Genomic DNA, 234232 nt, shown 5'->3' with positions numbered 1-234232 from the left:
CATGCAATGGCATGTCACCAGTCTGCGGTTCAGCGTCTGTCACGTAAGAACTGTTGCAGACGGATGACTGAATTAATGTCAGGGAGATACTCGTCTCTTAGGATGCCGCCAGCTGTGACCGCAAAGACCTCTGGAGGGCGCAGCGGGCCCACATCTCCTACAGAGCCTGCACCGTGAGACTCAAGACCTGGATTCAGATCCTAACTCCTCAGTGACTGCCGGGTGACCTGGGGATGGCTATAGCCTCTATTCTGGGGGCTCTGTTTCCTCAGCTGTGAACCGGTAACAAGGAATAATGGGCCCACCCCACAGGGCGGGTGAGCCTCCAAAAATGGAAGATGGGCCACAAAGGGACAAAACAGTGCCTCTGCTGTAATTCCCTTCATTAGGAAAGGGGGTTCTATTACTCTTTCCATCACCTCCTGTTCCAGGATGGTTGGAAGCAGAGAGAGCTGGTGAGGCCATTAAGAGGAAGTAATGATACCATGAAAGCATTTTTAAAAGTGTTTCCATGGGAGCCTGGGTGGTTCAAGTGTTGAGTGGCCGACTCGATTTCAGCTCAGGTGGTGATCTTAGGAGCGTGAGATCAAGCCCCCGTGTTGGGCTCCACACTCAGTGGGGAGAGTCTACTTAGAGTCTCTGCCTCCCCATCCCCCAAACCCAATGTGTGCATTCTCTCAAATAGATATTTTTTTAAGAAAGTTTTACCAAGAGGGCACCTGGGTGGCTCAGTGGGTTAACGCCTCTGCCTTCGGCTCAGGTCATGATCCCAGAGTCCTGGGATCAAGCCCCACGTTGGGCTCTCTGCTCTGCAGGGAACCTGCTTTCTCCCCTCTCTCTCTCTCTGCCTGCCTCTCTGCCTACTTGTGATTTCTCTCTGTGTCAAATAAATAAAATCTTAAAAAAAAAAAAAAGTTTTACCAAGTGCTTTGCGTACATCCTCATACTAACCCTTTAGAGTGTGACTGATCATTCCGTCCCTGCTTTACCACTGGGGAAATCAGGGTTGAGCAAGTTAAATACCTTGTCAAAGGCACGCATCAGGGAACCAGCAGAAGCAGGATGCTGTCAGTCAGCCTGCAGGGCCTGTGCCCCTGGAGAAGAGGGTCTCAGTCCCTTGAAGGGGGGCTGGGAAGCCAGCAGAGACCCAGGTAGGATGGGCCTTCTCCACAGGGCACCTGCCCCATAAACGCTAACCTACTTTGGCTGCCCTTCACCTGGTTAGCACAGTCCCAGAAAAATGGAGGCTGCTGATTTTCTGATGTGGGCCCCACGTGCCCCGCTCAGACCCGGGATACAGCCAGACCAGAGGAGAAACAACTCCGCACGGCAGACAGCATCTGCTGTGTGGCCTCAAACGACGAAGAGTCTCACGTGTTGATCCAAAATGGCATTGATGGTGTAGTTGAAAAAGGCAGGTTGCAGGTGATACTCTAGAGCGTTACTTATATATAAGAACAAAACGAGACCATATATTTTTATCCATCCATTTAGACATATGGAGATAGGATGCAGTATTGGTAGAAGAGCACATACTTCCCTGGAAGGGAGTGGGATTAAGCTGGAGTCAAGGGGTGTTTTGCTCTACCCATAGTTAGAACTTTGTATCGTGGGGACAGACTGCATTAATACATTATCTGTGTAACCTAACCCATTATATAACCCATCATTTATGTCATCTAAAAATAGATAATTTGTATATTTGGAAAAAAATTTAAAGAAGAGGAGGAAAGCACTCTGGTAGAATGGAGTGACCTGCAGTGTTTCGGTCCTGACTCCTGTGTCCTTGGGCAAATCAACTTCCCTGACAACGTGGGCTTCCTTTTCTAGAATAAGCTGTCAGTAATCCCTCCCTGCAGGCTACTGTGAGAGGCCCAGGGACCTCATCAGGAAAACAAACTACAAAGTGCCCGCAGTGGTGAGCTCCTGGGACAGGAGAGCCTAGCCAGATAGTGTTCCAGGTTCCAACCACGAACGAAGTGTGGCAAAGTCAAGTTACCCTCCACTAGAGCCACTCCTCACCTGTGCACCCCAGGGAGGCTCTGGGATACAAGACAGCGCGCGCTCGGGCTCACACAGTCCATCCTCAGGGTGTGCTGCTGGCTACTCAGTAGCCTGCCAGCTGAATACTGGAGAGAGTAGGAAGGATCCGTGCAGGAGGGCCTTTCCTCCCCCTTAATCATCTACTGCATTCCTCCCTTGTTTAAAGACCCAAAGAGAGGCTCAGGGGGGTGAAAGAGAGCCAAAGAGGACACTTAGAGCAAGTGTGGGGCAGGGCTGCACACTGGAACAGGCGCGTCCCGGATTCCTGTCTGGGCCCCAGGCTGAAGCAGAAGGGCACTTCCTAGGCAACAGGAGGGCAGGGCCATCCCTGCTTGCTCACGCTCTCTCCCAACACCGTGCGGTCCAAGAGAGAGTGGAGTGAGCTCAGCCCTGTGTGCCCTCGATTAGGACTGCGGGCTTGGCCATCACACCCCCTGTGGCCACACTCCAAACACACCCTTCCCGCCCTGGGGCCTGGGCTAGACCTCTCAGCTGAGGTCTGCTCTGCGGCCAAGTGGGAGAGATTTGGGTACTTACTTTGTAAGGATTTTATGAGGATTAAGATAATCTACGTAAAGCACTTACCACAGTGCCTACCAGAAAGGAGGTCATTAAATGTTAGCTTCTCTTATTATTGCTACATTATTATTACAATTATTATTATTATTAACTTAGATATGTTCAGGGGTGAGCTTAAAAAAAAAAAGGAGGAAGGGAAAGGAGAGGCCATCTGAATCAAATATAATAGCAATTAAAAATATCACCAGTTTCGTCTTCCCTCTCTCTCTGGTTTCAAAAGGTATCTAATTCCACTAGTGATTAACCGCATTCATGCAGGAAGTTTGGAAGTTCCCCTCCAAAATCCTCACAGCCCTTCCCAGCTTCAGGAGCCCCTTGTCGGGTGGGTTTCCACCAAGTCGTCCAGCACTCAGTTCCCTTTTAAACACATGAGTACTGGGCTCAAGTTAGAACTTAAAAACCTTGTTTTGTTTTCATTTATTTACCTCTGTGGCTGCTTTCTATTTATGGTAAGTAATGCTGATTTTCTATTCTGGGATCAATATAATGTTTCCCTCTGAAATGTTTATCTAAGTGAAAACTTGAATTGACTTCAACGAAAAATATTAAGTAAATCGCAATATTAGGCAGGACACACGTTTGGGAATAATCCTAACGGGGGCCCTTGGATGTCTTTTGGAACACTCCCAACAGTCCTACCAGCTCAGAGAGTTTCTTTGTTTTGTGGGTGAGACAAGCAAGGCACGAGCTGGTTCAAGTCTAGAGCAGAACGCCAACCCAAACCCAGGCCTTCAAGAGCATCCCTGATTTGTTAAAATTTAAGCCATACACTCAGCCTCCTTTTTTCTAGACTGAATGAAGAAGAGATGGCAGATTACAGCTAGAAAAGTTAAGTGTATTAATCTTTTCCACCCACAAGACCAGCTGTTACAAGGAAGGACGTTGACCAGAGCACAGCAGAGTAACAGAAAGTCAAAAGCAACACTGCTCTCTCCCCGGAAAGAAATGCAACACCAACGAGAAAAACGGGCAGACAGCACAGCACCAAGAAAACATTACTTCGTTCTTCCTTGAAGACAATATTGAAGGCAGGTTTGTTACAGCCACGCGCAGTCCCTCCCTGGATCCCCTCCCTCGCCCACCCACAGCCCACCCCCCCCGCCCCCATCTCCCAGGTGGACAGCAGCTCGCTCCAGGACAGAGCAAGCGAGCAGCGCGAAGTGGAAATGGGGGTGAGATGAGAAGGCGAAATCCAGGAAGAACGGGTTCGTCCACAAGCACATACTTGGGAGTCAGTTGAAGAAGATGGTTTGGAGCATTTCTTTTGCTTTCCAGCTGCCGACCAGGAGCTGGATGGGGAGTTCAGGGCTTCTACCTGCCCAGGTCTGTGAGCTGGAGAGTCAAGTTAAGAAGAAGCACAGCTGTAGCCCCTCGATCCCACGTGTGGGGTTGTCTGGTGGCAGCAACTGTCACCCCTGTGATTGCCCAGGCTGGTGTGGCAGGTGTGGCCCGAGGCGTTCGCCCCCTCCCTGGAAGCATCTCTTCTTGACACCTGGGGCTTCCTGGAAGAGGGTGGTCTTCTCCGAGAAGACAGCAGAATGAGTCTCCTCCTTCCTCGGACAAACTCTACGTCTCCTCCTTCTCAGTCTTCCATACGCGTGCTCTCTTACTGGGACTCCGGGAAGCCAGACCCCTCAGAAATGCCCGGCAGGCAGCTGTCCAGACAAAGCACCTCTGCTCCTGTCCTATAAACTTCCAACGTGGCTATTGGGTGCATTGCCACGTCATCCCAGCCCCGGTCCAAAGCCACAGCGAAGAAGAGACCTTCTCTGCAAGAGACCATCTTTTTGACGATGGCAAGGGCTTCCGTTTCCTCAGCTGCTGCTGTTTCATGGGTCCAGGGTGCTCATGACCTCTGCAGACACCAATCAGGTGCTGACCCACAGAAGCGTGTCCCGAGAGTCCAGAAGGTGATGGCTTGAGGATATGGGAAGATCTCATTTTTCCACGCGCGCTGTCCTCTGTGGGTCCCTGTTGAATCCAAGTTACCATTGAATATGGTAGACTTACCTCCGAGAAATCATGGTTTACACTGGTAGATAAGCTTGCCAAGCTCCTGGGAAAAGAAGCATTTTGTAGGGAACCAAACCTACTGGATGTATGCTCACGTGTATGCGTCTACGTAGGCAGTAGCAGGTACTGTCGACTTAAGAGAGAAAAGCCTACCAGTTGCCACAAAACACTAAACCTATTCCTCCTCACGATGATCTGGTTCTCATGATCTCTTAGTTGTTCCCTAAGAAGTTCTTTGTCCTTTGAGATCAGAGACCTCATTTACACAGCCTGGGAAGAACTGGACACCTGAATTCACTCAGCTCTGCCTTTTCCATGAAAAAGTGTAGAGAGAAAATGCAGCTATGAGGCGGCCTGTTAATCTTCTCTGGGAGGGTCCCTATGTGGGGTGACCGGCCGGCCTCCTTTGCCTGGAACTGAGAGCATTCCTGGGATGTGGGACTTGCAGTACAAAAAGTGGGGTGTCTGATCATCCTTCCCATTATTTCTGAGGACAGAGAGAAGGGGGAGAGCCAGTGGGTTCTCCTTCCACAGATAAAATAGGTGATAAGGAGGCAACTGTGGCTTCTGGGATGACTTAGGAAGGAAAGTGGGGTCAACAGATCAAACACAAGGGCAAGGAGAACTGGTGAGGCTAGAAACTTTGGGCCCATCTAGATTTCATAACCTCCCCCACCACCCAGCACCCACATTGCCTTTCCGCTGGGCTGGGTCCCTAAGGACCAGCAATCCATCTTCGCAATAGCATTTTTATCAGCAATCAAAAGAAAGGCTACCAGAAAAAATATGCCCTCAAGAGTTTCAACCTGGGGAGATAATTCGCCCCAAGACGAAATGATTTGCCGGTAACTTTGAGATCAAGGCAGCATCTCCTTAGGAGCTTGGAGGAAGTGAGATGCTTAAAAAGATGTGGAAAAATGGAACCCCAGCAGCTTCACAGGCAGGGGGCCAGTGAATTTTCCCCAGAAAGTAGTGGTCTGTGATTATGTCTTTGCCCCAGTAAGCAAAATGCCTGCCCCGAGACCAAGCACTGCCTTGGCACAGGGCCCAGAAAGCCCCTAAAATGTGTCTTATTGGAGCAACTTAATTTCCTCGCCAAAGACCATCCTTCGGTAGTGTTCTCGGCAAAAGTGCCGTTCCTTTTCCCATATCATGGAAGGAAAGTGGATCAAGCTTCATTCCACATGACCTCAGACCCGGTATGCCGATGAGAAAAATGTCATCTTTAAACACACAGAGAAATTAGACGAACAATAAAGATGCCTTTGGATAATGGATCCAAAATCAAAACCTGAGCAGTTTCCAGAACTATCCCCAAGAAAAAAGAGAAATGTTCACATCTATCAACCAGAAAATACTGACGTTTCACTTGTCAGCTCTGTAGTGCTTCTGGACAGACATCTTGGCGTTGGCATCAACTTGATTTCATTATAAAAGCCTTGATAAATACATCCACCAAAGTATGTCCAGGAAGTGGCCAGAATGGAGAAAAGACTTAAAAGGGTGCGTAGATGGCAGATCAGCGTCTCCCAATATCTAGGGGCTCTCAAAGGGGATAGGGAGCTAACTGCATTGGCCCCAATGCAAGATGGAGCAGAGATGGGATTGTGTCCCAAGAAAGGGAAAAACTTTCTTACAATTAAAAATTCCCTACAATAGAAGGAACTGCAGTAGGAGGTAGTGAGCTCTACCCCTGGAGGTATGCAAGCAGAGACTGACCAGACTTCCAGGGATGCTATGGAAGATGCTACTCCTGCACTGGAAGGGAGGCTGGATCTGGGGATGCCTAAAGTCCCTCCTCAACTCCAAGATCCTCCATATTCTGGCCTTGGGTCCTCTCCCACACTGCGCTCCACATACTTTCCCTGGGCCCTTGGCCCCACTGCCTCGTGCCTCACAGGTGGTGATGAGGGTCAGGAGAGATGCCAGGGTGTCCTGTTCATGCAGACACGAATGGGAATGAATGGCTTAATCATGAGCCATGTTCTCAATCAGAAGCATGATTCCAAGGATTCTGGGTCATTGTGTATGGGCAGTTTCTCAAGTTCCTGGTGGTGTCCACTGTGTAGAACTGTGTACCTAGGGAGGAAGGCAAGAAAGCATGAGAATTCAACAGGCGTCCTTCAAATGCCCCCAAGAGAGTGTTCCCACCCACTGCCGTTGACTTCCTTTCTACCGCATGCTTCTGAGAGCATGGTGAGGTGGGGCCGTGCATGGGGGGGGGGGGGGACATCAAGAGGGAAGTCCCCAGAACTAAAAATCCAAGTTGCAAGCTAAGTTTCCTCCACCAGGGAGGGTTCTGAATTCAGTAATATCAAAGTGCTGAGATTCATAAAGTTCTCAGAGTCTGAGAGACAGAGTAACTGTATTTGTTTCTTGATTCCTTTTGGTGACATTTGGGAAAGTTAATCAATTAGACGATCAAACAGCCTGTTGACGCCGAGCATCACCGTGAAATTTACTACTTGACAAGTGTTTATTATTTGTCTGCAGCATCACACAGCTGCACTCATATGTTAAGTGCCTTTAAATCCATCTCAATTGCAAGTGGGTCCTATCATCAGTAACCCAGATTCCAGCATCTGGCAGTTATTCTTATGAAATTTCTACAGAGTTTCGGAGCACGACCACGGCTCACTTCCCTCAGGCCAATCTCAAGCCCATTCAGTAGAACAAATAAACACATGCCAGTTATTTGGCATCATATGTTGACAATCCACTTGGCCATGGCTTCTCATGAATTACATTAATGCTTTGTTTTGAATTATAATGAATTATTTCTGACTTCTAGTGACTGATTGGTATTTACCAGGTACCGTACACAAACTTCTCCAGTGTCACCTTATTTAATCTTCATAACGGAACACGGTATCATATTTTGCAGTTGAACAAAGTGACACAGAGCTTCAGTGACTTGTCCAAGAGAATAAAGGAATAGATGAAGAAAAAGTCAACCAAACTCTATCTGATGCCAATACCCATGTTCTCACACAACCCTTGGACCAGGTATGGACTTAGAACAGTGGGTCTCAACAGGGACAACTAGGAGACATCTTTGGTCGTCATGGCCCTTATGCAAGGGCATCTAGTGGGTGGAGACCAAGGTGCTGCTAGACATTGTGCAACACACAGCACAGTGTCCCACAACAGAGAGTTACCTGGTCCCAAATGTCCATAGAGTCATAGCTGAGAAACCCTGATCTTGAATAAAAAGTCCTCTGAGCTGGCAGAAAGCAGATGTTAGCTGAGGAACAAAGACAAGGTGACAGACACGAGTCTGAGCTCTCAGAGAACTGTCCACTGAAGCTGCCGCTGGGCTTGAGGCTTGGTGGGGGAGGTGGGGGAGGTGGGGGTGGGACTTGAAAAACCACCTGCTAGCACCTGCTAGACGAACGTTGGGAAGACGAGAGTGGAAATGGCTCTAGAGAGAAAGATCATGCACTTCTAATGAGGTTGACCAGGCAAGGTGTCTCGGGGAGGTATTTGACTGAAGACCTCAGGGAAATCAGTGTTTTAGCTACTGAGTCATTAATGCTCAGCCCCAAAACCATTCCTCTATGCTTGGCTTTGTAAGGATGCTGCAGAGTATCAGCTTCGTATGGGGCTCCAACTGGGCTTCTCCACCAGGGGGCGCTGCAGGAGGATGGACGCCTGGGAGAAGGCACAGGGCCTTGCTCCTCTGGCGGGCACCATCCCAGCCAGTCTTCTTCAACCCCGCAGCTGAGTCCAGTTCTCAGTCTAACCCTTGTATAAGCAGCTTCATGGCAGCCCCTGAAGGACGGCAGCGCCAGCTGGCCAGCGCCTCCTCTTCAGGGGTCTCTGTCTCTGCTGTGCGGGGTCCCTCCTCTAAGTTTCTGTTCCATCTGTTTGCTGTCCTGTCCTCTCAGCCCTGGAAGCAGTAGTTGCCTCAGACGCAGCTCGAGGGACTGAGGAAGTAAGCTGGGCCCCAGGCACCATTTTCCATAATCACATGCATTGTTTCATTTTTATCATTTACTCTTCTCAACTCTAAGTGGTACCTACAATACTTAAACCCATTTTATAGATGAGAAAACCGAGACTCAGAGAAGCAAAGCAATTGAGAGAAGGCCACAGTGTCCGTGATGCCTGACCTCAAAACTCTTAACCCTTTACCCTGTTTGTGGCCAGTAAATAACTTTCACAGGCCATCCAGGGCACCCCCTCCCACACCAAGTTCATGTGAAGAGGGTGTCCTGGTTGAAAACGAAAACTGATACACGTGATCACATTAGAAAATGTGCTTTCACGGGATGTAGTCACGTCTCTCCAGCAGCCTTTGCTCTATCTCTCCTAAGCGTCTGCTTCTCATGTGCCCTTGAGCAGATAGTTCGGGAATGACTAGAGGAGAGGTGTGGACCTGGAGCGGATATTGCAAGTGGAGGTTCCCCTTAGCCAGAGCACAGCTGAAGGGCAGCAGCCTTTTGAGAGATGGGGGTCGGCAGAAGGACATGCTTTCTAGTTATAACACGTGTGTGGGGAGGGTCCTCACCGTGGTGTGGCGGGTCGTACGCACAGGATGGAGGAAACAGTCTGAGACTTTAGTGGCAGGACCGAATGAGCTGCAATGGAGTCTGGCCCGAAGAGGTACTCTCTAGGCTTGGGTATACATTCCCAAGTCTCCATGAGATACAGATCTTTAATGTGATGTTTTCACTTTCATAGTCTATGGGTATTTTAGCAGATCCAGGGGTCATCAGGACAGCCACATGATGAACCTACACTGCCTTGGGAATTCGGATCCCACACCTGCATGAGGTTCACCCTGATGTCGCCCCGACACTGGCAAGCTTTAGGTTTTGTCTCTGCAAGTAGAATGCATGAACCTCCAGCAGTCTGTAAGTATATTCATAGGGATCTACACATCCCCAGTTTGAGGACCAGTGGGGAAAAGGAGGCACACTTAATGGATTAACCAACCCCAAAATAGAACAGCCTTCAAGCCCTGACGCGACCATCTGCTGGTCGTGTGAGCTGGTCAAGGAGGTCAGTTCCACCCACCTTACAGCTTCTTTGTGATGATAAAATTACCTTCTCTAAAGGGCTTTGCAAAGGGCTGGATGCATAGTAGATACTGGTATCTTCACTGTTAAGGAAACCAAGGTTCAGAAAAATATGACTTTCCTAGGGTCCAAGAAGTAGTTACACATGGGATGGTTAAGAATACAAACTCTTAATGCCTGAGTAAATCCTGGCTCTGACAGTCACCAACTCTGGGAATTACTACAATTCACAGGGTTGTTGTGAGCATTAGATGAGATAATGCACACAAAATGCTTATTAGAATATGATGGCCAAGTAGTAAGCACTCCATAAATGTTAATGAGCGCTGTTGCAACTTGACATTGGACATAAAACTTGAAGCCAGTTCTTGATCACTGATTTGGTGCAGAAATCATTCTTTAGTAATTGATCAGACATTTGTTCACCTAGCAATTGATCACAGAGCCAGAAGAAACCTTCATGATGGGTTTACAGATAAAGAAAGAGCCCCAGAGACAGCCTGTCATCTGTCAGAGTGGCAACAGCCTCTCGGTTCGGTTTGGTTTACGATCTTACTTGGCGTTCTGCAGCTGTGCTGAGTAGAATGCAGACCCCAGATGCGTGGGTGTAAACCTGGGCAGTTTCAAGTCCAGATGAAAAAAACTCACGGCTGTTTCCCAAGCAACGGCGAGGCAGGAGGGAGCTCCCTTCAAGCTGGGTTGCTTCCCCCCTTAGCATTAATTTACTCAAACATGAAGGGAGCCACATTAGGTTTGGTAATTACCTGAGTCTACAATTCATTCACTGAACAATTAGCATGGCACTTAGAGCAGCTTGGATGCAATAATTAGTCGCATAATAATAGCCCCCTCTGCCTGCCCAGCCTGGCATTTTAAGGAAATGATTAGACTTTATTCCACGTCACCCCAGTGCTCCCCCGGCATGGCAGTGCTCACATGGGGTGCCTGCCAGAGGTTTTAATTATTAAAATAGGACATGCATGGGTTTAAAGGGATTCAACCCTAAGGCAGAGTTTCCTGAAGCTGGAGCCCTAACACCTGGGAACAGAAACCTCACATGGGGCATTTTCTTGATTTTGGGAAGAATGAGACTTTCAAGTCCTTGGCCTTTTTCATTCGGCCACTTATTTATTTAAAAACAGGGGCACATGGTGGCTCAGTGGGTTAAGCCTCTGCCTTCAGCTCAGGTCAAGGTCTCAGGGTCCTGGGATCGAGCCCCAGGTTGGGTTCTCTGCTCAGCGGGGAGCTCCCCTCTGCCTGCCTCTCGGCCTACTGTGATCTCTCTGTCAAATAAAACAAACAAACAAACATATTTTCAGTGTCTACCATGGTCTAGGAACTGTGCCACGCCCCAGAGACATAAGGGTGGTGAAGAAAATCCGCAGAGTCTCTGTCCTTCTGGAGCCCGCAGTGTGGCACTGGAGATCCACGGTCAGGTGCAAAGTCACAGCCTCAAGAGGTGTTGAGACGGGATGTTTGGGCTTGCCGTGAGACCATGTCACAGGGACACAGGTGAGGCTGTGCATCAGGGTCTTGTGGGCCAGGAAGCAGTGGAGATGAGAACTGAAGGGTAGGGAGGGGTTCAGCAGGCCAGGGGAGGGGGAGGCTGGCAGAAGGACCACTGCCACAGGGGTGGGTGGGCGCTTTGAGGGTCGATCAGGCTGCGGGTCAGTCTAAGATGAGCACGAAAGCGTGGTGAGGCTCAGCACACCATGGATGGCTTCACTCGGCTGAAAGCCACGGAAAGCTAGCCACAGCTGTGAGCAGAGCAGGTGCACGAGGACTTCCTGTCTGGAAGAACACTCCAGCTGTGGTGTATAGAATGGACTGGAATGAGGGTGGAGCGGGAACCCAGAAGTAATTTAGTAGATGTATTAGCTTCCTATTGCTTCCGTACAAACAGCTACAAATTCATTGACTTAAAAGAACACAAATTAATTACCTTACAGTTCTGGGGATCAGAAGTCCAAAATGGGTCTCACTGGGCTACAGTCAAAGGATAGGGTAAAGCTGCATTCTTTCTGGAGGCTCTGAGGAGAAGCCCATCCCTAAACTCTTGTGAAGGTTTTGAGCAAGGCTTGGTTTATGGCCACCCCGCCCTGCCCTCTGCTTGCATCGGCACACCCCCTCCTGCCTCTCGTCGTAAGGGTGCTTGTGAGTACAGGGGCCTCGTGGACAATCCAGGATAATCTCCCCATCTCAAGATGCATAGCTCAATCACATCTACAAAGTCCCTTTGGCCAAGTAGGTAATAGATTCTCAGGATTTGGGGGTTAGGATGTGGGCCTCCTAGGACAGCCATTATGTCACACGCCACACATAATTCTCAAGGTGTCCGGAGGTGGCTCAGAGATATTGGATGGGACAAGTGGGGGTGTTGAGAAGTCAGATTCAGGACATGTTTATCTTGAAGGGTCCGCTGATGCCTCACCCATGGGGGCAATGGGGGTGTTTGGCGTTTGAGGCACAGCATGAGTGAAGCAAAGGCAGGGAGATAGGACCGAGCACAGAGTGGTATGCTTTTTGGAGGAAGGGTGGAAGTTCTAAGAATATATCCTATATGGTGAGGTGAGAGTGCTGGGAAATGAGGCTTAAAGGAGGGTGAGATGGCATTATTGGGGATCTTAAAAGCTGGGCTAAGGAGGTTGGGCTGATTCCTTAGGTGATGGAGACTGAGATGAACACTGACTGCACTGTGGGAAATGGGAGGGATGGTCAGGGCACTGAAACCAGCGTGGAGGCTCCCTCGTCTGGGAAAGTTGAGGTCATGAGCAAGGCTAGCAGCAAAGAAAGGAGAAAGAGGACCTTGCAGAGAGTGATGGGAAGGACGCCATCATGGATGGCACATGGGGACCCACTATGAAGGGTGCCCCAGTGAGCCTGAGTTTAGTCGGGGCAACTAAGTGGATGCCATTCATGAGGGAGCCCCCGACCACCCAGAACCTTCTCTTCTCTGGTAGAGACATTTTCAGTTCCTCAACATTCCTCACACATCAGAGTTTTCACTCTCCTCAGTTTCTTGGTTGTTCCATTCTGGACTAGCTTACCTTTGTAAGGTGGCTAAGGGTCCCGGGCCTCAGACCCTCCCCTTGATTATGTATCAGTGCAGTCAGGATAAAAATCCACATTTATGGTCCAGGTGTCCATTTTCACACAGGTATTTATAACTATTCTGAAACAGAATAGTCTGCTCCCCTCACACTCCCACCCCATACTTTCAAGGGTACACAATCTCCTAAATGTGCTTCTTCACCATAAGATCCAGCTGTGGCACCCAGCCCCTGTCTCCCACATTTTGAGGCATGATCTCCACCCCGGCAGCAGGCCAAAGCTAGAGCATTCCTCTTCCATCTCCAGAGAAGACGTGACTGGGGATGACGTCAAGACACCGTGTCAGGCTCTTACTGCTTGAACAGAGAATGGGTAGGGCTGGCTGAGGGAGCCGGGTTTGGCCCATATATTCACAGAGGCAGAGAAAAGTGGTCCAGAAAGAGAAAAGACTGAAGTTGATGCGTAGTACACAGCAGGCCAGACATTATGGCCTCTGAGAGATGAAAGAGGAATGCCAATCCCTAAAAGCACCCCGTTCCTTATTTCAGCCCCAGGGAAGACCAGTAAACTTCCTGCTCTGAGGTCTCTGTATCTCCCCAATAGATCTCTCTTTGTTTTCCTTCAGGGAGCATGAATGGATTTACAGCCTGTGGTAGATACTATGAATTATATATTTTAAAGCCAGTGCCCATACTCTCTTCTTTCTTTCTGACACGGGATGTCTCTTAGTAGAGGCAAAAGTGCTCGATGCATTGCAGCTGAGGGCTTGGCCAGTGATCTTCTCCTGGTGGACAGGACCCGATGGTCTGCTAGGGGAGTCTGCTGAAAAATGTTTTCATACTGAATGAAAGTCAAGTGCAAGAAAAGTCTGCCTTATCTTTGAGCATTTGATTATGGCTATGGTTTTTGAGGAGAATGCAGTGTTTGGAGCTGTTGCAGCTATTTTGTGACCATAAGAGCATCATCCCAAGATGAAAACTAACAGGATGAGAATGGCAGAGTGGAAAGATAAAAAGGATACAAAGCATCTGGGTCCTCCGTGCTGCTGTTGACTTAATGGATTAACCAACCCCGAAACTACCCAGCTCTAGACTTTCTATCTTGTATAAATGATCTCCTTGTTTAAGTTAATTTTAGTTAGTGTTGCAGATTGTCCTTGTAGGCCAAAGTGTTCTGAATGATATGATGTCCATGCTCCCTGTCTTTCATGTCTACAGACACTTCCCAAATTCTGCCACATTCAAATCCTACCTCTCCTTAAAGACCCAGTTCATGCCCACCAGGAGGTCTTCCAGAAGCCTTCTACACTATCCATCAGCAGTTAGTGTCTGTAGAAATACAAATTATCTGTTAATGTCAGGTGTTTGATTGGACATATCTCTCACCTCTTAACACTCCTTAAAGGGAAGGTCCCTATCTTATAAGAGGTAACGATCTTTCAGCCCTCTATACCAGACCCTGCACTAAGTGCTTGGAAAATAATATTGTATTTAATGCTTACAATGACTCTATGGTGTCAGCACCATTATTTTATATATTTCCATTTCACAGATGTGGAAACTGAAACTCAAAGAGCTTTGACTTGCTCTTGACTTTGACTTGCAGAGGTCATTCAGCCTTCAATGGGCAATGCCAAGATTCAAATCCACATGTGTTGGAATCCGGAGCCCTTTTTGCTGTTAGTAATTCCCAACGTTATTCCTTCTTAATTCTTGCTATAGAGCTCAGGACACCTCCCACAGAGCGCAGAATATCATGGAATCTATAGAAATGGAAAGCACGTGAATACATTACAGAATGAGACAGTCCTCCCTGGCATTGCTTGGCATTTATATTGATTACAGAGGACGTTGGCAGGTCTTCTGTCCCTGGTCCTCACGTGGCTCTGTGTATTGTCCTGCTCAGATAATCTCTGCCTCTCTGATGTGCTTTTCATCTTTTATGTTCCATGCCATAGCTTCTCAGGGTGTGTGTGGGGGGGTCCCCTCCACATTTGGAAATGGCCCTGCTTGTGGGTAGTTTTGGTTCTCAGTCTCTCCATGGGAAGGAGACTGAGAAAGCTACCTTTGCACGAAAATCACATCATGGGCTGGGGTCGTTCCCATGGAAACACCCTGGCAGAGAAGCTGGGAGTCTGAAGATGAAGAAAGCCATGTTTTCCAGCTGGTAGAGGATTGAAAGTATTATGCACTAAATGCATCCCACCCCAAATATGTCCCTAACTCCCAATAGGATGGTATTTGCAGGTGGGGCCTTTGGGAGATAATTAGGTTTAGGTGAGGTCTTGAGAGTGGGGCAGCCATGAAGAGATTAGAGCTCTTATAAGAAGAAGAGAGACCATAGCACCTTCTCTCTCTCTTCTTCCCTCCCTGGTTCTCTCTGCCGTGTGAAGACTCAGTAAGAAGGTTACCTGTCTGCAGGACAGGAAGAGGATTCTCACCGGGAAACGAATCTGCTGGCTCCTGGATCTAGAACTTCCCAACCCCCAAACCTGTGAGGAATAAATGTTGGTTAGGCCACCCAACCCATGACAGTTTGTTATGGCCACCCTAGCAGACGAGTACTGAAGATCTTAAGGAGCCAAAGCAAAAATGTGCAGGGAGAAAGAAGGAAACAACTGGCTATGTTAGAGAGAGGGGACGTTTTGTCTTTAGGAGATTAATTCGGAAAAACCCGAGGCATCAAGAGAAAATAAATACCAGAAGGGTGGGAGCCAGTGGGTGCTTCTGTGAATCTTTTACTAACACTTCATTTATCTAGAGGTCAAGCATCCAGTGATCTTACCTATCCAGAGACCTGACTGAGAGGTTTTTATTTGTTTTTTTTTTTTAAAGGCCTCTGAATCATCAGAGTAGCTGTCGCAAGTGTGCTGGCTTGTCTTAGCCCTCCTTGGTTTTTCACTCAGAGAATATTTACATGGGTTTGTGTGTAACTCTAAGAAGTTTGGTTCTTCTTCCACACATGGCAGATCAGAGCTCGCTAGAGCTGGACAGACAGGCTGCCGCACAAAAGGACAGTGGATGTGTGCAAAGAGCAAAGAAACAGAAGCAAGTTGGCAGAAATTGACCCAGTGAAGCCAACAGCGGTCACTTGGTGAAGACGAAAATGTTTCAGTCCATCTCTCTAGGCTGTGACTGTACTAGGATGCCTTAATACAGGAAAGCCAAAACCACAGCTTTGAATAAAGTGGCTCCAAAATCTGATTCAATACTGGGGAATCCAAATAAAGTCTGTAGTTCCGTGGCTAGTGTTGGGAAAATGCTAATTTTCCAGCTTTGATCAACTATCCATGGTTGTGTAAAATGTTAGCGTTGGGGAAAGCTGTGTGAAAGGTGTACGGGAACATTCTGTACTATCTCTGGACTGTTCTTCCATGGATATAAATGTGTTTCCAAATAAGAGGCTAATAAAATACTATCAAAAATCACCCCCCTTGATTTGGTCACAGTCACTTGTTTAAGAAGGCTGAAGGGTGGTGCGCCTGGGAGATGCCGCCGGGGAAGCCGCTGACTCTTGAGTCTGGCGAAGGTCGTGATCTCAGTGTTGTGGGATCCAGGCTTGTGTTGGGCTCACACCTGGTGAGGAGTCGCTGGAGAGTCTTCCTCCCTCCCCCTCGGCCCCTCCCCCACTTGTGTTCATGCACTCGCTCGCTCACTCTCTCTCTCTCTCTCAAATAGATAAATCTTTGAGAAAAAGGAAAGATGAAGGAGTTCACCACTCATAGCCGAGAGACAGGATGAATGGGGACCTGGGATGACCCAGATGACAGAGGTTCTGAGGACCGTGATTTCACAGAGTGAATCCAGCTCCGGCGGGGGCCCATCTCCCAGAGGCCCGGGGAAGGCTGTGCTCCCAGAACACGGAAGAAGCCCCAGACAAAATCTAAAAATTAAAGCATAGAAAAAGAAAGAAAGCTCCCAAACCATACATTTCTCCAGCCTTCAGATCAATAGCAGTCGAGGTCCAGAAGGAAGTCTGGGCGTGGCGGGTTTCTGGCAACAATTGTGATGTTTCCCTGTCAGGTGACGTGTCCATGGGACAAGCGGGTCCAGTGAAGACAGAAGAACAGGCAGAGACCAAGGACATGGTGTAGAAAGAAGTGACGAGACAGACATAGACAGACTCAGAACACAGACAGTGACAGACTTACAGAGTCAGACAGGAACTGGTCTATTGCAGAAGAGCAGGAGGAAGCCGGAGACAGGGGAGCAGCCGCTTTTAGTTGAAACAGAAAACAGCCACAGATGAGGGAGAGCCAAGCAGAAGTTGAGAAAGAAAAAAGAAAGAAAACACAGAGGTTAGTGGACAGGGGATCTTAGCCTAAAGGACTATTCCAGCAGCCTCAAAGTGCCTTTAGGGAGGATAAAGCAGGGAGCATAATTATTGCACAACATGGTTACGTCACACTGTCTAGAAAGTACTTTACTAGTAGGCATCTCATGTGGGTCTCACAGCAGCCTGGGAAGGGTCACTGTGTAGGTGACCCCCTGAATTTACCATGGAAGGTCACCGGCCTAAAGAGCGCAGTCTCCTGTCCACAGGTACCCAGCAGCGAACACCGCTGAAAGCCACATGTTCCGAGTCAACCTTGTAGCATGATGGGTCTCCAGGACGCACAGACAGCCACCCCCTCCCCCCGCCTCCCCTTCCTCTTCCTCATCACTAGCCCCCATTTCCTGAGTCCTTATGGCTGCCAGGTTCCATCCTGCATTTCTTATGTGAACGAGGAGTAATCCCATATCATATTCACCACCACCTGTGAGGCAGGGTGTCCTGTCCCCGTTTTCTGATGAGGAACTGAGGCTTTGAGGCAATGTGACCAAGCTAATCTGGTGAGCAAGAGGGAAAACACGGCTCGACCCCCAGGGCCTGACTCAGAAGCACATACCTTTAAACTGCAAGCATCTCGAATCTGAGCCTCGATTCTAGAATCCTGGTCGTCCTGTCCATTCCACCCCTGGCCTTGCCCCAGCCCGCGTCTGACTCTGGGCCAGGAAAGCAATGAGGCTCTTTTTTTTTTTTTTTTTTTAAATTGAGCTCTGGGTCCCATTCTAAGAAGGAAGAGCTGTCCATGGCTCCCTCCTGTTTCCCAGAGATACCCTGAAGCCCTGTACTAGGAAACCCCACCCAAATATCTATCTCCTTCAGGGCTCTAGGCTCTATAAGGCTCTCTTAACTCTGCCCATGCTCCCCCGTAGCAAACATCAAGTTCCACTTTAGATGAGACAAGCAGTTAAGAGAAAGCCAGGATCCCGCACTTAGGATTTCTAAGGGCAGTCTGATAAAATGATTCGCCATAAGGTTAAAAAGTACAGAACATACCCTCTTCAGCTCTACTCTCTCTTCTTTAGCTCATCCCCTGTGATAGGTCTCTGTCAAAGAATCTTTGAAAATATCTTTGGGTAGATATGGCTGCTTTCTCCATTCAGCTACCTCTGACGATGTCAATATGATAACGCCTTTCCTTCTTGTAAACAGACATCGCATTTCCTGCTTCTATAATTTATTTGACAGTATAAGCTGCCTTGTGACAGGCCTTGATGTAGCTTAATGAAGTGCAACCTATATGCGCGTTTACCTGGTATGTTTCCCCATAAATTACAAGCCGCGGCTTATTCATCTTACTGATCATTATTTGCTAGGCAATGCTGATTGAGAGTCAAACGTCCAGAATTCTAATCTCAGCCCCACTGCTCAGTAGGCCCTCAACCTTGGACCTCCCCATGTCTCAAGTTCCTCACCTGTACCCCAGAAATCACTGAACATAGCACAGGGAGTGTTAACAGAAGCAAAGCACGCTCACCACATGCACGGGACTCAGTCAATACGAGCTGGCACTATTCTCTGCAAACTTTCAGTTAACGATGTGCTTAAATGGCAACTCGGACCCTCAACTTTTGCTTCCTTCAACTGGTTCTCTCCAGTCCTTCGTTAGCACTGTGACATGTCTCCTAGTCCTTCACTAACAAAGCTCTCTAGGGTTTACTGTGGGAGCGTTCTGAATATTCTGTGAAATTCTTCAATTTCAACAATACACAGGCTGGTGTGAAAATGTGGGAAAGTAGGAAACTTTCATTAGGCCATAAATAATCGGTTGAAGACTTAAATGTCTGGTTATTGGTTTGCCTGACATGCTTCTCTGGAAGTCAGACTATCAGAACCCAGGGGCTCAAATACCAAAAGCCATGGTGTGTTTTATGCAAGAGGAGTGGAAATCACCCCTTCTCTCTGGGTCCTCCACCCCCAGTCCTACTGGTGTAGGGCTGGGATTACTCACAGGATAATAGAACTGTAAACTGTACAAGTAACTAATACTTGGGGGAGTGTGTGTGTGTGTGTGTGTCCTCAATATTCTCATTAAAATTTTAACTACTCTTACATATTTATTTATAACTTTTTCCTTTAAAATGCAAGCCACAATACTGTTTTTCTTGGCTATAAACCTTAAGGAGTCCAATGAATGAACTTTTGGAAGGGTGACGTGTGGGGAAGTTTATAAACATGTCTGAACATAGCAGATGCCAGCCAAAAAAACAAACAAAAAAACCAAAAAATTTTTCTTGTGAAAATCTCAGACTAGAATGTAATTCTTAACACTTTTTCGCACTGCCTGATCCTTAAAAATGGGAGATGTGATTAATTTTACACCCTGAAGTAAGGTTAAGATGAAATTTAAAATATGAATAAGAAATAAAAATTTAGATTACCAGAGATTTTATCATTTGTATTGAAAGACCTTATTGACTGTCCCCTGTCCACGTCAGCCTTGCTGGGTTAACAGGACAGTCCTCCTGGGACTTCCCACTGTTTGGGAGCTGGAGCAATCACCTAAAACCACGTCCAGTCAGATCTGTTTTTATTGACAGAGATTGTTTCTTACATTTGTACTGCAGACCGTGATCTTACAAAACCCATTTGATGTCTGTTATTTTTATACTCCCCACACACACATGAGGTGGTGTGAAGATCTGAATGAAAAAAATAGGTCCCTTGTCCCCTTCCTCTGCCCAGACAGTGGGGGAGACTTTAAATGATCACACTAGACCATGCTCCCTGGGCAGGCTTACCTTTCTGAAGCATGTTCAGTCCAGACACGACCTCTGCTGGGAGCTCAGGACAGACCCAGCAAGCCGCACAAGGCGAGCTGCCTTGGCTGCTCTTCAGATGGGATGTGACTGGCCAGGGATTGGGCGGCGGTAGCCAGCTGTCTGGCAGCAGGTGTTAACGAAGCTCAAAGCCAAGCAGATAAGGCTCAGTGGCAGACAGACAGACAGGCCTGGCCGGGAACTGGGATCCTGGAATAATGGCTTGAAGCTTGGAAACACCCCGGAGAGCTCCTGCAACCTGCTTGGACATTCTGAGGTCCCTGGCTTCTTTGATCAGTTCCACTCCTGCCACTCTTAGAGGAACGCTTACTTAAAAGTGCCTTATTCACAAATATTGATTGTGTTACTATCCTGACATCATTGCCATAGGCTTATATGAGAAAACTCCATCAGGCTTAACACAGAGACCCACAGGGCTCCCTTCCCTGGGCAGGGAGGTTGTTTTCTCCTCCTGCTGCTCAGACCGACGGTTCTGTGTCTCTTAGACAACGGGTGGGGAACAAGTCACACACTGTTTCTAAAGCAAAGCTGACCACCAGGCAGACGCAGGTCATCAGCTGTCCCTAGCAGGGCGACGCCCCTTCTACAAAGTACCCTTCTAATTCTTCTGCCCTGTGCATCAGGGGCAATGCTGAAGCTCCTTTTCATGACTTCTGCAAAGACAGCCTCAGGGAGCACGACCTTCCACACCGCCCAGCGGTGGAGTCTATTTGCATCTACTGTCTTAACGAGAACCTGAGCTAATGTGGAATTACAGCTCACATCGGTCAGAAATGACAGGGACCCTTCCATGAGCAAACCTGGAGATGTTCCCTATTTCTAGTCATGAGCTCACTCTCACGATACCTACCACTCTGATCTTAACAACCTGCTATACACATCACTTCCAGGAAGCGCTTTGCTCAGATATGTTTTGGCTTTTGGCCAGAACCAAGTACAATACAATACGCCTCTGACCACACCAGCTCTGTTGTCAAAAACGTGCTGACTTCCCCTCTCACGCTTCCCCATGGCAGGTAGCTTAGCTGGTCGCTAGTGGCAGACTGAAGTCTGGCACATCCTGAAGCCAACTCTGTCCTGAATGGATGTATTGGGAGGGTGGGTGCTGGCGGCTGTTGATGAATTTCACTCTCGGCAGCATAAACAATGAGGTCCTAAAGTGGGGGGGTTGTGTTTGTTTGCTCAGGGCTTTTTCCATTAGGCTTGGTCATCCACGGTTGGCTGGTTACATATGCGGTCCTAAGATCAAATGGCTGGAATCCAATTATCCCAGCTTCCTGTCTGCAGAGCCTTGCCAGGGAAGAACACAGTCATGTTTGCCTGTCTTGTCAGGCTCCCAGGACTCAAAGTATATCAATTGGAGAAAACTAACAAACAACAGATCCTCAGATGTTTTATGGGAGAGGCAGCATGGTGTGGAGAGAGGACACGCTGGTCCAGAATGCAAAATCTACACTCGCCCTTATTCTCTCAATTCCTGGCTCAGCGTCTAGACCTTCCCTTCCCTGAGTTCAGTGCCTTAGTTATTAGTGGGGGATGGTAACACCAACTGCTGGGTTGCTGGGAGCTTCTGGTAGGATGATGTAGGTGGTCATGGAGATTGTAGTAACGAGGGTAGTTGACATTTCCTAGTACCTTCTGTGAGAAGGGCACCGTACTAGGTGCTCAAGAGATGCTCTCTCATTTAATACTTACAAATGCCTTTGGAAGAGTTGGTGATGATGGCCATATGATTTTAATAGCAATGGTTAACATTTCTTCAGTGTTTACCTTAGACCAGTCTCAGCTTCATGTGTAAGCCCTAGATCATGAGCAGTAAGTGTTATCACTGCTTCCTGACATTGGAGGAAAGTTAGAGGCAGAAGTTGGCTAATCTGCTCAAGATTGTGCTGCTGGGAAGAGGCCACAGGGAATCAAACAGGCATCCTGATTTAGAGCAGGAGTTGTAAACTTTTCCTATACAGGGCTAGATGGAAGTACGTCAGGTCATCGTACTATTACAGGGCTGACTTCCTCAGGCACGGAGGTCCTGTCATCCTCATACAGTCTCTGTTGCATATCCTTCTTCTATTTCGCTTGTTCTTTTTCTGTTTGGTTTTATGTTGTTGATTTTTTGCTTGTTTTTATACCCTTTGCAAAAGTGAAAACCACTCTTAGCTCAAGGGTGATGAGAAACAGGCCGATGGTTAGACGCGGCCCATAGTAGTTTGTTGACGCTTGCTCTAGAAAGAATTTTACTTTTACAAATAAAAAAAAACAAACCTCAAGTGGTTAAGTTCCTGAGGTTAAGATTCAAATCCAGTTTGTGTCCTTCCAGAAACTGTCAACAGCCTTCATGGGTGCTTTGAAAATGGAAGGTATTCTCACTGAGTTAGCGATGCTGGACTCAACCCAGTCAATTTCCAAAGAGAACAGTCTTTTTCCTCTTGGAACAGACTTAGGAACAAGCCAGAAGTCTGAGATTTGGCAGGCCCAGAGCAGAGGACCATGCCCGACATACACATCGCCACCGAGTGAAATAATTCGGAGTTCATTCAGTGATTCACCAAGGTCTCAGCCATTTGCTCAGACTCTTCTAGACCTTGCGTTGGAGTCAGAACATGAAGGCAATGACACATTCCACCATCCAGCTCAGGGGGAATCTGTAGCAGTTTATGACATAATTGCCACAGAGCTATCTGGGGGGAAAGAAAGATGTTACGAGAAGAAATACGTTCTTTGTGACAAATCACTCAACAGACAACGGTGGCAGTGGAGGCCGTATTTACGGCTTTGAAATAAATATCCCACCAACCGGAGGCCTGGCAGGAGAAAAGACTCTGTGATGTCATCAAATCAATATTGTTGTATCCACAGACACGGCCTCCCATTAAGCAGGGGTTTTCATCTTGACCTTGAGTTTCTACTTCAGAGAATAAAGGAGCTTCTTGGACATGTATCTGACAATCTGTGCCTATGTCCAGATCTTCAGGGGAAAAGCCAGAGATTTTATCCAGCTCTCAAAGAGTTTTATTGGGCCCAAAATGTTAGAACTGTAATACATTTTTTGCCGTGTAATTTTCATGTGATGAGGACAAGGGAAAGATGAAATTTTCTGGTGTGTAGTAAGTACTGGGTTTTGCAGATGTCCTTGTCAGTACGATGCTTCCTTAAGCCCTCGAGATACCCATGTGGGGTCCTCCCCCAAGCAACTCACCAGTTCCCCACTCGCCCTGGTGTGTGGGTCTGCACATCCAGTGGGAGGGTTAATCCCCAGTCCGGGCTGGCTACAGTGAGAGGCACTCAGGATCAAGCAGACCCACCACCCAGCACAAGTCTCCTCTGCTTTCTATTTCTCCCCAAGATGGGGCCTCCCGAGACCACCATGATAAGCCCTGAGGCTTTTTCCCCCATTATTAGGGCATAGCAGAATTGTATTAAACAGTAGGTGTTTTATAAAAGTCTATCTGAATGAAGTTCAGGATACTAATGAAATTGATAGCAACTACTCCTTACATTCCTAGGGTGATTAATAAGGTTGTTTCTTATTATATCTCTTTGAGATACTATCTCAAGGACACCGTCTTTATGCGCCGACCTTCTCTATGCCCTGGTCGGGCTTGGTCAATTAGAGGACATTTTTACTCGGTGTTGTTTGTTGCTGGTGGTGGTTTTGTGCTGAGATGCCTGGTTTGGAGGTTTGTTTTGTGTGTGGGCCTGAGAGCATCCTTCCTCGGGGACTGTGGTTGTAGCCCCAGGGAATTAGGTCCTGTGGACTAAGACTGAGGTGGGCTGGATTAGGCTCCACAGACAGGGTCGCCCATGAACTGGGACTTGGCTTTAACTAGCATGTGATGGGAGAAAAACACAAGTGGGCTGCAGCAGAGCTGGGAACAGCCACATAAACGACCTGACAGTTAGAGTGGGATTGTGTTTTGGGCACGGACGACACATTGATGAGCTACTGGGAATCACTTGAAGTTTCTCAGGAGCATTGTTGAATATGGAAAATTTTCATCAAATGGAAAATTGGGGGGGGGTTACTTTATTTTTTTTTTTTTTTTTAGTTATTGTGTGCCTGTGTATAACTTTAAAAATACATTAACCTAGACAGACGTAAAGGAAAAAGAATTGGAAAATAGTGTAGTTGTCTGGTATGATGGAATGGGGAATGAGCCCTGACAACTGGCAATGAAACAAAAAAGGAAAAATGAGATAAAAGACCTTTCAAAGGAAGAGAATTTGGAAACTGAATGTAGGAGGCAGAGATGGTTGAGAAATCAGGAATGACTTCCCACCAAGAGTACTGGAATAGTGATGATGATGACGGTAGTAAAGATGATGATGATAGTTGGTATTTGTTGCCCAATCCTATACATTTTAGCATATGGTTTCTTAACTGCACCCAACTTAGCACTTCTCACCTGGCTTTCTAGTTTTGGGGACCATATCTTTTCTATTTCTATTTCTATTCTATTCTATCATTTTGGGGACCATATCTTTTCTATTAACATGGAAGCCATCAAATGCCTGTGAACAACATTAATTTATTTATCTCTCCTTTCTCCACAAAAATCTTTGTCAAGTGAATAAAAAGTATTTGGTATCTGTGAAATAGGCTAGGACACTTGTTTCGTGAGGGATTTGAGGCTCAGAGGGAAAATGGCTTGCCAAAAGCCACTCAGCAGGCAGCAGAATTCAAGGGGACATCAGAGCCCATGTTTTTGTTTTTTTTTTTTTCCATCACACAGCCTGCGGCAAGTGAAACCATCAACCGCAATGGGAAGGTTTGAATAGCAAATAAATGCCAGGAAATTAGAAAATAAATAGAGACTGCTCTCCACTGAGAGGGCTACTATTAGATGAGACAGAATTCTGGAATGACTTTGGCCTTTTACTTTTATAAGCTCAATGTTTCCAGAAGGCTCTGTGTTGAGGAGAGGAGATGCTGTAATAAGGGTGGCCCCGATAAGAATACTCTTTCCTGGTTCCTTCCATTGACTCACATCCCCTTGACCACTGCCCACTCTCTGGCTGGCTGGGACAAGAAGTCCCATCAGAAATGGTGCTGTGGCTCAACCAGCCAGGGGCTTTTCACTTGAAATTAGAAAGCCCTCACTCCACTTCCTTTCCACAAAGCCTTAGTCATGGATGACTCACAGGCTTGGGACAAGTTCCTGAGGATGATAAAGACGCATTGCTTTATCAATGGCTTTGGAGGAAGAATGTGGGGTGAAGAGGGGAACAGTGTGTACTCTGGTCAAGAACTTCATCATTAAACAATGGAATATGGGTCCCCATTTGGGCCCTGTTGACCAGAAGACCATATACGAATGATTACCATGCTAACTCAGGGGACCGGGGCTGGAATGAAATGACGTAACCCCCTCATGTCATTCAATCCTGAGAAGGACTCAACTGAAATTAAATTATCTGGTCTCAACCACGTTTTTTTAAAAACACAGATAATGTCTGACCTTTCATCCAAGGCTCCAGACCAATTTAAAGGACTATCCATCCAGGCTACATGTTATGCACACATGTTATAAAACGTCTTCTAATTTCGGACTGAGTGTCTCTTCAAATTCGACGGCCTTGCTTCTGTCTCTTCCCTTCTACACAGGCAGGAAAGTAAAGCAATGATCCTCAAGACAGGCAAATCTAGGTTTGTGTCCTGGCTCGGCTCATTATTATTTGTATGACCTTGGTTAAGGAGCTCAGTGTCTTTGGGCCTCATTTTATTTGTCCACAAAATAGGGTTTATCAAATAAAATAACCATGGACACAATAATAATAATAATTTTACCAATTATCTGCCTGGGGGTGTCCTAATCGCTAGCATACACGTAGTTTGATTTAAATTATACAGTCTCATAAATTAGGTAACCTTGACGCCTCTCTTTTACTCCTGAAGAAACGGGAGCTCAGAGAGGTGAATTCCCTTGCCCAAACAAGCCAGCAAGCTGGAAAACCAAGATTCCATCCAGCCAATCCTGTTTTTTTTTTTTTAACGTTAGTAAGTTACAGAAAGGGCTGCAGAAGCACTGCCATGTCTTAGGGGCTCAAAAACTGGAGTCCCTTCACCTCTCAGCAGGTAGAGCGTTGACTATGGCTTAGGAACTTCATGAACTGGAGTAAACAAAGAGACATTTCGGTGTTCTGTAATAAGGCGACTGGGTGACAACTCGGCTTCCTGTCCCTGCTCGTCACGTTGTACTTCTCTGATCCTGCAACCCGCTTCTCTCTCCTCCTGCGTGGGAGTCATAGCCTGCCTGTTTCCAGGTCACGTGACTGACACAGACACAGCCAACACCCGCCCCTCTCACTTCTGCCCTGCCCCCAGTGTCTCAACAAGCTTCCTATAGGACTCCCCATGTGGCTTTGGAATTTCAAATTTCTCGAGATCCAGAGTAAAAATGGTAGCAGCTCCCCCTACGGGAGGTCTCCCTGCACGCCTACGCTGCACTGTTTATGAGCCCGCACCTTCATGACAACACCGGGGGAGGCACCATCATTTTCTCTGTGCGAGGAAGAAAGAGAGGCTCAGACAGTCAAGAACTTGTCCAAAGTCACACATCGCTCAGCAGTAAAGCCTGAATTTAAACCCATGTCTACCTAATGTCAAAGCCCAACGCTTCTCAAAACTTAAGCGGGAAAGGAGCAGGGACCCACCGAGCCAGTCATGTAGCAAGTTAGTTAGAAAACTGAGGGCAGGGGCGCCTGGGTGGCACAGTGGGTTGGAGCCTCTGCCTTTGGCTTGGGTCATGGTCCCAGGGTCCTAGGATAGAGCCCTGCATCGGGCTGCTCGGCGGGGAGCCTGAGTCCCTTCCTCTCTCTTTGCCTGCCTCTCTCCTACTTGTGATCTGTCAAATAAATAAACAAAATCTTTAAAAAGAAAAAAAAAAGAAAAGAAAAGAAAAGAAAACTGAGGGCAGAGGACACAGACTTGCTATCCCTTGAGCTCACCGCACTATACCTTAGCCTGAGCAATCTGGTCTTGGCCAACTCACACCCAAAATCCGGCCCAGCCATCAGTCCCTCTGTGCTCTGTGCTGTCTCAAGAAACCTCACTCGTGATGAAATGGTGGCCAGTGTTCTCTAGTAGGTCACACACCTGGAGTAACCTCGGTCTGATCCCCCACTGCGTTCAGCAAATACAAAACCTTAAGCTTAACTTCTTTTTACAAGAGACAGACAGGAACCAAAAGAGAAAAAGGAAACCTTGCATAAACCAGGGAAATAATGATATTTTAAGGCCCTAATCCTTTTTGCTCCTTTCAAGAAATACGATAAGCATCTTGATTTTACTCAAGACGGTCACAGGAAAATTCTCTTATCAGAAGGCTGCAGGCTTTGCAGTGGGTGGAGACACACCAGAGCCCCGGCCAGATTTGGAGGGTGCTGTGCGGACTCTGCGGACAGTGAAAAGCTCCAAATTCTTCCAAAGGAGCAAATTCAATGAATTTATCGGACAGCTCCAGGGCATAAAAACCTGTGATGGGTAAGAGAACCAAAAAAAATGACCCGGAAGAATGGGCCACTGTCCTCCAGGAGCTCAAACTCTTGCAGGGAAGCTCAGAATGTACATAATTAATGAACCACAGGGAAAAAGCGCCAGAGAAGAACAAATCAAGTACTTGGGGGGTTGGAATAGGTCAAAAGCCTCATGCTGTTCTGGAGGCGGGAAAAGACTTCAAGTCGAAGGTGTCCTCTGAGAGGGACCAAGCTGGGGGGCCGTGGGCCCAGAGAAAGGAAGAGCGGGACCGACAGCCGGACCGTGAGCTACAAAGGTTAACACACAATATACTGTCTGCTTTGCAGGGATGCAGAGGAAGGACTGGAGGCGATGAAACTAGACAGGAGGCTTAGGCAAACAATGTGGAGCCCAGCATCTGGTAGGCAGTGGAGAATCCTTATGGGGTTCTGATTAGGGAAACAGCATGCTCCAAGTCGGGTTTTAGAGCCGAACACCCGGTCCAGAGGAAGATACCATTAGTTGTAGAAGGATGATGTTAGGAACAATGGAGATAAGGACATGTAGGAGGAAAAAAAAAAAATCTGATTATACAACCAGACGGAAGGTGCCTCCTTAGCGCGGTAGGCAGTGCATCAGTCTCATATAACCAGATCGAATTTCCTCTTACTTCTGATACAATGAATAGTTTTCATAGGAAACCACTTTCTGGCTGGCCAAGAATTGGTTTTTACTTCTAATTAGATGGTATTTGGAATTAGCTTATTTAAAAGCAATGAAGAACCACTGTATAAATGCATCTTTCTTTCTTTGGACAGCGAGCACTCCATGGAGAAAGACGGAGGTAAAAGGGAAAAGGTGTATGGGAGAAGGATTCTTCGGTTTCAGGGACGGTGCTTGCTGCTGACGAGAATAGGCCTCTTGTGGGTCAGGCTCCCTCAGCAAGGGATACACGGGAGAAAGGCTAACCTGGGCAGGGACCGGGCCCCATTTCCAGCTCCCGGTAATCTCTGCATCCTTTAGGAAATTTCGGGTTAACCTCTCAGCTCTGCTTCTTCATCCATGCAGCGGAGAAATGACACTTAGCCCCCAGGGTCTCCTATAAAATGCTTCCCACCGTGCCAGCACCTAGTAAGTAACTGACAAATAACATCTAAATCCACTCAATTGCTATCAGCTTTCACGTCCTTATCTGACCCCATCTCCTATCACGTTCCCCACATTCACTGAGCACCAGCCACACACGCCACGCTCATTTCTGTCCCAGAGTCTTCGCACGCACCGTTCCCTTTGCCTGACAACATACTCCTCCAAACCAACACATGACTGACTCCTCATTAGCATACTTGTCCCAGGTCGCAGGGCTGACCTCCTTAAAGCTTTCCCTGACTGCTCCAGATAAGGAACACAGTGTGTCCCATCTGTACTTTTTATGTTCTTTATGGCACTGGTGAGTATCTGAACTTGTCTAATTTGTGTACTTTCGTCCACTTGTTTATTTTCTGGTTCCCAAAGGGACAGCAGACACATCATCTGTGGTATTTATTAATGGGCCTCTGGCGACAGACCTCTGGCACATAGTAGGTTTTTGAGAATTTTCTGTTTCTCTAAAGACTATAGCGCCATTGGCAGAATTAATCCATAGAACACGTAGTAACCGCATAAAACACAGTGAATACTTCATCAACGGCAGGTCCTCTTCCTTGCATGGGTCCAGAGACTTTCTTCGCTTTGGCTGGCTCCAAAGTGAAGAAAGACAATCTGGAAGGAAAGCGAGGAAGGGGACAGGGGCTCAAGGCTAAGTCAATCAGGTTTCTTTTTTTTTTTTTTTTTTTTAAGATTCTATTCATCTATTTGACAGACAGAGATCACAAGTAGGCAGAGAGAGAGGAGGAAGCAGGCTCCCCGCCGAGCAGAGAGCCTGATGCGGGGCTCAATCCCAGGACCCTGGGACCATGACCCGAGCTGAAGGCAGAGGCTTTAACCCACTGAGCCACCCAGGTGCCCCAGTCAATCAGGTTTCTGAGGTTCTTTCTTCCCCTGGGCATAGTGGATGCTTCACAGGGGTGGAGTCTCAGATGTTCATTTTAGGAAAGAAGTTTCGGGCAATGGGGCATTTTCTGTATGGAGGAAGAAGTTTTCAAAGTAAGTGGACAGGCGTGATTCTGAGACAAATCACCTGGAGAAATAGTTCATAGGAGTCTTATGAACGCTTTATAAAAACTAAGGAAAGGGGGAATCCAAGCACCATCAGAGATTTTAGAAGAAAAAGCCTGGCCCAGGGGCGCCTGGGTGACTCAGTTGGTTAAGCGTCTGCCTTTAGCTCACGTCATGATCCCAGAGTCCTGGGATCAAGCCCCGCATTGGGCTTCCTGCTCAGTGGGGGAGTCTGCTTCTCCCTCTGCCCCCCTCATCCCTGCCTCATGCTTGTGCACTCACTCTCTCTCTCTGAAATACATAAATAAAATCTTAAAAAACAAAAAGAAGAAGAAGAAGAAAAACCTCGGCCCAGCTGCTTAGGGTTTTAGGCTATAAAGAAGGCTCTATCCGGGAATATAATTATTATATTAGAATGGATAATATATTACATTGTAACATTATAATATATTATAATTATTACATAGTCGTTATTATATTATAATATTAATGAGCAGAGATGGGGAATCCAAATCTACCTGTTCTGCATCCTACTTTGACTTATGTGCAATGGGGTTCCCAGGAAATTTGTGTACGAAGAAAGGATTTTGATTTGAAAACCTAATTCTTGTCCCCCGCCCCTGCATTTTATATATGAGATCATGGGGGCTCCCCAGATGAAACAGAAGGGTTGAGATGAGTACCGTGCCCTGAATGCTAATGGCATCTTTCCATTGCCCCACACTCAGAAGAGATTGAGCCTGGATTTCACAAACACCTACTCTAGACCTAACCTCCCGGGGGTTCCAGGGTAAGGGAGCTAGACTACGGACTCTTGGATGATTCATGATACCAAAAAAGGTTTTAGTCAGGAAGTACACGCTTAATGACCTCAATCCAAAACCTCTGGATATACAACTGTCCAGATGCCTCGAATGTGTGTGCCCTGAGAGAGGCTGGGCTGGGACCTTCTCTATCCTCTGCTCTTGAGATGGCCATCTCAGAGGCATCTGTCTTAGGGCACGAGGCCCTAACCAAGGTGGCAGGCAGGCAGACAGGTAGAAGCACATTATTTAAGCGTCCTGGGCTTCTGGCTTTACCTTTCGGAGAACCTGAAGCTGGAAACAGGAAATTCTCCAGCTTCAAACACCAAAGCATCTAAGAGATGGGCTGGGCTACCAAAGTGACAGAGAAGCTCCACAAAACTGAGGCATGGGATTGACTTTGGCATTTTATTGTGTTTCAAAATTCAGTTATTAATTTTGAGACTTAAGATTTCCCTCAATATGTAATTTATATAAACATGTACAGAATGCATAAATATAAACAGATGTGGAATTTATCAAATATTTATCAATAAATAGAATTTATCTATTACAAAAGAAAGACTATGTTAGTTCCTGTTTTTCCCAGAATGCATTCCTGGGAACAGTATCAAGAGCAGGTAAACTCAAGGGTGTTTTCCAGAGAGACAAATTAGGTTGAGGGACCCCAGTACCTTCAAAGCTTTAGCCTCCAATAAATCACAGATGTAACTAATAATCTCATAAAACCAAAGATACAACCATCACTAAAATTTTCAATCCTTTAAAATTATATAATTAAATTCCATATTCTCTATAACAGGCACATATGTACATTACATGTTGATTATACAGGACACTTAGTGCATTATAAACTGTAGGAGTGGCCCCACTCTAATTCTACTTTATTAAAAATGTAAACAAAATTTAGGTGGTGCCCAAATAATATTAAACCATAATTAACAATAGTTTACATGGCTATCAGATTAGAAAACATTTTTTAGAATTATCTGGTTCAGTAGCTCAGTAGAGTCTTCCTGTAACAGTCTTGTCAGCTGCTCGTTCATAAATAATCCATGTTTGAGTTTTTTATTTGCACAGAATTTATATGTATATATATATATATATATATATATATATTTATAACAGTTACAAAGTGGGGATCATTTCGATGACCCAGGTCTTTATTCTCAAGATAAATGTTTGCACGACAAACGGGCATGTGAATTTTTGTCATGTGACTTTGACGTTTCATGAAATCAAGGCTCCTTATTACCAAATTAGCCTGTGGTCACCATCTCCCTCCACCGACTCCTTTAAGAATAACAATATCCCTTCAAATGAGAATGTTTCTGCTGTATAAATTTGCAGTGTGGGTGTGTGCGGTAACCAAACGAGGAGGGGTGGATTTGGAAGAAAGAAGCCCTGAAAGGTGCTCCCTTGGTATGGTTTTTCAACATGGGAAGCTCATTCTCTAAACTGGTTCACATCTTGGTGAGGAAATTCTTTGTCCTTGGGCATTCAGGAGCATCCAAAGTAATCCAAAGTAAGGATAAACATACAAAATAGCATTTTATGATTTACAGGATGTTTTCACAAAAATTATCTTGTTTATCTCCACAACAACTTTGCGAAGTAGCCAAGAGGGATTCTTTCAAGGCCAGAGAGGTTGAAGGTCACACAGCGAGAGTCAGCATGGCGCTTCTCTACCACAGCCATTTCTCCCTCGCGCTCACAGAGGCAACGGGTAGCATGTCAAGCCGAGCAGAGAGTTTGGGGCCCATTGCTGACTTCAGGACCTTGGGCCTCAGAACCTTGTTGCTGCCTCCCTTGTATTAAGAAAGAACCATCCTCAAGATGATGGTAGTCGCCTAAGCCTGAATGCAGTCAGCAAACAGGGACTTGAAAAAGCAAAAGAAATTGGTCCAGCCAGAGTCAAGGTGCCCATTAGGACTCACGTAAACTCTCTTTGTCCCGGATGAGACTAGATCTCCAGTTCAATCAGATCTTCAATCTGATCAGTGAGGGTTCCAGCCTAGACAGGGAACGTTTCAGCGCGGTGCCGTAAGTCTCAACTGCATTCAGGAGTACTAAATAACATTTCTCTTTAGAGGCTTTTTCCCTTCCCTAAGGTGTGACTTTCTCCCCAACAAAATAAAGCTTTTGCAGGACAGAGGGTTTTTTTTTGTTTTGTTTTGGGTTTTGCTATTTTGTTTTGTTTTGTTTTTGGATTTTGTGGGGTTTTGTTTTGTTTTGTTTTGTTCTGGCATTTAGATGGTTTGAGGACAATCTTTTCTTCCTTATTTCAGTCTCTTTCCTTTCTGGTTCAATTCCAGAACCAAAGTCAACATCAGCGGAAATGGTAACTGACATCTTTTAAGCAGCAGGAACAATGAGTATGATAAAGTCCTGAGATGCGATCAAATCCCAGCCAGGATCACTGTTAGAACCTTACATGGCTCTGGGACATGGCGGTGTCTAGTTCCCTGGGACTTTTACTCTGGGGCAGTTGGTAAGAGCCAAGGACCTCAGCTTCGACTAAAAGACTTCCTGGTTAATTCGAAGGACAAAGTTGGCAAGATCAAGAGTCTAGAAGGCCCAAATGAGGAGGGTGATTTCTTTGAAACAAAGTCAAAAGGCAGGCAAGCCATGGGCTTTTCGAGGTAGCTGAGGGATGTAGCAGTATCCTTGGTCCTAGAACCAGAAAGGGATCTTGGAGATCCCGGAGTCTGAACTTCAGTTCACAGATGTAGAAAGTGAGGTCCAGGAATGGAAGAGCATGGGCCAAGATCTCACAGCATGTTAGGAGCAGAGCCAGGGCTGGAATCGGGGTCCTTGACTTCAAGTCAAGCACTCTGTTCCCCCCCAGACACGGTTTAGTCTGGCCCTCCTCCACGTGCAGTGAGGAGGTTCACTTCTCCCCAGTGTGAGCTGCCAAGAGTTCTTTCCTTTGGGAACAACAAGGCCAGATTCAAGGCTTTTAAGCTGCTATTGTGGGTTTTGCCACAAGTTCAAGGGAAAGATTCCAAAGTCTTTAAAAAACACTACAATGTTGTTGGCCCTGCCTTAGGTCCTTCAGCAGAAGATGCCGGTTCTAGTCCAAGAAGGAAGCAAGCATCTCGGAGCAGCAGGGCCCGAGGCCACGGCACTGGGGGAAGCTGTCTCTGGCCAAGCTCCAAGGCTGCCGCAGACACTGTTTTCAGATAGATCTCTGCTCCCATTTCTTCCACGGTAAGTAAATGGAGCATATCCTGAAGAGGACTGGAACTGGCCTCAAGGAAGAGTGGGCAGGAGATCTGCAACTGACACGGGGGCTGGCCAAGAGGATGCAGGTTTGGACCCAAACACCAGGAAGAAAGTGTATTAGCGTCTGGCCCAGAACAGGATCTGGCCCAGAACAGGACAGAGACAAGACAACGAGGAGTTTGAACATGGCTGTAGCAGGCGTGAACGAGCAAGAAATGTGTGCTTTTGGAACATGGCTCTGACCAAGACAGGCACCAGGAGGATGTGTTTTGACAATGTCTGTGTGCAGACACAGCAAAGAAGGCATATTTGAAGACATCTATGACTGAGATAGGACACAGTGAGCGATGGTGTTTGGAACATGAGAGACAAACCAGGAACAGTAAGGGGACATATTGGGGACAACAGAGAGTGTGACGCAAGGGCGAGACGCCAGGAAGAGGGAGTGCTGGAAAAAGGAAAAAAAAAAAAAATCCCTTCGTAGAGGATCTCTGGAAGAGAAACCCCAGGGAAGGAGGAGGCCTCCTGTCCCCTGAGTCCCTCCAGCGCCACCTGCTGGAGCCCCAGAGAAAATCCCGGTGGGCGTGGCTGCCTGGCGGAAGGCGTGCTGGAGAGAATGGCAGGAGCGGTCCCACACAAGCAGCAGCTTAGAATCTGCCCTCTCTCCGAGGGATGGCTGTCTTCTGAGTCACCGCCCCAGGGACTAAGGGTCACCAGGCTGAGCAGCCACCAAAGAAGAAGTTGCTGGAGGATGGCAGTGACTCTCCCATTGGCCACCACACTCCACCGCATCCCTGGAGAGGGGAGATCATAGTACCTTAGATTTGGAACAGACTTCCCTGATGATCTCAGCAAAGGGCCCACCCAGTGCAGACCAGGCCCTCCTGCCATGCAGATGGGTGGTCATTTAAACCCTACTTAGGAATGAATCTTCAGTGACCCTCCAGGCCTTTATTATTTTTGAGCAACTTTGTTATTAGGAGAACTTAATAATGTTCAGCCAAAATCTTCCTACTACGATTTCAACCCGGTGAAACTACTGTGCCCTCTGGGCTCACTCAAAATTCTTCCCTCTGCTAATTGCATCCTCCAACTTTTCTCTTCTCCAGGCTACACATTCCCATTTTCTTTAATGGTTCATTATATATTATGGTTTCCGGATTACTGCCGATAATGATCATTGTCCTCTGAAAACAATCCTTATTATGATTATCTCTTGAAACACAGCACCTGGAAAGAGCACAAATCTACACAGTGAACCTATCAGGTCTGTATCATGTACGTTTCATCATCAGTTTGGTTTACTTCTATGAATGTGGTCAGCACCAAATTCATTCCTGTTAATGGCAACATATTCTTGGCTTACACTGAGTTTGTTGCCAATTTGTATCTTCTTGACACAAACATTTGTCCATGTCTGTGGTTCTTTATTACACCGGTGCAGCCTATTTTATTTTATTTTATCTTATTTTATTTATGCCAAAATACAACCCATTACATTAGTCTCAGATAAATTTCATTTTATAGGTTTTAGTCAGTTGAGATCATTCTAAATCGTAACAACTGCTACAGTCAAGATATGATTACTTAGCACCCATTCAAACCAGACTTCAGGGGTTTCATAAGCTCACAGAAGATCAGATAATTTATCGCTGCCTAGATCTTTCAGCGTGGTGTCATCTGCCTGCTGGGTCTTCAGGCTTCAGTCAAGATAAAAACAAACAAACAAAACAATAACAAAAAACCCCCCACTTCTTAGGACAAGGCTAAAACCGAGAATTGTTTTAGGCACAGACTGCCTTCCCAGTAAACAGCCATCATTTGGTGTGCCTGAGAATAAACCCACCCGTGGAAGGCTTTATCCAGTGCCTTGCTGAAATGTCACTGCCATGCAGTAAATCTGTCCTGATCATGAAATTAGTTGGCATGGGGCATGAATTGTTTTTTTAATGAAACAACATTGACTCTTTGGCTCACAAATCCTTTGTGTAATAGCTTGCTGTCTTAAATATTGGTAAGGTCTATTTCAAGCTATGAGTCTATAGTTTCTGGAGTCTAGCTTCAGTCTTTTTTAAGAACTGGGGCAATATTTACTGGTCTCCAGGCTGCCTTCTCTTCCCCGCCCTCGAAAGAGTACCAGTCAGAGATCTTATCAACCAATTCCTTTAATCCCGAGATAATACGTCTTGGCTCAGAGACAGTTAAATACTTTTCATGAATCTTGGACAGCAACCTTTTCCCTATAATATTCTCATCTTTCCGGTTGGAAGACTATTCTTATTGAAATAGAATATGCAAGATTTCTTCCTAAATATTGAGATCTAACTATTTCTGGGTTTGCTACTTGCTCTGAACATAGCTTTTGATTCATCCTTGGCTATATATTCCCTCTTCCATGCTATTTTCAAGTATAAGTTCTCCAGATAACTCAAGATGCAGCCTCAAGTCTTTATATGCCACCCCCCATTGGTATGACTTAATCACTGAATATATCTATTAAAAGAAAAAAATAAGGAAAAGGAAGGAAGGGAGGTAGGCATAGTGTTTGTCATTTCCCATTGGCCAAGTTTTCCTTTTTGATCATACTTATTATTACCATTATTAGCAATAATAAAAATAAGCCAGGCACACTATACTATTTGCTTTATATGCATTAATTTGCACTATATTGCACTATTTGCACTATATGCATTAATCTGTGAGTTTTATATCCACTTAACAGAGAAGCAAACTGAGTTTTAGAGAGTTTAAATAATTTTCCCAAGTTTACTCAGTTAAAAATTAGTAGGATCAGACCTTATATTTTGGTCATTTTTGATACCAAAGTCTGTGCTCTTAACTGTCCTAATATATGGTCACTCATGTTCTCGAGAACTGGCACAGCTAAGCCCCATGTTCAGGTGCTGGTAGGTCTGTAGCATCTCCTTGTCCCACTGCAACACATTCCCAGGTCAAAGAGGCCTGTGCAGAGGTTCACACCATGACTGTTCCACCTGGGGGAGAGCCCGCAGGGTGATGTGGCTCCCCCTTTTACTGAAACGCAGTGTGTCTGGGATGTTAGTGCAAGATTCATCCCCATGAAGCCCCCTGCTCCCTAAAAGAGAATCTTTGTTTGCCAAGTGGCCCATATACTTTTTGTAATGCGGAACTAGGGAGACGAAGACGAAAAAGAAAAAAGCTTCGCCAAAGGCCGGAGAAAAGTCGGGAGGATAGAGTCAGAGAGAGCAGGTGGGTGAAAAAACATAGCCAAGAATGAGGACAGAAGATAGGAAACACGCCAGGAGATCGGGGCTGAGGAGAGCCAGGGAGTCGGCTATGTGGAAGGCTCCAGAGCAGCTGGGGAGAATGAAGGAGGCTGTTTGAGAAATGTTCCCAAAGGCTACGTTGGCTCTCTCACACAATCCTGCTGGGGAGGCAAATAAAGATTGAGATGACCACGGAATCCCTGCGGGGTGTCCGCCACTCCCAATCCAGGCTACCTGAATGTGCAGGGCGTAGCGACGCGAACGGTAAGCCGGCGCACAGGGACCCGGTAACGAAGGCCTTTTTGGCTTTCATCCACACGTGCCTCTGATGACTTACTCCCTTTCATGTGCCTCACTTTCCCCACTTGCTGCACGAGGAGGAGGATTATCTCGAAGATCCTCTGCAGCTCTGACATTCTGATTCCAACGGGAGCAGAGATGGTGGGTGACAGATACAGACTTTCTGATTGGGCACCAGCTGTGTGTGGGACTGTTCTCCAAAGCTGTGGGTAATTGCTTGAATTTGGCTTTTAATATTCTATTGTTAGTATCTGATACTTTATATTCTGTAGGGAGGGTAGAGGTTTCACTGGAAACACAGAGAGGGTAATTTTTGGATTTGTATTAAAGAATCTGAAAGACCTCAATTTCTGAATCTGTGAAATTACATTGCAAAGCTGTTAAGTGGATCTGGGTAGGATAGGCTCGGATAGCCGAGATGCCACAACTTAAAATGCAGCGAGACCACAACTGTCTCTCCTCAAACATATGCTTGAGCAGAAACATTGGCATGAAATTCAACTGAAATCCGCTTGAAATCCCTGATGCCAAACATCATTGAGAAGGAACCTCCGACATGTTAACACACGAGTTTCAAGTGCAGCTTCTTGTTTTAACGATGTTAGTCAAATCTTCTACAATTTACGAAGTATTTTTACATCTTTTCCTACATTTAATCTTCAACCCAAATCCCTAGGAAGGACGGTACAGAGTCTCATTTCATTATCAGAAGAGGAAGAAGGTCAATGTAGGGGCAGGGGTCGACCGATAGGAAGTGAGGCCGGTGCTGTAAACCAGGCCTTCTGTCTCCCAAACCAGGAACTCTGTCCACGGGGGAATGTGTGCAAGTCATCTGTGTGGAAGGAAGAGTTCTGTGGTGAAGTTTAACACTAACAGTTCTTGAAATAGACTTACAATTACCCGTGTCCCAGAAGAAAAAGGAAGAGAAGGAGGAAGAGGCGAGGGGAAAGCGGAGAAAAGATAAAAGCAAAGTCATCCTTTACAAAGTGGTCTAGAGGTTACGTGCCTCAGCATTATCTTGGGAAGCTATGATAAATTCAGATTCCCAGGATCCACACCTGACCTCTGCCAGTGGGGGGTAAGAAGGCAGGGGTCAGGTGGGGACAGCAGACATCTGCACTTTCTTAAAAGATTTTATTTATTTATTTATTTGAGAGAGTGAGCGAGCATGAGTGGGGGGGGGGGGAGGGGCAGAGGGAGAGGGAGAAGCAGGCTCTCCGCTGAGCAGGGAACCAGATGTGGGGCTCCATCCCAGGACTCTGGGATCAGCTGAAGGCAGTTGCTTAACCAACTGAGCCACACAGGTGCCCCGACATTTGCGTTTAAGAAAAAAGCTCTTAGGTAGTTCCTGTGCACATAGGAGTAAAGATTCCCTGAACAGGTGGATATCCACCTGCCTCAAACCTGAGCCAGCGCTTTGGGCCAGAGGCTTAGGGGGCTGCACAGAGGAAGCACAGGTGAGTGGGAAGGGCCAACTCCACAGTTTGAGGCACTTGGTGGGGCTCCAGAGGGGATCAGAGTGTAAGCACCGAGATACACACAAACAGCGCATTTTAATCAAGTGGATGGGGAGGTAGTTACTGGTTTTTATGACATTAGTGATGAAATAAGACTGGATGGTGACTCACTAATGTGAGAATTTAAAAATGTGAAGAGATACACAAGCCAATTTTTGGTAGGTGTTCTTTACGTGATGAAAAAATAGAATGCTTGGGTACAAAGAGCTGATTAATTGAATTGTCTAGAAACAGTAAGCACATAGAATTGTACTAAGTTATCAGTAAGTTCAATCACTCAAAAGGCAATGTCCTAGGTCGATTTCTTCATTTGTCTTTAGATTCACTATCAATCAGAATAGAATATGGATTCTGAAAGATCCAGTATTTCCCAAACGTGGGATGTGTTCCGCAGCTGAAATGTCAAACACTGGGATCAAGTTATATTTGAGTAATAATAATGTCTACAAATAACAATTTGTTTTGTTTTCATTGCATTTATATTTAAAGTAATCTTCTGTATGTGATTTTGTATTCAGGCCATGACACAGTTTCCTTTACAAATACCTTTATTTAGATTAAAAATGTATTTAGGGGCATCTGGGAGGCTCAGTGGGTTCAACATCTGACTATTAACTTTGGTTCAGGTCATGACCTCAGGGTTGTGAGATCAAGCCTGTACTGGGTGTGCAGCCTGCTTAAGATTCTCTCTCTCCCTCTGCTTCTGCCCACCCCACCAATAAATAAATAAAAAATAAAGCTTTGCTTCCCCTGTTCCTGTCTACTAAAAAAACAAAAAAGAAAAGAAAAAAGAGATGTTTTTTAAAAAAGAAAAGTGTACCTAAAGGTAAATAGTAAATAAGTAATGGCATGAATAGAATGCTGATATGGTAAAAGTTGTGAGTCGCAGGCAAGTGACAAAAGGTCCTATCAGACAGATGAGAAAACTGACTTGCAGGAAACACAAAGTCCTAGCAAGGACAGAATGCAACATGTCCACCAGGTAGAAATTCTAAAATCACAGTTAGCAAGCATTCTGCGATTTTGTGCTACTTGTAGAAAAGACCCAAAGAGCTGAGTATGCACAGTTTGAGATGCCTACCCTCTGGCCTCTAGACAAAATGTGTTCCCAGAGCTTTTTAATTCCATCACCGACCTCAGACATGTCCATGCTCCAGTCTGCCAAAGGGCAAGATCAAACTGGTGGGCACGGCTCGTTTCAAGCCTAGTGCACCTCTTACCCTATGCCTCGATACGCACATGACTAAGGTCAAACCACTCTCCTGTGAGATATTTTCCCTTTGTCTACCCTGATTCCTAAATGGCAAAAAAGAGGATTGGAACTTTGAGTCTTTGGGGAATCAGACTGACTGTCCGTTTTTTCTGCTGAACTGTTTCAATATGATTGAACCTAAACATTATCTAGGAGAAAATGCCTTCAAAGTAGGAACCCATAAGAAAAACAGCCAACATCTATTATGTGCCATTCACTGCCACTCACAGAAACAAATAATCGAATTACTGGATATAATTTTCACCACAATCCCCGGACCTGGGTTTTATTATTTGCAGGTTCTGGTTGAGCGGCATGAAGCCTGTGATCTGTTCCAAGTCAAACATGTGTCACGAGGGGAGTCTGGATCTGAGCTGGGCAATCCAACGAGTGTCTCACCACTCCAGCCTGTGCCTCCCAAGGTGTGCCTTCCCTGGATGGGTACCCTTGGCTCCCAGCCACTTCAGGTGAGAAGATGGTCTGCTCTTGACAAGCTTCCCAGGTGGTGAGAGTGTGTCAGGTGCATAAGAGCATACAAGATCCCTGGTGATGAACTAAGCTTCCAAGAGAAGGAGAAACAGGTGGTAAGGGAGTTCAGAGGGGGAAGTGATTGGTTATTGCTCAGAGATTGAGGGGGCGGGGATCAGAGAAGTTGGAGAGCTCATGTTGGAACTACGCCTTGAAGGATGAGTAGGCTTGGATGCCAGGCAGGAAATCGAGAAAGAGCATTTAAGACAGCAGAGAAAATCCAGATGCAGGAGAGCTCACTATTTATTTGGGGGGAAACTGATCAGTCTTACATGCACATTGCACAGGGAGTTAGTTAGGTCGGGAAAGAAATGAGGGAAATGAGCTGGACACCCAGATTGGGCCAGGAAGGAAAGGCTTTATATGCCCTTCACTCTCTGTCCATCCACCCCAAGTCCCAGTATGTTGCTCAAGGCTGTTCCATTACACTCAACCCAGTGGGCATTTACAGTTTAAAATCCTACACACCTGAATGGGTCTTTCCATCCTCTTGAATGATACACATGAAACACGTTGTCTAGCCATGGGTATATTCCACAAATATACCAAAAGAAAATCAGAGGTAGAAAAAAATTATAATTTGCAATATTGTCAAGAAAAGGCCACCCTAAAATTACCAAATGTGTGCATAGCCTTGAGTTGAATCCTAGGGCCCATTCACTTGGAAAGTCATGGGTAAACTGGACCAAATGCAGAAGAAGTTGTCCAGGATGGTTTGTGTGTGTGTGTGTGTGTGTGTGTGTGTGTGTGTGTGTGTGTGTTGTTTCCAAGGGCTCAGACCATTACAAAGAAACTGGATGGTAACATCTTGACTGGGAACTCCTTGACGGCAGGGATCTTGCCTGTCTAGATTTCTGCCATGTTCCCACTGCCTAAAGCAGTGCCTGGTCCATATGAGATGTATAAACAGAGGCCACTCATGTATGAATAAGTGAGAATGAGCTAAGCATTCTGAGACTTGGATTCAGATCTTAGTTCTGTGGACAGCAGCATTGTCTTAAGCAAACATCTTAAGTGTTTGAGCGTAATTTTCTTGTCTGCAAAATATTTGGTTTACCAGCTTATTTTCAGGTTATTCTCTTAACAAGACTAACTTATAAGCCCGTGGAGTGGCCACAGGAGACACTGAAGGGAGGGGGTTGATGGCTGTGTGCACACACATGCGCAGATGACCATCTGTTCTGCCAAAGCAGTTAGAGTTTCCCCATCACACTTCCAAGTAGGACTCCACTTGGACAAAAGGTTTCCACACCTGAGAAAAAAAGCATTTAAAAACTGCTGGACTACTTGAGCTCTGTTATTGCTCCCAGTTATAAAACTTTTTAAGTTTTTATAATGTCATGATATAGAGAAGTAAATTGGACCAAAATCTGCAACGGGAAGGCTTTTCAAACAATAGAATGTCTTGCTTTGGATCCCAAGGAGCTGAATCTCTCCTCGGGAGGGGAGATAGACAGATGACAGATAAGTTACAGAAGAGACCACTGCCTGGGCTGGAAGATGTGACCAGATCACTTCTGAAGCCTTTCTCATGTCTAAGAGCCAGAAGTTCTATATTCTTTCCAAAGCTTTCAGTTAACAAGTATGGAGTATAGCTTAGTGGTTTTCAGCAAGGGCTCTGAAATCAGATGAATGTGGTTGAGAACCTTGGTCCTAACCCTCACCAGCTGTAAGCCACTGGCAGGATTATTTTCTCTTAGTCTCAGTTTCTTCATCAGTAAAATGCGAATAATAATAACAGCTGCTCCATAGAGTGTATTAAAGATTTAAGAAGATGGTACCCCTAAGATAATTAGCTCAATACCTGGCATTTAAAGCAATGTACTATACGTTGGCTAACTGAACATAATAATAACAAAAACGAAGGGATGTTTAGTAAATGGTAGATGCTACAGTGATGACATAGAAGGAGGAGGGGGTGGGAAGGAGAAAGAGGAGGGAGAAGAGGAGGAGAGGGGGCTGTCTGGACCAGGAAACCAAGTTATCCCTGAAACAACTAATTATTATGCATGAAATCACATATATGTATATGTGTGTATATCCTTGTATGTGTGTGCGCGTGCGTGCGCGCACACACACACACACACTCCTTTCCCCAAAGCCAGAAACTTGAAAGCAGCCAATGCCCATTCACAAAGAGAGGAACAAATGACATTATAGCAGCCAGCAAAGGAAATCAAAGTCTGGAAAGAATAAAGGAACAGGAGCCGGCACCAAATATATGTGTTTGTCAGGTTTATCAAAATATGGATTCACTCATTTCTTACAGAATAAAAGGCTCTCCAAGAACAATTCTAACTGTGAAATGTTTCTAGGAATCTTGTTAAAAATAACCTGAAATAGGCAGGGAAACAAGAAAAGACATTCAGAAATCATTTTGTGAAAAGAGGGTTCTTGGCTCTTTGCTTGACTGTCACCCAGAGCGCACTCAATTGTTTGTTTCTATAATCAGAAGTCGTTTACTGGGCTTCGTCGTTCAGGGCTTGCAGATGATTTCACAGCATTACCAGCAGGGCAGCAGCTAGAACTTTCTGCCTACCTTTCTCCACAGTTCCCCTGTCCTTACAGGTGAAGTACTTCTGACCCCAGTGCTCAGAAACTATCTTGCCCCTAATCAGAAGGATATTAAGGTGCCACCAACCCATTTCCCTTTACCACCTGTTCTGACAGTGAAGCAGTGTTCCAGCAATCGGAGCCTTGCTCTACAAACCTGTGTTCCTGATTTTTGCCCCAAAAGATGATGATCGTGATAATGAGAATGAGAATGAGAACACAATTCATCAATAACCTACCTGTTCCACGATCCATATGCACAAGATCTCACACAAGCCTCACCACAATCTTATGAGGCAAGAACCATTTTGCCCCAGAAGAAACAAGAGGCACAGAGAGATCAAGCAACTTGCCCAGGGTCACACAGTTTCAAGGTGGCAGGACCTGAAGTCCAACAGGTCCGTGAGATACCGCGTCCTGTGCTTTTAGCCACGACACTAAGCTGCTCTACCGGGAATCTGGTTCCCTCTAGGTTGGGATCCCACCTTGTTATTTCAAGAGCCTGAAGTCATGGCCCTGACATCTCTATGTGAAAAAAGAGGAACATGGAGACCACATTGAGGGCGGTGTCTCTTTAAATCCAGCCTTGGGGTCCTTCTTCATAAATATATTTAGATAGTAATTGTGTTCATATGAAGGGCTCGAATGATAGAAATTTATCCTGATGGGTGGATGACAATGTTTTCTTCAAATGGGATCTCAGACACCAAATTAGCTGTGGAGCACTGAGCATCTACAGAGCCTGGGGAGGGATTTTCTTCCTTAGACAAGTCTAAATTGCCTTCCACCCACAGACTGCCAGAGGAATCGTGAACCAAAACAAAATGGCCCCTGAAATGAACAATATCACCTCTGGCACATTTCTTCCCACTGGCAATCTTTCCAGAAGGTCTCCGGCTTCAACCAAAAGAAATAGTACACTGGTTGAAATAGGTTTTGCTCCGTCTTGAGTTTAACTGTACTGAGGAGAAGACTTCTGGCAGTTCTGTAACTCACACAGCCACAAAGGAAGGCTGTCCCCTTAGACAACCCGCCACCTCCTGGGCTATGCTGATGATTCAGTCAAAGCTTCCAGTGACCAATGTCCATCATCACTTCGATGTGGCTGGCGGTCATCCAATTTTCTCCTTCTGTTCTATTCTACTCATTCTCTACTTGATTCTCCTTATTAGGAACACCCCCCTAATGAAGCAGTCCATTCCATTCTGTGCTGAAATACGTACTCTTAAAACTTCAATCTTCTGTCCCTACTTCTCTCCCCTGGGACCTTGCAGAACAAGCCAGACCCCCTTCTCCTGTAACAGTCCTTAGATAAATAAAATCAGTGCTTATGACCTGAATCTTCTTTATGCTCTAAGCTTAGCATCCCTTGTTCCTGACATGGTTGCTCCCAGGTCATTAATTCTGCAAGGAAAAATCTCGGTGTCTGCCCGCTTCTGGACACACTCTAGTTTGTTGACACCCAGTATAAAACAGTGCTTTACTGCCTCTATGGGCCGGGGACCTGCCCCCGTACGCTGCGGACCGAACCCGCGTTTACAAGGAGTATGTTTTCCGGTGGGTCTCTTGTGTGCTCTGGAGGCGATTCCTTCCTGAACAGCTGCTCTGACTAAATCGGGAGGGCTGTGTCCCTGCCAAGTACATGCTGTAAGGGAACAAGCTCCGGGAGCCTGCCTGATGGAAAGGACTTGTCGGCAAGGTGACTGCCGGCATGCTACCCTCAGAAATTCTGGGCCCTTCTTCGCAGCAATAACACCAACCGCCTTCTACAAACAAAATCACAGGGTGGTCTGTTTATTTATTTATTTATTTGAACCTGTCTTGTCTTGGTAATGGATGTAACATTAGAGGAGCCACATGTGCCAGAGCTGCACAGATGTGGGCAGAGAAAGCACAGGCCCCTCCTGGCATCGAGGAAAGAAGCCTCTGGTGGGGCCCCTGGCCGTGGTAAGGAGATTCTGTGTTGTGAAGCCCAGAAGAGTTGTTTAAAGTGGGGTTCCTCAACCTTGGCACTACTGAAATCTGGGGTCCAACCCCTACTGCTGGAGTGGGGGTCGGGGGCTACCCCATGCATCGATGGAGGCTGAGCGGCATCCCTGGCCTACGTCTACTGGATGTCTGTAGCACCCACTGGTGCTGGAAACCAAAGATGCTTTCAAATGTTGCCAAATAGCCCCTGGCGTACAAAATGGTCCCCAATGGAGAACTAATGGGTTAGACCCACACCATCTCAGCAGTTTAAGATGTAGAACAAACCCTGAACTTGAAACATTACCTCCAACTTCCCTGTTTTTTTTGTTTTCAGTTATTTTAAAAAGACTCTATTCATCCATCTGAGAAAGACTGAGAGAGAGAGCACGAGAGCAGAGTGGGGGGCAGAGGGAAAAGAAGACTCCCCACTGACTGGGAAGCCCGATGCGGAATTCGATCCTGGGACTCCGGGACCATGACTTGAACCAAAGGCAGACGCCCAATCAACTGAGCCACCCGGGTGCCCCACAACCTCCTTGTTTTATTGGTGTCGCAGGAGATGATGGGCTGCTTGGTGGCTAACACAGGCTTCACGCGTTCTCCTCTATACCAGCGGGTCTCAGTACTGCGGTACACTGGAGCTTCCCAAGACATGTGCATTTCTGATTCCCAAGTGGACCTATTAAATAGACTCTCTACAAGTGGAACCCAGGCTCAGCTATTAAAAGCTCCTCATGCCTCTAGTGTGATACAAGGTCGAGGGTCAGAACGGCCACACTGACCGCATCCGTGACCTCAGACCACCTCAGGCATCCCTAGAGCTGGGTGTGCCCTGGGAGTCTGCCCCATGGAGCAGCACACACCATCCCCTGTGCTGTGGGCACCCATGCCAGGGGGCTGATACAAAGAGCGCTAGCACCCTAGCAACAAGTGTGCCTGCAGAGCCAACGGGGAAAAACAAATACACAAAGAACGCACCCAACTCATTCGACATGGTTACCATGTTGTAGTTTGGGTCTGAGACATGCCTACAGGTAATTCAACAGCCAGAGGCATAACAACATATCAGCCCCAACTGTTGAGCACAGGGCACGATGTACCCAGGAAACAAGGCTCGTCTCATGTTGCTTAAACAATTATTTATGAACAGTGTGATTAATTTAATTCCTCTCTGGGTTTTTCTTCTGGCAGAGGGAGCTCTGCATTCCTTGTCTGAGGGCAGTGTTTAGAACACAGAGATTTCTCTTGACTCATTTCTTAAGAAATGCTTATCAGGAAGTTGAGAAAATAATTGGAGAAGTTTGTTTAACCAAGATATGAATGATGTTATATATACAACTGTAATAACAGCAACTGCACCTGCTTCCGTTCAGGAAGCACTTTCTGGGTAACAGCAGGAACTGGACTCAGTTCTGCACAGAGATTTCACCTTCACAAAAGCCCGAGATGATTCTTTTTTTAATGTTCAGTTAGCCAGCATATAGTACATCAAGATATGAGTTCCCATTTTACTGATGAAGGAACAGGCACCCAGAAATGTCTGGGTTACATGTTAAGGGTTATTATCAATAGTAAATGTCAAGTCTGGGGACTAACAGCCAGGTGTGCCAGACCCCAGGACTTCGGCCCACCTTCTTCTAACCTCAGGGGTGGGAACTTTTCATTGAAAAATGTCTCAGTGGAGGGAATAACGCTTTTGCCTCAGCACTTCTGCACAGAAGAGGGCATCCTGGAAGGCAGCTTAAGCCACTTGATTACTAAACTCAAGGCAAAGGGAGCTCTTCTAGTGCTGTTATTCTGCCCGTGTTCCTGGTGTAATCCCAACAAGCAGGATGTTTCCTGAGACATGCTTTCGGCTGTGACTGGGAAGGACGGGGCGGGGTGGGGGGTGGGGCAGGCCAGCTTCATGGTTGCGTGACCAGCGCAGACAGATGGGCCAGCCAGATGGTGACCAGCGTTGCCATCTTGAAATTTTTAGGGAGTTTATCTTTGAACCTGTGAGGTCTGAAGAGAAAATAAAACATGCCTCAGTGACAAGGGGGCACCTGGGTGCACCGGCTAGGTGTGCATGTGTGTGTATGCCATAGCTCCTTGCTGCCTCAAAACATTAATGATGCCCCACAAGCACAGAATTCTGGGAGATACACCATGCATTAGGGTTTACTAAGACTCCAAGCAAATGCATGGTGAACACATTATATATAGAAAGCACTTCCTCTTTTCCATGGCCTGTCAGCAACTTCTACAACATGCTTACCACTGAGTCTTACTGAATTCCCACAGGTCACGGGTCCACCAGAATCCTGTGCTGATGGTTCTTATCAGCACGTCTATGACTGAATGACTGGGAATGCAGACAGCCCTGAGAGGTCACAGAGTCTATTTGACCAGAACTTGTCCAATCCAGGAGAAAGGAAGTGCTGTGCTAAGAAGGAGGAACCAACCAAATAACCCTATCACATCTTTTCTCACTCATGTTGCTCCCCTGTATTAGCCAACCGTTTTTGCTAAAAATCTCAGCACAGAAAGAACGGATAAGATATGGCCAACCATGGCTCTTTTCCCTTTCAGTGCTTCCTTGCTGAGCAGGAAGCTGAAGGAGGCAGAGTGTTAGTAGGGCGTGTGTGTTATCAAGAGGTGAAGTACAAACGGTTGCATTAGTTTCGTGTGTGGGATGGTAAACACAAAACACACACGCACACTTGAATTGTGAAATAGGATTTGTATGACTTGTGTCACTTCGGTGATTCCATACAAGCAAAATGCTCTCGTATTTGCACTAAAAACTGGCACTGGATAATACACAGATGAATGGTAAATATTGGCTAATCATTTATTTTTTTTTTCTTCTGGAGGACAGGTGACTAGAAAAGAAAATATGCCATGATAAGTTGAGAGAAAAATTGCAGATGAAAGAAAAAGGCTTTACATCTTAATACTTTCGATGGAAGTTTATACCTGCACTTTGATCAAGGGACCCTGTATTTGCATTTTGTGCTTGGCCTGCCAGTTATGCAGCAAGCCCTGGAGGAGGCTGGGGGAGATAAGACAAGGTCATCCTCACCCATTTTTGATTCACCCAGATTAAGTCTTGCATTGGCTCAAAACAATGAGTTAAATGTTGAATCCAACTATAACCTCCAGAATACAAGGCAAAGGCCGCAAAATAGCTTTTAAATGTTAAACAACTTTCCAACATTAGCAGAAACCTCTAAGCACCCAAAGTAAAATCAAACCTAAATTATTGTCTCATCCGTGGGTCATCTTCCAACCCACAGTATGAAAATCTCTGTTTAAAAGGGAAATGCTGGTGTATTGACATTGAAAATTGGCAAGTGATGTCACAGTGAAAAAGACAATGATTCTGGTTATGGGATTAATAAGTATTTGTTTAAAGAGGTGAAAACTTGTAAGTATACACATTCCAGGTGAGCGACAGGGTCTGATAAAAGCATCCATCCGTTCAACCAATAAGTATTCGAATTGAATCGTGTGTTCTCCCCTAGGGGAACACTTGGGAATAAAATAGACCTGTAATCTGGCCTCAGGATGGTCTAACCGAGGAGATGGATAATAAGCAAGTCAGCAAAAAACAAATACAATGATAAATTCTGATAACTTATTTATAAGGGAAACAAGAAAAAGCAATAGCCTAGAAGAATTTTTTTCTCCTACTGTTCTTAGAGGAACCCTCATTCTGTTTGCCTCTTTCTCACTTTCAATTTGTCTCTATCCTCATTATTTTCCACCTCTATTGATTTCATATTCAAACCTGAGCATACTCATCTTGTGCATGAAAATGCCAAAGACTTCTATAGCACATCCATTAGAATTGGCTTATTAATTGAGCTATGATTGGTAAAAGCAAGTCTGAGGAAAAGCATATACTGCCTTATTCCAGAGAGAAGGCTCTAGAGCTATTTCGCCCAATAGAACTTTTTACAATAATGAAAATATTCTACTTATAATCTGTGGCTACTGAATCCTTGGAATGTGGCTGAGGGTTACCCTATTGGATAGCACAGCTCTAGAGATGCCCAAGTCAACAAAAAAAAAAGCTGTTTATCAGGAGAGACTGAGGATGGATAATGGAGGACAGTAGCCAAGAGCCCAGTTAGATTGACAAGAAGTTCTTTGGGAAGTGCTGACAAAAGTTCTCAGTCTTCTGAGGAACTGGGTGAGTGTCCTAGGTTTGGGCAAGGTCTAAACTTGGAGAACCAACAGGAGACACCCAAGCCTGGCCTGAGAGCAGAGAAATCCATCCCCAAAGCTAAACTCCGTGTGCCATCTCTGCATTGCTAAGCATGTGATCTTAGCTATTTACCTAACTTATAAATAGTCTGTTCTCATAACATAATTATCTCTCCCCCGAGGATGGAGCTTTGCAGTTAGCAAAGCAATTTCACCTCCATTACCTAGTTTGATTTTCACAATGAGGTAGTGAGACAAGCAATGCAGAGATTATTTACCCAAGAAGCCAAAATTGGAATCCTCCATGGATTTCAGCTAGAGAAAAATCTGTGTTCTAAGGTTACTGTCAGCGCCACAAATCCTTGCTCTGCCTTGGATCTTCGGGGCTAATCTTCATAAAGATAGTTAAACAGAAAAGAAGTGAGACCAGGGAAAAGGGGCAGAAACATTGCTTTACTTCTTGTCAAGCCTCAATGTGCCAGGCACTTTACTAGGCTCTGAAGACTTAGCAGAGAATAGCACTGGCAAGATCCTAGACATTTTCCCAAAGATAATGGAAAACGAACTCCAGAATCAAACTCCCAATGGACTTCACATCACAACAGGATGGCTTCTTCCTATCTCCTGCCACACTATGTGGTCACAACATATGTGATCACACTTCACCCCCCAAGTGGCTAGAATCAGTTGGCTTGAAGAATGGCTGAGCTGAGGCAACTTCCGAAGAAATTTTACTAGTTCAATCATGTAAAATTATTACCCTTTAAGAGAATCTTTAGGACCTAAGAATTATAAATATGTGTCATAACCCTGAAGCACAGTCAATACCAGCACACACTGGACCATTCCAATCCACTGGGGTCAGAGTCTATGGTTCTCCAAGTTGAACATGTGTAAGAATCATCTTGGCAAAAATATTATGTTCCCTAACTTGCCTCAATTCCATGAATTGGGTCCAGGAATCTGTGTTTTTACTCAGCTCCCAGGTGATTTTAATGAGAGGGGTCTCCTGACCATAGTTTGAAGAAAAAATGATCAAAAATATAATAACAAAGGTTACAAATAGGGGGACCTGATCCTGTTCTCCAAACCTTTAACAATATTGCATGGAGAGTAATGGAATAATGAAGAAAAGCCTCAGAAGGGACATAGAACTAAAAGATACAGAAAGATGTAGCCTTATTTTCTCTTGCTCAAAGCAGAACTAGGGCCAGCAGGCAGAAGTCATAGGGATGAAGATTTCCCCTCAATATAAGGAAGACCTTCTCAACTCTAGAGTTGCCCAACCACGGAGCAGGCTCACTGAGTAGTACAATTCTCTCACTGCAGGAATTCAAGCATCAGTGATGATGAGAAAAGGACTGGTTAGGAAGCAATCCCTTCAGCTCCCATTAAACCTTGTGCACAACGCCAGCAATGCCCACTGTACTGTAATTATGTGCTTATGTGTCTCTTTCCTCATTTAGGCTGTGAACTCAGGGAGATTCCGACTCTCATTTATCTTTCCATCTACCACCTCATGCACAGTGCCTGACACATTAGGTGCTCAGGAAATAGTTACAGCAAATCAAACCTTAGAACCTAATAAATCAAGTTCCAGAATCTGCAAACCTGGTTTCTGATGAGTTTTCTATAACTTCCAAAGAAAAATTTGGATGCTTTAGTACCCTCTTCTGCTGTCCATAGTGAACCCTTAGCAAGATCTCAGATTTCTCCTTCAGTTAAGGTTCTAAAGTTTCTTTCAATATATGTCTTATATTTTCATCTTGTACTTTTTTAGTAACTTTAGTTACTGCTCCTGTGGATGATGGTATTTTTCCTAATCTAAATTCTAAGTGATGATGTCTAGTATGTAGGAGTCACTGAATGTTGGGTTAGTTATTCAGTATCTGGACATCCTGTGAAACATCTTAGTTTTCATGGTTTAGAGTGGATTTTCATGTTGTTCATAAATAGTCACAGTTTTGCTCTTTTTTCTCTAATTTTTATATTGCATAGTTCTCCTTTCTGTCACTTGGATTTTGTATGCAGTGTTGAATAGCAGAGGTGACAAGGCAACCTTGTCTTATCCCAGACTCGAGTGGGAATGCAGCCAGTGTCTTCCCACTAGGTTATTTCTTCCCTTCTCTGCCATTATATCTGATGGGAGTTTCCTAGAGCGGGAAAGGTGACTTCTATCAGACTAAGAGACAGATTGGTGGATGGGGAAAACAACTATAGAGCCAGGTTAAAGATGTCACAAGGAGAGAGAAGCTGGCTCCAAATTTGCTAAGAATCAGTCCACACCCAAGATGAAGCTCTTAGAATCCATTGTCCACATGATGGCATGATGCCTCTTCTAATGTATAAAGGCATACAAATTAAAACTGCCCAAGAAACATATATATGACAATAATTCACGTTTGGAAGCTCTTTTTAAAAGGCTATGTATCCTACATATCTAGACAAACTACTTTGTCAGTCAACCAAATGGTATGTTCACTTCTACTCTGATCATGAGCTGGATATTTCAAAAAAGATGCTTATCTCACAGAAAACCTAAACATGACTGCAGAAATCTCTGCTACATTCTACATTAGTTCATTCAATTTGAGTGGTCAAATTCCACGAAGACTGTCTGGCAAAAACATACCTTATTTCATTGGCTGCCCATATGTTTGCTTAATAATAAGATGTTGCAAATAAATCTTTAAAAAAAAAAAAAAAAAAAAGGAGGGCAGAAGTGCCCAGGTGGCTCACTCAGTTCTGCAGCTAGCTCTAGGTTTTGGCTTAAGTCATGATCTCAGAGTCCTAGGATCAAGCCCTTCATGAGGCTCCAAGCTCAGAGGGGAGTCTTCTTGTGGATTCTCTCTCTCCCTCTGCCTCTGCCCCTCCCCCTGCTCATTCGCACACACACTCTCTTTCTCTCTCAAATAAATAAAAATTTTGCATGAATCAAAGGACTACAAGAATGGGACCAAGACAGGAAGGCCTACTATTCCAAACCACTGAGGCAGACTGGCCCGATTTTAGTTCAAATTGGCAAAGTAAAATTCTATTCCATTCTTTTTAAAAGAAAAAGGTCTCAAAGTTTTGGAGTATTGTCATGACCTGGCTCTCCCCAGTGTGATTCTTGGGTTGCAGACTAAGTCCTCTATACATTGTAGAGGGATGATTTTTTTTTTAAGGGCAAGATAATTTTCAATTTTGAGTGTTTTAATCTTTCATTAACCTGAAGACAATCATGAGGACTTTATGTGACCTTGGGCCAGTTCTATAACCTCTTTAAACCTCGGTTTTCTCATTGTTAAAATCATGATAATTATAAGAGCAACCTATTTGGTTGTTGTTAAAATTAAATGCAATAATGCATTCAAAGTTCTTAAATACAGTAACTGACACATATTTCTGGAATTATGCTGGGCATCATAATCATTATTATTAATAACATAGAATGACATAATTTGCCAATGAATGCCTTGCATGAGGAAAATGAAGTTGCGTTTAACAAATCCTAAATTCTATTCATTCTCTTTTTATTTTTTTTTTTAAGTAATCTCTACCCTCACCATGGCTCAAATGCATGATCTCAAAATCAAGAGTCACATGCTCTACTGACTAAGCCAGCCAGATGGCCCTCAAATTCCAAATTTTAAACATCCAGCGGGATGTTCAGGCATCATTCTTCACTTCTGTGGTTTACATTTTTGCCCCCGTGTTGGATTCTGTGTTTCACATTTATTTAGATCAAATTCCATATTTTCAATGTCAGCTGGTTGGTTTTTCTTTCTTTCTTTTTTTTTTTTAAAGATTTTATTTATTTATTTGATAGAGATCACAAGTAAGCAGAGATGCAGGCAGAGAGAAAGGGTGTGGGGGGGGGAGCAGACTCCCTCCGGAGCAGAGAGCCCAGTGTGAGGCTCCATCCCAGGACCCTGGGACCATGACCTGAGCTGAAGGCAGAGGCTTTAACCACTGAGCCACCCAGGCGCTCCGATTGGTTTTTCTTTTTTAAAGTTTTAAATCTGCAGTTTAACATGGTAGTTCTCTCTGAGAGTGACAGAGAGTGTCCAGATTCAGTAACGTGGTAGATGGCAGGTCCACTTACGGAGACAGAGGAGAGCCTGGAAGGTTGGAGTAGGGGGCTGGGTGAGGTATGCAAGAGAATTCTGTTTAGGTACATGAAATGTGAGATTTTTAAGAGGCACCTATGTGAGGCTGTCAAGGAAGCAAATTGGATTTTGTGGTCTGGAGCTTAGAGGACAGCTATGATCTAGAGCTGTTAATTAAAGAGAGATTGATGGCACAAAAACTATGGATGGTCAAATCACATTAAGTGAGAAAGTCATTTGAGAAAAGTATGAAGAACAGAGCCCTGAAGAACTCTAACATTTAGAGGCCTGAGAAGGAAGAACCTATAAAAGATACTAAGAACGAGTTGCTAGTGCGTCAGGAGGCAAACCAGGAAAGTACACTGTTTAGGAAAATTAATGTGAAAAATATTTCAAAAAGGAAGACAGGTTAACTGTAAGAAGTCAAATCAACAGTGCTTTGCAAATTCAAATACTTTTTTATGAAAAGAGTTAAAGTTCAAAAGCAAGCAGAAGAGAACGAAGTGTATTTGCAAACTATAGAAGAAAGGATTAATATTTAGAATATAATATTCAGAAATGAATTAGAAAAATAGAACGAAGTTGTCAAACAAAGCACCACATATGTGAAGATGCAGTTTGTACAAGGATAAATATATGCCAACAACTTTTAAATCAGTCAGTAACTAACTTAAAAGAGTTTCAACGTACCAAATCATCTGGAAAATGCAAATTAAGTGACAGTCCATTTCTGTAATTAGCAAAATAGTAAAAGAAAAATTATGTATCGTGTTGGTGAAAGGAAGGAGTAGAAGCTACTCTCACAGCCTGTGATGGGAATGCAAATCACTACAGTATTCTGCGAGGTTGATCTTACAATACATCTAATATTTTTAAATGGAGCGATTTCACTTTGGGGAGCTCTCTAAAAGAAATACATGAACACAGGGGCTCCTGGGGGGCTCAGTTGGTTAAGCGACTGCCTTCGGCTCAGGTCATGACCCCAGAGTCCTGGAATGGAATCCCACATCGGGATCCCAGCTCTGCAGGGAGTCTGCTTCTCCCTCTGACCTTCTTCCCTCTCACGCTCTCTCTCTCTCTCTCAAATAAATAAATAAAATCTTTTAAAAAAAGAAATACATATACACAAAGAAAAGTGTTAAGGGCATTAAAAACAATACAGATAGATACAGCAAAAGATTGGTAATGCCTACATATCCACTGATGGGAAATTAATAAATTTTAACATGCTTGTGGAACAGTTAAAAAGAATGAGTTAGATCTACATATTCTGTGGTGCAGTGATCTCTAAAATACATTCATAAGGGATAAAATGCAAGGTGCAAAAAAATACATATAAAATGACCTCATTTATATAAAATAAAGGGAGTAAGAAAGTGGTCCAGTTCCATACTTTTGCATGTGGCGGTCCAATTTTCCCAATGCCATTTATTGAAGAAAACTGTCTTCTTCCCATTGTCAGTCATTTCTCTTTTGTCAAAGGTAACTAAACTGAAAATGGAGGTAGGACCTAAATGTGAGATCTGAAACCATAAAAATCCTTTAGGAGAGCACAGGCAGTAATTTCTCTTATACTGGCAATAGCAAACTTTTTCTAGGCATGTCCCAGGAGGCAAGGGAAATAAAAGCAAAAATAAGGATGCTTGGGTGGCTCAGTCAGTTAAGAGTTGGCCCTCAGCCCAGGTCAGGATCTCAGTGTCCTGGGATAGAGTCCCACCATCGGGCTCCTTGCTCAGTTAGGAGCCTGCCTCTCCCTCTGCCTGGCACTCTCCCTGCTTGTGCTCTCTCTCTCTGGCAAATAAATAAAGAAAATCTTAAAAAAAAAAAAAAAAAAGCAAAAATAAACTATCGAAATTACATCAAAACAAAAAGTTTCTGCACAGTGAACAATCAACAAAACTAAAATGCAATCTATGAGATGGGAGAAGATATTTGCAAACGACATATCCAATAAAGGGTTAGTATCTGAGACATATAAAGAACTTCTATAAATCAACAACCAGAAAACAAACACCCCAATTAAAAAATGGGCATAAGACATGAACAGACATTTCTCCAAAGACATCCAGATGACTAACAAGACACATGAAAAGATACTCAAACATCACTAATCATCAGGGAAATGTGAATTAAAACTAAAATGACCTGTCACTTCACACCTGTCAGAATGGCTAACATCAAAAGCACAAGAAAAACAGGTGTTGGCAAGGATGTGGAGAAAAAGGAAATGTACGGTTTGGTGGGAATGCAAACTGGTACAGCCACTCTGGAAAACAGTCTAGAGGTCACTCAAAAAATTCAAAAACAAAACTACCGTATGAGCCAGAAATTGCACCACTGGGTACAAAAAAATACCCCCAAAATACAAAAACACTAAATCAAAGCTACCCATGCACCGTTATGTTTATTGCAGCATTATCTACAACAGCAACTATGGAAGCAGTCCAAGTGTGCTCTGATAGATGAATGGATAAAGAAGAAGTGGTAAATTACTCAGCCATAAAAAGAATGGAATTCTGCTATTTACAACAACATGGATGGCGCTAGAGAGTTATAACACTAAGCAAAATAAGTCAGTCAGAGAAAGACAAATCTCCTAAGATTTCACTCCTATATGGGTTTCAAGAAATAAAGCAAATGACCAAAGGGAAAAAAAGAGAGACCAACCAAGAAACAGACTCTTAACTCTAGAGAGTAAACTGATGGTTCCTGGAGGGGAAGTGGTGGGCAGTGGGTAAACTGATGGTTCCTGGAGGGGAAGTGGTGGTAAGTGGTGGGAACTAGGGGACTAAGGAGTGCACTTATGATGATGAAAAAAGTAAAATAAGATAAATAAAGGGAGAACAATCTATGAATGTGTATGTTTTTATGAATGTTCATAAATGCATTTAAAAAATCACCAGACTAGTTTTAACTGTCTCTGAGGTGAAGGGTAGGGTCAATAGGAAAAAAGCTGATTTTGCTTTTAATTGTTTAGGTTTTATATTTCTTAAATCCATTTGAATGTGCTGATGTCCTGCTTACAGGACTTTTAAGAAAAACATACATTGTTCTTAAGTGGTGCTCATACAATTGACCTAGAGAATTAATTGTATGCTTTATTAACTCATCCATCAAGAGTTTAAGTTCCAAAAAAATAGTAACTTTAAAAAAAGGGTTTAACTTCCTGTTGTACATTAGGCAACATATTGGGTATTTGGTATGAAGCAGTGAACGAAACAGGCAGGATTCCTGTCCTTGCAAAGCTTACACTGCAGCAGATTCAGCCTTCAAACAAGTCCTCTCTGTGTCGGCTCTTAAAACATTCCTTACCTCCCCCAGAAAAGTAGCTCAGACCAACTTCCTGCACTCTTCTCTACTTTATGCAGAAATACGAAAACTAAAGTATGGAGACTACATCCACAAGCCACCTCAAAACTACCATCTTCGCATTTATAACCCACCACAGAGTTTCTGGATGCAGCAGGAATCAAACACCATGTCAGTAAAACAGGTCTTTTGGGCTGTCCTTGAAACCCCCAAACGGTTTCTGGGACGGTTTCTATGGGGAAAAAGCCCCTCCGGTTCTGAACAATGGACTTATTAGCAAAGGCATGCTCTGTGAGTCACTGACAGCCCCGACTCAGGCAACTGCTAAGGCAAATAGCTTTTAGGCCCCCCCACAGAAGTTCTTACACACACACCTCCTGGATGGATTCTTCATACGACCCTCGCTTAAGGCACACTAATCAGGAGAGAACGCCGGCCTAGAGGAATAGTCTTGGAGGCCTTTCCACCGGCTGGAATCTCAACACCAGACTAGGCTTTAGCTCTAAGTCTGCCCACCCTAGTAGTAGTAAATTGAATTCAGGCTTCTGAGCAGTCTCTGAGGCAAAGTGTTTCTATTTCACTGCAAACCTTATTTTCTTTTCTTTTCCTACACACGCAAATGAAAATTCCCCAGTTTTCAGCTGCTGGGACAGCTGAATACTGCCATCAGAAAAATTAAATGACTGTGTCAACGAAGGAGCTGCTTTTTAGAAATGCCTGTGCATCACGAAAAGCGCTGTTGACAATTTATCTTGGCTACAGGATGAATGGACTTATTTAACACATGCTGCTTTTTTTATGGCTGAGAACGACTCTAGCCCAGGGGAGATGGAAAATTCTCCGGGTTTAGAGAAAGGCATCGTGACTGCTCACTACTAAACATCCAGCTCCGAAGTTGCTCCCACTTCCATCAACCCAGGTGACCTTGGGTAAATGACCTGACCTTCCCATGTTCTTTCACATTGCATTTCTTGCCTCATGCTGTTCAATTTGCTAGAATGGCTTCCTTGATCTTTCCAAGTCTCAAATTCTTAAAAAATGTTTTCCTCGGAAGCTTTTCTTGATTTTCTAAAGCCGAATCAGCTTCTTTCCTCCTCAAATTCCCTTTCTCAATTACCCACACCCCCACTGTACCTCTTACCACATGGTATTACTGTTGCACATCCATCCTCCTATTTATTTCATTGATCACATTATTTTGTGGCCATCTTAGGGTATCAGGCCATATGTTATTACTACTGCTCCTACTAATCATATGAGTAACATTGTTAGGAGTATTACGAGTGCTTACCTTGTGTCAGGCCCTAAATGAATACATTATCTCTAGCTGTCACAAAAGCCTTATGAAATGGATGTGACTTTTTTTTTTACACAGTTGAGTAAAATAAAATCAAGAGAGATTATATAAATGGTTAGTAGTGGCACTAAGAGTCAGAATAAAGTCTCTTTTACTTAAAGCCCATGCTTTTAACCACTACTGAAAATACCACCTATAAATAATAGCAGATAATATTTGCTAAGTGCTTACTAGGTGTTGGGATCTGTACTGTTTGCTCTACGCACATTAGCTAACTTTATACTCAGAAAAACCCTGTGATGCAGGTAATGTGACTGAGATCTCAATATTTTTAAAAAATTGAAATTGAAGTTCAGGTGGTTAAATGACTTGCCCAAGGTCACAGAACTACGGAGGCGGGATATGAATACAGGCCAGTCTCCCCCAGAGCCCAAGTCCTCCTTATCCACTATTCTACGTCACAACCAGATAGTAAATTTTCCTTAATCTTCATAAATGCTTCCCAGCTTTTCAAGAACAACCCCTCTGGAAACAAAAAAACTGGAGAGGTACCGGTTCCGAATCATGCAAATAAACTCCACCAAGCCCCTCCGCACTCACCTTAGCACGTGTGTGGATCCATTAATGGTTGTGGTTGAACAGGGGACAGTCTGGCCCAAGATGGAGGGTCTTCGGTAGCGCTCATCGTCACAGCAGAGGATGATGAGGAAGGCACGTCTAAAAGACTTATTCAAGAAGGCGTAGAGAAAGGGGTTCAACCCAGAGTTGATGTAGCCAAGCCAGAGGAAAGCGGTCCACACCTGCCCAGGAACGGTGTAGTCTATGAAAGGATCCACGATATTGGTGACAAAGAATGGCGCCCAGCAGAGGCAGAAGCAGCCCATGATGATGCACAGGGTCTTGGCTGCTTTGGTCTCTGTCCTCATGCGATGAGTGCTGTGCTGGTCAGCTGGCTGGGGCCTGCCTTCTGAGGAGGCCCCGGCCCGTTGTAACATCTGGATCTGGTGGGCGTGCTCCTTCGCTGTGACGTAGATGCGGTAATAGGCCAGCACCATGAGGAGAAACGGGATGTAGAAGGCCACCACGGAGCAGGTGATGGCGTAGGGCTTGTTGACCATGAAGATACAGTACGTAGAGTTAGAGTTCTGGTTGAACTTCCTTTTTTCTATCTGAGAGTTGGAGGGAGAGAAGACATAAGGAAAGAAGGGAGAATGGGAAGGAAAAAGTGAAGAGAAAGAAGCCAGAGGGGAAGGAGGAAAATTGTGAGAAAAGAAAAAAAGATGAAAAAGCAAAGGAGGGATTGGAAGGGAGAGAGAAAGGGAGGGGAACAGGGAAGGAGAGGAAAAGAAGGGGAAACCACAAGAGGAAAAAAAGGAGGAAAGAGAGAAGAAGGTTTATCAGCCAAGTTCTCTTTTCCTAATAAGCCTATAGCACGTAGAACCGCAAAGGTAGAAAGGAACAGGATTGCATCCCGGAGCGCAGAGGGACTGTCTCTGCACAAGGGGCTGAAGGCCCCGGGAAAGAGGAGAAACGAAATGGGGACAAAATCATCCTTCAGTTTCTCTACCCAACAGAGAGTGGAGTTTGCATCTCTTCCCTTCCCCGTCTGCCTGCACACAACATATCTGGGAGCAAAAGTCTTTGAACTGTGGCCCCTCTGCTTCAAGACTGTTCTTACATCTCAGCATTTGCTATATAAAATTTAGAATTAGCTTATCAATCTCCATACAGACCTTTGGGGATTCTAATTGGAGATGTAGAATGACTGAGGAACATGGACTTCTTTCCCATGGTAAGCCTTCCAATTCACAAACATGGTGATCCTTCCCTTTACTTATTTCCTTTAAAATATGTTTCAGTAATATCTTACAATTTTTTGTGTGTAAATGTCTTGCAAATCTTTTGTCAGATTTATTCCTAAGTATATGACTTGCTATCCTATTACAAATTGTACCACCTTAAAGTCCTTAACCCTAATTGCTTGTTGCTGGTATGTAAAATCTGGTGAAATTTTTTTTGTATGGCAATGTATCCAGCAACTGTGTTAAGTTTGTTATTAATATTTCATCTCTAGATTCTTATGAATTTTCTCTATAACTATTCATGTGATCTACAATAATAAACATTTCACTTCTTCCTTTCCCATCCTAGTATCATTTTTCTTGCATTATTGAACTTGATAAGACCTTTCGTGTAATCCTGAATAGAAGAGATAATAGTGGACACCATTTTACATTCTCAGTTTCAGGAGGGGAGTTTCAATATTTTACTATGAAGTATGATACTTGCTGGAAGTTTCTTATGGATGCTTTCTTCTGTTTTTAGTTTGATGGGAATTTTTAAAAATCATGAATAGATACTGAATTTTATTAATGAATTTTTGGCAGTAAAGAGACAATCTTGTGGTATTTCTCTCTTTCTTTTATTAATACAGTGAATTATAGTGATTGTGTTACATTCCTGGAATAAAGCTCACTAGTATTAGATATTGTGATCTCTTGTAAAGATTGACAGACTCTTCTCCCTACTATAAACTCTGTCTACTGACAGCTCTGTGTTATTAGCTTTGTCTAGGAAGAGCCCTTGGCTGAAGAGAGCTGTCCGAGGTCAGCTTGCATCCCCTGTGAACACATACATGAGCAAATGCATGAATAACATATATAATACATACATGTTATCTTATTTGTGTTTTATCTAGCATCTTGTCTCATAGCATATTATAAGATTAAAGTATACCTTCCTATTGAATTGACCTTTTTCTCATAAGGAAATATTTCTCTTTATCTCAAGCAGTATGACTTGCCTTAAATATATTTTATCACTGATAATAGTACAGCTACACCAGCTTTCTTCTGATTGGTGTTTGCAGATTCTATTTTCCATTATTTTGTATCAGCCTTACAGTTACCATATATCTCGTGGGCCTCTCTGCTAAGCAGCATATTTATGTATTGACTAGTCGATGAAAATATTATGACCAGAACCTGTAGGAAACTAGCCCTGTATTTCTCCAAGGAGCAGAGTCAGTATTTGCTAATTTGGGACTTGTGGCAACTTTATAGAACCCACTTACTGCAAATGGTGAGAAGCAGCTATATCAGTATTGTGAACGTATGGGTCATGCTAGCTTCTCTCTAGGCCAATTCAGTGTGCAGGTGAGTGGAAAGATAAGCAACGCAATCACAGCGTCATGGAGCAAATACTAGGCATGTTCAGAGCAAGCAGATGCCCCATTCCCCAGCTGCATGAAGTGAATTGGGGATGCCTCTATCTCACCCTCAAAATGGACAGCAATTCTCTAAAATGATTTCCCTTAGAAATTCTATATCCAAAGGTAAGAGGGCTGTACTCTTTTTGAAAGTTCTGATGCACAAAAAGCTTATGCTTCTAAATGCCTTCTTCATTAGGGAGTAAGTCTAGCACAGGGATTAAGAGCCTCGACTCTGGAGTGCAGTAGCTAGAGTCACGACCACTCCCTGCCAATCTGGCTTCAGCTCATAACTTAACCTCTCCGATGCTCCTTTCCTGAGGACAATGATAGGATCAACCTCATGGCATGGTTGTGAGGCCCGAGTGAGGGTTACAGAAGTGATGATTAAGTGAACATGGACTCGGCCAACAGTAAGTGTTCAACATTGGCCGGCCATAATTATTACTCTACTGGTCATTGGAAACTTGAATTTCATCTCCCTTGAAAATGGTGAAACTGGAAGTTTGAAAGAAGAAGGATAGGACTCAAGAAAATATCCATACAGTCTCCCTGGTATGAATCCCCTTTTACTTCTCCACTCGTTTGTCCCCAGCATTTCTTTCAGAAGCCCAAGGAACTCTTGTTCTGACATACCACATGCAAATCCTGGCCCAGCCTTGGCTTGGATATCCTCTCCTGGACAAAGAACAAGGCAAGATTAGGGGCTGGGAATGTGGTGGAGAGAAGAACAAGCAGCTCCTACTCTCACTAGGATTGTTGGATGGAAGCCTGCTCTCAATCTGTCATCTCCAATCCCCTTCCTACCTCAACATGGTCCCCCCTGAAAAGTGACTGCTTGACAACTTCCTTAGGGATCTATCACTGCCAGTGAACCCCATGGTAACTCTGGATCTTCATTGCAAGTTTGGCACTATCAGCACCGTGTGTCAGAGCTGGAAGACTCTTGAAGATCATCTGGACAGGGGCTGGCAAATGCCTGGCACACACATGCCGTGCTGCTCTCCTGCACCCCTGCAAGACACGTTCCTCCACTAAAGACCAGTGCACCTTCTCATTGCAGTCCTTCAGGGTCAGGGACAGAGCTGGGCTCAAGATCCAGTTCTCTCCACTCCTGGCCCAGGAGCCTCTGGAAGGCTCCATTCTCTGGAAGCCTCTACCCATGTGGCATGTTTTCTGCAGATCACCGGAAGCCATGAAATGGGCTGAAGGCCTCTCGGGGCACCTCACATGCCTCGGGCTCTGTAGTCTGAATGCTAAGCTTTGAGTACCTGTTCCGCTATTTACTGGGCATGTCACTTGAACTTTTTGAGCCTGACCTTCCTCATCTGGATGAGATGAGAGAAGGATGTTATCAGGATCCTATGTAGAGTCTGAGCATACGTTCTGGCATACAGCAAACATTCCAAAATGTTAGCTTGCATTTATCGGCTGTTACCGTTATCACTCAGACCGCTATCAGAATCTTTCTTAGACTATCCACCCAACCTGATATTGTTTGTTTATTTAGAATTCCAAGAAAATAAAGTTCATCAAGAGAGGAAACTAGCAGGGTCTGCACAGGTACTCACCAGATCAATGATGCCAATATTATTCCAGCCTTGCATTATAGGGAGAAAAGAGATAAACATAGGGATGACCCAGCAGCCTCCCAGCATTAATGCGATGCGCAGAGGGGTCATCTTGTTCCTATAGACCAGAGGCTGGCAGCAGATGGCATAATACCTGGAGAGAGAACAGAAGGTGTGGGTACCATGGGAAAGGAGGAATGAGAGGGAGAAGGAGGAAAGAATGATTCGGGAGAAAGAAGAGTGGAGAAGGAGCAGAGAGGAGAGGGGTGTACGAAGAGGAAATGCTGGGAAGAGGAAAGTTGGAAGGGGGACTAAGAAGAAAAATAAGGAAGGAAAAGGAGAGAAAATAATGGGGAGAAGGCAGAGAGAGAGGGTAGTAGAGGAAGGGAAGATGATGCCAGTAAAGGACAGAGGTAAGAAAGAAGCAATTACATAATGGGATGTGATATTGCCCAGGACTTCTGTGGACGTAAGTATCAACCTTAGATCATGGCTGAGAGTCACTGCTGGATTGGCCCCACAGCCCTCTTCCTCTCCCTGTCACTGAGACGCTTGATACACACCTGAGGGCCTGCTTTGTCTCAGGTGCGGCTCCAACACTTACCTCCATGCCTGGGGACTTTAGGATCTTCTGTCTAGCCCTCTGGACCGCAGTGTCCAGGCATCTGTGGCCCCCTTTGATAACAAGATGAAGTCTCCCAGGCTTGCCCCTACATCTGAGCACTAAGAACTGGATATCAGATTTGCCCCCATCCTCTTGATCACCTGGCTATCCTGAGGTGAAGTTCTAAGTCAGTGTTCCAGAGACTCCACTCTTCTCCCTTGCATCAGACTCACCTGAGGAGGCCCATTTAAAATGCAGATTCCAAGGATCTCCTGAATCCAAGTCTGTTGGGGAGGGAGTCTGCATTTTGAAAGTGGAAGTCATTGCTGCTGTTTGCTAAATATGTCCAGCTCCCCCTTCTGGGCACATGTGCTTCTGACCTCCTTGTAGTTGGATGGGGCCAAATGATTTGTCTGGCCAAGGAGTTATGAACAGAAATGACACGCAATACTTCAGGACTAGGCCATTTAATTGTTTCTCTGATGCCAAGAATGTAAAATTTCAAATACTCCCTGCTTCACCATGTCCTACCTACTAGTAGAGACCACGTCACCCTCATTTATTGGGATGTGCTCTCCTTCATGGGACTCACTGCTTACCAGTCCCTGCTCTGCCAGTGTACTAGCTTCCTTCTTTCCTCCAGAGAGAGATGCAACCTGCTCCACTCAGTGATGTGGTCTCTAACTACTCAGACTGCTCCCTGCATGTTATTCCAGTCTTGGAGATCACCACCTTCATGGCCAGGCCGTTCAGAGAATTTAACAACAGGCAAAATACTCCAGTAGGTCTATCAGATCTTTGTTCTTTGGAAGTTTCAAAGAATAAGTGCAAACAGAAAGCTTGGAGGATAAGTCTATTCTTTAAGATTTTATACCATTTAATGATAAGACACCCCCTTATATCCCTCATTTTATGCAACTGGCTTTAATTTTTCCCACCTCTTCTTTTTTCTTAATTCAAAGCTTAACTAACATAACAATGGCTATATTCTTTGAAGAGGTGGTGGTGGGATGACTTGGGAAAGAGGGTGGAATAAGAAAGAGAGCCCCCTCCGTGCCAGAACATGAGAAGAGGGTGCCTCTGAAGTGGAGAAGGGTGAATTATACCCTTCCCTCGAAGGCATCAGGGAGCAGCCGACCGTAACGTGACTGGAGGCTTCCTGTGGCCAGCAACACAGCAGGTGTCCTGACCTGGACCAGAGTACAGGGAACAAGGGACCAAAGACTGGGAGAAAAACTCACTTGGGAACTCATTTTCTCTATCTATAAACCTGACATGGTAGCAGAATATAACTAAAGACAATGCAGTAAAAGAATCATGATTAGCTGGAATTCCCTCCATGATCTTGACTTACAGGAAAGGCAAATCATATCAGATTGACAAACTCTTCTGAATGGCCATATTAATAATCAAGGATTTATTATGAACATAGAATTAATCATGAATTTGGACTACATGAAAATATTTTTTCCCAAATTATGCTCCCTTCCTCATTTCCTGCTGGAGAGTCTAGATAAGACATTTAGTTTTATCCATTTAATATCCTATCTCCTTTATTTTGGTAATAGCAATCCAAAGCCTTAGGGAATTATCTCTGTTGTTTTCATGTTGTTGGGAGAGCAAATGATGGCGCTCCCAATTTTTCTGGCCATGTAGTGACCCAATCAGACTTTCTCCTGGGATTCTGAATGCCATGTGGAGTGATGCAAAGATGGGGAAGTCAGTGGAGGCCGCTTGATACAGCAGCTTCCTAGTGGGGTTGGAAGTAGGTCCTGCTCCTTGGGTGGTTGTGCAACCATGCTCTTGCCTTTTTAGGTCTTCTTGCTTTAGCTCTTCTTTCAATTAAGTAAGTCATCAAATATCTTTCCAATAAATTCCTTTTTTTTTTTTGCTTAAGCTGGTATCCCAGATTGAGTTGTGTCCTGTCTCCCTTCCCTAACAGATATGTTGAAGTTCTAACCCACAGTCCCTTGGAATATGACCTTATTTGTACACAGAGTCTTCACAGAGGTAATACAGTAAAAATAAAGACATTAGTGTAGGCCTTGATCCCATATGGCTGATGTCCTTAGAAAAAAGGAAATCTGGACACAGATTCAGATATACTCAGAGATGGAGGATTGGAATGATGCCTCTGCAGGCCAAGGAACACCAAAGACTGTCAGCAAACCACCAAAAGCTAAGAAGAGCCAAGGAAAAAATCCTTCCTCTACAGGTTTCAGGGGGAGCGTGACTCTGCTGACACCTTGATCTCAGACTTCTATCTTCCAGAACTGTGAGACAACACATTTCCTGTTCCAACCACCTAGCTTGTGGTACTCATTACGACAACTCCAGATAACTAACAAAGTTGGCTTAAGTTAGTCTCTTCCCAGCAAAATTTTCTGCCTCCATAAAAATGATTTTGAATGTCAGACATGTCCTTCATAGATACTTTGTTCTAGGTAAGATTATCTTTGTTTGATTCAATGTACTTTCAGATCATAGCTCAAAGTTATAACATCTCTTCATCTACCATCCCAAAGGAAGCAATCAAGGGCTAAGCGAAGAACAGATGTTGCCCTATTTTTGCTGTATGATTTATTATTTTTGAGGCTTGGAACAAAAGTTAAATGAAGACAAGATTTCAGGGATTTTGGTTGGGTCCCCATTGTTACAGAAATGCAAAAGTGCAGAAGACAAGGCAAAATTAAGTATGTTATGGGACAAAAGGTCAGTTTGAGGAAGCAGGACATCTTAGCTGCAAAGAGACTTTAAACTTCCTTATGTGGATATAGATATTTAGAGGGTCATGTTGGGAAGACAACAGAATGTACAGAAGAAGACTTTAGAATAGATAGTCATATTAGCACTCAGAACATTTTTGTGAAAGTCTTTCTTGGCCAGAGTGATTGCCTCATTCCCACGGCATGATGAATATCTATCTTGTGCACAATAAAATCTCCTTGTGTTCATAGTCGGGGTGGGGGAGGATGGGCAAAATAGGTGAAGATCAAAGGAGACCAACTTCCAAATGTAAAAAAATAAGTCATGGGGATGTAAAGTACAGCATAGTGAATATGGTCAATAACATTGCAATAACATGTATGGTGACCAATGGCAACTAGACTTATTGCGGTGATCATTCATAAAGTACGTAAGTGTCAAATCACTGTGTTGTACATCTAAGTAATATAATATCATATGTCAACTATACCTCAATAACAATAGTTAGATTTAATTTTTTTTTTAAGATTTTATTTATTTCTCTGGCAGACACAGATCACAAGTAGGCAGAGAGGCAGGCAGAGAGAAAGGAGGAAGCAGGCTCCCTGCCGAGCAGAGAGCCCGATGCGGGGCTCAATCCCAGGACCCTGAGATCATGACCTGAGCCGAAGGCAGAGGCTTTAACCCACTGAGCCACCCAGGCGCCCCAGATTTAATTTTTTTAAAAAAAAATGATCTCTCCATGGTCTGCTCATCCAGTGTTCTCACTTTATTTGCTTTACCTGAGGTTACTAGGAGCTCCTGCCATGGAGAAGTAAATAGTGATGGCAGATTTCCCTTTGAAGTTCAACCTCAAGTGGGAATACCATGGATGTCATACACATTTCACCAGTCTTTTCCCTTTTTGACCTAAGCAGTAAGTATGCTGGATAATGGATGCCTGAAAGAAGGTTACTTGGACAGCTCGTTCCACAGGGGCTAAGGGGGAGGCATTCTTGGCCTCTTGCACAGACAATTGTAGAAAGTTATTTTCGCATGCTGTGGGGTGGTTGGGTAAGCCTAAGAAAAGTCCTTTATTTCCTACTTTAAAAATCAGCAATCAGTAAAAGGAAAAAAATAATTTTATGTTATTTATGTTATTTGAATTGGATTGGCTAAGTTGGAAGGGGTAGGTAAGGACGAAAAGGAAAAATACCAAACTGTGTCTTAGTATCTCTTTGACTTGAATCTTCCCCTCTATCATATCCAGCCTGATGCTGTCTAATGACAGACATACTTTGATTTTTAAGTAACACGGAGTAGAAAATATGAGGCTTTTATTTGGAACTCCGATCATAGCAGCCACGTGACTGATGGGTTCAAGATTCTTACCAAGGCTTTGGCACGCGTGAGGCAGCTGCCCTAAGTAAGCCACGTCATATCCTATCTTTCTTGATAACTTTCTAATCTTTGCTTTCTAGCAATGAATTGAGAAAAATAAACATTCTCTTGAAGTCTGCATTCAAGAATCTAAATTAAGTAAGTGAAAATAAACATCACTGAATAAAATGATTAATAAAAATTGAGCCCGAGTGTTAATTGACTAATGGAGTTTCCTTAAAAATTCTAACCTTTGTTTACAGTTCAGGAACCAGACAGAAATCAGACTGGCTACCTGTCGTGGCTGTTTTTTCATTTCTATATTTGAATTATATTACCCCTGCGAATAACAAAACTATTTATCCTTTCATGAACTGCTCCAAAACACACATAACACCACCACTAGGCAGAAGTAGCTAGATTTGCAATCTCTCTGGACATCAGGCAAAGCGCACTGGCTGAGTTTACTTACCGAGGGCTCTCCCTGGATTATCTCATTTAATCCCCACAGCGGCTCCTGAGACAGGAACTACGAAGGCACCGGTTTTGTAGATGAGGAAACAAACACACAGAAGGCTCAGAATGTGCCCAAGGTGAGCGCTGAGCTGAGATCTAGTCCAGGCAGTTTGACTCAAAGGCCAGGACATCAATTTCATCATTATTACTTCACTCTGCCCCCTTCCCAAAGTCCCAAGGGATGATTCTATTTTTTAAAAGCCACTTTAGAAACAATCAGAATCGCTGAATCTCAGAACCTGTAGGATCCTCAAAATCCTGAAATCCCCAAATCTTCTCTAAAACGAATTGTATCCAGACCTGGATTCCCAGGGACGGGGAACTCACCATAGCCCACTGCACTACTTTCTAAACTTAAGACTGTCCTGAAGTTAAGAAAGTTCCTTCCACAACTGATTCTCTTTAACCTCCAGCTTCACCCTCTGGCTCAATTGTATATTTCTATCTCGAATTCTTTTTCTGCATAATGCTCCTACAGACATCTAAGGAGAGTTTTTATATTTTTCTGAAGTTTTACTTCCTGTAGGACACATACACCCAGTTGGATTAAACTCAGGTTGGTTTGGCTCACCAAGGGGTACTTGGCAAGGTCTAGTGACATCTGTCGTTGTCACAACTGGGAAGGGTGATACTATTGTCACCAGTGGGTAGAAGTCAGAGGTGCTACATGTCTCACGATGGATAAGACTGTCCCTCACTCCACAAAAAACAATCACTTAATTTACAACGTCCACAGTGGTGAGGTTAAGAAAGCCTGGTTTAGAAGGAGTGAGGTGCCCCAATAGTATGGCCTCCGTTTGCTCGGCACACGCTACAGTGTGCCACTACCAGTGAGAGCACAAGACTCCCCGTGCATCCTCTGCAGACCAGAGAAGACTAGTACGTTGTCTTCTGCCCTGCTCACCGTAACTTAATACAGCCTGGGGGACACCTGGCGGTACAAGACACCCGCACTCCCTCAAAGAGCTATGATCTATGACAGGGGGTGAGAAAAGTCCACCTTACCTGATTTATAAGATCCAGAAATGTTTGCTTCATTTACCACTATATCCCCAACGCCTCGTACAATGCTCAATAGAGGGGATGTTCACAGAATGGGTTGAATACATAATAAACCCGTAGCCACTACCATTTAAAATTAATTCCATTACAATGTGGGACCAAGTTTTTGGGATGTAAGGGCCATATTTGGTAGAGGGATGGGAAGGTTTCTCCAACAAATGTCTCTTAAAGTGGACACCAGAGCCTGCGTCAGGATGGTAGAGAAGAAAGTGTGATCCATGTACTATAGACAGTCTGGACAAAGGCCTGAAGACAGAAATTTTATGTATATGTATGTATATAAAATTTATATAAAAATTTATATATATCAAAAATATATAATTTATATATAGTACATAAATTTATATTATATATTAAATATACAAATAACTATATATTTATTACATATATATTTTATCATATATAAATATATAAAATAAAACCATAAATCTATATCCATGTCTCCACATAGCCATATAAACGTAAAAAGAATACAAGTTAGCTGGACCACAGAGTGTTTGTAAGGACATAGAAAAAAATACATCTAAAAAGGCCGGCTGAAAGGCAGTCGTTCTCAGACTGCAGCATGCAACAGAATTGCCTAGAGGCTTTGCTGAAACAGGTTGCTGGAAGATCTGGAACCAGGCCCAAGAATTCGCATTTCTGTTATGTTCCTGGGCGACACCGCTGCTGGTGGTCTGGGGACCCTGAGAACCACTGTCTCAAAAGTTTTTGCTATGCCAGGATGAGTCACCAAAAGTTTTTTGAACTGGAAAATGTCCACTGTAATCAACATTGCTGCGTGCTCCACTAAAGAAGCTGAGTTACAATAAATTCAGGAGGAAGGATTGTTGGTTGACGGCTAGGTGGGCAGTGCTCATCAGGGAAAGCAGTTTTGTCTCATCTTAGGGATAGATTTATCTGCAATATCTGTTCTCTAGACTTCCTCTGGACAAGTCCCATTCTTCTTTAATTAGAATACTTTTACAAAGCGGTTAAATGAATGTTTAAGTGACAAGTGAGGTTCCAGATGGCCCGGATTAACTAAGACGTGGCATGAGTTTTTGCAAAGAAATGTCTTATGCAAAAGCATTTCAAACTATTGCTTATAGAACTCCATTAAAATCCCCTTTGATACACCAGCCACCCGCTTCCCCCAACTGCAGCCATGTGTAAATGTGTGCTCAAATTGCTTTTAAATGTCTCTGGGGACACAATTTACTTTGACAACTCTTAGAAGACAGTCATGTATTTTAAGCTCCATGCTAATCTCTTCCCCACTCGTCCTGCAATTAAGGAAAATTCTTCCTCCTCACTTCCTGCCATCCAACCACAGGGAAAGCAGAAGGAGCAAGGAGAGTAACTTGGAACCTTAGATTCTCAGAATTAGAGGAGATTTGAGCAGTCAACTCTATGTCTTGATCTGGGTATCAAGTCTCCCTGCCTTAACCGTTTATTAGCTCTGTGGTCTCAGGATCAGTTATATGACCTCTCCACGATCTAGCTTCCTCACATGTAATGGGGGAATCACTGTGTCCACCTCCTTGTTTGATGGTGAGAATTGATGACAAAATGTTTTAAAATAGAAAGTTCCTGGCACATAAATATTAATAAATAATAGTTATTATTTTTACCTCTATTCCTTCTGATCTTTTATGTATATATCTAATATCTAAGCATATAAGTATATATATGTATATGTGTGTGTGTATACATATACATAAATAAGTAAAAGATCAGAGAGTACATATAGATATACACACAAATATATATGAATTCAAATAGATTCAAGTGCATTTTGGAATCAGGGGCTCTAAATTATTTAACAAATAATATGGAAGTCACTTGGTTCAACATCTCTTCTGGCAGTCAATTATAAGAAACAAAATAGTGAATGAGTTGGTCCCTAAAAGTGAATGGAAGGATTGAGATCATATTGGTTATAAGCAATGAATTTGATTATATGTAGTATCTTCTTATGGACTTAATCCAGGCCCAGTTCTCCTACCTGAAAGGATCGAAGGCAACATCCTAGACGGTCACCGAGACCAAATGTCTAATCAAGGTCAACTAAAGAGAGAAGTATCGAGTGCATGAGAGAAGAGACAAAGTAGCACCTGGCTGCTGAGACCCAAGTATCACAATGGGATCAGGAAGACAAATCTTTCACCACAGACTTACCCCCAACGGTTCCCAACTCATAAAGTGCAAGCTAGTGGTCTTTAGGACTTTGGACTAAGGGAATAGAGAGCTCCACTGAATCAGTAAATTTATCAGTTACAGGGGCATTTTTGCCTTTAGCAAGAAAAACAGTTGTAATCCCAACTCTTTCATGGCTATTCCTTCCAACATTTGACAAATCACTTGGTGTCTTTGGGTCTCTTTTCTTATATGTAAAAGGGGATTAATTACAACTTAGTTTTTGTAAGAGGATGTAATTGTGTTGGATGGCCACAAATACTTTGACCCTTCCCATCCCCAGGTGGAGAGCCTGTCCCTTCTCTTGGATCTGGGCTGTCTTGTGACTGCTGCAACCAAGAGTTCATGAAAAGTATTGTATTCCAGTCCTGAGACTAATTTTTAAGAGGGCTCTTGATTTCTCAGAGCCTCTTAAAAAAAAAAAAAAAAAAAAAAAAAAAGAGCCCTGTTAGATTTCTTACATGATTTAACATGAGATCATGTATAGAGACCTGGAACCCTGTGGATGGGGAGAGGGGCCCAGCTGAGCCCAGCTTTCCAGATGACCTCACCAAAGTGCTATGCATGTGATATATTGCCTTGGACCCTCCTAGGCTAGTCCAGTCTCCAGCTAAAGACCACCAAGAGACTTAAGCCAAGCCCAAATTCCTGGTGCACAGAATTGTGAGATCTAATAATAATACATTGTTGTTCAGGCCATTAAATTTGGGGGCAGATGTTATATAGATAAACACAACAAGTAAACAAGTAATATATAGTCTGGTTTAATTGTGGTGTTCAGTTAAATGTGGCTGCATAGCAGTGCCCCCTCCAGTAGGTGATCTAGCCAAACATTTTGTGGCAGAGTTCTAGATAAAGAGATTTATCTTTCTGGTTGTAGTAACTGGTTTTGTAATATTCCAGTTGCTCTGGTTCCCCTTTGAAAGAGATGGAGAAGCAGAAGAAGCTTTAAAAAAAAAAACAAAAAACCAAAACCAAAAACAAAAGCTAAAGGGCTTTCCTTATGTTCCCCAAGGAGCTTGGCAAGTGGTCAGTCACCTAGAGGATCAATGAAGAAAGACCCCAGCAGGGATATTCATCAGGAGCCAAGGACATAAAGGGGAACTGAGAATGTACCCAAGAGCAGAGTGAGAACTTGCATTCCAGGAAGAAAAAACTGGGGGGTGGTGAGACAGGGAGAGAAGCCTTTCCATCAGAGACCTGAAGGGCATCAGACTGGGCCTCTGCAGGAGCCATAACCCCTGTGCAATTTGTAGATCTAATGTTTACTGTTCTCTTCTCTGTTAAATATTCTTCTGTGCCTTCGAGATCAGAAAACTTGCAAGAAGGGGAGTATCAGCTATCTAGGAAGGGGTCTTCTTGAGCTATTATAGACTAAAGATAAAGGAATAATCTGCCAAAACTGCCATCTGAAAACATCCTGGCAGGGCTTACTGAACACACATGAAGGTTTCCAAGGTATCCTAAGTTTAGGACATGTGTGGATTGAATTTAGGAGAATCTGGCACCAGGCACTGGATGACTGCCCCATCCACCCTTCCAGACTCAGCTCAAGAGTCCTATCACCTAGAAAGTTATTTCTGCACACCCCCCCCCAAAAAAAAACAACAGGAGAGAATTCCTTCTGTTAGAGATCTGTAATTGGTTCCCCATCTCCGGTCTGGGTTTTCATAGTTCTTTGTCTATGCCTGCAACACAGCTGCTCTCCAGTTGTACCATAATTGTCTGTTTCTTCTCTCTGCTACAATGACCACTATTCCTAACAGAGGTGCCATGCACTCACCGAGGGCACACTATGCAGCCAGAGGTGTATTCTATACTGTATCTAATTCCTATAGCCACTCTGGGTGTGGGGGAGAGGCAGAGGGAGAGAAAGTCTTAAGCAGGCTTCATGTTCAGCACAGAGCCTGCTGCGGGCTCAATAACATGACCCTGAGATCATGACCTGGGCCAAAATCAAGAGCCACCCAGGCACCCCTTATCCACATTTTCAATATGAGGCAACTGAGCCCCAGAAAGTTCAATCCACTCAACTAATATCATACGGCCAGGATACAGTAAAACTGGGACTTATACCCATTTCCACCAAAGTCCATGCTCTGGTAATGCTGGTAAAAAGAAATTGGCAAGTTGATATCAAAGCAAGCCTATTTAGGAAGAGGAAGGAGATTATGTGGCACTCTATATGCTTTTTGAGCTGAGGACCCATGGAAAAAAAAGAAATATATTTAAATAACTTAAAGATACTCCTGACAAATAAGATAATATACAGGAATAATAACTAAAAGCCTACTGCAACAACCAAGCAATGGGAGCGGGGAAAGGAGTGAGGAGGAAGAAGATGGATTGGAAAGATATTTATGAAAACACATCTACGATTTGGCATCCAGTGGTCACGGTAGGTAAGTCAAAGATGATTTCAAAGAATTGCATTTAAATGACTAAAAGATGACTAATAGATGCACCTTTGATGTACAAAGTAGAAAAGGGTATTAGTTTATGATGGAAATTTCCACTTTGGGCACATTGGAATTAAGAAGACAGACAGAAACTTAAGGCAAGAGGCTAAAGAGACAGGCAGAGATGGGACCCCAGAGTCCAGCATGGGACACAACTGCAGGAGAGATGACAGTAGAGGTGCTGGTGAGGCCATTGAATGGGCGAGCTCTCCAAAGGAAATGGGGAGAGGCCCAGTGCTGGCTGGCTGAGGGGCAAACCTTGAAGGACTCTCAGTCATTTAACACAAAGGAAAAGGCAGCTACCAGTGTCTGGGAAGGCACCCCAACAACCAGTAGAAATTTTCATTTGAAAAAAAAAACAAACAATAATGGAATGACAGTGTGGCTAACATTTACTGAATCCTTACTATGTACTATGTACTGATTTATGTTCTCTGCATGCATTCCGCTATTCATTCTTCATAAACTCCAAAGAGAAGGTACTATTATTAGTACAATGTTACAGCTGAGTAGATTAAAACCTAGAAAATTTAGGTAACTTCTCAAGATTAGACAACTGATAACTGCTCAAGCTGGGATTGAATCCAGGCTGTCTAACATCCCAGGCCTCGTCCTTAACCATTTGCTACATTGCACATTCTAGAAGGGCAGAAAAATGAACATTGAAGTCTGCCCAAGCAACCACAAGTCACATCTCAGAGAATCAGCTAAATGTGCCTGGAGCAGCTACTGGGGACTGATCAGAAGAGCACAGGACAGGTGAACTGGAGGGTGACTCTCAAGGAGCTTCTAGTGTAGGCTGAGAAGGACCTAAACCAATGATTAAGATAAATGATAATTGATATTTAATATTCTGTGGGCACTCAGAGGAAGAAACAACAAATCTTTGGGAATGAAGCCTGGCCAGTTGGTAGAGAAGGTGACGTATTTTGCCTGAATAGTGAAAGGTAAGAGTTCATCAGGAAAGAAAAGGAATGCAAGACACAGGCAGCAACACGGGGCTATGAGGAAGCATACACTCAGGATACGATAATAGATCACTCGTGGGTGGGAGCTGAGGTAGGGAAAACAGACTGAGGACATGTTGGGAAAAGCACTGAAAGACAAGGTAAGAATTTAGCCTAGAGTTGATAAGATGTCACCGAGAAACCTCTGAGACTTTGCACATGCTGTTTTCTGGAACCTACTTTCCCCATGCCTCCTCTTCTTCCCTTTACCTATGTAAATATATGACATGTAAATATAAAAATATATATGTAAAATATGACATGTGCATATTAAACAGATCCCAGTCTCACTGTTACTTCCTCCTAGAGCTTCCGCTGCTTTGGAGACCAAGTTCTCTTTGATTTCTAGGGCCACCATTTTACCATAATTCCCTATTGACTACCAGTATTCCCCTCCAGACTAAAAGCTCTGTGATTCAGAGCTTTTTCTGGCTATTCACCACTGCACTGCTCTGCTCAGCTCCTAGCAATTAGCTACTGCTCAAAGCATATTTGATGAAATGAATATAAAAATAAGAGTTCATATCCTCTAGCATGAGATTCACTCAACAAATATTACTATTATGTACAAAGCATGAACCAGGCCTCAGAGAGTATATGAGAAGGGGAAACATAATACGCTTTCCTTACAGAAGCACATTTCAATCTCATTGGGAAAACAAATGTCACTGTGTGACACAAGTTCACAATGACAGCCACTTTTCACGTACATGTTATAAAACTGAGTGGTGCTACCGGGAGAGCCTGAAGATGTGTGGACATGTTTCTCTCTAGCACAGGATGAAATATGCAATCTTTAAGTCAGAATCATATGTTTAACAAGTAAACCTGTTTTAAAAGAAAACCTGTGACTAAGAAATGGTTGGAAGAGTTTTTGCAGATAAAAGTCATCAAGTTCTTGGGCTGCCAAGGGAAAGGGTGGCAATTCGGTATCAACGAGGAGATCTTGCAAGATCCCTTGCTGCAGGGAATAGTTCACTGGGTGAAGTGAGACATTTTAAAGGAGGGTCGCATTTGATGTCAAACACAGGACAAAGTACAGCACTGATGAGGGAAAGGGGATCAAAATGGTTAAAAGTCTAAAAAGTTTGCCTACGAGGCCAGTGGAAGGATCTAGGGATGTTTGGCCTAAAACAAGAAGAGGTGGGAATAGCAAACCTTTGCCATGTTGTTGAGGCTCCATAAAGATATCTGCATGTCCCTCAACCAGCTTAACAGAAGCTGATGTCTGCTACTCTTGTCTGCCCACATCCTTCTTCCAGAGGGAACTGCTGTTCTCCCATGCCATACACTTCAGGTTTCACCTCTGCCCAGCAACCAGGTGTACCGTCCCACCATGGTGATTAGTCAAGACAAGTGAGACTCAAGCAAAGGCTGCCAAAGTTCTTCCATAAGAAAGAGCATTTAGGTTTCTGCTCTTGCAGACTCATGAGTTAAGGATGGTTTAAGACTCATTTTTCTAACCCCAGTCGAAGACTGAATCCAATAAGAACACAGCATAGGGATAGAGAGGACAGATAGAAAGACAAGAACACAGAGAAATGTACAGAGAAGGAGAGGGAGACAGACAGAATGAGAAGGAAGAGACAGAAGAAAGAAGAAAAGGCAGACACAAGCAGAAGAGGGTGACAGAGACAGACAGAGAGCGCGAGTCTAGGTGGCATTGTTCAAACCCTACTGAGAGCCATGTCTGATACCAGATTTTTTAGCTAACCGAACCAATCAATTTATTTTCTGTCACATGCTGCTGAAAAAGATCTTACTAATATATCATTTGAGAAGCAATTCGGTCAAAACGCTATATTCAGAAAATTCATTGGGATATATACAGGGAAAGCCCTTTTCAAAGATTTATTTAAAATATAAATCCGTTTGAGTAAACTAAAAATACATTCACTGAAGTCTACTTCTTGCATATAAAAAGACTAGTTACAGAAGGGAGCTACTAGTTACAGTGGTTACCTCTGGGGTTTTCAGCTGTGGAAGTGCAGAGGGAAAATGGAGACCTTTTTTATGTTCTTACTTGTAAACTGATGGCATTTTTTTTTTTTTTAACAAAGCCCAGGTATTACTGTCATGCTTTTTTAAAACTGTGATGATTAGAAAAGAGGCTGCTGCAAGGGGTCAGGTGAAAGGTCATGACCTGGGGCACGACCAAGGAAGATGGATGGGAGGGTCAGAGGGAAGTAGAGAGTGCTGACCCTAGGAGATGGTGAGGGCTCCCACCGGGGGTGAATCCAGGGCCTCCTGTGGGAAAGCAGAGGCGACACATTGGCCAGAAGATGTCTGTGCTCTCTGCCTTGCTCAGCCCTCAGAGGGAACTCTTAGCTTAATGTCAGAATGTTCTCAGTGACTTGAGATTGTGCTGGTCTAAGGAGCACTTTCAGCCAAAGGCTCTTATGGATACTCCTACATTCAAGAAGTATCAACATCTAGCAAAGGGAAAACTTGTATTTTAGAAGTTAGTAAGAGTGATATCTCCCGACCCATTATCACTTGGATAATCTAACTGATTATCCAGTCTGGCCAGGACCACTCTCAACTTGCCCCCCCTGCCCCCCACTCATATAACTCTTGTTATTGGTTTCGTGCAATTTCATTCATAATCAATCTCTCTTTCTTTCAGTCTCTACCTGTCTCACACTCACTCTTGTACACCTAGATATAAACATCTCTATATTTATTTTACAGAAGTGGAATTATTCTGAACGTTGAAATCTGACACTTGTTTTTTGTTTCTGTTTTTGTTTTTTCCAAATAATACACCAGTGGTCTCTTTCCAGGTCAATACTCATAACTATTTCCCATGGTTTTTAGTGGCTGGATTAGAACCAGTACTCTATGACAAATACTTGGTTTTCATTCACCACAGAACCTCAGATTAAAAATAATCAACTGTACTATAATGCTTTTAATGCAGTTTTCTGGTCTCCCATGACCCATACTATATGATGCATGTAGTTTAATTATGCTTCAGAAATGATTTTTAACAAGGCAATAAACTTTCATTAATAGGATTCAATTCTCAAAGCACCAGGAAACACAGTGGATAGAGCACTGCAGTTGGGAAAAAAAACCATTTTATAATATTAATGGAGTCCTACATCTTCCTTTGATCCAAAGGTCTGCCATCCCAGTAGAATTAAGAATCTCAGTCAGCATTTTTGCCTGGGAAGCACTACCTAGATCAGTTGTCTCCAGAGACTCAGGGTAGTTCCAGAGAAGAAGACAAAACATTTTGCCAGGAATCACATCTCACTAACACACTCACTCTGTGCTCCGGCTCAGCCCAGTCCAGCCCTGTCAGCTGGAAGGAACACAGAAAAAAAGAAGTTAGGGCACTTGGGTGGCTCAGTGGGTTAAAGCCTCTGCCTTCCGCTTGGGTCATGATCCCAGGGTCCTAGGATCGAGCCCCACGTTGGGCTCTCTGCTCCGTGGGGAGCCTCTCTCTCTTTCTGCCTCTCTACCTACTTGTGATCTCTGTCTGTCAAATAAATAAATTAAAAAAACAAACAAACATAAGTTAGATGATAAATAAAAGTGTACTCTTCCAGGCTAAGATGTCGTGTTGTCATGTTCAGGGTGGACCTTCCAGCACAATGAGAATATTGGTGTAGGGACAAGAGATGCTAGAGACAATTGGCAAATTTCCCAGGCTCCTTGAGGAAAACAGACCAAATGAAACCATCTGACTCCATCTTATTTATGGCACTGGAGGTTTTGATGTCCACTATCAGAGAAGGAACTGGAACTAATGGTGGCACAAAAAGAGGATTTTTAAGAGACTCTCCTCAAAAAGAGAGTGTACTGAATACTCTATTTGTTGAATAGTGTTTTCCAAATACCTAAATCAGTATTTATGTAATTACTAGTCGATTGTTAATTTCTCCATTAAAAGAGGGAAAAAGAAAAGTTCCATGAGGGCGGGACCCTGTCCTTTTACATATCCTTGCACTTTCCCCCCTCAGGGAAGATATTCCACATATGAGTGGGATATCAGAAAGAAAAGAGGGGCGCCTGGGTGGCTCAGTGGGTTAAGCCGCTGCCTTCGGCTCAGGTCATGATCTCAGAGTCCTGGGATCGAGTCCCGCATCGGGCTCTCTGCTCAGCGGAGAGCCTGCTTCCCTCTCTCTCTCTCTGCCTGCCTCTCCATCTACTTGTGATTTCTCTCTGTCAAATAAATAAATAAAATCTTTAAAAAAAAAAAGAAAAGAAAGAAAGAAAAGAAAACAAAACAAAAAAGCAAAAACCCCTAAGACTCTTAAATACAGAGAACAAACAGGGAGTTGCCAGAGGAGAAGTGGGGGGCAGAGATAGGTGACATAGACAAAGAAGAATAAGGGGCACAAACTTCCAGTTACGAAATGAGTAAATCACAGAGATGAAAAGTCCGGCACAGGGAATATAGTCAGTAAGATTGTAATAACATTGTACGGTGACAGATGGTTACTACACTTATCATGGTGAGCATTATATAAGACACAGAATTGTTGAAGCATTGTGCGTAAACCTGAAAGTACTATAACATGGCATATTAAATATACTTCAATAAAAAAGTATACATGCAAAAAAATTAAAGAATCGATTTAAATCACAATTGCACTAAATTTTACAAAGCAGAACTGGTTTGATGGGGTCAGAGACAGCTTCTGGAAGGAGGAAAGGATTGAGCTAAAATCTGAAAAACAGGCAGGAAAGGAGGGGGCAAAGGAGCTTTCTAGGCAGAGGGCAGAGCTAAGGTCCTGGGATGGCTGAGCACAGAGCACTGGAGAGAGAAAGGAGGCCAAGACAGCTTGCAGCCCAGAGAGTGAGACCGGTGAAGGGCATCAAGTGAGGCTCAGGACAGAGAAGGAGACAGATGGCACAAAACCCTACAGGCCAAGGAGTCTGGTCTTGATCCTCAGTCTGATGACAGCCATTGAAGGGTTTCAGGCAAAGAAGCAACAAGATCAGAGTTGCATGGTTGACTCTGGCTCTTACAACTCTTACAAGGTGTGAGCAGATTGGAGGAGGATAAAGTAGATGTGGGGAGAACAATTAGGAGGTTGCAGAGGTGGCTTATGCAAGAGATGACATTAGTTTGCACTAGGATAATAAAGACGGGGAGAAACAGAGTTGGATCTGTTTAGGAAGGAAAATCAGTAGGTCTTACTATTTAAATGCAGGGGATAAGGAAAGACCACATTAAGAACAACTACCTGATTCCTGGATGATGCATCTGCTGGAACAGCTATTCCCTGAAGAGGTCCAAGTTCCATAAGAAGGATCATAAGGTGCACGGACAGTTGCGGGAAACTGAAATTAATATCCACTAGCATTGTCGACGGTGCCTAGCCAGGCCGGTGCTATGCCTTCGGGGGACTATCTCACTTAATCCTAACTGTAATCCTGTAAAATAGATGCTATTGCCCCCATTTTTAGAGATGAGAAAACTGAGACTCAGAAAAGCTTAATAACTCACCGCCATTCTTAGAGCCGAACATTGGCAGAGCGGGGATTTGAACCCCAATCTCTTCAGTCCTACAGCAGATGGTTCTTAACGACCAGCCCATCCTGCTTCATGACGGCTCCCGCCTACTCGGGGAAAATGTCATGATTTCGAAAGATCCTGACAGTTAATCTGGAACTCTGAAGCCAAATCTCCCTAGGGAACCTTCAGTCCTTCCCTCAGGACTGCTCAGAGTAAATTTTCCGTATAAGGGAGATGATTCTTCATGCACCCACTCTCCAATTCTTCACTCCCTATTCAGCTCCTTTTCTTCCCCTTGCTTTTGCCCCAAACTGAAGGTTATCTCCAGGTGCCACGATCCCCCCAGCTTTGCCTTCTCCAAGTTCCTGTAACACTTCCCGTCTTGGCACTCATTTTGGCAATGATCACATGCAGGCTAGCCTGTAAGATTTCCATGCATTTTCTACTCCTTGGCATTTCATTTCTTTTCATGCTGATTTCCATGTATAGAGTGACTGTCCTCAAGTCTTTCATGGACTGAAGTCAGATTGTTGTAAATAAGCTGATAAACACAAATTTCAAACCATGAGAGGCTATGGGTCTGGCTGCCAGCCAGCAGCTCAGATTTACCAATGTCACTGTCCATAGCTAGAGAGTTTCATCATATGCGCATTTAACTTCAGCACATTAAACTATGTGTTCTTGGTAGAGCAAGAGAGAGAAGAAACTCACACAATTTAAACAGAGCTGGCCATTACACTCCCATTCCAATCAATAAGCACCTGTCCCATGGGATAGGAGATGAATCCGGTGTTCCTGCAGCTGCTTTCAGGCCCTCAGGACCTTCCCCAGGGTGAGTAATTCCCTGGACAGACTCTGATTTTCATGTTTAAAGACACATATTTTGGATACATCATAATCTCTAATTTTAGTCAACTGCTTTTCCTATCACCCAATTAAAGAAACAGCGACCTATCCCTAGACCGGAAGAAAAACTGGGTTTCTTGGACTCTTCCAGAGACAGGAAAAGTTTGTCCCTGCTCATTCTGATAACATGTGACTTGCACACCACACCTTCTTTTGGGAGATACCCCTAAGATACAGATACCATGGTGGTGGCCTATGATCCTAGGATCATCTGAGTTTTAAATTGCATTCTGCTTTTACTACTGAATACAAACGCGCAAGAAATAATACAACTGACAAATGATATATATCTCAAACAAATAAGGCAAAGGTGGAAATCATTAGGCCTCCTGAAATCAAATGTGAAGAAAAAGAACAAAATCTGCATGCTAGCCCCGCATCCCCCAAACAAGCAAATATTCGAGATTTTATAATTAACTTTCTGGAAAAGATTCCCCAAGTTGCATGCACATAAAATCATAATACAGACACATTTTGGGGGAGGAGGTAATGTTTAAACATGAGACTATCATTCTGAAACAGCCCTGCTACCTACAGGGCTGGTGTATTGATTCTTACTCCCTCCGAGTTTTGATCACACCATCAGTATAAAATGTAGAGCTCTAGGGTGGGTCTGATTTCCACACATTAGCCCCCTGTCACTGTCTAGATTGCGAGGTCCCCCGCAGGCAGGTTCTAAGCCTTTCAAATCTCTGTCTGCAGGACCTGAGCAAGGGCCTGACTGAAAAGGAGCCCTCTGCAGAGTCTGGAGGGTGGGGGAACCCATGAGTAGAGAGATTTATCTCTCTCAGATTCATCCCTTGTAATGAACACGGAAGAAAGAAAGGTGTGGTCCAATAATCATCAGGTCCTTGCCCCCCACATGGAGCTCTGCTGTGCCCCTTGCTCTGCCCTTACCGATCCAGAGAAATGCAGCACAGGTGAAAAATTGATGCCGTCGTGAGCAGGACATCTAGAGATGTCCGGACAAGGCAAAACATCTCCCCATAGATCCAGATGTCTCGAACCAGCTCAATGGCACCGAAGGGCATCACCAGCACGGAAACCAGCAGATCCACGAAGGCGAGAGAGACAATGAAATAATTGGTTTTTATCTTCCTGTGAGTGAAAGCAGGGGGAGGGACAAAGGAAAGGGGAGGGGAAGGAACACAAGGGGGGGGGGGTAAAAAAGGAGAGGGAAACAAAGAAGGGAGAGAGACAAAGGGGAAAAAAGTCAACTGTGCAATGCATTCTGTTAGAATCCCTTTCCTTCCTGTCACACGGCATGCACGGTCCAACCACCGGACTTTTCCAGACCCTCTTGCCCTCTTGCACCCAAATCCCTCCATCTTCTTCTCTGAGGCCACGCAGGCTTGATTTGAGCTCCCCCATGCATGGAACCCCTCCTGAGGACCTAAGGAGGAGAAGGCTGTCCTCTCTCCCCACCTGCTCTTCCCTTTAGGCCATGGCTTGGTTATTCTCAGGGGACCCGCCCAAAGGGCCTTCCTCACAAACAGTGTCAAATTCCACTGTATTCCACTCTGAGCCTGACTACTGTGTGACTTGTGTTTGTGACACTGGTCAGAATCGTGTTTTTACACTTTCTTGGCATCATCCCTGGATTCGTGCATGCCTTGCTTAGAAAGGAAGGCCACAGGTCAGGCAGGACCACATCTTTTATGTCCCTTTATGGCCTGGAGGCTCTCGATCCAGACTGAAGCCTAGAATCACCTGGTGAATTTTTATAAATATCAATGCCCATGTCTCTCCCGAGATCACTTAGTTCAGAGACTTTGGGTGATTAGCCCACCCACGTACCAACACCCAAGGGTTTCAGATAAAATAGAGGAATCCTAGTCAAATTTCAATTTCAAATAAACAATGAATAACTACTTAATATAAGTATGTTCCAAATACTACATGGGACATACTTATACTACACATTAGCAATTTTCAAAAGGTCTTCAAGTGATTTTAATTGCAGTTGGGTTGAGACTCATAAAGTGGAAAGAGCAAAAGACACAGGTTTAAGATTAGTCACAGGGCAGCCACCTCTTTTCTGAACCACTGATAAACCAGGGAGGTTAAATTAGATATGAGATATTAGATACATGAGTGTGTGTGTGTGTGTGTGTGTATCTCACACCTATTACCAACCCCCTGCCAAAACCCTAAGTTGAACACAGGAAAAAAGATGGGACAGAAATTATCATAAGTGCTTACACTGGTTATATTAGTCATGGGGAATTATGTGTCATCTATTCCCTGTTCTATTTTACAATATCATTTCCCTTTCATAATTACAATTGTAATGGAATTCATAGGTCAGATCCTAACTGTCCAGGGAGAGCCTAGCCTAGAACTCTACCCTGATTTCCTCCTGAGGTGTCCTCCTGCTACTCACCTGAGCTGCCTGTCCCTGCACACAGCCACCATCACCAGCAGGTTCCCCAAGATGGCCATCAGGATAACCGCTGACAGAAACGTGAGCAGCACGACCTTCTCCACTGACCCAAAACCCTCCTTGGAACTGAAAGATACATATGCGTGGACACACACACACACACACACACACACACACACACACACACAGAATTAAAGGAAACTCTGAGGCACGGGAAAGAAAATCTTTTCCCTCATTTATCTTCAGGAAGTTAACTTGAACTGAGCAGCTGTAATACACATTTATTGTGTACCCCTTGTATGCCAATGTCTGTAACTGTCAGTTTACATGTTATACTAGTTAACTCCTCCATTAAGCAGAGGAGGCTCAGAGAGGGGAATTAATTACCCTGAAACGGCACAGTTATTCCCCATCAGAGTGCATGTGATTTTCCTTCAGATCACTTACTTCAGTTGTGCTCAGAAATGTATTTTGTTGATTCCGGTTTTGTGCACTTCCCTAGCTAGAGTGTAAGCTCCATGAGGCAGAGGCCTTGTCTGTGTGATCCACTGATCAATTCAATTACAGTGTATCACTCACATTTGTCAGATGAAGGAAAGATGGCATTGGATGAATGAATGACAGTAACTTGGACCAGGGTCTGCATGAATACAAGGGCCACCCTGTCTCCAGAACCCTGTCCCTGTCCATGTAGAAGCTACTGTGTATAGGCGGGCTGTCCAAGGGAGAGGTCATGGCTTGAAGATTATTCTAACAAAGTTGACCTGAATAAATAGATCTCTGATTCTGGGAAATCCAATCGCAAAGACAGCAGACAATCAATATGCCGAGGGGTTCCTTTCACTGCCCTGAATCCTATTTCTTTTGGTGCCCAACATCACAGCTCAAATCTGTGTTCTTATCAATTTCAGCATCTGAATTGGTCCTATAAACCCTGCCCTCCGAGCGTAAACTCAGCATTTTTTTAATTAATTTGGAAGCAAGTGTCCCCAATAATAAAAGCATAAAATCTGCAGGTTATTAAGAAGCTATAAGAAAAAGGTTTACTTTTTTAGTTTTATTTTGTTTTTCCAGTGTTCCAAGTTTCATTGTTTATACACCGCATCCAGTGTTCCATGTAATATATGCCCTCCTTAATACCCACCACCAGGATCACCCATCTCCCCACACACCCCTCCAAAACCCTCAGTTTGTTTCTCAGAGTCCACAGTCCCTCATGGTTTGTCTTCCCTTCCAATTTTGCCCAATTCACTTTTTCTTTCTTTCTCCTAATGTCTTCCATGTTATTCCTTATGCTCTACAAGTAAGTAAAACCATCTGATAATTGATTTTTTTCTGCTTGACTTATTTTACTCAAAAAATGGTCAGAAGACATGAACAGACAATTCTCCAAAGAAGATATACAAATGGCTATCAGACACATGAAAAAATGTTCATCATTACTAGCCATCAGGGAGATTCAAATCAAAACCACATTGAGATACCACCTTACACCAGTTAGAAAGGCCAAAATCAACAAGACAGTAAACAACAAGTGTTGCAGAGGATGTGGAGAAAGGGGAACCCTCTTACACTCTTGGTGGGAATGGAAGTTGGTGCAGCTACTTTGGAAAACAGTGTGGAGATTCCTTAAGAAATTAAAACTAGAGCTACCCTATGACCCTGCAATTGCACTATTGGGTATTTACCCCAAAGACACAGATGTAGTGAAAAGAAGGGCCCTATGCACCCCAATGTTCATAGCAGCAATGGCCATGGTTGCCAAACTGTGGAAAGGGACAAGATGCCCTTCAAGAGATGAATGGATAAAGAAGATACGGTCCATATATACAACGGATTATTACGTCTCCATCAGAAAGGATAAATACCCAACTTTTAAAAAAGTTTTGTTTTTAATAGAGTAGTAATGAAATTTTCTTCTTTAATGAAGTTTCAAAAGGATCTCAAAACTTCCAGACCCAAACCCTACATTACAATATGGAGAAATTGAGGCCAAGAGGGGAGAACTGAACTGTCAAAATATATTACTGTCTGGTTTGGGAGAAGCTCCTTGTCCTGTGAGCCCCCCCACTGGAAACACAGGGTCCCAAGATACAAGAAACAGCTGTCTTTACTGAGCTACTTCGACTGAAAACCAAGATGTGCTGGCTCCAGTTACCAGCAGCCCACCACGTTCTAGTTCTGGCCCCATCCAAATTTCTTTCCATTAGGCATGGAAGACTAGGAGCCAATTGGAATAAGGACCCAGCATTGCAGTGGTTGGAAAACCAGCAACTTCCTCCACTCCGCTAACAAGTGTTTTGATTGACTGATTGAAGTTGTTATGGCTAAGGGTTTAGGAAAAGAAATTCAACCTATGTTCATCCAAATCACTCTTCCATACTTAAGTTCCAACTACCATGTTAACACATATTGGACAAGGAAGATTTAATTCAGGAGGAAAAGCCTTCAAGAGAGTGATATGGCTACCCCGAACTAATCTGATCTTGGCCACGTGAATGCAGGTGAAGTGTCTATCAAAGGAGGTGACAGTGGTTTTTCTCCTTGTCCTTCTCTGAGGCTCTGACTGAGAGCCCTTTTGAAACATGCCTGGCACCCCCTCCCACCCCTCACCCTCACTCAGAGTCTCTGTACTTGCTGTGCCTTCCTCCTGGAATGCTTCTTCAGTGGCTGCCTTCTTCTTCTCCTTCAGGTCTCAGAGTAAAATTAATCCCTGTTTAATGTGCCACAGCCAACAAACATTGTGCATTTTCTTTATAGCACTTGTTACCTGAAATGACTTCTGTTGCTGATTATTGTCTCTGTCTCACTCCCACAGAATGACTTTGGTTCTCTTTCCACCGCAATTCCCAGATCCTAGCACGGTGTCTAATCTGCAAATTGTGTGTACAGGTATGGGTAGTACATGGAAAGTACTCGATTATTTCCTAATTTAGTGAAAGAAAGACAATGTATTCGTAACAGTGAAGTTTATTCATCAACGTCTTTGAAGACTGGCTGTAGGTACAAAGGTTTTATCTAGAGAAGAGAAGACAGACAGAGAAGACACAGAAGCCATTTTTAACTAACTGAAGCCCTGTCATTTGAACTAAGAGTAGATTTATGCATTCATTCATTCATTCCACACTATTTTCTGACACCTACTCTCATTAGGCATTGTTGTTTATCTTCTAGAAGCAGAGATATGCAAAACAGAGAACAGACAATGAACAGATAAATGAGAAACTATGTGAATTATCAGCCAGCGATACATACTATGGTAAAAAATCTAGGAGGGAGTGGAGGATAGGACTCCCAGAGCGGGAGGAAAGGCTGGCTATTTAATAGGAGTCATCCGAGAAGGCACTGTGATAGAGTTGTAGCAACTGCTGTCCTGCAGGCTACAGAACTAAGTGAGACCAATGGTCAGGCTGGAAGCAGTGGTTCTCGACTTTGGTTACACATTAAGACAAATACCTTGTGATTTCACTTACACGTGGAATTTAAGAAACAAAACATAGGGGAAGGGAAGGAGAAAGAAAATAAGATAAAAACAGAGAGGGAGGCAAACCAGAAGAGACTCCTAACTCTAGAGAACAAACTGAGGGATGCTGGAGGGGAGTAGGCGGGGTGATGGGGTAATTGGATGACGGGCATTGAGGAGGGCCACTTGATACAATGAGCACTGAGTGTTATGTGCAACTGACGAATCACTAAATTCCACCCCTGAAACTAAGAACACACTATATGTTCATTATAAATGAATTTAAATAAGACATTTTTTAATCACCTATGGAGCCTTCACAAATGCCAATGTATGAGCTCTAATCTCAAAGACATGGATTTAATTGGTCTGGGTTTTGCAGCCTAAATATTGGAATTTTTAAAAGCTCTCAAGTGATTCTGATGGGCAACCAAGGTTGAGAGTCACTGCTAGAGAAAGGTAAGATTTAGTAACAAAGAGTAAGAATTTTCTACAACTAGAGGGTGGTCTGCAACATTCTGCTGGTCTTGTTTTTGAACTTGCCACCTCAGGAGGGAAATGTTTAAGAATACCTCGATGTCAATAAGCTACTACTTCACACTCATTACGATGGCTATTATAAAAATAAAACTGAGAAATGACCAGTGTTGATAACCACGTGGATTCTGTGGAGTTATGTGTATTTTATCACAGTAAAAAAAAAGGTTACACTGATGACCACATACCAGGATATTGTATAAGCCTCCTGTGTTAGAGGCGGGTTGAACTGGCTGATCTTTGGTTGCTTTCTAGTCTATGGAAAATGATCTGAACATAGTCTTAGAGCATGGATTCTTCATCAAACACACCCTCATCTTTAGAACCAACTCCCCTGTACTGCTTTCCTCTTATAGGAGAAAAAGCCAGACTGAAGATATGTGGTGAACACCTCTGGCAATAGAGAATTTCATTTTAAATCAAAAGGGTATGTCGGGGTCAGAGAATCCCAAGTTCTGTGTTATGGTTCATTTGTGGCCTCCAATTAGGAGCTTAAACTTTAAACTGTGAGTGACAAGCAAAATTTAAATCATGGAAGGAGCTTTTCTAATTAAACAGAAATGTTCACTGAACTAAATGTAAGTCCAGTAAGGATAATTAAAATAAATCAGGAACCACGTCAGCAAAATCCAAGTTACATCCTTGGGTTACCTCTGACAGCCTTCAACCACTTGGTCAACCGCAACCAGGCAGTCCTCCTCTGGCCAAAGAGCTGTCCATTCCACTAAACTCGTTCTTGGATAGCTGTTCTCACAAGAAAATTTCCTTTCTCTTCTTTTTTAAATATTTATTTATTTTGGTGGGGGGAGGGCCAGAGGGAGAAGGCAAAAGAGAATCTCAAGCAGACTCCCTGCTGAATGCAGAGCCCAACTCAGGGCTTGATCCCATGACCCTGAGATCATAACCCCAGCTGAAACCAAGAGTCAGATGCTTGATCTGGCTGTGCCACTCAGGCATCCCTCCTTTCTCTTCTTCTTTGCTTTTTTCAGTGATTTCTTGATCTATTAATATAGAAACCACAGACTTGTTAGCTCTGTGTACCATTTTCTCTGTTCTTAATAGAAGAAAATGTATAACAATAATTCTGGTTAAATTTCCATATAAGTTAGTGTATGTGAAAATGGATTATAAATGACAAAGTTGAATATAAATAAGTAATCATTGCTATTAATATCAGAACTCCATATAGGGACAATAGTTAAAGTTTTAGGTTTGTAACCTCATCCAGAACCATTGTTTTCAAGGTCACACACATGAAGAATACACTCTCTTAGGAGTCAAGAACACTTTTCTCTTTTTTAGCACCGGCCATGTTAACAACAGCTATGTAACTTCAAAGAAGTCACTAACCTTCTCTCAGCTTTCATTTCTTCATGGATCAATTGATAAAGTTAGATTAAATCTCTCGTTTATCAAATATGTATTAATTGCCAACCACATGCCAAGCATTGTGCTAAGCACTGGGATACCACAGTACAGAAGGTGACCAAGACCCTCCCTTCACAGAGTTTACATTATTAATGGACAAAGACAATAAGCAAGTGCATAGCTAAAGAAATATAATCGGTGATCAGTACTTCAAAGTGACCCTCTCAAACTTTAATGTTCCCGTGAATCTACTGAGGATCTTGTTAAAATGCAATTCTGGGGGTGGTGCCTGGGTGGCTCAGTGGGTTAAGCCTCTGCCTTCGGCTCAGGTCATGATTCCAGGGTCCTGGGATCGAGTCCCGCATCGGGCTCTCTGCTCAGCGGGGAGCCTGCTTCCCTTCTCTCTCTCTCTCTGCCTGCCTCTCTGCCTACTTGTGATCTCTGTCTGTCAAATAAATAAATAAAATCTTTTAAAAAAATGCAATTCTGATTCTTTTGGTCTGGGATGGGAACTGGGGTTCTGCATTTCCCACAAGCACACAAAGAGCATCCAGGATGCCCATGCAGTTGGTTCATGACTCATACTTGGGGTCGTAAAGCTATCACGGGCATTGACAGGTTAGTGGATAGAGAATTACTCAGAGGGAAACTCTAGGTAATCAGGGAACATGGGAAGTGACACTCAGCTGAATTCTGATACATGTGGAGAATCCATGAGTTAGAGGGAATCAGGAGAAGAGTGCGTGCAAAGGTCCTAAGACAGAAAAGACATTTTGTATTCACTATCTTGGGAAGGGAGTGAGCAAGGAATAAAGAATCTGGGGTAAGCTCTGAAAAGTAGCCAGAAGCCAGATCCCTCGGGCTTTGTACACAAAGATGAGAAGTTTATCTTCCATCAGATAATAAAAGAGAATGCAATGAAGTGAATTATGCACAAAAGTGGCCCTGGGGATGCAAATGTGAGAGAAAGAGAATAAGCCTGTAAGGGGCCCTCGCCTGAGTTCAGGTATGTGAGGACAGTGGCTTCGAGTAGGGTTGTGGCTATGGGTGGAATAAAGCTACATTTGGGAAGTCAAGGGATAGGAAAAAACAACAGATCCTTGGATGGATTAAGAAGAAGAAATGGAAGTTCCATTTCTGAATTGCTTATCTGAGTAATGAGACAGAAATTTCATGAGATGGGAAAAAGATGTTATGTGAGATACCTAGAAGACATTTAAGTGAAGGGGTGCCTGGCAGGCTCAGTTGAAAGAGCATATGACTCTTGATCTCGAAGCTCATGAGTTCAAGCCCGACACTGGGTATACTAAAAATTAACTAAAAAATTGTTTTTAAAAGACATTCAGGTGAATATGTCAAAGATACAATTGGATATTTGTGTCTAGAGTTCAGAAGGGGTGGCTGGGAAGGAGATATACTTGGGATTTCCAGCATTCTATGGGATTTAGATCCCGGGAGGAGGGATGCCATCAGCCAACCAGAGGGCTAGAAGCTTGATAGACTCTAATACTAAGCCATGCCAGAGAGAAGGAGGAACCAGAAGAGGAGAATGAGAAAAATGCCCAGAGATGTGTGAGGAACATCAGATGAGGGTGATACCGTGGAAGCCAAGAGTGAAGAAAATGTCAAGTCGTAGGGGGTGGGGGTGGGGAGCATTCCTTGATAGCTCCCCAGAAAAACCACAGGACCACTTCTGGGAATGAGGAGAGACCAAGAGACAGGGTGACTAGAGCAGTTTTTCTTTTTCTTTTGATGTATTGAACTGTGCAATAAAATTATATCTGATCAGCAGGTTCCGGCTTTGGACCAATGATCTTTGGAGAATGTGTCTCCTCTTCCAGTCCTGGTAAGTCCCAGTCACATGGGAAGCATCTTTCCCAAAAGTACATCCACACGGGATCCCAGGCAGCTCAAAATACTCCCTATCCAAGGCTTCCTTCACCCATCCTGTTCACCACTGAATGGTCCTCTGAAAGAACTGCAGGTAAATTAGAAAAGACAGTATTTATTTTCTTGCCAATCAACAGTCGGCACAAAGGATGCTAAGGTACTCTGACTTAAAAGAGTGACCCGGAATAAAATTGGATTGTTTTTCTAGTGTGGGTTTTATTAACCTTAAATATAAGGTGTTTTCAAGAAAGATGAAAGATTGGGTATTGACCAAGGCGACCTTAACTTTCTGCTCAGCTTGACTAGACTTTAGACAGACTTCTCTGTACTCTAGATTCTGGCCTCCCTTTTCTTAGAGTATTTGCCTTAGTTTTTTTTAACTGGAATACAGTTGACATACAATATTATAGTAGTCTTAGGTGCACCACATCGTGATTCAACATTTATGTACATTACGAAAAGCTCACCACCATAAGTGTAGTTACAATCTATTACCATATAAAATTAGTGCAATATTGTTGACTATATTCCTTATGCTGTACTTTACATCCCTGTGACTTATTTTTTAATTGGAACTTTGTACGTCTTAAACCTCTTCACTTATTTCAGCCCCTCCCCCTCCCACTACTCTGGCAACCACCAGTTTTTTTCTCTGTCCTTAGGAGTCTGCTTCTGATTTAGCTTTTTTGCTCATTTATTTTGTATTTCAGATTCCACACACAAATCATATGGCATTTGTCTTTCTCTGTCTGACTTATTTCACTTAGCATAATACCGTCTAGGTCCATCCATGTTATCGCAAATGGCAACATTTTGTTCTTATTTTATGGCCGGGTAATATTCCATGGTTTATACACGCCACATCTTCTTTGTCCATTCACCTGTCCATGGACACAGGGTGCTCCCATATATTGGCTATTGTAAATAAGGGTGCAATAAACATAGAGGTACATGTATTTGTTCAAATTAGTGTGTGCATTTTCTTTGGGTAAATACCCAGGAGTGGAATTACTGGATCATATGGTATTTCTACGAGGATCCTCCATACTGTTTAGCATAGTGGCTGCACTAATTTACATTCCCACCAAGAATGTACCAAAGTTCCCTCTTCTCTACAAGCTCCCCAGCACTTGTTATTTCCTGTCTTTTTTGATGCTAGCCATTCTAACAGGTAAGATCTTAGAGCATTTAGTTTAGGAACCTTATAATTGTAAATTCTTCCTCTAGCTTCTGGGATAGAAATATTTTTAAAAGGCTTTTTCTAGTTTTACAAGCTAGAACTGTCTTCCTCATGGACCTAGCAGCCATCCCTTTGAAATGTTATCATTAAGGAAGACAGAGCTCCTACACCTCCCTCCCAGTTTCTGTGGGAGGGTAGGAGCCTAACTTCCATGGACACATTGCTCCGAATTGTAAAACTACCTCCTGTTTTCCTTTGGGTAAGGTCAGATAGCAAACACAGATGGCCTGTGAGCCCCACCCCCACTCGATTCCTGGAAACCTCTCCTGTCCTCTGTTTCAGCGAAATTGAGTTCAGATTGCATTCTGGTTTCTCTCTCCAACAGCAAACAGCCTTGAAAAAGTCATCCTTATCTGTTTAATTTTGCCCAGTGCAATTTTTGCTTTGACAGTATGCATCACTTTTACAGCTAATTATGTCGTGTCGTGTGTGCATACGGTCTTCATTACCTCTATTAGTTGCCATGAACAAAACCCACGACAGAGCACATACAGGCGGCTTAGGCTCAGATAATGTTTGTGTTGGTAATATTTCTTACGTAAATTAATTTTTAAATGCCTTTTTAGGTAAAGTAGAAATAGTAGAGCCCATGGGAATGTTAACCTCTTTTCCTCTGTACCAATAACTTCAGAAATATTGTAACTGTAACATTTTTAAAGCATAGGTCATTTCCTGGGACGCCTGGGTGGCTCAGTCGATTAAGCGTCTGCCTTTAGCTCAGGTCATGATCCCAGGGTCCTGGGATAGAGTTCTGTATCTGGCTCCTTGCTCAGTGGGAAGCCTGCTTCTCCCTTTCCCTCTCCCCTATCTTGCGCGCTCTCTAACAAATAAATAAAACCTTTTTAAAAAGCATACATAATCTCCTTTAAATATATGCACTTATTTTCTGGGTTTCTTGACAGCCTAATGTACAAACAATGGCCAGACCCTATAAAACAATCAAACTCCGACGGGCACTATGTGCCGCAACCAGCGCAAGGTCAAGCCTTACTCAGTGACGGCCAACCTCTGTATGTTTCCCCTCAAGACCAGCCACAGAAAGACAAATATGCCCTCCCCAAACCGATTACATGAGAGGGTCCCCTTCTTGTCAGCTCACCTCTTGCTTCTCTGTGCTAAAAACGTCCAATCAGAGAACGGCTAAAGCCCTGTTGTTTTCACTATAAGCTTTTCTGCTCTCATGCCCAAGTCCTTGCAAACTGCACATGATGATGGCTGGCCCCAAACCCCCTTGCTCTAATCTCTGTGGAATGCCCCTGTTCCCATTCATGTGGTCTTTATATATTCCCATCTTCTAGGTGTGTTCTAGGTGTTCCACGGACTTGGAATACTATTATTTTTGAATACTCTGGCATACTATTATTTTTGAATACTATTATTTTTGAATATTTGCTTTATGTTACTTTGGGTTCCTAATGGTCAGTTTTCAGGCCTTCCAGCTAGATTTTTTTTAAGGTTTTTTTTTTTTTCCTTAAAAAAACTTTTTTTTTTTTTTTACAGAAAGACTAACTAGGATAATTCGTATAAAACTGTTTCATCATTTTGGAGCATGGTGCTCCAAAATCACTGGGTAGTATCAAATCTTGGTTAAAACACAGATTGCGGGGCGCCTGGGTGGCTCAGTGGGTTAAAGCCTCTGCCTTCAGCTCAGGTCATGATCCCAGCGTCCTGGGATAGAGCCCTACATCAGGCTCTCCCCTCTGCAGGGAGCCTGCTTCCTCCCCCCTCTCTCTCTCTACCTGCCTCTCTGCCTACCTGTGATCTCTGTGATCTCTGTCTGTCAAATAAATAAATAAATACAATCTTTAAAAAAAAAAAAACACAGATTGCTGGGTCCACCTGCACAATTTCTAATTCAGTATCTCTGGAGTGGGGCCCTAAATATGCCTTTCTAACAAGTTCTTGGGTGATGCTGATGCTGTGGGTTCTGGGGACCACATTTTGGAGAACCACTGACCTCGAGTATTAAAACAGGATGCCCTTTACCCTGCCTTCATTTCTCTACTGCAAGTTACTTTGTTTTCTCCTAAGTGTAGAACTTGCTGCTCGCAAGTGGGGAAATTCTGACATTGATTTATTGAGCACCTACTCTATGGCAAACAGCGCACTAAGGAGGTTTTCGATGCTGCCTCACTTTATCCTCTCAGTCACGATGTAATCTAGTATCATGGTGTCCTTTGTCGCAAGAGACTGGTGCTCAGGGTGGTCGGGAAACTTAAGTTCCTAAAGCTCTCAAGTGGTGCGCATGGGACTTAACCCTACACACTCGGATTGCAACCCAGTGCTCTTCCCACCAGATTTTAAACATGCTCACAGAAAACTGAATAAAATTCCTTAAAAAGAAAAAACTGCTAAAGTTTCACTTTTTGTTTACAAACTTAATATCCAATGTGATGATGATGACTGCTAATACACCTTGTGAAAATATGCTGGCTATAGAAAATGGTAGAGATCGAAAAATCTTTCCCAGAAGATTATGCAAAATGGAGTTCAATGCAATTAAAAAAAAAACCCAAAAACCAAAAATCAAAAAAAAAAAAAAAAAAAAAAAACAGCCAAACAAAAAACCCTCCTTTTGTTTTTGAAGACCCCAGAGGAGGGTGGGAGGGCGGGGCTGGTGGTTCATGCTCCGCTGACGAAGGTCAGGTATTTTTCAAATGCAAACCTGTGGAGGAAAATTCTAGTAGCAAGCTTTTAATAGGCTCTTCAAGGTCCTCAAAGATCACACATGTGGGCCATGAGAAAAACTTCAAAGCCTTAAGAGGCTCCGTCTGTATAGAGTATAATGGGAGTTCAAAGCTGCAAGGAATACAAAGGCTATCAGGATCAAAGACGCCCCGCTCGAGGCCAGTCCTGAATGCAAAGCCAGGCCAGACTGAGGTGACCAGGTAAGACCTGCATTTGGGAAGAATCTCACTGCTGCACAGCGTGTTAACTATGGGGGCTTCCATCCATTTGGGAACTATCATGCTAAATGCCAGTGCCAGTAAATTAAACCCGAGAGGTGAGTCTTGCTCTAAGAAAATCCATTCTCCCAAAACTGGAACTGAGAAAACAGCTGAAGAGATATATATTTTTTTTTCTTTGCAATTTGTTTTTTGTTTTGTTTTTTTTTAATCTATATGCAAACTCAGTGTAGGGTCTCTGGTCTATTTTGCAAACACCCCTTTGCCCACAGTTGCTGAGGGTCCCTAAGGAAGAACAAAAGTGGCATGTGTTCAGTATTTGTCTGATCATTCCCTTGAAATTATTCTTGTTATAAGAAATCCAGCCCAAGGAGGAAATAAAAATGTGGGCCACATGAGGCCTCGCCCCTGTAGTCAATCATTTACCCTGTGGATAAGGGCTCAAGGAAAAGCGGAATTTCCCATCATCTGATAACAAGCTGCTCCCCATCACCCAGCTATAGTTGGCCCCCATCACTGGGCTCTGCTGCTAATGAAGCCCACTCTGCATATTTTGCCAGGGTCCAGCCTTGTGGTTGCTCAGTGTTCTGATTTCTCACCTACCTTTGCTCAGACAGTGTAAAACTTTTCTGCTCAAGATGAAGGAAGAAACCGCTTGGTGTTGCTCTACTATAGGGCCAGCCATGCAATGGCTGGTGGGCCAAATCCAGCCCTCTGCCTGTATTCACAAATAAAATTTCATTGGAACACAGTCACACCCAATCCTGGGTGCATTTTCTATCGCTGCTTTCCACGACAAAGGCAGAGTTGAGGGGTACCTGGGTGGCTTAGTGGGCTAAAGCCTCTGCCTTCGGCTCAGGTCATGGTCTCAGGGACCTGGGATCCAGCCTCTCACTGGGCTCTCTGATCAGCAGGGAGCCTGCTTCCTCCTCTCTCTCTGCCTGCCTCTCTGCTTACTTGTGATCTCTGTCTGTCAAATAAATAAATAAAATCTTGGGGGAAAAAAAAAAAGCAGAGTTGAAGAATTATGATGGAGACTGTTTGGACTGCAGAAACTGAAACGACTTACTCTGACTCATTCTGAAATGAGTTTGATGACCGTTGCTCTTCTCGAACCCCAAACGAGGCTGGCCTAAAAAAGAATACAGTATGGAGACCCTAGGATCTATGAGAACCTATTAAAAGAAACCTTTTTCACTGGGAGTCATTCGTTCCTCTGGATTTTTTCACTAAGTGGAAAGAGGCATTATTCCACTTGACCACGCTAGAAACCAGGCATCTGACTCCATTTCTCCTCCTTAACCTAAGCCACTACCTACTTTGAGTAGCTCTTAAAACTCCTCTCTCCTCTCCAGTCCGCCATCAACACCCTAATGAAGGCCCTCCTGTTATCTTTGCAGAGACTACTGCAACCACTTGTGTCCCACTGCCTACTGTGCCTTCAGTTACAGGTCTATAATTGAACTCTTCATGGTCCTCCCATCAACCCTGCTTCCCATCTCAAGAAGCAGGCTATTTTCCCATTGCTTGGACCCCTTAATCTTAGAGTAATTCTCAGTAAGCCTCCTTTTCTCATATATCACACACATCAGCAAACCGTGTAGCTCTACCTTAAAAATGTCTCCGACTTCGGACCCTTTCCTCGCTCGTTAACCTATTACCAACCACAACACGCCTCATCCGGGTGATGGCAAAGGCCTCCCAACTGGTGTTCCTGCTTCCCCTGTTTTCTGTACATTATCCACTCTCCACCCAGTAGACAGAGTGAGCTTTGAAAAATGTTTCAGTTGGAACGTGTCACTTCCCTAATCACCACCCTCGAGATGGCTTTCATGACATCCGCAGTATTACCCAGAACACTTGCATGGCCTACAAGACTCCACAAAGCTGGCTCTTGGCTGTTCTATGGTCTCCACCTTTACCCCATTCTCCTTTTCTCATGGTGCTCCTGCTGTAAAGGCTTCCTCATTATACCCAGAAGGAGCAAGTGGGCTCTCACCTTAGGGTTTCTCAGTGGGTGCTGCCCCCATCTGGATGTCTCTATCCCAGGGGATCAAAACTACTCACTTCCTCACTCAAGTCTCTGCTCAGATTCACCTCAAAGAGATGGCTTTCCTGACCACCAGAATGAACACGGGATGTCTCCTCTAGTCCCCTCTTTTGCATGATTGATCTTTACAGCGGTGGGCTAGTACGTCCTCCTACACATCAGAATGTCTTAAATGTAATCCCCCTGAATTGGTCTGTTATGCTCACTGATGGTATTTCCAGCCCCTAAAACGGTGTCTGGCATATACAAGTACTCAAAAAGATGAAGGGATAAATGAAAACTTGAATGAATAAGTGAATGAACCTTTTAATTGGTCATCTGTCTTTACTCTTCCTCTTCCCAACCATTAGCTGCGCTGAAGTTAACATGTATCTCTTCGCTTTTTTCCAGAAGAAACTAACTCACGTCCCCCACTTGTCCAAAATCTTGTAATGTCTTCCTCTCTCCCAATGCAATGTAGGAAAAATACTGATTTAACCTGGGCTCTACTTAGTTCTCCGTCTCTATTTCTGACACTATTCCATAACAGACTCTACCACAGAGAAATGCCAAATCCCCACTGGAGGACGTGGGACACACTTGCTGTCCCCTTTCTCTCCCTCCCCTTCTTTCCCTGGCAAGCCCTTGCATGTCCTTTGGGACTTAGTTAAACATTTTCCTCTCTGGGAAGCTCCCAGAACTTCCTCTTCCTGTATGTTTTATAGCACTTATAATTACATATCATAGCTTTTAACACACTCTATTTTAATTATTCACTTAAATATGTGTGTCATCTCAACCATACTGTCTTATTCACTTTGGTATCTGCAGAGCCTAACACAAGAAATACACATTAAACAAGTAAAAATAAATGTGTAAGTTAACCCCACGCCTGAAAGTTGCTCAAGCCTTAGCAATCAACATAAAGGTGTGTTTTGTTTATGTTTTTCTTTCTTCCACTCAGTACTTTGACTTAAGCTGTATCTAAACCACTGTCTGAGTCAGGTGTAGTAAGGCCACCAATCAACTCTTTGAGTTACAACTTCTATAACTGTTGATGCCATATGTAGACTGCCAATAGTTAGCTAGCTTCCCTAGGGAATATCAGAAGTCTTTCCCACATATTCTGAAGGCTGACAATGCTTTTTTATTTTATTTTATTTTTTTTTATTCATTTATTTGACAGAGAGAGAGAGAGAGAGAGATCACAACCAGGCAGAGAGAGAGGAAAAAGCAGGCTCCCTGCCAAGCAGAGAGCCCGATGTGGGGCTCGATCCCAGGACCCTAGGATCAAGACCTGAGCTGAAGGCAGAGGCCCAACCCACTGAGCCACCCACAAAAGCCCCTGACAATGCTTTTAAATCTATTTTCTAGTCCTCTTCTGGGCACTGGAGTTGTTGTGAGGATTAGTTAAGGAAATACATGTAAAACACTCAAGATACTGCCTGGATTATACTATATGCTCAATAAATGCTAGCTATTATTATTCACCTTTTCTGTTTATTTCAAATACACACACCCAACATTCCCATGTGTCCTGGTCCTCTAACTCATAGCATAGCCAGACACACAGCCATGTCAATGACTGGTCATCACGACAACATGTTGTAATTTGGCTGGGGGCTTTTGAAATAACAACTAAAAATACAGTCCAGTGGAAGGAGATAATGAGTAAGAACACACTGGAATTTTTCCAGACACAGCTAGGAGAAAAGCAAATGTGACAGAGCAAAGAACAAAGAAAATGTGCTGAAAGTTCACAAGAGTGGGGATAGAGTTTGGAGGGTGGTGTGCAAGTGTAAGAACTGGGGGACCCATCAAGCCACCATAAGCCTGAGGAGTGAAGGGTATCTAACATCTCGATGCGGCACAGGGTTCTGAAGAGAAAGCTCTGCATTCAAGTTTACAGTCATGTGCACACCCATTCACACCTACACACCCTGTCAGGTACAAAGTCCATAAGAACAAGCTGGGGAGTGATGGGAAGAGGGGAGGGCAGGCGGAGAGTAACTGCGGGGTCACCTGGATTCTCTACTTGCATGCCAGCAGGCGTCCTTAGAACAGAATCCTATAAAGTAAGCTTGCTTAAAGATGACCGCTTGGGATTCCAACCTGCCAAACCGAAGAACTGCACTACAGTCCATAAATGTGTGTCCAGACCATGCACTTGACAAATGTAGAAAGAGCCTTAAAAATTCGTGCTCCAATAATCCTACTTCTAAAAATTTATCCTAAAAAAATACATTATTAGAACTGCTGTTAAAGACTCAGGTATATCATAGGAGCACCTGGTTGGTTCAGTGGGTTAAGTGTCTGACTCTTGGTTTTGGCTCAGCTCAACCTCAGGGTTGTGAGATCGAGCCCAGTATCAGGCTCGGTGCCCAGTGTGGAGTCTGCTTGAGATTCCCTGCCTCTCCCTTTCCCTCCCCCCATTTCTCTCTCTCTCAAATAAATAAATAAATGAGATCTTTGAAAAAAAAGAAAGAAAGAAAGAAAGACTTGATACATTATGACTCACAATCATATTGCTTGTAATTGGGAACATTGGAAACAACCTAAATGTCTAAATTTGGGTATCAGTTACATATACAATTTTTATTCATTTAATATTTACACAGCCATTATAATCTGGGTTCGAAAAGAATATAACAATAGGGGAAAGTTCTCATAAATATTGTTCAGTGCTAAAAGCAGGTATGACACAGTAAAGCAAAAGTTCAATTTTCTATAAAAATGTTGTTTTATATATGGGTCCAGAAAAATAACTGTTGAGAGATTAACTTGTGATCTTTTTATTAAAATCACAAAAAAGACTAGAAGGAATGAGTGGTTATCTTCTTACTCTATCCTAAAAAGATAACTTAAATTTGTGTTTTATCAGCAGCGTTGGTTATGGTTTTTCAAGTTGTAGGGCTGAAGGCAGAAATTTCTGGCACCAGAGCATAATCACCTGCTCTAAAGACAGAAAGAGGCAGTTAAGGAAGGAGGGGGGTTTCAAGAACTATGACACAGAGAAGCCAGAAGTGTGCAGACTCCAAAACATCAAGAAGGAACCCAGCAGTCCCTCTCAGGACTCATAGACACCAACCACTAGGATCAGAGACCCCAGGGTCAAGGTTGACATAGAAGCAGCAGGTCTCTTCCAGGGACAGAGTAGAGGTGGACAGGTATATTGGCAGTGGTGCCTACAGTGTACTGGAATGCAAAAGGCTCAGCTTGGCCCAAAGAGAAGAAGAGGTACAAAAAATGCCTGAGATTGAATTTCCCCAAGAGATCCATCTTGAAGGGTTCATTAAATTCAGAGATTGAAAGAAATGGGGCATTTCTTACAGCTAAATTTTGTAGAGTAAAATCCAAATGCAAGCCTGGTAAGAAATACAAACACATAAAATACATACTTATACACACACACACATACGATGCATATACAGTAACTAATATGTATCCATTAATAATCTATAGATTACATTACATGCAACCCATGTATTGAAATTATTTGCAAACATAAGTTATCTCTAGATAATGACACTCTAGAAAAACTTGGATTACCTCTTTATATTTTTCTACCACTTCCAGTTTTCCACATCAAATGTGTAATATGTCCCCAATGCCCACAAGTTTTGTTTTTTTTTAAAAAACGCAGTGCCTTTCTCTAGCTCTGCTCCTAAAACTGCCTCAATTAGTATATTGCTTCAGCAAGTATTGTTTCTCCAGCCAATTATTAAGCTTACTAATGGCTGTGCTGAATTTAAAAGCGTTATTAATTGCAAATGTAGTTGCAAGCTGTGGGGCTTACTTAAAGGAATCCATTCTTTCTCAGTGTTTGCCCATCTCCCTGAAGCTGCTGTAAAGAAAGAATAACTTTAATGCTTTTTCCAAATTTTCCTCCCCTTCTTCCATGGATGTTTAGGTTATCTCCAGTTTCCTCCTGAATCTGACCACTGCCTGCCAGTGGCACCACTAATATTAGTCTAAATCAGTGTCCTCTCCAACTTAGTCTCTTGCAAAAAACCCTGGTTCTTCGACCCCCAGCCCCTATGGCCTATTTTCAACACACAAGCCAGAATAAAGATTTGAAACTTAAGCAGACAGCATGAGCTCCCTGCCCAAAATTCGTCAGTGGCTTCCCAGCTCATGAAGCATACCTAAAGTTTCTACCGTGATCACCTTATAAGAGCCTTCTCGCTATTTCTTCAGTATGTTAAGAGCACTCTGACCTTTGCACCTGTTGTGTTTTGTTGTTTTTTTTCCCCCAGAAACTCACCCCCTGATATCCACTGGGTTTCCTCCTGGCCTTCAATTATGTTTCTACTCAAAGCAGCCTCATCAAAGAGGGCTTTCTTGACCATCCTAACTGATGGAACGTGCCCCAGCATCTGATTCCTTCCAGTGTTTTATTTTCCTTCAGGGCATTTTTCTAACATATTGTCTGTTTCTTTGTTTCTTTGGTGTGATGGTTTCCCCATCAATAGATTGTTGTGAAAGCAAAAGTTTTGTCTGTTTTCTTGGCACATAGCACATAGTAGGTGCAGCAGTCCCCTTTTAACCTGGTTCCATTTACTGCACTTCTGGATACCTGCAGGCAACTGCACTAGGAACAGGCAATCCTCCTGCTGACATTGGTCTTAGGTCAACAGTAGCTAGCGTTGTGTCACAATGCCTACATCACTCACCTGATGTCACCCCATCATGAAGGCATTTTCTTATCTCAGAGCATCACGAGGAGGGTGAGTGCAATACAGTAAGACATTTTGAAATAGAAACCACATTCATATAACTTTTATTACAGTAGATTGTTATAATTGTTCAATTTTATTTTTAATTATTGTTGTTAATCTCTTACTGTGCCTAAGATACAAATTAAACTTTATCATAGTTATGTACCAGAGGAAAAAACATAGTATCTATAGGGCTTGGTACTATCCACAATGTTGGACATCAACTGGGGGGGTCTTTGAATGCATTCCCCCATGGGTAAGGGAGGATTACTATACTCAACAAATACACATTGTTAGGAAAACGTCATTTAAAATGTTGAGGGATAATTTTCCCCCATTGGATTGGGAGAACACTAAGTTTGCAATCATTTGAGCTGGTAAGGATGTGCTGAAAGGCCACTCACAGGACTAGCAGAGGGAAGATACAGTGGCAAAGCTTTGTGGATGTTCTTTTGGCCAAATCTTTGAAAATTCTGAATGCATATTTTCCACGTATCTATTCTAGGGAAATGTTTAAACACTTGCTTAGGTGTAGAAGGAGGTGTGTCACTGTATTGTTTATTAAGAACGAACACCAGGGGTGCCTGGGTGGCACAGTTGGTTGAGCGTCAGACTCTTGGTTTCAGCTCAGGTGGTGGTCTCAGGGTCATGGGATCGAGCCCTGAGTAGGGCTCTGCCCTCAGTGTGGAGTCTGCTTAAGATTCTCTCTCCCTCTGCCTCTCCTGCTCATGCTATCTCTCTCTCTCTCTCTCTTGCAAATCAATCAGTCAATCTTTTTTTTTTTAAGAGTGAACACTTAAAAATAGTATAAATGTCCACCATTCCAGAAATGATTCAATCACAGTACTTTGATACTTAAATATTGTGCAGGTGTTAAAAAGAATATGAAGGAGGGGCACCAGGGTGGCTCAGTTGGTTGAGCATCTGCCTTTGAATCAGGTCATGATCCCAGGGTCTTGGGATCGAGCCCCACATTGTGTTCCCTGCTCAGCAGGGAGCCTTCTTCTCCCTCTCCCACTCCTCCTGCTTGTGCACTCTCTCTTTCCGTCAGATAAATAAATCTTTAAAGAAAATAAAAAGAATATGAAGGAATCCACATATCTGTAATGACAAGTATGCAGACAGGCACTGGGTTGATAAACAATGGAACGGGGTGGGGGGACAGTGGGGTGGGGGCAGGAAGAGGCAGCTTTTTTTTTAGGAGATTTTGCTTGAATTTTGTACTTGAAGGTGGGTCACAAACACACAGATATTCTTTCATTTTTTTCAGTAGCATTTGCTATATTTGAAATATTTTACTTTTAAAATGAAAAAGATGTATGTATGTACTTATATGTTTCATATATAAACAATAAAATCATAAATAAAATATTAATGAAATAATATCTACCAGACACATGGTTAAATGAAAAAAATCATAGACCAACACACATACCATAAAAGTCTGAAGAGGGGGGAGGGGGAGGGAGGGAGGGGGGGCAAAAGTCTGAAGGAAAATAAAAACAGAGAAAGAAGGAGAGATATGTATGCATATATATAAATTCAGATGTTATGGCCATTAGATTGTACAACCAACTGTTAATCATAAATATTTTGGGATACCTGGGTGACTCAGTTGGTTAAGGGTTCGATTCTTGATTTGGGGCCAGGTCACGATCTCCAATCATGAGATCAAGCTCCACGTCAGGTTCTGAGCTGGGGGGCGGATTCTGCTGGGGATTGTCTTCCTCTGACCCTTCCCCCCCAACAAAAATAAATGAACAAACAAACAAATAAATATTTTGGGCAGGGAAGTGGAGTGTATTGGCAGATTTTTCTATTTGGAGTGTTACTGGAATTTTTTTTAATATTTTATTTATTTTATTTGACAGACAGAGATCACAAGTAGGCAGAGAGGCAGGCAGAGAGAAAGAAGAGGAAGCAGGCTCCCCGCCAAGCAGAGAGCCCGATGCGGGGCTCGATCCCAGGACCCTGGGATCATGACTGGAGCCGAAGGAAGAGGCTTTAACCCACCAAGCCACCCAGGTGCCCCCATTACTGGAATTTTAAACTACAAGAATATGTTTCTGTGTTCCTTATTACTCCTCCCTCTCCTGCGAATCCCATCTTCTCCTGCACTCTAGCAAACTCACAGCTTTGTCATGTCACACAAGAAGGAAGGTTAAGGTACTGTTCCTGCCCAACAGGTCATACATGAGAGCGTTGATTTCTCTCAGCAGCTGGACGTGAGCTCTGTTCTAACTAGAAAACAAATAAACTCACTCACTCATCGATGCCTCCCCAAGGAATGCGAGCTTAGCTATAGGCTTATGTTTGTTCACTTGTTCATTCAACCATCCCTCTGTCTAGCCAGCCACTTGTACATGCACTCAACAGAACATTTGAGGATCTCCTCTGTTTCAGTCACTGGGAAGAGAAAGGAGGCATGGCTCCTTCCCTCCAGGAGTTCAGAAGCTAGTAGAGTAGATAGACATGAACCCAGTAAGGGCCTGTATTTAAGATTACAGCTGGTGGGGAAGCTATGAGAAAAGGTACGCACATTGGTGTTGACCCCAGTGGGAGATCAGAAAACACTTTCCTGAGGCAGTAATAACTGAGCTGTGATTTTAAGGAGGAACAAAGTTGACTGAAAAATGGCGGGATGTGCATTTGGATGGATGTGCAGCAGTGAGAATAACATGGTGTCCTCCAGCAGCTGGAAGAAGACCAACTTAATGGGAATGCAGGGAGGCACTGAGGCACCATCAAATGAGGCCAACAGGGGCAGACTGCGAGGCAACTGGACGCTGGGCTAAATATTTAGGTCTTCATCCTGACTTCAGTGTGGAGTCACAAACTGTTTTTAGAAGGTTGGCGCTGGGGGTGACCTGATCAGAGTTGAATTTTGGCAGGTCAAAGTATAAAGGGACAATTGTAGTTTGCTATTGGGAGGCTTTTTTGTTTGTTTGCTATTTGTTTTTGAGGATGGCCTTTGGCTGTTGTAATTTAAAAGCCTCTTCCTTGCAGGTACATCGGTCAACTTATCTAGAACGTGGTTTTTAATGAAAGAGGTGCTGCCCCATAGAGGCTGTTTGAGGGATTTGTGGGGCTTTAGGTCATAGTTATGACTGAGGAACACTAAGGGGGAAGGTGTGAGGTGACATCACAATATGAGAGACAACCTCTCATTTAAAAAAAAAAAAATCATTCCACCTTTTCCACAATTTTAGAATGTCCTATCAGCCATTTGGGTAAGTGAAAATTTTGTATAGAACTTAACTCCTTTTCCATGTAACACAAATAATTTTTTGCATGTTAGTTTATATTCACTCAATGAAGGGAAGATTCTGCTTTCATTTTGTTCAGAGCAAGTACTGTCTACATGTCACCAACAGCAATGCCACTCACGGTACTGGAATGTCCAGCACACCACGCCTGGCCTTTGTTGGTAGTTGCTGCATTCATGGGGATTTAACACACAAGGGGCAAGTGTCTGACTGCTTCATACAGGCTTGTAAATGAGTCTGAGCACTTATATAATGGGATCATATTCTTCTATCATAAATCACTTTTTTATATTCCAATTAAGGCATTATGTAGAAAATTATAAAATCATGTCTAGATTATATTAATCATGGATTTCATTTCTGCAAAATCAAGGTGCATTTTAGATATTTATAAAAGGGCAGGGTAGGTGTGCCTGGGTGGCTTAAGTCAGTTGAGCGGCCGGCCCTTGATTTCAACTCTGGTCATGATCTCAGGGTCCTAGGCTCCAGCCCCGAATTGGGCTCTGTGCACAGCGGGGATTCTGCTTGAGATTCTCGATCTCTCTCTAAAATAAATAAATAAACAAGTCTTTTTAAAAATAAATAAAAATGTAAAAGGACAGGATAGTGGTTGATCTGATATGACTCAGAATCACTTGTCTAAAATGGTAAAGTAACTTTCAAGAGCTTGACTGTTTCCTCTTCCTGAACTTCAAACATCTTGTCTTAGATGAATGCACTGAAGTGTTCCTGATTTATCAATCCTGAACATGCACAGCTAAAGAGCAGTGAATGTCAAAGGTGGAAAACAAGAGAGCAGAGGCAGAGGCAGCACACTATTTCTCTATCAAGAAAATTAGGAAGATCTGCTCTAGCTTCAAGCTTTTTTCATTCATAGCCCAGAAGGATTTTAACAGCTATAATACACATCTTCCATGAAAAGTTGTATTTCATTATCTTATGAATATCTAATTTGACAGTATTTGCAAATCAAATTTGTGGGATTCTGCGTGTGTGTGTGTGTGTGTGTGTGTGTGTGTGTTTGTTATTTTTTCCCAGTGTAATTTATGGAGTAGAAATGCTTCTATGCACTAGAAACTGCTGAGAAAGAAAAATTAATTTTGTGGTAGCTTGAAAATAAATGCTACACTGCAATATGTAAGGTAATGTAATATACTGTAATGTGATCTAATATAATTAGGGCAACCCCCTAGGGCTGAAACTGGCAGCTTTCCAAGCCTTCAGGCCTCCTTGGCCGCTCAGCTTTAATAATGATGGGGTAAAAAAGAGTTATCACTATCTGAGTGCCACCACGTGCGGCAAAGAATGCTGTTTGTGAAGTATTAGCTCATTTGTCACAACAAGCCTATGGAGATAAGTGCTACTACTGCATCCAATTTTTGGATGAAGAAGCTGAGGCACAAACATTTGAACTGATGTTCCCAAAGTCACACTACAACAGTAAGTAGTAAATTCAGGATTTGAACCAAGGTGTCCCTCAGTCCAGGACCAATGATGCACTGAGATAAATGTTCTAAAATGTTGAAGAAAATTTAATAACTAGTGGCATAGCTTCTAAAGATAATCTAAGTTAAAACAGGTCATCTCGAATAGAGATGAATGTAAATGCTTACCTCTTAAAAAATGTTCTGAGGACTCCTTTGAGATCTACAAGTTCCTAAACCCGTTCTCCTCCACTGAGCTTGTGCTCCATACTTCCTCAGTTACTCACACCAATGTTCAATGCTTGGACTTTTCATTACTGATAATTCTAAGCCCCAACAAATGTACTTTCAAATATCTCATTTTCCAACCACTTCCTGTCTTCAGAACTCATCCCATTAGCACTCTGACTCCACAATGCTTTGACTCTCTCAGAATATTCAATCCATTGACCCAAACAAAACCTTTTTTCTTATCACTCACCCTTATCTCCTTTGAACATGGCACACCCTACCCAGGTTATAGGATCTTAAAGATATGGATGCTAAAGTTTCTAGAAGTCTGAAGATAACCTGAGACTTGTGCTGGAAAATGATTAACCAAAGATACTGGAAAATACCTAGATGGGGTTAACAAAAATAAAAAGTGGCCTTTGAATTAATCCCTATGTCACAGGTAGAGCAGTTGAGGAAGTGAAGATTTCAACCCGGAGGCCAAAGGACCAAGAGGTGCTGGGGTAGCTAACTCTAATCTCTGAAACACCAGCAGGCAGCTCTAAAGAGTGGGACTGGGTCCTGTGAGGGGGAAACATGGGAAAGTATAATTCAACTCAACTCAAGACAGAATAACAAATACTTCTCATTTTATAAATTCAATCCACTTGTATAGCGAAATGCTTTATTGAGAAGGTTTCTGAGAATGGGTTCTCAGTCACTATGTCAGTCAGAATGGGCTAGATTATACTCTGATAACAAACAACTTCCTAGCTTCAGTAGTTTAGAAGAACAAATGTTTATTTTCACTCACTAGACATATCCGCTGTGGGTAGTCAGGGAGGCTCTGTTCATCACGTTTGCTTATGAACCCAAATGATGAGTAGCCATCATTTTAAATTTTGTCCGTTGCCATGCCAGAGGGAAAGAGAACTCAAGGAGTCGGGGAGTGCATGGGTGTGTCACAAACTTGGAATAAAATGCTACTGGAAATGACTCACATCACTTCCATTAAACAGTTCACTGGAAATAACTCACTTCCATTCGACAATTCACTGGCCCAAATTAGTCACATGACCCCATCCAGCCATAAGGGAGGTGGGCTACTCAAATCTACCATGTGCCCAGAAGGAGGCGAGCACCATAATAAGCACCACAAGCAGCACAGTGAGCCGAGGCATTCCTCATGGATCCAGCGGAGACCCGTGACATTTGAGTGTGGGACTTTTCATTCCTACCCTAATCTTCAGAGCTGCAGGGCAATTATACATTGCCCTGCAATGCCTCACAGTGTAGTCAGCTCCCCCAAACCACAGGGGTACAAGAAAAAGCTACAAGACTTGTCAAATCACTACGTTGTACGCCTGAAACTAACATTGTGTGTCAGCAAGAAATTTAAAAAAAAAACCACTAAAATGTAGCATTAAGTATAAGAACACTCATATGTCCTATTTTTTCATTAAAGAAAATAGAAAAGGTTAAAGGAGTATAGGTCAATGACACCATAGAGGCTATTCCTTTATCTAACAGACTAGAGGAATGATAAGCCACAATGCTCAGTTTCTACATGGATCCCCTTACCACACTGAAATACACAGAACTTGGCACTGTGGAACCCTTTGCAAAGTGCAGCCAGATCTTTAGAGAGAAAGAACTAGTTCTCAAACCAGTTTCATGGCCCAGCACTGAATTTTATTCAACTAAATCAGACCCAAACATGCGCTGACTTTTACTGCTCCATCACTGCTTCTCTTTTCTACACACACAAAAAAGTCAATTACATTATCTCCCTAAGGACAGACAATGATCAGATCCATCAAACAGAAAGCTAAGCAAAGGATTTCTATTGGGAGAAACCCTGATTGCAAGATACGCAGTGCTACTAAGGTTTCTTTACAAAAACCAGAACCCGACTAGCAGCCCCCCATTCCACTACAGAGTGAACAGCAAATGGTTAGGAGAGAAAATGATTTACTATTCACCAGAGCCCATGAACTACAGACTAATCACTGATAGATACAACATCTGAGGAAAGGCAAAGATGCATTAAAGGCTCTCTCCCTCTCTCTCTCTCTCATATATACACACAGATGATAGATTTAAAAAATTAACATCTGAATTCAGCCTTCAGTTAGCAAAACCTTTCCTGGCCATTCCTGTTTAAACTACATATTTCAGAGAGATTATATTCAGTGTTATTATAAACAACATTTTCAGATAAGGAAACTTAGATCCAAAAAGATTAATTTCATTTGCTCACTCTTATCTAAGTTGGTCTATCTATGTGGTGCCCAGGAAAGCACCCGAATGGGTGGGGTCCAAAGTTGACTTTCTAGTCCATCAAAGTTGACATAATGGGGAAGGAACAACCTCAACACCCCATCAATGCTTCCCCATTGCCAGAGCTGATAATGGAATGTTGGGCTTGACGGACCATGAGTCCTGTAATTTATGGAACTTCTTGCATTCTCAGGGAAATTATTTATCTTTGACATTCTCTATTAAGTCACATTTCCACCCACCACAGAATTCATTTTATTTTTCATAAATCACCAAGTGACATAAAATAATTTTCTCTGGTTTCTGCTGTGAAAATATCCCCATGGTGGAGCTGATTATAACATCCCAAGAGAAAGCAAGCACTATAAGGATAACTAATGAGTTTGTCCACATGAGAGTTAATCATCAGACACCTTAGAAAATGAGCCAAATCATCTGTAGATACAATGGCTGGCTAGCTGATGGAACTGTGGCTCACTGGTCCAGTCAAGAGAAGAGCTTCTGGGGCATCTCCTCTCTCTCTTTCTGCCTCTACCTCCCCAACTTGGAGCCTTCTCACCTTCTCACCTTGTCACCTGCCTCTATCTCATCAACTTGGAGCCTATCTTTTTCACCAACTTGGAGCCACTACAGGCTCCTCTACACTCCAACTCTGGGATTAGTATTGCCTTTAATAAAAGGAGAGATTAGTAACCCTGGGTCAATTACGTAGAGGTCTAAACCTCAACTCGGCCTGCCTGTGACTCCAGTTTGGCTCTCTCCAAACACCAAAGCTGCATACTAGTTCACCAACTGGATTCCTTTCTTTTCCTGTGTCTGATCTCTGACTTCTTTCTTCTGTCTCCCTCTCTCTTTCTACCTCTCTCTCTCTCTGGCTCTGTCTCTCTCTTTCCTCTCACTTCCCTCTCCTTCTTTCTAAATTATATGGGTAAAACGTGAACACATTATTCAGTTAACAAAACTGGATTAGCAATAATTAATCATGGCCATGTGTTGACAGAGATCAGGAACAATGGGGCTTCTTATGAACTGCTGGAAGGAGCACAGCCACACTGGAGAGGATTTTGGCACAATCTAGTCAAGTCAAGGTGTTCACGCCCTACAAACCACTCCTAGGTACAGAACCTAAAGAACTTCACACAGATATCCAAGGTGACATCATTATTTATGGGATAGTTTTCTGTAATTGCAAAACACTGGAAATTATCTTCAACAGCAGGAGAATCATAAAAAATTATGATCATAGAGTAGCTGCTTATGCAGGAGTGAAAAAAAATTAAGCATGTCACTGTTGATACATTTTGCACATATAATGCTGAGTTTAAAAACACCAAGTTGTAAAATAATACACATAGTATATTATTTATGTAAACTTAAAAACTTAAAACATATTAATATTTTATTAATGTATTAAATTTTTATATTATTTGGGAATGTATGCTTGTATACTAAAAAGTATAAAGAAATCCATGGGAACGATAGACTCCAAATCATAAGCGACAATTATTTCTTTGGGGGGCAATGTGGAGGAGTCAACTTATTTGTCATGCTTTATTTCCTAAACTGGATGACGGTACACAGGAATTTGTTCCATTTGTTCTACTATGTGCCATTTTGTTAGCTTGACCTACTTCATAATAAATTATAAAAAAATCAAACATTTCAAATAGACCTTAAACTCACTTTGACTACTACCCAATGCCTAATTCCCAACACATTCCAGAGGTATCTACTACTATTATTAGTTCTTTTCTACCCAATACATATACATTGTTCAGACAAGTGGCTCTTTCTTTTTTATATAAGTGAAAACATAACACCTATACTTTCAAGTAATATCATGTCTTGCTCATATAAATGTACATCCCTCATTAAAAAAAAAAACATTTTCCTAGATATTTAGCATTTTTTTTTTTCTGAAGAGAAAGGTATAGTAAAGAAGAAAGCAGCCTTTTGAGATATGCCTGAGTTCTAGTTAACACTTAATATTTACTTATGGCAAGGTATTCAAGTTTCCTATATTTCAGGGTTCTCATCTTTGGAACAGAGATAATGTTAAGTAACAGCCTCTTAAGACTGTTTGAGGATTAGATAAAGAAATTTGTGTAGAGCACGTAGAGAAGTTTCTGGCCCATAACTGGTCCTTGATAAATACTATTACATTACTATTAATTTATAGCCACAGTCTATGCCTTACGAGGAAAGGTCTTTATGACAGCACATGCACATCAGTTCATGGCCCTTTTCTAGAAGAATTGTGATGCCCCTGACCCACCCCTGCTACTTGTGCTAACCTCTGGAAATCAGTTGCCCTTCAAAACACTGTAGAACCCATGGCGATGTCCAATCTTCTGGTTCCTGCACACCAAGTTCTGTTTGTCCAGATTCTAGGCATTCTTTTCTTATAGAAGAATTTATTTTTAAAGATTCATTCATTCATTCATCCATCCATTCATTTGGGAGAGAGACAGAACAAGCAAAAGGGGCAGAGGAAGAGAATCTCAAACAAATTTCGTGCTAGGCCACAGCACAGGACATGGAGCTTAATCTCACAATCCCAAAATCACAACCTGAGCCGAAACAAAGAGTCAGATGCTTAACCAACCGAACCACTCAGACGCCCCTCTTAGAAGGGGCTCTCAGCTCTCAGCTAACTCATAGCTATCAGTTCCTGCCAAGTGAACCCGACAGCTATAGAAATACACTTACTGATTTACGTGTTACCATTCTTCCTTTAAACCTGGAGGCATGGACATAGCCAACCTTTCTTACATGCATTCTCCAATACTTTATGTTAAAGAATATGTCACTTTAGGGGCACCTGGGTGGCTCAGTGGGTAAAGCCTCTGCCTTTGGCTCAGGTCATGTCTCAGGGTCCTGGGATTGAGCCCCACATCGGTCTCTCTGCTCAGCAGGGAGCCTGCTTCCCGCCTCTCTCTCTGCCTGTCTCTGTGCCTACTTGTGATGTCTCTCTCTCTCTGCCTGCCTCTCTACCTACTTGTGATCTCTGTCAAATAAATAAAATAAAATAAAATAAAATAAAAAGATAAAGAATATGTCACTTTCAAGTAATTTGTTTCCTCATTGTTGTTGGCAATTTGCTCCAAATTCATCACATCATTTCTGTGCATTTTATACTTTCACTTAGCAATTTAAAATATCTATTTCTTGCCTTATATAAAAGGTGTGAATTGCATTATTCCCCAGTATAGGGGAGATTCAGAACAAAAGCTCTAACGCCAGCCAGGCTGGAGTTAGAATCCTAGCTCTGTCATAGGCTGGTCATGCACCCCAAGAGAAGCATGTTAGTTTTCTGCAGCCATAGAACTATTTCACACTTAATGGCTAAAAACCACACTTATTCTTCAGCTCATAGTTTTAGGCATGGTGTGACTGAGTTCTGCACTCAGGATCCCACAGGCTGAAAATAAGACTCAAGGAGGGCTCATTGCTTGTCTCTTTGGGCATTCAGGGTTCTCTTCCAAGCTCCCAGTGGTTGTTCATAGAATCCAGATCCTTGCCGTAGAAGAACTGAGGCCCCATTTCTAGCTGCCATCAGCTGGGGCCACTCCCCGCTCCGAGAGACTGCCCTTATTTCGTGCATGGACATCTTCAAAATCAACAGGATTTGGAAACAGGAAAAATGGAAAAACAGGGGTTTTTTCCCTCACATCAAAATCCTCTCACATTTCAAATCTCCAATTTCCCTGCCTCTTACCTCTAGACCAAGACTTAAAGGGCTCATGTGATTCGGTCAGGCCTCCCTGGATAATCTCTCGATTTTAAGGTCAGCTGACTGGGGACTCTGATCACATCCGAAAAGCGTCTACAGAAGTGTAGAGGTTAGTGTTCCCCTGAGTACAGAGGAGGCGTGTGTCCTCCAGAAAACAGGAAATCCCGGAGGACATCGTAGAATTCTGCTATTCATAGCAAGCCAATTTGATTCCATGAGCATCTGGCAAACATGGGGACACTGGTGCTCACTAGGTAAGAAAAGTCAGTTGGATACAAAGAACTAATGATAAAAGCTGCCAAGTTCTGACTATGTTGAGGCTTGGGCTCCCTGTTTTCACCACTTCATCTTGGAGCAGCCATTTTTGAAATGAAGGAGCCCAGGACACTCTTTGGGTGACTGCTCTTGCCTTGTTCCCCAACAACTGCTCATTATATGAAAGAATGAGGCAAAGAATACTATTACCCCATCCTACAGATGAAGACACTCAGGCTTAATGATGACATCTATAAAGCAATTATCACAGGCTCTGGTGCATGCTCAGAACTCATAAATTGTAGATGCTGCCACCTTCACTTTTATATTAGAAAGCAGAACCCCAAAGCCTACCGTAGCACCTACCACACACTCTTCACACAGGCCACGTAAACACTGTGGAGATGTTGAACACCTTGCAAGGCATGTCTGAGGGGCCACTGTTCCCTGGGAAGATGCTTGCCCACTGTTTTGGCTGCCTCTGTAATACGCCAGGGAGAGCTGCTGTTGAAGCCCTTATCCGGGGACTGACACACCAGTCCATAAGCATCCAGTCTCTTAACACCAGGCTGATGGTGGAATTTGCATTCCCCAGTGTAAAATGCATCCCTTCTAGCATTTGCATTGGATCTTTATTTTCTGGTTCTACAACTTCCTTTATCTAATTTTACCTGTTATTTATTTTAAAGCTTTTCACTGTATCTCATCTAACTTTCACGGGAGACTCGTGTTTGAAAGCTCTCTCAACCTTCCAACAGCATATAAAACATTCTGTGCCTATTAAACACCCTTCATTCTTTTCAAATGTCAATCCATCGTCAACATAAATAAGGTCAGCAGGCAGTGGTATCCAAAGAGGTTTTAGATTTCTTCTGGTTCGAATTCTTCACTGCACCAACGAAAAAACTGAGGAATGGATTTTTTTTTTCCTTTCTTTTTTTCTTTTTGAGGGGGAGCAGATGAGAGGACAGACAGAATTCCAAGCAGGCTGCCTGCCCAGCACCGAGCCCTATGTGGGGCTCGATCTCATGACCCTAAGACCATGAACTGAGCTGAAATCAAGAGTCGGACGCCTAACTGAGTGCCCCAGGAAGTCATGAAATAGTGGCAGAATCGGGACTAGATGGGGTCCCCTCACCCAGTGGCACACTCTTTCCAATGACGTGGCTCCATCTGGCATTTGGTTTATAGTCTCCAAAGCACTGCTCAGTGATTGGCTTCTTCACTGTGTGTGTGTGTGTGTGTGTGTGTGTGTGTGTAAGAAAACAAATAAATCATTACAAAGTGAAAATAGCTCATCATTGCTTACAAGTACTAGTGAGCAAGCAAAGATTCTCTGTCCTAATTCAATGGGTAGGCTGCCCTACATAGGTACTGCTGACACCGACCACTACCCTCCTTGTTGTTATTCCCTCCTTTCTAGGTGGCAGGACCTCAGTTTTCTTTGGGAGCACCACTGTGCCCTACTCCAGGAAGCTACTGTCTTTTCCAACCTCCCCTGTTGCCAGCGGTGACAAGATATAATTTTGATCAATAAGCAGAAGTCAGCTAGGGGGTGGGGAAGAAGGCTTTTGCTTCCCTGAACAAAAGGATGGACATTGCTGGATTCATCCCTTTCCCTCTCTTTCCCTTGAACATGAATATGATGTCTGCAGCAATTGCAGCCATATACAAGGGACAACAAAAATGGAAAGCTGGAAGGAACACGGATCCTTAATATTACTGACCTCCTTCGCCAGTCCTGACATACTGGTATTTTTATTCAGGACAAGAAACAGCAAGTCAGAAAACAACGTGTGATCATACCTAAAGGCACAGCCTGAGACACATCTAGGTTTGAGTCCTGGATAGCTGCCTGACATTGAGGAAATTACCTGACTTTTCTGAGTGTCAGTCTTCCCAACTCACAGGAGTGTTTTAAGATTAAATAAAATAATGCATGTAAAGTGCTTATAATGGCACCAAGGTACATTGCAAACCTTCAGAAAACAGTAGCCTGGTTAAATCCAGGAATCGATGCCAAAATTATTTTATTATTATCCAATGTATAACCAGGAGCTCTATGCAGAGCCAATCTAATCGGTCAGCGAACACCATGTATTACACTCACAACTTCATACCTTAGATTGCTGCGGAAGGCACAATTGTCAAAACAAGACTATTGAATCTCCACCAAAGATGACCTCAAAACCCAAGAACGCTAAAGCCAGAAAGACTGCTTAGTGTTTATCCAGCAAACATTTATTGAGTGCCAAATATATGTACAGCACCATCCTTGTTGCTGTAGACATATCAGTAAGTAAGTGAAATAAGACTCCTGTTCTTATAGTGCTTAAACTCCGTGAGGGCTTTCTTCCCCAAGTGTTTCTGTTATGACCAGGTCATTTTGCAGTGGAGAAAGCGGAAGCCCAGACAGGTGAACTGACTTGCAGACTTAGCTAATCATACAGCGGTTAATGGCAGATGTCGGAGCAGAAGTCCAGCATGCTGATTCCTACTGCCTTGATCTTTTGTTGTCTAGATCAGGATCCTCCTGGATCTAAACTTTTATTCCCCACCACACAGCATGCTTTGCCACCTATCACGATGATGGACAAACAGAACCTGATCCCTGCATTCCCTTCAGTTCCTACACCCCCTCTCATTCTCTCTGCTTGGTTGTAATTCCTCAAGCTTGTCAAACTCATTCCAGTTTAAGACTTTTACATCAACTGTCCCCTCTGTCTGGTTGCTCTTCCTCCCTAGTGTTATTTGGAAGCATCCTTGCCATATTTAGGTCTTGATCTGAACGCAGCTTCATGAATGATCTCTTGAAAGATATCGCTCTTGCACAACCATTTGGAAATTATCTTACGACTTCTTTTTCCTTACCTGCTTGGTCTGCTAAGAATAGGGACCTGGTCTGCTCTGCTCACTGCTGCATTCCAGAGGCCAAAACCATGCCTGGAACAGAACTGGCACCCGAGAAATAGTTGCCAAACATTAAAAAATGCCTTAAACTCTAGAAGTCTAGGCTCTTGAGGCCATCTTTATAGTATGAGCTGCGCTGGGCACTTTATGTCAAATGAATGAATGAATGAATCATGAAGCCGTTTCATAGCTAGCTTCACCGACTATAAAATGCAGATGAGATTTTGGAACAAAGCTACTCCAGCTCTTTCACATGAAACGGGAGGAGAGTGAAGTCGGGGCTTGCCTCAAGATCGAACTGACTGAATTCAGTCGATATACACAGGGGGTGAAGTTGGAGGTGAGATCTATCACAGGCCACCTACCTAAAAAGTTAGATGAATGCGGGATGAGGTAGCAAATGATGATCGACTTTACTATGTTCTTACCTCTCTCACTTCTTCACTGGCTGCTGCCCCCAATCCTCTTAAACCTGTACTGGTGCCTGAAATTCCATCAGCAATTATCCCTGTCTTCTCACCAGGGCTGCACACTCGTGACTCCTGACCCAAATCCAGCCCCCAGAAGATTTTTGTTTGTTCAGCACAGTGTTGATGAAACATTTGCACGTGAATGCCTTTGGGTAAGCAGACACTCTCCAGTTCCCCGACACCCACACTGTTCTCGATGATGTTACACCTGCCTGCTTCAGAAATTTATGCAACCTCCCTGGTCCCTGGAGACATCTGAGTTTGCCAGCTTTGTATTATGGCTCAGATGTAATTTCCCCAGCTGTCAGAGGTAGAAGACACTTGATTGTGTAATCCAGTTAATTTTGTGGCTTGGAGAGCAATACCTTAAAGACGTTTATAGTTGCGTAGGATATCAGAGGGAGAAGGAAATTTAGAAATCCATTTGAGTATGAGAAGAAACTGAAGTTTAGAAAAGACAGGTGACTGGTTTAAGGTCACAGAGCAAGGCAGTGGCAGATCTGGGATGGGAACTTGGACTGGGTTGTATCACACCGATGGTTGTATCACAGGGATGCTTTGAGGCTCTGAGGGTGGGAGAGAGCTGGGCGGTGAGTGTGGGTGTTTCAGAACATCATCAAGATTTCTGCCTGGGCTGAGCCCACCTTTCCAAGGCTTTTCCTCTCAGCAGAGCTCTGAAAGGTGGGATGCTTGTTCCTCCTGCATAATGATACATTTGTGCCTTCATCCTCCTTCACTAATTTGTATCTGTATCTTTTCTGTCACTTTATATAACTAATTACTGTTTACTTTTCCCAAGCAGGTTATGTGGGGATCCGAACTGTGGGAGAGAATGATGTTCCTTAATGAAGCCCTTGAAGAAACAAGACAGTCTGGAACAGAGGGAAACTCGGGCGGCAGAGCTCTCTTCTCTTGCCCAACCTTCCACCTGGGCTCCAGAAAAAATTCTATTGAGGAGTGAGCATCAGTAACTCAGCCTCAGCATCTCTCAGCAGGTATCAAAGCTGTGCTTGGAAAGCAGCCCCTCACCCCTCACCCCTCCACTTCCTCTCCAGACAGCACCTACCCCTGCAGGGGGATGACCACCCTGGGCTTTCCTAACTCACACCTTTCACTATCAGCCTCTCGATGCTACCTTTGACTAGATTTAAGGACTTTTGGAGTAATTTTAACCACATGGGAAAGCAGTGTGATCAGGCAGAAGAAATTTAAAAACCCAGACTCTTTAAGACTTGGAGCCAGCTCTTTTGCTGCCACCAACCAGCTCTGGGTCTCCCCTGCTAAACCATCCATCAGCTGTGGGATTGTAAAATCAACAGACTTTTCTCAGCATCTGTCTGACGTAACCACTGCACCACTTAGCATTGTTGATAAAGCTCTTCCTTAAAATGAAAAAAAAAAATAACTCTAATTATGAAACATTTTAAATATTCTTAAAAAATAGGGAAAATACGACTTGAACAAACAAGGATGGAATGACCAGCTGTCCAGGACTGAGCAATGTTCACTGGAGGAAAGTTCTCAATTCTAGGAGCAAGTGTGGGGCAGGGTTTTAGCTGCCTGATGGTTAAACTCTAGGACAATGTTGGACTTTGACAATGGGGAAAAAACAGATATCACTAAAGCCTGCATCCTTTCACACTTCCTCCCCAGAAGTTACCTGTACACTAAAAGTTAGTATACACCATTCACTCATACGTGTTAGTCCTTTTATTATATATGTGTATAGACAAAACCAAAATACACTACTTTTTACATTTTTCTACATATTATGCCTTTTTGGTTTATATATGTAATGGTATCATGTTGATTGTATCTTCTTTTATTCAGTGTCATCTTTGGAGATTTACCTGTAGAATTCACACTGATTGAGTTAATTCATCTTAATTGGTATGCTAACATGAATAAGCCACAATTTGTCCATTCTCCTATAAAGGACAGATAATTTTTTTCACTGTGCTGTCGTAAAAACAAGTTGCTATCAACTCCCTTGCTTACAAGTTCAAAAAATTCTCTAAAATAGAAATCTAGAAGGAGAATTTCTAAATTATCGAGTGTGTGCTCCTTCATTCTGCTGCTTTCCAAAAGTTCCATCAAAGTTTTGCAAAACATAGATGAAAATGTTGTCAAATCATCCTTCAAAATCATTACACCGTTTCATCTTCCCATAGATAAACTTCCTGTTTCTCTACATTGTGCCAACATGTGGTATCTTTGATTGATTAATTTTTGTCAATACAATGGGTATCAGATGGCATCTCACTATATGATAGCATTTCCCTGCTTTCTTGTGAGATCATGTAGCTTTCTGCTTATTTACTGGTCATTCAGTTTTCTTCAAAGAATTGCCTTGTTTCTCATTTTCTGCTCAGGTTTGTTTTTTCTCTTACTGTTTTGTAAGGACTCTGTATTCTGGGTACTTAAACTTTGTTAGCTATTTGGTTTACAAATAATTTCTCTTGTTTGTCTTGTTTTTCTCACTTATTTTTTTGTATGTATGCCATAGAGATGCTTGAATTTTTATGTAGTCAAATACAACGATCTTTTATTGTTGAATATGATTTTTGTGTTTCATTAAAGATGTTATTCCTATCTGAATACTATACTCTTCCCATCTAAAATGCTATTTTCTCAGGACTTTAGTCCTACCTGTTTATATTACTCCAAATCATTACTATTATTCTTATTTTATTTTTATAGAATAGCAGAACAAATATTTGTTTAGCATCAGCCATATGTTCATCAAATAATCTGCTTAATATTGCTTTTTGTATTTTTACTTTCTGGTTCAGTTTCCTTCTTAAATTTCACCCTTAATACTTAAACAAGGGGCTGCTATATAATAGCTCTCAGTCTTATTTGAAAATGTGTTTATTTCTGCATTACATGTTAAAAAAAGAAGAAATGGATAATGGATTTTACCACATGTTTGTTCTGCATCATTTCATCGGGTTTAATTTTTCCTCTTTAGACTGTTGATATGGTGCATTACACTGATACATTTTCATGTTGAAACATCATTGTATACTCAAAATAAATCCTAATAAATTATGGTATACAATTCTTTTAAAAAAAAAAAAGGAAAGAAAATGTGTTTATTTCAAAAATGATATTGAAAGATTTTTAATTGGACACAGATGCCCAAATTAATATTTATTTTCTCTCAGCTCTTTGTAGATAATAGTCCTGTGTCTTCTGACCTCTGTTGTTGCTGAAAATTTGCTGCTGCTCTACATATACTTATTCTTCCTTCTGATAACTTTTACTCTTCTGTGGATCTTTGATATTACACAGCTTCACTGAAATACATTTATAAATAGATTTACTTGCATTTTTTTCTACTTAGGACTCATTATGATTCCTTTACATTAATATTCATCTCTTTTTCATCAATTCTGGAAAAAATCTCAGCCATCAATTTCTTTGAATATTGCTTTTCCCTCATTCAGCCTATTTATTTTATGTCTCATTCTAAAAGTCCATTAATTATTTCTTCTGTTCTCCATGCTTTTTAAATTTTCAGATATTCTCTATGACTCTGCTACAACTGTGCTAATTTCTTCCCTTCTGTCTTTCAGTTCATTAATTCTCTCTTCAGCTATAATTTATCTCACATTTATTTTTCCTTGAGGATTTTTAATTTGAATTACTGTATTTTTCCTTTTCTTTTTTAAATCTTCTTTGAATATTTTATTTTTTTTAAGTTTTATTTATTTTTAAAATTTCTTTTCAGTGTTCCAGAATTCATTGTTTATGCACCACACCACATACTCCATGCAGTACGTGCCCTCCAAATACCGACCACCAGGCTCATGGTGAGATGGAGAGGAAAAGGGAGCTGGGGAAAACTGGAGGGGGAGATGAACCATGGGAGAATATGGACTCTGAATTACTGTATTTTTCTTTTTAGAAGTTCTGTTTGTTATTTTGGCTTGCACAACAAAGGAAACAATCAACAAAACTAAAAGGCATAATATGAGCACTGAGTGTTATACTGAACTAATGAATCAGTGAACATTATATCAAAAACTAAGGATGCACTATACCTCAGCTAACTGAATTTAAATTTAAAAAATGCAACAAGGAAAATGCAGCCAAGCACAAATTCAAACAAAACAAAATAAAACAAACAAAAACAGAAACAAAGAAAACTAAAAGTCAACCTACTGAATGGGAAAAAATGCTTGCAAATGACATATTCAATAAAGGATAAGTATACAACATATATAAAGAACTTAGAAAACTCAATACCTCAAAAATGAATAATCCAATTTAAAAATGGCAGAAAACATGAATAGATATGTTTCCAAAGAAGACATACAGATAGGGCACCTGGGGGCCTCAGTTGATTGAGCGACTGCTTCAACTCAGGTCATGATCCTGGAGTCCCAGGATCGAGTCCGGCACTGGGCTCCCTGCTCAGTGGGGAGTTTGCTTCTCCCTCTGACACTCTCCCCTCTCATGCTCTCTCTCTCAAGTAAATAAATAAAATATTAAAAAGAAAAAAGAAGAAGAAGAAGACATAGAGATGGCCAACAGACACATGGAAAGATGCTCAATATCACTCATTGACAGAGAAATGCAAATCAAAAACTACAATGAGTTACCACTTCACACATGTCAGAATGGCTAACATCAGTAATATAAGAAACAAGTGTCGGTGAGCATGATTTTCTTACATGAGGAATTTAAGAAACAAAACAAACAAACAAAAGGGGGAAAAACAGAAATAAAGGGAAACCAAGAAACAGACTCTTACCTATAGAGAAAAAAGTGATTACCAGAGGGTGGTGGGTGGAAGATAGGTTAAACAGGTGATGGGGATTAAGGAGTGAACTTGCTGTGATGGGCAACCGATGTTGTATGGAAGTGAGGAATCTCTAAATTGTACATCTGAAGCTAATAGTACATTGTATGCCAACTAACTGTAATTTAAGTAAAAACTTAAAAAAATTATTTTTTTAACAACAGAAACTCCAGTGCAAATGTAAATTGACATAATTACTTTGGAAATCAATTTGATATATTTTTTAAATTTAACTATAGCTGTGGGCACCTAGGTGGCTCAGTTGGTTAAGCATCTGCCTTCAGCTCAGGTCAAGACCCTGGGGTCCTGGGAACAAGCCTTGCATCAGACTCCCTGCTTAGCAGGGAGTCTGCTTCTCCCTCTTCTTCTGCTCCTCCCCAACTCATGCTTGTTCTCGCTCACTCTCAAATTAACAAATTTTTAAAAATTTAAGTATAGCTGACATACAACATTATATTAGTTTCAGATGTGCAATATAATGATTCAACAATTATAAAATGCTCACTATAGTAAATGTGTTACCATCTGTTAGTATACAAAGTTATTGCAATATTATTGACTATACTCCCTATGCTGTACATTCTACTCTTGTGACTTATTTATTTTACAACTGGAAGTTTGTACCTCTTAATCTCCTTTACCTATTTTGCCCATCTCCCCATCCCCCTCCTCTCTGGCAACCACAGTTTGTTCTCTGTATTTATGTCTATTTCTGGTTGGTTTATTTGTTTTGTTTTTTATATTCCACATATAATATATGGTATTTATCTTTGTCTGACTTATTTAATTTGGCATAATATCCTCTAGCTCCATCCACATTGTTGCAAATGGAAAGACCTCATTCTTTTTAATGGCTGAATAATATTTGTTTGTGATTATATGCCACATCTTCTTTATGTATTCATCTATCAATGGAAACTTAGGTTGCTTCCGTATCTTGGATATTGTAAATAACACTGCAATAAACATAGGGGTGCATATATCTTTTCAAGTTTTAGTGTTTTCATTTTCTTTGGGTAAATATCTAGAAGAGGAATTACTGGATCATATGGTGTTTCTATTTTTAATTTTTTGAGGAACCTCCATACGGTTTTCCATAGTGGCTACACCAGTTTACATTCCTACTGACAATATACAAGGGATCCCTTTTCTCCACATCCTCACCAACAATTGTTATTTCTTGTCTTTTGACATTAGCTGTTCTGAGTGATATGAGGTGATATCTCATTGTGAGTTTCATTTCCATTTTCCTGATGATCAGTGATATTGAGTATATTTTCAAGTGTCTGTATGTTTTCTCTGGAAAAATGTCTATTCAAGTCCTCTGCCCATTTTTTATTGGATTATTTGCCTTTTGTGTGTTGAGTTGTATGAATTCTTTATAAATTTTGCATATTAACCTCTTATTGAATGTATTGTTTGCAAATATCTTCTCCCATTCAATAGACTGTCTTTTTATTTTATAGATGGGTTTCCCTCATTGTGCAAAAGCTAATTTTTAGTTTGTCGTAGTCCCAATTCCTTCTTTTTGCTTTAGAGTCAAATTGCTTAGAGAGTCAAATCCAGAAAAGTACTGCTAAGACCAATATCTCAGAGGTTACTGCTTATGTTATCTTTTAGGAGTTTTACAGTTTCAGGTTGTACACTTAGGTCATTAACCCATTCTGAGTTTATTTTTATTTATGGTATGAGAAAGTGGTTCAGTTTCATTCTTTGAATATACTTGTCCAGTTTTCCCAAAACCATTTATTGAAGAGATAATCTTTTCCCATTGCATAGTCTTTCCTCCTTATAAGATCATTGATCTTATAAGCATGGGTTTATTTCTGGACTCATCTTCTGGCCCATTGATTTATGTGTCTATTTTCATGCCAGCACCATAGTGTTTTGACTACTATAGTACTGTAGACATCTTGAAATCTGGGATTGTGACACCTCTAGCTTTGTTTTTCTTTCTTAAGACTGCTTTGGCTATTTGGGGTCTTTTGGGGTTTCACACAAATTTTAGGATCATCTGTTCTAGTTCTGTGAAAAATACTATTTGTATTTTGATAGGGATTGCACTGAATCTATAGATGGGGTAATATCACTATTTTAAGAATATTAATTCTTCCGGGCGCCTGGGTGGCTCAGTGGGTTAAGCCGCTGCCTTCGGCTCAGGTCATGATCTCAGGGTCCTGGGATCGAGTCCCGCATTGGGCTCTCTGCTCAGCAGGGAGCCTGCTTCCTCCTCTCTCTCTGCCTGCCTCTCTGCCTACTTGTGATCTCTCTCTGTCAAATAAATAAATAAAATCTTTTAAAAAAAAAAAAAGAATATTAATTCTTCCAATCCATGGTCATGGTTTATCTTTCCATTTATTTCTGTTGTCTTCAATTTCATTCATCAATGTCTTACAGTTTTAGGAGTACCTTTCGCCTCCTTGCATGAATTTATTCCTAGACATTTTAATCTTTTTGGTGCAATTGTAAATAACATTCTTTTCTTAATTTCTCTTTCTGCAATTTCTCATTAATAGTGTATAAAAACAGATTTCTGTATATTAATTTCTTATTCAGCATCTTTATTGAAGTCATTTATTCCAATAGTTTTTTTGGTGGAGTCTAGGGTTTTTTATATAGAATATCATGTAATCTGCAAATAGGTATAGTTTGACTTCTTCCTTACCAATTTGAATACCTTTTATTTCTTTTCTTTGTCTGAGTACTTTAGGTAGGATTTCCAGCAATATGTTGAATACATGTGGTGAGAGTGGACATCCTTGTCTTACTCCCCGATCAAGCTTTTCCCCACTGAATATCACCTTACCTGTGGGTTTGTCATATCTGGCCTTTATTATGTTGAGGTGTGTTCCTTTCACACCCACTTTGTTTAGAATTTTTATCATGAACGGTGGTTTGATTTTATCAAATGCTTTTCCTGCATCTATAAAGATGATCATATAATTTTTAACCTTTTATTTTGTGTTTTTTTTAAAGATTTATTTATTTTAGAGAGAAAGAGAGAGAGAGAGCATGTGCAGAGGGAGAGGGAGAGAGAATCCAAACAGACTCCTTGCCAAGCATGGAGACCCATGAAGGGCTTGATCCCAGGACACTGAGATCATGACCTAAACCAAAATCAAAAGTTGGATGCTTACCGACTGAGCCAGCCAGGCACCCCTATCCTTCCTTTTCTTAATGTGGTATATCATGTTGATTGATTTGCAGATACTGAATCACCCTTACATCCTTAGAATAAATCCCACATGATCATAGTCAGTGATCCTTTTAATGTATTACTGAATTCAGCTGGCTAATATTTTGTTGAGGATTTTTGCATTTATGTTCATCGGGAATATTGGCTTGTAACTTTCTTTTTTTTTTTTTTTAAGGATTATTTATTTATTTATTTATTTGAGAGAGAGAGAGAAAGAGAGCAAGAGAACATGAGCAGTGGGAAAGGGCAGAGGGGAAAGCAGACTCCATACTGAGCAGGAAGTCTGACACAGGGCTCCATCCCAGAACTCTGAGATCAAGACCTGAGCTGAATGCAGATGCTTAACTGACTGAGCCATCCAGGAGCCCCAACTTTCTTTTTTCTTAGTGTGCTTGTCTCATTTTGGTTTCAGGGTAATCCTGGCTTCACAGAATAAATTAGGAAGCATTCCTTCCTCTTCTATCTTTTGAAATAATTTGAGAATGCTAAGTACTAACTTTTCTTTAAATTTTGGGGGAATTCACCTGTGAAGCCATCTGGCTCTGTGCGTCTGTTTGTTTGGACTTTTTTGATTACTGATTCCATTTTGTTACCGGTAATTGGTCTGTTCAGATTTCTTCTATTACCTCCTGATTCAGTCTTGGAAGAGTGTACGTTTCTAGAAATTTATTCATTTCTTCTAGGTTTTCCAATCAGTTTACATATAATCTTTAAAATATTTTTTATAATTATTTCTGTTTCTGTGATGTCAGTTGTAACTTCTCTTTCATGTCTGATTTTATTTGAATCCTCTTTCTTTTTTTTCTTGATGAGTCAAGGTAAAGTTTTATCAATTTTGTTTATTTCCCAAAGAACCAGTTCTTAGTTTCACTGAGCTTTCTGACTTTTTAAATTTATTTCTATTCTGATCTTTATTATGTCCTTCCTTCTATCAACTTGAGCTTTGTTTGTTCCTTTTCTAGTTCTTATAGGTGAGAGGTTAGATTGTTTAGTTGAGATTTTTCTTGTTTCTTGAGGTAAGGCTATTATCTATTTTGGCTTATTCTTTATCATGGTGTCTTGTAATTTTCTTAGGGCTTTTATTCCCATTTTAAAGTCCTATTGATTTAATTTTTAATTTTTTAAAATTCTTACTGATTTTAAAGATTATTTATTTATTTGACAAAGAGAGAGAGATCACAAGTAGGCAGAGAGGCAGGCAGAGAGAGAGGGAGAAGCAGGCTCCCTGCTGAGCAGAAAGCCAGATGCAGAGCTTGATCCCAGGACTCTAAGACCATGACCTGAGCAGAAGACAGAGGCTTAACCCACCGAGTTACGCAGGTGCCCCTGTATAACTGATTTTACACAATTATTTTGTAGTTTGTATCAAACTGGTCTACTATCTAAAGTTCTCAAAGTTAAAATCTTGCTGAGTTGGGGGTCTGCTGACTCACTGAAATTAACTTTCCTCTCATATATTTTGCAGTTCTGGACTGTAAACTCATCTTTGCGGACTTTATCTGGGATAATTCTAGACCTCCTACATTCAGTATGTGTTTGTCCAGACAAGTTCTGAATTTCTTCAGGAGGAGACCTTCTAGGGTCAATTTTATGACTTTTTCTTGGCTTGCCAGTTCCCAGACCATGAGAATAGTAGAAATTTGAACCCCACATCCACATTACAAAATTGGATTTTTATCACTTATTCCTGAATCTACTTTTCCTTCAGATTTTGTTCTAGTCAACTGGTGAATAAACTAACATAGCGCTATCCTTAATGCCTCATATTTTCTTATTCTTTCATCCAAATATGTAAATCCTATGAGTTCTATTTCTTTACTTTTTCTGGGAAATATCTACTTCTGTCCACCTCTAATGAAACTAACTTAGTTTTTTGGGTTTTTGTTTGTTTGTTTGTTTTTCTTTTTTTGTTTTTAATCTCATATATGAAATAAGCCTCCTAGTTACTCCCTCGGCTTGACTTGACCTCAAGACTTGACCTCCTCTAATTCGTTATCTACACTGCAACCAGTCTGGTCTCTTAAAATTCAAATCTGATCATGTCACCCTTCTGCTTAAAAACCTTTGGTGCCCCTCCAATGCGACCTTCAAAATAAAACCCAAAATCTAAAATGAACTTCAAGGTCATTGATAGTCTGATTCATTTTAGGCTTTATCTCTTACCAATTTCCTTTCAATACTTCCAAATGACCAATTCCTCATTCATACTAAATTTTAAACCTACTACAATTCCCCAGAATATATTTTGAATATATTCTGGTGCCATCTTGTTAGCATGAATTTTCACACCTTTCCTATTGATGAAACTGTTTTTCTGCCATTATGCTTAATAGTTAAAGCATATTAAGTAATAGTCAACAACAATGGTCTGCTTTTTAAGTATTAGTGGAATTATACTCATTTGCTTATATTCCAGTCACATCATATATATTCCTAATAATAATATATTTTATGACCTATAAGCATACTGTCAATGACCAATGTAATAATAGAATCCTCACAAGCAGATAAATGCTTGTCTTAATGCAAGTGAACTCAAAGAACTAGCTTCTTAGTTGATATAATTAGAAATTATAAGAGTAATAGAATGAGGTTAAAAAGGCCTTTTCCGGTTCAGATTTCTGTAACTCTGTGGGGGTGTGTGTGTGTGTGTGTGTGTGTGTGTAAAACTACCTGGTACAATAGTAGAGGCAATTCAGTGGGAAAACTAATGAAATCATAGAATATTGGAGCTAAAAGAGACCTAAAGGATAATTTAGCTCCATAGATTCTCAAACTTGTTACTAGCCAGGAAACTTTATCAAAGAAAATCCAATATGCAAGACAGATATATGTGGACTTCCTTTAGCTTATTTTAAGGTATAGGATTTTGTAGCCCTAGATAGATGTAATCCTTCTCTACTTCACTAGAAACAAAAAGGCTTCACAAGGCAAATTTAAACGTCATTGATCTACCCCAACCAAGTCACTGTGCAAATGGAAGAATTTGGAAACCCAAAAAGGCAATGATATACTCAAGGCCACATAATCAGTTGGAGGCAAAGGTTGCATGGACCCTGAGCTCCTAAGTCTCCATCAATTGCTATGGCTATAGGTCCTATTTTTTACAATAATTTCAACCCAATCTCAGAAAGCCAATCGAATTTCCCATTTCTCATGTTCCACAAAGTAACTAAGGCTATAAAGCAACAAGTTTTCCCATGGATGTTCCCGAGAAACTGTAGCAAAAGATGGTTAATCATTGCAGAAAATTACAAAACTAAAGAAAAGCAAACACAAAAAAGGATGGAAACCTCCAGAAATCCCACCTGGAACAAATAACCGATGTTATGTTTTCTCTGTGAAAACAATTTATTTAAACCAATGGGATCATACAGTGGATATTAATCAGTATTTCTAGTTGCAAATAGCAAAAATCCTCTCTAATTTAGGCAGAAAAGACATTTATTAAAGGCATTAGAAAGTTCTAGAATCTCTAAGAAGATCAGAGAGTCAAGGTTGGAGTCAACCCAACCAGACAAACACTCAAACAACATTATGGGACGGCTCCAAAGAAAATTCCACCACGACCACCACCACCACTCTATTGGGCACAGATGCCGCAGCTCACACTCTGGACTCTGGAGTAAGCATCACAGACAATGTCCCCTCGACTGTCCTCCAAAGCCAGATCCTCTGCTCTCTCCCAAAGCCAGAAAATGGATTTCCCATGGCATCTGCACCATCACATTCCTCTCTTCCAAACACTTCACTGACACAGGACTGAATAGCCCCCAGGACACAAGACAAATTCTACCCACAAGATGCAAAAAATGCCCCAAACACAGGAAAGGCGTTCAAACATCCTACAATACAATGAAATAATATTTCAATCAGTTGAAGTTTCCATATACAGGTTCCCCTCACTGTCCAAAAGCAGAGTGTTCTTATGAAAACTTCGGTAAATTCAAATGCTCTTGGTGGCGCCCCTCACTGCTGTCCATGCATGCTGCTTTCCTACAGGACTTGCTGCAAAACCAACACTGAACGGGATTTTTGCTTTTTGCCTTTTTTCATAAAAACCAGAATCCTCTTCAGATTTCTTTTGGTTAGTGAAAAGTAACGCAGATCTTTTGCAAAAGTGAAGTGGCATAACACCAACTTAAAAAAGGGGACGCATATCTGTATTTTGGTTGCTTTAACTTGTAATGATATCATTATGTTAATTATTGGCCTGATAAGATTGACACATCAACCATTCTATATGAATTAGCTGGCTGAGAGCGATTACTGTGAATTCTCTATGTAATGAATAATTCAATTTGTCCTTTCCTGTCCCTTTATGTGAGGAGTGAGAAATAATTTCTAGATTTTCCATAACCCCTCTCCACCCTCTGGCATCCTCAAAAAATTGCTTTACAAATATTTTCCAATTTCAATGATATAAATTCTAAAAATGATACAACCTATTCATAAGGATAAAAATCCATAAAACTGTGGGCTGCATGAGGAGTCAGAATAGTGACACACTTATTTACTGCTGTGACTAATAATCATTGCAACATCGCGTTTTCATCTCTCTGCGTTAGTTAAAAATGTGGTACAGAAGATCAGTTGCCTCAGACACCAATCAGCAGCCCACCGACTTCCAATCAAAGTCTGTGGCCGCAAATCTATTGCAACATATGGTATTTGTGCTTCTATTAAAACCTGGAGCAGCAACTGGGGACATAGTAGTTAAGTACATGCTAATCAGCAGTCTAACAAAGCAATGTATAGATTGTAGTTACCCGATGCCCATTTTAAGTGACAAGCACAAAATGTGAGAAAGGACTTTAGGATGTGATCAAAAAGCCTACTAGTCTCAGAATATGTCCCAAGAAATCTTTCCTTTTTTTTTTTTTTAAATTAAAATGGTATAATTACCACTAACTCATTAACAAGTAATCCTGACTCATCTTCCCGAAGCAGACTTCAAATTTAATCTCTCCCCAGTTTCAACCCTTGATTGGTTTTCATCGTATGCTGTTTCAAGTCCAGCTCTCACCCAGGCATTCAAAGCTCTCTAATAAATATCACTGGAGGCAGAGGACAAGTTATATGAGAGTATCCATCAGGCCACGTCCAACACACTTCTAAGATTAAGAGGAAGCAATAGGACCAAGACAAGAGTAGGTGGGATCAGTCAGGCAGAAAGAATGAGGAAACAATGAAAGAAAGATAGGTTGGGGTAGGAGGAATAGGGTTCAGGGGGAGGGGGTTACAGTACAAAAATGTGATAGGAAGGTAATGCACAGAAGGCCAGAAGCTGAGATCAAAATAAGTGAAATCAGTGAAGGTACGTTGTTGGTAAGACCACCGAGCCATGTAGCTTAGCATTATAAAAGCACCTTGTCAGAAAGGATGAATACCCAGCTTTCGTATCAACATGGATGGGACTGGAGAAGATTATGCTGAGTGAAATCAGTCAAGCAGAGAAGGTCAATTGTCATATGATTTCATTTATTTGTGAAGCATAAGGAATAACATGGAGGACATTAGGAGAAGGAAAGGAAAAGTGAATTGGGGGAAATCAGAGAGGGAGACAAACCATGAGAGACTGTGGACTCTGAGAAACAAACTGAGGGTTTGGGAGCGGACAGGGGTGGGGGGAGGACCAAGCTTCGTGGTGGGTATTAAGGAGGGCATGTATTGCATGGAGCACTGGGTGTGGTGCATAAACAATGAATCTTGGAACACTGACAAAAATAAAATTAAATTTAAAAAATACAAATAAGCACCTTACTACCTAGTAGGTACTATAGAAATAGTAGTCAAATAGCTTCTGACCACATCCCCTTCTACTTAAAACAAACCTACTCTTTAGGAATGTGGCAGACTTCTTTGGGATTGCCTGCCTACTGGTCTTCCTTCTGGTAACAAAATTCACATTGAATGGTAGAATGGATCACGGGTGGGTCATTCAGAGACTGCAGTTATTATAAGACACAGGCTTTAAAATGACTATAATTAACATGTTCAAAAAAAAAACAGAAGACAGGATAGACAGAATTTCACAAGAAAACTTTAAAATACTTTAAGAACTAAAATGAAAATTCTAGAATATTAAAATACATTTTTTGAAATTAAGAATTTAATAGACAGATTTAATAGCAGATGCAATATGAACAAAGTAAGCATCAAAAAATTAGGGAGATAGGTAAGAAGAATGCACACTGACTTACTCACAGAGATAAAATCCAGTATGGAACACACACAAATTAGCATGGTAGATAGGTCGAACACACTGAAAAAGTCTAACATAAATGCAATCAATATCTGAGAAAGGTGAATAAAAGAGGCAAAAGTGGCATTTAAAGAACGTGGCATTAAAGAATTTTCTAAAGAAAGAAAACTACTTTAAACATTTAAAGTAGTTTCTTTCTAAAACTACTGAGATACATCAAACCCAAGATTCAAGAAATATGATGAATCCAACCAAGATGAATACAAGGTAAAAGCACACCTAGGCACAGAGTAATGAATATAAACCACTTAAAATACAAATAGAAAATATTAAAAAAATAGCCAGAGAAGAAAACAGACACATTCCTTCACGGAAGCAAGAAGACTTCAACCTGACTCCGGAACAATACTTAGGGAAGTCAAAAGACAACAAAATTATATTTTTGCAGTGCTGACAGAAAACAAACGATCAACATAGAAACTTTATATCCAGGAAAAATATCCTTCAAATATGAAAGAAAGATAAAACACTTCCAGAGAAATTCCAGAGAATTTAGCATCATCAGTCCTGCCCTAAAGGTGACAGAGTGTTCTCTTGGTGAAGGACAATGAGCCCAAAGGAAAACCCAGGGAAGCAGACAGGAATGAGGAGCAATGGGAAGGGTGAATCTGTGAGTGAAGCTAAATTGTGCTAGACAAATGGTATATGAGGTATCGTGGTGTTGAAGTTATATGTAGGGTTAATCAGCAAAACATAAAAGAAAGAAAGAAGATAAATAGAGATGGGGTTTAAGGACTTTGGGTTGTCTGAGAAATGGTAAAATTACAAATTTATATTAAACTCTAATAACATAGGGATGTCTATTTCAATCCTTAAGGCAACCACTAAAAGAATACTCAACTAAAAAACTAATTCAGGAGAAAATACAATAACAAAAAATAAATTAGTCCAAAGTAAGGCAAGAAAGCATAGAAAATAATCATAAAATAAGTGGGACAACTGGAAAGTAAAAATTAATATATAACAGGCATAAACCCAAATATATTAGAATTTTGTTTAAATACACCAATAAAAAGGGGAAAATTGTCATGGGTTAGAAAACTATAAGCTGCTTATATAAGGATGGTTTAAAAATAAGGATACAAGTAAAATATGAACATATGTAAGAAAACTGGTGTCATTATTGTAATATATAACCAGATAAACTTAGGACCAGAACTAGTGTGTCAGCAGTAAAAAGGTAAGAAAAAAAAAACATTTTTTAAATTTTTATTTTTTTATTAACATATAATGTATTATTAGCTCCAGGGGTACAGGTCTGTGAATCGCCAGGTTTACACACTTAACAGCACTCACCATAGCACATACCTTCCCCAATGTCCATAACCCCACCACCTTCTCCCTCCCCCCTCCCCCCAGCAACTCTCAGTTTGTTTTGTGACATTAAGAGTCTCTTATGGTTTGTCTCCCTCCCACTCCCATCTTGTTTTGTTTATTCAAAAAGGATATTTCGAAGTGACAAAAGTGTCAATTCACCAGGAAGATACAGTCTTTACAAATTTTTATATATTTAATAACATATTTTCAAAACATGAAAAAAAGGACAAAACTGAAAGGCAAAATAGACATATCCACAATCAAAGTGGGAGACTAACGCACATTCTCAGGAACTGATAGAAAAAGCAGACAAAAAAATCAATAAGGGTAGAGAATCTGGATTAACAGATGTGGCCTAAATGACACACAGAACATTGTACCCAAGAATCACGGAACATTTTTTTTTCCAAGTACACATGGAAATTTAATGAATTTGACCATATGCTGGCCAAAAGTATATGTCAAGAAAATTTTTTAAAAATAAAATCATTCAAAGCAATTCACTGACCATGTGGAATTAAGACAGAAATCAATAATAAAATAACGAGGAAATTTCTAAATATTTAGATATTAAGCTATAGACCTCTAAATAAGCCGTGGCTCACAGAAGGAAACAACATGGGAGTTGAAAAGTATTTTGAACTGAATAATAATTAAAATATGAAGATTCATTGTGTGAAGCAAACAAAACATCATTTAAAGGGAAATTCATAACCTTAAATGCATGTTATAAAAATTTGTTGATAACATTTAAAAAAAGCTTCTTAAATTATCTAAATTGTCACCTAAAAGTTTGAAAAATAAGAGCAAATTAATCCCAAAGAAAGAATGAAGAAAATAGGAAAAGCTAAAGCAGAAATTAATTTAAAACAAACAATACAGAAAGTTAACAAACCAAAACTTCCTTCCTTGAAAAGTCTAATAAAATTGACCCTACCTACACTTGTTATTTAAAAAATTTTAAGAGAGAGATAAGGCTCAATTTACTAGCATCAGGAATAACAAAGGAACATACTAGAGAGTATATAAAAACCTTACCAAGGTAATAAAAGGATAATATAAACAACTTCATGCTAGCACATTCTAAATTTAGATGAAATAGATAAATGCCTAGAAAACCACAATTTACCAAATCCACTCAATAAGAAATTTACTAAATCTAAGTAGTCCATGTCTATTCAAGAAAACTTAATCTATAACCGAAAACTTTCCCACAAAATCTCCAGGCCCAGCCAGAAAAGGTGAATTCTTTGAAACATTTAAGAAATGAAGGAAACTTTTAGAGAACAAAACCCAGAGTGCCCTTGGTAGAAATATCTGAAAGGACATCCCAAGAAGGATGATTATAATAGACCAATGTATCTCATAACTATAGATTCAAAAATCCTAAACAACATATTAACAAATGGAATGCAACAATGTAAAACAAATGAAAGTTATGTATTCTTCTACAGACATAGGTATGCTCTTCTACAGACATATTTAGAGGTCTATAGCTTAATATCTATTGCTCTAGTATGAATGGTTAGTTTAACAGTGAAACATAAATCAGTGTAATTCTCCACATAGAAAGGAGAACACTCATACCATCATCTCAGGAAAAAAGCATTTTAAAAAATGTGACACCCAGTCAGAATTTAAAAATTTAAACCTCTTAGAAAACCAGGCATAGAGGGGAACTATCTTGTTCTAAAAGAACATCTTATAAAATTCTGCACACCATTATGCCTGATAGAAAAGCAGTGAAAGGTCTGCCATAAGACCAAGAAGAAGGCAAGGAAGAATGTCCTCTTTCACCACATCTACTCAACAGTGCCCTGGAGGTCCCAGCCAGTATAATAAGGCAAGAAGATAGAGCACAAAGATTAGAATGAAAGAAGCAAAACTGTCATTAATTGCAAAGAAACCTGGTTGTGCATGTAGAAAATACAAAATAATCTGAAAACAAATTGCTTGAATTAAACAAAGAATTTAGCAAATCTGCTGGTTACAAAGTCATTTCAAAAATTAGTTCTATTTCTACCTATCATCAAATAACCTTGAACCACATTAATGAAGGTACTGGGCTGTCAGCATAAGACAAGACTAACAAACCAAAGGAACAGAATAGGGTCCAGAAACAGACGCTCACACAATCATCGTTAAAATCACTCAGAAGACAATACAAAGGCAGAAGGTGGCTTTTTCAATGAATTTTGTTGGGTCAACTAGAGAACCATATTGGAAAAAAAAAAATCATCCTAACCTGTACCACACACTATATAAAAACTCAATTCCAAATGAATTATAAATCTAGATATGAACTATAAAGTAATAAAGTTTCTAGGAGAAGACTTAGGAGCATGTCTTTTTGACCTTGAAATAACAGACTATTTCCTAAATAGGATATAAAAAGATTACCAACCATAAAAGACGGCATTGATAAACTGGATTATATATTACATTTTGAAGTGCTTCTACTCATCAAAAGTTACTACCTTTTAGGGAGTGGCAGAAGATATTTACAATAATATATTAGGGGGAAAAGGGGACTTTAATCCAGAATGTAGAAAGAGATGCTTGAACAAAAACTTCATTAGGAAAAATATCAAAATTGCCCATTATATGAAATTCAGAACTAATTTAGAATGTCAGGTGTTGGGATAATTGTTCCCTTTGCTGGAGAGAGGTAGTGATTAGGCATTTGGGGTGTTAGTAATATGTTATTTCTTGATCTGGGTATTGGTTACATAAGTCTTCTCATTTTGGGGAAATTTATCAAGGTATATTCTTATCCGGCCACTTTTCTCAGTGTATTTTATACTTCAATAAGATAATTTCCTTAAAAATAATTAATTAACCACATATGTTTTTCTCATCAGGCTCTTCCTCCAATTTGTCTTCTCTAATATGTCACTGCTTAGTCCTCCTGATGTTTTCTTTGACTTTATAATACAATTTTCATTTGAAGGGGTTCCAAAAACACCTTAAAAAAGCTGACATCTTAACAAGATGATAATGCCACTTATACAATATAGAAGGCTACAAATACAAAATACTTCATCACTCAGATAGCTGCAATGTAAAAACATTGGTATCACAGGCACAGCTGTTCCAAAAATAATATATCTTCCACCACTTCCCTGGGCCAGCTGGGTAGGAACACAGGGAAGAAGATGGCTCATTACCTAGAAAATATATATATATATATATATATATATATTTTAGATTTTATTTATTTATTTGACAGATAGAGATCACAAGTAGGCAGAGAGGCAGGCAGAGAGAGAGAGAGGAGGAAGCAGGCTCCCTGCTGAGCACAGAGCCCAATGTGGGGCTCGATCCCAGGACCCTGGGATCATGACCTGAGCTGAAGGCAGAGGCCTTAACCCACTGAGCCACCCAGGCGCCCCCGTTACCTAGAATATTGAATGAGATGATAGAAGGAAAGTTTTGGCTAAACTCTAAATCACTATGTAAAATAAGGTCTCACTATATTGATTCCATTTCATAGCTCAGACAATATAGAGACTCACTGAAATATCTCACATAATTATACTAAAGGGTGTTGGTTCAAATGGGTATCAGGGTCACGTGGACCCAGGGACTCCAATACAGCCACGATGCTCTCCCATGTGTTTTCCTGGGTCTCTGCTTCCAGAGATGGAGCCTGTGGCACAGGTCTGGCCAGTAAGAGAACCAAATTTCTCTGGCCATGGTAACTGATTCATCCAAGATGGCTCAGTCACAGTAAGGATACTTACGTAGGAGGTACCATGAAAAGATTCTCTTTTCTCTCTTCCCTACTGGGTTTGCAGTTAGAATCTAAACATAATTTAAGCCCCATGGATTAAGCCCCACACTTGACCCAATGGCTAGAGTTTTTAGGAAAGTTAATGTGGAAATGAAGACACCATGGAAATTCTTTATTTAGACTTTTGAAGTTAACTTGGCAACGTCTTATCTTGTGAAGCCTGTGATTTCTAGTGGATTCCAGTCAGAATCCTGGGGGGTGAAAGCTAAAACGAAAAATGTCCCAGAATCCCAGACCATTACTCTGGACTTGTCTAACTGCTACTAAAAAGTTATGTAGTCTGGACAATACCCCCAAGGTCTACAGTCTGACCCAAAATACAGTCTATGTAGTCCTGTATGAATGAACAGCTGTCTTATTTTTTTTTTAAGATTATTTATTTATTTATTTATTTGACAGACAAGACATCACAAGTAGGCAGAGAGACAGGCAGAGAGGGAAAGGGGGAAGCAGGCTCCCTTGCTGAACAGAGATCCCGCTGCAGGGCTCAATCCGAGGACCCTGAGATCATGACCTGAAGTGAAGGCAGAGGCTTAACCACTGAGCCACCCAGGCACCCCAATGAAGAGCTCTCTTACCAAGAGGCAAGTAAAGCTGTGTTGGAGCCCAACTTGTAAACCTGGCTTATCTGACATTTATTTATGGAGTATACGCTGTGCAAAAACTTGGTTAAACAAGACCGTGTCTGCCTTCATATACCTTAAGGTCTTGTGGGAAAAAAAACCCAACAGGTAATTATATAATATCATAAATGTTACAATGAAATATAAAGGGGATGCCTTCCAGGGGTATCCAATCCAGGCTTCGGTGGTCCACCAAAGCTTCCTGGAGAAAGTACATCTAAGCAGAGACCCAGAGGATGTGACAGAACTCAATGGCTGAAGATACAGAGAATGCTCTCCAGAACAAGGAAAACACCATTTAGAACAGAAAAACACAAGTCCTGCCCCGGGACTGAAGTGCAAGCAGCAAAGCAGAGAGTGGGATGATGTGGCAAAGACAGACCAGGGGCCAGTCACAGAAATCCTTAGCAGTCATGTTAAGGTGTTTGGATTTTAATCTGAGAACAACGGGAAACTGCTCAAGGCTTTTAACGAGGGAAGCGACATAACAGGAGTCACATTTTTGAAACATCCCTCCAGATCTAGTATGCAGAACAGACTGAGGGGACACAGGAGGGGAAAATGTTTCCTTCTGTCACTCAGTGTGACCGGTGACAGGCTGTTGCCATCACCCAGGTGACAGATAACAGTGTTCTGAATCAAGACATTGTGCAAAAGAAAGAAAAGGATTTCACAAGAAGCAGTAGACTTAATATTTTATTGGTTCTTAAACTTGCCTAATATTCAACCTTATCAACTCCCCAGTAGCTGGCTAATCAGGATGATACATTCTATTAAGGATGCTAATACCAGAAGGGATTTCTCATGTCAGGTAGGGGACTGGTTCATATCACTCAAGATCCCCTTCAAGTTTGTTGTACTTTGGTTCTGTACTGAAGACAGAAAGTAAGAGTGAATATTTATTTAGTGATTCCTTGGCTAATAGAAGTAGAGAGTTCTTGTTGCTTAAATATTGCTAAGACATTGGACATAAAAATAAAGCACTACTTATAATGGAGTTTCATCTACTCTGAGAGAGAGAGAGAGGCAATTCTGCTCACCACTCCCCTGAATGATCACAGGCCCCCAAATAAGAATGAGAAGGGAACTGGTTTTCTGCTATCCCTTCAGTCGACTCAGCTCCCCCTGTCCTTCACTGGGTACAAAACTTGCCGCTCTGCTTGTAATTCTGGTGATCAAAGATGAGTATTTTTGAATTTTCAAACATCATGCTTACAACCCAACTACTTCATTCAGTTCTCAAGAGAAGAAAAGGGATTTCTCACTAGAAAAAATGGTGATGTGCGCTTATTGAGAGGGTGCATTACTAGTCCCTATTTAGTCCCCATATTGGTCCCTATTTCTATATGCTGTTCTTTATGCATACAGTTTAAGGAATTTTTTAAAAGATTTTATTTATTGAACACGGCAGGGATGTCCATTATCACCACTGCTATTCAACATAGTACTAGAAGTCCGAGCCTCAGCAATCAGACAACAAAAGGAAATTAAAGGCATCCAAATTGGCAAAGAAGAAGTCAAACTATCACTCTTCGCAGATGATATGATACTATATGTGGAAAACCCAAAAGACTCCACTCCAAAACTTCCAGAACTTGTACAGGAATTCAGTAAAGTGTCAGGATATAAAATCAATGCACAGAAATCAGTTTCATTTCTCTATACCAACAACAAGACAGAAGAAAGAGAAATTAAGGAGTCAATCCCATTTACAATTGCGCCCAAAACCATAAGATACCTAGGAATAAACCTAACCAAAGAGGCAAAGAATCTATACTCAGAAAACTATAAAGTACTCATGAAAGAAATTGAGGAAGACACAAAGAAATGGAAAAATGTTCCATACTCCTGAATTGGAAGAATAAACATTGTGAAAATGTCTATGCTACCTAAAGCAATCTACACATTTAATGCAATTCCTATCAAAGTACCATCCATCTTTTTCAAAGAAATGGAACAAATAATCCTAAAATTTATATGAAACCAGAAAAGACCTTGAATAGCCAAAGGAATATTGAAAAAGAAAGCCAAAGTTGATGGCATCACAATTCCGGACTTCAAGCTCTATTACAAAGCTGTCATCATCAAGACAGCATGGTACTGACACAAAACAGACACACAGATCAATGGAACAGAATAGAAAGCCCAGAAATAGACCCGCAACTCTATGGTCAACTAATCTTCGACAAAGCAGGAAAGAATGTCCAATGGAAAAAAGACAGCCTCTTCAATAAATGGTGTTGGGAAAATTGGACAGCCACATGCATAAAAATGAAATTGGACCATTTCCTTACACCACACCCAAAAATAAACTCAAAATGGATGAAGGACCTCAATGTGAGAAAGGAATCCATCAAAATCCTTGAGGAGAACACAGGCAGCAACCTCTTCGACCTCAGCCACAGCAACATCTTCCTAGGAACGTCGCCAAAGGCTAGGGAAGCAAGGGCAAAAATGAACTATTGGGATTTCATCAAGATCAAAAGCTTTTGCAGAGCAAAGGAAACAGTTAACAAAACCAAAAGACAACTGACAGAATGGGAGAAGATATTTGCAAACGACATATCAGATAAAGGGCTAGTGTCCAAAATCTATAAAGAACTTAGCAAACTCAACACCCAAAGAACAAATAATCCAATCAAGAAATGGGCAGAGGACATGAACAGACATTTCTGCAAAGAAGACATCCAGATGGCCAACAGACACATGAAAAAGTGCTCCATATCACTCGGCATCAGGGAAATACAAATCAAAACCACAATGAGATATCACCTCATACCAGTCAGAATGGCTAAAATTAACAAGTCAGGAAATGACAGATGCTGGCGAGGATGTGGAGAAAGGGGAACCCTCCTACACTGTTGGTGGGAATCTGGTGCAACCACTCTGGAAAACAGCATGGAGGTTCCTCAAAATGTTGAAAATAGAACTGCCCTATGACCCAGCAATTGCACTACTGGGTATTTACCCTAAAGATACAAACATAGTCATCCGAAGGGGCATGTGCACCCGAATGTTTATAGCAGCAATGTCCACAATAGCCAAACTATGGGAAGAACCTAGATGTCCATCAACAGATGAATGGATAAAGAAGATGTGGTGTATATACACAATGGAATACTATGCAGCCATCAAAAGAAATGAAATCTTGCCATTTGCGACAACGTGGATGGAACTAGAGCGTATCATGCTTAGCGAAATAAGTCAGTCGGAGAAAGACAACTGTCATATGATCTCCCTGATATGAGGAAGTGGTGATGCAACATGCAAGCTTAAGGGGGTAGGAGAAGAATAAATGAAACAAGATGGGATTGGCAGGGAGACAAACCATAAGTGACTCTTAATTTCACAAAACAAACTGAGGGTTGCTGGGGGAAGGGGGGTTTGGGGAAGGGGGGTGGGGTTATGGACATTGGGGAGAGTATGTGCTATGATGAGTGCTGTGAAGTGTGTAAACCTGGTGATTCACAGACCTGTACCACAGGGGATAAAAATATATTATATGTTTATAAAAAAATAAAAAATTTTTTAAAAAGACTTTATTTATTTATTTGATACAGAGAGAGAATGATGGCAAGAGAGAGCATGAGCTGGGGGAGAGGGGGAAGCAGACTCCCCACTGAGCAGGGGGTCCCAACATGGGGCTCGATCCCAGAACCCTGAGATCATGACTTGAGCTGAAGGCAGATGCTTAACCAACTGAGCCACCCAGGTGCTCCCAGTTCAAGGAATTGTTAAGTGTGATTTTTTTTACTACATGAAAATACACCTTAGGTACTGATAGCGGGAACCACTGAGGAAGATTTGACTCTAGGAAAAGTAAACTCATGGAACTCACTCACCCAGAAGTCATAAAACCTAAAAATACAAATTTTATAAATTCCAGGAGGACTATAAGGGAAACTAGAGGGGTTTCGGAACAACCCTAGTGTGATACTATCCTTCCAACAAAACACGGTTTATCACAACTATCCAAGAGGAGCAAACAGGAGCTCCATGGCCTTGTAGATGGAAGATACTGAACCACTACGTGCCCGGGACCTCCTTTCATGCAGACTGCTCAGGTTGAAGGCTAACTCAGGACTTTCATCCGCCAGTTAGTTCCTCAGGTGGGCCCCAAACTACTTCCGAATAAGGTTCCCCTGACCGTATTACTCAGACGCTAGGATTTAATTTCCACCTAGAAGACAGAGTCTCGACATTTTTTTTTTCACTTCACTTTCTGTAGTCTTGTTCTCCTTCAGCCCTTTCTATTTTTTGATATAAAATAAAGGACAAGACTTCACAGTGACTAAGAAGCACACACAGCAATTCTACTAATGTTGCTAAGCAACAAGGGCCATGTATGGGCTTGATGAATGAATTCTGAGCATCTGCATGAAAGAGAAATTGAAGGAGCCAGTGAGTGAACTGTCTTGCTAACTGTAGAGGTTAGGACTTTTTGACACTCATGCTCCTGGATTCACCTGAGTAAGGAAACAGCACACTTATTTTAAAATCTTTCTGGTAGGCTCTGGTCCAAGATGTGTTTAAAATTCTTCTCTGCGGAAAACTGACACAGTTTGCTATCATGATCACCAGCTCAAGAGGGGAAAGGAGGTAAAAGCGGCTTCTATCCGTGTTTTCCTAGTTCAGGGCTATGCTGCCTATAGCTTGGGCTATTTCCAACAGTCTCCAGCCTGATCTGAGCATGTTTTTCCCCTCCTCCTCCAGTTCAGCTCAACTAGCCGATTAATTACAAGGGTATTTTCTATCTCCTAGTCAGCAACTCCCATCCCCTACAATCAGCACTTACCTCTTCAATTGCAGTGAAAAATATAATTGTTGACTGCAATTAAGTCTGTTTTATTTTGTTCTGATTACAAAGAAATGTATGATCATTAACAAAAATCAGAACAAAACAGACACTCAAATGAACATTAACATCCGTTAGCCTGTTCGTAAGAGACCAGCAATGTAAATATCTTGGTGCATAGCATTCTAGATGATTTTCTTTGCATACATAAAGAGACTTTTTTCTTACAGAACTGTATTACCTGTATACATGAAATAATAAATTGCCCTATAAATTCAGCAACAACCAACATAATTTTCAATGGCTTCTACACTATACCATAATTATTTAAACATTTCCATGAAACTTGGAATAATTAACAGAATAAATGACCAATTACAAGATCACCTTACTAATCTTATTGCAGCTTCCTCCTTCTCCCCTGATCTAACCATAGCTAGCTTTATTAATTCCCCAGTCTTACCCCACTATTTTCTTTCTATTTCTCCTGGTATCCTACTTCAAGTCTCTTACCCAGCTGTTGGCAGTGAGGAATTCATTAGGACTCTTGGTTTTAAAAGTCAGAAACCCTAACTCACAGTGATTTAAGCAAAAGTGAAAGGATCAGTGCCTGGCTGAAAGTTTCAGAACAGGTGATGGCTGAATGTGTAGCAGGATCAGGGACTGAAATAAGGTCAGTGGGACTTGGCCTCACTGTCGCCACATCCCAGAAATTCCGTCTTCAGTAATGGCTTCATTCTTGGGCAGGCCCTCCCCAAAGGTGATGGGTCAGCTGTCAGCATCTCTAGGTTTCTGTGTTCTTAGGAACTCCAAGGGAAAGGGCATTCCAGTGATTTCATCCTGCGAGCCACTCATTGTACCCACATAAACCAGTCACTGTGGCCAGGTGTCAGGCATTCTGAGTGGGGCCATGCCTAGAGTACATGCTCACTCTGGAGCCTGGGGACACACCTCACCCTACCCAAGACACAAGAACCCAAGAGTCAGGGAGGGGCCATTGCCTAAAGCAATACCATTGCTGTTACTGGGGAAAGGGGGACTAGATACTAGAGAGTCAGAAACAATAACCATCCACTACCATTTGCCTGTGTGCTCCCTTGGCTTTTTTACATCCACATGCCATCTGGGCTCTCCTCCATCTGGGCTCTCTGTAGGCACCATATCAATCAAGTCTTTCTATCTGGCTCTCAACTGGATTTAGTCAACAGGAGAGGCATCGTGAGATCAGAGAATTTCTCCATCTCCTTCCTTGTTGAGCCATAGGTGAAGACCACAGCTTCTGCTGGGTGAATGTCTATAACCAGCTACAGATGTCTTTGGGTTCTCATAATAATTCTCTCCCCTCAAGCACAGTGGTGGTGAGAGCTCACTACTGTTGTGAGCTCCGGGATGCTCCACCATCGTTGTTTCAACCCCGCACACACATATACCCCATCTGCATGTGCCTTCTCTTTCCTATGGTACCTTGAAAGATCCAGCCTGCTGACAGGTTGCTTGGCCAATCAGTGCTCCTGCACACCAACCACAAATCTGTTTAACCTCTAAGGTCCTCATTCAAGAAACAGATGAAAACATTGGAAGTTCAAGGCAAATGGCTGCTGTCAAGTTAACTCAAATTACGAGGCCACCATGACTAGTGACTTTGGTCAACCATGATTTTAGTGATCACAGAAGTACGCTAAAGAGTGGGACATATACTAGTGATTCCAACTGTTTTCATATTTGGTTGATTTCGCAGGTGGTGTCAGAAATATACCCTATGAAGATGATACTTAAACTCAGTTGAGCCAGCTTTCCTGGTAGGACTTGAAAGGAAAAGGAAAGAAGGCAGGAAGAGAGCAAGGGTAGGAGGGAGGGAAGGGGATGGATGGAAAATAAAGCCATAGGGATAAGAAGTTCTGATCTTGGAGTCAGAAAACCAGAAACTCAGTCTGGCTTTGCCTATGACTCATAGTAATAGCCTTGGGACCACTAGGAGTCATTATTCTGACTTGTCAGACACTGAGATTGGACCAGAACACCTTTAAGGTCCCTTTCAGTTTTTTTTTGTTTGGTTTGGTTTGGTTTTTTAAAAAAAATATATTTTATTTATTTATTTGACAGACAGAGATCACAAGTGGGCAGAGAGGCAGGCAGAGAGAGGGAGGAGGAAGCAGGCTCCCTGCTGAGCTGAGAGCCCAATGCAGGGCTCGATCCCAGGACCCTGGGATCATGATCTGAGCCTCAAGCAGAGGCTTTAACCCACTGAGCCACCCAGGTGCCCCAAGGTCCCTTTCAGTTTTAATGATCTATTAAGTTCTAATAAACTACAATGCATGCCTGAAAAAACAAATACACTTACAAACACCACCAGTTCAAAGAAGATAAAGATATTTCTCTAAGGTGGATAAAAATGTTCCGCCTGACCAAGAGAGCAAATACTTTTTGAAAATTAAACAATCATTTAAGTTAATAATGGAATAGAAACCTAAGGCTCCAACCTCGTTTCAAAACAAAGTTGTATTTGTTCAGATTCTTGCTGCGAACCAAATTTTAAGGACAATGTGGGCCTATCAATAGGGATCAGCAGTGAAGCCCAAGAAAAACACTAATGAAGCCAGCAGGAGCCCACACAGCCTGGCCATGAACGCAAGCAATACAAGATTAGAAATACAGCAGAAAACCCGCAGAGCCGGGAGTCCCCACACTTTCTGTGGTTTCCTGGTCCAACCATGATCGTGGAAGCTGTAGGGGGAAGATAAAAAAAAAAAAAAAAAAGGACAAAGCAGGAAATGAGCTGTAGCTTGACAGTCACAAAAGAAAACAGAAAAGCATGAGACACATCAGGTCCAACAAAGGAGCTTAGAAAATGCAGTCTGTTTATTCAGAAATGAAGCAATGGGTAATATTAAAAAGGATAAGAAAAATTTAAGCTTTGAGGTATTTCATGCTAAAAATATCCATTATAAATAGCCAGGTACAAGGAAAGGCAATAGACAAACTGAGGGTGGGAAATGAAACTTATTACAGTATTGCCAGGAAAGAGGGGGAGAGAATTTGTTCCTGAGGGCTCGAGGTTTACTCTGAGCAACTTAAGTCTAGTACAGATTATCAGCATCAGGACCCAGTGAGAACTCGGGGGCCTCAAATGAGAAGGTGGAAAAATAAGAAGAGAAAGTCAGAGGTTGAACTATCCGCATTGGCAAATGGTTTTAAGTCACTTGCCGAGATCAGTTGGTGCTGGATGCCTCAAAAATCGTTAAGAAGGATGGAGAACCAGGACATGGGAAGAAAGAAAGACAGAGCAACAATGTTTGTGGTTGTGGTGACAGGTAGGGTAAGAATGGGGAGTGGTGGCCCATTCGAATAATTTGCTGACCTTGGAACATGTGTTCTAGAACTTTGCTGCCCATTACGGTAGCCACTAGATGCGTGTAGTTACTGAACATTTGAAATGCATCTGGTCCAAAGTCAGGTGTGCTGTAAGTGGAAAACAAACACCAGATTTTGAGGACTAAATACCAAAAACAAAATAAAACAGAAAGTAAACTATCTCCTTAATGATTTTATATGGATTATATGTAGAAATAATATTTTAACTAGGTTGAGTTAAATAATTTAAAATTTAATTTCACTTGTCTCTTTTACTTACTTTTTAAAATTTATTAGCATATAATGTATTATTAGCCCCAGGGGTACAGGTCTGTGAATCGCCAGATTTACATACTTCACAGCACTCACCATAGCACATATGCTCCCCAATGTCCATAACCCAACCACCCTCTCCCTACCCCCTCCCCCCGGCAACCCTAAGTTTGTTTTGTGAAATTAAGGGTCTTTTATGGTTTGTCTCCCTCCCAATCCCATCTTGTTTCATTTATTCTTTTCCTACCCCACAGACCCCTATGTTGCTTCTCAACTTCCTCCTATCAGGGAGATCATACAATAGCTGTCTTTCTCTGACTGACTTATTTCGCTAAGCATGATACCCTCTAGTTCCATCCACGTCATCTTTTACTTATTTTTAACATCATTATCATTACTAGTAAGCTGAAAAATCACATATGCGGCTCACATTTGTTCTTAGCTATATTCCTACTGGACAGAGCTAGTAGGTGAAGTCCCTTCCCCTCTCTCCAGCCTCCTGTGATCTTAGGATGTTTGGGAAGACCTGACTTAGTTCTCATTGTCTTTCACATCTCAAGCAGAGGCTAGTTTCAGACTAAGTGAAAGAAAACCACGTTGACACCCAGCAGCTGCTGTATCCCCACAATTCACACCCACTGGGGAGTATACATTTACTTAGAAGAACAGTCACCACCGCCTCCGCACATGTATACCCACTTACCATATATGTACACAACTATATTTATATATGTCAGAATAATATCCATAAATAGGGAAGGAATGTTAGCCAAATCATTAGGTACAGTGAGATTCACATTTCCACCATCAACTGTAAATGTTTGTTGGAACTACAGAGAGTCACTGATGCTTGTTATAACAAGAGGCTTTTGCGAGCACCTGGGTGGCTCAGGTGGTTAAGTGTCTGCCTTTGGATCCAAGGGTCCAGCTCAGCGGGGATCTGTGTCTCTCTCTAACCCTCCACCCCTGCTTGTGTTCTCTCTCTCTCTCTTTCTTACACACTCTCTCTCTTTCTGTCTCTGAAATGAATAAATAAAATCTTAAAAAAAAAAAAAAAGGCTCTTTGAAATTCAAGGGTGATTGAACTTCAAGTCTCCCACTATCCAGCAAGAACCAGTTCAGGGAGCAGTGCTTTCTAGTCTTCTGCCTGTAATCAAGAGTTCCAGGGCTATTCATACATAACACCAAGTAATACCCAAGCTTTTCCCTTGGGATGAAAACTTCTAGTCTCATCTATCGATCAGCGCAATTGGTTCTCTAGACTCGTACTCTCTCCAAACCCTAAGAGTCACAGGATCCTTCAAACTTGTCAGTTCCACTGGAACCTTCTACCTGACACACCTATTCTCAGTACCTGCTAACTGCATCAGACTCCTGGTCCAAACTCTGTTTGGTCCGTCTATGGTGACACAATAATTTTACATGGTGATACAATTCAGATCTTAACCCCAAACAAAGGGTTTCCTTCACAACTGAACTTCAAAGAACTCCCACTTTGAGGACAGTCTCCTTTATGCAAAAATTTTGGCTCCTTTATTGGACTTCTGCACTTTTAGGCTATCAGGCATTCATCTTCCCTTCATTTGGTAGAAGAGCTCCATTCTCTTTGAGGGAACCAGCCTCAGCCCTACTCTAGTCCATGTGCTTTGGGTGGTGCTGAGCCTATCCTCCACATCCCATCTCCAGGGACAGCACATAATCTAGACCTGCCAATTACCATCTTTAACTTCCCTGGAAATTCCAATAGAAGCGTAATGTGAACACAGTGCTTCAGAGATGGTTCCATGGATGCAAACTGGTCCAATCATCTTTAATTCTTGCAACTAATGGGAAGGATGGACCTTGTTTTATCTGCATTTGAAGCTGACAGATGTAAGCCTGGAACTTCAAGGCAATGCTACATGAAAAGGCCCCATTTAAAAGGATGACAGAAAAGGGAAACCAGTTCCAAAGATATTGTTTGAGGCCCTGGTCCAGCAAACTGTACGCCTGAACTGTTCAGTTTGGTAAGTTAACAAATTCTCATTTTTGTGTATACTACTTTGAATTTTCTTGAAACAGAGAGAATCCTGACTAATATCACTCCTTAAATATTTAGCCCACTACATGGATAACCTATATTTTTCCTGTAGTTCAAGCTTCTCATGAAATCTTCCCAGTTGATGTAAGCACATCATGAATTTTCCTTTTATTTCGTCCTTCTCGACAAATAGCTGTAAGGCCTGTTATCATTATTAAGGCTCACCTTGGAGATCTGGTCCACCCAGAATCAAGGGAATTCAAAGGCCACTTTACAATTTCATGCTGAGTTACTGGTAATAGTCGATATCAGGTTATTCTTGCTGCTCATGGATTATATCCCAGCTCTGGACTCTGGGCTCCTGTATGGATTCTGAGACCCAAATGTCAATGTGCATTGCAGGTTTGACTGGTGTCCAAATGCATCCCTGTGTTTCTGAATGCCTCTTGTAATGATTGCCCCAAGTCTCAGTTACTCTGGCACCAGGAGTCTAACCTGACCATTCCTCCTACTTCAGAAACTGTAGATGAGTCCCTAGTGTATTCTGAGAAACTTCCCTAAGAACAGTACCCTTTTTGGGTTAAAATGCTCAAATGCTCAACTTTCACATTCCCCATAACTGGTCTGAATATGACCAATGGCTGGATTGGCCAGATGTTGCCTTATGGACTAATCTTTCTATGATGTATCTGCTATGTTTCCCCCAAACCAACTTTATCCTGATGGAGAAATTTGTCCTCACACATTTCTCACCAAACTTCAGTCACCCTTCCAAACATGCCAACCCAGGCCAAATATCATAAAACCTCTCTCCTTCCATATTAGCATCTTACGACATCACTGTTCTCATTCTGATGTACTGTGGATACTCCCATGTTGACTTACTGGCACGTGTATAGTGGAAAAAGTCTGCACTGAGAACCAAAACATCTGGATTCTTAAAAACAAAAAACAAACATCTGGATTCTAATCCTGACTCCATCATACAACACTAGTGTGCCTTTCAGCACACACACAAAAAAATCCCTTTCATAGCCTTTCAAATTTTCATTTCTTTTATCTATAAGCTAGGTTAATAACACTTGCCCTAATCCCACTGGATACCATGAGAATTAGATAACAATGAAAGGGAAAACACACTGTATACTCTCAAATATTATGTAAATAAATTATTACTATGAAGTCTTATCACTAGACAGAACTATCATATCATACACCTTCTGAGCCACAAACAGCCACACATATTATAGATAGTTGCTGAACACTTGTCGATTCACAGGTATATACTCCTAGAGCCCCATTGCTTTTTTTTTCATTTTTTACTTAAATTCAATTTACTTAACATATAGTGTATTCTTCATTTCAGGGGTAGAATTTAGTGATTCATCAGTTGCATACAACACCCAGCGCTCATTCCTCCAAGTGCCTTCCTTAATACCCATCACCCAGTCAGCCCATTCTCCCACCCACCTCACCTCCAGCAATGCCATTTCTAAAATAAAAGAAAAATATCTTCCAATGAACCAAGTGAGGGGTTGGGTTAAGAAAGATAAAGATGTAGAGAAAAGAGACAAGGTCAAGAGAGCTCTTGCATTGTGAATGATAGTGGAAGTGCTGGGTCAGTGGAAAGGCAAGGGAGAAAGAGAACCAGGGGACATGGGGTCCGGGAATGCAAGAGGACATGCCAGTAACACAATGGAGGAGAGGAAGAGAGAGAGGGGAAAAGGTAGTGAAGAATATGAAAAAGTGACAGAACAGAAAAGGCATCCATCATTCTTAAACCAGAGCCATTTGCTTGGAAAACATCCAGGGACTGAGAGAGAATGAGCTCCTTGCTGCCCAGGGACTTCTAGTTAGCTCGGAGAGAACTGGCCATTGGAAGCCATCTGAAGGAAAGCGGTACTGCCCAGCAGAGTCAGGGGCAGGTGCACACATTGCCTACTCCATGCAAGGTGACAAGGACAACAACCAGACAAAAGAAGAACTCGGAGGTTGAACAACTGCACAACAGAAAGAAAGTGAAGGGGCAGAGGAAGAACTCAACAGTCTATAAAATAAAACCTTTTGCCAAATCTAACTATTCAAATTTTGCCTAATTTAACAATCTCATGTGACTGCTTCTCTTCAGTGAATACCTAATCATCTGGACTGAATTCAAGCAATTACCTGGACGTACTTAAAAAGACTAGAGGGACGCCTAGGTGGCCCAGTCATTAAGCTTCTGCCTTCGGTTCAGTCGTGATCCTAGGGTCTTGGGATCGAGTCCCACATCAGCAGGGAGCCTGCTTCACCCTCTGCCTGCTGCTCCCCTGGTTGTGCTTGCCCTCTCTCTCCTCTGTCTCTCACTCTCTGTCAAATAAATATATAAAATCTTTAAAAAAACAAAATAAAAGACTAGAATTTTCAAGCAGAAGCTGGTGGTGACTTTCTAGGACACCACAGTGGGAAGGCTGGTACACAGAAGAGGCTTCAACTCTCCTATGGCCTCTTAAGGACCATTCCTGTGCTAACATTTGAGGTCACCAGCTGATCTCGGTCATCTCTGAGGATGGGAAAGGAGGACAAAGGTAATGCAGCTAATGGCTTTCTGATTGGAGATGAGGGAGAATTCCCAGAGTATGAGACTGTCGAAGAGAGAGAGAAAGTCCACTGAAAGGGAGGTGGAATTTGAGGGAATTTGAAAGGTATTTAAAATATCTCATCGAGTCCAAAAAGTGTTCCTTTTCAGTGTTCCTGCAAACAATTAACGTGAGGTTATGAAAAGTAAAATTTTTTTCTGAGGTGGACGGGACTCTCTTTTCTGATTCTGTTCCCACAGATGTGCTCCTCTCTGAGGAGCCCCAATCACAGAGCACACGGGGCCCCCTCTCTGGGATGACACGGGCTCTCTTTCTCAGAATGGGCTATCTAGTGTCACCCCAGTGACACAAGGCACTGTTTACAAAGCCCTCAGCATACTTCTTGGAATAAATGAGGAAAGTCTCATACTAGATGGAGATGGCAGTATACTAGATGGAGGTAGATACTAGCAGAGATGGTAGAAATAATAGAGTTAACAGTTGGTGGAAGAGGAGAAATAGCAGAAGATGAGTGATGGCGGACACGCGACCCGCTGTAATATACCAGTGTCCGTAGCAGAGGTGGCTACAGGACAGCAGTCAGGGGCCGGAGCTCAGGATGCAGACCTCCTAGGTTTGGATCCTGGATCCTTGGCTCTACTAGGTGTGAGCCATGTGAATTTGGGCAAATTCATCTTTATGTGTCTCATTGTTACTACCTGTAAAATGAGTAATGCTTTCATAGAGCTGTTCTATGGAGTGATTGAGAAAATACTTCTAAAAGATTTAGCACAACCCCGACACTAGTGTTCAATATCTGTTAAGCTAGAAATAGCAGGACTGGTGGTGAGAGTGACAGCACTGCCAAGGGGTCCACCCCAGGTCCAGAATGTAAAATAAAGAGAGCATCGACCCTGTCGCTAAAGGTCCCATGCCATAACATCGGCAACAGCCCCATAAGAGAGGCCTTCCATCTTCAAATGCAGAACTGGGCTTCCTTCCATCCTCTCATCTCCTCTCCAAATCCCATAGCCCCAGAATCCACAGTAACAGGTGAAATCCCAAGTGTGTGAGTGAGAGGTGGGAAGTAGAGGCAGCTGCTGTAAATATCTATTGAGCACAAACCTGCCCAAGACAGGCCTTCTTCAGCAAGGATGAGATCTTGCCTATAGAGTTACAATTGAAATATAAAGGCTTTCCCAACTTTAGTTAAATCTCTCCAACACTATGATATGCTAAATAATGGACTCTCAGCATCCAGCTGAGGAGGTAAACCCATAAAACAAATAATTCCCAAAAGCTCTGATATTTACAAATAACTGATAACAGCAATTTGTACACAGACCTCTGGGAGGGTAGAGGGTAGGAAGGGAAAGCTGGGGGGTGCGGGGGTCAGTAGGAGATAACAGAGTTTGGATGGAAAGTGTAAGTAGCAAGTTGAGAAAAGACAGGGATGGGCATGATTGGGCTTAAGCCACGGAACGATGGCCAGTCATCCGGTAGCTAAACGAATTGGAGGCTGGACAGCCACAGCCAAGAGAGGAGTTTGGCGATGCTGCCAATCACTCAGAAAAGACATGGTGAAGTCTGATCACAGCAGTGACAGCAAGGGTAGGAGAGGCTTGCAGAGTCAAGGTTACGTAATTCTAAATAAAACAGTGCTAAAATTAAGCTGGTATAAAAAGGTTGCTAGTTATTTTTTTTTTTTCCACAGAGTAAAATCTCATCGGGTCAACATAATTGGATAGAAGCATGTCACAGTTAATCAAATATGAATTACAGATTTAAAAAAAAAATATGACTAACTGCTTAGGCTCTTTTGGACTCGATGAGATATTTTAAATACCTTTCAAATTCCCTGCTCTTAATAAGCAGCTTCAGTGTTCCTGCAAACAATTAGCGTGAGGTTATTAAAAGCAAAATTTTTTTCTCAAGTGGATGGGACTCTCTTTTCTGATTCTGTTCCCACAAATGTGCTTCCTGGATTACAAGAAAGTCAATTCCTCTTTCGCTAGTAAAGGAAGTCATAACCCTGAGCTCAGGCTGATTGCCCAGAGAACTGATCGGAGAAGGCTATAAAATCTCTCAACACAGAGACCGGCTGGCTGGCCCTTTTCCTCGCCCATTAGGGGTGTCAAACCAGACGACGCTAGCTCATCAATAACACAACCATAAATAATGATATGCTTGAAGTTACAGACAGAAGTAAGTCAACATTTTCCTGATTCTCAGGATCATTGGGGGTGACTGAGTTTGCTTTTCAAAACTTCGTCAGTGGTGCAATGATAAAATTCAGCTCAATCCCAGGACAAGCAACCAAACCATTGACTTTTAGGGAATTTATCTTATCCTCCACTAAAGTATTAAATTGATGGAAACCTTTCATTATCATAGCTTATTTAAAATTCACACTAAATCAATACACTCCCAAATAATGTGCATTTCTTACATCATGATACTCGTGAGTCATTAAGAATTTATTTACTATGAAAAAGACAGAACCCGACTCTCACGATTACATTAAGTAGAAAAGAAATCAGAAAGGAAATAATTCAGGATTTCACATTACTTAAAGAGACACAACAGATGGCTTGCTCCCATAAGCTTTGGGAGTGTAGGAGATCGGAAGGGGCATAGTTCTAACTTGCATACTCAAAACTTCCTTGATTCTTGCGAGTTAGAATGAGATGATCCCTAAAGTCTCAAGAAGGAGGAAGCTTCAGAGTGAAATAAGTTGATCAGAGAAAGACAATTATCATATGATCTCCCTGATATGAGGAAGTTGAGAGGCAACATGGGGGATTTAGGGAGTAGGAAAAGAATAAAATGAAACAAGATGGGATCGGGAGGGAGACAAACCATAAGAGACTCTTAATCTCACAAAACAAACTGAGAGTTGCCAGGAGGAGAGGGGACGGGAGAGGGTGGTTGGGTTATGGACATTGGGGAGGGTAGGTGCTATGGTGAGTGTTGTGAAGTCTGTAAATCTGGTTGATTCACAGACCTGTACCCCTGGGGCTAATAATACATTATATGTTAATAAAAAAATTTAAAAAAAAAAAAGAAGGAGGAAGCTTCAGATGCGGGCAATCTTACTCATATTAATGTCGGGAGCTACTGTCATCTTTCTCTTATCTAGATCATTGGAGCCTGGTGTGTGGGGGGTTAATTTCTATTCAATTCTATTCTATTCTATTCACTCCACAGCAATTTGAGCAGAATCCTTCCCAAAACATTTCCCCACTGAGCTCCACGCAAATTCAGCCAACTTTCTATTAGATAGCTATCACTAGAATGTCTCACAGTTTTCGCCACCTCCACCAGCTCCAGACCAAGCTTATTTCCTCATGTACCCTACTCCTTCTTCACGGTCACCTTCAAAACATCCTCCTCTTCCTTCTCATGTGATGTGATTGCTTTCTACCATGAATTCTGCTTCCTAACTTCCTCTTGAATCCGTATCCTCTTTCCCTACACCAGTTCCCTCAATCTTCGGTCTAGTCCTTCTCCCCATCCCCTGAAGAAGCATAAGAGTTTCCTGAGTCCCTGAGACCCTAACTCCTGTTGTCCACTGGAACTCAGGCTGTACTCAGCCAGAAGCATCCTCCCCAAATACTTGTCATGACCTTTCCCTCTTCTCTGCAGGCTGATTCCATTCCTGGACCTTCCGTAGCTAGCTTTCTTCACTTAAACTCACCAGCTACTTTTCAGATGCTGAGAAGTCCTCTTTTTTTTTATCAAAAAAGTGACTTTCTAGTTTTATATATCTACATATATACTCTCTCTGGAATTCAACTTTTGAGGGTTTAGACTGCAATAATTATAAATAATGAACAATGGTGACATTTGAGATAAGGTGAGGCTAAAAATGTCAGTTATAGTGTGATAGTGAGACCTTATTTCAAATATGTGTCTATATCCAAAATGCATAAAGGTATGATAGTATTGAACATTCCAAGATGAGTACTTTGTATAAAACCTTTTGCAAGCACTGAAATTAATAAAGCCATTATAAGTTAAGGAGCAAGTGAGTGGGCAGAGAAGAAGGGGGGTTAAAAAAAAAGATTATTCTTACAGTTCTTTAGAAATGCAAATAAGAACATTGCCTGAACATTATTACCTGACTGATAAAATGTTAATCACGTAACGGGTATTTATTTAGAAACCTGTTCCAGTTTCTTAATTGAAAAAGTTCTTAAATTCAACACAACCTTACTTGCTAAATGGTAATAAAACAAATTTCCAGAGAGAAAACAGCAGGTCCTAAGTGTCATAACATAGTCTCTAAAATTGGAGATAGTTCTTGTCATAGTTTTTGAAATTAAAATGATAAAATAAAAAGACTTCAGGGGCCCAGAAGGCAGATGGAAATCTCTGGCCAGCTAGACTCTGGCTCGGGAAGGTCACTTAACAGTTCAAAATGGCCTCTTTTTGGACGATAGGAATCAATGTTACTTTAGTAAGTGGGGGAGTACCTACCCTCTGGAAAGGCATGTCAGTCAATTATTTAAAACCTGGACAAGCCAAACAAATGTATCTGCCTGGTCTTCAACTTGAGAATACAAGTCTAAAAATGTCTGATAACAGACCCACTATGACTCAGAGATCTTTGTAGGAGTAAACTGTGAAGATCTCCGACATCAGGCAAACCTGGGTGAAAATGCTGGCTTTACCTCTTCCTAGAAATGTGACTTTAGACAAAATAACAAGCTGTCTCTGACTTAGTGACCTCACATGTCATAACAGGGACACTACCGGTAAGTATCTTAGTTTGGGCTGCTGTAACAAATTACCATGGACTGGGTGACTTGAACAACTGACATTCATCTCACATAGTTCTAGAATTTGGGAGGTTCAAGATCAAGGGGCCAGGAGATGAGGTGTCTGGTTAGAACCCACTTCCTAGTGTGCAGCTGTCCATCTTCTCACCGTATCCTCTCATGCTGGAGAGTAGAGCGCTCTCTAGGGCCTCATTTATAAGGGCACTAATCCCATTCACAAGGTCTCCATCCTCATGACCTAATTACCTTCCAAAGGTCCCACCTCTGAGCACCATCACATTGGGGGTTAGGATCTCACCATATGAATTTTGGGGGGACACAAACATTTGGTCCATTACAATAAGGAACTTACAGTGGTCTCGGGATTAAATGCGATCACATAGGTCATGTATAAGCATCCAAACCATAGCAAACCATTCTTGTCAAATGACCATGACAGCAAGTAACAGCAAATTGTACTATTTGCCCAGTATTGTCTAAACCCATCCTTCAGATTTAGACGTGTTTAGCGAAGCCAAATTTTAATCTAAATTATATACCCTTTAGATAAGAGTTTGTTGTCTTTGGACAGCTAGAAAATAATTTGAAAAAAACAATGATTTTGTACAACTTGGGTTTTAGTCCCTGGTTGATAACTTGTTAGCTGTGTGGGCTTAGGAAAAACCACTTAACCTCTCTTAAACCCTTTGTTTTTCTTTTGTGTACTGTGCTTTCGTGAGGATTCTAGAGCTACAAGCTCCAGGCAAGGATCCAGATAATGGAAAGGAGCTTTTGGAAGAAACTGCAAATAATTCTCAGGGTCAGTCATCTGCTTCTTGAATCTCCTAACAGCTAATTCTCAATAAGACGGACAAAAAGTTCCACCTCGCAAAGACGGGATCCAGGTGACCTTCCACTGCAGACCGGGCTCCAATCCTATTAATTATAAGCACTGAGGATATTCTGATTGGACAGAAGCCATGCATCAACTAGATCTTATAAATATTTTGGTAAAATTAAGCAATACCTCAGGGCGCCTGGGTGGCTCAGTTGGCTAAGCGTCCAACTCTTGGTTTCAGCTCAGATCATGATCTCATGGGTCATGGGATCGAGCCCTGCATGGGGCTTGCACTCAGCTCAGAATCTGCTTGGGATTCTCTCCCTCTGCCCCTCCCTTCACTTGTGCACACTCATGCACTCTCCCTCAAATAAATAAATCTTTTTTTTTTTTTAAAGGCAATACCTCAATCCCTGCGTATATCATCTACTGATTTACACAGGTTCTGAGAAACTCTCTAGAAAAATCTTCTTGAAATTTGAGATTTAAAGAAAGAGGGGGGGTAGCTGAGACGACCCCAAAAGAACCAAGCTGCAGTGAGGGATGCCAAGATGTCCTAAGAGAAGGAACCAGATACGGCAGGGTTGACCAGGCCAGAGAGAAGGACGCAGATGAGTGGCAGTTTTAAGAATGTGAAACAGTTGGTACGGATGTTCATTAGGAAACAGCCCTTCTGTGTGCCTCTGGAAGATTCGTCCTGAGATGTGGACATGCTGCACTGCTGCTTTCTGAAACACTTCTGCCTCAAGCAGTTCTCATAGGGAGCCCACTCTGATCAAGAAACACACAGAAAGCACATTCCTCTCCCTTTACATGTGTAATGATGTTGAGTCCCGGGGGCTAGGTCATTCAGCAGGAGAGGAGTCAGATGAGTGCCCCAGTGGAATACTACAGCTGGAGGCTGCCAGAGCTCAGCTTGGGAAGAAGAACAAGTTCAAGGCCACATACAGCACTCACTTTCAAAATTAATGACAAGTACCCCAAACACGTGGACAAGGTGAACTGGGGAAAAGACAGCTTCCTGCAGTCAAGGAGATGGAGACTCAGAAACACCGAACTCCCCATGTTTATTTTCATGCCATCACATGTGAGGTCACAGATGTGAAGCCCGGTGCATCAGGTCCCCAAGCTCAAAGTTCCCCAAGGAACCAACGTTATAGAGAAGAAGCTGTACCTGTTATTGTCAACTTTCAGGCACTCATCTTAGTCAGAAGGTAAAAGCCTGAAAACAACATTTTCCATACTTCCTCTCCCCTTTCCAAATGGAAGGTTCAGAATGGGCAAGTGGATCGCAAGAGGGAAAAAGGGCCATTTCTATCCAGGATCCAGAGGTGTTTCAAGCAGTGAGAGCAATAGCCAGTGGTTCCCAGAGCAACAAATGTAACAGTACAGCACTTCCTGAATATCTGTGGCTTCCTGAAGAAGGATGAGTAGGGCTCATAGAGTGGACAGCCCCCACCTCCTACTCTTTCAGGAGCTTTGGGACCAATTGCCTGCATTACACCTCCCTTTGCTTGAAATAGATACAATAGCTTCCATTTTCTGGACTGCACATTGACAGAAGCAGAAAGAAGAAGGCAGAGGTGTTTTCCTCTAAACAGAAATCAGCAATCAAAGGATTAATTGCATATAAAAGAAAGCTGACTATAAGACGAGAGCACAAGAGTAAGAGTCAAAGAGATACAATCCTAGATCCTAGATCCTCCAATTCCCACACAGGAATGTGCCTAAATTCATGAGAGTGAAGAGACAACAGTGCTGGACAAAGTATAAAAGAGCAGGGTCACATCCCTAATACCACATCTGTGGCATTAGGCGATAGAACAGCCTTGACACTGAGGGTCTCCCATCACCTTTAGAAAGCACAGTTTTCTCACTGGAGAATGGGCCCAATGAGGGACAAATGATGAAAAAATCTAATGGTCAGCCATTTAAATCGATACTGAATTTAAGCCATCAAGAAACATCTATCTCGACTGCAGTAAGGGTTTAGCCGTTCTACTGCTAATCAAAATCCCACATCTCATGATTACTGTGGAGGACTGAAGACATTTAGCAATTGCTAGATGTGGACCATGTATGAGATACTACATTAAGATACTACATCAGGTCCAGTTTACTTCCGATTCTCACCAGAAAAAACAAAAAAACATTTTCAGATGTCCAAACAAAAGGCTCAGAGAGATTAAATAATCTGTTCAAGGTCATACAGCTAGTAAATGGGGAAGCCAAGACTTGAACCCACATCATCCCCTTTCCCAAAACACCACTCTCCCGGCATCCTGTGGTGCTGCTTGCAGAAATCATCCTGGCGCCTGTAATTTGGAAGCAGGGGAGTGTGACATGCACAGGAGAGGACTGCGGGCTTAGCTCTGCGGGAAGCACGCTCTCAGGCTGCAAGAGCCCTGTGCTTTAGTCCTCTCTCCATCCTTGCCACGGTCTCTGGCTTGAGGTCCCCTATGACCCCAGGAGGCACACACAGGGATATCCACCACAGGGCAAGTTCCAGTTAATATTTGCTGTGGTCCTGATCTAATCAAAAGACTAACGGAATTATCACCGTTTTATCAGTCAAGCAATAAAGTTGAGTATTATTCCCATTTACATTTCTAAAGCAACATAAAAATAACCCCTTTCAAATGGTTACCCACTCACTTTCTCCTTATATGCTAATGCATGCCACAATTTCAAAGCCTGATGAGAGATTTCCTGCAAAACATTTCACTGCCTTAAAGTTTCACATATTCACAGCTTCAATTGCCAGGATACAAACATGAATTAACTCTGGTTCCAAATCAATTACATACTGGTAAGTCTTTAGGGCAGACAAGTGTTACAAGCTCTATGAGGTATCTTAAAGCTTTAGAATATTTAGCGTTAGAAATTCCCACTTCACCTCAGACTTCGGTGAAACACATGTATTGTCACTAGTGTTCATAATCAAACCAAAAATCAAGACCCTTATTTTAAAAATTGCTCTTTCTCTTTGCTAAAATCGAATCACTTCAATGAATTCTTGTAATCATGTTGATTTCCAACTAATTTCATTTCTTCACTTGAAGAAAGGAACTGCAACCTTGTGCCATGAATCAGAGCAATTGGGTAATTAATTCAAAGATGCCACTCATGGCCGCCTGGGTGGCTCAGTGGGTTAAAGCCTCTGCCTTCAGCTCAGGTCATGATCTCAGGGTCCTGGGATTGAGCCCTGCATTGGGCTCTCTTCTCAGCAAGGGAGGCTGCTTCCTCCTCTCTCTCTCTCTCTCTCTCTCTCTCTCTCTCTCTCCCTGCCTCTCTGCCTACTTGTGATCTGTCTGTAAAATAAATAAATAAAATCTTAAAAAAAAAAAAAGCCACTCACCTTTGTTATGGTTTTTAATTAATGTCACGTGTTTATAGCAGGTGACTACATGTATATGAAGAGTATGTATTTTATGTTAAAATATTCAGCTTTAGAAAGAGTCAATTAGCATATGGTTTCACTTATTTGTGGAGCATAACAAATAGCATGGAGGACATGGGGAGATAGAGAGGAGAAGGGAGTTGGGGGAAATGGGAAGGGGAGGTGAACCATGAGAGACTATGGACTCTGAAAAACAAACTGAGGGTTTTGAAGGGGCGGGGGGTGGGAGGTCGGGGTACCAGGTGATGGGTATTATAGAGGGCACGGATTGCATGGAGCACTGGGTGTGGTGCAAAAGCAATGAATACTGTTATGCTGAAAATAAATTTTAAAAAATTAAAAAAATAATAAATCATAATACTGAAGGAAAAAAAAAAGAAAAAATATTCAGTTTTTAGTATTTATTCAGATTTTTCTGGGTTTCATACAAAAGCCTGCCATTTTGGTCTTCTGTTCAGAAATGTCTAGTGGCTCCCCAGCATGAGGTGTCAAGCCCTACCAAAAAGAGAGGAAAGAAAGATTCTCCCTCCCACATGGAAAACTGGTTTCTTTTCGGATTCCTTTCTCCCTTTCTATCTTCCTTCTTTCCTTCCCTCCCTAAAGTGACTAACAAGAATATACAATGTAAGATACTGTTCAGGAAGCAAAGGAACAAGATGAAGTGACAAAAAGAGCTGCAGAAAGGAAAATAAAGGCACGCTACAGCCATCGTAAGTGCCTGGAGCATTTCTGTCACTTGCCAGTGGTTAATTTTAAACTTGGCTCTGAGTTTCCTAGAAACCCTAGCAAAAGGAGGAAAATGCTACCATTTATAGGATTCATCATTCTTGCAAGATGCCTTCTTGGCTGGTAATGAGAAACATGAATGAGAAAGCACAACCATTATTCTGTGGAGGACAGAATCCTCAAACAGCAGGCAAATGTAGATAGCCCATGGGGCAAGGAGGTCAGTCAAGGGTAGGAGGAGGCCAGAGCTAAAAAGAATTGAGGTATCAAGTAAATTTTTTCACTACTGGAAGTCTGGGGTCTTTATCTTAAGAAACAGTCAAAGAGCAACTTCGTATGTATTTGGACTTTATGTCAACTTATCTCCTGTCTGAACCCTGTACTTTCTGAAACTAGAACTTGATAGGTAAAAATTCTTAGAAACTTTTTAACTGTAATAAATAGCAGGAAGCGGGCACAAGGGGTGGGGGGGCTGGATTGTTTTACGGATCATACCCGAGCCCAGGAAAACACGTCAGAGGGAAGAATCTGGTAGTTAGGGAGATGAACCATGAGAGACCCTGGACTCTGGGAAACAAACTAAGGGTTTTAGGTGGTTGGGGGTTGGGGTATGAGGGGGAGAGTGTAGCCAGGTAATGGATATTAAGGAGGGCACATGTTGTGACGAGTACCAGGTAGTTTTTGCAAGTAATGAATCATTGAACACTACATAGAAAACTAATAATGTACTATACAGTGGCTAACCGAACATAGTAAGAAAAAAGGGGGGAGAAAGAAACTGGTAGTTAAAACAAAGCACAAAGCATGGGCTATCTCTAAAGTCAGTAACTATTTCAGGGTGTCATTAAGTAGTTATCATTAGCTTAGGGATAGCCCTGTGGTAAGGCCCCAGCAGGTTCACTGCCAAGTGTAGGCCGATGGTGTCCTACAAAGAGTATTTGCTGCAAAATCACCAAAGCCACTGTTTCCAGTCTCTGTTCTTCAACCCTTCAAGAACAGCACAAGCTGTCTCCTCCAGGGCCCCAATAAGAAGCAAACTGAGCAAAAAAAAAAAAAACCAAACAAACAAAAAAACAAACTAACAAAGAAAAAACAATACAGGTAAGTGTCAGATTGTCTGGAAAGAGCTGCTTGCTGACTGGTAAGTTGGTGAGACACTATTTACCAACGGAGAGGACTGTCAGGCACTTGTCTCTATCCAAGGTCTGATTCACTGCCGATCTTTCATCGTGAGTCAATCCATCCTACATGGACTGTCCTCTTCAACTTGACACCAACCATGAACTGCATGTTTTAGGTGCTTAATTAATGTACATAAAACAAATGAAAGAACCCTCACTTATTTCTATTTATACACAGAGCGATGTTATTTAAATACTGTAGTTAAATCCAACTGCTACAAAACAAATGAGATTAGATGTTTGTCATATTTTGGCTACCCAGTCTCCAGTCCCTCTTCCTAAAAAGCACCCATTTCTTTGGAGAACTTAACTCTTCCCCACTGCATGTCATCTTCCTGAGTGGTACCTGCCTCCTCCTATAAAACCTGGACAGCAAGGACCACATGTCTTAGCTCGGCCAATCAAATGTCATCTCCCAGGACTCTTCCTCTTGAGTAGCCTATGGAAAAAGGACATGGATGGAAATGGAGGGTATTATGCTAAGTGAGATAAGTCAATCAGAGAAACACAATTATCATATGGTTTCATTCATCTGTGGAACATAATAGTGCAGAGGACCATAGGGATGGGCATGGTGGGGGAATTGAATAGGAAGAAATCAGAAAGGGAGACAAAGCATATGAGACTCTTGACTCCTGAAAAACTAAGGGTTGCAGAAAGGGACGTGGGTTGGGGGGATGAGATAACTGGGTGATGGGCATTAAAGAGGGCATGTGATGTGATCAGCAGTGGGTGATACACTCAACTAATGAATCACTGAACATTATATCAACAACTAATGATATACTACTATACCTTGCTAAACTGAATTTAAATAAATAAGTAAAATTTTTAAACTTCAAAAAAAGTAAAAAAAGAAAAAGGGAATGATTGCATGTTATCTGTGATGCAGAAATGAACTGACCACTTCTTCCTGTGCTTGGCCATTTTCCCAATTCCTTAGCTCTATGAGAACACCCAAAGTTCTTGTTTACTTCCAAGACTGGTTCTACACAGCATCTTTGCCTTAAATATTTGACCCTGTACATTGGGGTTTCCCCAAGATTACCTCTGAACATGTTAGCAGGTTAGTTTCTGATGCTGCAGCCAAGGACACTGATAGATACCCAGTGGCAAGGATCAAGCTTAATTAGCAAACTCAACTGAATGGAACCAAAGAAACAAAAAATGAAGGGGCCAGAATGGCCTGAGAAAATACTTAAACTTTAGACATTTTATTTAGCCCTAAATGTCAACTAGGACTTCTCTGTCCCTTGATATCTGGGGAAAATTGGCCAGAGTCTCTTAATTCTACAGCCCACAGGGCTTTTAAAACTTTTACTCTGGTTTCTGAAGTTTTCCCAGGCATGCACACTCTTCTGTTACCTTGTGTGTTTTGAGTGTTTGTCCTCATACATGAGTTCTCCCTCCCAAACACACCTGGACATGATTGTCAGCCCTGTTACTAAGACACACTCAAACACGCACACACAGAGACATAAAATATGTGTCGCCTAGTGGAGGCGCCATGGTTCCGTGGTCTTGAGCTGGTCACTTCAGCTCTTTGGGACTTCGTTCCCACACCCTGTAAAGCGGGCATCATAATGGCAAGGGCCTCCGAGGACTGCTTGAAAAAATTGCTTAAAAAAACTTTACGTGTATTAAGTTCATAGCTCAGATGCAGTCAACATCGACTGTCCATTCCTAGTCAAGCTAGAAAATTTTTCTAAGGAACGGGAACCTGGGAGAGGTCAGCACACACACCATACACACTTCAAACAAACAAATAAAGATTTCCAACCTAACTTCTCTCAGAGTCCCTCTCAGGCAACCTGCCACTGGATGGTGCATGCTTTTCCAAGCAGTGCCCCATCATCTCTTTTCTTCTCGAACCTTCTCCCTCCTCTGTTCACTCATTTTCCCATCTTCAGAGCAAGCCAAAAAAATCCTCTCCTGTGCCAGAGCCCTAACCCTTTGGCTCTCGTTTTATGTGGGAACTTCACAGACTGAAAGTGTTTCCTTACCGGAAAAAAAAAAAAAAAAAAAAAAAAAAAGAATTTCTGGTTCCTGCTCTTGAAGTAATAAAATTTATTCTATCTAATTCTTCCTAGAACCTTGGTTTCTAGAACCTACCCACTGACACAGCAAACTTATAAATTTTTTCACATCCTGTTACTAATGTGTATTTTTAAATTACATAATATTTTTCCTTATACAAACTTACTTTCCTTTTTCTTTCTTTTTAAAGACCTTATTTATTTATTAGAAAGAAAGAGACACAGAGATAGAGGAAACACAAGCAGGGAGTGTGGGAGAGGGAGAAGCAGGCTTCCCACTGAACAGGGAGCCCAATGCGAGGCTTGATCCTGGGACCCTGGTACCATGACCTAAGCTGAAGACAGATGTCCAACGTCTGAGCCACCCAGGTGCCCCTACTTTCCTTTTTTTAAATAAACTTATTTTTACATTTTAAATGAATGTAGTTTAAAAGAAAACTGTATTTCTCCACTATAAGTGCCAAACTAGTATTATGCATCATGATATGGTTACTTCAAAAATCAATATTTATGTAGAAATAATAAAAGATTCATATACCACCTAAAATCATTATGTATTATGAGTGAGCTATGTGTCACAGTTTGGTAAATGTAAGCCTAAAATATCACGTTTATTATGAACACCCAGAGGCTGGACTGGGTAGTGAGTGGTAGGATATGAGTGGACAGTGTGTACATTTGCATGTTACTAATAGTGTGGGTAGAGAGGGGGAGTGAACGAGAATGAACATATGTTGATGGGATCAGGTTGGAAATCTGACAGAGAGGATGGTCCGGAGAGAAGATTCTGGGGAGCGATATCATCTTGTACCCCGCAATATTGTTCCGTAACACCCAGGAGAGTGGCTAACGTTCATTTAATTGAACTGTATTCTGCTGTTACAATTCAATGCTACTATAAGTAACTGTTGAAAATCTGGGAAAGTTAGGGATCATAAAATCTGAATTATCCAAAAAGAAGTTCACTTTAACAGCTGATGCAGTTTGACGACACAGTGTTTGAAACTTAAAACAATGGCATAACTTCTCATCATTAACATGGCCCCCTTTGGCCTTTTAACAGAAATCAACAACAACAAAAAAAATTGAGATTCTCCAAATTCCACTCTGCTTTCCCTGCACAAAGAAGCTCACAAACTTTCGGAGGAAAATTAAACACATGGCACCGGCCTCGAAATCGATGTCAAAGTTCTTAGACTTTGCACCAAGTCAGAGCATTGGGTGAGTAACAAAGTCTAGGATGCTTCTATTTTAAGTACAAAATGTTCTATGGCTAAACGTACAGGGCCTCTGTGCATAGCTAGGTACACTAGAATCCACCTGGAAATATATGTATTTCCAACCCAATTGGGGTTGGGTATACGTATCCACACCAATATATGTATATCCAACCCACTGGAAATATCTGTAATATATCAACAAAGACTGGGTGATCAGCAGTTCTTTATCAAATACCCACCGTGTGCTGGGAATTAGGCATGCGACACCTTCTGCCCTTAAGGAATTCCCAGGTTTGGGGTGACAGTATGTCTCTGCAGATCGAATCGCATTACACTAGACTCTCTGTCAAGACATTTGACAGCTCTCTTTCATCACGGCATTGTACTGCGTCAAACACAGAAGCGCTGTGCCCTTGATCTATACCTGAAATGTGTTTTCCTCTAGTTCTCAGGTGAAAGAAGCACCACTCCCATGATTGCACCAGGAACATATTTTTTTTTTCCAGAATGTTTTCCAGCTATTGAAACAGACGACTAATGCTCAGCCCCAAATGCCAATTCATAACATTCAAGCCTTGTTGAAGACTATTTTCTTCACCCTATTTGATTGTGCCAAATAAAATGCAGCAAACCTTCAGGGAAAATCTTCCTTAGGAGCTGCCCTATGATCTGATCTCCAAGGGCTGCAGGAAAACCAACCTAAACCATCTATGTAAGCATACCATGCAGTCATCAAGCCACATAATCGAATAGCCTGGTTGAAATAAGAAGTGGGCAGACCAGAATCTGTTATAAAAAGATATCTGAATGTATACCTGAGGTTTCGATGTACAGAGAGACACTCTTCAGCTATTTTTACCCCCATTTAAACACATCTTCTTTCTTCCTATTAGAGAGATGAATATCTATTTTTATATTACACCGCCTCTCATAATGCAGACTTTTAGTAAAAAACATCTGGAAATATTTCCAGCCATATTATATTTATGACTTAAGCAGAAATGAAAAAAAAAAAACCTCTAATAATCAAACAACATGGCACTCATGATTACATATGAAACACTGTAGAAAATCTGCATCTGCTGATTTGTAACGCTACCACAATACATTTTTCAGAGGCTTCAGAGTTCAAATGGCCATAATTTACAGCAGCATATTTACAGTATATATGGAAATATGATATACCTCACATTAGCATCAAATTCATCCATTACAGGAAATAGGCATGTGTGAGTTGGATCTCAGTGCCCACAGGGTCCTGTATGTGAGGGGAAAAAAAAAAAAAAAAGGTTAGACAATGAATTAATTTAGGAAAATACAAGTCCCTACTAAAGAAAAAATGTGCCAGCTAGTCATGGCTTCCTATTTAGTAAGACTCTTGTTTTGGGGTCCCTGGGGGTGCCCTCAGCTCAAATCATGATCCCAGGGTTCTGGGATTGAGCCTGTGTTGGGTTCCCTGCTCAGTGGGGAGCCTGCTTCTCCCTTTCCCTCTCCCTCTGCCATCTACCACTCCACCCCATCCCCGGCTCGTGCTCTGTTTCTCAAATAAATAAAATCTTCAAAAAAAAAAAAAAAAGACTTATTTTGTAGACTATCAGAAAGTATTTAGTAAATCATACTACAGCAAAAATCTACTGGCATACTTAAGTATGACAGAGCTGAGTACTGCAGTTTCTTTAGCGTTTTATTAATCTCCCAGAGATTAAAACACACAGGTACTTCTCTGTACTCCATCTTAATCAGTTTACTTCTTGTTGCTCTTCCCAGAAACACAGCTTATTTACCCGATCTGCTTTAGGACACTAGCCAGTGAAAATAAGTTGTTATCTCGTCATGATTAAAATGATATCTTGCCTAAAATGGTCTGCCATCTTGTTTCCCATGAAGATCTTCAGGGTTGGTTTTTCTTCTTTCAACTTTTTGAGGCTAGGTAATCATACACCCATTTGAAAATCCAATAAACTCTTGAGAACTCCCTGCCCAGAAACAATGATGGACATGCACATACATACACAACTCCAGAGGGGCACATTATTTCTCGAAGCCCATTCATGAACTCCAGGGTCAGAACTCCAAATGAAAGGGAAGTTCACTTTCAAACTACCAAAAGTCCCTCTACCAGGGACTCTGAGAAGACCTGACATACTTTCCGGGGAAGGTACTCACTGATCTCCATCAAGTTGGCCCTTTTAACTGACTGCAGTTTCATTTTTCAGAAGAAAATGTTTTGCGTCACATTTGTTCCACACCATGGCAAGTCAGAGAATATAGGGGCAGGTCCTGGGCTGCTTCTTTGGGGGTGGCCCTGAACTAATCCTTTTTTCCTTCTGAGTTTCATCATCCACTTCTTGGTAAACAGAGGGACTGGAGGAGATGATCTCTGGGTTCACTTCCAGCTCTGACATTCTATAATTCCATCTGCTGATTTTCTAATCAAATCTTACTAAGAAGAAACTATGAATCTGTTTATCTACACAACAGAACCATGAACCTCAGACTGGGCCCTTGGATGCTTTGGTCAGGGTGGACCAAACACACTCGCCTGGCCGCCAGGAAGAGAATGGCAGACCCCCCGAGTTGGAAAGGATGCAGATCTCTCTGTGTTTTCCAGTGTTTGTTCTTTAGAACCTTGTGGATGAACAAGGAATTCTGTGGGCATTTCTGAGTCTGGGGCAGGTGTGGGGGAAGGCTTAGCCTCCAAGACTCTGAACCCCCTACTCTGACCTCAAGCAAAGTAGCTCCATCTACTTCCATCTCTTTCACGTCTTTGAATCCAAATAATCTTTGATTTGAAATATTTAAGTACAAAGCCTTAACTATTGAAGGGACAGGCCGCATCCTCCTTTTTCCTCTACTTAGATCTTTCTTGAAGTGATCACATCCATTCCCATGGCTTAAAATAAAAAGCATTTCAGAAATGCCTGGCTGGCTCAGTCGGTGGGGCATGGGACTCTTGATCTAGGGGCTGTAAGTTTGAGCCCCATATTGTATACAGAGATTACTTTTAAAATTTTTTAAAAATCAAATAAAAAGCATTTCAAACTGAACTCTACATTTCCCACTCCCAACACAAAAATCGAATCCTTCCCTAGTGCTTTCCATTTCGGCGAAGGGTGCCACCACTGACCCAGTTACTTAAACAAACAACCCCTTTTTCTCACACCCTACAACCAAACTGTCAGCAAATTCATCCTATTTTGAAAATGATTGCTTAACCTAAGTTTTTCTCATTCCCTCCATAATCAGCACCCTGGTCCACACCACCATCTCTTTTCTTCGGATCCCTCCATGCCCTCTCGAACTGCTCTCCTGCTTGCCCCCCTATCATTGCCCCCACAGGAGCTGGCAAGGGATTTTCAACATGTAAGTCAAATCATGTCTTGCCTGCATAAAATTCTAGAGGCTTCTAGTCACCCTTAGAATAAAATCCAAACTCCTTATCATGGCCAACCAGACCTGAAGTGATCTGGTCCCACCCAGCTCCTCCCCAACCTCAACTTTAGCTGTGCCCCACCCCTTCAGTGCCCTTGAGTTTCCTGGTTTTGCTACTTTCCTTGGCCATAAAAGAAGATTTTTCACCTCACGGCCTTTTCGCTCATTGCCTCCTAACTACTGCTCAACGGTCACTTCCTCATTGAAGTCTTCCCTGATCATCTGAGTAGAATTTCAGACCTCATATTCTAGAAGTTTCTATCCTCTTTATCCACTCTATTTTCTCTTACTAGCACATGCATTATTATATACTCCATTGTTTCTTTATTAGTAACTGGTCTTCCTCACTAGAATAGTTTCAAGAGGGCATAGTTAGATACCTGACCACTATTACATCCTTAGTACCTAGAAAAATACCTGGTACGTTACATTCTCTTCGTAGATACTTGTCGAGTCAATCTATCTAACTAATTAGTTTTGCAAATGAAGAATAGGTTTGAGAGTTTGTGAATTTCCAACTGGGAGCTAATCTATAGATCATCCAGGGCACAATACAGTAATTTTTTAAAGTAGCAGAAAACCATCTCCTCTATTTAGTTACCTTTTACTAAGTGTTGGCAAGGTCCAAACACTGTCTTTTTCCTCTTCTTCCAGCCTCAAAGTCTTTTGTCCCTACTGTAAGGTGAAGATACTATGAGCCAGAGAGGCCAACTGACTTGCCAGTTACCTGGCTGGTACTTGGCCAAACTGGGAACAGAATCTAGGTCTGTGAATTCTGAAACTCAAGTTTTATTTCGTAGAGTTCTTATCATCATATCACACTTCCTTCTACTAGAAGAGAAAGAATCCTTCTTTCTCTGAAAAGAGCACTTTGAATTTCCTTTGGAGAACCATCCCTCCCCGGCCTCAGTCCCTGGGTCCAGTGATAAGCACAAGACTGGCTCTGGCCAATCAGAACAGTTCACTCCCTGGCCAGAATTCCTTTGCTCACCGGCTAGACTATTGAAAGCTAACCCTAGGATTTTTGCTAGAAAGAGTCTCTGTTTTCCCTAGTGTTGCTAGACTGTTAAGACTTTCAGGATGAAGCTATTGGGGGACACCAATGCCACTTTGTGGGGAAAGCCTGTCAAGAATGAAGGTAACCACAAGGAAAGCAGAGTTGGAACATAGAGAACTTGAGGTTTCAAATACAATGGTGTCAAAAAAAAAAAACAAAACAAATACAATGGGGTCTTAAGACAGTCTTACACCTGAACTTTCCAATTATACGAGCCAACATACTCCTTTTTGTTTTCCCTTCTTTTTTTTTCCCCCCTTCTTAAGCCAGTTTGAGTTGGGTTCCAGCGATTACTTGGAACCAAAGAATCCTGGATAATAGACAAAAAAAAAAAAAAAAAATCAATATTGTATTTATATACAGATTAGAAGGAAGAAAAACTGGAACTAAGAAAACCAGTTAAGAACTCGCTGAAGATCATCTCCTTTAAACTGCATTTCAAAATGTTACAACACGGGGAGGGGGGGCTGATATATTCATGGCAATACACATTGTTATGTCTTGCTCATCAGAAACCCAATGAGCAAATTTAAAATGATTGCCATTTAACAAGCCAGTGAGACAGCCTGCATTTTGTCAGAGAGAAAGAGGAACAGTAACAGAAGATAAATTGGTGCTGATTTGTATCTATCCTGATTTGATTAATCCATCACAGTCCACTATTTTCTGCCATGTTCACCAGAGCTAACTAATCAGAAGCGAGATTACAGGGACACCTCTTGTCAGGAAGATTGCATACAGCAAGAGGGATGTTTAAGGAACCAGTGTTTTTATCTCACATACTTACATTTCTGGCTCCTTAACCACCTAGGCAATTAAAGATGCAATCAACTGAGAACATCTATTATGTCTGGGTATAAGCTATGTCACTTCTAAAAGTTCTGCCAATCTGAAATTCAATTAGACCACATGTATGTTTTAACCACCGTCATGCTGTATCCTTATCTAAGGGACAAGGAGGGAGATCCCCATGTTGGTCTCCTTCAGGGTAACAGTCCTAGATTCTCATAACCAGACAAGGAACACAGCAAGTCTTGGGAAAGGCATGGAAAAGAGAGTCAAACAGAACTTTCTACCATGTGAAGTCCAAGGGAGTTCTCAGTATTCTCTCAGGGCTAGGACAAGCTCAAGCAACCAGAATTATTCAAAATGCTTTATCCATCACAAAAGTAAAGCTACAGCAACATCCAACTCTATCAGATTCTTTGGAGTTTCTTTTCCCTGTTGGGTACATTGAGATTGATCTTTCCCTTAAAAAGGGGGAGGAGGAGCGCTTGGGTGGCTCAGTGGGTTAAAGCCTCTGCCTTCAGCTTGGGTCATGGTCTCAGGATCTTGGGATCAAGACCTGCATTGGGCTCTCTGCTGACAGGGAACCTGCTTCCCCCTCTGTCTCTGCCTGCCTCTCTGCCTACTTGTGATCTGTCAAATAAGTAAAATTAAAAAAAAAAAAAAAAAAAAAAGAGGAGGAGCAGGTCATCATACTGCTGATTCCAACCCTTGGTTTTCTGGCTTACAAATTTTAAATACCTAAAGGGCAAACCCAAAAGGTAAGTACACCCCATCTTTACCCCTTGTTCTTTTACTTGGAATATCCTGAAAGATTGCTGTGGAACAGTTGTTAATGGTTAACAGAAGGTGTGTAGTTGCATCTCTATTATGAGAAGTGTGAGCATAGGTCTCACCTGTAAATAGTCTCCACCTGCTGGAGTGAAATGAGACGTCGTTTGGAACAGTGCCAACACCTGTCAACCTGAAGCTATGTCCTAACCTCAGCTTGCTCTCTTGCACTTTGGTTTTGTTTTCCTCTGGTTCTGATTGCATGGGCAGATATTCATGCATAGCAGTGCAGGGATTGACCACGTTTCTTCATAGGGTATGCTTATACAGGTTAAATTTCTACATCAAAGGGCATATTCCAATACCTTTATTTTGGACAAGTGTCAGCAATAAGTAAAACATTATTTATCTTAATAGCCAAATTGAGGGTGGGAGCTTGACATGCGGGAAGGAGCAGGCATTGGACCAGGAGTCACTGGGCCTGGGATCTCAGCCCAACATGGCTACTAAAACACTGTTCCTATTCTTAAGCAGGTTGCTCACCAAGCTAGGGCTCAATTCCCCCAAGTGTAGAATGGACTGGGTCAGCGGGTCCTGGGAAGGTGAAGAAAAGAAGAAATTTCAGGTAATTAGAGCTTCTCAGAAGCTAAAGGAAATTTTGGAAAGGTGAGTCTCTTGTCATTGGAGGCATTCAAGCAGCATGTGTGTAAGGATGTCTAAATGAGAACTAGAATTTTGGTGACTGATAGGGTTTCTTCCAATAACATTATAGGAAGGAATCTTATCAATTCTGTCTCTCACATCCCCAGAAAAAGGCCAAGAGTTTTGAATCATTCCCGCCCCCCAAAAAAAAGATACATGCTCAATTCACATAAACTGTTTCAAATAGGCTTCATCTACTGGGCGTGAGACTAGACATCTCTGAGCAGGTGGGACAAAAAGAAGAACAATGCAAACTATAATCAAATAAGGCCAGGTATTTGATCAGAGTAAGCTGTCAAAGCTCACAACTTCAAGCCCAAACCCACTAGTGGCCATTTGTACCAAGACACAGTATCACCACGATCAAACACACAAACATTTCCACAGCCTTCTATACCCCATGGTGACCATGATGGCCTAGTAACTATTACTGTGAAAAAAAAAAATTCTTGGACCATCCAAAAAATTGCAACTGTGCAAATTCTCACTACATAGAAGAAAAAAAATTCTTCTTAATTATTTATAGGGACTTTGTTTTAGCAAACATTAGATATTTGTAGAATGCTGTTTTAGCACTTTTTCCTTTTTAAGATTTTATTTATTTATTTGACAGACAGAGATCACAAATAGGCAGAGAGTCAAGCAGAGAGAGAAGAGGAAGCAGGCTCCCTGCCGAGCAGAAAGCCCGATGATGTGGGGCTTGATCCTAGGACCCTGGGATCATGACCTGAGCCAAAGGCAGAGGCTTTAACCCACTGAGTCACCCAGATGTCCCACTTTAGCACTTTTTTAAACCTCAGTTGATACATATTCTTTAAAAGAGTTTCTCTTCATAAATTAGTACTGAAAAAATTGTATTATTTGTTATCTAGACATCTAAATGGTGGTGTGTAAGCCATTAAAAAAAAAAGCCTGTATTACTGGAGTTGGGACCTATATTAGCAAGTGTCTTTCTCAGGATGGCAGTCAAAATGCCACTGATACTAAGTCACCTGCAAAGATTTAGTCCTAAAGAAAAAGCTTCTAGCTGTTTTGTTCCCATAACTGAAAACCCATACAGATGCCAATTCAGTTATACTGAAGGGACCATGAAGATATGTACAACTGGGATGCAAAATGTCTTTTAACATTTTTTTGGAACTGACTAAAAAAATATTCTTTCTGGACAAATACACATTTCTCAACTGAAAATTTTTGCCCTTTCTTCAGAAAACTGATATTGCAAACAGCCCTGAACAATATTTAATATTAATATTGCAAACAGCCCTGAAAGAATATTTAAGAAGCGTACTTAATCTACCTTTTGGGAAAAAGAACGGAGCAGAGGAAAAGTGGAGAAAAAACACAGACTTCCTTTTCATGTAACACTGAACAGAGTCCATCTAGAGTATTTCTAGGAATCAGATTTTTTCAAGGCAGAGATCTCCTCTAAATACTTGTTATATGGAGGATTTCTAATCACCTGATGAATGTCTCACCCCTAATTTGGCCACAGGTTCTAGGAGAAGAGACATACAGTACGTGATTAGTGCTTGTCAAATGAGTAACATGATATGAAAGTCTTACTTGATAATTAGGGAATGAAATAATCTTGTCTTTGTGTCTCCAAAGGAGGTACGGAATCTCAAGAGAAGTTTGAGACTCACTCTGAAGTAGGTCATCCAACATCAGAGCTGTCCAGTTATCGACCTGTGTGTCTTGGCAAGCAATGAGGTCTACCTCGGTGGGAGGCTCACACAGAAGCCAGAAAACCATCGGTCAGTCACGGTTGAGGGGAGGAAGCAAGTCTGAGATGATTCTGAATTCTGATGAAATCCAGGAATGCAATGAAAGTGGAACGAAATAAGAAGCTGTTTACTGGAGAGCAGAGGTTCTCAAGTTTAAGCATGCCTAAGAATCACCTGCAGGCTTATTAAAACACAATCGTGGGGCCCCACTTCCAGCTTTCTGATTCAGTAGGTTTAGAGTGGAAAATTTGCTGATGCTGCTGGTCTGGGGACCACTCTTTAAGGTAAAACATCAAGTCCCCAAGTGTGTTTCACTTGCCACTGGAGAAAAGCATATGATATTAAGCAGTAGGTGGATAGAGCATTAAGTACTGTTGGATCATATGGTTAAAAATGTGTTCTCCTTTCATTTTCTATTTTAATCACTGTTATTTACATTGAAGAAAAGAACTCAAATAAGTGTTAGTTCATCTTCGAAACCTTCCTGACATTTGGTAATCTCTATTTTATAATAAGAAAAAAACAGGTCCTGAGCTCACAATCTTTTGCTAGAAATACGATTCTCTCACTAAGGTCCTCCGAGAAGCAGATCTTGAGGTAAGAATCAAATAAATGCACATTGTTCATTTGGCAGGTGTGAGTAGACTGACAGGGGAGTAATGATACGGCAGGGGGGATGGAGAGGGGAGGCGGGGGAGAAGGCAGCCAAGGAGAAATGTGTTTAAGCCACTGAAGCTTAATCTCACACAAAAGCTCTGGGAAATGGTATAAATGTCCCTCAGAATTATCCTGGACAAGTGGGGAGGTCGCTGGGTTATTAATACTCCCACAACCATCATCGGTTAAGGGCCCTACACAGGGGAAACATGGTTTCCCAGGTACCTCCAGCTCACTGCACTTGTTAGCACAGTCAATTGTAGAAGACCAAGGGTAGCCCTCCAAAGACAGTGCAGGTTCATCATTGGAAGTCAGGACAGTGAACACAGAAAGGGTGAGGAGGTCTGCAGGAAAATGAGAGAAACCATCCATCCATCTTCCAACCATCCAGCTGAAATCCGATATATTGTTTCATATGTGCTGCATTTGCTTTTACAGCTACCTTCTATTGCTTGCCTTTGGCACTGGTTTCCACTTGCATTTTTGTTTCTTTGTAAAATAAATTTATTTAAAGAAAACTAATTGATCTAAAGAAACGTGTTAGGCAGATAATACTACAGATGGCATGAGAAGGTGGTGAGAATCACAAAGGTAGTATTCAGATGATCGAAGCTTGGCAGACACTGGCATCGTGGCTTAAAGCAGAGGGTGGCATTCCTTTTTCTTTTCTTTCTCTCTCTCTCTCTCTTTTTTTTCCTCTGTAGAGGGCCATTTAGCAAATATCTTAGGCTATCTGGAGCACAAGGTCATTATCGCAACTCCCTAACTCTGCTGTTGTAGCACAAAAACCGCCACAGACAATACATACATGATGGATGGATGGACGGATGATACATACATGGCTGTTTTCCAGGAAAAAGTATTTACGGGCACGAAATTTGAATTTCATATTATTTCCCCTTGTCACGAAATAGTATTCTTCTTTTGTTTGTTTTTTTTTCCCAACAATTAAAAAAAAAAAAAAACGTGAAAACCCTTCTCAGCTCCTAGGCCATACAAAAACAGGCAGCCAGTCAGATAGTTGGCCATCCCGGTTCAAAGTATGGCCTTGGTGTCTGTCCTAGTTCTGTTGATTACCAGGTATACGCCGCTGGATGAATCACTTACTTCTCTTAGCCTCTGAGTCTCCATTTGTATAACAGGGATAAGCATAATACCAATCTCATAAGCTTGTTGCAAAAAAATAAATGAAAATGAACACTTACGAAGCAAGTGCCCAGTGAGTCCACAATATAGTTTTTAGCCAGCTCTTGGGACAAGTCGTCTCCAGCTTGGCAGTGCCCCAGTCTTTGGAGGCTGGATGTTTCCTTCTCTGTGAAGGCAGCTATACACCTGGGGACTCATCTCCTCTACTTTGGGATGCGGTTACAGAAATTATCCCTCTTCTCTACAGGCTAGACCCCTGAAAGCTGAGTTTCAGAACGCCTGGAGTGTCTGATACTCACCCATCCCAGGGGCCTGGAACTGAGAGGAGGTCAGGCTAAAATCTGCAGTCCATCTAAATAAAGTCCTGAAAATTCGTGTTTTGAACTTTGCAGAATTAGGTTGCTGACAACAGTGGGTCTCTAACATTAGAATACCTAGAGTCACTTGCAAAACTGCAGATCTTGGTGCCTCCTTCAAAGCATCTCTAGTCAGTGGGCCCATGCATCTGCATTTTAACAAACGTCCCAGCGATTCTGGTGCAAATGGTTCATGGAGAGCTCTTTGGGAAGCTCTGCAAAGACAGAGTGCAATCCGCTCAGGTAAGCACATCTCTCTGAAATCCCTTTTAAGAGCTTTTCTTATCTATTTAAATGTCTTCTTGGCAGAAGGACCTGGATTACAGTACTTGCTATGCATGCCAAGAGAAAGGTCTCTGCCAATCTGTTTACCTCTGTCCTACTCTTTTCTATTCCTTCTGAACCTCCTGGGTTAGAAAACAGTTTATACAGAACTCTCCACTTCAGATATCATGTGCTGATTATCATATCCAATTAAGTATCCTAGTCCAATCTCAAAGGACATGGGCTATTTACAGCTTGCATGGAAATTCTTGAGCAGAATCTGCATCTTTACTGGACTAATAAGAAGTCCCCTTGCAAAAAGCTGCTGAGCACACTCTCCCTCCAAGAGTTCCTAAATAAACCCCTTGGGATAAAGATTTATCTTTTTGACCCATTGAAAGGGGTCATTTAAGGAGGGGCCCATTTGAGGAAGAAGAGAAGAATCCTGCTGAGCTAGCAGGACGGGAACAATAGCAGATTTCTATAACTGATATTTGTTGAGCACATACTAAGTACCAACCTCTTCACCCATGTTACTTCATTGTATCTCCATGCTACACCTGAAGGAGTGCTGCAATTATACCCATTTCACAGATGAAGAGGGCATAGAAAGGAGCCATTGTCCAAGGCCACACCAGGCAGTGGCTTTAGAACACAGAACTTAAATCACTAGGCTATCCCATAAAGGATTTCAGTAGCCCCGCATCTCAACTTTTTGAGCTCAATTTTATTAACTAGGTATTTATGTAGCTCCTCAAAACTTAAGAGTGTTTTTGAAAGAGACTATTTTCACCAAGCCCCCACTTTGTTCTTAGTACCACGTGACTCTGAGTCCCTCGTTTTGTTTCTACAGTCCCCAGGTTTCCAGCTGTTCAAGATGGTGAAGTCACCCAGCGCCCCTGTCTTACAGATCTTACTCAAAAACTTGAGATAAGAGGACACACACAAAAGTCCTCTGGACAATGTGAAAAGCTACCTAAAATGGTCATTCCCCAGCCTGTCGGTGCCATAAACTATCCTAAGTTGTTGACAGTGTATTAGTTTTGTAAAATCTTCCATGTCAGAAATTAGGTTTTCCAGGGGTCCGGGTTAGTCTGTAAAATACCAACCCTGCAGCTCTTTGCAGAGCAAGGAGACCATCATCTTTACTTGTGGAGCAAACTATCTATCATGGGTCAATGTAATGGAAATTTCAGGAGCCTGAGAATTAGGTGACCTGGGTGCTGGTCATTGCTTGCCATTAACTGACCTTGAGTGAGTCTTTCCCTCCCCACTTCCAGGAGACATAATGTGGCCTGATGCTCGAGAAGGAGTTGGGAGCCAGACTGCCAGGGCTAAATCTCAGCTCATCCCTCCACAAAAGGTGGTGACCTTGGACAAGTCATGTCAACGGTTTTGGCCTCAGTTTCCCGATTATAAAAATGAGAATAACAAACTTATTTTGAAACATCCAAATAATGGACTGACAAATGGATAGAAGGGTGGACAGACAGAAATGTGACAAAGGAAGTTAGCAAAATGTTAACTACGGAAACTCTGTGGTGAGTATGTGAGAGTTTGCCATAAAATTCTTTCAACTTTTCTCTTCAGTGTTTGGGGTTTTTTGTGATAAAATGTTGGGAAATAAAAAAAGACAAGTTTGTTAGAAGAGTTGGATGAGATCCAGAGCTTTCGGTGGTGTTCACAATAAGTGCTTGGCCTATATTATCAGTATTATTTACAGTACAGATAAAAGACAAGACAAGATGACGGATCCCCTCAGCTTCAACTATCTGTGAGACGGAGCGATGCTAGGTGAGCCAGAGCCTGACACGCATGAGCAGAAGGAGAAGCCGGGCCACATGGCAGAGAAATCAGAGGGACAGAGAGGAGCCAGGATGCAGCCACAGAAGTCTCAGAAACCAAAAGGTATGCTCAAATGGAAGCAGCAGGGCCACGTGCCGCACATGGGAGGACCTTGAAAATAAAAACAGGTCATCTTTATTACCTCCCAAATTAATGTGTTTCTCTATCAAGCATCCCTTTGGTAGGAGAAAAGCATTGGCTATAAAGTCAAACCTAAGATCAAATTTTGTCTCTGTCACTAGTTGTGTGACGCAGGAGACCTTCATCTCAGTGCCACCAAACCACTTATACCGGGAATATCTACCACTCCAGCAGGGAGCCCTGTGGCAACAATGCTTCTGCTGAGCCTACTTTCCCATAAATGACTGGGCCAGTCCGATTCTCACTGCTGAGAGTTAGAACTGAGAGATGCACCCTTGGGAGTGGGTCCCATCCCTGGCAGAGCCATGGAGAAAGGGCCGTGAGCTCCCGGAGCTTAGTTCTCTGTTGATGTCTTGGTTCTCATACTTCCTTGGGTCTAGTTCCTTGAATACATGAGAAAAGCCTCTTTATCCTTCCAATAATTCCCAAGTTTTGCCAAAGCAAGCCAATATTGCCTCTTATTATGGGTCCACTAATATACATATTTCATAATACAATTATCCTAACTAACATAAGAGTTTTCTTCAAGTTTCCAGGCCTTGGTTTCTCTGTCTGTAAATGAGAAAGACCTACCTTCTCCCAGGGTTTTGGTATACAAATCCAAGATGGCCAGGTGTACACAATGCCATGGCACCTGGCAAACATTCAATGAACATTATTTAAATAATGAGTTTCTGAGCTTCACAACCACTAGATCTTTCTGACCCGCTACTTGGAGCCACCTTGTTCAGGTGGGGATGTGTGGTTGTGCAAGAAGAGGCAAAAGCTGTGTCGAGAAGAAGGAATGGGTTGATGGAGCTTGAAATCTGGTTTGAAAAGAAAAACTGATCAAGATTTTTTTAAAAATGTCGTCGGTCACATGTAAATGTTCTGACTTGAGTTTCTGTTGGGCTTCTTGGTTGGGCTAACGTTGGTCTGAACACAGAAAAAAAAAATGTGAAGCAATTACAAGGAAACCAAAGCTGGATTGACAGATAAAAAAACCTTTCTTAATCTAAGAGGGACTGGTCCAGAAAGTACCTGGCAGCAGATACTTTCATTTGGATTATCCTGTGAGTAATGAGGGATTTTATCATTCCAACAGAAGTAGCCATGGGGCTGTGTAAGAAGTAGGGAGTATGAAAAGATCTAAGATGAGAATTAACCTAACCTAGGGGTGCCTGGGTGGCTCAGTGGGTTAAAGCCTCTGCCTTCGGTTCAGGTCATGATCCCAGGGTCCTGGGATCGAGTCCCACATTGGGCTCCCTGCTCAGCAGGGAACCTGCTTCTCCCTCTCTGCCTGCCTCTCTGTCTACTTGTGATCTCTGTCAAATAAATAAATAAAATCTTAAAAAAAAAATTAACCTAACCTAGAAGTACCATAGCTCAGAAAAGGCAAAGGCTTTTATTATTAAAACATTTCAGGTGGATGGGTTGTGAGCGCTATTCAGTTCTCTCAGCCCTTACCCTGTGGTCCTCATGCTGTGGGTCACGGACCAGTAGCATCAGCATCACCTGAGATCGTAGCCAGAAATACAAATTCTCAGACTCCAAACTAGAAGCACTGGATCAGAACTTCTAGAGATGGGAACCAGCCATCTGTGTTTCAGCCCATCCTACAGATGATTCTGGAGCTCACCAAAGTTTGAGAACCGCTGTCTTAACCAATCTGCAAAGCTTGCAAAACCAAAGCTCTACGCTTTATTTGCTGGCAGCTACCCACCCTGTGGCTTTGTTGATACAGGGGCTTAGAAGCACGAGCCAGCCTTCTCAGTCAGCCTTGGATTGTCAAGCTTAACAGTATTGGGTAAGGTCGTCATTCTCATCCTAGCAATGAGCCTGCTTGGTGGCCATTTACACTGCATTTTATGTTCTTCTGTCCCAGTGTGTTTGTTCACCTACTGCCTCAGTAGCAAGAACATATTATGCAGCACGGAAGAACAAGAGAACAGGCTAAGAAGATAGAAGGAGGGAGTTCATAGAAATATGGCAACTTCAGCTGTGGGGACTAAAGAAATAGCTAAAGTCTCCATGACGGTGAGAACCTACTGGAAAATGAAATGCCTCATCCATTGTTTGCTCCTTTTTCTCCATCTTTCCTTTCCCCGGAGCCCCCTCAGCTCCCAGTGTACCCAGCCCCGCTACCACCTCTCTTCCCCTGCTTAAACTTTGTAGCTTTTTCTGAATAACATGAACGACAAAGAGCGAGGAGAAGAAAAAGGGAGAAATTACATTGTTTCAAGTGAACGCAACTGCCAACTTCAGTTTCTAGCTTTCTTAGAAGCAGACTTGGTTCTACAAACCAAACTAGGAGCTGTTTCAATTCATTTCCACCCTGTAATGTCAAGATCCCATTCATAGAAGAGAGTTTAGTGTGGGGGCTCAGAAGAGACTCCAGAGTCAGACCCAGCTCACCTGCTTCACAGCTCAGAGGACTCAGAACACCTTACCCCACCTCTCGAAGTCTGAGTTACCTCATCTCTGCCAAGGGGCCGGGGGGGGGGGGTAATAAAAGTATCTCTCTCACGGGACTCTTAATGAAGATTAAATGAGATCATCCACGTAAAGCATTTAGAACTGTGCCTGGCACAAAATAAGGGCTGGATTAATGTGAGCTATTAGGATTATTATGATAATGTCTCCAAAATGCCTATTAGCCTTGAGCAACATCTTGAGCATTTCCAGGCATAGCAACAAGGCAGTGAGAAACCAGACAGGATAAAGGTAAATGTGTGAGGGTCATAAAGCTGGGAGTGGGTAGAATAGCAACTAGCAACACACCACTTCAATGACTTATTAAATTACTTTGTCAGGAGGTATTTGGGTACAAGGCTGCAAGACTTGTGTTTGAATTACAGCGGTGGTTCTCAACAGGGACTGGGGGTAGGAAAAGATTTTGTTCCCCACGGGCACATTTTTGTCATCACAACGGGTGGTTGCTATAGTCATTTAATGGGCACCAGAGACGCTGCTAACCAGCTGGTGATGCACAGCACAGTCCCTCACAACAACAACAAAAAATTATCTAATCCAAGATGTCAATAGCACAAAGATCTGAGAAACCCTGAATTACAACACTATGTGAAGTTTTCTTAATAAGACTTAACACACTTTTTCAACTTTCAAAAAGGTGATGGCATGGAAGATTCTGGCACTTGATGGGACATGAGAATAGATGACCTCTAAGACCCCTTCAAGCCAAAGGCTTAATGTGGGCAGTTGACTCTTAACCACAAATTTAAGTCAATAGTGTTTCCACCCTTCACCCTTTTGCCTGGATCCTTTCCCTAAGGACACACGGAACTTCAAAAAAAGATGGTTAGGTATTGAAAGACAACCATTAAGTCACCAAGGGACATGTTTCTCACTGAAGGAACACCAATCACAATCAGAGACTTGTAAAGCTGGAAGAAACCTTAGGAAGTGATCTAGGAATGAGATTCCAGTTGAAATCTTCTATCACATTTCACAGATAAAGAAACTAAAATTTACAAAGGCCCAGAGACTCCATCTAGGTCACAGGAAGCTACCAGCTTCAGAACGTCCAGATCCTTCCAAAGAACTTACTTAATCTATTAGTCAGATAGCGATAGTATCAAGGGTCTCCTCTGTGCATGTGCTTGGCATTTTGTCAGTGATCACAGTCTTCAGCTGTTCTTACCTCTGGAAATCCCTGAATGTAGGGTTCATCTGATAAGGGGGTGTCAGTGGGAATAAAAAAAGCAAACAAAATTAGACTGAAGAAGTACTGAGGGAAAACGGCTAAGCCCCGCCCACGGATCCCGCAGCTCTGGCCTCCAATGATGAAGGGGAGATACAATGAGGTGACTTCAGTTCCCAGCCAGAGTGACTTGGAGCACAGCTGGTGGTTCGATAACAGAGGGTGGGGGAGGGTCAGGAGGTGGGGAGCAGGTCCCTTCTGCTGGGTTTCCAGTGCTCTCCTTCCATCAGAGAACTTGGGGATGGGGATAGGGGATGAACAGGGTCAGGGGGCCCAAGAGGAGTCCAGTGGAAGGAAATTCAATCTGCTTGGTGGTGGTGAGGGCACTGTGACCCCTATAAGGACCAGTTTTAAGGAATAAAATCCAGATAAATCAGAGGAACAAAGAGCACCACTTTCCTCTGGGCCCTCCACGTGCTCAACAGGCGCTGAAGTCAACACACCCCCAAGCTCCCCTGAGCTCAGAAGTGCACCAGTTCTGGGGCAGAAAGGGCGACCTGCTCAAAGGCGCCATATTGATGATGCTCGCAGCATTTCTCAGGGCGAGCGCGGGGAGTGATGCAGACACAAGAAAGTTTAGGGTAAGGGTGGATGGGAAAAATAGATTAAAAAATAGATTTTAAAAAACGACTTGAGAATGCTGAGCACTCTCTTTACTTTTTAATAATTTTCTCCACCTCATCCATTCCTGGGTGAAAGCTGCTTCTCAGAACCGAATGAGTCTCATCCCCTGTCCTGACTTTTTCCTTCTTTCTAGGGCACGGCATCCGTCACAGTGTCCTTTCCCTTCACCACCTGTGCTCACCAGCAGCACACAGCAGCTCCTCCTCCCTCACCATGGAGCCCGAAGTTCCACCGGAGGACCAGGGCGGACACTGGGGGGTTGGGGTGGAGAAGCCCACCCAGGGAGCCCGTCTCCGCAGAATCTAGACTAGAAGGGCAAGAAGGACAAGCCTGCCTCAGTGTCCTTCCATCAAAGCCCACCTAGGAAACATTTTCTGGTTCAGTTTAATGCACCAAATGGGAAATCAAGCCCACATTTTCTCTTTAACCTTGCACTATAGGAAGAAAAGCTGGTGGCCATGACCTGTCCACCTCTGCCGGCCATCCCCTCTTGGGCTCCACAGCCACTTCTTCCAAAGGCAGCTAACAGCACAGTGCCACACGCCGCTGGGGAGCACGCTGAGGGGAAATGCTCCTGAAACCGGGATTGGGATTCTGTGAAAGACAACCGCAGGAAGCTAGTCCTGGCAGTGACCGTGAACGCTTCATGCCGCACAGCGAGCCCACACACTCGCGGTCACTCACACGCGCAGCCAGGTATGCACCGAGAACCTCCCTGCCTTGTCACATACAGACACACGCAGTGAGAGGGAGTTACACCCTCTCGGCCACACACCCAGGACCACGCTTCCAGTCCACACACACGTATCCAGTTACATACACGGTTATGGATGTGCTAGGTTACGCGCCTCTCTCTCTCTCTCTCTCTCTCTCAATCTCTCTCTCTCTCTCTCTCTCTCTCACACACACACACACACACACACACACACACAGTCAGTGCACAAACGGGCAGTTTCACAAGTACTCACACACACAAGCGCAGGGCACGGGCTCCGAGCCCGCGGCGGTCCCACGCCGGAGACGGGACCTGCACCACACCACCCGCCACCCTCCGCACCCGGGAGCCGCCACAGCGCCCACCCCTCCGGCCGGGCGCGGTCTCCCGGCTCCCGCCGGCTCCCACCAGCCCCCGCCGCGCCCCCGCCCGCACACGTGGGCTCCCAGGGCCCCGGCCCCGCGCGCCCGCCGCTGCCGCACCTACCCGCCGCCCGAGGCGAGGGAGCCAGGCGCCCGGCACGGTGCAGCGGCCACCCCCAGCCGCCGAGCCGAGCTTCTGCCGCCGCCGCGCTCCCAGCCGCTGCCTGCGCCCTCCCCGCCGCCCCCTCGGGTGCCGGCTCCAGCCCCCGCGCCGGGAGGCCGGCGGGCGCGCGGCGCGGGCGCGGGGCTGTGGCGGCGGCGGTGGCTGGACCCCGAGGTGCCGGCCCCGGGCCCCCGCTCACCTGGGCGCGCCGCGCATCGTCCTTCTCCCCGGCCAGCAGGGCAGGGCTGCGCGGGTTCCACGCCCCCAGCCCCGGCGGCCGCCCCCCGCCCTGGGAGCGGCGACGGCGACGGCTGCGGGGCGCACGCCGGAGTGGGCGCGGAGGCGGCTGCCGGGACCTTGCCCCCCTGGGCTGGCCGCGGGCGCCTCCCCTGCCTGAGGGTTGCCCCTGGCCCGCGCTGGCTGCTGGGTGACCTTGGGCAAGTTGGTTAACCTCTCTGAGTGTCCATCTCCCCTCTGAGAAGAGAATAAATATAAAAGCTGAAGGCGCTGGTGGTACCCGTGCCAGGGGAAATCCTAACCCCGGATAGCTTACTTCCTTCTCATGCCTCTGACTCTGCCCAGGGCTGGGTTAGTTTGGGAGCAGGGCTCTGAGTGAGCTCTGTAGTGCCCGAGATAGAGGGCTCCCAAGTTTTCCAGAGGCAACGTTTCATTGGCCTGAAATCTTCATAAGGGATCCTGCCCAAGAGTGTCAGTCCACTCTTGGCTTCCCTGATCTGGAAGTAGCTTGTTCTCCCAGCTCCGTCTACTGGTGACCTTGAGCACCTGGTTAGATCCCGGGTCGAGCCTCTGGGCTCCCATCTGTAAAATGGGAACCAGAAACGCACGGGCCGTGTTGAGACTTACCAGAGTTCCGGCCTGTGTGTCACTTAGTGAGTTGTCATTATCTGTGAGCAACTCTGGTAGAATGCAAAACATTTTTCCTCAGTATGTCTGACAACGGCCTCAAATCCTAGGGAGGAAACAATTCAGGAGTTAAGCAAGTCATGCTGAGAAGGTGCAAAGAGGGTCTGCCTTTGGGGAGAAAGGGAAGGAAGCCTGAGGGGGGGGCACAATTCACCCCCCCCAAGGACCACTGAGGCTGCCAGGAAGCCTGACAAAACAGGGAAGCTGTGACAGTAATTAACCTCTGAAAGCAAATAAATCTTCCAAGACTCTCTTAAAAATTATTAACTTATAATTGTGAGCAAACCCCGAGTGAACTGGAAATTTAAATTAACCAAACTATTCATGCCAGATACTTGAGCTGGTCCCTTTCTCAGCGTATCTCTCCGTTGATATGCCTCTCATTTCTCCCTTCTTTTACCATGCCTGTCTGTCTTCCTCACAGTCTGTATTTCTTCCCCATCTTAACTCCATACACTTTTTCCTTCTTCTTTCTCCCTTTTTCCGTGTTGGTCTGTACATCTCTTCTTAACCTTCTTTGTGCCCCGTCTGTGTCTCAACACCTCTCACTCCCAGTGTTTCCCACCCATTACTTCTCTCCCTCGCATGGACAGGTCTTGAATCTTTATTCATTCGCAATCGAATAGTGGAAAAGCTGTAAGTTATTTCTCTAATGATAATAAGGTCTGAACTTAAATTTATCACTACGCAGCTGCCCTAAACCAAATACTCTTGATAAATGACCCCATTATCCTCACACTCACGGGAGCTCACCGCCTGAGTCATCTTGAACCACTGCACCTCTGTTCTTTTTCTCCCCTCTCTCCACTCAATCACTCTCCAGTGCCCAGAGAGTCTATCCCCACTCTGCCACAGGCATCTGTCCTTTCCTTCCTATTCCCACTGGGCAGTCACATTTTTTTTTTTTCTGGAATCATAAAAAGGACCTTCCACCTGGTCTCTGCCCTCCAGCCCATCCTCATTCCTGGTATCAGCCAGAATGCTTTTCCTCGGGCAGATCCCAGTGGTGTGTCACTCCTGAGCGCTAAAACCTAATGCCCTGGGAAGGCAGAAAGCGGCTTCCCAAAGATAACCATGTCCTAATCCCCAGAACCTGTGTCTATGTTACCTCGCAGGGCAAAAGGGATTTTGCAATTATAATTAAGTTAAGGGCCTTGAGATGGGAGATTATCCTTGATTATATAGGTGGGTCCCTCAAGTGTCCATAAAAGTGGAAGCAAGAGGCACAAAAGGAGATCAGAATGATGAGCTGAGAAGGAGTTAAGCAGCTGTTACTGGCCTTGAAGATGGAAGAAAGCATCCCAAGACAAGGAATGCAGATGGCCTCCAGAGGCTGGGGAAGGCAAGGAAACAGATGCTCCTCTCAAGTCTCCAGAAAGAAAGGCAGCCCTGTGGACGCCTTGATTTTCGTGCAATGAGATTCATGTCAAGACTTCTAAGCTAGAGAAGTATATGGCAACAATAAATTTGTGTTGCTTTAACCCACTAAATAACTTACTGCATTAGCAACAGCTAACTAATCACAGTGCATCTCTTTTATTTACGAAGGGGCACGCCAATGCCTTATCTTGCTATGAACAGCAATCCTATTTTCAACCACCTTGCTCTACCCAAAACCTTGGCTTTCAAGAGCTCTGTCTGTTCCCTCTACACCTTCTTTTCTTCTGTCATCTGTCCTGGTGTACAATGTCCTCTCCAGAATGCCCCCACCCCCTCCACCCTCCGCTGCGACATTGACAGCCCTGACACTTTCTAGTGCATGTGGGCTCCATGGAGCCGTTCCTGATCCCTCCCTTTGATTCTCCAGAACTTCATATTTGTCCACGTATATTTTCCATGTCAAATGGTGTTTTCTAATGGGAGAGAAAGGGAATAAGACTGAGGACAGGACTCCAAATGCTCAGGTCGAAACTGCTGCTGGCTCTCTGCTCTCACAACACCATGTTCATCTCTCATTGTAGCAGTTACCGCCACACTGTGCTGATTTGCAAGTTATTTCTGGGTCTGCACGACTCACTGGATGGTGAGAGCCTCCAAGGTGGAGACTGGGTCTTACCTCCCTTTCTGTGTCCCAACCCCTAGCACGGTGCCGGGCACATAGTAGGGACCCAATAACTGCTTTGAATGGATGGATAGGAAAGCAAGTGCAGTGTCTGATTGTGTTGAGCAGACAGGCTATTAATAAATATTTCTTGCACCATCTGTCTCTATTCAGTTGGGTGATCGATAGAAACACCTCCGTTAATGCAATGTGGTTTTAAATAGAGTGAGCTGATGCATGGCTTGAACCGTAGACTTTTTCTTTCCTTTATTTAATGTTTGTTTGTTTCTGGTTTTGTTTTGCTTTTACTGAAAAAGAATGCCACAATAAAAGGGCTATTTTTAAAAAATCAGTCCTATTTAAAAAGGGCTATTACTTCAAGTAAAATCATTATAAACATGCAAACTCTTTGGCCCAGCACTTCTGTTTCTTAAAATGTGTCCTAAAGGGTATTAAGTCTATGTGCACAAAGATAACCTAAGAACATGTTAACAAGATCTTTTATAAGAGTAAATAATTGGAAATAACCCAAATGTCCAACAATAGGAGATTAGCTAAATATATTATCTCTACCATGAGATACCATCCAGGCATTAAACATGATTTTGTCTATTGGTATCTATTATATAGAAAGATTCATGTGAATATTTTTACATTCTTTATTATGCTTACCTGTATTTGCTAACCACCATACGACAAGCATATATTTAGAAGTTAGGTTCAATGATTTTTAAAACTAGCTTTGCCTCCAGAAGGAAAGTTATATAAAACTTCAGTATTTTTCCAAGTTCCAAGAAAATCTATCTACAGATAATTCTCTGATTACGACAAAAACAAAGTCACAAAAGGCTTGAAATACAGCCCAGGCCTGTCTTCATTCTACTAATCCATTCACTCTAGGAATATTTATTGTACCCTCTCATTTAAGGCCTTTGGTAGCAAGCAACAGGAAAGGACTTTAACTAATGTAAGCCAAAGGGAAATTATTGGAATACTATCTAAAATCTCACAGAATTCCCAAGATGCTGGGAGACAGGCTTAGAGAAGCAGTTACCCACAGAACTCCAGAAAACCAAGACGCAAAAAGCGCACTAACTGCATCACAGAAAAACTCCATCAGAATGGTGTGTCATCCATCCTGACACAGGAAATGGCCTCCACCAGTCTCCATCCTTGGGCTACTCACCCAAGGTCAAAGTCACTGGAATATATCCAAGACTGGTCAAGCCTAGCTTTGTGTCTCCTCTTTCACCCATTCTGGATCACAGATGAAGGAGAGAAAGCATCAGGTCCTTCCACCAAGACGATGCTATGGGGGAGATTTTATTGCCCCAGTAAATTTGGGATGCTGCTAGAAAGGTAAAAGGGCCGCTGGCAGTGTGAGGATAATAAGCGGCCACTGCCGGCCCCTGCCACATGCTGTTCCAGCATCCAGGCCCAATTTCTCAGCCAGGAACCCTCCAGCATGAAAAGCTCAGAGGAGCTACCAGGCCCAACACACAGCTCAGAGGAGATGAGGAAGTCCTCAGTTCTATTAGGACATTGATAAACTTGAAAAATGTTGAGGTTTTCTTTGGTTAACTTCTTCCAGTCTGCAGAAACAAATAATACTGTTTTTCTCTTCTGGTTGTCTACACTTGACCTGTGGGGTACATATATCTTCTGGTGTACTTACTGCCCAACAGCCGACCGTGCGGTGGGTATCTTATCAGCGCCACACTATGGGGGTCATCTTAAAAGTCTCAAAGGTTGTATTAAGCTTCCTTCACTTTGGCTGTCTTCATTACGAAACGAAGCTGTGTGTGTGTGAAAAAGAGAGAGAGAGAAAGTAGACAGAGAGCTCTTCTTTGCTCAGAGAAGATGGAAATTAAATTCCAAATCCAAATTGCTGAAATAAATCAGTGTTCCCCTTCGCACTCACAAATTTGAAGTCTGCATACCTTCCATCCACTTAACTGCTGCTAAAAATTTAAACAGTTGAACAAAGAGTTTTAACATAGTTGCAAAGGCACGGAAACCAAACTGTGGATACCTTTCCTAGTAATGAAGCCAGGACGGCCTGGCTTCATTTTAACCAACTACCCAGAATAACTGAGAGCCTAGCACAAGACACAGTGGAATCCACAGGCACACGGATCATTCACAGGAGTCCTCAGTTGACTTTATAGACAACGGTTCTGTGTCAGGGGAACAAGTTTAAACAAAACTTTCTCTAAATGCAGTTCTGAAACAGAGAAGGCTCAGCAATTTGTTGTTTGCAAGAGCGGGATCTCCCTGAGAGGGCCATGTTTACTCTCATTTTGTACCACGTCCTGGACTGCATGATTATCTCCCGTGCCCCAAACCCAGCTCAGACCCTATGAGAGGTCCTGTGGCTCAGTCCCTGTCCTCCTGGACTCTGCCCCCTCTGCCCAGGCATTGCAGCTCACAGCGCCCTCCTCTCCCACTGTGCTCCAGCCACAGGACTCTTCAGGACTCTGCTCAGAGACCGCCCTCTCTGGCCCGGGTCTTGCACTTACTGTTTTGTAGACCTGAAAGGCTTCTCCTCTGGTTCAACCTTAATATCTCTTACAGCATGGTTTCCTCTTGACCCCTTATCCCGTCTTGTGATTTTCTGTCCTGGCACGGTTTATATAACGAATGGCCCTCATCTTCCTCTGTAACTGATTCATTGAAACACTGATGTATTTTTTTTACCTGCTTACTTTCTGCCTCCCCAGTAAAATTTAAGCTGCTAGACGCAAGAGACTCTGCACTTGAGAAAGAACCTGACCTAGAGTAGACACTCCCTTGGTAAGAGCTGATAAATGGGAGAACGACCCAGACATCTGAATTTGCATCCAGAGCTTTCCTGCTTCCAAAAGGTGAGCGTGCTTCTAGGAACCAAGAGCCCCTGGGGGCCAAAAGAACTCACATCCCCGTGGATGAAAGTATGATCTCTCACTTCTACGGGAGACTGTGGCTTCAGGAGAAGTAGACTCAGCTGCAGGAGGCATTGGGAAACAGAACAGGTGGTTCAGATGCACTGACTTCCTGTATCAGAAACCAAACGGTGGGAGAGTAGCCATGGAAGGACGAGCAAAGCCTCCGGCTGCCTCTCACCCGGAAAGAGGTGCCCGGAAGTCAGTCTAGTCTAAAGGGAATTAACAGGATTAGGCAAGAGAATATGAGACCACATAAATTCAAGATAGGGTGTTCCTAATAACTTGCTGTGTGGCAAAGTCTTTATGAACCAGCTCTTTGAACACTGAAAAGCCAACGCCTGAAGCAGCGAAGAATAGAGGCCGATAAAGAGTGACCCAGCAGAGTTATCACGTCCTGATAAGAGGCTCTGGCCCTTTTTTGTGTTTAGCTGTTCTTTGTCCTCTAGTCTTCCTGATATTGTTGGGTTTAATCTATTTACATTTGAAAAGGCCATTAACGAATTCATGTTTTAGTATCAATAAAAATCAAGTAAATGAATATTTAGTCTATCCAGAAGGAAAATGAGAAAATAAAGTGTCCGAGGACAACTGGATCAGGGAGACAGATAGCATGTGACCTGCCGGGCTAAACTCTGGCACGACTGAAGGTTTACAAATTATTTCTTAGGTAGGTAGTAAAATTCACTGGGTTTCTTGTTTGTTTGTTTGTTTTTGTTTTTGTTTTTGGTGTGGAGTTCTGTAAGTCTGGGTAAATGTACAGAATTATATGACCACCATCACATTCAGGTTATGGCAACACTGAGTTTTAACGTAGATAGGGGTATTTCAGGATAAATTAATTCTTTTAAAAGATTTTATTTATTTATTCATGAGAGAGAGAGACAGGCAGAGGGAGAGGGAGAAGCAGGCTCCCTGCTAAGCAAAGTCTGATGCAGGACTCGATCCCAGGACCCTGGAATCATGACCTGAGCCAAAGGCAGATGTGTAACCAACTGAGCCACCCAGGCGCCCTTAGGGTAAATTTAATGGGACATGTTTTACTAGCTTTGGCTAATATGGACAAGTCCTCCTCCCTACTACCCATCCCCACCCCTCCCCCCATCCTGTACAAGTTTGTCCCATGCAGAAACTTGGAAGCTTTTGTCCTGTCACTAAGAGACGAAGCTCAAAAGAGGGCAAAAGTGGCTACAAGAAGGGCAGATTTGGAATGGCCTCTCACCCCGCCGGATTCCTTGGACTGGTTTGAGCTATAGATAGAAAGAGTCAAAAGCAAAAACCAGTCGTGACATTCAGGAAAAATACATGAGAAGCGAAGCACAAGTCAGGACTGTGGGTTCAGGGCCCACTAATAAAGCTAGGCTCAGACCTGGGGAGAAGGCCATGTCCTGGCACTTGGAGAGGCAGGTCATTCAGAGCCCCAGCCCTAGCACGGGCATTGGTGGTCTCATGATAGGATCTTTGTGATGCAGGGGGTCAGAGCAGACAGGGACAAGTGAGTATGGCTGACATGTTTGGTCTGGGGGTGCGTGTGTGGTATTCCTTTGGGGTCTCCTACAGAGAATAAGGAGCACTTACAATAGGTTGCTTAGTGGTGGTTTGAACTAGCATTTCATGTTTAAAGAAGGCGACCTGGGTACTAAGGAGTTGACAAATGTCTGTCCTGCAAAAGATTTACTAGTTTTCCATGTAGCAGCCCCCATGCTCCACCATGGGGATATGAAGAATAAGAAGATAGATACCTCTCTTTAAATCTCTCAGAGCCAGCTAGAGGAGATAGGGCTGGACAGAGATAATTTCAATATATTGGGCAAGTTAATCGGGCATACATGGAAAATGGAGCTCAGGGCATTTATTACTGTTGTAGTCATTATTTTATTATTACATAACAAATATTTATGGAGCGCATACTATTTGCTAATTATTGTGCTGAGAAAGGTTTAGGAACTTGATATTGATAGAACATGACATGGTTAAAAAGTGGCAGGGCCAAGATGGGAATTCAGGCTCTCTGACTTCGAAGGCTTTGCTGTGAGCAGCCATGGAACAGAAATCATAACGATAACAATAATAAGGTATGAACAACATCAACAGTTGATGACATTATATGTATTGGGGATTCACTATCTCCTACAATGTTAAGAGCAGTTATGCAGAGGGAAACAATAAAGCAGGCCAGATTTCTGAGAAAGCGGAACAGGGTCCCGGATATTAGACAGAAACGATTCAGCGGGTGTAAGACTGTCTCCACATTTGGAGCCGTCTAGCACTGGAGGTACCAAAGCACTGGCTGGCTACCATCTGCCAGGAATGCTGAAGCAAGAACCCCTGCTCCAGGTGCGAGGTTCAACATCACCTCTGCCACTCTCCCAGCTCAATGATTCTCTGATGCTGAGATTTGAAAGCTCAGTCTCTTGTGCCAGCTCCTTCTCCGGCGAACACTTAAATGTCACAGCCCTTCCTCTTCTTTCACTCTCTACAGGCCCCCAGACTCTTTCATCCACAAGGCTTGCTTTAATTATCCTTTGTAAGCTAGCAAGTCCCCAGTTTTGCATGTCAGCCCAGAATTCTTTTCTGAGCTCCAGATCTACCTCTCCGGTGTAAGATGGTTGATGTTGGGAGTATGTGGTCTAATTTGGCCTGGCTGAGCACGGAAGAGACATCTGAACACAAAGAAACAAAAAGATGCAAATTAGTTCAAATCGGAGTCTAGGAAACTTACAGAAATGATAAAGGTGTTTGATGGTGCTTAAAAGATTTTTTTTTTTTTTAAAGATTTTTTATTTATTTATTTGACAGAGAGAGAAATCACAAGTAGGCGGAGAGTCAGGCAGAGAGAGAGAGAGAAGCAGGCTCCCGCTGAGCAAAGAGCCTGATGCGGGGCTCGATCCCAGGACACTGAGATCATGACCTGAGCCGAAGGCAGCGGCTTAATCCACTGAGCCACCCAGGCGCCCCAAAAGATTTGAACTTGAATGACACAGACTTGTGTTTTTGACCACTTAGAAAGGTAGTGTAACTGAGCATATAATTTGGGCCTTCCGGGACAATATTTATAATGTCATAATGATTTAAGTGTTGTTTTCATAAAGATCGATCCAGGCATGAGCAAGTGGTCCAATCTGGGCCAATGATACACAGAGAGACTTTGCTGGGAGTCTGGGAAGAAACTGTTTTTGCTTGCCCCTAAGCAGTCTCAGAAAAGTACATCTCCCACCCTCTCTGTATAGTGAAATATAAGGATACAATCACAGGAAATTCCACAGCCATCTCTGCCCTTGTAGGGATACTCAGTCTGGGGGTAAAACAGTGCATGAAAAGGATAAGTGTGAATCTCTGAGATATGGAACTAAAGTCCAGATGATGTTATCATCCGCTGGATCAAACTATACCTGAAGCCGTAGATAACCCTTGAACTATTCAGTTATGTAAAGCAGTTTATTTTTTAAGGGCCTGCCCAATATTCTTCATCTACATCTATGAATGACAAAACCTTAATTTTATTCAATAGTGCGCTGATTCCAAATAAATAACTGCATTCCCAGCCTCCTAGCACACAGGTGAGCTCTGGCCAATGAAATTTAAAGAGATGTGCTATAGGGAACTTTTGGGAAAATGACTTCAAGATTCTTGATATGCCAGGGGCATGCCGTATTTCTTTTGCTCCTTATATCTTCTTATGGAGTGAGGAGCAGCAATAGGCATTTTGGAACCATGAAGATAGAAGCCAAGAGGAAGCAGAAAACTAGCAAAGCCTAAGTCCCTAAAACGTGGAGCTTACATAGCAAAGACTGACTGCCTATCTTCAAGCTGCTTCTCCCTGAGAAAAGAAATGGTAAAGTGTCTGAATTATTTATCTTTCATTATATTTAGTAAAGCTAGTCCTATATATAGCTGTTTTTTTTCCCTGTGGTGTGCAAATTTAAACAGTCCTGATAGATGAACTTGAAACAAAACAAACAAAAAAAAAGAATTATCTTCTCAGAAGACAACTGACTTTTCGGTGGTAAAAAGATAGAGGGGTGACCATCACTTTTCCTATAAGTACTTCATTATTTCACTTTTTTAAGCTTTGGTGTAAAAAATGAAACATGAAGACAATGCAATGAGGCCTGGAGAAGCCTAGAATAAGGAGTAAAACATCAAAATATAAAGAGGATTGATGTTATACAGAAACCCTGGATGGTTCTCTATCTAAGGGAAGTTTTAAATTATGGAAGAAATTACTAGAAAGCATTGTGTGTATATGTACGCGCGCACACACACACACACATATCAGAACAAGGTTGCATCGACCATTAAATGATATGAGAAAATATTCACAAAATATTGTTAAGAGAAAAAAAAAATGGAATGCCTGATAGTATGTTTAAGAGCATTCCAACTGTAGAAGTGACTGTGGTACAGGATTAAAAACTATGAAGAATTTCATAAAACAGCCAAGGTTATCTCTGGATAGCAGAATCGTAGCTCCTACTTGCTTTTTTGAGTTACACCTTTTAGTGTTAGTCAAATTTTCTGCATGCAGTGTGCCTCCTTGATAATCAGAAAAAAGCAATACACTTCCTTTCAAATGTTTTAAAAATATTCTTTAATTGAAAAGAGTGCTGGGCACTGATACGATAGCTCTTTGGGAACACCAGCTGGCATCTGGCGTGCTGAGGGAGACTGGAGCCGGGGATGTGGCCACAGGCGGGCTCAAAGCCATGGGAAATGAGGCAGCCTGGCTCCAAAGGCCAACTGGGCTGTCCTCACAGTCTTGTGAGAGTCACACTTCTCAGGGCTCAGAGCAGCAGGTGTGGCCTGATACAAACTTGCTGAAACGGAGAGAGTCCCAACCTTAACAGGTGTGCCTGTGGCGACACAGTAACTCAGCTCAGTGGATGGGCAGCTAGCACCGGCAGCCAGCTTTGACTCTGGCCTCATCTGTCCTCTACCCAGAGACGGACAGGGGTTGTAGAGTCAAGAGAACAGAGGATCATCTGATGAGCGCAGGATGGCACATACTCAGGGCTGCTGTCCTTCTGAACACTCTCGTGATAACAAATCCTGGCTTTGTGTTTTATAGCTTCTGATATCTTTCTGATCCAAAAGGCAGTCTGGGTCATAAAGTACCTGAAGGAGAGAAAACAGAAAAAGGTACAAAGTTGATGCAGATAGTGTCTCATGCTGGCACCAAGAAATATCATAAACTCTAGATTAAGAGCACAAAGGCAAAGAGGCACCTTTGAAGTGGGTTAGTGATTAGCTTTTTAAAACAAAGAAAAATGTCATGATCTTAGGGGGAACATGAAGCAAAAAAAAAAAAAAAAAATTTTTTTTTAAACGTAAACACTTACTGAGCGAATAACCTGGAAATTCAACGACTCTTCTCTACGCTTCATTTTATAGCCTAAAAAAATGAGATAATTGGGCAAAGTCAAGGTATTCAAACTTTGGAAAGTCACACAGCAAAACTCTCAAAAGAGCAGGATTCCAGTATAAGATCAACAGTAGTTCATTAACAGATGAGTTCTCCTGTCTGCATTTGTTCAACACAGTTTAAAACAGAAATGCTTTAATAGGCAAGGAGCTGCAGTTTGCAGTCTAAGTTTTTTTTACTTGGGTCTTCACAATATCGGTGACACACCTTCTCCAAAGCTCAAACACCTTTCCACTTTGCCACACTGCTCTCTTGCTCTAGGACCCATCAGGGGTCCCAGAACCTTTTCCCAACATTTCCTGTCCTCCTAGCCTCTCCCGCCTTCTTTTTCTAATGATAATGGCAACGATAATAATGACAATAAAATAAAAACTATGATCTGACAGCTTAAGAACAATACCTACAATGCTGTTGAGCACTGTTTTTTGTTTTTGTTTTTGTTTTTTAAGCATAAAGCCTCTGAAATTTCTGAGCCAGTAAGAGCAGGGTGGGCTCTTAATTCACCTCTATATCCTCAGCACCTGGGACAGCATCCTGCACAGAGAGGGCATTCTGCTAAGAATAATGAAGGAACTCACAAATTCTCCCAGCCCACTAAAGAGAAATACTTCCCATCCTTTATGGGCAAAATCTCCTCTTTGAGGACCTTCATTCATGATAGACCGATAAGAGGCCAATATTACTTACCAGAGAGGCTGAGAGGTAATATGCATGTTTACTTAACTTGCACAAAATCAATTTTATATGCTTGTCAAAAAAAAAAAAAAAAAAAGAAAAAGAAAAAACAATGACTTAGATACACAACAGCAATTCTACCCTTCATTCCATAAAATGACTGTGTGTCCTAGAGGTAACAGATGGGTGGAGTGAATTTCATTGCTCTCTGTTTTCATGGACGTCTCCTGAAATGAGCATCTTACTGTGCTGAGCGTCATTCTAGTGTCTAAAATGATGTGCTTTTCATATAACCTGTTGCCTACATACAAACAAGCAGCACCATGTGACATTCAACTACAGAACCAACAATCCACTCTAAGCTGGAGAAGAAATCAGCCAAATGGGGTTTGTTCTGAGATGACATGATGCTTTCCAATGTAGCCCTTTATACGGAAACTGACCCTGTAATGTTTGCCCGTATAGTATTTTCTCTTTTAAACTAACTTGGGGACCAAGTCTAAGGTGTAACTGCACTGCAAATATCAACAGATTCCCAAACAATCTTAAAATGTATATGGGACCACAAAAGACCCTGAATAGTCAAAGCAATCTTGAAGAAGAAAAGCAAAGCTGGAGCCTTCATAATTCCGGACTTCAAGTTACATTACAAAGCTGTAGTGATCAAAACAGTATGGTTCTAGCACGAAAAATAGAGCAATGGAACAGAATAGAAAATCCAGAAACAAACCCACAATTAGATGGTCAATTAATCTTCGGAAAAGCGAGAACGAAAATCCAATGGGAAAAAGACGGTCTATTCAACAAACGGTGTTGGCAAAACAGGGCAACAATATGCAAAAGAATGAAACTGAACCACTTTCTTACACCAGACACAAAGATAAATTCAAAATGGATTAAAGACCTAAATGTGAGACCTGAAACCATACAAACCCTAGAAGAGAACACAGGCACTAACTTCTTCGACAGGGGCCATAGCGAACTCTTTCTAGGTAGGTCTCCTGAGGCAGGGGAAACAAAAGCAGAAATAAACTATTGAGACTACATCAAAATAAAAAGCTTCTGTACAGCAAAAGAAACTATCCACAAAACTAAAAGGCAACCCACAGAATGGGAGAAGGTCGTTGCAAATGACATAGCAGATTTAAAAAAATACATCAACAGATTCTGGGAAGAGGGATTTGCAATGTATGTGCAACGTGTGGGCGCGTGTGTCCCCATGAGAGCACGTGACTGTGGCACAATGGAAATTTTACCTTCCATCACAGGCTTCTCATTTTGCCACTTCCCCTCGCTTTTGTTAGTTGAGAAAATAGATTGTGCAGTAATTATAGAAGTTCCTGCTCCAAAGGAATGACTTTTTCTTTTCAATTGGTTTTATGTTTCTTTTTTTTTTTTTTTTCTTTTTCAAAGAGAAATGAGACCAGAAATTCAAGGCAAAGAGAGCTGGGGAGAAGTCCATAGCACAATGGCTACCAGGGAAAGGCGGACTGAGTAAAAGAGAGCCGTGGAGATACACACATGGCTTCTATATCTTGGAAAATACGGGTGTTCTATCATTCGCAGAAATTAAAGCGATGCATAACATCCAAGTCATAAGCTATATGATGCTGGACAGCTACTTCCTCTCCATAGATTTTAGCTCAAAAATGGGCATAACCATGGCCCCTGCCACATAGGATTGCAGTAAAGACTGGAGGAGATAATACATGTAAGTGTCAGCCCACATATCAGGTATGCAAAACTGACTCAATAATGAGCTATTATTATCATTCTTCACTCATTAAAAAAAAAAAAAAAAAGATCAGGGTTAGACAGTCCCCTCAATGCCAGATTTGATCTTTTAGCACCGCACTGTCCAATAGAAATATCCAACTCACATACATAATTTTAAATTTCCTAGTAGCCATATTTTTAAAAATTAAAAACAGGTGAAATTCATTTTAATTATGTTTTATTCAATTATTGCCTACAAAATATTATGATTTCAGCATGTAATCAATATAAAAATCATCAACGAGCTATTTTGCCCTCTCATACTCAGTCTTTGAAACTGAAGTGTTATACTCACGGTCCATCTCAGTACAGACTAGTTGCATCTCATGTACTCCATGTGGCTACTGACTACATGAACATAATGAACATAGTTCTAGAATAACAGTGAGTTGAGTTTTAAACTTAATTTGCGGGGCACCTGGGTGGCTCATTCGGTTAAACATCTGCGTTGGGCTCGAGTCATGATCCTGGGATCCTGGAGTCAAGATCCCCATCCAGCTCCCTGCTCTGCAGGGAGCCTGCTTCTCCCTCTGAGTGCTGCTCCTCCTGCTTGTACTCTCTCTCTCTCTCCCTCTCTCTGTCAAATAAATAAATAAATAAATAAATAAAGTCTTTAAAAAAAATCTTAATTTGTTTTGGCTGAAAGCTGTCTAAAAAGCTATGTCTTCAAAGCACTTAAAAGTGAAGCATAAGATCTTGGGTGAGAAATTGTAAGTGGAAATGAAGGAGCTACTTGCATTGTTAACACCAGGACCATGGATGGTCACCATCAAGCCTGCAGTCTTTCTTAGGGAACCCTCCACTGGGTGGAGCCACTATGTCCACAAAGGAGTTACAGGAAAATACATTCCCTTGAATGAATGATTGCTAGCACCATGTGGATTTCTCCATGGGCTTATGAGAGAGCAAGAGAAATTACATTACGTTTGGTATCCTGATTAAAGCCCGGTGACTTCATAGCGCCTGTTGTTTTATTTATCATAACAATAATGAAAAGTTCATGAACAAGCAGAGTTGCAAGGATGATGAAATGTATGTAAAGATAGTTTGATGTTAATACTTGAACCAGAAAGACGCGGACAATGAATTGTGACGTGAAAGAGGAAAATCGCAGAGTGTGGGGGGGGTGGGGAGGGCATGAGACCAGCTAAGGAAGGACTGGCTTAGTGATTGACCCAAGAATCCAAAAAGATTCTGAGCAGACACATGCTAGACGAAAGGGAGAAACAGCAGAGAGAATTGCAGGGCAGGAATTGTTAAAATATTGAAACTGTCCCCTGTGGCACTTCGGTTGAGCTACCCCAGCCAGCGTGTCTAATGAGCCTTGTCACAGCCCATAGGAAAGACGCCACTATTAAATCCTTTTCAGGGCTCTACACACAGTGGAAACTGCCTCTTTTTGTTGTACCCATCTATGACATCTAGACAGTGAGAATGAGGATATGAAATGACTCTGCCTTTGAATCAGTGTATTTCATCTTCAGATGAGCAAAATGGAAAGATGAAGAGCTCAGACATTAATTAGACCATACCTGAGCCCCGGTGCTGGCTCCACCATCTGACCTGGAACCAAGCCTCTCTAAACTCTGGCTTACCTGTGAAATGCAAACCAAGGTACCTCCTTCACAGGAGCGTAAAGACATGCAAACCTCTAGCCTCACTGCCGGGCATCTTGTAATTATTGCTGTTTCTTCTACCCTCTCTCCCTGCAGATGTTACTTTGCAAAAGGCAAACTTTTAATTTGGCAGATCATAACCAAGAACAAATATTTGGATGATTCTACACATTTTGCTCCATATTATGCATTTAATTATTTTGGGTAGTTGGGGGAAAGAATAAAAATGTTAAGAAGGAAGGCACTTCTCAAAAATGTGGTTACCATTTTCAAACTTAAAGATAGAAAAGAAAACACGTACTCTGACTTCATGAGGAGAACCTCTAAGGCGGCATTGTGATGGCACTGAGACACAGTAGAATCTTCTGGGGACAGAAATTCAGTGGAGGGAAATTAAGTTTTGAGCCTCATTCAAGGGAGTTTAGCTATTAAAATATGAACATATGGACTCACCTATCAGATGGTTCCTGGCCCCAAGTAGCTCCTCTAGCCTTCTCTCTATGTACCTCAAATTTCTCATCTGTAAAGTGAGAGTATGGTGCTAAGATCCCCAATTTCCTTCTCACATTTAGGATTCTGTATCTATAGCAGAACTGAGTTTTGCTGGTCCTATTAATGAGCATGTGACAAAATGAAAACAATTAGCTTTTGAGGACCCTCCCCCTAGAAGGGAGATGGAAATATCATTCCTGGGATAATAGAGTGCAGGATCAAGAGGAAATAACATGGGTGAGGGTAACAAAAAGGACACAGGGATTTAAGGAATGAGGACAGGGAGCATATGCAGGCTGAGAAGTGGCAGGGAGGAAGCAAGAAAAGAGGGAGCTAGAAGGTCCCTAGGGACTATGTTTCTCATTCATGTTGTTGGGACATATCTACAAAGATTTGGTTTATTTTTGAAGGGTTGTAGATGGCTGGTCGTGTTTTGATGCAACACCAGCCCTAGACCAACCAGGTGGGCGGCAGCATTCTTGGCTTTCCTCCTACTGGCTACCGAGGGCCTGACCATTTCATTTTATTTCATCTCATCATTTCAGAATGATACATGCCTGCTCTAACTCCACACCTACTCTAAGGTACTCTCTCATATTGAATATATGGAATATATTGGATATATTGAATATATCCTAAAATTGGCAGTTTGACTCCTCCTGTCTGGGAAAACCCAAGATCACCAATGGTTGGGAATGTCCTTTACTTATGTAGTTCAGAATTTTCTTTACCTTGACCCACGTCCATCCATTACACATAAGCGATGGGTAGACCATATTTTTCACTTTTCTGAGGTTTTAATTTCTTTCTCATTTTTTCCCTTGTGTGTTACAACCACTCTTAATACTTTTGAATGGAAAGAGGAAAATAATTGGCAACAGATGAGAGATTTCTTCCCACTCTTTCTTCTCATCCCTTTTGGGCTAACTCCAGGACAGTTTTCAAATACAATTTAGGCATTGTCTCTCCAAAAGCTTCCTTGACCTCTCTCTTTAGATGCATAACACCTTTCACAAAGTCTGTCACATCACACTATGTTGTATTCAAAGGATTCCTTTAGTGGCCCCCTCTCCTACCTGGTAAGCACTAGATTTCATTCATCTCCTCTTCCTCAACGCCTAGCGCAGCATCTGGTGCCGAACAGGCCCCAACAAGTGTTTGTTGTCCCTCAACCACCAGATTTTGAATTTTGAAGCAGCTCTTAAAAACCCCCTCATGGTCCATTTTCTTTTGCTGAGACCCAGAGGGGTGGGGAAAAGAGGGAAGTCCCTCTCTATGTTCCCATGGAAACTGAAGTAAATACGGCAACAATTAGAGGAGAAATGAATACACTAAAAATATCATTTAATAATGTGAAGGAATGTCGCTTCTTCAAGTAGTCACATTACACCTGCTGCCCTTTTTTTCCTTTAGGAGAATGTTTAAAATAGTTTATAAAATGACGGTACTTTGTTACCTACAAAGCTGACTTCCTCCATCCTAGTAATACAACTCATGTGTGTATCCTTACCAACTAAATGTTGATGGTCCCCTAAAATTCGTATGTGGCAATGCTCACCCCCGACGTGATGGTATTAGGAGATGGGTCCTATGGGACGTAGTTAGGTCGTGAGGGTGAGGCTGTGATGAAGGGTATTTGTGCCCTTACAAGGACAGATACGAGAAAGATGATTTTTCTGTCAGCCACGTGAGGCTCAATGAGGAGATGGTAGTCTGCGAACTAAGAAGATGACGCTCACCAGCTACCAGGGCTGCCAGCACCTTGACCTTGGACTCCCAGCCTCCAGAACCATGAGAAACAGACATTTGTTGTTTAAGCCCTCTGGTCTATGGTATTCTGTCACAGCAGCAGACAGACGTGGATTCATGTCCCTCCACGGTCTGGATCTATCTATGACCCTCTTTCTTTTACTCAGTAAGTCATTTTTTTACTCAGCACCAACAACAATGCACCCATGAACCATGACCAAGAGACCCAGAGGAGTCCCTCACTGACTGGTGCAGTTCACGGTCTAGCAGGAGAAACAGAGGACTTCACAGGTGAACAGATGAATAGATACACAACCTCACAAACTGCGCAGGGGCCATGCAGGAAGGAGCCAGGGGCTCGGATGGGGAGGAATGGAGGGATAGTTGGGATGGGCAAGGACAATAAGCCGAAGGCAGAAAGAGGTCAGAGTTTGAGGGATGGAGAGAAGGCTTGTGTGGTTGTAGCAGAGCTGAACGGGAGGAAACGGCATCCCTGAGGTGGAGAGGAATTTAGGTTTCGTTCAAAGTGCCGCAGGAAGTCGCAGACGCATTATAAGCAGGGTCGAGCTGCTCATACATTTCAGTGAGCCCTGTGCTTGCTGCCTACCGAGCAGCTTTGAGAAGGTAAGTAACAAACGGCAGAAGCCAGATAGGAGGTTTTCAAGAAGTTCAACAAGAAACCGTAGTGCTTTAGACAAGGATGACGGTAGTGAGGCAGGGAGATGTGGATGTGCTTGAAGAGTATTTTGCACGTAGGCATGTCAGGACTTCTTTTGTCTTTTCTCTGCGCAATGCATTGTTTGTTTTGTTTTTTAAGATTTTATTTATTTATTTATTGGAGAGGGAGAGAGAGCATGAGGGGGTGGGAGTCAAGGGAGAGGGATTGCAGACTCCTTGCAGAGCAGGGATCCTGATGTGGGGCTCCATGCAGGGTGGGGTTCAATGCAGGGCTTGATCCCAGGACCCTGAGATCATGACCTGAGCCAAGGGAACCAGGGATGGGCTGCTGTGAACAACTGGGTTCTGCTTTTTAATGGGGTAGAAAAAACTGAGGGAAAAAGAAAGTGTTTTGATACTGTGATCGAATTAAAACAAGCTTAAAACCATTTTATTCTATGGTAAAGTCAGTGTTTAGAATAAAATGGCATCGAATTTTTTTTTTTTTTTTTTTGAGAAGATGAGAAATAGTGATCTTGAGGAAACCGGAAGACCTGGCAGAATAGCTAAGGAGAGTGCTGGCTGCTCCTTCCCTCTCCCCCTCTCCCTCCCCCCCAACCTGCTCCCTTCCTGCCCCTTTCCCTCCTCACCCTAAAGCACCCTTCACTGCTCTCCATGGTGAGCCCTACCTCCTATCTCTTCCACTATGTTGTCTCTAGCACTTCCTGCGTTTGCTTTGAGCTGTCACTTCCAGCCACTCATAATCTGGCTTCTGAGTCCCCTGCAAACAAGACCAGTGACTTCATCATTAGAATAAAACCCTTCTATTAATTTTCCTGAGCTTGCCCTTCCAAGCTATTCACGCATTTATAATGACAGGAACCATCCCCTGGGCTAATAAATCTAGAACAAACACACCTCCCTTTCTACCTACTTGTTCAGGCCTTTCCCTCTTTCCTAGGGCCCACCTCATTCCTTTCCATCAGCTTTTATAATGAACCATGGGCTTTAAGCTGCCGTGACATGGAACGGCTAGTGGCTTTCTTATGGACCAGGAAGACTGCTTAGAAAACGCTTGGCGGATAAAAGAAACACCAGCATTTCCTTGCAGAGCCATGCACTCATAAAAATGCATCCTTAATTGCTCCCTTAACACTTTCATCCTGATGCTAAGCATCCTGCTCCTTGCTGGCCTGTTGGAAGGGAGCTCTTTTAATTTTCTGTTTGAATGACATACTGTTGCAGAGAGCATTAAATGGAGTAATACGTGCAAAGCAATTAGGACAGTGCCTGGCATCTAACAGATGCTCAATAAATGCTAACTGTTCTGAACTATCAAAGCCCTTTCCCTCTGCCTGTTGCCGGATTGGGGCTCATCCAAAAGGAGTCCCCCAAAGGATTCTCAACACCAGGGGGAAGCCCTCTCCTTGCTGAAAGAATTCACACCTTAGGGCCTATTTATCTTCATCTGTTTTCAGCCAGACAACTGACAAATGGTTGAACTTGGGTTTTTTTTTTTTTTTGGAAACATCGGAAAATTAAGTTTAACAAAACCAGGTAGTTATTGAACTAAAAACCATGGATCTTAGTGTTTTGGGGGGCGCTTCAACTCTAGACATACAGTGATGGGTAGAGAGTGAGAATGTAAGCCTGAAAAAGACCTTCAATATCATTACCCTGTTAGTCATTTTCTTTTTCTTACAGGAGATTAAGGTCCAGAGGGAGAAAAGCAATTTGCCTAAGGCATGTAGTGAGCTTGTGGCTGAGCCAAGATGAAACTAAGTTTTCTGACCTGCAGACCGGTGCTCTTCAGACATCCTTCCCTCATGGCAGGGGTTCCCCACCCAGAGCTGGAGTCAGATCTCATTCCATAAGGGGACAGAGAAAGGGGAGCCTCAGGCTAGGGGGGGATCCAAGACACCAACGTTCCAGTCACTCATGCTAATGTCTCAGACACAGTGAATGGCAGAAAACCAGTGGAAAGTTCTTTGTTGGACACGGGCACCTTGGATTAACCCAGAGTTGACCTAAACTGAAAGCTAATCTGCAGAGTCAAGAGCAAACCAAGGATGGGGTAGGAACTGGCAAGGGAAGTCGGTACGCACGTTCCACATCGTGTTTCTTTGAGGCAAGGACTGTACTTCTGTAATCCTGCATTTCTCAATAAATATTTGTTGAATGAATGATAAACCCTCAGCCTTGTTCTGGCTTCACCCTTAAACAATGTTAAACATATTCCAAACCCCTGTCAGAGCCTCAGGCACCATCGTATCAATCTGGCAATGCAAAAACAAGACAAAATTAAGATCTGAAAAATAAAGATTGCCAAAACCTGTGCTACAAATAAACATGCCTAATGAGTTCATTTTCCAGCTCATTTATCTTTTTATCAACTTCCTATTTATCAATTTTTATCACTATCAGTTTCCTAGTTGTTTGTCTTAAAAGTCTCCTATTTTGACAATTTTTAGATAGAGTGTACATAGTGCCTCCATGACTAAAGACACAATAATCAAATGATCACCAAATAAATACATAATTACCATTGCAGTAAGCCATATGGAATAAGGGGAATGCTGAGCAACACGGGCCTAATTACTAGAGGTGAAGCTTGCAGAATGTGGAGGTTATGGTCTGCTATGACTCATACTCTTCTCCTCATTTGAGTTCTGAGTTCAGATCCAGCTGGCTCCCTCTGTATTAGGACCTAAGCAAGAAATTCTCCCATAGAGTCCATGATGGTTAGTCTGATTTTTTAAGTGCCATTCTTTTAAAAGATCTGCTTCTTTTCAGAGCAGGAACAGAAATAGACAAAAGGAAACTAGATTTCATTCATTCATTAAATATTTATGGAGTTCCTGCTAGGTGCCAGGCACTCTGCTAGAGCTTAGGGTACAATGGATATTGAAAGAGACTTGGTTTCTGATCTCTTGATGTTTACAGTCTTGTAAGAGAGGTGGATGATAATTACATGAGCATACAAAAAAGATATAAACACAAATTATAAGTGCCAAGAAACATAGGAAGTTATGAGAAAGCATAATTTAATTCCAATTAAGTGTCTTAAAGGGTTTTCTAAAGATTTAAAGTCAAATTGTGTTTCTTTTAGAAACCACTTTATTGAGGTATAATTGACATATAAAAAGCTATACATGTTTAATATATAGGACTCAATGAATTTGGTGATAAGCATCTATCTGTGAAACCATCAGCACCATCTAGATATTAGACATGTACATAACCTCCCAAAGTTTCCTCCTGTCCCCTTTGTTATGATTCATGTGCGTGTGTGTTTGTGTGTTTGTCTGTGGTAAGAGCACTTGATGTAATATCTATCCTCTTAGCAAATTTTAAATATACAGTATACTACATTGTTAGCTATAGGCATGATGATGTACAGTACATCTCCAGAACCTGTTTATCTTGCATCAGTAAAACTTTATACCCTTTGATTATGATCTCTCCATTTCTTCCCCACCCCACCCCACCCCCGACCCCAACCCCGGCAACCACCATTCTACTTCCCGCTTCTATGAGTTTGATTATTTTAGATTCCACATGTAAATGAGATTGTACAGTATTCGACTTTCCATGTTTGGCTTATTTTGCTTAGCGCGATGTTCTCCAGTTCTATCCATGTTGTTGCAAATGGCAGGATTTCCTTCTTTTTTTAAGGTTAAAAAAATAGCCTCATGCAAAAGAAAGCAGTTGGACTCTTATCTTATACCATCCACAAGAATCAACTCAATATGGATTAAACACTTAAATGTAAGATCTGAAATCATAAAACTCCTAAAAGAAAACAGAGGGAGAAAGCTCCTTTTGGTTTCTGTTCTTTTTCTGGGCAATCTTTTTTTTTTTTTTTTTTTTTAAATGACTCCAAAAACAAAGGCCACAAAAGCAAAATTAAACAAGTCGGGCTACATTAAAATCAAAAGCTTCTACCCAGCAAAGGAAATCACTAACAAAAGGAAATGATCAGGGTGCCTGGGTGGCTCGGTGGGTTAAGCCACTGCCTTAAGCTCAGGTCTTGATCCCAGTGTCCTAGGATCGAGCTCAGCAGGGAGCCTGCTTCCCTTTCTCTCTCTTTGCTTGCCTCTCCGCCTACTTGTGATTGTTATGCCCTAATAATGGGTCCGTGATTAAGGAGCGAGACTGATACAAAGCGAAGGTCAAACAAAGCTTTATTTCGCCCCAAGCATCAAGAATCGAACCGAACATTCGGGGCCACACCTCTTACAAGAGAGGGTGACCCTTCTCTGTTTCACAGTCTAGCTTTTTTTTTTTTTTTTTTAAAGATCTTATTTATTTATTTACTTGACAGAGAGACAGAGAGGGTGAGAAAGAGATCACAAGTAGGCAGAGAGACAAGCAGCCAGAGAGGGAGAAGCAGGCTCCCCACTGAGCAGAAAGCCAGATGCGGGGCTTGATCCCAGCACCCTGGGATCATGACCCGAGCCAAAGGCAGAGGCTTAACCCACTGAGACACCCAGGTGCCCCTCACAGTCCAGCTTTTAAGGGCAAAGGCCATGCGGTCAGGCCTGGCCATGCACAGGTGGCCAATGAGATTTTAACACACACAGGAAACTCCACAGTGATGCTAGGTGACCAATTGAATTAAAATTTACCCTAGCAGACATTTGAACCAGCCTATTACACCTTGATGGGGACTGGCGCCCAAAAGGCTCCCAAAGGGCGGGGCCCATACTCCTTGGTAAACAGGGAGAGAGTATGCATCTCCCCCACACACACACACACTGATGAGACGTCTCCACCTGGCCTGACCCATCTTTGTATCTGGGCTTTGTTACCTGAAGCTGGTTTCTGGGACTTGTCTCCAAGTAAGTCCCCTGGGGGAAGGGGAGCAGGGACAGTTTCTAAATAGGTCCTTACAGTGATCTCTCTCTGTCAAATAAATAAATAAAAATCTTTAAAAGGAAATGATCATTTACAGATGGGAGGAAGTATTGCAAATCAAAAATATGAACAAGGGTTGATTCCCGAAGTATATAAGGAACTCAAGTCAATAGCAAAAAAACAAATAATGTGGTTTAAAAATGGGCAGAGGAACCGAATAGACATCTCCCCTAAAAAGACATGCAAATGAAATGAAACAAGGTGGGATCAGGATGGAGACAAACCATAAGAGACTCTTAATCTCAGGAAACAAATTGAGGGTTGCTGGAGAGGAAGAGGGTGAGAGGGATGGGGTGGTTGGGTGATGGACATTGGGGAGGTTATGTGCCATGATGAGTGCTGTGAGTTGTGTAAGACTGATGAATCACAGACCTGTACTCCTGGGACAAATAATACATTATGTGTTAATAAAAATAGTTTTTAAAAAAGACCTGCAAATGGCCAATAGGTACAGATAAAGATGCTCACTCAGGGGACCACACATCAGAAGTACAGACTGATGGCTAAAATCAACAGCACAAGAAACAACAGGTGTTGGTGAGGATGTGGAGGAAAGGGAACACTTTTGCATTTGGGTAGGATTATAAATTGGCATAAAAATTATGGAAAACTACCTAGAGAACCCTCATAAAGTTAAAAAGAAAGGTACTGAGTTGAGATTTAAAGAAGTTGTATCGTTAACAAAGCAGAGAGCAGCTTTGGCTGCTGGCGTAGATGCTGGAAACACACTGCATTGGGCCAGGTAGTACCTGGACAATTATTTTGCCTGATGATTAAACTGTAAATTATAGGGAACTGGGTATTCCAGAGTAATGAGTTTAATTACTGGGGCTAGGGACCCAAATCTAGCCCTCGTGTTTATTTTTGTACAGTTTATGAGATAAGATATTTATTTGTTTGCTTATTTATTTATTTATTTATTTGAGAGAGAGAACATGAGAGGGGAAAAGGTCAGAGGGAGAAGCAGACTCCCCGAAGAGCAAGGAGCCTGATGCGGGACTCGATCCTGGGACTCCAGGATCATGATCTGAGCCAAGGGCTGTTGCCTAAGCAACGGAGCCCTGGCCTTTACTTTTTGAATGGTTAAAAAAAAAAAAAAAAATCGGAAGGAGAATAGTTTGTGATGTATGAACATTGTACCAAAGGTAAGTTTCAGTGTCCACAGATAAAGTTTCACTGAAACATGGCTGCACCATTTGTTTATATACCAAAGTAGATTTGAGTCATTGCAACAGACCCCATATGGCCTTCAAAACCTAACTCTTCGCTCTTGGGGCCTTTGCAGGAAAACTGACCAATGCCTGGATTATGAGAAAGTGTTTCTTTTGAGAAGATGTAATGGTCGATAGTGAGTTTGCTGCTTTTGAGGAAAGGGTTTAAAGGTTTAAAGTAGCAGACTTATATTCGTTCCAAGGAAAGTCCCTTCCATGTGTGTAAAAGTGAGGGACCTGACCTCTGGCCCAGGTGTCCCTCAGACTAATAATAAGCCCCTCTGTCCCTACAATGAAGAGGCAGCCACCTGCTGGGGTGGGGGCGTTTGAAGGACAGTGGCAGTGGTCCATCTGAAAAGAAGAACTGTCTGTGGGACTTGTCACGTCTGACGTCAGAAGCAGATAGCCAGTATCTGGGGACACCAAGGTTGCCAGGGCTCGTGATTCTTATCTCTCATCTCCTGCTACCCTGACACAGGAGGGGTAAAAAGGAGACTCCCTTATCTGGAGTGCTCACCTTCCCCATAGCCGCTCTGTCCCGGGCAGTGGGAGCACCCGAGGCACAGGGTGTGAGCAAGGAAAAGCACGCATGCATGGCGGCCCGTTTGCTCCTGAGAGCTTGCAAGCACAGGACCAAGGAGCTCAGAACAGAAATGCTCCTGTTTCCTTCCGGACAGAGGCTGGAGTGAGGTCAGTGGGGCTATCTGAGGATATGCGCTCTGCCCACCCACCGCCCCACCCCCACCCCCCGCCATGGAAAAGCCATCATGACACATTCCTGCAAACAGCACCCCCACCACACGACCCCAGGGCAGTGGCTGACATTAACCTCCAGACACAGGACAAGCCGGTTTTGACACCGATTCCAGCCCCAGCTGCGGAGTCGCCTCCACCTTCTGGGATTCCCACCTGAAGTCCCCGACACTATTAAGCAGGAGCAAGCTTCCCGGACGTCCGGACCCCCAGAGTCACTAGGGTGTAAGCTGACAAGGAATGAGACTATACGGCGATAGATAACCAGAACGAGGGGCTAAAAATCCTAGTTTCCTAAAACCCACTCTTGTCAATTGCCTTCCTTTTTCACCTAGCAGAGTGTCTACTGGCAATACTTCCCCCTTTGGTGTTTAACCTAACTAACCATCTAGAATGACACTGAACTCTTTCCAAGCCCTGCTTAGGCTCCCCTTACCAGTTCTGTTGCTGTGGCTTCAGCTCACACAATTCTTTCACAGAGTCCACCAACAACACACAGTCTCACCTGTGAGGGCATTGGAAAAGGACAAACATATTTGGGATTTTATCTCGCTTCTCCCCAAAGGGATGGTTCACCTAAGAGGGGTGGGGGAGAAAAACTGGTAAGCCCAAATCACTGCTCGTAGCCACGGAAGTTGAAAAGAAATGAACATTACATGCAAAGCTCATTTTGCCTAGCTGCAGGGAAACGTGGACGAATCGAACACCTGCTCACAGATTGTCACCTTTCTCACAAACCCCGGGCATGATTTTCTATTCAACCTGCATGCAAATTTGATCAGAACACAGCTTGCTTACTCATCATAGCCCGTTTTCTTGGAAACAGATCCCTCCTGGAATTGCGGGAAGTTCGACGTAAACTGTCAGGTTTCCCCAACTGCTGGCTGCAAATTGCTCCATGGGTGACTTTTTTTTTTTTTTTTTTAAGATTTTGTTTATTTGAGAGAGAGAGGGCACTTATCAGGGAGGCTGACTCATGGTTCCATCCGAGGAACCTGAGATGACCACCCAAGCTGAAGGCAGATGCTTAACCGACTGAGCCATCCAGGCACCCCCCTCCGTGGATGTCTTCTGCCAGCCACTGCTGTTCTTGCCTGCCACCTGCCTGTCCATCCTTCCAGCCCTGATACCACAAAAGGAAGGCTTTTAGCTAACAGTTAAGAGGAAGAAGGCAACTAACCATCTCTCCGTTCTGGTTCTTGGCCTCTGGCTTTGCAACCTTTTTGTTCACAAAGAGGAATAAGAAGGTAGTGGGATTCCTGGGGACCAGCAGTTTCCTACCAGAAGGGAGCGATCACCTTCAAAGGGAAGAGTAAGGCACTCTGCTTTGGCCAGCATATTCTGCGGCTCTTTTAAACCCCGTGTGATTTAAATATAATAGGAGACTTTCAGATCAAATATTTTTCATTTCTAAGAGGAGATCAATTCTAATTTACTTCTGAAATTTGGCTTTCATGAAATAACCTACTTTGCGGTCTTAGGGAATTCTGACTTTTACAGTAGATCTCAGACAGAAGAGTTGTGAGTTTGAAAGGCATCTGTGGAAAGCCTGAAGGGCCATGCTAAAGGAAGATCGATCTAGGGGACCACGCCAACGAATATTTTTGAAGACTTACAAGAAGCTGGGTCATGGCGATAAAGGCACCACCCACAAAAGAGTCTGTTTAATTCTCCCAACAGCCTCATAAGGTCCAAAGTAACATTGTCGCCATTTTTCAGATCAACAAATTGGACTTGGACAGCTCCAGCGACCTTCACATAGTCACATGGTGGGGTAGAAGAAAAGCTGGGATCCAGCCACGTCAAACAACTCCAAAGCCAACACTAATCGGAGGCCACAGTCGACTCTAATGTGAAGCCAGGTTTGGGAACCCATGAGCCAAGGCTTCCAGGTTTCATTCACTTTTTAATCGGGAAGCAGATCAGCCACACGCACCACAGTTCTGCAGGATGTCTGTCTGATCTCAGTTGAGAAAAGATAATCACTTCCCACAGTGTTTGTAATTTTTCTTCTTCACTGTTTGGATATGGTTGTTTAAAAAAAATTTTTTTTAAAGTGCTTGGGGCCTAAAAATACCCTCAGTAAACTGTGTAATGTAGCTTTTAATTTGAACTTGCTTGGAATGGAATGCACAGTACTCATGACATCAAAAGTAGTGGCTGCCCAATTTGGAGCTGGAAAGTCCAGATTGTGACCCTGTTGCACCCAGATTTGCTGGGCAATGCTGGGCAAAGATAAACCGCATCCACTCCCACTTTGCCTCCCCTCAGTGGGGGTGCCAGCCAAGAGTCCTTAACTTTTCAGCGCATAGCTGGCTCCATGACCTGTATCAGGACAATCAGATCCCCTGGGAAGACTCCAAGCATTCAATTCAAGAACAGACTCAAACTAGAGCATAGTAATCCCCCGGAAAAGGCTGGGCTCTGGAGCTTTGCTCCTCAGAGGCACAGACCTGCTCTAAGGTCTGGTTTGTCAGGTTTCCTTGGGATCTGTGACCCACTCCAGATCCTCTCAATACATTCTACATTGGGATATGTCAGGCAAAATGGGTTTCCGTTGCTTAAATCCAAAAAACCTAGCACAGTGCTTTTTAGAAGAAAACAAATCAGAACCACAGCTTAGATTTTCCCTAAGCGCTTTTCAGGCTACTAATGCTGGCACGACATGGTTTTTCTATCACAGTCCTTCCTAGGACCTAAAGCTGTTTCTCTGCCATAACATGCATCCTTCAAATGCGGTCTGAAAAGGAAGAAAAGAAATTCAGGCCATTTAATAACGTTTCCCCTACAAGTTTCCAAAGTGAACATCTGGGAAGGTTTGCCTGAAATTTCCAGTCTTCGTATCTACTACAAAAATCTGACTGGGGTTAAGTTTGAGGAATTTAGAAGGATCTTTGGGGTGAGAGAGATCAGAATTCAAAATTATCACTGCCTCTTACAAGTGTTTAACCTTGGGCAAGTTGCTTCGTCGCCTGATCTCAGTTTCCTCTCTGTAAGATGAATGTGGCAAAATGATTTATTAAGATATTAGTGTTTTATTCTCACTCTACTTATACCTTCCGTAAACCCCCATGAACATACGCATGTGTACAAATGCACATACCTTCACACACAAGTAAACACACAGAATTTCAAGGACAGGAATTCCAAAAATTTCAGGCCTTTTGTATCTCTTTGACTTAGAGCCAAAAAAAAAAAAAAAGAACCTTGAAAATAAGATATCTGCTTCTGGGTCTCGAACTTCTGGAGTGATTTGTACTAGGGGAGGGAGCACTGGATGAAAGACATTCCTCAAGACAAAAAAAAAAAAAAGGCAAGGTCTTTGGGTTCCATATAGTAGGAATTGGGGCCCTGATTCCCAGAGCCATCTCCATGGAGAGACTAGGACCAGAGAGGGATCTCTCAGAGGGAAAGTCTGGTCTCAGAAAAGATTCTGCTCCACGCTTAGTAAGGCCCTGTACTGCCCAATCGATGACCCATGCAAATGTGGACAAAATAGGCATGAGAGGCCACAATGGGAGATGGGGACCAGGGGATTTATATGTGACTCTAGAAAGGGAGAAAAAGTCTCCCCAAATCATGGAGATTGGATTTCCTGTCTTCCTATTAAGATGAGACTCCTAAATTTGCTTTGATTTAAAGAAAACAAATTGACATTTCTTGTCACATATATACATGTATATAACATATAGAATAGTATAAACATATAATGTATGTAATTATGTATTTTATCGATATAATAGTATATAATACATATAGACTCTGACAATTGCTTGCAAGAATGGAATTATGCAATACATAATATTTACCACTTGCTTTTTTTCAATTAACAATATATTTTGGATATTTTCTATGACAATACATATAAAAATGTCCATTTTGTTTTTTAAGATTTCCTTATTTATCTGAGAGAGAGGGACACATGTGAGCAGGGAAGGGGCAGAGACTCTCTGCTGAGGGCTGGATCCCATGACCCTGAGAGCATGACCTGAGCCAGAACCGAAAGTCGGACACTCAACTAACTGAGCCACTCAGGTGCCCCTCTCCAATTATTTTTTAGTAGAAGTGGTACATGCTACAGTTTAAACAAATTCCATATGTAGAAGGTATAAAATACAAAATCAAACTGTCCCACCTAGTTGCAGAAGTAACCACTGTACACCATTTCATATGTTTCCATTTGAATAATTTAAGCAAATGTGAGCATATCTTCTGTCTGCTTTTAATTAGTCTTAACCAAGATCGGTTATTGTGATCTCAGTTTCTTTTCTTTCTTTCTTTCTTTTTTTTTTTTTTTTAAAGATTTTATTTATTTATTTGACAGACAGAGATCACAAGTAGGCAGAGAGGCAGGCAGAGAGAAGGGAGGAAGCAGGCTCCCTGCTGAGCAGAGAGCCCGATGCGGGCTCTATCCCAGGACCCTGGGATTATGACCCGAGCCCAAGGCAGAGGCTTTAACCCACTGAGCCACCCAGGCGCCCCCTCAGTTTCTTTTCTATGTGTCGCTGTGTGAACTGTCTCTCATCCAGAAGATCTCATCTCATCCAGTCTGAGTCCTAAGCCATTCCCTGAATATAACAGTAGTTAGACACAGGGACCCCAGCAAAGATTTCTATTTCTAAACAAGCTTGATATTTTGTCTTCTAAATATTTTTGAAGCTATGAATAACAGACAGTGATTAACACAAGAATATGCAGGAGACTAAACAAAATATGTAATATATACATAATTTTAAGTGTGATCTAGTGTTAAAAACGATCCATAAATGGCTTTCTTTAACAGATCCCACCCCCCCATCCTCAATGATGGTGATTCCAAGTCCAAATCTCAAGTTTACAAACCTATAATGGAAAAGACTTTCTAGTCTGTTTATTTAACACACCCATCACTTATTGTAAACATCTCTGATAGTCCCAGTTATACAGGTCAAATGTAATCCAGGAAACCAAAGTGTTGCTAATGACCAACCAATGGAATCCTCAGAACACACTTTTTAAAGGCAATTTTGATTACATACCCAGTCTTCCCTGCATTTCCCACAAAGATTCTTGTCTGTGGAAGAATCTTGATGGTGTCAAGAACTCAGCTCGAGAGCAAACGGTCTTAAGCCCCACTTGACACCACAGTTACTTGTTTGGTGATACAATTTGCAATATTGTCCTTAAAAGGACACACAAATGCCAGAGAGGAGAATGTCCACTTCTCTAGGTAACAGGGAGTCATCCAAACCCTCAAGTAAGGAAATGGCACACATTGGTCTGCCTTTCGGGAAGGAGGCTTTAGCAGCTTCAGGAAGGGATATTGAAGTGACAGGAAGCTAGAAATGATGCCCAAACCCATGATTCAGGCAAGACAGGATTAAGACCGGAACCAGGAATTAAGCGGAATAAAGTGGGCTGAAGCAGATCCAGTAGGATTCTTTGACATTGCATCAAGTAAAAGAACCACAAAGGTCAAAATAACTTTGAGGTTTATAGCTTGAGTCCAATACTGGCCTGGAGTTCTCATGTAAGGTGGGACACTCTGGAGGGTGAGCATGGGCAATAAGGAGTTCCATTTAGGAATGCTGAGTTTAGTATGTCTACTAGATATTCCCCATTCCAGGTATAAAGGGAGCAAGAAAAATAATCCACCATGAAAATCAAAATTAAAGTAGGAGACTTATTAATGGAAAAGAGGGAGATTATGTGAGAGATGCTGCTGATATGAAGGGACACATGGGGAGCTTTCCACAATTTTAGTTCCCAGGGTCACAAGATTCATTTTTATCCAAACTTGTTTTACTCAACAAAGAAACTGACAATTGTACCCATTAGCTGAGCCCAGTGGGACTCCCAGGGCTTATGCTACTCAACTTTATCTCCTTTCAAATATCCAAACGATGCCAGGGACAAAGGCTTCCCCTTCTGAAAGGAAACCTAAGAGCCAGCTTTCTCCCTCTGCCTTCCAGATGGCATCACACATGTCGATTAGAAATGTTCAGGAAGCGCTTTCCTCTTTGTAACCAAGAGAAGCATTTTCTTTCTTTGGAGACAGCTCCCACTTTCTTTCCCTCCTTAAAAGGAATCTGATGTGTTTTCCCCAAATTATCCATGACTGGTCCCTTGCACTGTTTGTGCTCTTTGTAGATACTCTGCAGTGGGAAGATAAGGATGGGGTTCAGTGACGTATATTTCTCTCCTGGTTTCCTTAGCAATGCCCCAGCAGGCTTCCAGCTCCCCTATAAACCTGCTTCTGACTCAGCCTGCTTTCGGCCTATGGTCCAGGCTCTGCCTGAATGCCACTTTAAAATAATAATAATAATAATTGGGGGCGGGGAGGTAGCTGCGTGGCTCAGTTGGTTGAGCATCTGACTCTTTGTTTCTGCTCAGGTCACTCAGGGTCAGAAGACAGAGCCCCGCACGGGGCTCCATCCTCAGTGGAGTCTGTGACATATTCTTTCTCTCTCTCCCTCTTTCCCTCCTCCTGCTTGTGCTCTCTTTCTCTCTCAAAAATAAATAAATAAAATAAATCTTTAAAAAATCAAAATAAAAATAATTTTTGCTTCAGGGCATCTTATAGTTTATAAAGATCTGTCATGGTCTGTGTTTCATTTTCCCTCCACAGCATGATCTTACAAAGAAGATATTATTCCTATCACCATTTTACAGGTAGAGAAATCAAGAGTCACCAAAGTATAATGACTTGCCCAGATTGCATGGCAGTAAGTCAACAGAAGATGAGGTTTGGAAACAGAGCTCCTGAAGTTTGTTCATCTTGGGCAACAGTAGCCACTGGGTCACAGCCAGACTTCCTTGCGAAGTCTGAAGACTCCAAATATGGGTTATTCCAGCCCAGGATGAAATAAGGTCAATGAATCTTTGACAAAAGAGACAAGAATATTCAATGGGAAAAAGAGAGTTTTTTCAACAAATGGTGTTGGGAAAACTGGACAGCAACTCATAAAAGAATGAAACTAGACCATTTGCTTATACTACACACACACACACAAAAAATGAACTCAAAATGAATTAAGGACCTAAATGTGAGACATGAAGCCATAAAGATTTTAGAAGAAAGCACAGGAAGTAACATTTTTTTTTCTAGCTATGTCTCCTGAGGCAAGAGAAATAAAAGCAAAAATAAACTATTGGGACTACATCAAAATAAAAATTTCTCCACAGCCAAGGAAACAATTGACAAAACTAAAAGACAACCTACTGAGTAGCAGAAGATATTTGCAAATGACATATCTGATAAAGGGTTAGTATCGAAAATGTAAAAAGAAATTATACAGCTCAATATCCAAAAAACACATAACCCAATTAAAATATGGGTAGAAGACATGAACCAACATTTCTCCAAAGAAGGCTAACAGAGGACGAACAGACACATGAAAAGAGGTTCATCATCAGGAAAATGCAAATTAAAACTAACTGAGATATCACCTCACACCTGTCAAAATGGCCATAATAAAAAACACAAAAACAGCAAGTGTTGGTGAGGATGTGGATAAAAAAAGAACCCCTGTGCACTGTTGATGGGAATGCAAACTGGTAATACTCTAGAAAACAGTATGGAGATTCCTTGAAAAATTAAAAACAGAATGAACCTATGACCCACTAATGACACTATTAGATATTTACCCAAAGAAAGTGAAAACACTAAATCAAAAAGATATGCACCTCTGTGTTTATTGCAGCATTATTTACAATAGGCAAATTATGGAAGCAGTCCAAGTGTCCATTGAATGGCTAAAGAAGGTGTGATATATATATAGATAAATATATATATTTATAGTATATATATTTATATATTTAATATATATATATATAATGGAATATTACTCAGCCATGAAGAAAGAATGAAATCTTTCCATTTGCCACACTATGGATGAAGTTAGAAAGCATAATACGAAATAAAATGTCACACAGAGAAAGGCAAATACCATATGATTTCACTCATATGTGGAATTTAAGAAACAAAATAGATAAACAAAGGGGGAAAAAAGAGACAAACCAAAAAATGAGCTCTTAACTTTAAAGAAGGGAGGGTTACCAGAGGAGAGATGGGTGAGGAGATGGATGAAATAGGGAAGGGGATTAAGAATGCATTTACCGGGGTGCCTGGGTGGCTCAGTGGGTTAAAGCCTCTGCTTTCAACTCAGGTCATGATCCCAGGGTCCTGGGATGGAGTCCCAGATCAGGCTCTCTGCTCAGCAGGGAGCCTGCTTCCCTCCCTCTCTCTCTCTGCCTGCCTCTGTGCCTACTTGTGGTCTCTGTCTGTCAAATAAATAAATAAAATCTTAAAAAAAAAAAAAGAATACATTTACCATGATAAGCACTGCATATAGAATTGTTGAATCACTATATCGTATACCTGAAACTAATATAGCATTGTAGGTTAACTACATTAGAATTCAATCTAAAAACTTAATTAAAAAAATAGAAGGCAGTTCTTCCTTCTGAACTAAGACATGTTCAAGATTCATTGGAAAAGCCTTGTTCATGTAATGATAAAAGGCTTCTTAATTCAGGTACCAACTTGTGCCCCAGGCAGAATTAGTGGTCAAAATTCAAGAGCCTCTATAGTCTTCATCAGAAGACACTTGTACTATGAACTCATCACAGGTGTACCCCTTCATTTGGCCAATGTATTTGCTTTAACTCTTGACTCACACTGTTATGGCTAAGTTTGTCAGGTGTAACACTGAGTTGATTGGATTACCAAAATAGTACACAGTTAGGGGTGCCTGGGTGGCTCAGTGGGTTAAACCTCTGCCTTCGGCTCAAATCATGATCTCAGGGTCCTGGGATCGGGCCCCCGCATTGGGCTCTCTGCTTGGCGGGTAGCCTGCTTCCTCCTCTCTCTCTCTACCTGCCTCTCTGCCTACTTGTAATCTCTCTCTCTCTCTGTCAAATAAATAAACAAAATCTTAAAAAAAAATAGTACACAGTTGGTAGAATTTCTTTTGAATAATTGGTGCAGCTTGATAGCTAGGAATAGTTGAGGATAGCATGTTCACTGGCCTGTGGCTTTGCATGTATAAGAGAAAATGGAGAGAGCAGTAGAGTCCTCAAGGGGTTCCACAATGCTGGTGGGTAATGAGGTTATGTGTTACACAACTCTAAATGTGCCTGCAGAATCTCCCGAGACACCAGGGCATGGGGTTAGTTTGTGCCTTGCAATTATTGCTGACTTATCTAGATCTTTTTGACTCTCTTAATATCTGAGTCTAGTTTAGCCCTGAATCTAGTGGTCGAATGTGAACCAAACACTCAAAAACCTAAGCACTGTTATCCTTCTCTTCCTGGCAAAATTGAAATTAATATTTAAGGTATTTGATTTTTTGAAGTCCTTGAAAGGTTATTGGAAAACAATGAAAATCCATTGAGTTAAACTATTCATCCAAATTTAGACTCTACCTGCATCCCCTGACTCACTGAGAGTCTCACTATCTCCCAAGACAGTCTGATTTTTCAACCACACACTATCTTATTTCTAATGAATGATTCTAGTTCTCTTTAGAGTCGGTACCAGTGGCCTGCAGTCATAGATTATCCCCCTCATTTTGGTGGACAGAGGATCATGGTCCTTAGATCCTTCTGGCAACAAAAAGGCCAAACACCTCATGAAGCAGTACGTTCTTAGTATTTTCTTTATACTGATTAATAATCTGTTGTCTTCTGGCTTCTAAGAGAAGCAATTAAGCAACAAAGACAAGGTCTTAGGTTTTGAAGTCAGGTAGCTTGCATTTAATTGACTGGTTCTACAACCTGGGGAGAGTTACCCAACAGTGTGGAGTGGCAGTATCCCAATCCATAAATAAGGGAGAATAAAAATAATAATATCCACCTCACAACTGGGATAAGGGCTAATGGAAATAATGCATATAATATTCTTATTGTACAGTGGTTGGCACATAATAGTGCATAGTAGTAGCATAATTACTATTAATATTCAACACCTTGTCCTTATTCAGCTTGGTCTTACAGAGTATTGTGAAATAGATCACATGTAAGCTTTATCTTTTAAAAATATTTTATTTATTTATTTTCGAGAGAGAGCACCAGCAGAGGGAAGGGCTTAGGGAGAAGGCAGCACGGAATCTTAAGCAGGCTCCATGCCCCCCCACAGAGCCTGATGTGGGGTTCCATCTCACTACCCAGTCACTGTGACCTGAACCGAAATTAAGAGTCTGATGCTCAACTGACTAAGCCACCCAGGTGCCCCACATGTAAGCCCTCTTACAAATTCGAGCATGCTCTCACTGATACCCATCCATGTCTTCTCTTAACATCAACTGATCTTAAGGAATACTGCAAAGTAAGTACAAACCATTCCTATTGACGCAAAGTTAATTAAAAGATAACAGGGTCGCCATTGGCATTGGAGAGAATAAGACTTGGCCCCAATTAAGCTTATAAGACATTTATAAAGAGGTTTACAGCAGTGATACATCAGTGGAGAGAGTAACCAACCAGGATTTAAGAGAAATGGGTTACATTTGCTCTACATCCTTGGGCAAGTCATTTGAGTTCTCCAGTATCTTTAATTGCAGGAGAGGAAATGAGACAAATGGTACAAGACTGTGGTAATTAAGGAGATCCATATGCAAAACTAACTATGAGGGGAACAGTGCTCAGTTCATAAAAGGCATTCACCTGGTACTGGTTGATTTGTATATCTAGACCTTGGTTACTTTGACACCCACTTAGTATTCTCAGTCCAGATAGTTGGCCTTTCAGCTCATGGTTGTAATGGCTTCATTAACTAGTCTCCTCTTCTAGCAAGTCCCCGAAAGTCTGGCTTTAATCACCTGCTCAGAATCCAGTAGCAAAATATAAAGAGAATAATAATTATGAATTGAAGTTTATAGGAAGTGGTCAAAACAGTGTTCAGAGGAAAGTTCATAGCTTTGTTTGACTTCATTTAAAAAAATAGAAGAAAATTAACTAAGCTCTCACTTCATTGTATAAGACAAAGAAATGAATAACAAAAAGAACTACAGGAGAACAGGAAAGTGCACACGTGATAAGATAAACAACAAATGAGTTAAGTAATGAGGAAAACAAAAAGAAGTGATTAATATAGCCCAAGATTACTTGTTGAAAAAGACTAACACAGGGCAAATCTAATTGAAAAACCGGTAAAATGAGACATGAAGCAGGCAATAGAGCATGCAAGATATTAGGGGGGAAAGGTACCAGTAAGCTCTTTGCATGGTTAAATACCAGTTATTTTAAATTCTATGTCAAATAAGTTATTTTCTCAAAAGCACGGGATTGGTTACTTGCTGAATGTTGACTATGGACCTTGTCACAGTACCAAGTGTTTTAGAGGCATTCCCTATCTTTGGAGGTAAAATGAACCCATGAAATAAATATTCATCCTCCTTTTACAGGCAGAACTGAAGCTTAGGGAGATGAAACTATCCATCCAAGGTCACCAGCTAGGAAGAGATGCAGCTGGAATTCAAATGCAGATTTGCAAGGCCTATACTATTTATACTTTCCATGTTTCCACCCTAAAAATGTAAAACATCAAAATAGTCACCACAAGGAAGAAGAAATTTGAGTATCCAGTACTAAATATATTGAAAAATTGTTCACATGCCACACACACATAACTAAATATACTTGTTTAGATCAAAATTTTTCCAAACTTTCAAACTGCAAATAATAACCTAACTACCCATTTCATCTCCAAAAAGAGAAAATAATGGCGAACTATGTAAAATTACTGTAAACGGAAAAAGTGGTTTTAATCCTAATTGTGATTAAGACACACACACACCCTACACGAGCTTGCTTTTTATAGACATGATTTTTTTTATAAAAAAATGAGCAAATTGAATAAAGTGATAAATTAGCACATGCTAGAAGATACTAGCAGAATACAGTCATAGTAGATAATACAACCAAAAGAAAATATATTCTATTCGTTTTTTTTTTTTTTCAATTTAAATTCTAGTTAGTTGACATATAGTGTAATACTGGTTTCTGGAGTAGAATTTAGTGATTCATCACTTACATACAACACCCAGTGTCCAACACAACAAGTGTCTGGCTAATACCCTTCACCCATTTAGGCCCTCCCCCACCTGCCTCACTCCATCCACCCTGTTTATTCTCTATACTTAGAGAAGTCTCTTATGGTTTGCATCTCTTTTCCCTTTTTTTTTTCTTCTTCCCATATGTTCATCTGTACTTAATATTTTTACTTCAAAGTCATCTTCACAGCAAAATCTCATCAATAAGCCATTTGATAGAATCTAAGCCCTGTTCTTGATATTTTTGAAGGCTTAAAAATATTATAGGGCAACATCACATGAGGGAGTTCCACAGACCTGCTCCCCAGTGGAAGTTATAGAAAAACAAAAACAACCATTTAAAATATCTGGAGATAGGCTGAAGGAAGCAAATTAAAAATTATGTACCAAAGAAAATCTGCAAAAATTTGGTAGTAAACGCGCTCCCTCTCCCTCAGCCCCCAGTCGGGGCTCTCTTCCCAGAAGAAGCAGGATGTCAGCACTTTCCATGCTGCCCCCCACTACCTGTTGGTGAGGCTAAGTTCCAAGCAAGTGCCAGTGGGAAGTGAGGGCCCCAGACACCACCCAGCCTCCACCGGTGGGATGAAGATGCCCCTTGAGTGTGCTGCCTCTTAAAATACTGAGCTCCATGAGCCCTTGCCCTGGTTCATAAGGTGATGCTTCCATGAAGAAGAGGCCAGTTAAGAAGATGGAGGCCACTGTCACCAAGAGCTCAACTTTCTCAGGTGGGACCATCACTCAGCAATAAATGGTTCCATATTACTAACCTCAGCTCCACAGTCCTCTCAGAGACGTTGTTTGAAGGGTGAGATGCATGCCATAAAGTAGATAAATCCTTGCCTCTTCCCAAAGGAAGTGATTTCTTTGGAATCAGGTGAAGTTCAGGCCTGATACTCAAGAGGTGGAGGTGCTGGTTGAAGGCAGTTGGGAGGATATTGGTAGATTCATATTGGTCGATTCGCTAGACTGGTTTGATTTGTCCAGGAGAACCAGGGAAAGGCACAACCTGATGGAGACATCTGGGGTCAGAACAAACCTCCAATACAGACCTCAGTAACTGCCCCTTCAAAGGAGCATAAATTGGATGGTTTTGTTTATGGAGCAATTTATGCTCCAGGGCATTTTTGTAAAACAATAGAGTAATCAGCTTGCAGTTAGTGGAGTTTAACAATTGGGTGTGGATAGGGAAACAGAGAACCAAAGACAGCCCTGCCAAAACCTCTATCAGCCTGAGATGCCTGTGGACAAACGTAAGGCTACACCCACTCTGAGCAACATCTGAGGCTTAACGCTATGTGGGAGGGAAATAAACTTCACTAAAATAATCCAGTCAGTGGCTAAGCAAATAGCAATGAAAACAAGCAGGGAGGGCGGTACTGAGATGCTACAGTATATTATCTAAAATACCCAGTTTCCAACAGAATTGCAAAGACATGAACAGAGAGAGGAAAATATGACACATATACTGGGGGAAAAATGGCAAAATAATCTCTGAGAGCAGTCAAATGTCAGATTAAACAGACTGAGCCTTCAAATAGCCTTCCCAAATATGTTCAGAGAGCTAAAGAAAATCACAATCAAAGAAGTAAAGGAAGGTCTAATGCAAATCAACTAGAGAATATTAGCAAGGAGATAGTAATGGTTTAAAAAAGAACCAAATGGAAATTTGGGAGTTGAGAGGACAATAATGGAAATGAAAAATTCACTAGAGAAGTTTAACAGCAGATTGATGAGAGATCTATAGGTGTTATACAATCCAAAGAATAGAGAGAATAAAAGAATGAAGAAAAATGGACAGAGTCAATGGTATTTCTGTACACTGGCAATGAGCAAACCAAAAATAAAATTAGGAAAAAACTTTATTTAAAATAGCATTGAAAAAAATTAAATACTTAGGAATAATTGAATAAAAGGCATGCACATCTATAACTGAAAACTCTTATATACAAACAATGAATGATGGAACTGTAAGGACTTATTTAGAAACTGTCCCTGCTCCCCTTCCCCCAGAGGATTTACTTGGAGACAAGTCCTAGAAACCAGCTTGAGGTAACAAAGCCCAGATACAAAGGTGGGTGAGGCCAGGTGGAGACATCGATCAGTGGGGGGGATGCACACTGTCTCCCTGGTTATCAAGGAGTATGGGCTCCGCCCTCTGGGAGCCTTTTGGGCGCCAATCCCAATCAAGGTGTAATAGGTTGGTTCAAATGTCTGCTAAGGTAAATTGTAACTCAATTGGTCACCTAGCATCACTGTGGAGTTTCCTGTGTGTGTGTTACAATCTCATTGGCCACCTGTGCATGGCCAGGCCCGACTGCATGGCCTTTGCCCTTAAAAGCTAGTCTGTGAAACAGAGAAGGGTCGCCCTCTCTTGTAAGAGGTGCGGCTCCGAACGTTCGGTTAGATTCTTGATGCTTGGCGCGAAATAAAGCTCTGCTTGACCTTCGCTTTGTATCAGTCTCGCTCCTTTAATCACGGACCCATCACTGGGGCATAACAGGAACACTACATAAAAAATTAATGATGTACTGTACAGTGACTAACATAACATAATAAAAAAAGAAAAAGAAAACTCTAAAACAATACTGAAATACATTTTTTAAAGTTTTAAATGAATGGCAAGCATCTCATGTTCATTATCAGAAGACAGTATTTTAAGATTTATCTCCAGTTTATCTACAGGTACAGCACAATCCCTGTCAGAATCCCATCTACTTTCTTTGTGGAAACTGGCAAACTGATTGTAAAATTTATAAGGGGGTTGCAGTGGACCCAGAATATTCATATCAGATTGAAAAAGAACACAGTAGGACGACTTACACTTCCCGATTTTAAAACTTCCTACAAAGCTATGATAATCAAGACAGTATAGTACTGACATAAAGATAGCACTGACATATAAAAAATGAATGGAAAAAATTGAAAGCTTGGGGCACCTGGGTGGCTCATTTGGTTAAGCATCTGTCCTTGGCTCAGGTCATGATCCTAGGGTTCTGGTCCTGGAATAGAGCCCCATAAAAACTGAAAACTAGGAATAAACTCAAGTGTCTGTGGTCAATTGATTTTTGGGCAAGTTTGCCAGGACCATTTGGCGTAGGAAGGAATAGTCTTTTTGTTTGTTTGGTTTGGGTTTTATTTTATTTGAGTATGGTTGACACACCATGTTACACTAATTTCAAGTGTACAGCACACTGGTTTGATACCTTTCTTAACACATGGTGCTAGGACAACTGAACAGCCACAAGCAAAAGAATGAGGCTGGACCCATACCTCACACCATACACAAACTTTAATTCAAAATGGGTGAAAGGACTAAATCTAAGAGCTAAAGCTATCAAACTCTTACAGAGGAGTAAATCTCTATGAGCTCAGATTTAGAAACAAATTTTTAGCTATGACACTAAAATCATAAGCCACGAAAGAAAAAAATAGGTAAGTGGGACTTGATCAAAATTAAAAATTTTGTGCTGCCTAGGACACTATCAAGAAAGTAAAGACACTCCACAGAATAGGAGAAAATATCTGCCAATCCTATATCTGATTAGAAACTTGTATCTAGAATATGTAAAGAAGACTGCTCATTTAATAATATTAAGAGAAGTAACCCGATTTAAAAATGGACAAAATACTTGAGCAGACCTTTCTTACGGAAGATATACAAATGGCCAAAAAACACATGAAAAGACACCTGATGACAGGAGTCACCAGCGAAATGCAAAATCAAAACCACACTGAGATTCTATTTCACCTTACTCCAATCAAAAAGTCAAATAGCATGGATTGGTGGGAATGGGATGAAAGTGGAACCCTTATATTGCTGGTGGGAATGTGAGATGGTACAGTCATTTTGAGAAGCAGTTGGCCAGTTTTCCAACAATTAATCATAGTTATCTTCTGAGTTACCTTACCAACCATTTTTTTTTCTTTTCTTTTTTTTTTTAAAAAATAAACATATAATGTATTATTAGCCCCAGGGGTACAGGTCTGTGAATCGCCACTTACCAGCCATTCTATTCCTAGGTCTATACCCAAAAGAATAAAAACATATGGCCACACAAAAGCTTATATACCAAAGTTTAGAGAAGCATTATTCATAATAGCCAAAACATGGGAACAACCCAAATATCCACCAACTAGTAAACAGATAAATAAAAAGAAGTGTATCCATACAAAGAATATTATCAGGCTATTTAAGAAGAATGGAATACTACTACATGTTACAACATGGATGAACCTTAAAAACAGGCTAGGTCAGTCACTCTCAAAGACCACATATAATAGGTCATCTTTTATATGAAATTTCCAGAAGAGGCAAATTGGTAGAGACAGAGAGTCGATTAATGGTGGCCAATAGCTGGGGCACATGGGGAGGACAGGAGCTGGTGATAGCTAAAAGGAATGGGGTTTCTTTTTGATGTGATGAAATTGCTCTAAAATTAACTGTGATGATGGTTATACTGTTAGGGTCCATGATCAAAGGAGCGAGACTGATACACAGCGAAGGTCAAGCAAAGCTTTATTTCGCGCCAGTATCAAGAATCAAACCGACCGGTCGGGGCCGCCTCTTACAGAGAGAGTGACCCCTCCCAGCCTCACAGACTAACTTTTAAGAGCAAAGGTTATGTGGTTGAGCCTGGCCACACACAGGTGGCCAATGAGATTGTAACACACAGAGAAAGTTGCATAGTCATGCTAGGTCACAGATGGGTGGCCAATTGAATTACAATTCACCCCATAGTAGCAATTTGAACTAGCCTATCACCTTGGTCAGAATTGGTGTCCAAAAGGCGCCCAAAAGGCGGGGCCCACATTCTTTGGTAGTTAGGGAGATAGTATGTACGCTTTACTGATTGGATGTCTCCACGTGGCCTGACTTGTCCTTGTATTCTGGGCTCTGTTATCAGGGGCTGGTTGACCATATTTTACTGGTTTCCCGGACTTGCTTTTAAGTAAGCTTCCCTGGGTGGGGGAGGCAGGGTCAGTTTAAGTTTTACTGCATAAGCAACAAAATCACTGTTTAACCAAGATGGAATCACTCTGGCTAAATAGGCCCTTACAACACATAGTTGTGAATATATTAAAAATCATCTGTATTCATTTGATGGGGCAGCCATAACCAAATATCACAGACCCAGTGATTTAAACAACAGAAATCTATTATTTCTTGGTCTAAAGGCTGCAAGCCCACCATCAAGGTGCTGGCGGGGTTGGTTGGCTCGGAAGCCTTTCTCCTTGACTTGCAGGTGGCCATCTCCCTGCTGCTTTGTTCTCATGCAGTCATCCCTATGTGCATCTCTCTTTCCCTTTTGGGAAGTACCACAGGCCTATGGGATTAGCACCCCACCTTAATATCCTCATTTGAACCTGATAACCTCTCTGAAGGCTTTATCCCTGGGTATCTTCAACATCAGAGTTTTGACCATAACACCATCAAATTGCACACTTTAAAGGAGTGAATTATGTAACCTGTGAATTACATGTTAATAATGCTATTGGAAAAAATAGCATAAGAGTGTTCCTAGCATGATTAAAAAAAAAAAATCTTCCTAAAAGCTACAGTTAAACTTATTGGAGAAACAATATTCATTCTCTTTAAAAACAAAACCCTGATGTTATGGAACATCTGGAAAGAAGCCTTTATGGAAAGCACACAGTGTAAGGGAGGGAAAGGACAGTTATAACGTCTTTCAGGAAAGGAGGTGGTCTCACCACAACACTCTGCCTGGCCCCACGGTGTGTCCCATGAAATCATCAAATTGATTCATTTCCTTATGCAATTCTTTGAGCAGCCACTATGGGCCAAGTACTCTTTAAAGTGTGTGTGCCATACATGCATAAACAAGATGGAGATGCCTGCTTTCATGGAGCTCACCCTCCAGCAGGAACAGGGGTGCAGACAACGAACTGGGATATCGTAGGTAAGCTCCTTCCATATGTTAGAAGGTGGCACGTGCTCTTGAAGAACTGAAAGGTTTACCAGAATGAGGGGACCTAAGGATGCTGGGAAGGGGCCGGTTGAGAAGAGGGTGAAAGGGCTGGGCATATAAATGTTTAGGAGAAGAGTGTTGCATTCTCACACAAAAGCCCTTGTAGAGGCCTTGGGGAAGGGTCTGCTGAGGTGTTTGATGAACAGCAAGAAGACCAACATGGCTGGAAAGATGCAGGCAAAGGAGAGAGTAGTACAAGAGCAGATCATGCAGGGCCTTGAAGGACACTGTAAAGACTTGGGCCCTTAGCTTACGATGAGGTACCTTTGCAAGTTGGGGAGCAGAGAAGTGACAAGATCTTGTTTGCATTTCAGAAGGAGCCCTCTGGTTACTGTGTTGAGGCTGGAATGCAGGGAGGCAAGGATAGAGACCAGGGAACTTTGGGGAGTTACTGCATAAAGAAGCAATGAAGACTGGACACATGTTTCATTTTTAAAATAGTGATAGATACTGTGCATGTGGAGAGGATGAGGAGATAATGAAGAAGCAGGGGCGGAATCAGACAGTTGAATCATCATCTTCTATAACAAGGAGTCAAGTACAAAATATCTAAAATTAATACACAAAGAAAAGAGGTAAAAACATAGCATTTAGAAATACTAAGTTAATTAAAATAGGAGGTAGCTAAAAATACCTGGGAATGATTGCTACTGAAGAGAGAAATTGGGAAGAGGGACAAGGGATACTTGCTTATTCTGAGCCTTCCACTTCATCCGTTCAACCATATGAAGGTATTACTTTGATAATCCCCCTACAAAGACCAGAACAAGGTTGGCATAGAACTTCATAATTAATGATTCATAATTAATGATGGGTTAAGAAATTATGCAATTGCAAGAAGCTACAAAGGAGAAGAAGTCTAGCTATGGGGAAAGTATATGTAAAATATCATTATTTGCAAATGGTGGAACGCAAGTAAATTATACCAGTAAAGTGATCCGATAAAGAGACATTTTTAAAAAACTGATTGGCTAGTATAACATCTTGTTTGATAAATGCTTTTCTTAAGTAGACTAGAATTATCTTGCCTACTAAAAGTTCAGTGCTAAAGTCAGCACTCAACTATACTTAATGACTAATATGCTAGAGAACTGCCCTTTTTAATTCTTAAAAACTAATGACCACTCAGCTGTTTCTATGGTTTAATATTATTTACTGTTCTGAGCACCTTTGGGAAGAGAAAAACACTTTATTTTTTCCTGAATATTTTTGGCTTAAAAGCAATTGCCAAGCAAACCAACAAGTTCAATCACACACCATGCTCTGGTCAAAAACCAAGGGCTGGTCACACAGATGGCTTGTAATATTCACTAGCTCTGCTCTGAAAGGGGAATTGAGGGTGGTTTCCTCCTGAGTTCAAGTCAACAGTTCATCCATCCATCCATCCATCTATCCATCCATCCATACATACATACATACATCAATACATCTATCTATCTAACATCTACCCAACTATCTACTTACTGAAATTCTTTCTGAGCAAGAGCAAGCTGGGCCTCAAGGAGAAAGACTTTCCCCTGGCTCTCAGAGGGCTTGTGTGAACAACACACAGAAACGACAAGCACAGAAGACAGCAGTAAGAATTAAGAGAGAAGGGTGCCCAGGGTGCTTGTGGAGCAGGCTCAGAGTTAGCATGGGTGGGAAGTGTTGGGTAGAGGGAGGGACTGATAGAGAAGCAGAAAAGGCAGCGATTGTATGGGTTGAGTGAACCCAGTAAGATAAGTGAACAACACAAAGAAAGGAGACAGCAAGGTATAATGCTTGGAGAAACTATAGAGAAAGAGTGTGTGTTTTTCAGTGGTCCTAACTTTGAATGGCCACAGGAACTGGCGGGCAATATGAACGAGTGGGGTAGACTGAGTCCTGGGAAAGACAAGAGGGCTTAGTGCCCACAGTGGGAAACTGAGGACAGCACGCAGCACTCAAAGGGGCTGGCCCTCCACAGTCCTGGTGATAGACACCAGGTGGGACCTGGTGTTCCTACACCTTCTAATTTTCTTACAGAAATACAGATTTCTGTTGCGAGGGTGAGTAGACATGTGTATGAAGATAATTTTTAGTGAATTCACATGTTTTAAAATGATAATAATAAAATCCATTTGGGGGGGGTGCCTAGGTGGCTCAGTGGGTTAAAGCCTCTGCCTTCGGCTCAGGTCGTGATCTCAGGGTCCTGGGATCGAGCCCCGCATCAGGCTCTCTGCTCAGCAGGGAGCCTGCTTCTCCCCTCTCTCTCTCTGCCTGCCTCTCTGCCTACTTGTGGTCACTCTCTCTGTCAAATACATAAATATAATCTTTTTAAAAAAAATCTATTGTGCCCTCTCCCTCCCGCCTCCCCAAGATGTGCCTGATTTCAAGCTGAGAGCTATTAGTTTGCTACCCTTGGTATAATGGTTGTGTTGTTCTACTGCCTTCAGCAAATCACTGAAGCTATCCTAAGCCTCAGTTTCCACACCCACAGCAGCATTTCATTTCATTTATTTAAGCTACAGGATTTTTTGAGATCTGAATGAGGCTAGGAAGGGACGGCTATGCCCTGCTGAAAGATGCTGCTTTGTTATAAAGTTGTGTTGGAGATATTTTTATTCAAATATATTCCATATGCATATACATCATTACAGTACAGCACAGGTAATGAATCATTACACTACACTCTAAGCACAGACGTATTTGCTGCCTGCCAGTGAGGACTCCAGAATGGGCTGGGTAAAAGGTGTTCATCAAGGTATGTGCTTTAGTCTGCTGTTAATTTCCTTTCTCCTGTTGATTTGGCATTTTGGTGAGCAGTGTTGCCCTGTACCAGCTGACCAAGATTGGGCAGGTCGACAGTGCTGGGGCTCCCTGGGTGACAAAGGAAAGGTGTCAGTCTGCGTATCAAAATGCAAGTCCCAGCAGTTCTTGAAGGACTCCACTGAGATGGCGGCAGCTGGGGGGATGAAGACGAGCTGGCGATAAGGCAGAATACAGACCCCAGAATGAAGGATGTCCCTATAGCCCAGGAAGATCAACCAGAAATCCAACGAAGGGATTAAAGGTGCACAGTGGTCTCAGGAAATTTGAAAAGAATGGAACAGCAATTACTGATGAATGATGTGTACAAGATCTAGAGGGGAATATGCCCTACAGACTGCAATTTAGTCAGGATTTCCGTTTCCAGGAATTCTCACTTGAAATGGGGCTTATGTTAAGTGTTTAGTATAGACGGGGGTCCCCTGAAGTGAGCTTTTATTATTATTTGCTGGATATGGCTAGATTAGACGATGTATATTAGAAGGTGGTAAAATGTGAGGCTGAAAGTGTGGGTGGCCAGAGACCAGATCACAAAAGGTCTTAGAGGCTATGCCAGGGAGTTGAGAACTTCTCTGAAGAGTTGGCGGTGCGCTGAAGTTAAGGAGAGTATCACCTACGTTAAGTGTGACATACAACAAATGGCTTAGGACCGTAACTCAAACCCAGAATGATCAACATGAAGCTGAAATATTTTCAGTGGATTTCTTAGTTCTTTACATTGTGACCAGGCATGGGGCAGGGGGGATGCGATCTTTAGAACATGCCCTTAATTAATAGTATGCGTCCCAGGGAAGAAATGAGATTTAAGTTCCATATAGTCTCCCCAACGGCACTGCTTTCTGAACTTGCAGCAGTCACCTCTCCAAGTCAGTGTTAGCAGAAAACAAGGACAAAGAGACCTCACTGGAAAAAAGACTTCTCTGAATCATTGAACTTCAAACTAATTAGTAGACCCCAGAAGTGAACCAAAAGGTATGTTAGTTCTGCTTCCTGATCTCTGAAAGGGGCGGGACCCAGCAGAGAGTGGGTGACAGAAGGAAGTGCACTTTGCTGACAGAAATAGCTTCTCGGTGAGGTCTAACCTAAATACTGAAAGGTCGGTTCCACAAAGATGGCCAAATAAATGGTCTCTAATTCTTGATACGAAAAAGATCTCAACACTTCCACCTCAGTTTTTCTCATTCTTTCAGGATGATAGTCCAGAAATGAGTCGAGAAGAAATGCCTGTGTGAGACCATCTTCCCCACAGTTCCTAAACTTCCTAGCCCCGGAACCACAAAGGGTACACGGAACTAATGCTGATAATCTGGGATCTCCTGGGCTTTTCCCATCCACTGAACTAAGGAAACTGACCAGGTTTCTGCTACCCAACTCTTCACTGTGCTGTCCTCTGACATTATCTCTCTGAGGCAGAAAAGATTTTGGAAATGGTCAATGTCCAGATAGTTGTACAATGAGTCTCTTTTGTTGTTGCTTGTTGCCCTCATTAGAACCTTGCTGCAGCCTCCTGCATCCCCTTTGGGATACATTCTGACTGATACCTAACACATTAAGAACTCACCTTAAAAACACACTGCTGGAGGTGCCTGGGTGGCTCATTCCTTTAAGCATCTGCCTTAGGCTCAGGTCATGATCCCAGGGTCCTGAGATGGAGCCCCACATCGGGTTCCTTGCTCAGCAGGGAGCCTGCTTCTTCTTCTGCTCCCCCTGCTTATGCTGTCTCTCTATCAAATAAATAAATAAATCTTTCTTAAAAACCACATACTGCTGAACATATTGAGGGAACATAAATCCAACTGGATGAAATTGGTCAGGGCTACTGCACAGAAAGCACCAGAACCTCACATGCTGTTCCTTCTGCTTCAGAATAATTGCAGTTGAACCTACTGGAAGACGCCTGGGGAAATCAGTATAATGATTCAACTTATTAAAATCTTTGAGAAGGCTTCTCCCTCTGCATCTATTTTAGATGGATCATCATTGGGTATCAAGTGTCAAATAAAGATTTCCTAATATCCTCCCAGATAAAATGGGCTCTCTTCTCATAAGTTACCTAGGACCCCAAGAGGCCATGAGTACTGGAGGGTTTGGTTTTGGTAACCTGAGACACTATACAAATATTAGCAATTATTATTGAGTTAAGGATTATTATTTAAGACAGATTCCCAGGAATGCTGCGTGATAGAAACTGATAAGGGCTTACTTCTTACCCAACACCACTTCCTCCTTAATAATAGAAACGAGATCTTGTTGGGGACATCAATGTGCCCTGAAAAAAATTGGTTAGGCAGCTGCCTTCGGCTCAGGTCATGATCCCAGCGTCCTGGGATCGAGTCCCACATCGGGCTCCTTGCTCGGCAGGGAGCCTGCTTCTCCCTCTGCCTCTGCCTTCCACTCTGTCTGCCTGTGCTCGCTCTCGCTCGCTCTCTCTCTGACAAATAAATAAATAAAATCTTTAAAAAAAAAAAAAAAACTACTTTTTTTCCAGCTTCACCCTAAGGTAGGGGTAGTAAGGTAAGTTCTGGATAAAGCTTTCAGGAGGGGTACCGATGTAGTTAGGAGGTCTTTTTGCTTTTCCCCCTTTCTCCTTCTAGATTTGATGTCTAGAGCTGGTGGAAGCCATGTTGCCCCTTGAAGTTGGAAGTCACATGTTAATGAAGGCAGAACAAAAAGATAAAAGAAGCTTAGGACATAGTTTATATTCTAGAATTGCCATAACAACTATAGAAGTTCACCCTCCAGAATGCCCTAAATGTGAGAGTAAAATAAATTTTCATGCTGTTAAACCATGTAATTGAGGTTTCTGTTATTTGCCCCCAATACTGTTCCTAGCTGATTCATCTGATGTGTCATAATATAAGAAAAGCAAACTGGGCACCTGGGTGGCACAGTCTGGTAAGTGGCTGATTCTTGATTTTGCCTCAGGTCCAGATCTCAGAGCCCTGGGACCGAGCCCTGTATCTGGCTCTGTACTCTGTGGGGCTTCTGCTTCCTCTCCCTCTGCCCCTCTCTCAAATAAATAAATAAACAGTATAAGAAAAGCAAGGGAAAATTCAATCAAGATGTGAAAAAAAAAAGAATATAACATTTAAATTCTATAGTCTTCAGGGCATGGTACACTATGTGTGGGGAGGGAATTTTTGGGTGGAGACCACGGGATAACTATGCTGCTCAGGTTGTCTAGGAGGAGGATTTCTTGTAAGAGAAAACTGCAAGACTCCAGCAGATTTTACCTGTGGCTTTCAAACACTTTGCCCTTTATGGCGATTATAAACTTGCATTATTTATCAACACTGAATTTGCCTAGTCTATAGGTGAAATGACTGATCCTTGGAAAGTGTTTCCCGTGTGGGACCTGGGAGACTTCTGAATCTATTTCATGAAAAATGAAATGAGACAGCATAACAAGTACAAGTTCATTCAAGTCAACATCAATGCCAGTTTCTCCAGAAGAAGCAGGAAAAGAGACCAGCAGAGAGGAAGGTAATAAAAAGCTCTTGGCTCTGCTTTCCTAATTATCCCTAATCCCCTAAAGAGCTGGAAACATCTTACAAATGCTAATTAATTAAGCCCCCTACCAGTCAAATGATGAACCCGGGAAAAGGCCTCTCTGCTGAAAAGTATGGACTGTGACAGAACACTTATACAGTCAAAGAATGACTATGACATTTCCAGGGCTCGAAATGGATGTCTAGTCAAGCAGGCAGTGTTTGAAGTCCTGTCGGGTCAGCTAAGACAGTGAGAAGCACTACCAGGACTACAAGAACAAAGAGAGCACAGAGTTGAGAACTTCTAGAAATCAGCATGTGTGAAGCCAGTGACCATCTTTTCTTCACCCTACCCCCCATCCTGTTTCCAACTTCTGCTGCACAGTGGAATAACCATACTGAACTCTGCTTTCAGAATCATTTAGCTTCCAGAATTCTTCTGACTTTTACCTCTGTTCTCTCTCAACCACCATCAGCACAAACACTTGCCAAAAATCATCTCATGATATTATCCTATTTTCATGCTTCCCAAATTGTGTTCTGCTTAATCATGTTGTGTCAGAGATTGGAACCAACCACTATGCTTTTGGCTGCAAATAAAAGAAAATTCAAATCAGTGTAGCTTAAACTGTGAAGGGAATTTACTATTTTTGCTTTATTTAACTGAAAAGCTCAAGGGTATGTGAACTTTAGATACTGGTTTAAGATTAGGGCTCTGGCTCCATTTCTAGGCAGTTGTCTAGGTGTTGTTCTCATTCATTTGCTCTTTCCTAGGACTGATTTTTACTATTGTAACAAAATGCTGCAACGTTCCGGGTGAGATCACTAAGTATCACACCATCCAAAGAAAGAGAGTGCCTCTTTGCCCAGATGTCAAACAAATGCCTTGAGATCCATCCCTAACAGATAAAATCAGGTTAGGTACCCATTCTTAAAAAAAATGTTCAATCTGGTCCCAGAAATGGTGTGTGCTTCAGCCTCAGCTAAGTTGTGCTGTGGTAACAAATGACCCCAAAGCCTCAGTGGTTTACAAAGGTTTATTTCTCATTTAACTTTCCTGCTGGTAGTTGTGGATTAGCTGAGACTTCATCCATGACCTCTGGGGACTAAGACTGAAGGAGCAATCCATTTCTAGGGCATAGTAATCTTATGGTAGAAGGGAAGTGTGACGGTAGAGCCACATGTTGGCCCTTCAACCTTCCACTTGGAAATGGTGCATGTAACTTCCACCCACATTTTATAGGACAAAACAAGTCATCACCTAGGGCTGGTATCAGTAGAATGGGCAATAAAATCCTTCCATAGGGGACTCCTGGGTGGCTCAGTTGGTTAAGCAGCTGCCTTCGGCTCAGGTCAGGATCCCAGCGTCCTGGAATTGAGTCCCACATCGGGCTCCTTGTTCAGCAGGGAGCCTGCTTCTCCCTCTGCCTCTGCCTGCCTCTCTGTCTGCCTGTGCTTGCTCGCTCTCCCTCTCTCTCTCTCTGACAAATAAATAAAATCTTTTAAAAAAAATCCTTCTGTAAGAAAATCCAGATGTGATGAGCTTGGATATATTTTGAAAATAATACAATCTACTGCAAATGTTGTATGCTGATTGGCTTAAACTAAGTTGTTCCTCTCTCAACCAATTACCAGGTAGGAAGATAAGATTCTATTTGAGAGTTTATATCAGTCAAAGCCCACTCCTCTAAGTGGGAATGGGATCACTCAAGCCTACCCTGCATTGCCTACTTCACCAACAAATAAACAGGATAGATTGGATACCCATTTTACATGAAAAAATTGAAGTTTAAACAATTGTACCTGTTGAGGATTAGGAAGCTTAATTTTGGAATACCTGCATGGCTCAGTTGATTAAACTCCTGCCTTTGACTTGGGTCATGATCCTTAGGTCCTGGAATTGAGCCCCGCATCTTGCTTTCAGTGGGGAGTCTGCTTCTCCCTCTGCCTGCTCTGCCCACCACTTCCCCTGTTTGTGCATGTTCTCTCTCTCTCTCTCTCTCTCTCTCTGACATAAATAAATAAATAATCTTTTAAAAAAGAAAAGAAAAAAGAAAGCTAGAATTCAAAGCCAGGTCATCTAAACTGATATTTAATCCTTTCCATGGTACTAAAAACTTTGAGATTGAGTTACTTCTGTCTCTAAAAACACTACCCGTACTTAACTCATTCATTTGACTAATAAACTTAATTAACACACAGAGGAATCATATCCGTTATTCACTATACTTCCCAGACAGTCACCATCTATAATAATTCATAGGTTCCAAATTTAAAAAATACAAACAAACAGAATTTGAAGACCCAGAAAAAGACAGACTTCGTCTAGGAAAACAGGCATCCTCAAGCAAAGTGGTTCAGAAAATACACTTCCCACATTTCTGCAACATCAGTTTGACCGTATCTCATAGAATGACCCAGCAATTTCCCATGTAGAAACTTATCTTATGAAAATAATCAAGATTGAGAGCAAAAGCTTAAAAAAGTAAGTAAAGAAACTATAGGATGTTCAATGCAGCAAAATTTTTAAACTAAAAATCATAAATATTGAACCTAATATCCAATAACATAGGATACATTAAGTAAACCAGGGAATATGCAGTCAATAAAATACTGTGTAGCTATTGAAAAAGAATCACATGCCTGAATATGTAATTACATAGAAAGATATTTTTGTAGCAAAAGCAAATTATCAAATGATGTATGAAATACGTTTCCTTTTATAATATGGAGTTATAGAAGATTTGTCCTTTTTGTTTATGTTTCTTTTCTTTTCTTTTCTTTTTTTAAGATTTTATTTACTTATTTGACAGAGCACACAAGTAGGGGGAGCAGCAGGCAGAGGGAGAGGGAGAAGTTGGCTCCCCGATGAGTAAGGATCCCAATGCAGGACTTCATTCCAGGACCCCGGGATCATGACCCGTGTTGAAGGCAGAAGCCCAGCTGACTGAGTTGTATATTAAACATGTATGAGTTTAATGCACTAAGAAAATAAACAATGAAATATTCTTTTTTAATGAATCACTGTCCAAAACTAAAACCACCAGAAGCCACTGGAAACAGATCAGGTTAGCATCTGCAGAAGTCATAGGTCCCTAAGACTGTATTGCTGATTAGACAAGATGGGGGAGATTAAAATACAACTCAAGCAACACGACAAGTAGCTCTGTAAGATCCAAGAAAATGGGTCTAGAAAAATGAGAAACTGTGATTAAGAATGGTCATTGTGACTCCAGTACTGCCCACTGGAAAGGGTTATAATTTTAACTGCCCTCATCAAAGATCAAGGCAGAATTTTACCCAGAGAGAAGACAATTTATCCCAACATTCCAGCGTGGTGCTGA

At 42.4% G+C, this 234232-nt stretch overlaps 2 protein-coding genes and 1 long non-coding RNA gene across 6 annotated transcripts; 1 reads left to right on the top strand and 2 right to left on the bottom strand.

The window, feature by feature from the left end:
• Positions 1–5336: 5336 nt before the first annotated feature.
• On the bottom strand, positions 5337–181902 carry HTR4 (5-hydroxytryptamine receptor 4). Of its 4 annotated transcripts, none has more exons than XM_032337386.1 (8): positions 181640–181902; positions 164178–164250; positions 83135–83260; positions 81649–81849; positions 62485–62638; positions 61550–61591; positions 58306–58874; positions 5337–6714 (listed from the first exon to the last, which is right to left on the bottom strand). In XM_032337386.1, the coding sequence occupies exons 2-8, from the start codon at positions 164201–164203 to the stop codon at positions 6627–6629; spliced, it is 1206 nt and encodes a 401-aa protein (XP_032193277.1). In that variant the 5' UTR covers positions 164204–164250; positions 181640–181902; the 3' UTR covers positions 5337–6626. The 4 variants fall into 4 exon arrangements, with proteins under 4 accessions (XP_032193277.1, XP_032193279.1, XP_032193276.1 ...); XM_032337385.1 differs by lacking the exon at positions 5337–6714 and adding an exon at positions 33820–34245; XM_032337388.1 differs by lacking the exon at positions 61550–61591.
• Positions 175678–181890, top strand: LOC116587241 (extensin-like). Its single transcript, XM_032337937.1, has 3 exons — positions 175678–175798; positions 180334–180458; positions 181183–181890. Exons 1-3 carry the CDS (start codon positions 175678–175680, stop codon positions 181888–181890), a joined length of 954 nt encoding a protein of 317 aa, XP_032193828.1.
• Positions 181903–191938: 10036 nt separating the features above from the next.
• LOC116586876 lies at positions 191939–207129 on the bottom strand. Its single transcript, XR_004284182.1, has 3 exons — positions 207031–207129; positions 192666–192718; positions 191939–192441 (listed from the first exon to the last, which is right to left on the bottom strand). It is a non-coding gene; the product is annotated as an uncharacterized LOC116586876 (long non-coding RNA).
• Between the last annotated feature and the right edge of the window lie 27103 nt (positions 207130–234232).

The sequence above is a fragment of the Mustela erminea genome, chromosome 3, assembly GCF_009829155.1.
Source record: "Mustela erminea isolate mMusErm1 chromosome 3, mMusErm1.Pri, whole genome shotgun sequence".
Taxonomy (NCBI): domain Eukaryota; kingdom Metazoa; phylum Chordata; class Mammalia; order Carnivora; family Mustelidae; genus Mustela; species Mustela erminea.
The sequence above is the reverse complement of the archived record's forward strand: the minus strand, read 5'-3'. Positions and strand labels throughout refer to the sequence as shown.

Coding starts and splice junctions, on each gene's coding strand:
- HTR4 (XM_032337385.1), bottom strand. CDS start 164,203: ATGGATGAATTTGATGCTAATGTGAG. Junction 83,261..164,177: donor GAATTTGATGCTAATGTGAG/GTATATCATATT, acceptor TGTATCTTTCAG/TTCCAAGGAGGGTTTTGGGT. Junction 58,875..61,549: donor TGGGCCAGGATTTGCATGTG/GTATGTCAGAAC, acceptor TCCAACTCTCAG/ATAGAAAAAAGGAAGTTCAA.
- LOC116587241 (XM_032337937.1), top strand. CDS start 175,678: ATGCTAGGTGAGCCAGAGCCTGACACGCATGAGCAGAAGGAGAAGCCG. Junction 175,799..180,333: donor GAAGTCTCAGAAACCAAAAG/GTATGCTCAAAT, acceptor CCTTCTTTCTAG/GGCACGGCATCCGTCACAGT. Junction 180,459..181,182: donor ACCAGGGCGGACACTGGGGG/GTTGGGGTGGAG, acceptor ACACAAGCGCAG/GGCACGGGCTCCGAGCCCGC.